The sequence below is a fragment of the Triturus cristatus genome, chromosome 4_1 (genome assembly GCF_964204655.1).
Source record: "Triturus cristatus chromosome 4_1, aTriCri1.1, whole genome shotgun sequence".
Classification (NCBI taxonomy): domain Eukaryota; kingdom Metazoa; phylum Chordata; class Amphibia; order Caudata; family Salamandridae; genus Triturus; species Triturus cristatus.
This window is the reverse complement of record NC_140585.1, coordinates 1,160,249,435-1,160,537,792: the sequence shown is the minus strand read 5'-3', so window position 1 is coordinate 1,160,537,792 and position 288,358 is coordinate 1,160,249,435. Positions and strand designations below refer to the sequence as shown.

At 45.9% G+C, this 288,358-nt stretch overlaps 1 protein-coding gene across 1 annotated transcript; it reads left to right on the top strand.

Moving 5' to 3' along the window:
* Positions 1 to 88,523: 88,523 nt before the first annotated feature.
* Positions 88,524 to 284,742, top strand: EPHX3 (epoxide hydrolase 3). Its single transcript, XM_085654322.1, has 8 exons — positions 88,524 to 88,738; positions 94,518 to 94,793; positions 125,039 to 125,124; positions 126,416 to 126,573; positions 127,928 to 128,056; positions 263,374 to 263,477; positions 273,399 to 273,547; positions 281,059 to 284,742. Exons 2-8 carry the CDS (start codon positions 94,551 to 94,553, stop codon positions 281,273 to 281,275), a joined length of 1,086 nt encoding a protein of 361 aa, XP_085510448.1. The 5' UTR covers positions 88,524 to 88,738; positions 94,518 to 94,550; the 3' UTR covers positions 281,276 to 284,742.
* The last annotated feature ends 3,616 nt before the right edge of the window (positions 284,743 to 288,358 follow it).

Below are 288,358 nucleotides of genomic sequence, written 5' to 3'. Positions count from 1 at the left end.
GCCACGCAAGAGATCTTTGCACTAAGCAGCATCCTAATGTACCATGCAAGGGTAATGCAAGACATCTTTACACTAAGCAATATCAGAATTTAACACGCAAGGGCTACCCAAGACATATTTGCAATAAGCAGCATCCTAATGTACCATGCAACAGCCACGCAAGACATGATTGTTCTAAGCAGCATCTAATTGAACACGCAAGAGCCAGCCAAGATATATTTGCACTAAACACTATCCTATTGTACCACGCAAGGGCTACGCAAGACATGTTTGCATTAAGAAGTGTCATAATTTTGCACGCAAGGGCCACACAAGACATATTTGCCCCCAGCTGCATCCTAATGTACCATGCAAGGGCCAAGCAAGACATATTTACACTAAGCAATGTTCTAATTGAAAACCCAAGGGCCCCCAATACATGGTTGCACTAAAGCAGCATCATAATTTAACACGCAATGGCCACCCACTACCCTATTGTACCACGCAAGACATGTTTGCATTGAGCAGTCCTAATGTACCACGCAAGGGCCACGCAAGACATGTTTGCTCTAAGCAGCATCTAATTGAACATGCACGGGCCACCCAAGACATGGTTGCTCTAAGCAGCAACATAATTTAACATGCAAGGGCCACCCAAGACATATTTGCTCTAAACACTATCCTATTGTACCACGCAAGGGCCAAGCAAGACATGTTTGCATTAAGCAGTGTCATAATTTAACACGCAAAGGCCATTCAAGAAATCTTTGCACTAAGCAGCGTCCTAATGTACCATGCAAGGGCCAAGTGAGACATCTTTGCACTAAGCAATGTCATAATTTAACGTGCAAGGGCTACCCAAGACATATTTCCAATAAGCAGCATCCTAATGTAACACACAAGGGCCATGCAAGACATGTTTGCACTAAGCAGCATCATCATTTTGCATGCAAGGGCCACATGAGACATGTTTGGCCCGACCAGCATCCTATTGTACCATGCAAGGGCCACGAAAGACATGTTTGCACGAAGCATCACAATTTAACACACAATGTCCAACCAAGTCATGTTTGCACTAAGCATGTCCTAATGTGCCAAACAAAACGTTTGCACTAAGCAGCATCATAATTTAACACACAAGTCTGACGCATGAAATGTTTGCACAATGCTGCATCAAAATTTAACACACAAGGGCCACCTAAGACATGTTTGCACTAAGCAGCGTCCTAATGCACCATAAAAGGGCCACGCAGGGCATGCTTGCACTAAGCAGCATCAGAATTTCACTCGCAAGGTCCACCCAAGAAATGTTTGCACTAAGCAGCGTCCTAATGCACCACACAAGACATGTTTGCATTAAGCAGGGTCATAATTTCACATGCAAGGGCCATGCAAGATATGTTTGCACTTAGCATCATCATAATTTAACACGCAAGGACCACCCAAGACATGTTTGCACTAAGCAGCATCCTAATGTACCACTCAAGGGCCACCCAACCGTGTCACACTTGTCACTAGGTGCCCTTTCATGAAATCTATTTATGCTGGGTGCTAGGACGTGTGGCATTCAAAAGACTGAACCCCCTCCCTCACACAAGCGGAGTTGTAAGACGTCGTTTTGTTTGACTTTTCTTTGACCCAGACATAGAAGCATATTCTGGGAACGCATAGTAAAGATTCAGGAAAAAGGCTCAAAATTCCGGACAAACATTTGGGACAAACGGTCAATTTTACGGAGGGATCAGAGGAGGATGGGCAATAATATAAAAGGAAGTAAACAGATGGCCAACACAATTTGTGTTTTTTTTGGGGGGAGGGGTTATATATCACGAACTCGACTGAAGGTATCCAAGTGCTTTACATGAGCGCCAGTTGCGTTACAGACGGACACATTAATTTTGTTATGCACAGAGAGATTTAGCAATTTGCCCAGAATCACACGATGTTGAACGTCCCTGCCAAGACTCGAACCCGGCTACCCACATTCAAGGTCACCTGCTCTAGTAGTTAGGCCACATACTCTCCCCAAGTGCAAGCCTAAGTAGATTTAAGTCTTTTTAGGTCTCGGCCTGACGAAAACAGCGCATGCGCTGCACTGTCATGCAGAGGGCTTCTTGGAATCAATACGGATTCCGAAGCCGTGTCCCATCTCTGCCTTCAGCTTTCATTTGTGCGCGTTGTTTGGCGTCACAAATTATGCCAAAGGCAGTGCAATGATTGCACTGAAGGCATGTCAATCCCTCGTTGTTGCCACCCTGTCTCCTTTTAGCCAAGCCCACCGAGATTGGATCTTTTACCCGCGGCGTTAGACTATGGCCTTTAATTACTGGGGAAGCACTGTTTGTTTCCCCTTCCCTCTGTCTCCCCGAACAGACCCTTCCCTGAGTCTTTTGCCTCCGTAAAAGCTGTTGTAATTATGCAACATTTTATCGTAAATGCCAATGAGTTTGTTAAATAGCAGAAGGGTGCATCTGCATTATCAAGCGCGTGGTCATTTAAGTACCACAAAGCCTAGACTGTTGACGGCCATGTCAGAGCAGCTCTGGCTCGTATCGGATTTATCTTGAAATGTGATGTTAAGCATTCTGAGTGGTCTAATGTGACCTAGGCGCGACCGAAAAAGAATGCTTGTTGCATACAATTGTCTATGTATTGAGGTCTGGAGTCGAACCTTTAGTCATTGGTACCTGTTATGATATGCAAAGCAGCGTTGTTCGACGAACACAATGACCGCCTCTTAACTTTGCAGTGCACAGGAAGCTAAATGTCTTAAAATTCAAGTTGTCTTTAAGCGCTTGTTTTCACGATGTTACTTATTACCGGTTTGGCACAAGTATTCAGTGTCTGATTCATTAAGAGTCATTTCTGTGAAAACCATCTTTACTAGGTTGGTCGTGGGATGTGTGAGTCACACATGCGTTGTCTCTTGTGCTCCTTCACTTGAACATGCTTGCCTCTCTCTCTGTCAAAGCACTTAGAAGCCACAGATATTTGGTGCATAGCCATGTATAAAAACAAAGTATTGTGTTCTCTCCTAAAGCCTGCATCCACTTCATTCATACTGCAAGTATTTAAATGTCTCCCTCATTGCTCCTCTCAGCATTTTGCCCTGCTGCAGAGAATCCCTATTCAGGCTCCGCCTTTTACCATCGATCCGTACCCTCCTTCTCGCTGTTAGACGAGCTTGCCTTTAAAAACGGTGTTTCCTCCAAGGGCCTGACCAGAGCCTTACCATCCGAATCTGTGGTGCACAGCATGCCGGGAACATGAAAGATATCCGTAATGAACCCGATAATAATTGTCGATTTTTGGGGGGAATTGAAAGTGCTGAGAGATTGGGATTTTGCAGCTGCTGAAAGGGCCGTAGAAGGCGATCTAGATATGACTGGGGTACTTGTGGATGTTGCGAATGATAGCGGTGGAGTAAGCGAAGCAACAATGATTCACCCCCTGTTGACAAACTGCAAGGGCCGTGAACACGTGCAGCAACACACACGCAGACACACGGGCAGCCACACACACATGCGACACTGATGTGCCAACTGGGACACTTCTCTGCTGGCAGCCACATAATTCATGTGCAGTGCCTGTGCACTGTGACACTTCTCTGCCGGCAGCCACACAATTCATGCACTCACATTGGCACGGATGCATGCACAAGTGACACTCGCACAGGCAGACTCTGGGACACTCCTACACAACGACACGAGCGGCAGTACTAACGCACTCAGCATGTGTTGCCTACATAGATTGCGCACCAAGGCACAACAGTTCTGCCCACCATACTCTTACGCAAGTACCGCAACCGCAGGAGGCTCACACCATCGATGTGAGTCTCACATTGCACAAGCCAACTTATGGCAGGGTGACAGGTACTCACTCCAGTGCGCGATGTGCCAGGCTTCCTTGAAACAGGCAGCAGTGTGAATGAAACCCTAGAGTAATGTGGAAACGCACGCGCTGAACGGCTAGCTCAGAACGTCGTGAGGGACGGTATACCAAGGTGTGCTATACAAATCACATTTCGTGCAAAATAGCAGGAATATTTATTTAATTATATGTGTGGGCGCACGCTGCAGTATTATATAAAGCCACATTTCACATGCAGTGGGTTTTATTTCAAGGTTCCAGTACAGTATAGATTTTTTACACTGGGGGGACCTACATTTATTCTGATTTCCTTCCTGCAGCCATTTAATGTATAACACGATAGTGCATTTAGATAATGATATGCCCAGACCACTCTATAGAACTTCACCATAGCCCACAGTTTAAGTATCAAGCTGTTCATGAAAGCTAAGCAAAACCTGACCGTTGTAATTACAATCGGGGCCTCTTGTTAGATGAACATAGCAGGAGCAGCTTCAAAAATCTCTTAAACATAATCCTTTTCAGGTGTGCAAGCAGCAGTCTATTGATGAAAGAGGAACGTTCTAATTGCAATTGGGGCACCTTGTTAGTAACAGATGTAAAATTCTGAATTCTACCAGCAGGATGAAGATTTTTGAAAAGGCAAGGCCTCTTTCCTCGAAAATAGTGAGCTATTAATTACATAAATTTGTTTCTCTCCTCTTTACAGCAGACAATCAGTGTATTTAAGGATTTTACTTACTGCTTACAATAAACGTTTCCTTGTTTGATAAAAATCATTGTTTTATTAACAAGAATGGTAAATAAACATGTAATCTAGAACACATAAGGGAGGACATATAATATTTTCTTATATTTTCACCTCATGGCTTTGTTGACATTTACAATGTTTATAATGTCAACAGAAAGCTTTAATTAGGACTATGTTACGCAGTTACCAGTTTTGTATCCGCTATTTTGAGGAGGCAAAGATGGCACCACTCTTATGGATCTATCTCTATCCCACAGGAATGCATTTTCTTTCATCTTCAAGAACTTTGGCACCATTTGACGGCACTGCATGAACTTTCAAAACTCTTAATTCATCCATATCAACCCAATCCTGGAGAGTTTCCTGACAGTCTGTAAATTGGGACAGAAGTTAGGGGGTCCCAAAGGTTAACAAGCATTGGCATAGCCAATAGGTCTCACCTTTGGGACCTTATAAGTGTTTAGTTATACAGCACAATATCCTTGGTGCAACAACATCAACTATTGCATGGCTAAACACTTATAAGGTCCCAAAGCCGAGACCTATTGGCTATGCCAATGCTTGTTGTATTGTGCCACTCGGACACTTTTTATTGTGGACTACAGACTGTGGGTCTGCTTTCAGTATAGGACAGGCTGCCGTATCCTCACTGTGAAACAAGGGCCGCTGCTTACTACGGCAGACGGAAAAAAACCTTGCCCTATTTACTGTCACCAGTGCACCATTCTCATCTTTTTCAAGCGAATTCTATTGTGCAAGGAAAGGCAGTCTGCTTTATTGGGACTGAACTGGGCATCTGTGTGAGAGATTGCAAATATTTAGCAGCAAGGGGGGGTGCACTGATGCCCTGTGAACAAAGCCGATTGACCTAGGAAAAAGTATGCTGCCTGCGGCACATGCAATTTGCCATCTCAAAAGGGTGGCCACATTAGGTACACCACCACTTTTCTAGTTGTGGGGACCCCGGGGAGGAGTCCCCAAGCCCAGCGCCTGGGCTGCGTCACTCAAAGACGTGCAGATGGTAGGGGCCCACCCCCGCCCATCTGGCCGCCCTCTTTGTCTCTGGTCACTTTTGTATGGAATAAACCTGCAGCAAACTGTTTCCAACAAATTTGTATTTCGTGATTATTTATTGCAATGCGTGCCATGTTCATCAGGGGCAACACCGGACTGGTGATTCAGGGCACCGGGCAATCCCCCAGTAGGCTGGATGGGGTTGGGGCTGGCTTTTTCAGAAGGGGCCGGTTTTGTTGCTGGGGCTGATATTTTCTTAGCAAAATCGGCCCCCTAGTAACAAAATTAGAAGGCCACCAGCCGCTGGTCCGTCCGTGACGGAGTCAGAGTCAGACAGTCTCTCTGCACTAGTCTGTCTGACCTCCGTCCGCTCCTTGCGGGGCCTGAGCACAACTGCCATTGGTGAGGAGCAGGTGAGGCAGGCCCGGCTCCAGGAATTTTTATTTGGGTGGGCCAAGGGTGCATTTGGGTGGGCCACTGCGGGCTCGATTTGTCGCATATATGTCTAGGCAGGCCTGCTTCAGGGCCCTCCTTTATCTCTTCTTAGTCTTACAAGGCCCAGTAAAACGCACTCTTTTCCAAATCTCTTTCTAAATATTATCACTCTCAAAAAGTGTTTTTTCTATGTAATGTTCCTTTGATGGGAAGAGGAGGTTTCTGAGGTGGGAGTATCAGGCAAGTGACACTACTGAGGCTCCCTCTGTGCGAGCCTTCAGTGAGAATCCCTCTTCATTACTACCGCCACCTGACCCCGGACTCTGCAACGCACTCCCTTACAGGCTCCCTCTGTGCAAGCCTTCAGTGAGAATCCCTCTTCATTACTACCTCCACTGACCCCGGTCTCTGCAACGCACTCCCGTACAGGCTTGATTATCCACTACTCTCCAGTGCACCTTATCTCACAGCTGACCTTGGGCCCCAGCCCCTTATCAGGCACCATCGGGCTCCACTTTCATTTTTCCCGGTAAAAACATTAGTAAAATCACCTTCAAACTTAAAACATTGAATATAGCAGTAAATATAATTAGCATGCACTTTAAAGTATGTTCCACAGTAACCCTTATGACCTGACTGCTAATTAAATAAACAAAAACAGAAAGGCCATGACAGGGCCGGCTTTAGCGCTGATGCGTAAGTCTTTTTTGGCACCGCACCAATAACCTCTTACTTACTTACCTTTACTACCACCTTCCACCAGTGCCCCTCATCCCTCCATGTCCCCCCTATTAACCTCCTCCTCGGATTCCCTCACTGCCACATGCCACAAGTGCCCCTCATCTCCCCATAGCCCCTCCCCCTCGTGACCTCCTCCTCCGATTCCCTCACTACCACCCTCCACCAGTGCCCCTTGTCTCTCCCTAGCTCCCCCCTTCGCCCCATGACCTCTTACACGGATTACCTCACTGCCACCCTCCAACAGTGCCCCCATCGCTCCGGAGCCCCTCCCACTACCACCTCCTCAGATTCCCTCACTGCCACCCTCCAAGAGTGCCCCTCATCTTTACGTAGCCCCTCTCTAATATGCATTTCATTTGTTGTATAGCGCAACTCATATCAGTGTAGTGTGTGTCAGTACTTTACACCACGCACAGATTATACAGAGACAATGAATCATACAAGTATATAAATCAGTCTACAGGGAATGTCACATAAACCAATGAGTATTACAAGGTGTATGAATCACATGTTATCCATACTGGTGGGCCGGATATTTTAAGAGGGTTTGGTCTGGGGAAACACAACCTTAGGATTTAAAGAGTATTCCATAGGAGTCAGCTTACTGATAAAAATGTATATCTGCCCAAACATACTCATTTTAGCAACATTAGAATAATGAAAGACTAGGGAAGTTCTAAGTATATCACAAAAATAGAAAGCGAAGTTCTAACTATACCATTCATGTATGTATGCAGCTCTTTGATGACAGTTCATTGGTCACCTTCCTATGTTAGGATTGTAACTTCTGAACTGCAAGTAGCACAAGGATCTCTGTGACAAAGGCAGTAACCCACTAAGCTATCCACATAAAATACAGTTCATCTGCATTTAAAAACTACTAACAGACAAACAATTGCTCTCCAGCAGGATCATTTATCACCAGCGTTATCTGGGCATTTTGTATTGCCTTATTGTTGTCCTGCATCGGCCATGATAATGATAAAAACTGTTTAAATGAAGCGCACACGAAGTATGTGTCCTGCTGGGCCTGCGCAGATTTTAAAAAGAAAAACAACTAGTAACACATTCTCTTACCTACTCCATTAGTCAAACTTTGTGTCGCAGCCTGATGTGATAAGCTGCTGAAGGGGTCAGGAAAGGTGAATAGGAATAAACAAACTTATTTTCTCCTGCGCGGCATAGAAAAAGACATATCCACGCAGTAGAACAGTAGGCAAAGGTTACCTTTGTCAAAGAAAGGATTTGTCCATTTTGCAATGTGGAGATGAAGGGGTGAAAAAATAAACAAAGCCTCGTTAACATGGAAATGGTCTTTTAAAGACCTGTGAAGTACTCGGGTGCGGCTGCGATAATCTCTAAAACTGTCTGTGAGTGCGCGCGCCCCGGAAGCTGTCTCGGCCCGGGCTGACCCGAGGGTTTGTTGAAGCACTCGGAGCCAAATGGCGTTGCGCCCCTGCCTTCAAGCCCTCGCTGCGAGGGCCAAGGCTCCTGTTTGGGTGGGCCAGGCTCATGTTTGGGTGGGCCAGGCCCACCTGGCCCACCCGCTAGAACCGGGCCTGAGGTGAGGTGATGATCTCACCTGTCCTCATCTCACTCACTGATGCTTTTAATTCACCCGTCCACACAGTCAGGCAGGCAGGCCAGTTAGTTACTGGCCTGCCTGACTGTGTGGACGAGTAAAATTAATTTTACTAGTGCATGTGCGAGCAGGCCACGTACACTTTCGGCACCACGCACGGCGCCACAACAACTCGTGACCAGGCTCGCAGGGAGTGATCGATGACCGTCACGTGCGTCAACGTCACCACCTGACCACCAGAGAGACCATAAGCATCTCCTAGGGCGTGGCCACGCGTCAGCGTCAGCCAGGTGGGTGAACTTGGGGAGGGGGCCAGATCATTGGTCCGACTCAACGCGACCGCGAGTCTGACCAATGATCTGCGCCCCCCCAAGTTCGCCCGCCTGCATTATGCATAAAATAGTAGTGCGCACGTTCAACTTCTGCTTGTTACACGCACGCCTCGCAGGCACTGCAGACCGGCCGGACATAGAGAACAAGCATTGGCATAGCCAATAGGTCTCGCCTTTGGGACCTTATAAGTGTTTCGTTTTCCAGCACAATATCCTTGGTGCAACAACATCAAGTGTTGCATGGCTAAACACTTATAAGGTCCCAAAGGCAAGACCTATTGGCTATGCCAATGCTTGTTTTAAAAGTCATGACTAATGCCAGATCTAAAAACAGAGGTGCTATAAGGAGAGACTCAGAAACAGAAATGTATATTAACTGTACACCACAAAACACAAGTATCCTTGGGGGTAAAATTGCACTTAGTACCAAGGTTAACAATTTGTGATGGTACGTGGCAGAACTGGGGGTAAAAATAGAAAATATTATTTAATATATAGAGTCTTGATTTCACTGAACAACTAGAAGCATAAGAGGTCGAGTCTAAACTAAAAACTGGGGTGTCAAATGGTCATAGATTGGACATGCCTGCACTAAATACATTTCGACTTTCCTGGACCAGTTAGAGTGGAATAATAAAAGTAACTGTATAGCTGTGGTAAAGTGGAGGCATGCAGTCTGAAAGTTACACTTACCAAGAAAATAGACCGACTGCTTGCCTTTACGTGGAGCTGACACTACTTCCGCGAGGAAGAGGCCTGCTGCCGAGTTTATGTTGCTACTCTGAGTGGTACTACCCTGTGGTATGGCTGGCATCAATCTAAGATGGGTGGGAATCAAGTAAACACTGTATCCCCACATACACACACAAAAGAAGCAAAAGGCGGCAGTCTGTTCAATTCTAAGCTAGGGAATGGAAGTCCCTTTGAATCCTGTGAACTCTAGACCCGATAGGCAGGTCTGTTTACAAAAAGTCCCAGGCCTGTTCTATCTGTCTCAGCAGCTCGTATTCACTGCTTGGAAATACTGTGCAGAGGTATGAAACTTCCAGTGAGGGGGCTGTGGGTAGGCGGTATTCACAGAAGACTTCAGATTCGGAAGTTAAAAGAGGGCCGCTTGGAAAAACAATGCGCCAGTCAACGACAGGCCTCGTCTATTAGTGCGCTGTGCCAAGACCTACGCTGTGCTGGGTGCCGAGATGAAGGATAGGGCATTGGGACGCTTGTTTCTCAGCTACACAAGTGGTGACCACACTGATGTGGCGTGGCCTGCATCGGCATCTGGTGACCAGAGCAGTTGTCTGTCAGGCCATACCCCGGGCAAAACAACAACAAGCAGGAAGTGGGATAAGGGAGGGGGTAGGGGAGAGAGGCACGCAAGCTGGCAAATGGTGAGCACTTTTGCGGCCGCTTTGATGTTCTCAGTGGCCGCGCGGCTCGCTGAGAACATCAAAGCGGCCGCGAAATGATCACGCAGGCTGCCAAATGGTGCGCGCGCCTGGCGCACATGCACTGTATTTGGAGGCCTGAAAGCACTAGTTTGCACTTACAAATGCCCCCGTTTACTAAAGCTCTCGCGAGAGCAGCGCTAAAGCGCTGGCTCAGGCGAGACCTAAAAAGGCAGCTGGTAGTAGAGTGCTGAGTGAGGCCGCCTGGCCTCCATTGTATAAAATAAGTGTCCCGGCGACTGTCGCCTGGCTTAAGTTGAAATTGTAGCAGTTCCACTCCCGTCGTGGCCTCGCTCGCATGATGAACCTATATTGTAGGTTCATCATGCGAGCGAGGTCGGAGTGGGACTGATGGAGGTGCTACAGCAGGGGGCGGGGCCAGCATAGCTGCCAAGGTTTCAGTCTTCTATGTGTGACATTTTCATAATAGTGTAATTATGAGTGACATTTCAACCACTATGAGTGACACTTTCACGCGAGCAAAATCAAGCACTGAAGAGTGACGTGATGTCTCGGACTCGCCCCCGCCGCAGTCTGCACTGGGCATTGTACAAGTATCTGGAGAGTGAGGCGGAGGCACACGCAGTTGTGTATTGTTCCTTATTTCATGCAAGTAAATAAATGCGGCACTCTGCAGATACGTGGTATACTTGAATGAGCTGGTTTTCGTTGTTTTTTTTTTTTTTTTGACAATAAACTTTATTGGCATTTTAAGGACACCGGGGAACTCGCCCCTGGTTTTCGTTGTTTGATTCAACTAGAAAAGTGGTGAAAGAGATGAGAAGTAAAATAAAGTCACTGACTTTCCCTCTCACTCTTGGTCTCCAGCAGCTTATGCCTAAGAGCTGTTATTTTATTACCTTGTACGTGGCTGACCAATTGAAATGAAAACAAAACACCAGGGAAGATCTGCAGTACGAATCTACAACACTGTAATCACTATCTCATCCCCAATATATTCTACATATGTAATGTCATCTGTCTTTAATATCTATTATCACTTTGGTCGAAGCAGTCCCCTGCAGTGCTAGGGGTCATATTAAGAGGACTTAAACTGCAAACTTCTACCATAGCTGCCAAGTTTTCAGATTGCTATGTGTGACATTTTCATAATTTCACTGTAATTATGAGGGACATTTCAGTGGCTATGAGTGACACGTTGTTAGGAGCAAAATCAAGTAATGAAGATTAGAGAAACATAAATATCAGAACACATTTGAGCAATGAGAATCTTAAAACTGCTGGAAAACACAATAAATCAGGAAAGCGAGGCACACATTACAGCCAACCAGGACGCTATATAAGTCTTGACTATATCACTGCATGTTCAACCCTAAAAAAATCAGCACTGCCGAGCGGTGTCTGCCCCAGTGGGCGCACTGCTGCCTGCTGCCCAGCCCCGCAGCACCAGATCTGCCAGTAGGCTGCGAGTGCGGCTGCCACATAGCTTCTATGCACACCAGGCTCTTGTAGACTAAGTGACACCGGCTACGCGGTAAGCTGACAGACACCAGTGCAGGCCTGCAGCAGTGTGGCCACGCACTGCGGGAAGGGGCTGTCTGCACTCACTAGGGCTGACTGGGGTTCCAGAGCTCTCTTGGTACTGGGAGGAGGTATCCCAGGCCAGTTCTCTAGAAATCCATGTGCTACCTGAGCCTGTGTCTCACAATGGCTCTGGAGGTTGTGCCAAGCGGTTTTGTGGCCTGGCCGGGTATTTTGGCCTAGTTGTGGAGTGCACTACAGTGCCGGATTACTCTTGTGTCTATTTTTGGTGCTCTCTGTAAGAATGTCTATGGGTACATATGACTGGGTAACCTGGTGCTCTTTAAGGTCATCATCTACTATTTATTGTGCTTTGAAAGTTGATACAATTAAATATGTAATGAAAAATGTGCTGTAAAATTCACCATTTTGGTCTGTATATTTAAAAATTTTCTTGGGGGCAGAAACCCCCAAAGCCCCACAGCAGTGGTCGGGCTTGCTTGCTACGCGGCGGACTGGGGCCGGCCTTGATCAGGGGTGGGGAGGGTTGCCCCTCATAGCAGCAGCACAGCACAGAGTGAGCAGGTCTGCAAAGTGATTGGGCACACAGGCAGAGTATTCTACTTGTATAACCAGTAAGGTGCCCTGATTCAAAACACCAGTTTAAACTGGGGCTGTGCACCTGGTTCTCGAATCTGTCCCTTCATGTGTCTGTGCACATGCAGCCCTATAGCTATATATGTCTGTCCCTTTTGGTGATAAAGGTACACAGCGGTGGGTAGCCACATTAAGTACAATGTCAACATTAGTGCAAAGACAGGATCAATGACTTTTGTATCTGTTTTTGCACTAGGACAAAATGGGGGTGAACAGGTCATTGTGATTAACGAAGTTGAGCTAAATACTGTGATGAGTGCCGTCAAAAACCAGTAATGTATTCTGTGGGTTTATGCTAGGTCTTTTTGTACATTGTGACGTTTTTATGTGTATTGTTCGCATACGACACTGGTAGGTTTGGGCTCACCAACTACTAATACAAACTGCCAGTTGTGCTGTCTCATCTCCTGCTGCAAAAAAAGTCTTCCCTCCAGAAAGAAAAGAAAAAATGTGTACCATTTATACGAACACATTAAATTACATGCAACCTTAAAACAACGAAGAGATAGCTATCACACATTACAGCGCTTGGGGCTTGCTTGGATGGAAGAGTGTTGAATCTGTGGTTTTAATGAAGTGTTGGAAAAGAATATTATATTTCAAAATAGAGGTTTGCGAGAAGAGCGTAGAGCCCACTGGATTTGGGTGAAAAAAATACCTTGAACTCGAAGATAGCACTTTAGTGGGTCAGCACATTCAAAATATCACGAAACTCAGTGAAGCATAGGCAGAACCATTTTGTTCATCTGGTTCAGAGAGCAGCTCTTAGAAGAATATTTTGCAGATTTATATAGCGCGAACTCGCCCCTAAGGTATTGGAGCGCTTTATATAAGCACCAGTTGCATTACACAAGGACACATTCATTTTTAGGTCTCGCCTGATCCAGCGCGTGCTTTTGAAAGTTCTACCAAAGCGGCCACCAGCTTACTGTCACGCACACAAGCACGCGCGCTGCTGCACGTGCATCCCTAGCGTCCTTTAGTGCGTCATCGCGATCACTTTCACTTTCAGAGTGATCGCGATGACTTTCGCTTTCACGGCTGCGCGGCGTTACTTTTACTGCCGCGCGGCCAACGCTTGTTTTTTTTAGCAGTAGGCCTTGACATGCTTCCACTTTAATAATGGGAGCCGTGCGCCTCTTTGTTATGGGATGCGACTTACAGCACTGCTTTAACTTCAATAATTGTGGCAACGCCTTTCTTTGATTCTGCACAGCTCGCGTCAGGAGATGCCGCTTATAGCAGCAGGACGACAGCTACACACTTCCTCCTTAGCATACGCTGCTTAGTGAGAGTGCCTGGATTAAAACAATCTATGTTTTATTTTTGGCAGCATGCCATGCCGCACTTAATCTTTAATAACGGCGTCCACGCACCTTTCTTTGGTTCTGCACAGCTCTCGTCAGAAGATGCCCCTCATAGCAGCAGCCACAAATGTGGAGCCAGCAAAACACTGAGATCCAGCACTCCACAACGTTATTTTGCAATCATGTAATATATCAGTCCATTCAGCAGGTGTGATTTCACAATTGTTTCTTTATTATATTCTTCTTTTCTTTACAAATGTAAAAGACATAAACAGCGTAGCCGACGCGTTTCGTCCAAGCGGACTTCTTCAGGGCAATCACTTAAGTGTAAAGAAGGTTTCAACTTGATTCCCTCCAACTTCAAGAAATATAGCTATACCTTCCTCTAGTAGTCTCAGCCGGGACCTCTAGATGGAGGGAATCTGCTCCTACATACGGATATCATTTTAACTGTATACTAATGAAATAAATATATTTGAAGAACTTAACCTGATCAAACAAACGAAGAATAAGGAAACGTATTTGACTGGGACTACTAGAGGAAGGTATAGCTATATTTCTTGAAGTTGGAGGGAAACAAGTTGAAACCTTCTTTACACTTAAGTGATTGCCCTGAAGAAGTCCGCTTGGACGAAACGCGTCGGCTACGCTGTTTATGTCTTTTACATTTGTAAAGAAAAGAAGAATATAATAAAGAAACAATTGTGAAATCACACCTGCTGAATGGACTGATATATTACATGATTGCAAAATAACGTTGTGGAGTGCTGGATCTCAGTGTTTTGTTGACATATTGCTGGATCTTTTGATCCTAAGGAGGTTTAGGGGTATCTAACCTCATGATCCGTGGCACCTGAAAAATATTGATAATTTTTGACCTAACTAGATGAATTGGTGCATTGAGATACCTACCTTATACCCCGTTTCGTTTGTGTATTACAAATGTGGAGCCAGAACTCCCGATAAGCACCAGCCGGAAATCTTATCCACTTCCACCCAATAGGAACAACCGGTATCTGACGTCAGCTACACGCTTCCTCCTTAGCGTGTACTGTTCAGTAAGAGTGCCTGGATTAAACCAATTTGTTTTATTTGAACATCGCGGCACACTGTGCTTCATCTTTAACGTGACGGCAGGGCTTTTGGTCTCATTTATGTGGTGCGCCCAACTCAACCTTTATTTAAATAAAATAGAATTTTTGGCAGCACGCAATGCTGCGCTTTAACTTTATTATCGCCATGCACCTTGCTTTTGTTCTGTGTGGCTTGGTTCACGAGATACCGCTTATAACACCGGTTTAACTATAATAATACTGGCAGCGCACCTTTCTTTAGTTCTGCCTGGCTCGCGTCAGCAGCAGCCACAAATGTGGAGTCGGCACTCCCGCTGAGCACCACCTGGAAATCCTATCTGCTCCCACAAAACAACAACAGTTGGCATCTCAGCAAAAACAGTATACAGTGGGAATACCAATCCTGTCTCCGCTCTCTCCACTACCCTACCCATCACTTTCTGTCACCCACCTCCATATCTCATTTAATAAAACAAAACAAAAATGTTAAAGGCCCAACAGCAGCAGATTGTTGCTGGACCACTCTGCTGTACAAACAAGCATTGGCATAGCCAATAAGTCTCGCCTTTGGGACCTTATAAGTGCTTAGCCATGCAACAGTTGATGTTGTTGCACAAAGGATATTGTGCTGCATAACTAAATACTTATAAGGTCCCAAAAGCGGACCTATTGGCTATGCCAATGCTTGTTTTGGTAAGCACGGGAGATTAGGTGAATTGCCCAGAATCACAGGATGTGGAGTCGACCCTGAGGCTTGAACCTTGGTTTCCCAGCTCCAAAGTTGGCGGCTCTAGCCGTGAGACCACATCCTCTACCCAAGAATTACTCCCCTACCTCCCCAATAACTTTCCACAAATTGACGGTGGGAGCCTTCCTAGAGCACAGTTAGCTTTAGAAAATGTACCACACTTGTGCAACCCTTGTGATAAGGAAATTCCCCAACTCATTAAATGCACTTCACACCTTAAACAGTCTTTCTTCCTACCAGTAAGCCTGTTTAAAACGTAATGAACCCTCCCTCCATGGAGTGTTTCAAATGTGCGATGCGTTTTTTATTTATGTACTGCTAGGAGGGGCTTATCTGGAGGGGAGGAGGGGAGAGGGAGGGCTAAGTTTTGTTTTCTACAAAATTATCATTGCAGGAGGCGCCATTGGCCAGAGGTTTGTAGGCAAAAATATATGTTATTCTCAATACCAAAAAGAGTTAAACTATAATACAGCCAAATTAATCTGGTTTATGCCTCATATCCACTAGACACAGCCTACAATGCTTATATGGCTGCCAACATGGGCAAAAGATTTGCAGGAACCCGCAGTAATCTGGTCCCTGGATGTTGAGGAACCATTTGATGGCTTTCTCATAGCAAAGCCTGAAAGGATGGAATTCGGACAGTGGTTTTTACCATGGTTTACAATATTTTATGCACAGTTTGGAAAATGTTTCCCCTGGGGTGGGGTACAATGCAGGGATGTCGCTTGTCCTCACTCCTGTTTGCCTTGGCCATTGAGCCAATGGCATGCTGGTTTAGAAAATGCCCTAACTAGAGGCTTGAAATGGGATCCCGGCTGGGAACATGTGGTCTCCTTAGATGCTGATGATCTTTTTTCATATCTGGCCAATTCATAGACACAATCGCTTGAAAACTTGCGATAATAACCTATATGGGATATACTCTGGCTTCTGCATCAACTTATTTCCCCTGGAGGACTAGTTTCCTCTGCAAAACATGAATTGGACACACAGACCATCAAAGAGGGCTGTCTATTTCTGGGAGTAGAAGTATCTAGGGATAAAATGTTTCAATAGATAAAAACCTGATAATCCGCCCGAGGGCTTATAAATCGGATGTGACATACTGGACGATTTGTAGATGTACTCCAAAATTTCTAACGAAAAGTGGAGGGTGTCACACACACTTTACTATGGGATAGGAGAACAGCTACCATTGCACTGACCATGGGCATTTTTGACGAAGGAATTATGCTTCCCAAACTTCAAAAATACCACTGGTCGTCACAACCAATTTTCATTAATGATTGGGCATTCAAACCCCAGCAAGAACCATCAGCGATGGCGGCTAGTCGAGCAATGAGAGCTAACATTTATTCAGGTGCATTGTATGAAGGGTTAATCCCCATCACATGGCTGAACCACAGTACAACAGTGTTAAAATCTTGCAAATTGTAATCAGAGGTATGGGTTGGAATGATGGACTCATGCTGGAGACACATTCAGTCAATTTGTGAAAATGGGATACAATGGGCATCTCAAAAGTGGGAGACATCCAGGGACTAGACAGACACATTATTTTAGGACCCACTAGAGGGATGTGAATTTGTAGATTCCCAGCACTATAGATATGTCTAGGAAAAGCATGCATTATCCAAATAGTCATTACATGCAAATGAGGAATCTCCCATGAAGTTAAGGGTATATTCCACCCACTGCACATGTGTGTCACATCCTTAGTATTTAGAAAATTTATTAGAAACATGTTAGGGTACTCCCAAAACTCAGAACAAAATTGGAATGCAATATAGGGCCATTAGTTGGCAGTGGCTGGGAGGAGGCTACATATACTAACGGAAAGTGGCCATAGGAGCGGTTTCCAAATCAGTCCAGCTCACAATTCTGCCTGCACTGTAACTATAAAACTTCAGAACAAGTGACCAATAGCTGCCACACAGGTTTCCTAGACAGACTGTGGGGGTGCCATCAAATGTAAATATTCTGGAAGACGATTAAACATCAGCTCAAGAGAACAATCATAATGGAGTTTGACATGACAGTGGAATTGGCTTTCCTGGGTATATAGAGAGACTCATATATGTTTAAAAAAAAAAAATATCTTGTGCAGTTTGAAGATGATGATAGCCAGAGGAGAGATCATAATGGTATGGGGTAACCGAATGCCACCCACGACGAAGACCTGGGACAAAAACACAGACTGGTGAATGACAGCAGAGAAGGTGATTTATACGGCCCAGGGTTGTCCTAAGAAATTTTAAAAGTTGTGGGGTTCCTTGAGGGAGCATAGAGGCTTGGTATTGAACAGGGGATGGGGTGAGGAGGGGGTCGGCTGCACGTGAAATAGATCAGGGCGACTGGTCCTTGATCAGAAACAACCAGGTAATAATTGGAAATAGTGGATTCAATTGTTGATACTGATGGAACAGGTAGTGCAACATTTTGTATACCTCCTCTATTCTTGCATGAAAATATTAATTATATAATATATTAAATATAATATTATTAAACGAGTGTTGCATGTATACTGATCAACATTATTAAAACTTAAACTATACATGGGATTTGCTGTTTGCATGGCTAAATAACTCTTATAACTAAAATCTTTACGTATATTAATGAGTAGTATATGTGGTAATAGAATATTGCATGATATATGTTGCTTTGTGACGTTGCATCATCAAGGAGGATCGAAAAAGGTGAATATAATGGCTTTGAATGTCGCTATAAGCTAGATAAATACAAGCACATAGAGGGATTAGTAAGGGGTTAACATTAGAATCACCATTTCTATGTATTAATTATTCTTTTGTGTTTGTTTCGCTTGAGTTGATATCTGGGCCTAATCCAATATGGCCGCTGACATCGCACACAGAAATGGGCACTGTCTCGTGAGGCGCGGAGTGAACTGCGCATGTGCGAACAGTATCGTGAACTTCTTAGCGACCTTTGCTCATCATGTTCCTGGTCAAGGATATGAATTTGGTGGTTTGCCAAGAGAGGGGAACAATCAACCTTACAGTAAACCGGAACAAGCAGACACTTTGGCTGACAAGTGACCTCACCCCTCGAACTGTACTGAGAATCTGGGAATAAGAATTGGACGATCCCAACCAGCCAATCACCACTGTTCTTGGCCTAAAAATGTTTCTTCTTTAACCTGAAATCATTATAAAAAGGGGGGTAGAATAGAGAGAAAAAAGTTTGTGACGCCATTCCTGATGGTCCAGATGTTGCCCGACCGTTGATGACTACAAACTTTTTCCAAATCCACGGGCTATGATAGATGCTTGCACGATTTCTGGTCCTTTAATAAATTTGGGGACTGTAACGTGCTGAGCAGAGGTCTTTGAACTTTGAGCCTTGGCCTGCTTATTCGGACAATTTACGATAAATTTGGTTATGCAGAGCCAATGAAATAGAGGACTCCAAATAGCCAGATTAGGTAAATATGATGTTCGACGATTTACTTGAATTGATTTAAAAATTCTAAACTTTGACGAAACAAATGATAATATAGATTATTATAAAAATATAGATAAACAAATATTGATTAACAAGAAATATGAGTTTGTGGTTTTTCATTAAGGGAAATAAGGATTCTGAGTCTTAAATGTGTTTTAGCTGGTTCTAAATAACCATCAACCAATCCAACTAATTGGTCCGTCGACCAAGTGGGTGGAGTGCCTTGATGTTTAGGATTAGGGATCTATAGGCGACGGATGTTAATGTATATTTTGTAAAATAACTTTTCTCTCCCTATAGGTTATGAGGTGTTCCCCCCACATGTCCAGTGCTTGAATTATTCATCCTTCCTGTGTGTGTGTAGACACGTGAATGGTGACGTGTGTGAGTTGCTGTTATGGGCCCCACCAATGAATGCGTGTATGAATGAGTGTGCGTGACGACGGGTCTGCGACGCATGGAGGATATCGGTATATGTTGTTCCCCATTTCCCAGTCTTGCGCTGGATCAGTTTTTCTAGTAGCAGTATGATGGTTCTTTTTGTATTGGTTTGGTGATTATTGCTTGTAAATTGCTTATTGATTATTGATTGTGGATAAGAATTGGTTTAAGTATTAACACTCTATGTTGAGTTGTGTCGAGTTCTATGTTGTTTGACGGCTTCTGGGATGTAGGAAGTCGGAAGTTTGTAACGGTTCCGTAGTAGGGCAGACTGTTCGCTGCTCTCGGGAAAGACGGAATTGTTGTTGCCCTGTAGGTACACGGGGAAAACATGTGACGATTGAAGTTGCACAACGCATTGTCTGGGTTCGATTTGGTAACATCGTCGTGTGTTACTGCTAGGGACATTTTCTGTATGAGAGAAATGTATGATAGCGAAGGTCACCTGTGAAAATTTGGTCTTAGGTACCAGGAGTCCAAAAGGCACTCTGATTACGCTTATCACTGGAAAGGTAATAGGTGTTCCCTAAGCTTGTTAGAAGGATAAAGTAGAGGGAAGTGCTACTTTGTTAACGTGTGTCATAATTCTGTAGTAGAGCAGAGGTAAGCACTGCTCTCGGTAAAGACAGAATTCTGTGTGAATGAACTACATTTTCCGCATGAAAGTGCGTGAATGAAATAGCATTCAGGTTAATTGGGAAACTCTGGTTTTATTTCTCAGGAGCAGAGCGTCTCCAACTAGGTGTCTTAATTCTAGAGAAACAGTTAGCTAATGCTTGTTAGAAGGGTAAGGTAGAGGGATGTGCTACTTTATCAACGGAAGTAACGATTCTGTAGTAGGGCAGAGGTAAGCGCTGCTCACGAGAATTCTTGTAAGAAAGGTTATTAACTATTCTTTTGTTAGCGAAACAGATAATGGTGGCGTTTTGATGTCGTTATTAACAGATTGTGAGTCAGAAAGAACGTAAAAAAAAAAAGTTTGCCGATAAATTTTGTAAAGGAGGGGTCAGCAGAAGCGGGAGTAGCGAGAAAAGCTGACGTCGGAAAGACCGCGCTGGGATTGGCCAGCTGTAAAACAACGTAGACGCTCCTGATTGGCGTGTTAGTGTATGCCGCGCTAGGATTGGAGAATTACAGGGTGACGTAGACGCTCCGGATTGGTGCGTTAGTGTGAGTCGCGCTGGGATTGGAGAATTACAGAAGTGACATAAACGCTCTGGATAGGTGCGTTAGTGTAAGCCGTGCTACGATTGGTTAAACAACAGAATAGTCGTAGGGAAAATCTAGCGGTACTGAAAAGACAAAATGATGTATTACGACACACCAGAAAAAGAGAAAAAGTCCTGGTTTGGAAAGATAAAAGGTCTATTTAAAAAGGACAAACCGATTGTGACTAGAGAGGGACAGTTGCTTCCTCCACCAAAATCGCCCGCCTGCTATATGGTTACGAAATACGGATATCATACTTGTATTTGGTTGGACAATTGGGCAAAGTATACAAAAGATGATGAAGTTTTAGCTTTTCCAGAACATAGTTTGTTCAATTTAGCGGTTTTGAGAAATTTGAGAGAGAGAATGATGAATCTAGAACCAAGACCTAGACCAACACAGTTTGAAGCATTGACAGAATGGGAAGATGAGATGCATGACAGAGAACGACAGAGGAGTGGCTGAAGGTACAAATATATGTTTGGTAGATCGTATGGACAGGAGAATCATGATGATAGAATGAGGAGATGGCGAAGCGCAAATATGACTGATGGGTTGTTTCCTGTGAGAAGTGCTGAAGAGATTAGCAATAGAAAATATATGGAAAAGAGAAATAATATCGAGTCAGGAGGGTATGGTGTGCCTGAATCGGAGGATGATGTTCTTGCCGACGTTTTATAAAAATCCACCCCCATATCAATCAGATTCCACATTATTGACACCTAGTGCCCCAATAAGAGAGACTCCACGAAATATAAAAATTGAATCAGTACCACAAGAAGTAGGAAGAAACAATCCTTTTAGAGATATAGAGAAAACACAACATGGTAAAACGGGTAATGAAAATTCAGCTGAACTAGAGAAAACCACTTTAGAATTAACTGAAAAGATTAGGGAATTAACAAAAAGTTTTGAAGCTGTAACCGTTCCTGTAACTATAGGACCTGTAATGCCTATTTTTGATAAACAGAAGGATAGTGAGCATTGTCTGACGATTCCTTATAACAGTAATAAACAGACCGAGAGGCCAGAAAAAATTGCAGATGAGAACCCATGGAGACAATCAGGAGGTATTTCAGAACAAAGTACGCCTAAAAATTTGACAGTAAATCAAAGTTTAGTGGATAGAATAATAATGACGACAGAATCAGTCCCAGGATCACCGAAGAGTTTATCACAACAAAATAATGAGAAAAATAGTGTAGGGCCTACTTCAGAAGAATTAAGTGAATGACTGAGGAGTTTACAGCAGAAAGATACAGAATCCCAATCTATAGATGTGGCCAAGCTGAAGAATTTTTTGGAAGAATTAATAGTAGGGACTATCCCCACGGAGAAGTTAAAAGCCTATCAGGATGAAGAATTATTATTTTTATGTAAAAGTATAACCTGGAGAGCAAGGAATCTACACGAAAGACTAGAAGAAGTGGCAAATGAAATGGGTATAGACTTTGAAAGAGTAAAGGCGTTACAAAAACCATACCGAGTAGATTTTTCTGAAAAGGATATTGAAAATCTGAACACCGCAGGAAGAACAACTCAGATTAAAGACATAATCATTTTATTAAGAAAATGGGGAGATGCAGATAAAAGGAAGAGTAGGTGGTTTCGAAAACGAGATGATGTCTCAGACAAAACGTTTGCAGCCTTCCCCGTAAGAGAAAAGGAAAAGGTAGTAACAGAATGTCCCATGAGAGAAATTCCAGGAGGCGGATTTGTACATGTCCCTTGGATTAGACAAGATATTTTGTCCTTTCCCAATGATTTTCATCGACTACGCGAAAAGCCAGTCGAGTGGTATAGACAGGTAGATAGGTTCGTAAAGTTATCAAAAGTTTTATGGATTGATTTAAATAGTCTTTGTGACATAATAGTACCAGCAGATTTATGGACAGAATGCAAAATAATGATTAGCTGACCTACACAAGAGTACCCTAGAGACCCAGAAACAGGTACTCCTGATCCTGAAGTGATGAAAAAATATGAACAGGTGATTGCCCTTTCTGAAAAACAAAGTACCTCCCAAAGAGACTGATTGGGTAAAAATTGACCTAACTCATCAGGAAGCTAAGGAATCAGTACATGCTTATTATGAGAGGTTAATTCTCGCCTTTAAGCAGTTTAGTGGTGATGAAAAGAAGTGGCCATGTCATAATTGCGGAAGAAAAGGGAATCCGAGTGTAAATTTCCCCCGAGTACTACTGGTGATAATGCATCAATGAATTCGCAGGTGCAGAAAGAGGTAAGTTGTCAACCACAGCAACAGCAGCAGGTTGTTGCCCAACAGAATCAGGCGCCAAAACCGCCTTTTCCACAGAGCGTAAATCCTCAGAAATACAGTAAAGGGACAGGATTCTACAACGAAGAACAGGTAACTAAGCTGCCGCGCGCTAGTGCTGTTTCACAGTATTGGCTACAACGCGATGAGAGTGAGTCAGAAGAAAGCTATTGACGGTGCCGAAGGGAGGAAGAAGAGTGCGTACTTGGCGCAACACTAGAAGTAGACCAGACAGGTCCTTTTGTGGATGGAAAGGTAAATGATGAAAATATTACTTTCCTAGTAGATACTGGTGCTACTCATTCAACTGTCAGGTCAGCTGATGTTAAAAACCTTACTCTCTCGGACAAAACAATCCAAGTAGTTGGAGTATCCAACAGACAGATTAAAACGTATCTCACTGAACCAGCAACAGATAAAATAGGGAAATTTTCTGAAATGCACCGTTTTGTTGTGTGTGATTCAAGCCCTGTAAATTTGTTAGGAAGAGATTTACTGTGCAAAATGAATTGCACCATATTTTGCACTCCCGATGGTATAGCATTTGAGACCCCTGATGAAGATGTACTGTATAAAATTACTATGGCTAATATGGAACCTAAGATTACTGAGGCATTTGCTGCATTTAACCCTGAAGAACTACCAAAAGAACTGAAAAAGACAGTAAAAGCAGAAGTCTGGGATTTCACAGGAGAAGATGTGGGATTAATGAAAAATGTAGATCCTGTAAAAGTGACTGTAAAGGAAGGAATAAGTTACCCAAATATTCCTCAGTATAAATTGACACCCAAAATAATTGAAGGAGTTACTCCTATAATAGAGAAAATGATTAAACAAGGTATTTTAAGAGAAATAATGAGTAATCCATGTAATTCACCAATTACGGGCCTGAAAAAGCCTAATGGAACGTTTAGAATAGTGCAAGACTTGAGAAAAATAAACAAAATCGTTGTGTCATGTTGTCCTATTGTACCAAATCCATCTGTGATTTTGTATCAGATTCCACATGATGCAGAATGGTACACAGTAATTGACCTGTGTCATGCTTTCTTTTCCGTTCCATTGCATCATGACAGTCAGCAGATTTTTGCGTTCCGGTTTGGCAAACGTATTTTGGCATGGTGCCGAATCCCACAGGGGTATACAGAGAGCCCCTTAATATTTAACCAGATATTGAAAAAGTCCTTAGAAGATCTAGAGATGTCCGAGAGCTCAGTACTGGTACAATACATTGACGACCTACTTGTGGCGTCAAAAACTCGAGAAGCTTGTGTAGTGGATATCATAGCATTGCTAATTCATCTGGCAGATGGAGGACTTAAAGTATCCCCATCGAAATTACAATTCTGTCAGAAAGAAGTACAATATTTAGGCCACAAAATTGAAAAAGGACTGAGAAAAGTAACTGCAGAGAGAATCAAAATAATAAAAGGAATGAGAGCCCCAATGACGCAAAGAGAAGTGAGAATGTTTCTTGGAATGGTTGGATATTGTCGTCAGTGGATAAGTAACTTTTCCCTGATTGCAAAACCTTTGGTACGCCTGATGAGAAGTGATGTAAAAGACCCCATTGAGTTAAATAGGGAAGAATTAACAGCCTTTAAACAATTAAGAGACAGTTTGTGTGAGGCAACAGCACTTGGTATGCCTGACTAAGAGAAGGAGTTTGAACTATACTGCAGCGAAAGGAATGGATGTGCACTTTCTGTATTAATACAGAAACATGGAAAACTGAGAAGACCAATTGCATATTTTTCAGCTATACTCGACCCTGTAGCTGTAGCATTGCCAGGCTGTTTGAAAGCTGTAGCAGCCACCTGTAAGAGTCTAGAACAGAGCGAAGGAATTGTGATGGGATATCCTGTGCTAGTGTTTGTGCTGTGACAATCCTTTTAACAAGGAGCCGCACTCAATTCATGACGCATAGTCGGCTGACTAAATATGAGAAAGTCATATTAGGTGCAACAAATGTGAGCCTTGTAAGATGTCTGAATGTGAATCCTTCAACGTTATTGCCAGATGCTGAGAATGTGGAAGTCAGAGATGATGTGGATCATGGCTGCTTGGATGTGCTTGATTTCTGTACCAAGCCATGACCTGATATAAAAGATGTACATTTGACAGAAAGTGACTATGTGAGGTTTGTGGACGGGTCATGCTTGAGAACAGACGAAGGAATTCTGAGTGCAGCATATGCAGTATGTACAGTAGCAGCGGTAATGGAAGCGTCTTACCTAAAGGGAGTAAAATCAGCCCAGGTTGCTGAACTTTTTGCGTTAACCAGAGCATGCAAGTTGGGAAAGAATGTAAGAGTGACTGTGATAACCGATAGTCAATATGGCTTCAGTGTAATGTAGTGCATGATTTTTGCCAAATCTGGTCACAAAGAGGGTTTTGACTTCAAGTGGAACCCCTTTAAGGAATGCTGAAGTGGTTGGGAAATTGCTTGAGGCGATACAGCTGCCTAAGCAATTGGCTGTTGTGAAGTGTGCTGCACATACAAAGACTGGAGATTATATATCAGCTGGAAACCCGTACGCAAACGATATGGCTCAATATTGTGCACAAAATCAGAATTCTGTTAATCGGGCAAAAGAAAAGGAAATGAATTCATGTCCCTTGTTGTTTACTAACATTGTGAATATCTGGGAAGAAGTGAGACAGTTACAGGAAGAAGCAGGAGATGAGGAAATGAGACAGGGATGTATGACGTTACAACGCACACTTTTACAACGCATGCACTTACAACGCATTTTTTACAACGCATAATCCATTACAACGCATGACATTACAACGCATGACACTACAACGCATTTTTAAAAACTACCTTTACAACGCATTTCCATTACAACGCATACTACCTTTACAACGCATACCATTATAACGCATAATATTAAATAGCATTTAAGGTAAGTATTAGATAGTATAGGGGTAAAAGTTACTTTTCTAACTCCAGGGGGTGCAACAGTAGGGTAAGTGTTGGATAGTATAGGGGTAAAAACTTACTATTCTAACTCCAGGGGGTGCAACAGTAGGGTAAGTGTTGGATAGTATAGGGGTAAAAATTACTATTCTAACTCCAGGGGGTGCAACAGTGGGGTAAGTGTTGGATAGTATAGGGGTAAAAATTACTATTCTAACTCCAGGGGGTGCATCAGTAGGGTAAGTGTTGGATAGTATAGGGGTAAAAATTACTATTCTAACTCCAGGGGGTGCAACAGTGGGGTAAGTGTTGGATAGTATAGGGGTAAAAATTACTATTCTAACTCCAGGGGGTGCATCAGTAGGGTAAGTGTTGGATAGTATAGGGGTAAAAATTACTATTATAACTCCAGGGGGTGCAACAGTAGGGTAAGTGTTGGATAGTATAGGGGTAAAAATTACTATTCTAACTCCAGGGGGTGCATCAGTAGGGTAAGTGTTGGATAGTATAGGGGTAAAAATTACTATTCTAACTCCAGGGGGTGCAACAGTGGGGTAATTTTTGGATAGTATAGGGGTAAAAATTACTATTCTAACTCCAGGGGGTGCATCAGTAGGGTAAGTGTTGGATAGTATAGGGGTAAAAATTACTATTCTAACTCCAGGGGGTGCATCAGTAGGGTAAGTGTTGGATAGTATAGGGGTAAAAATTACTATTCTAACTCCAGGGGGTGCATCAGTAGGGTAAGTGTTGGATAGTATAGGGGTAAAAATTACTATTCTAACTCCAGGGGGTGCAACAGTAGGGTAAGTGTTGGATAGTATAGGGGTAAAAATTACTATTCTAACTCCAGGGGGTGCAACAGTAGGGTAAGTGTTGGATAGTGTAGTGTAATATTATGCGTTGTAATGGTATGCGTTGTAATGGTAGTATGCGTTGTAATGGAATGCGTTGTAAAGGTAGTTTTTAAAAATGCGTTGTAGTGTCATGCGTTGTAATGTCATGCGTTGTAATGGATTATGCGTTGTAAAAAATGCGTTGTAAAGGTAGTGCGTTGTAAAAGTTGCGTTGTAAAGGTTGTTCCCCATGAGACAGTGGGTAAAAGCAGGATGTGCACCAAGGGAAACAGATCATGTGTGGGTTTATCGGGATGGAAGACCAGTTATGCCTGATAGCATGGTGTCTGCCATGGCACGGATGTATCATGGACAAGCACATGTAGGGAGAGATACAATGCTTAGTAACCCTGGATGTAGTGGGCGTAGTGGGGCTATGTGGAGCATCACGTAGTGTGGCCAAATCTACGCACACTTGCGTGCTCCGCGTAGCCCCACTACGCGCCGCCCGCCTCCCACCCATCCTCATTTTAAAATAAGTTAAACTATGTTAAAAATAAGATAAAATGCCTTACTTACGGTGCGGCGTCCCAGGGCTCCCTGTACCTCGTTGACGGCAACTTCTTTTTACAAATGCACATGCGCGGACGCCCGCGCATGTGCATTTCTCGCAAGACTGGGTGAGACTGGTTGAGAATTAAAGTGCACAGAAGAAGGAACTGTTTGGTCCCACATTGGGAAAAACCACGACAAGTGATTTTAACTACGACAACAGCTGTGAAGTGTGAAGGAGTAAAGAACTGGATTCATGCTAGTCATACCTTGCAAATTCCAAACCCAGTGGATAACAAGGAAGGAGAGTACTTTGAAGAATCAGAAACTAGTTCAGAATCTGATATTGAGGACACCAGAACAGGACAACATCCTGAAAGGGGGGAGTCAGAACCAAATTTGATCTTTGCCCCAGAGAACATTCCCTTGAGGAGGAAGTTGCAGATTTCTGACACCAGCTCAGACTCAGAGACTGAACAAACACAGGTGCATACTGGAAAGGAGAGAAGCAGTGAAGAGACCATTAAAGAAATTTTCGATAAGGAAGTTCCTGATGAAAAGTTGAGAGAAATTCCACCTGAAGTAACAAAAGCAGATGGTCAGGTGACAGATATAGAAAGTGAGGGAAAGATTTTTGCGGAAGACCCCCGAGGAGTTGTAGGGAATTCAAACATCCAGTTAGAGGAAGGGACGGTTAGTCAGCAGGAAGATTGTGTGGAAGAAACACGAGGAGGGACAGAAGTAGGGAAAATAAAAGAAGTGGTGGAAAGAAAAACAGTCGAAAGTAAAAGTCAAGTTACAACAGAATCAGAGAGCAGTGATGAAGAAGTACCAGAAGGTCGAGTCCTGAGAAAAAGAGCATGGAGAGCTGAGAAAAATGATAAGGGAAATAAATTGAAAAGATCAGCAGGAGATGAAATTTGGCCAAACAAAATAAAGAGATTGCGATACCGATTGACAAGAGTGAATTCATCTAGAGCTGAACAAGTGAATGAAGTATCTAATCAAGAAAAATTGAAAGACACGGGAAAAACGACAGAGGAGGAAAATAAGAGAACGAGAAAACCTAACCAGAAGTATAAGTCGCCGGAATGGTCATATGTGGCGCTGCCTGATATAAAAGAAGAGGCAGATAGCCAAGAAAATCCAGAGGTGACTGTACAAGAAGTGGTTGAGGAAGACGAAGAATCGGAAATCCTGAGAGTTACATTGGAGAAGAAACGGATGTTCAGGAAGTTCTGTATCGAGATTATGAAAGAAAAGTGAAAGACGATCAAATGCCAAACTGAAAAGACCAAAAGTGATTCCAATGGAAAGACAATAAATTACTGGAAAAGACATAACTGATAGAACCAAGTAGGTGCTTAGAGCCTTGGGTTAGACAATACTAGTTGTGAAGTAGAAGAGGCTAAGTCAAGAGACACTGATCATTTTTCGAAATGGCAAACACAGAAAGTAGAAAAACTAAATGTGTATTTCTTTGAAGATGGTTTAAAATGTGTTGTTGTTGTACAGGATTACTAATGCTTCTATGGAGTGCGTTGGCTTTAATGATTCCATTTAAAGTTACCCTAGAAACAATAGAAGGACATAGTGAGAATAAAACAAATGTAGGAAAGCTTCAGAAAGTATATCCGACTAATATAGATATAAGTTATTTACATAAAGACAGGTCTATAAATGATTTCTCTAACAATGTATTTTCAAAATTACTGTATGAATATGTAAAGACGAAGGACGTTAGGGACTGCTACGTCTGCATGCAGTTACCTGCATCTGTGTCTGAGGGAGTGACATGTCATCACCTTCCAGTAAGATATGGAATAACATTTAGTGTAATAGCAAGTTTGTTTTACAAAATAGGGAAATTAGAATATTATTTTTCAGATGTAGATAACATATTTTCACAAGTATCTGTAGTTATTAAATTGAATAAAGTGAAGCCTGCAAAGGTGAATTTTTATTAGAAACCAAAGAACTAACATTAGAGTCCATATTTAGAAATAATCTAACTTGTAGCTTAAAGAAGGAGGAAAGGATTTTCTTAGATATGGTTGAAGAAAGGAGATTAAAGATGCAAAGGAAAATACCTGAAGGAAAAGAAGAAAAGACAGTTTGGGATGTTGAAAGAGAAAAACATTTGAAAGGAGAAGCTAGTCCAACAATGGCTTTAGATTGACCCCCGAAAGGAAAGTTGTGCATTAGAAGGAATCAAACTGCATATGATAATTATTTTGTAGGCACAAGTGATTGCCATGATACATATCGAATCATGGGTGGATGGGGATTTAAAGGAGGAAATGATCCAGTTTTTCCTGGATTATATTTTATCTGCGGGAACAAAGCATACTATCGGTTACCAGACCATTGGTTTGGCACATGTTATGTAGGCCTGGTTTTCCCAAAGATATTCCATGTGGGAAGAGGAAGAGATGGTGTACATGAGTTAGGTAGTCAACTAACATGTAGAGAAAGAGAATCTTGGTCAGAAATTGTGGGAGACATTTTTGGAGCATTGATACCAGCAGTGGGAATATCTCTGAATGCACACAAAATTAGAAAATTATCAACAGTAGTTGATCGCTTGTCAACAAGCACCGCTGGAGGGTTTTTATTGGTAAATATAGAGATGGTTGCCATGCATGCCATGGTAATGCAAAATCGACTTGTCCTTGATATAATCTTGGCAAAAGAGGGTGGAGTCAGTGGAATGCTGAAAGTTCAACATTGTTGTACTTATATTCCTGACGAAAGTCAAGATCTATAGACATGCATTAAAAATATAACTGATTTGCATGAGGAAATTGCACCACTGGAGGTTGAAGGTGTTTGGGAAAAGATTGGAAAGAAATTATCCTCTATTAAAGATTTCCTATTAAAATTAGGTAGTACATTTATAGGTAAGATCCTATTTCCATTAACCTGTGTGATTTTTCTAGTATTAATTTTAAGACTAGGATGTTTATGTTGCAAATGAAAGAAAATACAGAAAAATTTAAAAAGAGAAACATTGAAAAAGAAAGAAAATAAAAGACGAGAAAGAGAATTTAAAGAAGTAGAATTAGAAGAAATGAAAGATAGTATGTATAGAAAGGCAAGAGAAGAAATTGGTGAAACAGAAATGTGAACTAATAATATGTGAATTCATTTCTTTTGTAATACATTTACAAAATGTTAGGTATTGTGGTGATATAATCACTAAAGGGGGGATTGATGGAGCAGGTAGTGCAAAATTTTGAATACCTCCTCTATTCTTGCATGAAAATACTAATTATATAATCTATTAACTATAATATTATTAAACGAGTGTTGCATGTATACTATTCAACATTATTAAAACTTAAACTATACATGGGATTTGCTATTTGCATGGCTAAATAACTCTTATAACTAAAATCTGTACGCATATTAATGAGTAGTATATGTGGTAATAGAATATTGCATGATATATGTTGCTTTGTGACGTTGCATCGTCAAGGAGGATCGAAAAAGGTGAATATAATGGCTTTGAATGTCGCTATAAGCTAGATAAATACAAGCACATAGAGGGATTAGTAAGGGGTTAACATTAGAATCACCATTTCTATGTATTAATTATTCTTTTGTGTTTGTTTCGCTTAAGTTGACATCTGGGCCTAATCCAATATGGCCGCTGACATCGCACGCAGAAGTGGCCACTGTCTCGTGAGGCGCGGAGTGAACTGCGCATGTGCGAACAGTATCGTGAACCTCTTAGTGACCTTTTCTCATCATGTTCCTGGTGAAGGATATGAATTTGGTGGTTCGCCAAGATAGGGGAACAATCAACCTTACAGTAAACCGGAACAAGCCGACACTTTGGCTGACAAGTGACCTCACCCCTCGAACTGTACTGAGAATCTGGGAATAAGAATCGAACAATCCCAACCAGCCAATCACCACTGTTCTTGGCCTAAAAATGTATCTTCTTAAACCTGAAATCATTATAAAAAGGGTGGTAGAATAGAGAGAAACCTTTCCTGATGGTCCAGATGTTGCCCGACCGTTGATGACTGCAAACTTTTTCCAAATCCACGGGCTATGATAGATGCTTGCACGATTTCTGGTCCTTTGATAAATTTGGGGACTGTAACGTGCTGAGCAGAGGACTTTGAACTTTGAGCCGTAGCCTGGTTATTCGGACAAGTTTCGATAAATTTTGTTATGCAGAGCCAATGAATTAGAGGACTCCAAATAGCCAGATTAGGTAAATTTGATGTTCGACGATTTACTTGAATTGATTTAGAAATTATAAACTTTGACAAAACAAATGATAATATAGATTATTATAAAAATTTAGATAAACAAATATTGATTAACAAGAAATATGAGTTTGTGGTTTTTCATTAAGGGAAATAAGGATTCTGAGTCTTAAATGTGTTTTAGCTGGTTCTAAATCACCATCAACCAATCCAACTAATTGGTCCGTCGACCAAGTGGGTGGAGTGCCTTGATGTTTAGGATTAGGGATCTATAGGTGACGGATGTTAATGTATATTTTGTAAAATAACTTTTCTCTCCCTATAGGTTATAAGGTGTTCCCCCCACACGTCCAGCGCTTGAATTATTCATCCCTCCTGTGTGTGTAGACTTGTGAATGGTGACGTGTGTGAGTTGGTGTTATGGGCCCCACCAATGAATGCGTGTATGAATGAGTGTGCGTGACGACGGGGGGAGGATATCGGTATATGTTGTTCCCCATTTCCCAGTCTTGCGCTGGATCAATACAAAGGACATGGTATTCTTGGTCATAGTGGAAAAAGCATTTCTTGATGTTTAGTAGCTGAAATGTACCTGGATTAGATAAAACACCTTAAAAATAAACTCCGCAGTTACACGATGGAGGTTCCATTGTCTAAGATGCTTCACTCCTTTGCTAGCCTATTCTGCAGATTGCAAGCTCAAAGTCCTTAGTCCCAGAGGCACATGTTTTAGTATATAAAATTGGTAGATCTAAGAGCAATTCATCCGACTCTAAAGTAATTTCGACCATCGTTGAGTAGCAGCAAAGGTCTCATTCCGAGAGACAGTATGAAAACAATGTATTATCTGAAAAAGCAAGGTGGAACCAGATGAAGGCCTCAAAGGAAGCACAGGGAATGTGGCATGGGATGCTTACCAGAAACGTCTACGTCACTGCCGTACTCCTGCCAGGCATCTAAAACCAGCAAGCAGATTCCTCGTACTGGTCAGAGAACCACAAGGTTGCTGTCCTGATTGTGAATTCTTGGACAGATGCACACAGTGGGTATGTGCACCAGCCTTCTACCACAGAAGATTGCAACATGGCTGAAGGTATCATTTGAAGGACAATTGGAGGTCATCAGAGTGCTAATCTAGACGTTCACTGAAAGCGGAGTTACACATCTCCCTCAGGGAGAGAGAATCCCTGCAATAGGACCAGAGGTGGAGATATCTCTGTCTCTGGACGAGGTTTGACCTACTCTGGCACCCATAGGACCATCGAAAACAATCACTCATGCCTGCCATTTCAACTCCCTTTTGTCGAAAAACGTGACACCAAGAGCTTGACATTGAAGCGTCTTTCCAGGTCGTGGCCTTCTGATTGCGCAACCTACAGTCCACATAAAATTCGACTAAACTCTGAAATTCTCTTCCCTATGAAATTAAACCCCCTCACTGAAAATCATTCTCAGTTTAGCAGGCTTATTTACACCTGGTTATTTCGCCTTTACACTTGAGAGAGTTGCTCCTTGCTATCAGACCAAGCTTTTCCCCACGCCAAGATGCCTATGAGTAAAGGTTCTGCTTTGGAAATGGTTATCATTCATTTATTCATTCTCCTGGCACACCACAGGATGGCTGGTATTAGTAAGGATAGATCTCGTTTCAGAAAGATAAATCACGTAGACATCACTGTACCAGCTCTGGATGAAGGAGATTTAAATAGCATGTTACGCCTGATATAGAAACACATTGTAGCACTGTTTCAGGCCAGAGTGCTCATTCCCCTCAATTCCTTTAATCCAATGAAACAAGGATTTCCGCATTTGACACATTGTGACATCCTATGTAACAATTAATAGAACAGCAACGAAGCTTAACTTTAATGTATCTTAATGTTAATGAATCTGTCCCACAAGGGCAACCATCTCTTCTCTTCAAACTGATACAGCGAAAATCTCAGCCAAGACCTTTGGTAATGTCTTGCAAGGGCATATTTACGAGAAAATGTCGGAGCGTGGAGATGCGCCAATTTTGGCAGCACCGCACTACGACTTTTTCAAAATGTAGCGATGCACCATATTATGGCGCAACCCTGTGTTTTCCCTAGCACTGGCGCTAAATTTAGCAGGCAGGCATGGGTGCCTGCGTGGCAAGGAATGATTGTTTATGTGCGGGAAGGTGTCCCTTCCTACACATAAACAATCACTAATGGTAATTTGTAACTTCTATGTGTGCTGCAGAATGCAGCACACATAGAAAAGGCAAAGACAAGGAGAAATAAAAGTATTTCTCCTTGTTTCGCCATTCTAACGCCTGCTCTTGCATGGCATTTGTTTTTGGCACTGCCCCAGATTTACACATCCTTGTAAATCTGGGGCAGCATTAAAAGCAATGGGTGTTGTGGTGGAATGTCCACAGCAACACCCATTGCATGCCCTTTTCACGCTAAGTGATGCGTGTAAAGGGACCTTATTTACAAGGTGATGTTAAGCCACAATAAGTGAATTAACGCAGCTTTGTAAATATGGAGAAGGGCATTTCGCCACCAGAACGTTGTAAAAGTGACATTCTGGTGCCGATATCCCCTTGTAAATATGCTGCACTAAGTTAAAATCTCTTGATCATGTTCTATAACTTTTGAAGGAGACATTAGAGGGTCCCATGGGTGTTCATGATAAGGGTCATTTACACGTATTGGGAGAATGGTGGGGTCAGTTTTGACTCTGTGACATTGCTGCACAAAACAATGGGTGTCCTTCGAGAGACTGCTTTTTGTCCATGGTGAATATATCAGTCATCACATACTTTTCTAAGAATCGGTCCCCGAAACATGTTCTTCTTAGTGCGTGGAGGAAGACTGCCAGACCATTCTGTTTGTCTCAAGTGAAATGGACCCACCACCCTATTCCTGATCTCGGAGGTAAATGTAGGCAAAGATTCAGACGGAATCAACAAAAACACTGCCACCAGTCTTAACTGTGCTGACCTGTGATTTTGCTCCAGAGGTAGAGAAAACATGCATTACACTACGATTCACTTTTCCTTGGGTGGAGGTATGCTTGAAAAGCGGCAAATGGCAGCATGTTTATGACTGAAGCTTTTGACTTTGGCCACAAAAGTGTCATAAAATGTGTCCATTTTGATCCACTGTCATACTTACTTGGCGTTTTCAGGAGACTCTGGACAGCATGCTGATAAGAGTGAAACATGTTCAGTGTTGCACTTTTCCTCATTTAAAGTTGCTCAACAGAAGAGTTCAGTTCTCAGTGGAAACTGACAAAGTACTGCAGGTGCCCTTGCAAACTTTCGACTGCCACCATTAAATTTCAAGATGAACAAGTTACTTACCTTCAGTAACGATTTCTCCGGTGGAGATCCCTCACCATATAAATGTTCCCCAGGAGTCAGACAGAATCGAGAAACTTCAAAATCAGTACTCCTGTGGGCTAGGAGCTGGCATCATGTGGCTCCGCACTGACATCGTTCTGCCCCGGAATTGACATGCAGAGCTTTATATGAGCTCCACCCATGTGTGTGGACTTCAGTTGCGTTCTAGGTTGTCTGCGCCCTCAGACACAGAACCCATCAGCAGATTAGCATGACCATTGTGCAGATCATTAGATTTAGGACCTTTTAAGATGAAAAAGGAATCCAGTTCACATGACGGAGAGTTCGAGAGTTGGTGCGAAATCTGAAGTTAGAAAGGGTATCCACCAGAAAGAGAATTACAGAAGGTAAGTACCTTGAGATAGATAGATATTATAGCAGTACCTCTAAAGGTGGGGGGCGTACCTGGCTCAGACGAAAAAGTCCTGGAGGACAGAGTGAGCAACAGTTGCGGCTCCTCGAGGGAGATCTGAGGGGCGTTGAGACGAGGCGGGGCAGGGGAGGGGCAGGTTGGGGTGTAGTAAACTCCAGCATAAGGCCGAACAGAGTTTTTTTAAAAATTTTTTTTTTTATATCCTCTTTCGCCATTAATCTCACTTCAAATTGCGCTCAAGGTGTCTGTACTTACTCTCAGAAACTGAGGGACTTAGGCTGTTAGAAGTGGACGCCCGCCTACTAGTATCAGAAGCACCATAGAGGCCAACATGAAAGCCGCTGAGATCTCTCCTCCCAAGCTCTTAGAGCAAGATGACATTTGCCAAAAAGGCCACCACAAAACCTGGTGGTACGTGGCTTAGCTAGAAGAGTTTTAAAATGGCATAATCATTGGTTTATTTGGGAGAAAAAAAAAAACACTCCATGATTTTTACTTTGTCATCTGGTCCGCCCATCTAAGTTGCAAAGGCTTCCAAAAGGCCTTCTTTTTGTCACTCCCTTGTCTGGCCAAATCCAATTTAGAAACTGCTAATACTGAAGACTGCCAGTCCAGCAGAGTAGGAGAACTTGATTCAGTCCATTTTATGCAGATTTGCCTCCTAGCTAATAAAATGGAGTAAAAGAGAAGCAGTTCAGCGGGCCCTTGATGTTATCTGCAAGGCCAAATATTATCAAAGCTAAATTCATATTAACAGTGTGGCCCAAAACGCTCGTCAGGAAGTCGCCAACCTCTCTCCAAAAGCTGGCCAGGGCGGGACATTCCATGAACATATGTATGTCTGAAGCTGATACCTGACCACATTTTTTACAGCTAACTGGTGGCCCTTTGGAAATTAACGACAATTTATGGGGAGTAAAATAGGCCCTATGGATGGTAAATTGGTGATTCCTTTTTAACCAAGCTGGTTTCACAACTTCGTGTAGAGTCTTACATGATTTCTGCCAGAGTTTAGACCAATCTTGTGTAGGTGAAGAGCTCCCCCATAGTTGTTCGGCTAGCTTGAATACGCCATCTACTTCGTCCAAAAGGCTTTGATACCAAAAGGAAACTTCTTTCCTGCCCGGGGGCTTATTTACCAGCTGATGTTCTAGAATGCTGCCACTGTCCGAAACAATTTTCCGTAAACCAGTTTGAGCCCAACTCGTGATTTGATAATATTTGAACCGCGACAGACCTCCCCCAACCCTATCCCGGAGAAGTTCCCAGGAAATAAGGGTGCCTCCAACGAGGAGGTCTCCCCAAACCGCCAGCCCTGTCTCTTTCAAGGGTCGTGCCAATTTATCCTTCAGACATTCTGGAGTGCCAGGGGAATCCCATAGAGGGGCCAAGCTGGAATAATAATCAAGCCCCACAGCCCTTCTCGCCTTAGCCCAAGTTTGGGCTACACCTTGGAGAACCTTCAGCTTAATTTTTTTTTAAAACTTCGGGTCCCCAAATTTAAATAGAAAACCCTCTTCTGCCAATTTAGCAACCCTACGCATGGCCAAAAACATCCCGCCACTACCAAAATTCATAGGCATCTTCAAATGCGTGAGTGTGAGAGTTGGAAAGCCCAAGCATACAGTTGAATGTCCGGCAGCGCCAGGCCCCCCTTTTCTCTTCTCCTCCTCAACCTTTTCCACGCGATTCTCTGTGATTTAGATGCCCAAATAAATGAATTGATTTCCCTCTGACGTTTATCAATCATGGATTTTTCAAAATAAAGGGGAATACAATTAAAAAGAAATGTGATCTTTGGTAAAATTGTCATCTTGATCAGATTGATTCTTCCAATAATGGTCAAAGGAAGTATAGCCCAAGATTTCAACAGCCTTTTACATTCCTTTACCACTATACCCAGATTAATCTCAGCGATCTTTGTGATATCCTGAACTACGTAAACTCCCAGATACCTCATTTTGGAGCTGGGCTGATAGTGCTGGTATGTCTCTGATATATTCCAAGTCATAAGCTCTGTTTTTGCTGCATTGATCTCATATCCCGAGACAGAGCCAAAATCCTGAGCTAGGCCAATCACTGTAGGGAATGCTGTTTGTAAATCAGATGAAAGAATCAAGATGTCATCGGCATACAGGGCTGCCTTCCTCTCCCACTCCCCATATTTAAAAGGTTGAATATTAACATCTGACCTGAGGCGCTGAGCAAATTGCTCAATGTAAAGGTCAAATAAAAGCGGGGAGAGTGGGCAGCCCTGTCTAGTGCCTCTGGTGATACTAAATGGATCTGTTACATTCCCATTAACCAGTAGCCTAGCCGTAGGGCTATGATAAATCAACTGGACTATATGACAGAACTTTTCCCCCAAACCAAACTTCCTCAGGGTCTCTGACAGGTAAATCCAGTTTACTCTGTCAAAAGCCTTAGTGGCATCCAATGTCATAGCCACTAATGGGAGGGAATATGCAGAGGCAAGGTCGACAGCGCCAATTAAATCATACGTAAGGTCTGAGAGCTGTCGGTTCCTGACGAACCCCTTCTGATCTGGGTGAAGAACATCTCCTATCATAAGACCCAATCTCGCTGCCATGACAGAGGTAAAAATCTTATAGTCTACATTTAAAAGCGAGATGGGTCTATATGACCCGCAGCTTGATGGAGGCTTCCCAGGTTTCAAAATGAGGATTATTAAAGCATCGTTCCATGAAGCTGGGAGCCCTAAACCGATTTCCAACACGTTGAACAACTGCGTTAAAACAGGAACTATCTTATCTCCCAGCAGCTTATAAATCTCCGATGGAAGACCATCAGGGCCTGCTGCTTTCCCTGTTTTGCAACGTTGAATAGCTTCTCTAACCTCCGCTTGAGTAAAAGCTTGGTCCAGATATTTTTGTTGGTCCGACCCAGAAGAGGGAAGGGGAATATTCCCTAACCAATTCTGAGCCCTAGCTGGATCTAGCCTTTGGTCTTCACGATAAATTTCCTGAAAATAAGTCTGGAAGACCTGGCTAATTTCCCCATCTGAGGAGAAGGTTACACTTTTGTTGATAATCTCTTTAATGTTATTTCTTGCTTGGTCAGACTTTGCTTTCCAAGCAAGAAGCTTACCCGCCCCCTCCCCATATTCAAAATGGGCGATTTTACTAGCCTCCCATCTACGTATAAGCCTGGATTGGAGGATGTTCTCCAGCTGCCCTTTTAGAATACCCAATTTAGTTTTTTGTTCCTCCTGGGTTTCAGGAGAGGCTAGAAAGGAAAGTCCGATCTCTACTTCTTTTATTTCTCCCTCAAGAGATGAAATCTCCGCCTTATATCTTTTATTACAGAAACTGGCTCTGCTGGTAATCTGACCCCGTAGGAAGGCCTTAAAGGAGTCCTATACATTAGTTATTAGGGTTGACCCTAAATTTATCTTAAAAAACCATTCCGTTTCCTGTAATAAGAAAGCTTTTTCATCTTCTATTGAAAGTAAAGAACGGTCAAACGACCAGGTGCGAACGGGAGCTACCATTGGTTGAATTAAACTTAACAAAACCCCCGAATGATCTGAAAGATGATTAGCCAATTCTCGATTGATGTTGATATTTATAGTTTCTAAACGACACACCTGGTTGTGAACCCGCCCTTTCTCTCCAAATATCTGCTAACATAAATTGTTCCATAACCTCCAAAAGGAATTCCCGGGATTTCAAAGAGGTCACAACTCTACTGTTTAGAGATTTATCCAGCACAGGATTTAAGACAATATTAAAATCCCCAGCTAAAATTACCGGTTCAGTGTAGTCTAATAGGTGGGAGAAAATGACCTTGAGACTAGAAGGGTCATCAAAATTCGGTCCATAATAACCAACCAGAATATACAAAGTCCCCCCCCCATCCTAACCTTAACAATCAGCCATCTACCACCTGGGTCCACCACTTGTTGTAAGACCTGTGCCTTAGCGGATTTCTTAAAAATTATGAGGACTCCTCTTATGTTGGTTGTCTGATTCGTGCAGACATATGAATCCACCCATCTTTTATTTTTAAGGAGGGAAGATATCTCTTCTTTCACCAGATGAGTTTCCTGGAGAATCAAGACCTGGGCAGATGAATCTTGGAGATACTGTTATATCCTATCTCTCCTTGGCCTGGTTCGTAAACCATTAATGTTCCAGGATAAAATTTGTATGGGGCTCATATTAAGTCATCTGAGGATGTATATAACCCAGCTCAGCTCCAAACACTATTCCTAAAGATAACATAAGTACAAACAACACAAACTGGAGAATGAGGATTTTTTTAAATGTTTTCTTTGCTGCACCCTAACCCAACCCAGTGTCCCCCCCCATCCCTCCCCCCCTCTCTGGGAACCCATCCCCCGATTATCTGGACAGATGGAGTCCAGGCAAAGCATCCCGGAGACAACCGTCCAGTCATGTGAACAGAAAGCAAAAGAAAGATAAAAAGAAGACTGCATTTAACACTTTAGTAGTTCAAATTCCAATTCCAATTCTACTTATTTCTACATCCAAACTTTCTCTCGCATACAGTCTAAAGTATTTTAATTTCTCTATAAAGGAGAGAATAAGAACAGCCCATTCCTACACCTGCCTACCTACTAGCTACCTATAGTAGACTACACTGTGCTGACCTACTTAAAGATCTACTGCGACCCCCCTTTACTGATGTTATTGAGCAGGTCATCTGCTTCTTGCACCGATCTTATATTGTGCATTTTGTTGTTATACATGACTTTAAAAAAAGCCTGAAACTTTAGTTGAGCTACTACCCCCAGCTTTTTGAACTCTTCCAGCATCTTGCCCAATTCCCATTGCCTCTCCACCATGCATCTTGAAAGGTCCCACCGTATCTCGAAGGAAAAATCTTTAGCTCGCACTGATTTCAATTTCAGAGCAGAGTTAAGAATCTTATCCTTCAGAGTGAATGTAAGAAAATTAATGAGGATTTTTCTGGGTTTAGGCCTGCTGGGTGACCTGCGGAAGGGGTCCCTATGTACCCTCTGTATATCACGACTAAGTTCTTCCTCCGAGTCTTCAAGCTGTAACGAGGTCTTAAGTAGTGAGACAATATAGGTGCGTATATCGGACCCCTCACAGCCTTCAGGAACATTCAATAAGCGCAGGTTGTTTCTGCGTGCATTATTTTCCATCTTCTCGAGCCTCTCTCCCAAGTCCCGATGTTCAACCCTCAGCGATTGCATATCCAATTTTGCCTGCCCCAAATCTTCTTTTAGTTCATCCACTTTACTCTCAAGGGCGGTGGTCCTGGAGTTTATAAGATCTACTTTTTTTTCCAGAGACTCGCAGTAACTCCTTATTTCCCCCTGATTCACTGCAGATGCAGCGAACCCCCTTTCTATATCTGCAGATAATTTAGCAAAAAGGCCTTCCAGACCTGCTGGTAGGGCTGGGGATTGTGAGCCTGACGGACCTGGCGACATATGTCCATCTCTATCTTGCACCTCGTCCGTTTTGCTGCTTACAAGATTGGCCAAAATGACGTTGCTCGAACTACTGCTAGCCTCTGGGGACACCCCTGACTCACTTTGCTGAGGGGTAAAAACTAAACCTTGTTCTGGCTCCATCCTGTTATTGAGAGTAGTGCCCAAACAATAACCTGTAGTTGTGGGCAAGGTTACATCAGGCAAGCACGGCACCAAGGATTCGGGTTGTACACCCACAACCAACACCTCTGGTTGGATCCTAAAATAGGAGCGTAGCGACGGAGTCACTTTAACAACACTGGTAGCCCTCCTGCCCCTGGTTCTTAATTTCTTGGATTTAATCGACTTCCCCTTCACTGGATAAACCTGGAAGGCTGAGTCCCCGCTTGAGAAGCAATCTCCTGCCACCAATTCGCCGGACGGAGTATTGGCAATAGCAGTGGAAATATGCGGAACATGCAGTGGATTGGTGTCTGGGGTATCTCTCCGGCAGGCTGCTATACTGGAGGCCGCTTTGATTTTTTCTATAGACTTTACCTTCCTATTATCCACTGCGGTCCCCTTCTTATTCTGCCTTTTTGCTCTTCCAATCTCTGTACATGGTGGACTTACAGCTGCAGGGGGGGACTTATCTAGTGGGTCTTGTAAATCCTGTAGGTCTTGGAGGACCTGGAAACGGCCCGACAGATGCCCTAGAGAAGGATCCGGCCCCCTGACCTCCAATACATTTCTAGATTCTTGATCCAGGTCACGAGCCGCCTCCCCCCCCTCCAACACCTTACCAGTAATGCAGTCCTCTTCCTGGTCCTGTTCCCGCGCCTGGGAGATATTGATTTCTCTCACTCGCCGAAAGAAGTTGCCAATGCTTTTCTCTTTCCCCCTGAGAGAGCCTCGCGCTGCTGCCTTACGTCCTCTTCGCAGCTCCAGCGCAGCTGACAATAGGCGGGGGCGAGGGAATACGTGTCACTGCCTCCGCCTCCTCTCCGCACATTCAGGCGTAAAAACGCTTGCAGCCCGGGTCGCGTTCTCCCCGTAGGAAACTCGTCGCAAATCGGAGGGTAAAAAAGCGAAGAAATGCAGGTAGTTACTTTAATCTGAGCTTCTTGCTCAATTATCTCTTCATATTTCTGCAAATGCCCTACATCGAGTGACTGGAACGGAAAGCTCCGGGAGCTCCGGACTAGCGCGGCTCACGCGCAGCCGCCATGTTCCAACAACATATATGTGATAATGTTCAAGGCCGAACAGAGTTTTGCAAATAAATGAAACAATTTACATTGCGTGTGCTGCATTGCCGAGTTGGCGTTGCAGCGCGCGCGATGTAAATTGTTTTATTTATTTACATAACTCCGTTCGGCTGAATGCCGGAGTTTACTACCTCCCACCCTGCCCCTCCCCTTCCCTGCCCCGCAGCACTCCCTCAAGGAGTGGGAGTAGTGCTTTGTGAACATGTGTATCAATGACCACGTTGCCTCTTGACAAATTACTAGGACAGGCACACTGCATGCTAACGTAGTTGTAGCAGGTTTGGCCCTGGTGGCATAAGCCCACAAGCCTTCTGGAGACTGCTTCTTTGCAATGTGCAGCAGATCTTTATGCAGAGAACAATCCACCAAGAGATTTTTGCACTGCCTTGCCCCAGAAAAAAATTCAAAGAGCTTATCCTCCACTTGATGTTCCTTCATACGATCAACATAAAAGCTTAGTGCCATCTTAGGGTCTACATAATGAGGTCTCTCTACCTCCTTGGAGGAATGAAGTATAGCAAAGAATGCTGAAAGCCTGTCTGACATGAAAAGGGGTTCCGACTTTAAGTAGAAAAGACTCTCAAGTCCTCAACATCAACTTTTCTGGAAAGAAAGTTGTCTAAGGGGGAGGGTGTTGACAGAAAGAGCTTACAACTTGCATACACATCTAACTTGTTTTATGGTTATGAGAAAGACCGTCTTCAATCTCAGAAGTCACAAAGGAAAACTGGGCAGCAACTTAAAAGCGGTATACATCTAAAAGTGAGGGATAAGTTCAACCCCCATTGAGGCACCACAAGGGGTTTTTGGAGACACAAATGTTGCAAACCTTTCACAAGTCTCATCACAACAAGTAATTTATAATAATAGAAGTTTATTCGGCAACTGCAAAAAAGCAGAAAAAGCCAGTAAGTAGCCCTTAACAGTGCCAAAAGCAAGTGCTAAGGAGATAAACAACACAACTTCAGACAACTTTGTTCGTAATGGGTCAATTTGTTGGGTGCAGCACGAATCCACAAATTCGGTCCAACGACTGGCGTACATTGATTTTGTGGAGTGGCGCATCACTGCCAAGATGGCATCAACAACTTCAGGGTGAAGGTCAAAGGAGGTCAACTGCCGTTGCTCGATCTTCAAGCATAAAGATGCAGATTGTCCAGGCATAGGTGCAGCACCATGCCCTGCATGCGACAGAAGGTTTAACCTAAGTGGCAGCTTTATCGGAGGACAGAGGCTCACTCTCAGGTGTTCCAGGTACCATAATCTCCTGACCCAATCTGGTGCCACTAGGATGTCTTTGGCCTGGTGTAGCAAACTGGGTTTTTGTTGCCCCCCCCCAACTTTTTGCCCTCTTTTTAGCTACTGGATGCTGATTTTCCACTCTGACTGTGCACTGAGGCCTGCTAACCAGAATTCAGTGCCAGTGCTCCTTCCTTAAAACAAAGTGATGTCTGATTGTTTCACAATTGGCTAAGGACTTTAACACCTCTGTAAGTCCCTAGTAAATAGTACCACAGGTACCAGGGCATATGTACTAAAGAGATTCCCTAAGGGCTGCAGCATATCTAATACCACCCTAAGGGACCCACACACAAAGTCCAAGCAGACGGCCATTGCAGGCTGTGTGACATGGTGCAAACCATGTTTGAAAACATGACATGGCACACTCCTGTTCCCAGGGGCGGCTGCTCCACTATGGTGTAGGAGCGTTGCCCCAATGCTTTTAAGCAGTGGGAGGAAGAAGAAACATAAAATGATAATAACTCAGAGTTATCATTTTATGTTTCCTGCCTATTTGCAGGCTGGCAGGTGGGCGAGGCTGCTCTGCTCTCGGAGCAGGGCAGGGGAGGAGTGGTTTGCCCACTCCTAAGTGCGTAATGACTGTTTGGTCGGCCCTCTCGGGCTGCCCAAACCAATCATGCGCACTTTCACCGTTCTCCATGCAGGCTGCATTACAGCCTGCATGGAGAACAAGCCCAGGCCCCCATTCCCTGGTTGAGCGTCGAACCAGGACACTCAAAACCAATCACAGCATTGTGATTGGTCAAGGGAGCCTGGCTGTACTTGCTGTGCCTGTCTGACAAGGAGAGCAGAGACTTGGGACCTGGCCCGGCAATGTAAGTGTTTTTTAATTATATATATATTTTTTAATTGCATGCAGCTAGCCCCCCTCCACCCCCCCCCCCCACACACCCACCTCACCAACTGCAAACCATGCCGGCCACCACTGCCTGTATGCTATGCCAAAGATACTGCATGGGCTATATGTAAGTCACCCCTACAGCAGGCCTTAGTGCCCTGAGGCAGGGTGCATAATAGCACATGTGAGGACATATTTGCATGAGTAGATATGCCCCTGCAAAGTCTAGTTCCATTACTACATATTACAAGTGAACTGGGAAGCCATCTTAAGGTATACTGGCCACTGGTCAAAAAGATTTTTCTAGCTACATAATGGCTTCACTGCAACATATTGTGTTTGGTATCAAACACCTGTATTAATAAACCCACACTTGATTCCAGTGATGGATTTTTTAATGCGTGCACCCAGAGGGTACCTTAGAAGTACCCCCTGAACACTACTAGTCTTCTAGTGTGTTGTCTGACTGGCCGTGGCCAACCTGCCACCACAGATGAGTTTCTGACACCCTTGGAGGTTAGAGTCCCACTCTCAGAGGTCAGAAACAATGCCTGCCCTGGCAGGAGGTGTTTACACCTTCTCCAGCAGGATGGCTAGTAAATTAGCATGTCAAGGCAAGGAGCTTCAAAGAGCCCACCACCTTTGATATGCGAGCCTGACTTTCGCTAGACCTTGGGAGATGCCACCCCCTGCCCTGAAGCCCAGGACAGGCGGGAAATTAGCTATGCAAGGAGGCATGCTGCACCTTCAGGCTAGTCACACCCCTAAGGTGGGCAACCTGAAGTGAACGCGAAAGAGAAAGGCTAACCATCTTGTGTGTGGTGGAATAAGGAATTCTCGGACAGGGTGATGCCCACTCCCCACGGGAAGTGGTCATATAGGGGGGTAGTGACCCCAGGGTTAAGTATTCCATTGGCTACTACCCTTCACTCCCCTTAACGCCCCTAAATTGAGGATTTAGGTGGCCTCCTGACACCAAGAAATCAGATTCAACTTCTGGGAACCAAGGAGGAAAGAAAAAGGACTGTAGAGAGTGAGAACTGAAGACCTGCACCAAAGACTTGTGCAAACTCCTTCCAGGCTGCTTGCACTTCGACCAACGCTGGCACTTACTTAGCCAAATGCTCAACACCCTCCCTAAAACCCTTGGAGGACTGCTCACCACCTCAACAACTGGGAAAGATCACCCTTAGAGTAGAGGAGCTGCTCCCCTGCATCTGCAAATGATATAGTCTACAAAAAACTTCAGATGGGGGAGATTAATTACTTTCGAATAGAAGCAATTTGCACAAAGGAGACATTTATTTTTCCATACTCAAACCGTAGTATCAAACACACCACAAAAGTACTTAGAATTATATATATATATATTTCATTTATATATTTAATTTGTTGAGAACAGGCTGTCAAACAAAACATAAAGCAAATCAGTGACTGATGTGACATGTGGTGATTAAAGTGATTAACTGACAACAGTACATAACTACATAAATAACAAAACAAGGTGAACAATCTCTGTCCACTTATAAAGTTCAAGCAGTAACCCGCAGTCTCAACTATTTATGGCTACTGTTACTAAGGACATGAGTCAGTAGTACGGCGACGTTTCGACCCTGGTGTCTGTATTATAAGGGAATCATGTAAGGTCTTCTTCAGGACAAAATGAAACAAGATGCGCCAGCCTAAGTAAAAAGGAGGGGGGTGTTGGGGGTGAGAAAAGATCAATTAATTTAGATAGGTGTGTTTAAGAAACTTTTTAAAACTAAAAACGGGGTCCAGCGAAGACTCACCGGGTAGTACCAGACACTCCTCCAAACCTGGATGGATTCAAAGATGCGAAATGTTTCTAGGCATCTATGGATGAAAATGTATCTGGGTTAGTGACTGGGGCCATTTGATAAAGTCCTACAGTCTTGAATATATACACAATGACTGGTGAGAGATCCGGATCACGATGGTAGGTGCCTTTATGCACATGCAATTCCAGGTGCTCACTTAGAGCCAATATGGATTGCCCAAATTCCACGATGTCCAGGTCAGCAATGAGTTAATCTGGTGAATGAAAGTGTATAACTAAATTATTTATGCTCCTATATAGTAAGGAAAAACTAGTGGCAAAATATCATGATGCACTCACGGCATAATCACCAGGAACCGAACTCCCTTTCGGCTTCCCGAGCTGACGTAATCCGACGCTCAGCTTGGGTAGTCCTAGTATGATACATTGACGTGTGTGTGGATGCAACGTCTGATGGATCACTATATAGTGGTTCACTCTAGCCGAGCCATCAGTCTTTGACGGCTTTGGTTTCCATTCAGGGCATCATGGGACACGGGTAAGTGGTTCCTCTGCCGCGGGAGGCCCATCCGTCCGTGTTTTGATTCAGTCCATTTTTCATTTTGATTCCTTCCTCATGCACATTGCTGTATTGTCCCCACTCTTACTAGATACACTTAAAGGAATTCAGGACATGGTTTTCCCAGAAGATTGAATCACACGTCTTCCCCCTTTCCCTCCCAGACTTGATGATTGTCGCTGGTGAGTGCATCATGATATTTTATTGCTGACCTGGACATCATGGACTTTGGACAACTCACATTGGTTCTAAGTGAGTGCCTGGAATTGCATGTGCATAAAGGCTCCTACCATCGTGATCGGGATCTCTCACCAGTCATTTTGATACTACATTTGTGGCGAGTGCACGCCTCCCTTGTGTATATATTCAAGACTGTAGGACTTTATCAAATGGCACCTGTCACTAAGTCAGATACATTTCCATTCATAGATGCCTAGAAACGTTTAGAATCTTTGACTCCATCCAGGATTGGAGGAGTGTCTGCTACTATCCGGTGAGTCTTCGCTGGACCCCCTTTTTAGTTTTAAAATTTTTCTTAAACACACCCATCTAAATTATTTTATCTTTTCTCACCCCCAACCCCCACCTGCTTTTTACTTAGGCTGTCACATCTTGTTTCGTTTTGTCCTGAAGAAGACCCTACATGATGCCCTTATAATACAGACACCAGGATCGAAACGTCGACGTACTTCTGACTCATGTCCTTAGTCACAGTAACCATAAATAGTTGAGACTGCGGGTTACTGCTTGAGCTTTATAAGTAAACAGAGATGGTTCACCTTGTTTTGTAATTTAGGTAGTTATGTACTGTTGTCGGTTCATCACTTTAATCTCCACATGTCACATCAGTCACTGATTAACTGGTTATTTGCTTTATGTTTTGTTTAACAGTCTGTTCTCAACAAATGAAATATATAAATAATTTTAAGAACTTTTGTGGTGTGTTTGATACTACGGTTTGAGTATGGAAAAATAAATGTCTCCTTTGTGCAAATTGCTTCTATTCAAAAGTAATTAATATCCCCCAGCTGAACTTTTTTGTAGTCTATATCAACAATACCCACGTTCCGAGGGACACAGGGTTACCCCATTGACTTTAATGGTATACCCCTGCATCTGCAGGCATTGAAAGTATTTGCCGGTCCACCGTATTGCTAGCAAATCGGGCTCACTGAAGGAGCAGCGCGACAGGATAAAGATCTTTGTGCTTCAGGAGGTCAGATCCATCTCCTTGCCAGGTTTGTAGACACCAGGACCCCGAAAGACGCCCAGCATCCATACCCTAAGTACCAATGCAGTTGCAGCAACCAAGGCTTGTCGGTGGTTCAATCTGGACTCTAACAACACAAAGCAAACCCTACCATTGAGGGACCTCAGGATGCACCAGGCCAGCATCAAAAGCTGCCCTGCTGCCCTGTTTCCCCTCTTCACCGGGTCCTCAAGACCCAGAGTGAGCCTCTGACCGATCACGACCCAACAGTTCAAAGAACCCCTGCACCCGTGCTCCACAGACGGAGGGAGGCGATGGTGCCAATGTGGTCCTGAGACCCTCAGGAGCTAGGCCTACACTTGGATGAAGGCTCACTGGCCCCCAGTCGCCACCTGCGGCTGCTTTCTGCAGGGACCGTGAGAGTTTTCAACAGGGCAACACCAGACAAAGCCCCACTGCACACAAGCCCCCCAGCCCGAGTTGGAGTGGACCGACAGTGTCCCTGTGTGCCCAATATCCTCAAGACTTGAGTCCCCCTGTGGGTTCTACCGTACTGGCCCCCAATCCTGTTTGCAGCCTCTTTTGAAAGGTACCGTTCAGGCCTCAAAAAATCATAAAAATATTACTAGACCTATAGATCTAGTGACTTAAATAATCTACTCTACCTATTTGTAATGCCCTTGAACAATAAACTGGTCTCAAATGATGTGATTGTGGGCAAATAATTTAATTAATTGTGCTGTCATTTTATTAGTTATCACATATGAGTGCACCTTCAATGTGCGTATTCAGCATGTCTGCTGTACAAAAAACTCTTTTGTTTGATTTAATAGACTAAACTTTCTTTCCATATATAATACAAATCTAGCCACATATAGGATACACATGACTTCTGACTTGCCACTTAGTTCATTAACAGCATTTTCGTCAGGGCGGGGCAGGAATGTTTCTCAAATCATGTTTTAAACTATCACTTTTAATAAATGCATAACTAAAGCATAAAGTGGTATCACACTGTCATTTGTAATCAGCAGATTTTACATTGCAATGGCCATAAACCGTCCCACTGATATGCAGCTTTACTGATAAAACTATATAGTGTACTTAAATAATGTTTGGAAATGAGAGTTTCTGCAAGTATGTATCATTTGCACATCACCAAGTAGAGTGTTCTGGGTTGTTTTGCTCCTATTTAACTCTTTGTTTGCATCACACTTCTTAATTACAAAAAGATGTGCTTTAGTAATTCCTAATATATTTTGAAATATTTGTAATATTAATTTACAGGCTATTTATTTAAATGTTATGTGTTGGAGAAAAATAACTGACATCTTCAGACAGCTCACTTGACAAAAACCTCTAACTCTAGTAAGAGAGAAAAAAATAAACCTCATTTTCCAAGCAGCAATTAGTTAAAAGACAAACTGACATTTGACCTCTTTCCTTGAACAGACAGCAAATGTGTCACAATAAAAACAAGATTTAACGGCATCTTTATAGCTCAATCACTTTCTGAATGAAATGAACACCTGTTCCTTTCCAGCCTAAGTGTACTCTCCAGATGGGACTAGTAGGTGCTACAAATAGCTCGACCAGCTATACATCCTACAAAATACCCCATATAAGATACCAGATAGGTTTTTAAAGATGTGGATAGTGAACTGAGGAAGCTCCTATGGGACGGGGGAGCTCAAGGATACCGTTAACCAATCTCCAAAGAAGTGCGTATGAAGGGGGTCTGGCAATTCCAGACATAAAAAAATTATTGGGCCTCACAGATGGTAACAATCAATGACTGGCTATTTTTAGACAGAAATGAGCCAGCATACAGAGTAGATCACCTAGTGATTGGACAGAGGGGCTACACAAAATAACTATATCAGAACAACACCCAAACACGAATGCCCACACATAAACAAGCTGTGATACAAGCGTGGAGAAATAGGTTAACAGAATGCACCTCTCTATGGAAAAGTGACATGTTACAAGAGGTAGGCCAGCTACAGGGGTTTAGTAAATGGAGACTATTGGACGTAGCTCACTTGGAGGATGTGTGGAGGGGTTTGGCAATAATCTAATTTGAAGACCTACAGAAAGAATACCAGTTGGGAGACTCCGAAAGATATAGATAAATGCAATTGGGCACGCATTCCGAAGATATATTCAAGAAGGGAAGCAATTACCAGAATATTCCTCCTTGTTGATGGACCCGATCTGAGACAAGGCTACCTCCTTAATATACAGGAACATAACTAATAACTCGCCTGATACGTTGAGAACCCTAAGGGAAGCTTGGGTAGGGGATATAGGATTGTTAGAGGAGGATGTCTGGACGGAAGCAAGCGTAGTGGTCAGAGTGAGATTTCGGTGGTTTACAAGAGTAGAGGTTGCCCTAGGAAATGGGAGAAAATATGGAGCCGATGTGGTGAATATAGGGGAATTTAAAGGGTTGGGGATGGAATGGGAGAAGGGGTACAAACAGTATGATATCAGAAGAAAATATGATGTCAAAGTCGCTAAATGATTAATTAGGATATTACCCAGAATTTAGGATGCAATAGCGGAATGTATTATTGACATGTAAATTAATCTGATTATTAATAATGCACCTGTTAATGTGACATTATTTACTGCAACTGACGGACATTTAACAAAAAAGATTTTTTTTAAACACACAGAAACATAGGATCTGTGAAAGCAAAAACATATGGAACGATGGAAGAATTAAAAAGTGAAATCTGATCAGCTCCTGCATTGCTGACATGGATTACCTTGAGGGGTTTTACAGTCGTTGTTGAGAAATCAATCATAATTTTGACTGTAAAGTTAAGGACATGAATATAGATCCCAATAGAGTCGTCTCACAATGATCGTGATCATGTGGGGTGGCTGCACTCTAAGGGGTAAGGAGTGGGGCATCCTGGCTGGTATCTGTGAATTGGTCTGGAAGTGCCACCCTGCCATTTCCATTTCATAAAAAATTGTTTAGGGCCTCTCTGCCAGCCTACGAAATATTTGGGAGCCCTACAGCCAAATCAAGCTTTGGAAAAGCTGTGTCAAATGGTGCTGATTAAGGACATTGTTTTAGCTGTTCTGTTCATACTAGATGTAGAATCACACAATAACTTGCAGCCCAACCATCAACACTGGTAAGAACAGAATACCAAATAGTAAAACAATTGATGAAAACATTTATTAACAATGCATGAAAATCTTCGGCCACAACTTAAGTCTGTAGAATTTTTCCAAATGGCATAATGAATACTCTTCCTTAAGGCGAGGCAGTAGCATGAAGTTCTTGGAGACATAACGGTGAATGCATTAACCTGGCTACTAGCAGGAGTGATGCCACTAAATATGAATGTAAAAAGGGGTTTTGACAAACAGGAGTAATTCTAATGTGCGGAAAACTGTCCTGTAACAACCTTCTAGGGTCTGCAGAGCCGTAGCAAGTAGGGTGAAGGTACAAAGTATAGACTCAAAAAGTCTTAATCGGAACTTCATTAGGTTTCCAGAGTACTTGATATTTTAGCAGTAAGGATATACTTCTAGATATCAAAAACCTGCACTTGATATTTTCAGTTTCATTCACTGCCCTTTCAGCTAACTTTCAAGCCATAGCTAAAATAAAAAGGGACACCCTGAAGCATGAAGGGCTCTGTCCACCCTGAAGTACCCCTCTCTCTCCATCTTCAGCTGTGGGCATGCAACTAAATCTAAATATTAGCGAGAAACTCATGCAAGGGCTAAATGTAGATCTATGGAGTGCTTTAGTTGTCTACTACATCCCCAGGGCTCGCTTTGGCCAGCTGCAAGATCTATTCAACAGTTAGGACCTACATTCCGATTCCCTTTGTATTGGCTTGTTTGGGAGTCAAGGGTATACTGAGGTTTCTGTACCTCAATTCTATCAATTTGATGAGTTTACCTCTGCTGTCCTGGATTCTTTCCATTGTTGTACCCAAAACTGAACATCAAGTACGCTATTTTGGGATTTGACCCTCACAATAGCGCGGCACAGTCTAAGCCTTACTCAGGGAGGTGATAAGCTTTAGAGACTCAGAATACAGTGATTCATGAAGTAGCGCCTAATCAATTAATATCCTGCCAGTGCTTTCGCTTAAAGGAAAAGTACTTTATTCTACACTCTAAATGCAATTCTAAATAGAGAGATTTGGAGGTGCTAACTGATACCTTTAAATATGCAAGGAAACAGAATGCAAAGTTTCACAGTGGACATAACATGGTGCTCTGCCCGTTTACTCTAACTTCGAAGTCTGTTGATTTGCTCTAAGTGTCAGCGTGCCTTCAGTGCGGAGGATCAGGATAATGAGGCTAATCTCACTTGTGGTCAAGTCTCTGGGAGGATTGACTTTCAACTGCTGTGCTGAGGAGATATTCAAGGGTGCACTGTTATTCCTGTCACTCTGTCCTTTCTTTGCGGTTCCTCACAGCTGCCATTTCCCACGTGCTTCGGCCCACTTGCAGAGGGGTTCTGCTGGAGACAGCAGCTGCCACACACCCAATCACCAATGGCCATACAAAGAAATGAGCTCACCATGAAGTTAGCTGGAAAGGGAGGTTCCATCAGCAGGTGAGACAGAGGTCTGGTGGGTCGTTATGGTTGTTCCCTGGAGCCTGCACACAAGGATCCCCAGATAGCAAGGGGGAAAAGTTAACAGTAGGAAGGTGTTCTACGTAGTACCAGACACTTGGAGTCTGGAAAATGGAACAACCGCAAATTGTGATTTTGGCTTCTCAATGCTTTGTGCTTTGGGGAGCTGTCAGAAGAACTCAAATACACTCCAAGTCCTTCAGGCCAGTGCGGGTTCCAAACACACGTGAGCAAGGATTAGCTCAGTTTTGTGGGGCAAGATGCTTGAAACTGCACTGGGAATCCCACCAATCATTCCCTGGCCAGGGTGGTGGGCTGAGCACACTTGTGGCAAAGATGGTTGCACCAGAGTCACACTTAAAGCACTGTGGTGCATGGTTTACCCCAACCTCTAGTAGTGCCGTTGTTGTACTTAGAGCCATCAGTATAGTTGATATCAGTTCTAGTTCTTGCTTTGGTCAGCTCCCGTCTCTTCCAGACACCTAGGATGAGATCCCCTTCAGGAAACCTTCTTCTGTAGAGGAACCTCCAGTACTTCACAGAAACAAAGCAGAGCTCCTCTTTTGTGAACTTCCTCAGAAATTACAACAAGATTTCTTTGATTCCAGGTTATGTCCCGTAGTGTGGATGGGAAGCTGGCTGACAAAGACATCAGTTCTAGGTTACAAAGGCCCTTTTCCAACCCCCTGTTGTTGTCAACTTAGCAATGGTCATTGAGAAATACCAATAATACCAACTTGGGGTTTCTGCCCGGTGCTTATACTCGGTATCAGACAGATTTTGTGGATTTCAAAGGCCTAGTTCTGAGTCTGGATTATGGCGGTACATATCGTTTTACATTTTATTCCAGACTTGTCAAGCTTTGTCCTCTAGTGTAGCAGAAATGCAGTGGGCCGGCTGGGAGTTCCAAATGCACAAAGGAGTGTGAGACCTCTTCACTCAGGTACCACTCAAACTATTAGAGGAGATTATTGAAGGAGAAAGGAGCAGCGAGGTGGAACTAACCTTACATTCAGAGGGGCCCTCTTATTCCTGCACGTCCACTCCCTCATTTCTAGTTTACTTCAAAAGCTTACCGAAATAGTTTGGAGGAGCCCTGTGATTCACATCGCTCTTTGGCAGTCTTTAGCCATCCTTCCTTTTGCTCACTATCTGCACAAAAGAGATCTAAAATAGATTCCTGGTGCTCACAGTCCACCATTACATACATGTCCCTGCTCACCCAGCTACTAGGTTACAGTGTAACCAATAATGCAACAATTGTATGAAACAAGAAAGTCGGTTGCAGGGACTGGCAGACCATTTACAACAGGAGAAGGGTTTAGGCAACTCTCCCTTTGCAGGTAACAGGGAGAAAGTTCTGTTCTGCTTCTTGAACTAGTTGCTGCCACAACTGTCAAAGTCAAAGACATACTTTATTCGATCTAAAAAACACATAGATCATAAAAACACAATGCTAACAATAAAAAAGATGACAAGCGGTACAAAGTAAGGCCGAGGATTTGGAGGCGTGATCCAGGCGCAATAATATTAGGCTGATTGGTATTGCTGAATCCACCAACATCCCAAACATGGGACTATTCGTGGAACACCTTTTAGTCACACTATTTGGCAGAGACACCTTCTCTAGGGTGTTTATTGAAGAACGGGCCCACAGATCATTGGCCCCCAGGCCGGTCCCGGTGTCCCCTCCAAGACCACTCATTGCTAAGCTGCTTAATTACAGGGATTGGGATGCAGCCCTTTGCACGGCCAGGGAGCTTCAGGAGTTACAATACGAAGGCATGGCCATTTCGATAAAAGTCCAGGATGACCGTTGTCAATTTCTGCCTATTCAGAGGAAACTACGCAACCGAATCTAGACTATAACATGAAGTATCCCGCTAAACTGCGTATTCAGGTACATGGGAAATCACATATTTTCAGACCCAAAACAAGTAATGCATTTCCTGAAGAAACAGGAGCATTATAGGCCCTGCAAGGAGAAAACAGACTCAACAGCGGTCGCAGGATGAATGGATTCGGACAAAGATGAGTAATAATTCATACAAGTTCGCTGTTTACTATTTAATGCTGCAATTCCCCTTTTCGAGCTGTCAGACACAAAGTCTCTGTGATTAGTAAGGTGTCTACCTGACCGGCTCTATAGCAGTTTGGTTGGGTATCAATGTGAGAAGGGCCAAAACAAACTGGGAACTGGGTAATCACTTGTTGCTTTGATGTTGCCCTAATAGAATTGTGCCGTCAACAGAACAAACAATCGCTCGGCTTCATGGTTTACTTGGTGTTGGGGGCTTCGTTTTTGTACCAGGAAGTTTGTTCCCTTTTATATTCTGCCCTATTACTCCCAGAGTATGTCCGTTCTCATTGGCAGTTGAGGTGTGCTTTCTCTTCCCGATTACTCAAATTACTGTGTTACATATTAAGGCTGAAGAGTATTCTTTTACTCTACAGGTTTGGGGCCGGCTGAATGGAGCAATTGTCACCGGTAACATCTGCCCCTGTGTGTTACTCACTTTAGTACAAGGATGTAGTTTTTCTTTGTTATTATTGTACTAGGGGAATTTTTCGGCACTGCACAACATCCACACCAGAATTGACAACTGGCTGATTTCCAGATCGCTTTTGTCACAGGTGGTGGCTGGTAGACCGCTCCCCCGCTCATTTTCTGTTCACTGCCCTGTATTGCTGGACATTGCCATTCCCCCCCAAGGAGAACGCTCCCTTTACATGGAAGTTTCTCCCATATTCTTTATTAGATTCTGTCTTTAATTCAGAGTTGGCCACATCCATCGAAGACTTCTTCTCCACAAACGTCGGATCGGTTGACCACTTCTTTACGGTGTGGGAAACGTTTAAAGTATTTATCAGAGGAGTCACTATCTCTAAACATGCGGGGGTACTCCACTCATTGAGGAATAGACTGTCATTACTCTGGGAGTAATTGACTCAGGTGGAGCAAATCCTACTGAAGGGTAGGGATGCTCAGGTCCTAGAAGAACACAAAAAACCTTAGAAGAATATCATGAGGTCACAGGCAGCGAGGTGAAGCACATGGGTAAGTATACTACAGCTAGTATGTATGGCGAGGGTAAATGTCCTGGTTCGGTTCTTCCTGCGCTGCAGGGGCGTAGCAGGGAGTCTGCCTTGATTATGGAGTTGCAGAGCGAGGATGGGGGTCTACTGCATGAGCCTCGGGAGATCGCAGACAGATTCCACAGTTATTATGCAGAGCTGTATAGTTCCAAGATAACTTCAGATGGTGTCTCTACGCAGGACTACCTAGAGCACATACAAATGCCATGGCTTACACAGAGAACATCTCATGCCCCTCTTTGATCCCAATTAAATCTGCATAGCTCTAGAAACCATGCGGGATGGTAGTACCCCAGGCCAAGATGGGCTCACAGTGTCCTTCTATAAAGCATTTCAGGACCTGCTCATACCGCCCTTAAACACTTTATTCGAAGAGATGGTAGAGAGAGGAGTAATGCCCCCCTCTATGAGAGAGGCGATGATTGTGACCTTACTGAAGCCGTAGAAGCCCCAAAATGAATGCTCGTTCTATAGGCTACTGTCACTTTTAAACGTGGACACCAAAATATTTGCCAAGGTATTAGTGAACAGACTTGCTCGGCTGGTCCCGTGTCTGGCTGGTCCGAAGCAAGCGGGCGTTGTTCCGGGTCGCACATTAACATACAATTTAAGAACTGTATTTGGGGCTATTCAACATACAAAGCCAGAAGTCAAAGCCGTCGCCAGGTTCCTAGACGCAGAGAAGGCATTTGATTCTGTGGAAAGGGAGTTCATGATGGCAGTGCTGTGCCGGGTGGGGGTGGGAGACGTCTTCCTCAAATTGGTCACGCTCCTATATAATATGCAGGTAGCTACAGTCATCCTTTCGGCATATGCAGATGACATGGTTTTGTACATCCGAGAGCCAGGCAATAATTTAACTCCAGTACTTAATGAGGTTGTACGATTTTGTGCCGCATCAGGTCTCAAAGTTAACTGGGCCAAGTCTGTTGTTTTTCCTCTGACCCCCTCCATGTACCCAATAGCGCTGGACTTCCCATTGCAATGGATCACAGACCCTGTCCGTTACCTATGCATACAAGTTCACACAAACTCGGAATTAGTGTTGAATGAGAACTATGGGAAAGCAATCTCCAGGCTTGAAGACGATATCAACCGATAAATTTGTCTCCCATTTTCACTAGTGGGTTTCATTTCCCTCATGAAAATGATTATTCTCCCTAGATTTCTGTTTTTGTTCATAAACATACCATTAATACTCCCGAAACATTTGTTCAGGGTTTGCCGAACATTAACTAAACTTGCAGGGGCGGGCAGGCAGCCTAGAGTCAAATGGAGAACCCTTACACTGCCCTATTCCATGGGCGGTCTCAGTGCGCCTGATCTAGAATTATACTATAGAGCTGCGCAGAGCACCCGTGCGCATTATTGGATTTACGGCCCACAGAATCTACTACATTTACAGATCCAAAGGGTAGCAGCTAAACCTCTTACTCTCTTGCAAAGGCTGTTCACAGCCCCCAATAGGAGAACTGGTACCCTGGACTCTATTGACTCCACAGTAAACGCTTGGCATGATTTATTAATCAGGCAAACTGGTGCACTCATGTACTCATGTGCCACTGGCTCTTGGTTTGTGTGGACAGAGAAGCGGTGCAGGCACTGGCGAAGTTAGGCATTAACAAGATAGGAGACTTATTTACTGATGGAGTGATGCGTAGTTGGGCAGATATAGTGGCTGAGGGACAAGTTATCACACCACTTACACAATACCACTTTTACAGAGTTCGGCATGCTTTACACAAGCTATTTTATGATGACATGGAGGAACCCCCTGAATTATTACCCCTCACTTTTCTTCTGCGCTCCGCTTCCCCGTCCAAGAACATCACCACCATTTATGATTTGATGCAGGAGACCAGGAGGACGCAATACACTAAAGTCAGACTAGAATGGCAGGGTGACCTGGGGGGTAGTATTGGAGGACAGCGCTTGGAGGTATTGCTGTGAAGAGACTAAGCAAGTCTCCCTAAACGGCAGACATCGCCTTATTCATTTCAAATTCCTGAACAGGGTCTATTATACTCCGGAGAGGCTATATCACTATGGTCTTCGGGAATCGGCAGCTTGCTACCGCTGTAGGATGGGGGAGGCCGGGTTCCTGCATATAGCTTGGCAGTGCCCGAAGATTGCTGGATTTTGGGATGAGGTTATCAATACGCTTAATGAGGTCACAGATCTCACACTAGAGTTGCACATGCTACTCGCTTTATTGGGTTATACTAAAAAGCTAAAGAAAGATGTTAGACGTCTGGTAGCAACGGATTTACTACTCGCCATGCGAAGAATAGCAATATGTTGGGCTAAGAGCCCAGTTTTGAAAATAGCAGATTGGTCCAGGGATAGGTAATATTGCAATACACAGTACGAGATTTATGAAGAGCTCTTACCTCCAAAGAGTCGCCCTAAAATTATCTGGGGGCTATATTAACAGTATTTGGTGGGTAAGGAAACAGGAGAGACGGAGGGAGATTACGCCGATTAGTTTAGTTGACCGTCCATTTCTTTTCCATCTCAGTGATCGATGCTATGGAGAGGGGTAAAGTAGGATATGTTCTGTGTAATTTATGATGAAGCATATATCATATTTGCATACATTATGCATATTATTGATTGCCTATGGTGTACCACCACTGTGATTGTTAGATGTATGCTGTTTCAACACCTGCTATGAGTATATGTGACGGCCATCACTGTTGTATACTGTCAAGTACTAATGTAATACTGTAAAAGTGTTAAATAAAATAATTTAAAAAAAATAAAACAATATAAAAGATACTATTGAATAGCAGATAAAATGATCCTGTAACATTTGCAAAAACTATAATGCTACTCGACATTGCCTAAGATTATATTTGCGCATGATTGGAACTATAAACGTTTTCTGATAAAGTGCATAGTGTTTGCAGAAAAACAGAAGATGCAAATAAGTTTGAGTCGAAACTTAATCGCATTGACAAAAAGGCAAAGTTTGTTGCGAGTAGATACCAGAAGGATAGCCCAGCATGCAAGAGATTAGGTTTAGTCTGATCCTTAACATAACAAATAGATGCTGACGGTGTGTTACATAAGATAGATAAAAAGCTGTTCCCTCAGGTATAACAGGTATATCCAGGTAAGTTAAAACCATTATTTTTCAGTTATTATTTGCAAATATTATTTTTTCCATATCTCCTAAAAAATTTGTATTAATTAATTTTATAGATATTAACCCACAGGTAGATGGGGGTCTCAAAAAGAAGTTGTAGACCTAAATTAGTAAAGGTACATTGAACATACGAAATCCATAGCAAATTGTGAGCTTTATCAAGCGAAAGACAGTCCTTAATGATATTTTGAGTTAAGTGTAATGATTTCATCTGCTAGATTGAGTTCCACAGCATGATAGGTGCTAAATGGACCGGATCAATTATGTATGGTACTTCAAGCTCGAGGTGGTAATTAAAGGAAGAACAGCTTCTAGGAAGGGCTACAAATATATTTTTTTTAAATGTCTTCCGTAGACTGAAGAGACTCATAATTAGTGTAACCCCATAAACCTGCTCCTTATGTTGCCACGGAAATAGCTTTGGCTCAGTATATCTGTTTCATAACAACAAAGGGTTTTGAGCCCAGTTTTTTAATAAAACTAAAAATTGCATTTATTCTTTTCTCTAAAAACAAGTTTCTGTTGTCAATCATATGGTTCCAAGTGACAGTTTTGTTAAATAAAATTCCCAAGTATGAGATGGTGTCTATTTGTTAAATTTATGACCATCTATGTGGAGGACAGGATTTTCTTTGTCCATTGGCTGGCCACTAACACAAAGGATTTGGCTTCATTTACACGGAGATTCAGCTTTTCCATAAAAAACACTATTCCGTTATAAGTTTCTGCAGTGCCAATCCGGTCCTAGCAATTAGAACAGTCATCCGCATAAAGGTATATGGGAATACGAGTCTGATTTATCATTGGAACATCTAAAGTGGCTTCAAGCAGGGGTGCCTCCACTCCGAAAAGGAGAGGGGCAAGGACACACCACTGTCTGACCCCTCTTTCTATCATTAAACACCGTGTACATTCTCCCTTATTTCCATATCGTACACAGGCCATAGCATGTGCATACAATTGTCTTATAAAGGTGATGATGGCTTTATCAATTCCCATTTTTTCCATAATAAGCCAAAGTTGGGGGTGGGAAACTCAGTCGAAAGCTGCTGTCAAGTCCATAAACGCCATATAGAGCGTTCCCTTTTTCGCTACGGTATATTTGGAAACAATCAAATGTAAATTTAAACATTTGTGTTTCTTGAAGCCATATTGCACCTGAATCAGAATGTTCCTCTGACTGGCCCAGTCCTCTAATCTATTTAATAGGACACGTCCCATTAATTTTGCGGAGCTATCCATCAATGAAATGGGTCGATAATTTTTGGGGATTGATCTATCGCCTTTTTTATGTATTGGTACTATAATTGATTTCAACCAAAATTCTGGCGGTCCAACACTAGCTATTGCATTAAAAACATTGGTTAAAAAAGGGGCCCACAGGTCCGGTTTATCAAGAAAAAAATCAATAGGTAAACCATCCGGTCCTGCAGCCTTATTTCTATTACACTGCTCTATGGCATTTCTGATCTCAAATTCTTCAAAAATTAGGAAAGTAGTTATATTTAATAGGGAATCATCCCAATGATATTCCAGCTCACCAGGAATGGAACCAATGACTTTTTGAAAATATTCGATCCAAGAGTCTTCATCCACATGGGTCTTAAGGGTGTAGGGTCTGAGTTATTTGCCAGAAACTGAGAATTTATTACCACCCATAAATCTCTAGAATTATTTGTGACGGCTACCTGTTTAAGATGCTCCCAGACCTCCTCCGTTCCAAATTTTCTGTCTGTTCATACTGGCCTCTTTTTACTGTTTACGAAGATAACTAACCACTGGCTGGTCTCCAGGGGTTACCTTGAGCGCTTTATGAAGGTTAGTTAAAGCTTTTGTACAAGTTGAGTCAAACCAGCCTCGACTAGAAGTATTATGCCTGGTAGCCAGGGCTTTAAGTTGGATGAAAAAACTGGGGGCGTCTCTTAAAGGGGCGTGGCCTATGTAATGAAGGGCGTGGTTTAAATAACATAAGCTCAAAATCTGTGTATAGCATAGTGTGCTGCCCGACTTTTATTTTGCTGTTTCTGTCATTGCATCCAGATTAGATACAACAAGTAACATCATACAAGTCAGGACTATTTATCCACGACAATGTTGCTGCTCCTGAATTTCATAAAGAGAAGGGAAATCCAGAGAGAAAATGACTTTCTTTAAAGGATTTCCCTTCCCCTAGAACCCTTACCTGGCATGACATCATGCCGTAACTTCTCCATTAGTGAAAAGTAAGCAGTGTAAGCACGCGCACATCGATGTGCCTGTGGTCACTGCAGCCCGGAAAAAACGGACTGCCTGTGCCATGCCATGCCACAAAACAGAGCCCAATAGAGACCCGTTTCAAGGCCCCTTTTTAAAAAGCCCTTCTGGTAGCCTTACGTACAAGACTGAATTTCAGAATTAGCTCAAAGGTTGCCACCACATTAGTTTGAGGGGAGCGTAGATTAAGGCAAATCATTATTTCAGAATATCTATTGTTAATCACCAAGGGGACCACTTTGCCTCTATCAATAATACCCCATTTGAGAGATATCCAATGTTTTCCCCTATACACAGCTTTGCGATTCAAGTGTCAAAAACGTGTGTTTCGAGGAGGAGCCTAGCGCGCAACCAAGATGGCCGCGTAGGCTTGTGGCTCCCGAGGGCCTCCGCAACCTCCCACGTCTATCCTGTCATAATCCTGATTTTTTCGACGGGCTTTTGTTTATGATCTTGTGCTAAGGTGCCACTCGTTTTCCAAATCGAAATTGGACTCCGGGAACCGGTTTTTTTGGCGATCTGAAGTTTGCGGCCTTCTCCGGCCTTGGTCCCGGACTCGGGTTGGTGAGGTGCCCGGCTGCGAAGTGAACAACAGCGGCATGCCAGGCTGGGCCTGCCCCGGACCCCGCACTTTCACTTTCGGTTTCGAGTTGATCTACTGAAACTGATAAGGAGACATCGGGAGAGCTGCGCCGAGTACAGAGTGCAAAGCCTAGTCTTGACCTGTAAACGGGCCTACATCAGCTAGCGGCCCGGATCTCCTGGCCTTCCTCCAGGTGCTGGAGGGTGCTGACCTTGCTGATCACTGACGATGACGACAAGAGTGGATGGCGACAAACTGAAACCCAAATCTACCCGGAGGGGAGCCTATTCCCAGGCCAACAATATGGACCGCTATGCGCAGCCAAAGGGATCCCCTAGTGGATCACGTAAATCGCCTGAGCCGCCCAAGGAGGCCTCGGGCGCATCACCCGAATTGACTCTGCTGGATGTCATGGGGGCCATTGAGGAGATGAAGGTGACTGTGAACCAGCAATTGGATACTCTGGCCAACAAATTGGACTCGGTGCTGATTGATGTCACCTTGGTCAGAGCGGACCTGTCGAAAACCAATGACCGGGTCGACTCGTTGGCCCAAGCGGCGTCGAGCCTAACGGTAGATGTGGCCGCTTTGCAGACGACGGTGCGGAGGTTGCAGCTCGCTAGTGACCTGACTGATCGTCGCCTCGAGGACTCTGAAGGCAGGGCCAGGCGGAATAACGTCCGCATTATCGGCGTGCCCGAACGATCGGAGGAGTCTGCTGTGGATCTCTTTGTGGAGGATCTAGTGGTGACTCATCTAGCACCCAAAGGGCTGAGCAAGTTCTTCGCTGTGGAACGGGCCCACAGGGTTCCAGGGGGTGCGCCTAAGGTGGGTGCCCCCCCCGCGGCCGATCATTGCCCGACTTTTGAATTTTCGGGATAGAGACGCTATCCTGCAGGCGTCGAGGGTGGCTGGGCCATTACGATTTGAGAACTCTAATGTTAGCTTTTACCCAGACTTTACGCAAGTGGTTCAAAAGCAACGGATGGGTTTCTCGGCCATCAAACGGCGCTTGAGAGACATGGAGTTCAAGTATGCGATGCTATTCCCGGCTAGGCTGCGGGTCGAGCTGGATGGTCGCTCACACTTCTTCGACCGGCCGGAGGCGGTGGGAGAGTGGCTGGATGCCCTGCCCAAGAGTCGGGAGCCGGAGGGTCGGATGACGGAGCGCGGAGAGGGTTTGACGGAGTAGGAATGGAACTGTGATTCTGGCGCTGGACTGCATTGGTAACGTTTTGCACCTGTGGCTGCACTGGACTCCAGTTTGTGACGCTTTGCCCCGTGGTGTTTGGAGGTTGCGGGGGGCTTGCTGGGGCCCTTTCCTCCTTCTGGGGTTCTTTTTTTGTCCTTTCTGTAGTGAATTTTATATTGGGGCGACAGGCACACTGCAGGTTGGGGGGGATGTTCGGGCTCACGCAGGGGTGCAGGGAGGGGGGAGTTTTGTTGAGGTTGATGGGGTGGGGTTGGGGGTTGTTTGTTTGTTTCACAAGGCGGGGTAATATTTCATGCTGTGCTACTATGATTGTGCTCCCCGGGAGGGGGATGTTTTGTGTTGGGAGGGATGGGGGGTAGGGGGCTGAAACTTCTTTCCTGGAATGTGAATGGGCTGGGGGACAGGATAAAGCGGGGGGTAGTCCTGCAGTTCTTGAAACGTATTTCGCCTGACATTGTGTTCCTGCAGGAAACGCACCTCATAGGGAACTCTTTCCATGCCATGAACAGACGAGGGTATCGCCTTTTGGCCCATTCTGGTTTCACCTCTGGCTCGAGGGGAGTGGGCATTTTAGTCAGGACCTCTCTCCCGTTGGTGGTGGATGAGGTGCTCCACGACGACAGAGGGCGCTACACTGCGCTGGTGGGGAGGTGGGAGGGTGAGTTGATTACGCTGGTCACGGTCTACGTGCCGCCGGGCCTGCAGACGGCCACCTATGCTGATTTGGGACACCTGCTGCTTGGGCTTCCGGGGGGGGGTGTTGGTCCTGGGGGGGGGACTTTAACGCTGTGGTTTCCGGAGTTGAGGATCGATACCCCCCTAGGGACCTCCCTCGGGCCCAGAACTGGCTGGGGGGCTTTCTGGATACCCTGGGACTGATAGATTGCTGGCGGTTAAAACACCCTGGACAGGCGCAATATACCTTCCATTCCAGGGCCCATGGTAGTCTTTCGAGGCTTGACTATATGCTAGTGCCTGCGGCCCAAGCTGGGATGATCGGGGAGGTGCGACATTTGGCACGCGGTATATCAGATCACTCCCCCCTCTTGTTACACCTAGATATCGCCCTGGGGGCGGAGGGGAGGGTGGCGCCGATCAACCCCTGGTACCTACGAAACCCCACGATTCGTGCAGACCTGGTTAAGTCTCTGGAACACTATTTTAATGACAACGTGGGGTCGGTGTCTTCCGCCATCTCCCTTTGGGAGGCCTTTAAGACGGTGCTCCGGGACCAGGCCCTATCTCTCATTTCCTACACCAAAAAATGCGATGCGCAGGAGGTTGTTCGGCTAGAAAATGAGATCACTGAGTTGGAGAGTGATTTGGAGCAAGGTGTTACGGATGACAGATTGCATGTGTTGGAGCTTAAGCAGGCCGACTATAAGGCGCTGGTTACTGAATCTGCTAGGAGTATGAGCAGGGAGCAACAGGGGCGTTTGTACGATATGGGTGATAAGGCTGGGAAGTTGATTGCTTGGTTGGATAAGAAGGAGAGAGCGAGTCGAGTGGTACCGGAGGTTGAGAGGGTGGACGGTGTGCGTGTGACGGACCCCGGTGATATAGTGGATTGCTTTGCGGAGTATTTTCACGGGGTCTACTCTCCGGTCTCAGAGCGCTCGGAGGAAGACTCTCGACTGCTGCTTCGAGACATTACTCTGCCTTCCCTATCTGATGAGGATAAAGTATTGATGGATGCGGCCCTGTCGCCAGATGAGATTGCTTTGGCCATTCGCTCTATTGCCTCGGGTAAGGCCATGGGTCCTGACGGACTTCCCATCGAATTATACAAGTTGCGCCCAGATGTGATTGCGCCGTATCTCCGGGACATGTTCCTTGAGGCTAAGGCGGCGGGCTCCCTCCCCTCTGACCAACGTCTTGCTACTATTGTTGTTATCCATAAGGAGGGGAAGCCGCGGGATCGGTGTGCTTCTTACAGGCCCATCTCTTTGTTAAACGCGGAGCCCAAAATCCTCGCCAAGGTACTGGCCAATCGTCTGATCCGGGTTGTGGGCGACCTGATCCATCAGGATCAATCCGGCTTTATACCCCATCGCAATACCGCTTTGAACCTGCGGCGATTGCATGGCGTCCTTGCTCGCGCGCCATTCATTCGTGAGCCGGCCATCTTGGCGTCCTTGGACGCTACCATGGCGTTTGACACCTTGGAATGGCCGTACATCTGGGCAGCATTGGCGAAGTTTGGTTTTGGCCCGGGGTTTATCGGTTGGGTGAAATTGCTTTATGACAATCCACTGGCACAGGTGGTTGTCAACGGACGGGTGTCGGCTCCCTTTGTTTTGGGTAGGGGCACCCGACAGGGATGTCCGCTGTCGCCTCTTCTCTTAGCGCTTTGTTTGGAGCCCCTTGCGGAGTGGTTGCGGTGGGACCCCTCGATGCGTGGCCTTAGATGGACGCCGGAATACGAGGATCGGGTCTCCCTATATGCGGACGATATCCTTTTGTATCTTGCATCACCGCGCAAATCGCTCATTGTGTTGGTGGATGTGCTGAGCTCCTTTGGTCGCAATTCCGGATTGGTCATTAACTGGGCTAAGTCCTGTGTATACGTTCTTTCCGGGGAGCCCCCCCCCCCTTCCGCGGGGGTGCCCTATCCAGATTGCGACGTCGGGATTCACGTATTTGGGGATTTTTATAACCCTGGACCCGGTGGCCCGGTATGAACGGAATCTTCTCCCCCCCCTTCAGCGTCTGAGGGCGGATGCGGCGGATTGGCGGGGGCTGCCGCTCTCGCCGCTTGGCCGGGCAGCATTGTTCAAAATGATGTCGCTGCCACGCTTTTTGTACGCCCTGCAGAACACCATGGACGTAGTACCGGCCCGTTATTTTCGGGAGGTGGAGTGTCTCCAGCGTCGATTGTTTTGGGATGGGCGGCCGCGGATTGCTCTTGCCAAACTAACCCTACCTTGGTATGATGGGGGGGTCGCCCTCCCTGACATTAAGCGATACTACTGGGCCTCCCAGTTGGCTGCCGTCAATCACGGGATGTATGGCCCTGCTTTGAACCCGGCTTTTGAGATGGACAAATTGCTATTGCCGGGCGGAGACTATAATCGAGCACTATACTCGGGGTCCCTTGATGCGCGGTTGACGGGCCCGACGTGGGTCACGGTACAGGTGTGGCATGCAGCAAATGCGGCGATGGGGTGGAGGGATCGCTTGACTCGGGCTACGCCATTGTACGCATCCCAGCGGTTGGGTTATCTGTATACTACGAAAGGCTTTGAGAAGTGGGATACGATTGGCATCAGCACGGTAGGGGATCTCTGGACGAAAGGGAAATTTAAGACGTTCGACATGCTGAAAGCTGAATATCAGTTGAATGATAGGGAATACTATCGGTATGCTCAGGTTCATCATGCCTTGTGTTCCGTGTTTTCGGACGTGGCGGCTATTCCGGAGCATTCCCCGTTGGAAGACAGGGTATTGGACGGCTATGTGCCGGATTGCACCATTTCGCTGATTTATAAGAAGCTTATTAATGATCGGATGGGTTTGCTGGCCTCATTGCGGGAGACATGGATTGCCGACGGTTTAGAACTGGACGACGAGGATTGGGTGTCAGTGGTGGCCTCCCCGAAAGAGGTGGCTATCCCGGCCCGATTGCGGTTCGTCCAGCTTAAGATACTCCATAGAGTGTACGTCACGGGGCCTGGTTTGATGCGTATGGGGTATTCGGTGGATGGTTTGTGTAAGCGAGGCTGTGGACTACTGGGGAGTTTCCTCCATATCCTGTGGGAGTGTCCGGAGGTGACTCGGTATTGGTGCAGAGTGCATGCGGTGTTAGAAGAAGTCACGCATGTTGCCTTGTTGCCGGAGGCACGAAGATGTTTGTTGAATGTCTGGGAGCCGACTGATTACAATGTGACGCAGACGCAATGGGTGACTCTGGGCTATATGGTAGCGAAGCGTGACATTGCACAATTGTGGGGCTCCCAGAGGCCACCCACGGTCTCCGAGCGGAAAGAACACATGGACTGGTGTATGTTCAGAGAGAAAACTGTGTATGTAGCGAGAGGCAAGCCTGGGAAGTGGATTAAGGTGTGGGGTCCCTGGAACTCCTATCGTGGAGGTATATGCGCCCCGCCTCAGACGCGTGAGATAGATGCCGCTCTGTCTCCCTAGCCCGCGCATTCCTGTATGCTCCTGCGACATGCGAATTTGTTTCTTCGGCCTTGCCCCCCCTCCCCCTCTGTCTACCCGGGTTGGTTTACTCCCTCGATACGAGGGGCACATGCTACTGCTATTAATTTCCTCTGCCTTGTGTGTTTGCTGTTTTTCGTTCCTTAAAAATATGAAACCTTTCTTGTTTGTTTATGGACTGCGGCTGCGGCCGACTGCGATGATTAACTCTCCAGTGACCCTTTTTTGTTGCTTCATCGATGTGAATGTTCAGTTGTGCCTAGGGTTACACTGCATTTTAGCGGCCGGCCTGTTGGTTGTAGGCCCATACTTGTATCTCTCTGAAATTGTAATAAAGGTTTTTCAAAAAAAAAAAAAAAACGTGTGTTTCCTCCCCATTTTATTTTGCACACTAATGCCATGTCGTCGCTAAAATGTGAGGGATATATTTGTATGTCTCTGAAAAGGGTCATAATTGCAATTGAGAATATCAGGTAATCAATAGTAGTACCGTGTAAGTTAGTTCCAAATGTTTTGTGTAACAAACCTGTGTTACTATCAGCTGGATTAATAATTTCTAGATTTTTTGTAATAAGCACACTGTTAAGTGCTTGACCATAATAAATATGTGAGAAATTAGGGATCACCTCTCCTTTCTCATTTGCTAGACCACACACTGGTTTTTATCATATTGTGGCAGTTGTGGGCATTAAAATCACACACCCATTAAATATTTATAATGCTATTATACTCTCTAGTGAATGTTTCAATTGCTTTAATTATTAGGTCTGGGATCCTTGACTTCTCTGTTGTAAAATTATAATTATAAAAATTAATTAGTAAAATGATGGCACCAACTGGGGTTTTCAATAGCAAAAGATGGTAGTATACGGAATCATTACAAAAAGCTAGTATTTTGAGATTTAAAGTGTTTCTTACCAATGTCAAAATACCTCCGCTCGCACGTCCAGCTTTGGAAGGTTGAGCAAGGGTAAAATAAGATCAAAAACCATCTATATAGACGGGGCCTGTTTCCCATGTCTCTTGTAAACATCTTAAATCATATTTATTTACAAGATCAATCCAATTATGATCCGTTAGTTTGTGCCTTAGCCCCGCTATGTTCCAACAAATTAAGTTCACCCACTCAGTTTCCTCTTCTGCAGGAATGTGCATTATCTGCTGCCCTTCACCTCATCATCTCCCAGAAGATATGCCTGGTGGATCTTGTGATGATAATAATTAAGGCTTCCTGTTTTCCGTTTTTACTGAATTTTACAGATAAATACAGACAGAAAACAAAGTGTTTTCTGTCTGCATTTATTTTTAAGAGTGGATAAATACAGAAAATGTGCTTCTTTTAAGTGCTCCTTCGTACTGTCTGTCATGAATTATGGCCCAACAGCTGGGCAGATGGACAGCATGGGGAATTTAAAAAGAGGATGACATTTCTTTAAATAACTGAATGTGTCAACATACATTTGTGGTATAATGCTAGTATTTGCCAGTGGATGTACTGGTATATAATATTTGGCAACTCAAATAGCTAAAACACAACAGTGTCAAAGTATGAGTGCGCGTCTATCATTTAAATAAATATGGAAATATACAGTTTTACAACTACATTTATACGCAAAACACAAAAAAATATGGATAAGTACAGATAAAATGGCCCAAAAATAAATATGGATAAATACAGATGGAAATATTAAAAAAATAAATACCATAAAACCGGGAGCCCTAATAATGATGTACTCGGTTCCAGACTTCTGTGAGGTTGTTATGAAATTCCTTAGTAAGGCATTTGATCATGGAAATACAGTTTGAAAAGTGGGACCTTCTTCATTCCTCAAGGGCAGTTAGTAGATACTGTTGAGAGGCAAGTTATGTCATGGTGGCAATTAGATTTCGTCAATTGGAACTGGAATGCAGACATTTCTGTTTTTATATTCTGTAAGTCTTCGTGGGGCCAAGGGATTTTGCATCGGTGACATGGCTACGTGAACATGTCTGAATGGGTGAGACATTAAAGATCTACTGGCAGAAGCCTGCAGGCTATAAGGACTCCTGCTATCCACCCTCTGTCAATCGCAAAAATCCAGACCTTCTAGAGATGCAAATCGATTATTAGTAGATATCAGGGGATTTTATCTGAGGTTCACAAAATTATCGTACCATGGCCTGTGTGAATATGGGATAAGACCTAAAAACCATTTGGTTTACGTTTCTATTTATAGGTCTGTAGAAAAAGCCCAGTGAAAGAGCGTAAATCTATGACTTGGGAGATGGAAAGCTAGGTAGTAGGTCCAATAGTCTTTGTACCAAAAGATGGATCTTACAATTGACCACTATACAATTTCCCCCTATTGTTTTCTTAGAATTGCCAACCCACCCCACCCTTCTTGCCATACTAAGGTATGTAAAAAGTTGTAACCCTCCCAAGGTGTGTTTGTTTATCCAATGTAGAGCTTTACACATCAGTTGTTCAGTGGATTCTGCTTGGGTATCCTTTAACTCGGGGGGACATTGGCCAGGATCACTATATAGGTGCAGACTTCGTGGGGCAAATCCATTTTCTCAAGAGGTTAACCACTATTATCTCTCAGCCACTCAACTTGCGGGGGATTGCCTCTATTTTTTATAGGTTACTCTACTCTTACCGTATTTCTATGCTGAATGTTTGAGTCCAACACCTTACTCTGTGTGGCAGCTATACTAGTACAGACAGCGTACCATGTAATGGGGGAGGGCATAACTGTCTATTGTGTTATAATTGGGATCCTCCATGTGACCGTGAGCTTAGGTATTTTAAAGTCAGGATTATTACCTCCTATACTTTCTATACCTGATCTTTGGTTGTTCCCCCCCTGAATCTGTGTCTGAATATGTCTTTCTTGTTTATTCGGTAAGACAAAATCCAGTGGACGAGCAGGTTCACCTGTCGCAAGCAGAGTGGGAGCCTGTGTTGTTACTACTACCCCACTAGTCATAACCTCCTGGGATGAAAACTGACAAAATTGTAGATATTCTTTCTTCAATTATACTTAATCGGTCCATATAAGGCTTTAAAGACAGGTCAAATCTCTACAATCCAGTGAGCCGAGTCCAGCTCTGGGTTGCAATCCTTGTCACAGTGAGCCCCCAGGGTACACACAAGGCCAACATTTAAAATTAACCAGAGGCTCTCTACTTAGGAAACTCAGGATAAATGTGCACACACTGTAAAGCCATGCAGGAAACATTCAAGTACCATCACCTAGTCATCTGTTTCCTTTCACTGTGACCTGTCTCCCTTTCCCCCGTCGTCTTCCTCTTTCCATTGCTTGTTCCGTCCTGTCCTGTACTGCTTCGCATTATTTCATGTTTTTCTCTCCTCCCAACCCGTGGTCAGATGCTTATGACCAGCAGTCTATAAAGCACGCTTGGCTTTTTGCAGATATTAATTTCTTGGGAAGACCAATGCTCGGAAAATGCTCCTTCCTCGTTCCTTCTTTATTGTCTCCTTTCCTCTCTCCTGGTATTTCTTTTCCAAGTGCTTTGAGATGATCTTGTAATGGCTCAGATTGAGCTCTACTAATATCAACATAAATCTCAAGACAAAATGTGTTTACTTTAGGGCACTACTGTGCTTCTCTCCATTACTCTCCCCTGGGCCAGAATTTCTTAGTCTCTCTGGTTTCTTAATCACTCTGTGACCCTCTCAACTGTTTCATGGTGGCCTGTGCATAGCAGCTGTATGGAAAATAAAGATATTATTCATAAATAATATAAGTAGGCATGTGCATTCTCTGCTGCCCTTCACCTCGTCCTCTCCTAGGAGATATGCTTGGTGGATCTTGTGATGATAACGATGTCCTCGATTTCAGACTTCTGTGAGGTTGTTATGAAATTCCTAAGCAGGACATTTGATCATGGAAATACAGTTTGAAAAGTGGGACCTTTTTTATTCCTCATGGGCAGTTAGTTACTAGATCCTGTTCAGAAGCAAGTTATGTCATGCTGGCTATTAGATTTCGTCAATTGGAACTGAAATGCAGTAAGTCTTTGTGGAGCCAAGGGATTTTGCATCAGTGGCATGGCTACGTGAACATGTCTGAATTAATCTAGGGACTTGATTATGAGTTGGGCGGTTAATTCTAACGTGTGGGTAAACCCCTGTTTACACACCGGTTGAAATTAAGAGTTGTTAGGTATTTAACGCAAACTCAACCTTTGTTACATTTCAGCAGTTCAAACCTAACCTTAATGGGGTAAGAACAATACAGTATTTGCCGTATCATGTGGATTTTGGTGCTTTAAACACCAAAATTCACGTTATTCCCCAACAACTCGAAATAGGTGGTATTATCACACTCGATAAATAATGTATCCTGTGGTATCATTATTTATCATGCACGATAAATACCACCTATCCGCGTAATCGGGGACCAGGTTGAAGGAGATCCTTGAGAGCTGAAAGTGCCACTCGTTTAATTTTGACAAAACCAAAATTTCCTTATGTTGGGTTGAAGCAAAGATATTGTGGTGCAGATTGAAAAAATACCTGAAAGATTGATATCAGGAGGGGTAAGCAATCCGCCGTCCCTCAGACTGTCACAATAAGGCACATAACCCTTTCTTTGTTATTAGTGGTGTGAGGACGATACAAGTTTGCGAAGGTAACAAGGTTATTGATAGTGGTGAATGATTTGCATTCAGGATTCTGCCAATCAATGATAAAACCACCCATCAAAATGCTAATTCCAACATCACTGGTCTAAGGAAGAATGTGACCGTGTTTTTGGGACTAAGTGCAGACAGTTTCCCCTGTCACTCTCCTCGCAACTCTCACCAGTACAGTGATAACATCCATTGTGCGGCAGAAGACACTGTAAGTCAGGCACCAAGAAGCACCAGAAGTCGGGCATACAAGCAGGAACTGGAAAGACAGAGGTGTAAGCGATTCGGGAAAAGTCAGAATCAGAAATTGGTGGAATATTGGTTCTCTTGAAGAGGGAAGCGAAAGATTGGAAATTTTCTGTAATCTACTACAGCATTCAGAAGAAATATTGAGACCCAGAAAGACGGCGTCCCAGACACAACAACTGCAATGCACGAGTTTTGCTGGAGCTGGACAGTGGATCAGTGACCACTGCAATTTAAGACAAGTAATTAGAGGATCGTGGGGAAGAGAAGGTGTAAACTGCACCATTCTTCTACAAAGTCACTGTAATCGCCCTGCCGTTGGTGATAGCAAACATCACAATGGTACGTGTTTGAGATACCACCTAAAAAAACACAAGGGGCTGGTGATGGAACAAGATCTCCAGCTTGAACCCCAGCTGCTTCTATTTCTCCTTTCGACCGTCCGAAAAATAGCCCTGTTAGATTCTACTTTATGCCCACCGCCAAAAACACCTTCATGTGGTACTGAAGACCAACCTATAAGCGCACTGTTTTGGTAAACGTTTATTTTAGTAACAAACCCTTGTGACACATGCTGGAAAAAATAGGCAATAAAATCAAGAACAGCAACCATGCCTCTGACTACAACCCTGCTGTATTTTTCAGAAAGGGGGAGCATGTAATGCTCCTTCCTGCCAGAGCATCTTCTTCCCACACTCTCACCCCCACCTAGCACCTCTCCCATGGCGAACATTTACTGTCTTAAATGTAAGTATTACATCTTCCTGACCAGTGAAAACCGTGTGGATTTCTGTCCTGTTAAACCAGGTCCGCAGTTACTCCCAATTCCAGGGAGATTAACCAATTAATTGCACAGTACCCTTTTTTATAGGTGTGAATTTACCACAACTTGAGTACCGTGTAACAAGAATTGATGGACAGAATACAGAGCAAATCAAAACATTCGCACCCAGTCAAGAGATCTGGGTTAAATCCATCATTCTTTTGCTCACCATGCCATCCCAGTTTAGACCTCGCCATATGCAAATCAGTCTTTACCCTGTGCCTCGTGGGAACAGTCCAGCCCGAACTGCCAAGCCAGGTCCTCCCTGGACCAGAAACAAGCCTTCTAGGACCAGTTTTGGGGTTTCACCCCTCATCAGCCAGGATAGCTTGAATCTAGTGGCACAGTACGCCCGGGACCCACGTCTGGGCATAACCGGTGCACTTAGGGCGAGACCGCAAAAGACAGATCTCTTGACTGGGGGTGAATGTTTTGATTTGCTCTGCATTCCGCCCACCAATTGTGTGATTTTTGCTTATTGTTTTTGTCGCACATGCTTCAGCAGTTTTCAGCAAATTTTCCAGCACTGCAAAACCCAAGTGCCTCATTGTCAACTCAGTGATGATATGTCAGTTTCAGAAGGTTGAAAGAATAAGAAGCACCTGCCAAGATTCAAAACCATACCCTGTAGATTGCATATAAGTCCCTGCAAATGGTGCATTGCTTAAATGCCCTCATGAATAGAAAATATGATACGATTGTCATGTAGCATTTGGAATCCTGCAAGGCAAACTCATCCTTCTGAGGTAGGTAAACTGAACACTCTTTAATTGTGTACTAGTAACACACCTACGATTTCGAGCAGTTAGAAACTGCATTAGTGTGATATGAGGCATAAAAGGAAATTACATTTATTTCACTGGATGTCAGAATGCAACATTTCCTTTGTTGACTTTTATTTTAAGTTTTGCAACTTCTGAAATGTCTCTCAGCACTAGGAGAAAAAAAAACTGAGACTTCTAATTTTATACACACTTTGGGCTGCTTGCTAGGTAGATTCTGCCACATTACCGTTTCTGCCACCTAATTAAATAGAAGGTAGCACGCATTTTTTTGTTGCAGATGGCTCCCTTGTGCTGTTTTTTGTTAATGGGAATGATTGCTGCTAATTACTGTTATATTAAACAGAGATAGGAATGCTTTATTATTTCCGTAACCCAATCCAAGATGGCTGAACCACTTCTTGAACTGTTACAACAAAATGGTCGCACACTGCTGACCTACCTGCGTGTTACCCCAAAGAACTGTGGTCCCTGTAGTTAGCGTCGGCGGATACACCTATGCTCGTGTCGTGAGTGCAAGTGTGAATAGCGTTAGCCATCCCTGGACACGTGTTTCGAGGTAGTTGCCTCTCGTCAGCAGGGAGTAGGAAAGAGTGTAGGGTTGCAATGTAAGCTGCTAAAATCATTATCAGGTCTAGTACCTCTCGTAGCAACGCAGGTGCGTAACCTGAGTCCGTCGACTCCCCGGCTCAGAGAGCCACTAAATAGTTACAACAAAATGGTCGCACACTGCTGACCTACCTGCGTGTTACCCCAAAGAACTGTGGTCCCTGTAGTTAGCGTTGGCGGATACACCTATGCTCGTGTCGTGAGTGCAAGTGTGAATAGCGTTAGCCATCCCTGGACACGTGTTTCGAGGTAGTTGCCTCTCATCAGCAGGGAATATGAAAGAGTGTAGGGTTGCAATGTAAGCTGCTAAAATCATTAACAGGTCTAGTACCTCTCGTAGCAACGCAGGTGCGTAACCTGAGTCCGTCGACTCCCCGGCTCAGAGAGCCACTAAATAGTTACAACAAAATGGTCGCACACTGCTGACCTACCTGCGTGTTACCCCAAAGAACTGTGGTCCCTGTAGTTGGCGTCGGCGGATACACCTATGCTCGTGTCGTGAGTGCAAGTGTGAATAGCGTTAGCCATCCCTGGACACGTGTTTCGAGGTAGTTGCCTCTCGTCAGCAGGGAGTAGGAAAGAGTGTAGGGTTGCAATGTAAGCTGCTAAAATCATTATCAGGTCTAGTACCTCTCGTAGCAACGCAGGTGCGTAACCTGAGTCCGTCGACTCCCCGGCTCAGAGAGCCACTAAATAGTTACAACAAAATGGTCGCACACTGCTGACCTACCTGCGTGTTACCCCAAAGAACTGTGGTCCCTGTAGTTAGCGTCGGCGGATACACCTATGCTCGTGTCGTGAGTGCAAGTGTGAATAGCGTTAGCCATCCCTGGACACGTGTTTCGAGGTAGTTGCCTCTCGTCAGCAGGGAGTAGGAAAGAGTGTAGGGTTGCAATGTAAGCTGCTAAAATCATTATCAGGTCTAGTACCTCTCGTAGCAACGCAGGTGCGTAACCTGAGTCCGTCGACTCCCCGGCTCAGAGAGCCACTAAATAGTTACAACAAAATGGTCGCACACTGCTGACCTACCTGCGTGTTACCCCAAAGAACTGTGGTCCCTGTAGTTAGCGTCGGCGGATACACCTATGCTCGTGTCGTGAGTGCAAGTGTGAATAGCGTTAGCCATCCCTGGACACGTGTTTCGAGGTACTTTGTTTACTTCTTGAACTGTGTCACATCTTGATAGGAACTATATAAGGGGGCATCCATTTTGAATACAGTTGAGTCACAATTGATTTAGCTTGATCGCTCACTTACTGGACTCCATGGATTCTTCACCTTTTCCAGCTTATTGTTTTGCTCTTCCCCTTACTGCTTGGCCTGAAGAGCATGAAGATTTTTTTTGTCTCCAGTTTTTTCACTTTGTGCTGGATATTATTTCTGGAGAAAAATCAGATTCCTAGTTTTAACCTGGCATCTGGTATTGCCTATGGAGATAGTAGACCATTCCTACATATGAAGAATACTGTCCGAGCTTTGCCAAGAAGACCAGCTCTTGACAAAAGAGAGTGACAGTAAAGCCAACCAGTAGTTAGCAATGGGTGGGCTGCAAGCATCTCTATGTTCTTGGCAAGCTCACATTATGTTTTTGGCAACCAGAGTCTGATAGACGTAACCTAAAAAACTGGTCGAAGCCAGCAGCCTTTTGACTCTTGATCAAATGGTCGAACGGCCTATCCAATCCTGGCTGGGAACCAAAGTTTTGCTTAGAAACCCACTGTTGGTCCTAGCAAACGTCAGCTGCACCATGGCTGCATAGTCTAGATTCCACCTCATGATGCTAAATCAGTAGGCTCAGCGCTATATGGCATCAAGTTATGGGGTGGGGGGGTTCTCTGATTTATTTTCTCTTGTAAATTCTGAGAACAAATTCTTAAAGGAATTTGGCTCGTCTTCCAGCAAGAACGCCTCTGCTCCCATTGAGGCTTGACATGGGTAGGGACTCGGTCATTGACAAAGCCAGACTTGGCCCTTTACTGCTCTGGAGACGACTCTGGTCTCAACCCAAAATGGCACAATATAGATTGGCATTAATGGTTGTCCTAGAAGCAGATACAAATAATAAAATCCCATGGCTTTGCTAAATTAAAAAATCTCTGACATCTTTTGGCTTACGCGTATTATGGGACAATTCTCAATCTGCTACATCCATCACAGCTGTTTCCCTAAAAATACACACTACTAGCTTTGGGTTAGACAATCGGTTGCTGCATCTGTTGTCAACTCATCTCTAACTGGGAACCTTTTGGATCTTAAATCAAATAGCTTCTTGGAGCTACATTGGGACATTATTACTGTCTCCTTGGACAAGAAACTATACTTTCAATTCTGGGTTGGCACACTCCCCTTAAAAATATTTACAAGCAAATGGGCCCCAAAGTATCCTACCTGTAAGTTCCCTAAAGAAACCATTGGCCATGTGTTCTTTGCCGGCCAACGATATACTGTTCCCGGACAGAAATGTCTTAAACCCTTCTGCTGGCTATTGGGGACCCGCAGCAGTTTGACTGCATTGAGGATCCTGAGATCGGACCCAAATCTCACTTACTCTTATGCCATTGCGAACATTTTGGGGTGGATCTGGGTTATTAGGGCCAGAACTGTATGAATAAATCTATCCAAATATCATGCTCTTACCAAACAATACTGGTTTTAAACAGTGGATATTGATGAATCGTGTTTTAACTATGTCTTAACCATGTGTGATCTGTCCTAAAGCAATAATGTATCAAAAGTTTTTTTTCCGCCTGTGTTTTAACTTTCTTTCACTTTATACATGGATTATGATTCACTGTATGTCAACTCATTGTGATGCCTGCCTATCACACAAGATGTACTTTGGAAACTATGTTCTGGATATATTGCATTGTTTTTTTATCTGCTTTTATAACTAAACTGTCGAATAAAGCTTATTAAAAACGAAAACTATTCCGCCTCATGGCTCCCCCACCAGACAATCCCTGCCACTTTATTCCACTCTTGTAGGTTCTTTTTCATACCATTCTCACTTTTTCTTTCCATCTTCATCGTCCTCCTTTTTTCCCCCATTGTATTTGTCTCCCTCTTGCTACCAGCTAACTGTGCCGCCAAACAGACTGACCTGCTCGAAAGAAGTGCTGCTTTAGTATTGTACTATATGTTTGTGCTAAAAGGATGTTATGCAGCTCCCACCTTCCTCTCAGCACAAAATACCACCCCATGCAGTAACGTATCACTGTGTTGGGGGATAACCTCCGATACCTTCTTTATACAGAGCTGGCACTAGCCGAAGTGCGTAATCCTAAAGGCTAGCTTGTACAGAATGTAAACTTGACCCAGGAAGGAGTTGTCAAATTTCGGTGAAAGATGATACTGTAATAAAGGTATCTGTTAGAGCAGTGAGAATGGAGAAACCTTCCCATTGAGCACAGAACTCCTTTTAAAGTACTTCAATTCAGGCAAATCAGGAAGCCAATCCTCCCCCTGACTGACACGCTGGCTTAGAACAAGAACATGTTAAAGCACAGAACAGAGTCTGCTCGCAGACATTCACCCTCTCTTCATCCAGCCTTACGTGTTCAGTTTTGCAGCAGTATCTAGCAGTGGCTTACACTGGCTGACATAGGTCTCCGTACACAAACCCCAAAGCCACTCCATCTCCTCAGCGTATGTGTTTACTTAGTTTGCAATTGCAAGAAAGTGCCCTGCAAGTGCAGGTTGCATTTCCATTACATTGAGCTTGAAGGTAGCAGTTGTCTCATCTTAAATGCAGGGTTTACTATGGCAATGTGTGCTTTCTGAGACGAAAACAAAATGTTTGCTTTTAACTATTTCTTATTTTCAATTGGTAACAATAATGTTTTGCAAAAATCATAACAACCCAAGCATGGACAAAGTCAAAAGGCTGGAGGCCACCACCAGACCTATTTGTATTGAAAATGGCCAGAGGTTTTAACTTTGGAACTGATGAACCAGGTTCAAGTCCTGAAGTCTACTCAACAACCTGTGATTCTGGGCAAATCACATAGGGCCGGATGTACGACCATTTGCTTTTGCGAGTCGCAAATTGCAAAAAATTGCGAGTCGCAAAAGCAAATAAACAACAGTGAATGTTAATGAGCCACTCGCAATTTGCGACACCATTGGGAATGGCTGGCCCTCCTGTGTGTTATGTAAGAGTACAATTTTAATAAACCCTTAAAGTAAGTACAACCTGAGATAAGTGATGCGTTAAACAGGGGCCCTTTTGGATAAATCCATATACCCTTAAATGTCCACGTTTGCATCTTGCAACTACCCACGCAATTTAAATTCTACCTTGGAGATAAGTTCCTGTGAACACACTATTATCCACACATTGAGGACACTGTTGGCTAGACCCAGTGTAAGTACAATTTCCTAAAAAGAGGGACATAACCTATAATCTACCATAGTAACCTCCTACAGCACTACATCTAGGAATAGATAATTGAATTAAGCAGTCTTGTTATTAAAAACTCTCTTGTATCAAGAGATGTGATTAAAAATACCTCCTCTCTTTACATTCTATTATTATTATTTCTACCTCGATGACTGCAGACGAACAGGTCCAACCTGATGGCCTAGGACCCTGAGAAATATAGATCTTAAATTCCAGCATCAAGACCACTGCTCCCTGCACCTAAATTAGGTATATATATTTCCCACATGTTTGGTAAATTGAATACCAACAACACCTGGCTGTCCACATTATTAGTGTCCAAGCCCAGCTAGGTTGTAATATTGGAGGAGGCAGTCAGTGCACTAATGCCCTCCTATTAATCTATAGTACCATCCAGAAGAACTACTTACTAGTGGGTTTTTTTCTCTCTTACTTTCCTTAGTGGTGATATCTTCCTTTTTGGGGATATAAGGATATACTTTTAGTAATCACGGTGGAGGCCGCATAGAATGGCCACATTGCATGAATAGCATTGTGTGTTTTAATATCACTTTAATGAGTGTTTCCTTGGTAGCACTGGCACCGATTACCCACCCAAGAAGCATGATCTGCTCATAATAAAGAAAAGTTTTTGTTTCAGGCCTAAAGTGCACTTGTATATTTTTTACACTATGTCTATTGTGTATTTCGTTGTAGAGAAAGTTGAGATGGATTTTCCTGACGAAGGCATACATGCCGAGTGTTTCCATCTACTGCCAGCCCTTGAATTGTTTCACAGTTCATCTATCCTTTCTCGCATTTTAAAGTTTATGTATAGTGATGTTATTCATTGTTTTTGTCAGATTTATGTGTTCATGTAACTGTTGTCTACAGACATGTGATTTTGTTTACGTATGTTTTTCACAGACCTGTGATTGTACATTGTCATAATATATATGTGAATTGATGATGATCTAGAACATCAACTAATATATATATATATATATATATATATATATATATATATATATATATCCAACGTAAAAGGTACCCTTATTAGAAGAGCCACAAACAGGTGGATATGAATATCGTTTTATTCTTGGAAGCTGCAACACGAAGACAAGGGATTCTTTTCAAAAGTTCACGTGCCTGACGCGTTTCATGCGCTCTCGCATTTCCTCAGAGGCACCTTTGAAACACTGCGTGCAGCCTCAAACAATCTTTAAATACACGCAATTACCTGCCCTTGTGGGCGTAGACTCCCGCTGAGCCTGCTGGTCAAGGTAGTGCACAACTATTTGTCAGGTGAGTAACTTCAAATGCACCATTACCGGCCCATGTGGGCGTTGGCTCCTGCTCAGTCTATTTGTTGGGGTAATGCAAAAGTTATTTCTCCAGTGAGTGGCTTACAACGAAGTGAAAATGTTCAAAAGTAAAAAACCCCAGTGGGTCAGAAAAAAGTCTCTAGTGCCTCGTCTTGCAGTACCTTGTCTTTTGAACATTTTCACTTCGTTGTAAGCCACTCACTGGAGAAATAACTTTTGCATTACCCCAACAAATAGACTGAGCAGGAGCCAACGCCCATTTGATTCAATTTAGTTAGAAAAACATACATTTACAATGACACAGTATTGCAGGGGTGGAGGATGTAAACAGTAAACCTCCTATAGAGCGATGGATCGGCAGCCGACATGTTTCGTTACATGCTAAATTTTTCAAGGCTTAAAAAACAATCCTGAATATTTAGCTCAAATGTCATATGCGCACAGGATCTTTTTGTAAGGTTGACCAAGTCCTATTCTGTCACTGCGTATGTGTCTCCCGTAGCGAGAACCACACCACACAAGTTTCGTGGGTCGAATATTAGTCAATCCAAAAATAAGGGTATAGTGGCCCTTGCGATATGGACGGCTGAATTTTGTAGAGAATGGTCCAATGTTGCTTCTAAAAGAGTTAACCAATTAGTAATGTCTTCATTTCAATTCTTCAATCCAATGCGTATGAGCTTGCTAAAAAGTTCCTAATTTTGATACCTCACGGACAAAAAATGGGCCCATAAATTATCGAGGCACCATAGGCCTGTGATATGCCCCTCTCGTTTCAAAGCATGCCTGTATGTGAAAGCCGTCCCGAAAACCCCTGCAATACTGCGTCATTGTAAATGTATGTTCTTCTAACTAAATTGAATCAAATGTATTGAGAATATTGCAGAGTGCTTGTTTCCTATACACATTGTGCCTCTCGACTTGAACGGACGCTACGCTGCATCCAGGGGGAACGCTGTGGCAACTCTCACCACCGGGACTGCGAGGACCAGGGTGCTCAGCGCCTAGCTTACTCACCACACCTGGCTCCTCTTCCCGACCCCGCCCCCATCACTTACTCTACACCTCGCGGCCCCCGCTTCGCGGGAGCCGCTCGTAGGCTCTGACCGTGGATATAACTGGCTGGGCTTTCATTTTCCTTGTGCCTCTCGACTTGAACGGACGCTACGCTGCATCCAGGGGGAACGCTGTGGCAACTCTCACCACCGGGACTGCGAGGACCAGGGTGCTCAGCGCCTAACTTACTCACCACACCTGGCTCCTCTTCCCGACCCCGCCCCCATCACTTACTCTACGCCTCGCGGCCCCCGCTTCGCGGGAGCCGCTCGTAGGCTCTGACCGTGGATATAACTGGCTGGGCTTTCATTTTCCTTGTGCCTCTCGACTTGAACGGACGCTACGCTGCATCCAGGGGGAACGCTGTGGCAACTCTCACCACCGGGACTGCGAGGACCAGGGTGCTCAGCGCCTAACTTACTCACCACACCTGGCTCCTCTTCCCGACCCCGCCCCCATCACTTACTCTACGCCTCGCGGCCCCCGCTTCGCGGGAGCCGCTCGTAGGCTCTGACCGTGGATATAACTGGCTGGGCTTTCATTTTCCTTGTGCCTCTCGACTTGAACGGACGCTACGCTGCATCCAGGGGGAACGCTGTGGCAACTCTCACCACCGGGACCGCGAGGACCAGGGTGCTCAGCGCCTAACTTACTCACCACACCTGGCTCCTCTTCCCGACCCCGCCCCCATCACTTACTCTACGCCTCGCGGCCCCCGCTTCGCGGGAGCCGCTCGTAGGCTCTGACCGTGGATATAACTGGCTGGGCTTTCATTTTCCTTGTGCCTCTCGACTTGAACGGACGCTACGCTGCATCCAGGGGGAACGCTGTGGCAACTCTCACCACCGGGACTGCGAGGACCAGGGTGCTCAGCGCCTAACTTACTCACCACACCTGGCTCCTCTTCCCGACCCCGCCCCCATCACTTACTCTACACCTCGCGGCCCCCGCTTCGCGGGTGCGCTCGTAGGCTCTGACAGTGGATATAACTGGCTGGGCTTTCATTTTCCTTGTGCCTCTCGACTTGAACGGACGCTACGCTGCATCCAGGGGGAACGCTGTGGCAACTCTCACCACCGGGACTGCGAGGACCAGGGTGCTCAGCGCCTAACTTACTCACCACACCTGGCTCCTCTTCCCGACCCCCGCCCCCATCACTTACTCTACGCCTCGCGGCCCCCGCTTCGCGGGAGCCGCTCGTAGGCTCTGACCGTGGATATAACTGGCTGGGCTTTCATTTTCCTTGTGCCTCTCGACTTGAACGGACGCTACGCTGCATCCAGGGGGAACGCTGTGGCAACTCTCACCACCGGGACTGCGAGGACCAGGGTGCTCAGCGCCTAACTTACTCACCACACCTGGCTCCTCTTCCCGACCCCGCCTCCTTTCGCCCTTCTACTTATTTAAACGCCCCCGCCTACACGTGCTAGCGGTACGCGCGCGGGACGTAGCTCGGGCCATTGCTCGGCAAAGAGCGGGCCGTTTGAGGCCGTTCGAGCAAGGGCGAGCTCGGGCCAGGGCCCCCTATAGCTGCTTGAATCCCGCAGTGTATCTGGTGGTGTATGTGATCATGACAACTAGAGAAACGAGGAGCAAGAGCGCTTTGGCAACCGGGAGGACAATAGGCACTCTGGATACGTACTTTACCAAAGCTGGGTCCCTTCTCATAGATGAGATCTCTATCCTTGAAAGGCGCATTTCGCAAGAAATTGACTGGGTGAGGAGATCTTCCTTGGGACCCCTTGCTCATGCCGTTACTCCCGTGAAGTCGCCTAACTGTACATCAGTAGTCGCAGGGGGGGTTAAAGGCATGTCTGTTCTATCACCTCCACCAGACCCCAATTGTTCTGCTTCCTCCCTTATTGATTGTGATAACTCTGGCAATACAGAGCTTAGCATATTACCCCTTCCATCTTGTAAAGGTTCCTTACCCCAGATTAATGCTAAAGGAGTTGTTTCTAAGACGAATATAAGCATTGATAGGGAGCCCACGCAGCCATTACAGGGAGAGAAGGAGGGAGCTATTTCGAAAAGGCAAAAAAGGGCCTATATGATAGGGGGTAGAAAACCTAAGGCTTCCAAACCTAATTATAGGGGTAAGGGAAACCAATCGGATTCAATCAGTAAAGGGCTAAATGTGTTGCGTAAAACAGGAGCCCTGTCCCACCAGACTACGGCACAAATCTCTCCTAGTAAACATATTCCTGTAGGGGTGGAGGATCCCACTTTCTTAAGCCTACGCACCTTATTGAGGGAACTGCTTACTCCCCTGGAAGATCGCCTGGCTAACATGGAAATATGCTTATTGGATTTACGAAAGGGACTTTTAGATTTAGCAGCAGGCCAAAGAGCAAGTATGTACAGAGCCCATGGGACTACTGCTGGGTCCTCCAATACACTTATTAATCCTGCTACTCTGCCTCCTGCACCTTTAACAGCTATTCCCTTAGAGAATACTATTTCAGTCCCCTTGTCAAAACCTGCTCCTGTAATTCCTTGTAGCCAACAACCCACGATAGTACCCACTAGTAGGTCTAATCCAGTTTCCCAGGCCTCTACGTCCGGCCAGGAGATATCAGCAAATGCTGTAATAAACTGCTCAACCAGGCAAGTCAGCCCCCATAACTGGCGAAGAGTAGTAAACTTGCCCCCAGAGGCGGCAGTTTATACTGTCATCTTGAAGGGGGTACCTGTGCTTCGCGGTAATGTGGTGGAACTCCATGATTCCCTACATAATAAAGTTATTAGTTGGCTAAATATCCATAAGCCTCTACCACCTAATCTTAATGGAGAAATCCTTATGGTAAGAAGGGTCCCATAAGTTGGATACACCGACAAGAAAAGCGTTGGGGACTGCATAATTGTAAGTTTTAAGAACCCGAATGTTGTGTCTTACATCTGCAACTCGCCTGGCAATATAGGAGTTACATCTATTGAAGTGGTCCATCTGTCATATTTTTATCCCAACACATGCAATTCGATTATGAATAGGGATGACGGATGGACCCAGGTGGGATCTGTTGGTGCTGGGTCTAGATTTAAGCCCACTTGCAATGTTTTCACTAACTATGGCAACTATATACACCCTAATAGATATAGTTGTCTTGACCAGGTAGATTGACATTACAAGGGACTGGGGTCCATGAGAGGTGAGATATGTATGTATGTATGTATGTATGTGTGTTCTTATATAGCGCTCGACTAGATATCACCATCCAAAAATATGGTGCCTCCTGACGGGAGAATTTGATATCTACTAGCTCCCATGGTCAAGTAACTAATTCACCTCTGAGTCTACTAGGTTATACTAATAACAACCTAAAATTGATAGTCCCGCCTGTTCCCAAAGTTGCCCCTATTGTTCCACCGATCTTGGAAATACCACAGCATATGCCCATGGCTTTAACATTGGACGCTGTGCCGGAGAACATTGGGGGACCAGGAGTAAAATCGCCTGTTGGAATTCTTAAGGTTCTTTCCTGGAATGTGGCAGGCATCACTAATAAATTAGATACGAGTGACTGGGAGTCCCTAATAGGCAAGAGTGATATCTGCCTTTTTCAAGAGACCTGGGCGAGGGAACCGCTGCGCAGAGTAGGATATGCAGTGTTTGAAACTAATGCAATTTGGACTGGCAGAGGGAGGCCATCTGGTGGTCTGGCGATTTGGGTAGCGAGTCACATTGGATGCATTGCGGAATGTGTACCGACGCTCTCGCAGGACATACAGTGTGTCCTACTCAAGTGGCCCAATGTTTTAAATCTAGCAATCATTAATGTGTATTCCCGCCCAGTTAGTGTGGCTTCGGAATCCCCCACACTAGACGATCTTTCGTGTTTTTTGGGTCGTCTCCCTAATGACTACAAGATAGTGGTGGGTGGTGATTTTAATTCCCACTTTGAACCCTTGGAAGGTCTAAAGGAAGGTGCCTTTACGGCTGAAGATGACTTCTGGGGTGTCTCGCCTTGTAAATCTCCCTTTGCCAAATCCTGGTCCCCTTTAGCTGTACAAATCATGTCCCTAACGTTAAATTTTTCTTTAAGGGCCTGTAACGGCCGTACTACCTCTGATATTCCTTCTGTATGCACCTTTAATAGGAAGAAATACCGAATTTAGGCTGGACTACATATTTGTAGATACCAGCCTTTGGTCTAAGATCCTGGACTTCAGAGTAATAGTAAGAATGGACAGTGACCACAATGCACTTTTATTGGACATGGTGCATCCCATATGTGCTGATGGTTCACTTTCCGCTGAGTCTAGTGATGATCCTGGGAACCTGGTTCTCAGCTCCAATAGACGTAGGGTTAAATGGGGGAAATTGGTAAGCTCAGAAGAGACCATAAGTAAAATTTATCAGCTAGCACTCCCCAAGTTAAAAGAACTAGATATATTAATTAAACAGCCCAAAAATTGGGAATTTAATGAGAAGCTAACCTCAATTCATAAAGACCTAGTGGGAGCTCTAGGCGAGGTTCTTTATCCAGTGGTACCTCTGCGGAAAAATAAGACTCGAACCCCAACTTGGTATAATTCATCTTGCAAAAAGATCAAGTCACAACTAATAAATACAGTTAAAACAGGTTCGGATAAGGGCAAGGTTATTGAGCTCAGGCGGAACTATAGGAAAGCTATGGCACTGGCACGAGCGGAATGGGATTGGAACAGATGGCAGAATCTCACACTAGCACTCGAAGCGAAGGACCCAAGAAAATTCTGGTCCTTGGTAAATACCGGTGCAGGAGAACCAAAAGCGGCGGTGGAGTCAAATATTGCAGCATCCGTTTGGGAGGCCCATTTTGGCCAATTATATCAAGAACCACACGCCAATGATGTGGTCTGCACTGTTTCATGTGATCCGGTAGTCGGATTGGAATTTACCCTGGGTGAGCTGGTCAGTGTAATAGAGGGTTTGGCGAGGGGGAAGGCCTCAGGCCTCGATAGATTGCCTGGTGATCTTTTTCGTCTCCATCCTGAGATATGGGGCCCTTATCTCCTTATTCTTTTTAACTCCATCGCGGGTGGAATGGAGATTCCCAGTACTTGGCTGGGGGCTGAGATAGTCCCTATTTTTAAAAAGGGCTCTCCTCTTCTCCCGGCCAACTACAGGCCAATCAGTCTCATAGATGTTCCCCAAAAAATCTATTCTCGCCTCCTCCTGAACCACCTTTCAGAGTGGATGGAGGAAAATAAAATCCTTAGTCCCCTTCAGGCTGGCTTCAGGAAAAACACGTCCACCATGGATCAGATCTTCCGTCTCGTTCTCTTTAATTGGAAAACTGTGAGTATTGAGAGGGGGAGGCTGTACATGGTGTTCGTGGACCTGAGGTCAGCCTTTGACCTGGTTCCCAGGAAGAAACTATGGGAGGTTCTAAAGGAGCTGGGCGTTCCGATCCATCTATTAAATGCCATAACTAGGCTCCATGAGAACAATTTTGCACAGGTCAGGTATGGGAGGGTGGGAGCATTGTCATCAAAATTTCCAGTCCTCAGAGGGGTAAGACAGGGCTGCGTCCTTGCGCCAACCCTCTTTTGCCTCTATGTAAATAGTGTCATATCACATCTCGATGATATTGGGGACAATGATGCCCCATCCTTGGCAGGCAGGGGGGTACCTGCCCTTATGTTTGCGGATGATACCCTCCTGCTTTCAAAATCCCCGATGGGGATCCAACGGATATTGGATGGTTTTGGTCTTTTCTGTAGGCAATACGGTCTAGAGATCAACACAGAGAAGACCAAGTTCATGATATTTAATCCATCATCCAAAACCAGATCCAATCCATCTTTGAGCCTGGTAAGATTGGAGAGGATAAAAACCTTTCAGTATTTGGGGGTAACCCTTCACGAGAATTTATCTTGGGAACCCCAAATTGCAAGAAGCCGGTTAAAGCTGTCCAAATTGTCGGGGGGAATTTTGAAGGTGGCAAATTCCTCCACATATAAACCCATTAGTCCGGCAATGGAGATGTATAAAACTCAAGCTAAAGCGGCAGCATCTTATGGTGGTGAACTATGGGGGTATAAAGCGGGTGTAGGAATAATTTTTTAAGGCGTCTTTTGGCCCTTCCCCGCGGTACACCCCTTTTTCCCCTAAGATTAGATATGGGTTTACCCTCCATAAGAGACGATCTGGAATTAATGCCATTAAGATTTTGGCATAGGCTTTGGTCCACTGTTGAGCTCGAACACTACAGGCAAGAGCTTGCTTATGTAATGAAGTTGAACCTGTGTGATAAAATCCCGTGGCTGGCCTCTATAAAGAAAGAATTGTACCGGTTGGGACTCCCTGAACTATGGGAGTTCCCTGAACAAGGCTGCCACAGGGTTTCACGTAAATGTCTCGTGGGGATATATAAGGAGAAAAGTCTTGCTTCCTTGGTCTCTGCATCCACTAAAGGCATTCTGACTGATCGATTTTTGGCTTTTAAGGATTCATATCAGTTTGAAGGGTTTATGGACATCATCTTCCCCATCTTATCAAGAAAATTGTTCATTCAATGGAGGCTAGGGACCCTGCCCATTAAAACGTTCACACACAAATGGACAAAGAGGGATGATAAAATTTGTCCAGGATGTTGTACCCATGATGAGGAAGAAATCCACCTTTTGTTTTTCTGCCCAGCCTATAACAGACCAAGAAAATATTGGCTAGCGCCCCTCTGTAGAAATTTGGGTATAAGAAGTCATCTGCACTCGTATAGAATACTGAAAACGAGTACCGCTCCCCATATAGTTTTTGCAGTTGCCAAATTTTTTACGGCCATGTGGCGGATAAGGTCCAAATCATTTAAAGATTGATTGCTGTGGTAATGAATTACAACTGTCTTTTGTGATCTGAAATGTTATTCATATCGATTTTATGTATTTTACTATTGATTTTATATGTACTGGATGTTTTATGTTGATATTGTACCATTGCATCTTTTATGGCCTTATCGGCCGAAATAAAGAAAAACTTGGCTTGACTATACACATTAAATGGAACTGTAAACTGCTATTTGCTCCTTACTTTGAGTAAGATAATTTTCCACAAATAAATTAATGAACATGTCAGAGTGCCGAGGTTATCTCTATATATAACATACCTTATGTGGTATCTCAAAACTGTATATTCAACTCAATAGTTTCAATCTTTATAAAGGGGGTGGTTTATTTTTCAAATATTTTTCACTCCGGAAACCTTCAACAGCATTTAAAATGAAGTAAGAAGTGTTCGATTGTAAAGGGAAAGGCTTGGAATGACCTAATTTACTTTACACTGGACTAGCCATTCGGTTATCTAGTAGCTGCCTAGTAAGCAGATTTATGGCCTCCAGGAGAAGTGTCTTGCCAAGTACACCGTCCACCTCATACGCCAGATGAGCGATTTCCCCTTAAAAGCTTCTGCGTCTCTAAACTGGTGCTTTCGTGCAATATGTTGAATACAGAAGTAAAAAACACAACACTTCAGTCACATCCCTGTATAAATATCTCCTTGCCGTGCTTTCACAGACAGGTTGGGAGAGGTGAGGTGTGGAGCTACACAGAGCAAGAGCGGGTATTTGAGAGGCAAAGGGCTGCAAAAACAAAACAAAGAACAGTTCACTGTTATGGAGGGATTAATGGAAAAGAGTGGAAATATGTGCGAATCAGCCAAAAAAAGTATGGTAAAGAGGCTGCTCAAGAAGGGGAGGCAGGCTATCGAATAAGAAGTAAGCAAATGAGAGTGACAATAAAGCCGGACAAAGGTAAACTATGGGCGGGAAGTACTGCCATTATAAACTCACAATAGTTTTTTTCTGTAACCGAGAACTACAAATTAATCCGACCTCGTGTAATGTAACCCAGTGCTCATGTAAAGCACTCTCGTGTCCTGGGGCCAAGTTCGCGCTATATAAAACTGCAAAAAAAATGCATTCTATTATTACGGTCGGTGCTGACCAACCCGTCCCACGTTTCTAATTATCCCTCCCTAGACACCCAGCCCAGCCCGTCCTACTACTAACAGGCGCACGGCACTCCAGGAGAGCACCTCTGAATGGTTTAATACTCTAGATAAAACTTAACTGCTCCAAGAAGAACGTTACAGAGCCCGGCGGCCGCTGGGGCAGCCACTTCCGGGTCGCAAAGTATGTACTTCCGAGGTGGCAGACGAATGGGTTTTCTATTTTGATAGTGTCACGCCTAGTGAGCTTCACAGTCCTCACAAAAACCGCCCCTTGCTTGCCAGTACAAGCAATGTCGTTCCCTGATTGGCTGTCCTTGTCTTCCGTCTTTTAAGAACTTTGGACTCGAGGTTATACAGAAGTGATCGTGTACTCGGCCTGTCCGAGGTACGCGACAGGTATGTACGATTATCATATCCATGGTAATAGCCATTTTTTGTCTTTGGTGTGAAAACGATTTACACCAAGGTTATTAGAAATGGACCTATTTAGCTATTTAAAACAACAACATCATTTCCTAGTGTTAAGAGATGGAATATTAAGACTTATGTTCCCAAAATAAAGTTGTGAGGCTGTGGGCTGTAAGTGGTACAGGGCTGTATGGTGATAGTACATATATTATGCCTGCTATTTCGCTCTTATCTCATATATTATTTTCCAAACTAAGCATTCTGGGGTCACACTCCCCCCCCCCCCCCCCCCCATATACCTAGGCGGCTTAGAATATTTTAATGAAGAGCCTATCTGAAGAAACAGCCAATTTTCTATACCAGCGTGTCCTTCAATTCCGTTACTTTTGATCTGTTTCAGGTAGAATTTTTTTGGGTTTTTCAAATCTGAAAATTATACAGCAGATAATGGAGTATGTGGCAAATGCCTCAAATCCATATTTATACGAAAAACGCCACAGCCCCAGTATCATATAATTCCTGTGGTTCTGATTTAGCAGGGCACAAGTCCTAAAAAACAGAAGTGGGGGTACTAACCTAGTTAATCAGAATGCAAGTGGCATTACGGTGCGTGACATCACAGCATGTGACACCGCGGCCCGTGACATTACGGCGCATGATGACATCACGGCACGTAACATCACATGAAGTGGCATCATAAAAAGTGACATCACATCTTAAGCCCTCACGTATATGTTTAACATGTCTATCATGAGTACATTGGAGCATATTTCGAGTATATAGGGAAACCCTCCTGATTTAGGCAGAAGAGTCACACTTAAGTAAGCTACTTATAAAAACAATGCTGCCTTTTGTCTGCGTAAACTTCCTCTATAGTGCTTTAAAAGAAAAAATAGTGGTACTTAAATTATTTCAACGCCTCCTCAGGGGTAGTAAGCGCTATATAAATTACATTTACTTTGTGTAAATACAGAGAAAGACCAACACATTGGACATTCTTACAGTGAATGCATATCTTGTAAACAAGGACTGAACAAATTGAAAAGCTGCCTCTCTTAAGTATGTGTGAAGTGCTAACTAGGTGTGAGCCTTTGTTTCCCCTCTGCTGCTTTTGCATCTAGGTGTGAGGCTTCTGACTGAACCCAGCCAGGAGACTCCAACAAAAGGATGCCTGATGACCCCTCATATTCGGCCTTTGTTATGGGCCCAGCAGGAGTCTGAACTGAGAAAGTCCCGTCTCAGCCTGCACGTTGTTGGGGATCGAAAGCAGACAACAACGTTCATGCACTGCTGAATGTGTCCCGGTGTTTGCAAATTACACCGGGATGAATTCAAAATATTTTTCAGTGGGGCCCAACTTCTTGGCAGGGTGGACGGCGTCCACCCTGTGAAAAAAGAGGGTGGACGCCATCCACCCGCGTTTAACCCTCGACTCGTGCCCTGTGTTTTAGCCACATTGTTGTGGAAACATTCTTTAAAGAGGGGTGTCCCAGCACATCCGGCTCGAACATTCAGTCCTGTCGTCTGGCTCCTCCGTTCTGAATGCCAGGCTCAGTAATAAGGTGCTTGAATACCAGCCTATGTATTTTGCGCCGGAGAGAAAAAGCCCCATTCGTGGTCTATTTCTGAATCAAAATTCTGAGAGGAGAGATGGATTTGTCTTTGAAACAAAATCTCCTCTGAATAGGGAATGCTTCTTTAACCTGGTAGTGTTTGCTTCCATCCAAGCTGGATTAGAATTGCATGGAGTTGCCTTTGTAATAGTTTAATAGTTACCAGGTCTGCCACCAAGGCATCCACTACCTGCAGGGTCAGAGACGAGGGTAGATGCCGTCTACTCACTATTTAAAGAGGGTAAACACCATCTACCGTACTGCAAAGCTGACCATTTCTGCAGAGTGCCACATTCCTTTCCTACTTCTTCTGGAATGCACAGAAATATGGTGAATTCGTCTCTGTGTAATTTTCTTACACTGGGACACTTTCAATAGTGCCTGCACGTTGACTGCTTTTGTTCCGAGCAGCAACATGCAGGTGGGGAATGGCCTCATCAGATTCCGGGTTTGGCCATAAAAAAAGCTGGAGTTAAGGGGTCATTAGGCCTCTTTTTGTTGGAGTATCTTGGCTGGAAGCACCCGGGAGCCTCACACCTAGATGCAGTGGAGCGGAAACAATGTCTCAAGTCTTATCACTTCACAGGTACTTAAGAGAGAAATGCTTTTGACTTTGTTCAGTCCCTGTATATACGAGATATGCATACACTACAAGAATCTCAGATGTGTTGGTCCCCCCCCCCAGTATTTACACAAATAACAATTTAAATACCACTATTTTATTTCTTTTATAGCACTTTAGCACTACTCATTCCAATGCAGGCTGGCAGAGCGCTTTACATCACACACACAGATTGTACATTAACAATCAGTCATATATGTGTACATCAATAGAAAAATGTGGTACATAATGAGGGTTACAAGGTGTAGGAGCCACTAATCATTCATACCTTACTGTGCTAAATTATAAGGATTTCAATTTGTGAACTGCAAGTTACAAAAGGATCTCTGTCATCAAAGCAGTAACCCACTTAACTTTTTTGCATAAAATAAAAATCTATTATCTGCTTGTTACATAATTTGCTTTGCAGGAGACATATTAACCCTCTAGGATACTTTGATTCAAAACGAGGTCTAGGCAAAACACAGATCTCTCCATCAAATACTTTATCCTCCAGTGTTATGCTACCAATATTATTATTCCCTGAGTTTTAGCTGGCACACAAAGATCTAAGCAGCAGGTGCTTTAACCCCATAAGATATTTTATTAATCAGACATTGAAACCAATTAAGCAGAACAGATTTACTGCCACTTTTTTCCTTTATGTTCTTTGTTGCAGGCTTAAAAAAATGTATAAGTTGAGGCCCAGGTTTTGCGTCGAGGTTGCGTCAATATTTTGGCACAGCCCTAATGAAAAATCAAATTTGTTAAATATTGTAATTCGCTCAAATGTACTCATGATAGACCTGCTAAACATATGTAAGGTCTTAAGATCTGATGCTACTTTCTGAGATTGCACATGCATTGTCACGTGGTGATGTCACGCACGGTGATGTCACACTTGTTCTGCCTAATTTGGTGTAGAAAGTGCCCCTTTTTGACATTTCACCCCCACTTTTTGCCCGGTAATTGTTGTGACTTCAACTGAAAGTGAACTCGGTTCCCGCTAACCAAGTCCCCAGTGCCAGAACTCCTTCCTAAAACTGTACAATTGTTTCCCCCAATTGGCAAAACCTTTAGCACCCTCTGTAAGTCCCTAGTAACTGGTCCACTGGTACCTAGGGTCTGAGGTACTAAAGAGGGCCCGTAAAAGAATGGGCACAAATTGTGCCACCCTCATAAAGCACATGCAGGGCTGCTGTTGCAGGCAGCATGTCTTGGTGCAGACCAAATTGAAAACACGACATGCCACACATCCCTGCATGTCATGTCCCCTACCAATGCATGTAATATTTGTAAGTCACCCCTACAGCAGGCCTAATAGCCCTAAAGCAGGGTGCTGAATATTACACGTGAGGGCATACCTGCATGAGCAGATATGCCCTTGTTCTGGTCAGTCCTATTACTGCCAGTACAAGTGACCAGGGAAGCCATTTTAAAACATGTGCTGGACACTGGTGAAAACGAGTTCCTCAGTCATATGATGGCTTCATCGAAAATAGGGATGTTGGGTATGAAACATCTCGTATTGATAAACCACACTGATGCCAGTGTTGGATTTACCGATACATATACCCAGAACTCCACCTTAGAGGTGCCCTCTGAAAACCTACCAGCCTCTGGCGTACTTGCTGACTGGTTTCTGCCAGCCTGCCATTCGTCCTGCAGTTGTGTGTCTCCAAAACCTGGGAGGACTGCCTGCCTTCAATAAAAACCAGGACCTCCTGAAGAACAGCGGAACTGTTCCCTGCATCCTGCAGAATCACCAAAAGAGAAGACTCCGAGGCCTCCGGAATCACCAAAACCCGACACCCAAAGCCATCACTGCACCTGTCTCCTCCAGCTCGTGTTGAAGTGGGCCACCAGTGTCAACAAAGTTGCCCAGCCCTCCAGAGCTCGAGTCCATCGTGGTTCCTCCCCCCCCATGTACTCACCGACGTCTCCTGTAGCCTCTGCAGGCCTGTCTCAATCAACCGCGACTGCTCCAGGTAAGAGAAACCCAACGCCTAAAGACACCTCTGCATCTGTTGCCCCTGGGCCATGGAGAAGAGGACCCCAGGAGCCCCTACATCCCTGAGCATCACAAGCCTTAAACCCCCCTGTTGTTTCACCCCGACTGGCTTCCAAGGCAGAACCTGCAGTCTCTTTTTACAGCGACCGATCCCCATTGAAACCTATTGGGCTCCCGATGCTGATTTGCACCCTGCACCCAGCCGCCCCTGTGGCGCATGTGGTGTACTGCTGGTGCTGCCTTGGACCACTCACCTTAAGTCCTGGAGATTGGTTCTGTAAGTCGATGTACTGTACATGGTTGCAGAACTTGTTTTTCCTTTCATAGGATAACATTGCAGAACTCCATAATTGCACTGTGTCCACTTGTTTAAAGTGAAAATAATTTATATATAAAAACTTACTTACCTGAACGATTTTTCTCTGATGCCTAAACATATATAAAGATACTTGCTATCTTTATTAATTGGAGTTGTCCTTTTTGAGTTGTGTTGTCGTTTATTGAACATTGTGTGTATTTGCAAAGGGCTTGCATTTGTGTCAAGCCTAAGGCTGCAACCAACCCCCTAATAGAGCACATTGGGATTGCATAGCAAGCCTGGTCCACTGATAAGGGAACCCCTGGACTGTTTACATAGTCTATCAGACGTTTGATATATCACATAAAGAGACAGCTTTCTACACTTGGTGAGATCACCACTTCTTTTTTTAGGACTTCAGCCTTGACTACCTTTCTCAAGCAATAGAGTGAAAGGGTGACCATACCAATAAACCCCCTTGAGGTGCACAAATTCTTCAGCAATCATGCTGAGCCAGGCACTTGTTGGGCTAGGGCAGACATTAGCCAGATCAGGCTGTTGCTTCGGGACGGGTGGAAGACCTAGAGCTTAGTTAGGCACATGTGAGGCTGGTGCCTCTTAGAGGCTGGTAAGGCTGAGACCGATTACTTCCTGAAGGACAGCATAAGTTCCATTCTAGCGAATGCTGCACGGGGTTTATCTGTATGTTCCAGGAAACTTGTGGGTGAAACGTGATTTAATGGATGCAGAGGGGACCTTCTGCTTCAAGAGATAGGAAGCCATCTGCCTCTGAAGACAGAGCTATCTTTTCCGTTATGAAACAGAGAGGGACCTTCTACATATGCAATCAGAGAGCAACTTTCTGCCACTGCAGGCAGAGCGGGAGTGTCTGCCTCTGGAGACAGAGAGGAACTTTCTGCCTCTGCAGAAAGAGAGGCTTGGTGCCTTTGCAGACATAGAAGGACCTTCAGCCTCCTGAACAGAGAAGAACTTTCGACCTCAGGAGACAGAGAGGGACCTTCTGCCTCGCGAGTCAGAGAGGGACATTATGCTGGCAACACATGGTATCAAGGTAGAATGATACCACAGAATTTCATAATGACAGGCAACACCCCCTCTACACAGCGTCACAATAATTCATGGTTTTGCAGATCAAGAGATTATTATCTCCAGATGGGGAAAGTTCCAGAACAGTGTGTGTAGATTGGTGTGTCACATTGATTTTTATTTCTCATCTTTTACAGCTCGTGTGGGAGACGACACTGAATGGCCAGAATATGGCACACCTTCTGTCATCGATTCTGTTGGTGCCCACTCGCATCGTGCTCTTTTTCTCCAGCCTTTATTACTGGCTCATCGTCTACACAGCATCATTGGTAACAGCTGGCTTCTTTTGCTTCAACTCCATGATTCTAATACTGAAAGGGCCCAGAAGGGCATTTCAGTGGAAGGCTCGGGAAACTCCACCAAAATGCCTCACGGACGACTTGTTTGGCCAGCATTGCTACGTCCGGATAAAGGTACGGCCGCTTAAAAAGCTATTGGACGGTAGAAGAAATACTTTTAAGATACACTCTGTGGAATTTTCTTTGTTCAATGAACTGTTAAGCAAGAGAGGGTCAGTAAGCAACAATAATCTGCTTACACAGGGTTATATGTGCTAGGGATTAGCATTGCATCCAGTACTTCCATTCTCCAAATCCAAAACTGTGTCTCAAATATTCACTGCTTGATTTGTTTAGAAGCTTACCGCAAATGTACCCATTTATGTTCACCACTCTTACACCTGCTGTTCCATTCTAAGCTGTTCTTCATCCCACATTGCCCTTGTTTCCTTTATCTTTTTGGTTCCTGTTTTCGTCACCACCTACCCACCTCTGCCTGTACTACAGCCTTTCCTTAAACTCCATGTTGCTCTTGTGTGCGACTCAGCCATGGTTTCCCAACCTCTTCCACTTTCTATCCAAAACTCTCCTGTGCCCTACTTTTCACCCTAATGGCCTCACTAAGATGCTTGAAATTTGTAGAGTTTAACCCTCTTTTGGAGAGCGTTGATGCAGCAGTAACTAGATGTGACTGATATTCCAGCTCCCTCATTGATGTCTCTTGCCTTGGCTCAAATTCATTACTTTCATTTATACATTAAGGTACAAGCAGATTCTTCCCTGTCTTTATCGCCTCCATACCAGAAGCTTTTTCCTTTTTTTAATCTTGATTTACTAGTTCGTCTTTTTTACCTCCATGATATTCTAACACTTTATTTTAGTCTACTTTGTTGAGATCAACCACTTTCTTTTCTTTCTGCATCATCAACATTCCAGCACCACATTACTTTCATTTTAGCTAAGTTTTTGCCGCTTGCGTCCGTGATTTTCCAGACCTTTCTACTCATTATTTCTGATATGTCTATCCTGTTTGCTATTTCCCACTTGGGACGTCTTCATGGGATAGAGCCTTATTCTGGATGCAGTGGTTATGGAGGATCTGTGACTGACTGCTCAGGGAGGACAGTTGACCTCTCCAGTATTTAGTGCTCAGTATCATCCACAGGAAGTACAGGAGCCTCTCTTCAGTGGCCTTCTGTGGAGGCTTTACATTTAATAGTCCCATTGTGAGCATCAGTGAATCTCAGTGCTTTCCATTTTTTAAGAATTAAAGCAGATCCGCTACTTCTCTAAGGCCTTCGAAGAATACATCTGGACTGGTTGCTAGTGCCACCACCATGTCCCAAGAAACTGAATAGGTATCTCATGGAAACAGTACGAGGGTTATGTACTGGGGGTGGGGAGTAGGGGGGAAATTAAGGCTGTTTCTATTATGGAAGTTTGTCACGGTATGAACATTTTAAAGGGTTCCTCACTTGTGATGAAGAATGTTGGCACTACAGAAGAAATATTTTCAAATGAAATTTTGGTGAGAATGGTCAGTTATAAAGTGACTAGATCAAAACATTCAATTGGCTATTTTTTATTGTTATTACAAAGAAACACAGCTGGTAACCAAAATTGTGCGTGGTTTAACCCTTCCGCTGCCAAGTCCCCTGTGACCTGCCCTTTTTTGGCTATTTGTGGTAGTTTGCACTTAGGCTCCCCATAAAATGTTGTCCACATAAGGTAGCCACACCACATTTGTGTCTTTTTCTTCCAACATCCTGAGGATTCTTCAAGTATGTAAGGTTTGTGAATTCCCCTGGAGTGGACCGAGAAATTAGGCAAAATACAGCTAAAGTTTGGGTTTTTTGGGAAAAAAGGGCTGCACAAGAAAGCATCTGTTTTTTCCCTGCAAATAGTATCAATAAAGGGTTTGTGATATTGGACGGGAGTCTCCCTGAGAAGGCAATCTCGCTGATATATAAAAAACTGGTTAATAATATGTCTGATTCTCTAATCCGACTTAGAGCCAAATGGGATCATGATGTGGGTGGACTTGACGACGAGGAATACGTAGGGAAACGCCCATTTCCTCCTGGCTCAGACTTGTACAACTCAAAATACTCCACAGAACATATCTTGCAGGACCAACACTGTCAAAATGGGCTATTGGATCGACCCGGACTGTATTAGGAAATGTGGGCAGGAGGGCTCTTTTATACATATACTCTGGGAATGTCTGGTAATCCAAGGGTTTTGGGCCGAGGTGACTAGAAGCATGAAGGAAGTGATGGGTACCCAAATAGATAGCAATATAAAGACGTGTCTTCTTAATATCTGGGGCCCTACTGACCTCAACATTAAAGAAAGAATATGGGTGACACTTGGACTGATGATAGCCAAAAGGAACATAGCCAGATTGTGCGGGGTGCACGAATCTCGTCCTTGGGAATGTGGGACAAGGACATGGATCATTGTATGTTTACTGAGAAGACAGTGTATGAATCTAGAGGCTGCCCTAACAAATGGACACAAATTTGGTGCAAGTGGAATGAATATAGGGGATTGATCTGTGAACCACCATTGACTAGGCGAAGGCAGGAGTCGAAATAGACCGGTCCTATATCGATGGATTGTGTATTGTTTTAACTGTATATACAATTATGTGTCTAAAACGAATGAATCAGCGGAGAACCAACTGGTAACTATGGGGTCTATTATGATGTAGGGCAGATCGCCCCCGCCCGCATGGCGGTGGCGATCCGCCCTACATCATACCCCGCCTGCCACCCATTTCCCCCTGCCATATTAGTATGGCGGGGGGGACCCCGGCGGACGGAAAGACCATCTGCTGGTTTTCCGCCGGTTGACCAGTCGACAGGGCGTAAAAGGGGCTGGATATGGTGGCGGTGTCTGCTAGACACCGCCATCCATATCAGCATGGGCAGCAGTGCAGGGCTTTCCATGGTGGAGACCCCGCCATGGAAAGCCATGCGGATTTTGCTTTCGGGGTCTGTTGCGGGCCCCCAGGGTATTGGGGGTGTGGGGGGGTGCTCATGTGGGGTACCTATAGTGCCCCCTTCATTATCACGGACAAGGTTGCAGGCACCGCGCGGTACCTGTCACCTTGTGCATGAGAATGCACAACATGCATTCCCAGCATTGTAGCAGGCGGTGCTGTGAGCACCGCCCGCCACAATACAGGGAATAGAGGATGCCACAGCCACGGTGATGGTGGCATCCTGATTACCGGTGCGGGACTGCCGCACCACTGGCGGGCGGTCCCTGCACCGCTAGGGTGGCGGGCAGACTGGAGTCCTCCCGCCATCCTAATAGACCCCTATGTTTGTACATTGATTTACTTATGTGACCTTTTTATTAATAAATACAATTATAAAAAATAAATAAAATAAAGGGTTTGTGTGGTGCTAAAATCACCATCCCATCTTACCAGCTTTCAGAAACAGGCAGACTTTTGTCAGAAAAACAATAATTGATCCTCTGAAAGCTATACATTTATTAACAGTAGCGAACAATCTGAATTCAGCAAGGGACCATTTGTGTAGTTCCTTCAAGGTTTTCCTATAGAAAGTAACAGTTGAAAAAAAACATATTGAAATTGAGTTGAAAAAACAACCACTTGTACCTGCATTTTTACCTGTAACTTCTTCTAACTATAGTAGATTTTTTAAAGCAATATAGTGTTATGTCCATAGGACTCTTCTGGTTGCGGAGATATATGGCGCTTGTAGGTTCACCAAGAACCCGAGGTACCCAGAGCCAATAACTGAGTTGCACCTTGCAATGGGTTTTCACTGTGTACCAGGGTTAAGGCAACTCATTTAGTAACATATAAAGAGTGAGAAATAGGTATCAAGGAAACCTATGTGTTTCTGAGTTTAGAGGCAGTGGTTATTTGTCCATCTCTGAATTTGTGGGTACCCATATTAGCATGTGAATTAGAGGGTATTATTCAAAAAGACTTTTTTTTTTACAGACTGCCTGACGTTTTGAAGGCAGAAATGCATAGAAAGACAAATGGTAATAAACTGGTTCTACTTCTCTGTGTTCCCTTAAAGCAACGTGGACACATCACATTTTGCCTACTTGTGGATTTTGGGTCCTAGCTCAGCCGGCACCTTGGGAAACTAGACACCCAGGGAATCCAGGAAGGGGTGGCTCGCACCAGGTTATGTTACCCAGAATCCCTTGGAAACCTCAAACATTAAAAAAAAACACACACAGTTTCCTCACATTTCTGTGATGGAAAGTTCTGCAATCTGTAGGGAGCCACTATCCTCTACCCACCTAGCATTCCCCCAAGTCTACTGATAAAAGTGGTACCTCACTTGTGTGGGTAGGCCTAATGGCCTAAAACGTATTGTAGAGACATAAAAATTATTTTTCACAAAACAACCTGGTTTTGCAAGGAGTCGCCTGCGATTTTGGTCCCAGGCTTGATGGCCATCTAGGGAAACCTACCAATCCCAGACATTTCTGAAAACTAGACACCTGGGGGAGTTCAGGGAGGTGTGGCTTGCACGGATCCCCCAATATTGTCTCACCCAGAACCTCAAATGTAGCTAAAAAGTCAAATTTTCCTCACATTTTTGGGAAGGTTGTGAGATCACCGCGCTAAAACAAATTTCCCACCACCTGCATCCCCCCAGGTCTCCTGATAAACATGCTACCTCACTTGTGTGGGGAGGCCAAGTGCCCGTGGCAGGGAAGGGCCCATAACGTATTGTGGAGGCATCAAAATATCCAGATAAAAATGATAACTCACTTGTATGGGTGCCCAAAGCAGAGTCAGCTCAAACTTATTTTTAAAAAGCTGCCCTTTTGGACCCACTTTGATTAGCTTTTAGGTTCTCTGCTTTGGGCACACACACAAGTGACCGAAGGGAACGTTGGGTGGTGAGAAATTGTCCCAGCGCAGTGATCCGACAACTTTTCCACACAGAAGTGTGAGAAAAGTGTGACTGTTAGCTAAATTTGAGGTTTGCAGGGAATTCTGGGTAATAAAACACTGGAGGATCCAAGCAAGCCACAGCACTAGCCAAGCGCCATCCAATGACACCACCAGCCAAGCGCCATTCATGCACATCGCCAGCCAAGCGACAGTCCACACACACCGCCAGCCAAGTGATAGTCCACTCACCCTGCCCGCCAAGAGCTAGCCCATACACACTGCCAGCTAAGCGCAAGCCCACACGCACCGCCAGCAAAATGCAGTTTCACACACAGCCAGCCAAACGCCCGTACACACAGACCATCAGCCGAAGTCCATTTCACACACACACACACACACACAAAAACTTCTGTTAGTGTTTAGTGGTTTTCTGCTCTCCTTCGGTGCAGATGAGCCTAAAACTATTACTGATCTGCCCCCAAGGTAGGCAGAAACGGCAAAAACGTGTTTAGAAAAAAAGGGGAGCAACCCTTGCCGAAGGGGCTGCACCCGGACATGCTCATAAACATATCTCTGGTGCCGTTTGGGCTTCCTGCCCCCCTGGGGGCAATTGCTTCCATGTGCCGCCCCAGAGGGGGCAAAAAGACTGTGGCTATTTCTAAGGGGGGCATTAGAATCCCCATTCTAGGCAGCCCCCACCTCTGAACTACTAAAAAAAAATAGACCCTGGCTTCCTAGTGGGCTTTCTGCCCCCCGTGAGGCAGATCGGGGCTATTGCCCCCTTGTTAAATGGTAGCGGCACCTTCAGTTGATAACCTTCAAGTATTGCCCGGCGGTAATTGCCTCTTATACCATTCGATGATTAACCAACAAAAGAGGCAGGCGCCGGAGACTGGAAGGCAGGAAACAAAGTTTTTATTCCGTCGGAGCAGAACACATCAGATCAGACAGCAAGGTATCGTCACGAGGTGCTCTAACCACATCTCTGAGGCCTGGCCTCTTATACACGGGTTTATTGCTTTATTACATGTTACACATTCTTGTTGAGACTTTGATGTATGGAAAGACTTCCTTGGAATCCCCACTTCAGGCTCGTTCCCACATATATCTACAGTGGAAGTCCCCACCCCACCCACAGTAGGAGATGGCTATCACACAGCTGGACATTCCGCCAATTCCCGGGGGGTGTGTGCGACTGGTTGGGTCTCAGGGGGTGGGGGGGCCTTGATCTACTGTAATCCCTTTGATGCGGGGTGTTTCCCTTACAGTAGGGGCAATAAACTGCATCCGCAGGGCTAGGTGATGGCCTGGGATCGGTTCGGACAATCGGGCGCAGAGGAAGGGGGTTATCAAAGGGATGTATGACCATGTATGGGATGAAAGAAGGTGTCGGTCAGGCGTGGGATGTGGTTCCATGGCAGGGTCGCGCAGAAGGAGAGGGTTTATGGCCCACGTATGAGAGAGCGGGGGGTGGTCAGCGCGCGGGGGGATGTTCGCAGCACCAGAGGGACGCGCTGGCGATCGGCAATGAGGTCATGGTGCCTAAAATGGCCGTCGCGCGTTTTCTGCGTGTGGCGCTTGGGGAGAGACAAGATGGCGCAGATAATGTTCAGTTATGAGCTACATTTCCACACCCTTTTCTCCCAGCGTGGGCAGAAGACTGTCCATTTGTTTTTGAGTGGGGGGGCATTGGCATGCCTATTCTGGCCCCCTACTTTTGCTCAAGAAAATTCCCCCTCTGTGGGGCAGATCGGGGTCTATTACCCCATCAACCCCCAGGGCTGTGGCTATTTTTTTCAGGGGGGACATTGGCATTTCCATTCTGGGCTGCTCCCACCCCTAAATGTGCAAATAAATGTAATCTCTGGTTCTTAGCTGGCTTTCTGTGTCCCCCCCCCCCCCCCCCCCCCGGGGGACAGATAGACTTTGCCTATTTGTGGGTTGGATAGGGGCATTAAATGCCCATTCAGGGCAGCCCCACCCCTAAATCTACATTTAAAAAAATCCCTGTTTCATAGTAGGCTTTCTGCGATCCATTACGTCCTCGGCATGGAACGGGTTACAATGGCACTTCTCGAGGACTGTTTCTCTTATGAAAACATTTTACAATGTTGTTTAAACCCTAGAGAAAGAGAAGAATTGCCTACCATGAGTTTAAACAACAAATACTTTCCAAGGCTTTAATTGAAATATGGTACTTCTGAAGTGTTATTTGGTTTACATTACTGGCTGGGGTGGCCTGATTGACACAAGTCTGATAGCACATACATGAGTTCTTCGTTAAGGTGTTAAATAATATTGTGTTCTTCCAGAATATCTTGATACCTGGGAGGATGATAGAAGGACACAGTATACCCATCAAGTCTGTATGGCTTTTACCTTCTATCAATCTTTGTGGCAAGGGCGTTGTGCAAATTTATATAGAGATGGTAATGCATGCCAATTTAACTGGTGTTAATGAGACAAGAAAGGGGTTAGCATACAGCATCAAGGATATACCCAATACTTAAGACAAAGAGGAGTTTACGTGAATGTTAGAATGCAAGACAAAAAGCGCAGAAACCTCTCAGGCCAAAATAAATGCTGAGCATATATCTTGTTTAACGGCATAGCGTTTTATTTACAAGCCCCTTGCGCCGTCGGTGTATCACTTTTAATATGGGGAAAAGTGACATACCTGGGACACAAGGGGGCTGTAAATAAGCCTCATAGAATACAAAATAATATGGCAGTTAGCAAACTGATTTACATGACTCATGGGCAACATTTTGAATTCACCCGCACTACGATTGTTTGACTTGACTAAATAGCCTGATGATGTAGTGTGAAAAGTTGAACACAATTGTGTGATTACAATGGCACAAGACATAGTGAAGATGCCTAGAAAGTAACTGAAGGCAAAGCAAAAGAATTAGTGAAAGGGGCTTCAGTTTTAGTTCTCATTCAGGTTGATCAGAATGTATTTTGTGGCTGGCTAAAGAGGACGGTGAAGGCATGAAATACTGTACTCTTCTGTGCTTCATTGCCATTTTTTTTTTCATGCTCCAACCTTCCTATTAAAATGTTGATTTGTTTTATATTTGTTAGTGAATTAAATAACATATTTAATCATGTATGTATTTGATTGATGAATGCTTGTTTCTGTAATTTTGTATATTGTCTTGCAGTTAAAATCATCGAAATGCTTAGACTGGTGTTCTTGGCTTCCAGCTATGACTCAGTGGGGGTCCCCGGATTCCAATAATGATTCAGTTGGAGCCCCCGGGTTCCATGAATGATTAAGTAGGGGTCCACAGAAGTCAGAAGGTTAGAACCACTACAGTAGCAAATTTTCAAACCAAGATGGGTAATTTTAAAACCTATGGAGAACAAATCAGGAACAGGCATTTAGGGCTCGCTCTTACTAATAGGAAGAGGAGGGATTTGTTCTTGTGAGTTGCAATTGGCAAATCTCAGGCCTGATTGGAAGATCACTGCCTACAGACTTGACAGGAGATTTGGCAAGAAATGATTTGTTGGGGGGTGTTTGACATGTAGTAATAGTTTATAGACAAGACAGCTGCTGTATCTGGTGAGTTAAACGTCCACACGTCACTGTATTCAGGCTAGGATATTTATTAAGAGTTAAAAAGTTTAGTTCCTTCTTGGAGAGAAAGCCTGGGCTAACTGCCGCTCCATGGAATCTTGCCATGTTCTCCACCTCACTTTCCACTCGGGTAGTCCATATCAAGACTCCACGAGTATGCCACACATTCCCCTCCATTGAACCAACAAACTAAGTTACATAACATCAATAATAATAAACACAAAGAAAAATTAACTAATCAATCAATCGGGGTTTGTAAAGCGCACTACTCACCCGTGAGGGTCTCAAGGCGCTGGGGGTGAAGCTCCAGATCAGTCGAAGAGCCAGGTCTTGAGGTCCTTCCTGAAAGTGTGCAGTGTTGGGGAGTGTCTGATGTTCAAAGGGAGCTCGTTCCAGGTTTTGGCTGCGATGTGAGAGAAGGCTCTCCCGCCTGTTCTGTTCCTGCGGCTACGGGGGACCTCTGCCAGGGCGTGGTCGGCGGAGCGGAGGTTTCTCTTGGGTATGTGGAAGGATAGTCTTTCGTTGAGGTATTTGGATCCGTTTGTAGGCGTGGGTGAGGAGTTTGAAGGTAGCCCTCTTCTCGACTGGAAGCCAGTGGAGGTCTCGTAGGTGTTGCGTCATGTGTTCGTGGCGTGGAGTTCCTAGTACGAGTCTGGCGGCGGCATTCTGGATGGTCTGGAGTCTGTGCAGGAGTGTTTTGTTGATACCGGCGTAGAGGGCGTTTCCGTAGTCCAGTCTACTGGTGATGAGTGCATGGGTGACGGTCCTTCTGCAGTTTGAGGGGATCCACTTGAAAGTCTTGCGGAGGATGCAAAGGCAGTTGAAGCTGGTGGATGCGACGGAGTTGATCTGGCGGTTCATGGAGAGGGAGGAGTCGAGGATGATGCCGAGGTTCCGAGCGTGGTCTGTAGGGGTGGGTGGGCTCCCGAGGGCAGAAGGCCACCCAGTGTTGTTCCCAGGCGGAGGTGCAGGGACCAACGATGAGGACTACAGTTTTCTCTGAGTTTAGCTTCAGGCAGCTGTCCTTCGTCCAGGGTGCCATGTTCTTCATGCCTTCCTGGAAGCATAGTCTGGTGTCTTTGGGATTCTTCGTGAGCGAGAGGATGAGCTGGGTGTTATTGGCGTAGGATACGATGCTGAGCCCGTGTTGTCTGACGATGGCAGCGAGGGGGGCCATGTAGATGTTGAAGAGCGTGGGGCTGAGTGAAGATCCCTGGGGTACTCCGCAGATGATTTCCGTGGGTTTGGAGAGGAAAGGAGGGAGACGGATCCTCTGGGTTCTGTCATAGAGGAAGGATTGTATCCAGTTGAGGGCGGCTCCTTGGATTCCCGCGTCGTGCAGTCTGGCTGCGAGTGTGGGATGTAAAACGGTGTTGAAAGCTGCGGAGAGGTCTAGCAGGACGAGGGCCGTGGTGTGTCCTTGGTCGAGTAGTATACGGATGTCGTCGGTAGCGACGAGGAGGGCGCCCAGGATGGAGTTCTCTTCTATGGAGGTGGTCAGTTGGGTGTTTACAAGTCTCTCAGTGACTTTGGCCACAAATGGGAGGAGCGAGATGGGCCGGCAGCTTTTCAAGTCCATCGGGTCGGCTGAAGGTTTCTTGAGGAGGGGTTTTACTTCTGCCTGTTTCCAGTCACTGGGCAGACGCTGGATGTGAGTGAGGCGTTGATGGTGCGTCCTAGTTCGTGTGCGATGGAGGTGGCGGCCCTGTGGAAGATGTGTGGTGAGCAGGGGTCCGTAGGGGCCCCCGAGTGAGTTTTCTTCATGGTGGCTGTGATGCATTCGACGGTTGCGGGTTCCCAAGACGTGATGGTTGGCTTATCGGTGGCGGTGGATAGGGGGGTGGTGTATGTCGTTGGTTCACTGAAGTTGTCGTAAAGGGCCTTGATGCATTCAACGGTTGTGGCTTCCCAAGACGTGATGGTTGGCTTATCGGTGGCGGTGGGTAGGGGGGTGGTGTATTTCGTTGGTTCACTGAAGTTGTCGTAAAGGGCTTTGATCTTCAGATGAAGTAGGAGCTGAGCCTGTCGCAGAGTTCCTGCATTATAAAATTGTACTTCCCTCATTCTTACTCAATATGTCACCATATATATATTCATATGCTGGTTCTACTAACACTATAACTTAAAAACCTTATAAAAGGATCTTTTTTTCTTCTTACACAATATGTTTCTGTAACTATTCATATGCTGGTTCTACGAACTCTTTTAATGTCACCCTCTGATCCGCCGTTACATCGCATAATCTTTACACCATACAGGAGGACATTGTGTCCGCCTGGTAAACCCCTTATTCACATGTTCATTTTCAATGCTAGATTTTTTGCTTTTCAGACGACACATCCCTCTTTATGTACATCTTCTCATTGGGCCATAAACATTTTGGCAACTTTGGCATTTGCTCATGCTCCACACATTGCAATCGGATAATTCCACAACATTGTTACCTACCCTCACTATTTTCATGGGATCTGGATTCTCCAACTTTTATATATCGTCCTGTCTTTCACACTGACCCCACCCCCTTCTTTGAGGACTGTGTCAATTTTACGATATCTGAACTGACAACCATCTCACTTCGCCAATTATTACCTTTACATCTTTCACTTTTACCTTCAGTTTTATCCCTTACATCCTTCATCAACATCTGTTTCATATTACAACCTGCTGCTCTGCCTCGCATCTTCTAAAATGCAGATTTCTCGCCCATATCTCCTGGACTGTTGCGATGGATCCAAAACTATTCCTTGACTGTTTGATAACAATCTTTCCCACTAGTGATTGCCAATTGCAAACCTTCTTTTAATACCGTCATCCACCTTTCAACAATGCCATTACTTTGAGGACAGTATACAGATGTATGTATACGTTCAATCCCATGCATCGACAAAAATCATTTAATTTCTTTTCTTCAAAAGTGAGCTGTACTCCGTTGTCTGTTACAATATTCTTGGAGAAACTTTCTCTTTCAAAAACCTCTTTTTAAAATAGAATCACATTTTTAGATGTGAATTGATTAATTGTTTTCACCTCAGGCCATTGAGATAACTGGTCTATCAAAACAATATTAAATACGAATATCGCACATTACAACGCGATTTAATACATTGCGTGCAATTACAACGCGGTTGTTACAACAACCGCGTTGTTAGTACGCGATGTATTACATCGCAAGTCTTTACAACGACTTCCAGTAGGGGGCGCGCTGGACTTAGGAATAGTATTATTTACTATTCCTACTCCAGTTTGCGCAACAGTAGGGAAGGTGTTGGAATTAATTTCCAATACCTGAGCACCCCCTACTGGAAGTTGTTGTAATGACATGCGATGTCATTACATCGCGGTCGTTGTAACGATCACGTTGTAATAGTATGCGATGTAATGAGAGCGTTGTAAATGCTGTTTCCCATAAAATACTTGACTTTTAGATAAACACATAGGACCAGCCAAACCTCAAGATACCTTCTCCAACACTCTGCTAAGCCTGGAAATGGGGTCCATTAACATAATTGTTTACCTCCTGGGACTTGTTACTTGTGCCACATTCTATACAAGATCTCACTTTCTCTTCGACATCTCTGTCGACACCTTGCCACCAAAAATCACACCTGATTTTTATCTTCCTGTTGCTCATCCTCGGATGTCCCCCATGAGCATTATTCAGAATGATTTGTCTGAAACTATTTGGTACAACTAACTGCTCAGCTCGTAACAATATGCAATTTTGTTCAGATCACTCATGTTCAACATGTAAATATGGCAATAAATTCTCTTCTAATGTGTTCTTCCTTGGCCAACTAGATTTAATATATTTTAAAACGTCCTGTATTTCTATGTCCTTCTAACACGCTTCTTTCCTTTGATCTTTACCAATGCATCCTTCAGAAATTTCATACCAGGTTTTCCATATCAATGTCTTTTACCTGAGAATCTTCACTGTCTGGCAAATGAAGTCTTGACAAACAATCCTCTGGTATGTTTCTAGCACCGGGAATATATTTCACATTGAAATGGAAATCGTTCAATTTATACTTCCATCTTGCCACTCTGGGTGTTGCTCTTCTCCATTCTTTAGTGGTAAACACATCCACCAAAGGACACTGATCTGTCCTTACTTCAAATTATGTGCTGTAAACATATACCCTGAAATATTCAATTCCCCACCAGCACACCAATGTTTCTTTTTCTAGAGTAGAATATTTTATTTCTGCCCCTCTCAATTGTCTAAATCCAAAAGCAATGCTTACTACACTTCCATCATGTTCCTGCATTAATACCTCATCTAAACCAACATTACTGGCATTAGTCGTTATCGATCTACAGTGTATATCAACTGAAGGCAATGTCGCTGCACTTGCAATTTTGTTTTTTAAATTACTCAATTTAGATCTTCAACGGTTATTTCATTCAAATTTCTGTTTTTTCATCATTAGTTCCCTCATATGCATTGTTTTATCAGACCAATTAAGAATAAACTTGCCATAGTATTCCGCCAAGCCAAAAAATGATCTAAGTTGGTCCTTGTCTTTAGGTTCAGGTGCCTCTTCAATGGCTTTGACTAAGCTTCTCTTGGGAACAATCCCATGTTTACCAATATTATGACCTCAATAGTCAACAGATTCCAGTTAAAAGTAACACTTTTCCTTTTTTAAGTTAACCCACTATTCTCCAAAATGATCAATACTTTTTCCAATTTTTCGGCCTGTTTCCAAGATGTTGTCTTGTCAACAAATGCATTACATTTCTTACATCCTTAAAAAATGTATGCATCAATCTCTGAAACACTGCAGATGCTGAAATTAGACCAAAGGGCATTCTTTTGTAGCGATACGCTCCCTCTTGCTTAATGAAAGATGTATAAAGCTTACTCTCTTCATGTAGCACAGTTTGATGATATGCTTTAGAAAGATCTAAAGTGGTAAATACTGTGGCCCACTTTAATTTAGCAAACATTTCACCTATATTAAGTAAAGGGTGGCGATCCACCCATACACACTTATTTAGATCTCCTAAATCTAAACACAACCTGATATTTTCATTGGGTTTGTGCACCACCACTACAGATGATAACCATTCTGAAGATTAAATTCCTTCAATTATGTCTAATCTACATAATGTACCCAATTTCTCCTTTAACACCTTTCTAATTGATATGGGCACATTTCTGACTTCATGAGCTTTAGCTACTGTCCCCTCCTTAAGAATAGTCTGTGCACAAATTGTTTTAGCAAACCTAATTCGGATGAAAAAACTTTAGGGAACAAATTATCCTCATTCACATGTCCAACCAAATCTTCATACCCTAACACCTAATAGGTATGATTGGAATCAAGTGTAATCATTAGATCCCTATTCTGTGGCCCCCCTAATAAAGCAAACACAAAGTGATGATGGACAGAGCACTGACACTTCCCTTCCACAGGATGCTTGTTTCCAGTCCAGGGAAGACCTGGCTTGGCAGTCCGAGATGGACTGCTCCCATGAGGCTCAGTGTCAAGACTGATTTGCATATGGCAGGGTTCACACTGGAATGACATGGGGAGCAGAATAATGATGGATTTAGGCCCAGATCTCTGTATTGGGGGTTAATGGCCACACTTAAAACACACATTCCCTTTTCTTTCTGTTGTGAATCTGCCCTGCCCCATAATCTTGGGTTTAACAACAGCACCTTTGCCTGGCCCTTTGCTCGATTTGGCCGCACCCTCTATGTTTACTACATGTACATTCTCTGCAGCTTTGTGTGTCAACTCTTTTTACCCAATTCCATTTCTTCAAAATGGTGACCTATGTTTATTGCTTTACTCAACGTAAGATTCTCCACCAACAACACATTTTTTGTACCTTGCCATCACATACTTTGTGCACTAACCGATCATGTATCATCTGACCACAAAAGGATCCAAAATTGCCCTTAGCAGCCAACACTCTTAAATCACTGACAAATGCATCTATTGATTCATTAGGTAGTTGACCTCTTCCCAACAACTTATGTCTAGCTACCTCTACATTTGTTTTTTTTCTTGTAATGCAAATCCAATTGTTTTATTGCAGATTCATATAGATCTACCTCATCTTCATCTTCCTCACTTTGTACCTCTTTTGGCGAATGAAACAAAAATCTTTTCCCTCAGGACCTAATCAATGTTTAAAGTAGCAAATTTCCATTTATCGGTAAATACACATCACCCTCTACAGCCTCCAAATAGACTTTGACTCCGTCCTTCCATTGTACCCACTCGAGAGCTGGCTTCTCTGGACTAGATGAATATGGTGCTGGTGCAACAATACCCTCCTTTTTTTTCAGCAAAATGAATCTTGTTATATTAACGAGTGACTTTATGATATAACTCTTCTTGTTATATGAACTTAATCCGTCGTTAAAAAACAAACAAAAAGAAATCCTGCAGGTTCCTTTCAACCTTTATAGTGTGCGAATCATTGGTCCTTAATGCTCGCACGTAAACTGTTGTGGTGTGCGAATCACCATATTATTAACATTACAACATATGTGCCATTCCATTATGTTCTTTAAAAGTCACTCTATAGACATTTTGCTGATGTGCGGATCCCATATGATTCAACTTATGTCAGCTTCGTTACCACAAGTGGTGGAATAAAAATGTTCTAGCTGTATTGTTTATGTATGGTGTGCCTTAAGTTAGCATTTACTGCACCATTTTATGTTTGGCCGCCATTTTTTGTTATGATTGAAACTGATTTCCTTCCCTGTTTCTGCTGAAAGCAGCTGTGATAATTATTAGCGCATACCTTTCCCACTAGATAGGCCTGCTCCCACCCTTAGAGCGGCGGGCATAGGAAGAGTGACCTTGGCATTGAGATAGCATGTGCCCGGTCTCAGGATTGAAGCTCATCCTTCTGTATCTCCTTTGTTCAACTGCTACCAATTGGAAATTTCCAGTCAAGGCGTGTTTTTATTGTTTTTGAATAGTACATAATGTATCGCCATGCTTGCTGAAGTTACTCCGTATGCAGCAATCCCAGGAGGCTGGCCAGACTGGACTCCTCTTGAGTGTATCTGCATGAATATACTTGGTTTGTTTTCTCTACTGTCTGGCCGACTCTTCATTTCATGGAAGGCTGAGATGTGGTCGTGATTGACCCTGGTGGCCCTAATCGGGTCAATTCCTTCACTAGTAATGTCGAAAGAAATACATCATTGTTTGAAAACTGTTGTGGTGTGCAAATCACTGGATTTTCAGCATTACACTATATATATATTTAGTCAGGCGTATTTGCAGTTGTTCCAATCATCATAAATCCTACAAAGTGTGTAAATCACCGACAGTTGGTTCACTCCAATGACTTTAAGGACGGTGTGCCAAATGCTGACTTTCAGATTTAATAGCTGGAGTTTTATTGTTCCCCCAATATGGCCGTCGACCACAGACATAAACAACAGAGCTGTCTGTCAGCACCTTTATAGGTCACCGTACGTCGATACAGCCTGTACGCTCTTTCTGCTTTGATGACTCACACGTGAGCCAATGTGCTCTAATGCAGATTTTCCACAGTTTTGGGTGTTGGAGACTATAGTTGGTTACAGGATAGATTTCATCGGTACTCCAGTTCAGGTGAGGGTACCAAAAATATTAAGATTCACAAAAGAGATGGAAATGCTTGTGACAGAGGAGGTGTTGGCATTGGAAGAGAAAGGTGCAATAGAGCCTGCAAGAGAAGTTCAAGGCGGATTCGTAAGCAATTTGTTTTTGGTAGAGAAAAAAGAGAAAGGAATGAGACCGGTAATAAATTTGAGAGAGCTAAACGATTGGGTTGGTTACAATCATTTCAAAATGGAAGGGATACACATGTTGAGAGACTTGTTGAGGAAAGGAGATTGGATGACGAGGTTAGATTTAAAGGATGCATATCTAACGATTCCAATGTGTCAGGAGCAAAGAGACTTTTTGCAATTCAGGAGGAAAGGGAAGAGATGGAGATTCAAGAGTCTTCCGTTTGGACTAACAAGTGCTCCATGGTGCTTTACCAAGGTGATGAGACCTGTGGTAGCATGGTTTAGATCAAGAGGGATTTGTCTGATTGTGTATCTAAACACTTCACCCGATCCTTTACAAAACTCTTTATCGCAAAAGATCCTGCTAGGGGTTCCAAGAAATGTATGTGCAGCCTTCCTTCTTTCTTCGACCATTGTCCCCCTGTTGCAACCATTCCACACCTTGCACCCCATCCGTGCATGCTTGCATCCGACTCTATCTCTATTTCTGGCATCTCTCCAAAAATTGCCCTTCCGTTCCAAGCATCCAAACTCATTATCCACCAATCCAACTCCTCCTGAGTTTCCTGATTCATTCTCACTTTCTGTGAATATCTCGCATCCTTCCTTAAATGATATGCCTTCAACCTCTGTAAAGCACGATAATGTAGTGGAGCTGGGAATATCGCCTGAATCGATGATGACAGAAGACCCAGCAAACGAGCCAACTGTCTCAGAGTTATCCACTCCGCATTCCTGACTCTCCTCACTTCCTTCCTGAATCTCCTTACCTTCTCCCTCGGCAACTTCAATACACATTCCGATGTCAGTATCTGAAAACCTAAAAACTTCATTTTCTGTTGCGGTACAACACAAGACTTCTCCTTGTTCACTATAAAACCCAGATCTTCTATGACCTTCACCGCGAATTCTGTCTGATTCTTCGCCAGAGTCCTCTCCTCCGCCATAATCAGAATTTCGTCCAGATACACAATCAGACGAATCCCTCTTGATCGCAACCATGCTACCACAGGTCTCATCACCTTGGTAAAGCACCATGGAGCACTTGTTAGTCCAAACGGAAGACTCTTGAATCTCCATCTCTTCCCTTTCCACCTGAATTGCGAAAAGTCTCTTTGCTCCTGACACATTGGAATCATTAGATATGCATCCTTTAAATCTAACCTCGTCATCCAATCTCCTTTCCTCAACAAGTCTCTCAACATGTGTATCCCTTCCTTCTTGAAATGATTGTAACTAACCCAATCGTTTAGCTCTCTCAAATTTATTACCGGTCTCATTCCTTTCTCTTTTTTCTCTACCAAAAACAAATTGCTTACGAATCCGCCTTGAACTTCTCTTGCAGGCTCTATTGCACCTTTCTCTTCCAATGCCAACACCTCCTCTGTCACAAGCATTTCCATCTCTTTTGTGAATCTTAATATTTTCGGTACCCTCACCTGAACTGGAGTACCGATGAAATCTATCCTGTAACCAACTATAGTCTCCAACACCCAAGGATCTTGAGTATTTTCCTCCCAACGTGAAACAAATTGGGCTAGTCTGCCGCCCAATTTTGATCGTGTAACAGAATGGTCTGCTAGAGGTCTTACCTGAAACTCCTCTTGGTCTCCTCTCAGCACGCGAGCCTCTTGCTCTTCCCCTCTGCCTTTGTGGAAAGAAACTTCCCTGATCTGACCTCGAGAACACATATCTCCTCCAAAACTTGCTCCATAGGGTCTTGAACCTCTTCCAAAATTGCTTCTGGTGAAGCCTTGTCCTCAGCCGGGAAACCGACCCCGTGTTCTCCCTGCCGGCCCAAAAACCTTCCTAATGTCTTTTTGGACCTTGTGTAAGCTATTGAAGGTGCCTACATATCTGGCCATGTCCTTCACGAAATCATCTCCGAAAAGTAGGCCCTCACTTTCTTCACCCAACTCCTTGCCAGCCAATTCTGCAAGCTTTGGGTCTATTTTAAAAAGAATACTCTTTCTCCTTTCTATACACAAAGCTGCATTCGCATTTCCCAGCAAACAAATTGCCCTTTGCAGCCACTGGCGCATCTCAATTACATCCACACCAGTGTTACTACTATGAGCTTCCTCACACCTATCAAATACCTTAGTCAGCGGGCCCAAGACGTCCAAAAGCCTATCTTGGCAACCCTTTAAACCCTTGTCAAGTCCTCTTCTTGGATCCCTACCACCTTTATTTATAAAGGCCAACATCTTCTGATCTAATTCAGGTGTGTATGCCACCTTACTATTCAGACTAGGCCTTTGGCACTCCGATCGTAGGCTTGTTCTTACCTCTTAAGGTATTTTTCTTCTAATCCAAAACCTTATATACTTGGCTACATGTTCAGCCGGAGTCCACTGTGGTGATAATGGATGCTGAATCAACAGTGGGTCAAACATTTCCTCTCCTTGAGGATCCACAAATTCACCTATTTCCATTTAGATTTCTTTTTCATCATATTTCCTTTTCTTTATAGGTACCTCGTCAACATCCAAATCCTCCAGGCTAGAACTACAAGTCAGTTCCACATCACCTGAGGTTGAACTTGAATCACAGGACACCGCACTGTGCTTCCTTTTTTGCGCCTTTATTGCGCTTATTTTGGCCTTTATAGCCTTTTCCTTCTGAACCTTACGTTCATCACCAACTATTTTTTTACCTTTCTCCACATATTTTCTTTTCTCCTTCCTTTTTCCACTTACACCAGACCTCCCTGCCACAACCTCGACATCCTCAGTTGTCCAATAATTCTCTTCCTCACCACTTTTCTGTCTATTGTCTCTTTTCCTTAAACTTTTTTCAAAAGTATCCTCTATTTTCTTATCTATTGATGCTGTCAATCCATCAAACATTTTCTCCATATAAGATTTCACCTTATCCTCCAAATTTCCCTCCATATTTTCCATTTCAATTAATATTTTAATTTATTATTTTCAAATATTCCTCTCAAACCAAATAAGTATCCTCCTATTTTTAACTCTCCAACCAAGCTCCAAATCCTACCTCTCAAAACTACACCTTTCAGATTCCTAACCTTCCTGACCAAAACTCGACCTTTCTGTGAGAAAAAACGATCGTTCTCTGTCAAACTGACATCTGATCACTTTGTTTTCCCTAAATATGGCCGAATGTAATCCTTTACTTTGTAAAGCTCTCTGCCCAAACTCGCAAAATGGCCGCCGTACGTTGCGGTTGTACGGCGGCTCCTTAATTAAATTTTCCATTCTATTCACATCAAACGCGCTCATGCGCCACCTAAAAGCCGCTCGAGGACCGTAACTACGCACGCGCTGAAGGGCGCATAGCAACACTCCCTTCGAATCCTCTCGTGCGTGGCTCTACTGCTCTTGCGCACGTAACGACCTCCTCAACTTTAAACGGTAAATTTACTTTACACCAAGCCTGCTTTCCGCTTCACCGCCTACAAAAACATCCACATACTTATTACGACTACTACCTGAGCCTCTCTTCCCATGCGTCATTCACGCTTTAAAAGCCGACATATTCATCTTAAAAAGGCTCAGTTTTTTTTTTTAACTACCCTCTCCAGCTTATCTCACAACCTTAAACCTTATATTGTTTTCTTTTAACCTTACATTACTAGCTAAATTAGCTTCAACATCTATATTCCTTAAATGATTTAGTTCATGCAAATGTACTTATTTTCTTGTTCGAGCAGCAACAAAAGAGGAAGATGGCTGCCTGTCCAGGGATATAAGCATGTTCAGTGTTCTAGAGTGTTTATTCGTATTCTAATTCCATGTGATGTTGCTGCTGTTTGAGTAGTAATAAAGGAACGATGCATAATATTGGCCTCCGAGCCTTGCCATAAAATCACTTTGCCAAGATCGCACGATTGTTCTGTGTACTCATACGCACACATGTAGGGTACTGCGCGTATAGAATCGTTGTGGCCTGCTCGACCGTTTGTGTGCTGATGCTCGTGCAAAGTACTGCATGTGCAGAAAACTTTGCCGGCCTGCTCGCGCCTGATTTTCTCCCCACCTCTCAGCGCCGTAAATTATAGGATTGACTCGGCAGAAAAAAATTATTTTTGTTTTGTAGAATAAAACACTCCTTGGCCATCCACCTCACCGCTTCATAGCACTCCTGTGCTCTTGCTTCCGCACCATCACATTTGTTAAGTGAAAGCCTCTCAGACTTTAAGTTCCTCCTGGCTTCACTCCTGGAACCCGCTCATTGCCAGAATCATATCTGGCTAATTAAATGTCCACACGTCGCTGGATTCAGGTAAGGGTATTTATTAAGAGTTACAAATGGGTAGCTTCTTCTCAGAGAGAAAGCTTGGGCTAACTGCTGCTCCCAGGATTCTTGGCATGTTCTCCACCTTACATTCCACTTGGGGATTCCATGCCAAGGCTTCACGAGTATGCCACAACATACCATTATTCTGAAAGACCCAATTACATTTTTGTGGCTTTCAGAATGACTAGGAAAACTTTGGTCATAATTGCTTTAGAGCACATTGAGATTTTCATAAGGCTACAAGGGGCAATCTGAGAGTAAGAAAAGATGTATTGGCTTGCCACCAAAGATAGAAAGAGGCGATAAAAGAGCACAAAAGCCTTTTAAGAGAGGAAACCTGGAATTAGATCACACAAGCTAGCATTCTCACCCATAGCTCTCTTTTTTAGGAGATAGTAATGCATCAAAATTGTGCCCGTAATAAGGATGGTTTGGTGTGTTCTCATATATCCTCTGAGAGCTGGGTAAAACAGTTTGAATGGGTATATGACTAGACAGATGTAGAGATGCCTGATCTTGATCCAGCTCCTCGCCAGGCTTCATCGAGGGTTCAACTAGAGAAAGTATCTGGAGCATTTTGATGGCTGGCAAAGAATAAGGCTCCTGGCCACAGTGGGGTTCCCTCAGACTCATAAATTAGAATGCCACATATGGGTATCCAACCCATAAACACTCTTTCAAAAGTAGTTATGCCTTTGTCTTGGTCTCAATCTATAATTATCTCAGTGTTCAAGAAAGAATATATGAATTTTAGATCAATGTGGAGCAAAAGGGGATCTAAAACCCTCTGAATATTGCAGCTCAAGCCCAGATTTAGAGGGAGCAGTGAGTTGGGCACACCCACAGACAGAAGGAGTGTCATAAGCATTGGGAAGACCTTTGGCACTGGGTGCACATTAAGGCCCAGGGTGTGCTCACCCTGTTCTTCCAGCCAAATTCTCACAACTCGGACCGAAACCACTACACAGTAGGGTCCTTAAAGGTGCCTGGCTGACCCTCCATGCTCAGCTAAAAGCATCTAAGCAGTTAGAAATGCGGTAAGTGAAATATGTGTGTAATAATAAAAGTTTGTATCTGTTTTGAAGATTATTGTGCAGTCCAAGGCTTAATGAAGGAACTGACGTGGGTGAGACACTCAGATTACAGTAATACCAGCTAACACTTCTGTCCAATCAGTGCTTTACTTTATAAAAGAAAAGTATTTTAATACACACAAGAAAAATAAACCACACATAATACTAAGATACACAATAAAAACTAGAAGTCTCTACGATCCTCTGGGTCGTAGTTCTCACCCCAAACAGTATTATTGCATAGGGTTGCTATTCAAAGCAATGAGCAATGGTGACAATATTTGTATTTCAGTGATTTGACTTCAGCAATTGACTTGAAGTCCAATGTTCCTAGTGCTCCTAGTCCTAGCTCCTACCACCATCCCTTACTTGGAGAAGACACGACTCTGAAAGTGTCCGATGTCCAGTTAGGATTCCTGATGCCTCCTAAAGCTAGCTCAAGGGCTACTGGACTAGTAGAACTCTGTAACTGTGCAGTTACTGGAGTCCCACTAGTCCAGTAGCCACTGGGCTAGCTTTAGTGGAGTAGTTGCAGGCCTAGATGCTAGTACACCGTGATATGCTTAGATGACACAAAAAGAGTGGGGTCTGTACATCAGAGCTACCTGGTGCCAATTAATTTTTCTAATATCTGGCGACCCCCAGGGACGGTGCTACTTGCTGCTGGTCCAGGACAACCAGTTGCAAAGCTGGAGACAATTCAATTCTTAGGGCAGGAATCAAGGGTTCTGAAGGTAAGTACTTTAATTGGGCAGCTTTCTCTGTCTACAGCTGGTAACTAGAAGCACCAACGACTCAGCTCCGGGACGAAATAGTCTCACATTCATTCATTGACAGTAAAGAGCTTTCTGTTTCCTTCATTGTTAGTTTGCAGCAGGCTTCCTTATCTTGACCAGCTGCCTCGTGTGTCCCGGGCTTTAAAGTGGCCACCCTTTCACTGCCACCTCCCACAGGTCCCTGCAAATAGCTGATTGTGCGCTGAGATGCTGCAAAGTCCTTCGCCTGGTGAGCTGAAGCCTAGCTCCTTCCGTCAGGCTTTCATATTCCTTTCCTTGCGTAAATCATTCATAGAAACACCTCCTCCAGTCCATACCCTAGCCCTGTCACAAGGAAAATGGTACACCAAGTGGGTTCCGCCCCTTCATCTCTGCTTACTGAACCCCAGTGGTGTGAGGCCTTTCTCAGAGGACGAGCAAAACTATGACTAGCTCCCTCACTGGCTGAAGAGGCCAGTCGTTTATCATTTTCAGATGGACAGGCGGATCTGTTAAGGGGGTGGGCTACTTTTGAATCCGTGGTGCCTCTCCAATCCTGGGGGCATATTTCCTTCATGTTCGCTGTGTTATTACTGCATGGGGAGATCCAGATGTTCTCATTCCTGAGGGAGCTGGAGTATCCAGGAGAAGTAATACCAGATGGGTTTACTTTAAACACAGTGACTCACCAATCCCTCTTCACCCAATGCACACACTGTGAACAACCTTAACTCAGACACGATAGATGCCAAAAGAGCCAAGGTAAGGGAGACTGCACAGACTTTACCAGGAGGAAGCTTGTAGACAAACTCTCCCAAGAGTACAGCTACCCTGGACTATAGGTTAATGTTGCTACCACTGATTAGAGAGGGGGCAGGGGAGACACTCATTGGACAAGGGTGATTGTCATGTTCCCTGAGGTAAAAATCAAATATCCTACAGCAACTTTACATTGACTTGCCACGTCAACAGAATGCATATACTCCAGAGCCATGCCCGTCCCCTGACTTGCTATCTGATCATCATAGGAATCTATGTTCCCTTCTGAGATCATCTTGTTTTCCTGCACAACCCTTCCCACCTGCTGCTGTCATGTTTGCAGGTTCATCGGTCCAACGTTTTTCTTGCCCACCCTTTATCCAGCGTTTTAAATTTCTCTGGGGGTATGCGGTACTGCCAAGCCCAGCAACATGTCCTTTACCACAGCGCTAACGCAAGCTTTGCAGCTTTATTCAGCTATTTTACATATTTTAAACGTTACCTGTTACTCGTGCTGCCATTTCGGCGATAGGCGCATTTGTAGTCTGTCATTTGGGGGTATTTAGTCAGCTCTGACCTGCACTTTAAATTGTAAATCCACCCGCATTTTGCGGGAATTAGGTAGACTTTGGGGGGCTACTTTGTAAGCGAACGCGGTGTCTTGGCCGCCATCTTGGGTGAGGGTCCTTGGATCGGCCTATTTTCAGGCGCCATCTTTCGCGGGTCCAGAGGATTTCCTCACAGGACTCCCGCGCGATTTTTACTGTCTCAGTATATAAGGAGATGTGCGTTCAAGCGCGCAGCGTGGGCGCGCAGCGGGCGCGCCGGAGGTGCGCCAGAGGTAAGCCCGTTTGGGGTAGGCCCGTTTGCGCCCGTTCGCGCACAGGTCGCGACGGGTGCGGGGGATGCTGCTTCTTCGCTTCCTGCTGTGTTAACCTATTCCAGAGACATGCTACTAAGCCTCGATCCAGGTACTTTATTACGCCGCCAGCCTTTCACCACTGCTAGGCGGAGTCAGTCCCTGTCCTGTGGTCTGCTTAATGTTAGATCTCCTAGCAAGCACCACATGGAAATTGCACTGCTCATAGAGTCCTGTGAGTTAGATGTTCTTTTCATGACAGAAACATGGACTAGAGTGGACTGTGCGGTAGAACTGGGCTTAGCCTGCCCTCCTGGTTATAAGATCAGGCATAACCCGCGGGTGGGAGCTAGAGGAGGTGGTGTGGGTCTTATTTATAGGGAGTCTTTGGATTTCTCCCAGCTTGAGACTAAGATTATCTCTGGCTGTGAGGTATTAGGCTTTTCCCTGAAAGGACAGGGAGGTACTCTCTACTCGGGGTTATTGTGTTATCGACCCTCTGCTAGTACTTTGTCAGCAGTACCTGAGCTAATCGATACCATCTATGATCTTTTTAATACCCATGCCAGGATTTTGATTTTGGGAGATTTCAATTTACGGCCAGATGGGTCTACAGGGTCTGCTTTCTTGGACTTAGTTCAGGCCTGCAGCAACATTCATCTGCAGCAGTTGGTGTCCTCACAGACTCACATTAAGAACCATATTCTCGATTTGGTCTTTGCAGATGCCAGTCAGGTTTCTGTTCGAGACATCCTCCCTCAGTGTTGGACGGACCATGCCTTAGTCCATTTCTCCATCGCACTCCCTGTGGAGGCATCTAGGAGTGGGAGCACTGGTATTATGACCAAGATTGGTAGGCAGTGGTCGAGGCTACTGAAACAATCTTGCCTGCCGTCCCTGCTGGTAGAGGGTATCCTTCTAGGAGATAGTGTGGATGAGAGCTATGAGTCTCTTAGCCGGAAAATCTTGGACTCTCTGGAAGTATTGGCTCCCCTGCGGAAAATTAGGGATAGGTCCAAAATTGCTATGCCTTGGTTTACAGCTGAGTTGTCGCAGCTGAAACTGCGTTGCAGGCGGGCAGAGCGGACCTGGAGAAAACAATATCTCGAGCCGGATAAAGTCCTCTTTAAACAGGCACTGACGGACTATAAGACGCAGATTAAGGGTGCCAAAGCGAGATTTCTTGAGGAGTCGCTACTACAAGCAGCGAATAAATCACAGACCTTATTTAAGATCTTTAGAGACCTCTCTCGACCAGTCTGTGCTGCTAACGACATCCCAGCTTCTCAGGCTCTGTGCGACTCTCTGGCGCAGGCCTTTGAAGATAAGATCGCTTTGATTCTGAGCAAGCTTGCTTTGTCGACCACGCCTGCCATTCATTCTGTGCCTGTTACCGTGCCGGCGACTGATTTAGAGACCGTAGAGGTAGATGGCAGACAGGTACGGCTGGACAGCTTTCCACCTCCGTCCTTTGAGGATTTCTGTTCTTTGGCAAACAGTGTATCCTCTGGCTCCCCTAGAGACCCTTTGCCACATAAATATTGGAAATTGTTCCAAGCGGAGCTTTTTCCCCCACTGTATGCTATCTGTTGCCAGTCCCTTACCTCGGCTCGAGTTCCGAATAGTTGGAAACTCGCGGTGGTCTCCCCATTGCTGAAGAAAGAAACACTGGATTCCACCTGTCCAGCGAATTATAGACCTATATCGCTGCTCCCTTTTCCCATTAAGATTCTGGAGAAACTGGTCACTAAACATCTGTCCGTTTTTATGGAGACTAACATCTGTCTGGACGTGACTCAGTTTGGCTTCAGACCAGCTCACGGTACTGAGTCCGCCTTGGTGACCGTCCTGGACGATCTTCGTTCGCGAGTCGACATTGGACGGGCAGCCTTTTTAGTGCTGCTCGACATGTCGGCCGCGTTCGATACGGTCAACCACGCCATCCTGGTCAATAGACTAGAGGAAATCGGAGTGACGGGTTTGGCCCGTGAGTGGCTGGTTTCTTATCTGGGGGGCAGACGTCAGGTGGTAGCCTTGCCACCGTTTCAGTCTGACATCAAGGTGGTTGGGCAGGGTGTTCCTCAAGGGTCTGCCATCCGCCCCATTCTATTTAATCTATCTTCGGCCTCTGGTGAGTTTGATTAAATCATTTGGCATTGCGGTCATTAATTACGCTGATGACACGCAGCTTATTTTTTCCATCGAGGGTAAGGATGCAGTGTCTCTGGAGACCTTCCATCATTGTATGGCAGCAACCGCTGATTGGCTGAGGCAAAACTCCCTGCAATTTAATAGCTCCAAGACAGAGGTACTGCATTGCTCGATGGATCGTGTCTCCCGCCCGCTGCCATCTGATTTCTGGCCTACCTCCTCCCAGGATGCTCCTTTGGCAGCAGGTTCCGTCCGGAACCTGGGTGTGATGTTCGGGCCCAATCTTCAGCTAGACGTATTTGTAAATAAAACTGTGGCCACTTGCATGGCGTTGCTCCGTATGCTATGGAAAATCCTTCCGTTGCTACCGGTCCATGCTCGGACAGAGGTGGTGCGTGGCATTATATTAAGCAGGTTGGACTATTGCAACGCATTGCTGTTAGGAGCACCCGCCGATTTGGTGGGTAAACTGCAACGAGTGCAGATTATGGCTGCTAAGTTGGCCCTTTGTTGGTAATAAGTCGAAGCGCCAGGATACCCTTTGGGTGACAGTTTTTGCGCTTTATAAATACGCGATACAATACAATACAATACAATGTCAAGTTCAGACGAAAATACCAATGGTGTAGTAGTTAAGAGCAAATTGGAGGATGGCCAGGAACCTTTGCATCTAAACCAGTAACCTTATTCCATTATCCCATTTGGTTTACGAGAGTGACTTCGACTATAATGTGGACTATTGACTTTCCTATTTATATTGGCATTTTGAAATGTTAAACTTATTGTAAATCCATTTTGTCCCTGACAGTTTCGACATGTTTGTATAATTTGCCCACTTCCCCGTCCAAGTTCAACTTTCCCCTCTTGATAAAGTCAATATTTGATTTATTTTTGCCCCATCTTACGCACTGTCCACAATATTGTATCTTATGTTATAAAAATATATTTTGATATAATAGTATAAACCATGTAAGAAAAATAATCTTGAATTTATTGTTGTTATTTTGGCGGGAATGGTTGTTAATGTGCAAAATGCAATTGGCTGATATTAATGTGAACAGTATAGGAATATAGAGGTTGTTATGAAATAATTTCATAAATGTTACCAGCCTAAACACTATGCATGACAAAACACACAATAATATTTTCATGAGATTAGGTTAAGTGTTACAAAGTTGAAATTTTTAAAGGTGCTCACAGGTTAACGTTTTCTAAATCTGGATTTGAGAATCTTTCAAAGTATCTTTAAGAGAGTGAGATGTTACGAGAGGTGTGCAGTGAATTGGTGAATGTTTTTAATGTCCCCTAGTGGGGATTGGGGGTGGAAGTTTCTGTTGAAGTCTCTGCTCTGCTGATTGTGCTTCTGACTTTGGTTGTGATAGTGGTTGCAGTGGTGGTTCTGTTGGTGGTATAGAGATGAAGGCTTGTGGGTTTTGCAGGGGATTCATAACATGGTTTGTGGGTGTTGTCAGCCTCCTAGGTTGTGGTGGCCCAGTGGAATCCTGTGCATGCCTTGACTTGCAGATGGGCTATGGCACATTTTACTTATTGCCCTACTTGTCTGCATGGTCAAGGCACGTTGCCTTACTCTCTCTCACCTCGGAAATTAAGATTTTCACGGTGCAGCTTTGCCATGCCTTGGCAACGTTTCACAATGTTATCCATGGTACAGGCCTTCCTTTCAACTCTTCCTCCTCCCATGCCATGACCGCTACTTCTTTTTCTGCAGTTGCCGCCACTAAAATATCTGCTTGGAGGAGCGTTGGATTTTCTCCTGGGCTTGCCCGCCATTATTCTCTTTTGGTTGTTGCAGCATCATTGTCAGACTCCATGTCCCCAATACCTGCAAGAAGATGTTAAAAGTTGACCCACATATAGCGTATGCTCAATTCTTCACCTGACTTGTTTCACAGTAGATTTCTGAAAGAAGTAACACTTTAAGTAAGTCACATGCGAGCATGTTAAAAGAATGAAGATGTGGGTTGATCTGTGCATGGAATTACTATACTATATGCAACGTCAACTCAACTGTTCCACCCACGGATACTTGCTTTGTAAATAAACTCCTTAATGGCAGCTGCCGAACAAGTGATCTTGAAGATGGTGGTGGCAAGGTAACCCTAGATCTAGTAGCTGGCGAGAAGATTAATGCGAACTCTAAGTTAGAGAGTTATGAATCAAAAGTTAACATTGGCATTTGACACTAATAATGCTATGCAGAGAGATACCCATGAAAGTAATTAGTGTTCCCAAAGAAAGAAATTAAAAAGCACACATTTGAAAAAACACACATACAAGATGCTAAGAAATTACTTGTAAAGAAATATAGTTGCAAATGTCAGATGTTCACAGACTTAATGGACCAATGGATGGCAGAGGGTTGAACTGTTGCTACCAATATGTCATCTGTGGTGTTGGTTGCACTGGGGCCACCAGAGGCTCTTGTCTCACTGTTCGCAACAAGAGAGGCATATACAGAGCAATAAGACATCCAAACACATACATTCTGTTGGTACAATATCTTGTTTGATGCACTGTAATACAAATGCGCAGGGCCCTCTCCTGGACATTATCAACTGGGCTTAAGGAAAGAGTATGTGCTGATATTACAGTGCCATGTAGTAGCATTAATACACGTGGCAGAGGATTTTAGAGCCAATGATTCAATAAAATGGGAACGTGGGTGGAAATTCAGATATGTAATAGTAGACATAAACCTCTTCTTTCACTTATGAAGAGAGGTATATGTTTCACACAAACCCAAACGAACCCCCATCATACCAGTCTCTACCATCCACCTGTATGCTGTGTGTGGGCAGACTCCGTTTTGGTGTTGGGCTAGGAGCAGAAGTAGAGTTAGAGTAAGGTGGTAGATGGGACGACAACATAAGCCCTTAAAAGTGGATTAAAAGAGTGAGCATATTTTTGTTAAACTCATGACAATATTAGTTATAGGTAATTGAATTTGTACATCTAAATGAAACCACAAAAAATATAACCCCTGTTACGGTCCAGCAAACAAAGTTATATAATTCCCCAATAGTGTGTCAGAGACATTGATTGCATTGTGACCTAACTGTGTGTGTTGTAGGGTTGCGTTTGGAAATTGCTGCTGTATGTCGCCCTGCTGCATTAGGAAGTTTTCTTTGCGGCAGTCAAATTACTTATAATGGTGACTGTATGAGAGGAAGATAGAGTAAAAAGTGGATAATGTAAAGAGTACAGTATTTGAACAATAAGTGTGTTAGAGGCTGTCTGTGAGGGATATGTGTGTGTGACATCTGTATAACTAGAATGGGGTAGAACAGAATTGCGCGAGTGGTTGTTGGATAACTTGTAGGGATTTAGTTCTTACATGGCCTTACGTTACGTTAGGGCAGGGCCACGGGAATTCTGCGACAGGAGAGGACCACGTTTTGCAGCTGGGTACACTGAGGGCCTCATGTACAAAGGATTTTATCCTGGGTTTAAGAAACCTTTAGGAATCGCTATTGGGAAGGGGTGTGTTAACAGCTTCCCTTCCAAATACTGGATTATTACAACATGTCATACTATTTTGCGACCGAAATCTGGTCCCAAAACATTCGGATTTTACCATCCAGTCTTCTTAGCCATTCCCCGTTGTAAATGTTGACAAAAACATTGTTTAGGAGTACCATTGACTACTTGTAAATAAAGGTTTATGCAACTTTTCATTTTTTTTTTTTTTTTAAACGAATCCTGTTATCCTTTAAGCAAAACGTGGGGCATTTAATGAAAAAAGGCATTATTTAAAAAGCAATCACAGACATGGTGGCCTGTTGACCCGAGCAGGCTAACATCCTTGTGATTGTGGCCAGTCTTAGTGGGTCGCAGTTTGCAAACCACTTCATGAATATTGATGAGGTAGCGCAAATTATGACCCTCTGCAATTCTGTATTTTTTTTAACCAACGTATTAGTACATCGGTCGGTTCGAAAAATAGCAATGCATTCAGTAGAAGTCAGTGCGTTCCAAATACAAAATTGCAAATCATTTTTAGTTTCAATTTACAAATTCTTATTTGAAATCTGTGTGCATGATGCCCTCAGTAAGGGGGCAAGAAAAGCCCATCATGCAGCGCAATGCGGTCCATTTTGTGATAGTATTATTTTATTATGTTGTCAACAGTTGTTTAGTGCAGCATCTAAAGGATACCGTTTTTCTTTGAACTGCTTTTCCCTCCATTGTAATGCTTTCTGTATTTTCGTCTCTGCATTTGTACTCCATCTTGTTGAAGTCGTGCTACTATCTTTTGCCCCTCAGGGCTCAGGAATACGCTTCCACTATGTGGCGTCTGGCGAGAAAGGCAAACCACTGATACTGCTTCTACATGGGTTCCCGGAGAACTGGTAAAGAGACAATCTTGATTTTCCCTGTCTTGGGAATAGTGGCCTCAGTTGGTTTGGCACTGAATACTGAGTGATTGTGTATTGCCCAGTAGCCCCTAATGGAGATGGTATGTGGCACACAAGGCACAAACCCTGTGTTGGTGAAATTAGTTAGTACGTTTTACCATGCTCTTCGGTGCACCATTTTCTTTTTACTTTTCACCTCCCTAACTTCTCAAGTGCTGGTGCTGAGCGTGTCTGTATCCACTGCCAGACTGTTGCCTACCCAGGTGCCTGAGTGCCCCCTGCCTCTCTTTTAGTGGTATGTAGCATTTCTGTTTCTGATTAGCATCTGCTCCTCTCTGTGTCTTTCTCCCTCATACTTCCTGTGCTTGCTTTGAGCGTTTGTATGCCAAGGCTCTTGTTTTCTGCTTCTTTGTTTTATTTATGTCCAGCAGGGTTGATGACTTGTGCCCATGTATGAGTCCCATCTTTCTCCCACTATCGCTCTTGAGTACTCACACATTCTCCAGTTTGCTCTGTATATTACACTCTCTATTTCCCTCACATGTTGTTGATAGCTTGGCATCTCTCCCTCCCTCTCCTGCCCGCGCACTCTCATTTCTTCAAGCCTGCTCACCAGCTCTCCTTCCATCTTAATCTCTCTTTCTTCATTCTCCAGGTTGCTCTGTATATTACACTCTCTATTTCCCTCACATGTTGTTGATAGCTTGGCATCTCTCCCTCTCTCTCCTGCCCGCGCACTCTCATTTTCTCAAGCCTGCTCACCAGCTCTCCTTCCATCTTAATCTCTCTTTCTTCATTCTCCAGTTTGCTCTGTATATTACACTCTCTATTTCCCTCACATGTTGTTGCTAGCTTGGCATCTCTCCCTCCCTCTCCTGCCCGCGCACTCTCATTTCCTCAAGCCTGCTCACCAGCTCTCCTTCCATCTTAATCTCTCTTTCTTCATTCTCCAGTTTGCTCTGTATATTACACTCTCTATTTCCCTCACATGTTGTTGCTAGCTTGGCATCTCTCCCTCCCTCTCCTGCCCGCGCACTCTCATTTCCTCAAGCCTGCTCACCAGCTCTCCTTCCATCTTAATCTCTCTTTCTTCATTCTCCAGTTTGCTCTGTATATTACACTCTCTATTTCCCTCACATGTTGTTGCTAGCTTGGCATCTCTTCCTCTCTCTCCTGCCTGCACACTCTCATTTCCTCAAGCCTGCTCACCAGCTCTCCTTCCATCTTAATCTCTCTTTCTTTCCCACACAAATGCTCTGGTGACAGAAGTCTTTTCTGCCTGCAGGTTCTCCTGGCGCTATCAGCTGGAGGCTTTTCGCAGCAAGCACTGGGTGGTAGCCATGGACCTGCGAGGGTATGGCGGTACAGATGCCCCTTCTGGACGTAACAACTACAAGCTGGACACCCTGGTGGCTGATATCAAAGATGTCCTTGAAGCTCTAGGTAATAACACAAGTACATGGCTTCCAATAGGCAGCTCCGTTCCTGCTTTTAGTTAATAACTTATTGTATTTCATAGCACTTGTCAGTGTACTGAGACAAGCCTTGTTATATGGCATGTGTTTAGATGGCCGGGATCCTTATGCATTTTCAGACTACAGGTGTGTATTATAGAAGCATTATTCATATTATGCTGCCCCCTTCTGGTAGTTTACATGTTCACATCGTGGCAAAAGGAGACTACTCAACTTCCAGAGCTCCAAGTATCAGACAACTTTCAATTAATCTCTCAGCCCCACCTGCAGGTGATTGTGCACCAGATTTTTTTGTATAATTTAGACAGTGTTTTGGCAGTAGAATTTATAAAGTGGTATTAATGCAACAGTTGAATAGTTTGCACTTCCTCTATATTGAAATAGGTATTTCTTTTCTTTGCTAACTAATGTTCAGATTCATTATGTTTCCTACGTGTTGCTCAGAGATGTAAGTCTGTAGGGATAGGAGTCCTAGGAAGGCTTTGGAAACCTGTGCGTCCCAGCTCTATGTGTGGTTTCTAGCCTGCCAGGAAGACGGGGCAGGACGGATGGGGTGCCGTGGCGGGCTCTATCCAGGTCGTGTCGGTGTCATGGGTGGGTCCAAAGCTACTTTTTAATACTCATAGGTACCCATGTGCCGACATGACCACTGTGATAATCCATGGGCCACGTGATGCCACCTGTTTCAGGCAAAACGATGCCCATGACCAATTGCTCACCGCCCAAGCGCAACACAAAGGGCCTGAGTGACAAGGGGTCTGTCCGTGCAAGCCAAGTGATGAAACAAGCTGGACCTAGGGCAGGCTGTGCAATGACTGCTGTAGAATGGCAACTAGTGCAGAGGGGAACAGTGGGCCAGCCAGAAAGTTAAGCGAAGGGGCAGGATGGTCCAGCTGTAGCACAGTCAAAGGACTTTAGATTCCAAAGGTCATATTTAGTCCTTTGAAGTTATTTTTGGGAATGAATCTTGCATATTTTAACTTCTAGCTTTAGCGGTTAAGCTTTATCCATCTCGTATTCTGTAATATTTCCAATATTGGACCTAGGAAGTAATGTAGTCTTCTTTCAATTCTCTAAAGTGGAAATTGTGAATTAACTTACTAGCCTTTTTCGATGTGTTTTCTCCAATCCAAAGGTTTATGTTTGCATCACACAGGGAGCTGCAGCCTCGCGGTCTTGCGATGCAACCTCAGTCTCCTTACGCACATTGTTGATCATAAGTGGTGTATCTTCAGCATGAGGGGGAACCTCTTCTCCTCTCGTCATCTTACTGAGCTTTCCCATTCTTGTTAAGCCCGTTCTCCTCTCTCTGTTCACCGCAGGCTACAGCCAGTGTGTCCTTGTTGGCCATGACTGGGGTGGAATCCTGGCTTGGATGTTTGCTGTGTACCACCCTGCAATGGTGTCTAAACTCATCGTGATGAATGCACCGCATCTGCCCGCGTTTCAAGGTACAGTTTGAACCAATCAAGAGAGCTGATCATAAACAAGCAAGCCTATGCGAGGCTTTTATTTTTTAGCAGGTCTTGTGGTATTTGATGTAGTACAGATGCAGATACAATCAACAACTTCACAGATAACGTTTTAGCTGTAGCAGGAGCATCCTGAGAATGAAATGTCATGATGTACTTTTAACAGTGCTGCGTGTGGGGCATCCAGTGGAAACAGGATTACATTAGGTGTTGTACTAGAATATCGTAGCCAGAATATTGTCTGACATCAATGAAGTGGTTAATTTGTGCCGGTGGCTTCCGATGCTCGGCACCAGCACTTAATTATTAACACCGGCACTTGTGACAGTTTACCATATGGTGGGGATGTTTCATTTATTTAGAGACCAGCAGTACAACAGTTGTTCTTTAATTCAATATACATTCAAAACGACTAATACCTACCTCCCAAGCACTTCTTATAGCGTTGTATAGTATGAATTATCACACTTATAGGATTATGATGGGTAGTAGTTATGCACAAGCTGTCGTTGGCATCGCTGGCATGAGCAATGAGTGTTGCAATCTGCAAAGGCTCCTGACGAGGGCCCTGCCACTTAATTTTTTTATAAATTAAGCACTGCATACATTTCATATTCTAAATATAGCTCACAAAAATATCCCCCCATACAAGTTAGTAACAGAAAAGGTACATTCAAAGGGGCGATAATTTTGTAAATTATATATTTTTTGGTAATCCATTTTATTGTTTTTTTTAATACAATTTCAATCCATAAAATGAACAGCAACATGAGACACCATCAGCCCCAGACCGAGTATAACATTTCCGTATACAAACTTCAGTACAAAGCATTAAGAAGCATTCAGCATGTCTAGGCCCAAACCGTAGCATTCCCACTATTTGCCCTAGATTTTGGTATGTTTCTGTGGACAGCCCCTCGCCGCATATATGGGAGCTTCCTGTTGTGTTCGCCAGTCTACTTCCCTGTGTCATACAGCAAATGTGGGTAGATGCGGGTGGTTCCATAATAGGGCTATGTCCCTTTTTCCCACCATCCTCCTTTCTCAGGTCTTGCCAAGATCTTCCATGATTCCCAATAAATCACTTTTCGGTGTCAGGGTAATATGGTATTCCAGTAGTCGGGACAGAGTGTCGCCGGGCACACTCCAATATTTAGTAGTGAGGGGACACAGCTGCGTCATATGGTAGATATCTGCTTTGGTTTGGTTGCAGTATGGGCAGGCCGAGGTCGCCATCCACCCCACCAGCCAGAGGTGAGCTGTGAAGAAAGTGAAGTTGGGTCATCCGGGGGCAGAGGAAATTGCTAATTCGCGAGAGGCCTGCAGGCCTTGCACCAATCTGTGTCTTCAAGGGAGCCCATCCAATCATCCCATTTGTGTCTCTGAGGACCTAGGGGGTCGGGCGTTAAGTGCCAAGGTTCGGTATAGTTGCAGAACCCCTCCACTTCCAATAGTCCCCATAAGGAGGTTGGCCTCTAGAGAGTTGTATTCGGGTAATTCCACCAAATTCATTTGTATTCTGCTAGGGTGTGTCGGAGCTGGAGGTATTTATGGAACTGCATTTTAGAGAGGTGAAACTGTGTAACTCCTGAAAAGAGCTTAGTCGGGCTCCGTGCCACACCGCCTCAAGAGTGGAAATCACGATCTTGTCCTACTTGACAAACCATTCCATTTGCGTGGTGTGGTAAAGAAGGTGCCCATGCCACAGGGGAGTCTGTTCGGTCAGTCTACCCGAGCACCCCGTGGAGTGCAGTGTTGCGCTCCAGGTTAGAAATACCAGTTGTGTAGTGCCAGGTAGGTATGGGGCATCGAGTCCCCCATATAACACTCCCATCACCCTGTCCAGTCCAAACACAGAGAGGTCTGTGTGTATGCTGCATCACTTCATCCCCCAAAATCCAGTCATTTATTACTAGGAGGTGGGCAGCACAGTAGTTGAATTGTGTGTTGGCCATCCCATCCTTCCTTCGCATGTCATGAATCTGCATTTAGTCATGGCCATGTGAGCGGTTTTTTAACCCATAAAAAGGAGCAGATGTCGGTGGTTAGGTTTGTGAACCAAGTGTTAGGGATCCGCATTTGGAGGTTTTGGAGGGTGTAAAGGAATCGGGGAAGGACCGTAATTTTATATAGGGCAACCCATCCCAGGATATTGAGCGGCAGAGAATCCAAGCACGTGCGGTCCATTTTCATTCTGGTGACTAATAGGCTGAGACTTAGCCTCCACATAAGCTCAGGCTTGAGAGCTATCATGACTCCCAAGGCAGTGGATTGGTATGCCATCCTGACAGGAGAGCGAAGCTATGTTTCAATGTATTGGGACCAGCAGGTATTGCGTTTTATTGAGCCTGGGCCCTGATGCTTCTTCCTAAGGGCTAGTAGTTGCAGGCAATGGGGACCCCGAAAGAGGGGATTCGTTAAAAACAGTAGAACATCATCAGCAACCCGAAAGAGGGGATTCATTAAAAACAGTAGAACAACATCAGCAAATAGGGTGTTTTTATCCTCAAAACCCCACCCCCAACCTTCCCAACTTGTGATCTGGGCATCGCAGCAGATCGATCTAGCTAGTGGTTCAATGGCGAGGGAGGGCAACCCTGACAGGGTTCCTCATCAGATCGGGAAGCGCTCAGAAGGACACCATTGACCTGCACCCATGCTGTTAGGTGAGCATATAGGAGCCACACATATGAGCGGAAAAGAGGTCCAAAACCCATGTGGTCGAGAACCCTGACTAAGGGATGTATGACGGAACCACGCATGCCTTTTGACACTGCGATTACATTGTGGGTACCGTTACCACACGTTAACTTTACCACACAGGATTTTACAACGAATATGCCTTTACCATGCATGCCTTTACAGCAAATTTAGTTGTAAAGGCATGAATGGTATAGGCATATGCGTGGTAAAGGGTTTACATTTAAATGTATTTTACATGTAAGTATAAACCATTTTTATGTATACATATATAGAGGGCTTATGCTTATCTGTATATACTTTACATTTAAATGTAAGTATTTTACAGGTAAGTATAAACCCGTCATATGTATATATAAAGAGTTTATACCTATCTGTATATACTTACATTTTTGTGGTAAAGGCATATGCTTGGTAAACGTTTCTACAGGTAGGTACAAACCCTATTTTTGTGCATATGTGTGTGTGTGTGTGTATATATATATATATATATATATATATATATATATATATATATATATATATATATATATATATATATACCTACTGGCAGTCGCCAGTAGGTAGTTATAGTTAGGACCTATTTTCCTTAGGAAATCCGCAACATTCTATTCCCAATAACTTTGGCGCCGATTGACGAATCTTCGCAAAATATTCAAAACTTTTGGCCAGCTCCGGTCCGCTCCTATCCTGAAAGTCTCGGGATGATTCGTATAGCGGGGACCGAGAAAAAAGGGGGGTCCCAAAACGTGCTTTCCCCATGCAATTTCCCATATGACCTTTAGCCGCAGCTGCAACCCGAACTGCTGAACGGAATTACACCAAATTTGGCAAAGAGGTAGTCCTCAGTTCAGACTCGTGCCTTTTGCTTTAATGGTGTCAATCTGTTCAGTAGTTCCTGAGAAAATCAAAATCAAAATCACATATATATCTGGGCGGAGCCTAACCACACATCTCATCGTGAGATCTGATTGGCTGTCAGAACTTCATCCAAGAAGTGTTGGCAGCCATCTTGGGACCAATATACATGATAGCACCTCATTAAAAAGCATTGCAGTTAACAGAAGGTTTTAAGACTTTAGTTACATTATAAATCATTTGTTGATGGTATCATACTCATTTTAGGAATCCTGGTGTGTTCTAAGGTGATTTTACCATGTGAAAAAGCCTCCTGCTGGGATATCATGAATCATGTTTGAGAGAAAAATATTTTCTCATGCTTTTTCCACAGAGGTTTGGAAGGTGATCTATAAGCTAACCTGAAATCATATGTTCGAGGCATATGAGCTGCAGATCACACACTTAGGATAAGATCGCCATCTGGTGTTGGGCTCGGATGATTGCAGGTTGTTGTTGTCTTTGGAAGAAGCCTTTTGGTCACTAGATAGGTGACTCCTCCTCTGGACAACAGTGCGCATGGGCATCCACTCCATCCTCAGATTGTTTTTTTCCGCCATTGGGTTCGGATGAACTTTTCCACTCCGGCTGAAAACTTCTGAAAATCCAGCTTTCGAAATGAAAAACCTTTACAACTCGACGTCGAAATCCAATCGGACCGGTTCCGGATACGGCTCATGGAAAGGACACCTATTAAAAAATGCCCCCAATGTGGAGCAAAGTTCCCCCACAGTGACCACCACAAGGTCTGCAACCTGTGCCTCTCGCCGGATCATAACGAATCCAGCTGTCCAGCCTGCGCCGCATTCCGATCCAAGAAAACTATCCGGGACCGAAGAGCTCGATGCCATATCATGGCCAGACCAGCTCCAGACCCAGAGGACATCTTTGCCCAGGATGTCCCGGAAGACGATTCCGAAGACCTCCAAATCGTATCCGAAGCGGACGATTCTGATGACCTCATCACTCCGGGGCAACGAGTGAGTACCAGTGCCCCTACCCCAACCCCCCCAAAAAAGGCATTGGTCAAGACTCCGCCAGCTGGCCCCAGTCGCGACCGAAAATCGTCTTCAGAAGCCCCGCCCTCGGGCTCGGCTCCGAAGAAATATAAGCCTACAGGTGGCTCGGGCTCGAGCAAACCACATGTTATTGTGCCCACAATACCTTCGGCACCAAAGACTCAACACCTCTCGGCACCGAAGCAGGCTCCGAAACCATCGAGGCCGAAATCTCCCCCGGCACGAAACGTTCTTCAGCACCGAAATCCCCGCCAGCACCGAAAAGTTCTTCGGCACCGAAATCATCATCGGCACCGAAACCATCATCGGTACAGAAAAGACTGTCTAAAGTCCAAAAAGACTACCGATCATCCAAAACATAGATCGGAACCGAAAAAGTCGGCACCAAAGCCACTTTCGGACAATGAAGAACTTTTTCGCCCTGATCCCACGCAAAAAAAGGATTTATATCAATCCAAAAACCGGACATGTCACCGCTGTGCCATACAAGAAAAGGAAGCTGGACACAACACCTCCTCCAGCTCCCATAAAGAAGAAGGACTTCGCCACCTCACCCATTCATCCTTCCTCTCCTATATCACCTCTTATCCCACCCCCCCTTCCCCCATCTCCTTCTCCTCTACCATCTCCTTCACATACACCACCTCCACAGGATGATGATGATGACTTAGGGAGAGGGGGTGATCCGGATGACCTTAATGATCCTAATGATCCTTTCACACTCCCGGATACGGCACCCTTAGATGACTGGGCTTACCCTTTACCGGATATTCCTGATCTCACTACATACCCCTCCAAACCCTCCCCTCCAGATGACCACCTAGGGTTTGGGCAGCTGATAAACAGGGCGGCACTTTTCCATGGCGTCACCATGCACTCAGATACACCAGAAGAAGACTTTCTTCTAGACACATTTGAACAGTCTCAAAAATCAGTTCAGATCTTGCCCATGATTAAGGGAGTCATAAAACACGCCACAGAGGTTTTTAAAGACCCTGTCAGAGCTAGGGTTCTTAACCCCTGAATTGAAAAAAAATATAGACCTGCCCCACAAGATCCCGCGTACATTAAAGCACAGCTCCCTCTAGACTCTTTAGTAGTTTCAAACGCAAGAAAGCGGGCTAACTCCCAAACAACAGGAGACACACCGCCCCCAGACAAGGAGTCCAAGTTATTAGAGGCCTCGGGCAAAAGAGTTGCAGCGCAAGCTACCAACCATTGGCGTATTGCCAACACACAAGCCCTATTAGCCCGATATGATAGGGCTCATTATGATCAGTTAGACGATCTTTTACAACACCTGCCAGATCAGTACAAATCCCAGGCCAATGACCTCATCCAAGAGGGAAAACTCATATCTAACGCATCAATCAAATGTGCACTAGACGCCGCGGACACTGCTTCTAGGGCGGTCAACACAAGCATACTACTTAGACGCCATGCATGGCTACGTATTTCAGGCTTTAAGCCGGAAGTACAAACAACAATACTTGGTCAACCATTCAACCAAGAGCAACTATTTGGGCCCTCAGTAGATACTGCACTGGAGAAGATGAAAAAAGATAACAAGACTGCTAAATCAATGAGAGCATTACAGTCTCCACAACCGCGAGGCTCCTTTCGACGCTCCTTCTATAGGGGAGCCTCCAAAAATGTTGGAATAGACACCTCTTCCACTTTCAAAACCTCCGCACAAACATCCCCTAACAGAGAATATTTTAGAGGAGGATATAGGGGAAACAACACCAAGGGCCGAGGTCGGGGCAATACCAACACCCGCACCTCTCCAGCCACTAAGCAGTGACTTGCCTCCACTCCCCCCAGACCATTCCATTCCGGTCGGGGGAAGACTCCAACAGTTCCTACCTGTCTGGAATTCCATTACAACAGACAAGTGGGTAAGACAAATTATCCAGTTTGGTTACTGCCTCGAACTCACAAACACCCCCCCCACACATACCACCCAAACACCGTCCAATGTCACCACACCATCTTACACTCCTCAAACAGGAAATACGGTCCTTGCTTCAAAAACACGCAATAGAACCAGTTCCACTCCAACATCAGGGTACAGGAATATATTCTCTATACTTCCTAATTCCCAAAAAGGACGAGACCTTAAGACCCATACTCGACCTCAGACTACTAAATCAGTACATACACTCACTTCCATATGATCACTCTCCAACAAGTCCTCCCACTACTTCAACAAGACGACTTCCTTGCCACATTGGACCTCAAGGACGCATACTTTCACATCCCCATGCATCCTGCTCACAGGAATTACCTAAGATTTGTGGTAGACGGACAGCACTATCAGTTTACGGTCCTCCCATTCGTAGTAAAAACTGCACCCAGGGTATTCACCAAATGCTTAGCAGTAGTGGCAGCGCACCTCAGGAGACAACAAATCCATGTCTTCCCGTATCTCGACGATTGGCTCATAAAAGCCAATACTTTCGACAAATGCGTTCTCCACACTCACCGCACTATTCAAACCTTACACAACTTGGGATTTACCATCAACTATCCCAAATCTCAACTGCAGCCCTCCCACATACATCAATATCTGGGAGCCACCATAAATACTTCCAAGGCCATAGCCTATCCCAGCACAGCCAGGATAGCCAACATACAAAACCTCATCTTAAAATTTCAAACTCAACACTCTCTTCCAGCAAGAGTGTTTATGCAACTGTTAGGCATGATGGCGTCTCCATTGTGCCTCACGCACGACTTCAAATGCGTCCCTTGCAAGAATGTCTAGCACAACATTGGAACCAGGCTCACGGACAACTTACCGATCTGGTGTTGGTGGACAGTCGCTCACTTCGCTCACTAAAATGGTGGAACACCATCAACCTGTCCAAAGGGCGACCGTTCTTAGAGTCTCTTCCACAAGTAGTGCTGACAACCGACGCATCTCTCACAGGGTGGGGAGCCCATCTCCTTCAACACACCACTCAGGGCAGATGGACCACTCAACAAAAACTGCTCCATATCAATCACCTAGAACTTCTAGCGGTGTTCCTAGCACTGAAATCCTTTCAGGTATATCTAAGGAACAAAACTGTCCTCATCCGCACAGACAACATGACGACCATGTATTACATACAAAAATAGGGGGGGACACATTCTCTCCAACTGTCCCAACTCGCACAGAACATCTGGCAATTCCCCAAAACATCTACCTGCTAGCGGAACACCTTCCAGGGGTAAACAACCAGGTTGCCGATCTCCTAAGTCGACAGACACAGCAAATCCACGAATGGGAATTACACCCCAAAGTCCTACTCCCATTCTTCCAAAAATGGGGCCAACCAGACATAGACCTGTTCGCCACACACGAAAACGCAAAATGCCCAACCTTCGCCGCCAGGTTTCCACACCCACAGTCGAAGGGCAATGCAATATGGATGAACTGGTCAGGCAGATTTGCGTACGCTTTTCCGCCTCTCCCACTCATTCCATTTGTGGTACGCAAGCTCAAACAACTGTCTCTAAAACTGATTCTAGTAGCTCCCACTTGGGCACGGCAACCCTGGTTCACGACACTTCTGGAACTATCGCTAGTTCCACATCAAAAACTGAGCCTTTCCCCGGCCTTACTAACCCAGAACCATGGAGAAATCAGACACCCAGATCCACAGCAACTGAACTTGGCGATCTGGCTCCTGAAGTCTTAGAGTTCGGTTACCTCAATCTCCCACCAGACTGTATGAATATCATAAAAGAAGCTAGAAGACCTACTACTAGGGCATGTTATGCTGCAAAATGGAAAAGATTTGCCATTTACTGCACTAACAGTAATATACGTCCACTGGATGCTTCCATCCAAAACATTATTTGCTACTTACTACACTTGCAAAGATGCAATTTAGCGTATTCCTCCATACGTCTACACCTAGCAGCGTTAGCAGCCTACTTACAAAATCGACAACACTTGTCACTATTTAAGGTACCAGCCATCCAAGTCTTCATGGAAGGTCTCAAAAGAATTATTCCTCCAAGATTACCACCTTCCCCAGCGTGGAATCTAAATATTGTTCTAACAAGGCTCATGGGCCCTCCATTTGAACCTATGCATAAATGCGAACTGCAATTCCTTACATGGAAAGTGGCTTTCCTTATCGCAATCACGTCCCTGCGAAGGGTAAGTGAGGTACAGGCCGTAACTATTGAAGAACCATTTCTACAACTACATCGTAACAAAGTGGTTCTTAGGACAAACCCAAAATTCCTACCAAAAGTCATTTCCCCTTTCCATCTTAACCAATCAGTCGAGCTGCCAGTCTTCTTCCCTAATCCAGACTCAGTAGCTGAGAGAGCCCTTCATACCTTAGATGTTAAAAGAGCCTTGCTTTATTACATCGACAGAACCAAACCTTTTCGCAAAACCAAACAACTGTTTGTTGCTTTCTCTCCACCACATAAAGGCAACCCCATTTCAAAATCAGGTATAGCCAGGTGGATAGTTAAATGTATCCAAATATGTTACCAAAAAGCTAAACGCACTCTTACAGTTCCCCCTAGAGCGCACTCCACACGTAAAATAGGGGCTTCCATGGCATTCTTAGGGAACATTCCCTTAGAAGATATTTGCAAAGCAGCCACATGGTCTACCACACACACCTTCACTAAACATTACTGTGTTGATGTGCAATCCAAACAACAAGCTTCCATAGGCCAAGCCGTCCTAAAAACTCTATTCCAAACTGCTGCAACGGATACAGGTGACCACCGCTAGGGGAGACGCTGCTATATAGTCTATCCTAAGTGTGTGATCTGCAGCTCATATGCCTCAAACGGAATATGCTACTTACCAGTATGCATCTGTTCTTGGCATGTAGAGCTGCAGAGCCACACACGCCCACCCACCTCCCCGGGACCTGTATCTGTTCCAGCATTGTCTTAATTAGACACTACACATGGACATCCTTTCTCTTTATTCTTATACACTCCATCATTTCCCATCATGGCGAAAAACAATCTGAGGATGGAGTGGATGCCCATGCGCACTGTTGTCCAGAGGAGGAGTCACCTATCTCGTGACCAAATGGCTTCTTCCGAAGACAACAACAACCTGCAATCATCCGAGCCCAACACCAGATGGCGATCTTATCCTAAGTGTGTGGCTCTGCAGCTCTACATGCCAAGAACAGATGCATACTGGTAAGTAGCATATTCCTTTCTGTAAATTCACATTATCGTTCTCAGTCATGTGACAATGAAGTCTGACATTCTCAGTAAAACATGTACATCCAACAAGGGCAGAGACTATCAGTTGATCACTTTGTGTTCTACTGCAGCTTCCCAGAGTGTTCTAAAGAACAACTAGAACGCTAACAGTCCTACTTATGACAAACGTATGGCACACCTGAAGCCATCTTGATTGGAATACAGTGGTAACTCTTAAAACATTTAATTTAAAAACGAACAAAATGAGGGGGTTCATTTTGCCATAGAAAGTATGATTAGTGCTGCAGAAAGAAAAAATAGGGCACATTTTGAGTGACATCAAATCCTCTTCTATTTCATTAAAAAATTCTGACATGCAGACTGAAACATGCACTTTGAATACCAGCAGCAGACTTCCCTGGTGAACAGTAGCTTTTCTACAGTGATCTAATGAGCAACTAGAGTGCTAACATTCTAAATTTATGGCAAGTGTGTGACACATCTGAATGCCTTCTTGATGGAATCAAAGTAAAAAACTGAAAGTATTCCTACTGAGGAGACTGTAGTAAATGAGGAAATTAGGAAACTTCATAACAAATAAGTCTCCCAAGATGGCCACCAGAGACAAAAAGAGCCCAAATGTAGCACAAATATCACCCAGATGTAGCCCAAGTATAGCCCAATGACAGAATGTCCCAGAGTGTTCTCAAGAACAACTAGAACGCTAACAGTATTACTTATTAAAAAAGTATGGCACACCTGAAGCCATCTTGATTGGAATAAAGTGGTAACACTTAAAACATTTAATTTGCAAATGAGCAAAATGAGGGGGTTCATTTTGCCATAGAAATTATGATTAGTGCTGCAGAAAGAAAAATTAGGGCACATTTTGACTTCTCAAATCCTCTTCTATTTCATTAAAACAATTCTGACATGCAGACTGAAACATGCACTTTGAATACCAGCAGCAGACTTCCCTGGTGAGCAGTAGCTTTACTACAGTGATCTAATGAGCAAGTAGAGTGCTAACATTCAGAATTCATGGCAAATGTGTGACACATCTGAATGCCTTCTTGATGGAACCAAAGTAAACAAGCAATGAAAATGCAATAGGTCTCGCCCTCGTTTAAGTCAAAGCAATTCTGTTTGTAATTAGGTGGCTTTTTAGCTTTGCTTTTATTAGTGTTTTTCAAACGTTCATGTACATAACATGCATATGTATGCATATATGTATATGTATATGTATGCATGCATTTATATTTTTATTTATATAGATATACAGATTATATATATGTTTATATATGTATGTGTATATATATACACATACATATATAAATGCATATGCATATATATGCATATATATATGTGCATATGTGTGCAGGTAGAGAGGTAGAGGTGTAGAGGTAGAGAGGTAGAGAGGTAGAGAGGTAGAGGTAGAGAGGTAGAGAGTAGTAGAGAGAGGTCGAGCGGTAGAGAGTAGAGGATGAGTAATAGATAGTAGAGAGTAGAGAGTGAGTAGTAGAGAGTAGTAGAGAGAGTAGCAGAGAGTGAGTAGTAGAGAGTAGTAGAGTGAGTAGTAGAGAGTGAGTAGTAGAGAGTTGTAGAGTGAGTAGTAGAGAGTAGCAGAGAGTGAGTAGTAGAGAGTAGTAGAGAGTGAGTAGTAGAGAGTAGTAGAGAGTGAGTAGTAGAGAGTAGTAGAGAGTGAGTAGTAGAGAGTGAGTAGTAGAGAGTAGTAGAGAGTAGTAGAGAGTGAGTAGTAGAGAGTAGTAGAGAGTGAGTAGTAGAGAGTAGTAGAGAGTGAGTAGTAGAGAGAGTAGTAGGGAGTCGTGGAGAGTGAGTAGTAGAGAGTGAGTAGTAGAGGGTAGTGGAGTAGTGGAGAGAGTAGAAGAGAGTAGTAGAGATTGAGTAGTAGAGTGTGTAGTAGGGAGTAGTAGAGAGTGAGTAGTAGAGAGAGAGTAGTAGAGAGTGAGTAGTAGAAAGTGAGTAGTAGAGGGTAGTGGAGTAGTGGAGACAGTAGTAGAGAGTAGTAGAGAGTAGTAGAGAGTGAGTAGAAGAGTGAGTAGTAGAGAGCGAGTAGTAGAAAGCAAGTAGTAGAGAGTAGTAGTGCGTGAGTAGTAGTAGAGAGTAGTAGAGTAGTAGAGAGTGAGTAGTAGAGAGTGAGTAGTAGAGGGTAGTGGAGTAGTGGAGACTAGGTAGTAGAGAGTAGTAGAGTGAGTAGTAGACAGTAGTAGATAGTGAGTAGTAGAGAGAGTTGTAGAGAGTGAGTAGTAGAGAGTAGTAGAGAGTGAGTAGTAGAGAGTAGAGAGCGAGTAGTAGAGACTGAGTAGTGGAGAGTGAGTAGTAGAGAGTAGTAGAGAGCGAGTAGTAGGGAGTGAGTAGTAGAGAGTGAGTAGTAGAGCGAGAGTAGTAGAGTGAGTAGTAGAGAGTGAGTAGTAGAGAGAGTAGTAGAGAGTAGTAGAGAGTGTGTGGTACAGAGTAGTAGAGTGAGTAGTAGTGAGTAGTAGAGAGAGTAGTAGAGAGTAGTAGGGTAGCAGAGAGTGAATAGTAGAGAGTGAGTAGTAGAGAGAGTATTAGAGATTGGTAGAGTAGTAGAGCATGAGTAGTAGAGAATGAGTAGTAAAGAGTAGTAGAGAGTGAGTAGTGGAGAGTGAGTAGTAGAGAGTGAGTAGTAGAGAGTCAACAGTAGAGAGTGAGTAGTAGAGAGAGAGTAGTAGAGAGTGAGTAGTAGAGTGTAGTAGAGAGGGAGTAGTAGAGAGGGAGTAGAGAGAGAGTAGTAGAGAGTAGTAGAGAGTGAGTAGTAGAGTAGTAGAGAGGGAGTGGTAGAGAGTAGTAGAGAGGGAGTAGTAGAGAGGGAGTAGAGAGAGAGTAGTAGAGAGTAGTAGAGAGTGAGTAGTAGAGAGTGAATGGTAGAGAGTAGTAGAGTGAGTAGTAGAGAGTGAGTAGTAGAGAGTAGTAGAGAGGGAGTAGAGAGAGAGTAGAAGATAGTAGTAGAGAGTGAGTAGTAGAGAAGTAAAGAATGTGTGGTAGAGAGTAGTAGAGTGAGTAGTAGAGAGTAGTAGAGAGTGAGTAGTAGAGAGTGAGTAGTAGAGAGGAGTAGAGAGTAGTAGAGAGTGAGTAGTAGAGAATAGTAGAGAGGGAGTAGTAGAGAGGGAGTAGAGAGAGAGTAGTAGAGAGTAGTAGAGAGTGAGTAGTAGAGTAGTAGAGAGTGAGTGGTAGAGAGTAGTAGAGAGTAGTAGAGTGAGTAGTAGAGAGTTAGTAGTAGAGAGTGAGTAGTAGAGAGTGAGTAGAGAGTGAGTAGTAGAGAGTGAGTAGAGAGTGAGTAGTAGAGAGTAGTAGCGAGTGAGTAGTAGAGAGTCAGTCGATTAATTTAAAAGGAACACAATGAGGGGGTTCATTTAGCCATAGAAATTATGATTAGTGCTGAAAAAAGATAAATTAGGGCACATTTTGATTGACTTCTCAAATCCTCTTCTAGTTCATTAAAAAATCCTGACATGCAGACTGAAACATGCACTTCCCATACCAGCAGCAGACTTCTCTGGTGAGCAGTAGCTTTACTACAGTGATCTAATAAGCAACTAGAGTGCTAACATTCCGAATTTATGGCAAATGTGTGACACATCTGAATGCCTTCTTGATGGAATCAAAGTAAAAAACTGAAAGTATTTCCTACTGAGGAGACTGTAGTAAATGCGGAAATTAGGAAACTTCATAACAAATAAGTCTCCCAAGATGGCCCCCAGAGACAAAAGAGCCCAAATGTAGCACAAATATCACCCAAATGTAGCCCAAGTATAGCCCAATGACAAAATGTCCCAGAGTGTTCTAAATAACAACTAGAGCGCTAACAGTCTTACTTATGACAAAAGTATGGCACACCTGAAGCCATCTTGATTGGAATAAAGTGGTAACACTTAAAACATTTAATTTGCAAAGGAACAAAATGAGGGGGTTAATTTTGCCATAGAAATTATGATTAATGCTGCAGAAAGAAAAAATAGGGCACATTTTGAGTGACATCAAATCCTCTTCTATTTCATTAAAAAATTCTGACATGCAGACTGAAACATGCACTTTGAATACCAGTAGCAGACTTCCCTGGTGAGCAGTAGCTTTACTACAGTGATCTAATGAGCAAGTAGAGTGCTACCATTCAGAATTTATGGCAAATGTGTGATACATCTGAATGCCTTCTTGATGGAACCAAGTAAACAAGCATTGAAAATGCAATAGGTCTCGCCCTCGTTTAAGTTAAATCAATTCTGTTTGTAATTAGGTGGCTTTTTAGCTTAGTTTGTATTAGTGTTTTTCAAACGTTCATGTACATAACATGCATATGTATGCATACATGTATATGTATGCATGCATTTATATTTGTATTTATATAGATATGCAGATTATATTGATATGTTTATATATGTATGTGTATACATATATACACATACATATATACATATATATGCAATATAGTGAGGTAGAGAGGTAGACAGTGGAGAGTGAGTAATAGAGAGTAGAGAGTGAGTAGTAGAGAGTAGTAGAGAGAGAGTAGTAGAGACGGAGTAGTAGAGTGAGTAGTAGAGTGAGTAGTAGAGAGTGAGTAGTAGAGAGTAGTAGAGAGTGAGTAGTAGAGTGAGTAGTAGAGAGTAGTAGAGAGTGAGTAGCAGAGAGAGAGTAGTAGAGAGTAGTAGAGTGAGTAGTAGAGAGTAGTAGAGAGTGAGTAGTAGAGAGTAGTAGAGAGGGAGTAGTAGAGAGGGAGTAGTAGAATGAGTAGTAAAGTGAGTAGTAGAGAGGGAGTTGTAGAGGTTAGTAGATAGTGAGTAGTAGAGAGTAGTAGAGAGTGAGTAGTAGAGAGAGAGAAGTAGAGAGTAGTAGAGAGTGAGTAGTAGAGAGTAGTAGAGAGTAGTAGAGTAGTAGAGAGTGCATAATAGAGTGAGTAGTAGAGAGTAGTTGAGAGCGAGTAGTAGAGAGTGAGTAGTGGAGAGTGAGAAGAAGAGAGCAGTAGGGAGTGAGTAGTAGAGAGTAGTAGAGAGTGAGTAGCAGAGAGAGAGTAGTAGAGAGTAGTAGAGAGTAGTAGAGAGTGAGTAGTAGAGAGAGTAGTAGAGAGTGAGTAGTAGAGAGTTAGTAGAGAGTAGTAGAGAGTGAGTAGTAGAGATTAGTAGAGAGCGAGTAGTAGAGAGTGAGTAGGAGTGAGTTGTAGAGAGTGAGTTTTAGAGAGTGAGTAGTAGAGAGTAGTAGCCTGAGTAGTAGAGAGTGAGTAGTAGAGAGTAGTAGAGAGCGAGTAGTAGAGAGAGAGTAGTAGAGAGTAGTAGAGAGCGAGTAGTAGAGAGTGAGTAGTAGAGACTGAATAGTAGAGAGTAGTAGAGAGAGAGTAGTAGAGAGTAGTAGAGTGAGTAGTAGAGAGTAGTAGAGAGTGAGTAGTAGAGAGTGGGTAGTAGAGAGTGATTAGTAGAGAGAGAGAGTAATAGTAGAGAGTAGTGGTGAGTAGTAGAGAGTGAGTAGTAGAAAGTAGTAGCGAGTGAGTAGTAGAGAGTGAGTAGTAGAGAGTGAATAGTAGAGTGAATAGTAGAGAGTAGTAGAGAGTGAGTAGTAGACAGTGAGTAGTAGAGAGTGAGCAGTAGAGAGTGAGTAGTAGAGAATAGTCAGTCAGTGTCAGTCAGTGTCAGTCAGTCAGTCAGTGTCAGTCAATCAGTCAGTGTCAGTCAATCAGTGTCAGTATCAGTCAGTGTCAGTCAGTCAGTGTCAGTCGATCAGGGTCGGTCAGTGTCAGTCAGTCAGTGTCAGTCAATTCGTGTCAGTCAGTGTCAGTAGCAGTCAGTGTCAGTGTCAGTCAATCAGTGTCAGTCAGTGTCAATCTGTCAGTGTCAGCCAGTCAGTGTCAGTCAGTCAGTGTCAGCTAGAGCAGCTCTGCTGACCTGGTTCTCTGGCTCTAAAGCAGCTCTGCTGACCTTGTTCTCTCCCTCTAAAGCAGCTCTGCTGACCTGGTTTCTCTGGCTCTACAGCAGGTCTGCTAACTTGGTTCTCTGGCTCTAGAGAAGCTCTGCTGACCTAGTTCTTAGGCTACAGAGCAGCTCTGCTGATCTGGTTCTCTGGCTCTACAACAGCTCTGCTGACCTGGTTCTCTGGCTCTAAAGCAGCTCTGCTGACCTGGTTCTATGGCTCTAAAGCTGTTCTGCTGACATGGTTCTCTGGCTCTAGAGCAGCTCTGCTGACATGGTTCTCTGGCTCTAGAGCAGCTCTGCTGACCGGGTTCTTAGGCACTAGAGCAGCTCTGCTGACCTGGTTCTCTGGCTCTAAAGCAGCTCTGATGACATGGTTCTATGGTTTTAAAGCAGCTCTGCTGACTTGGTTCTCTGGCTTTAGAGCAGCTCTGCTGACCTGGTTCTCTGGCTCTAAAGCAGCTCTGCTGACTTGGTTCTCTGGCTCTAAAGCTGTTCTGCTGACATGGTTCTCTGGCTTTAGAGCAGCTCTGCTGACCTGGTTCTCTGGCTCTAAAGCAGCTCTGCTGACCTGATTCTCTGGCTCTAGTGCAGCTCTGCTGACCTGGTTCTCTGGCTCTAAAGCAGCTCTGCTGACCTGGTTCTATGGCTCTAAAGCAGCTCTGCTGACCTGGTTCTATGGCTGTAAAGCAGCTCTGCTGACTTGGTTCTCTGACTCTAGAGCAGCTCTGCTGACCTGGTTCTCTGGCTCTAGAGCAGCTCTGATGACCTGGTTCTCTGGCTGTAAAGCAGCTCTGCTGAGCTGGTTCTATGGCTCTAAAGCAGCTCTGCTGACTTGGTTCTCTGGCTCTAGAGTAGCTCTGCTGACCTGGTTCTCTGGCTCTAAAGCAGCTCTGCTGACCTGGTTCTCTGGCTCTAAAGCAGCTCTGCTGACCTGGTTCTCTCCCTCTAAACCAGCTCTGCTGACCTGATTTCTCTGGCTCTACAGCAGCTCTGCTGACCTGGTTCTATGGCTCTAGAGCAGCTCTGCTGACCTAATTCTTAGGCTCTAGAGCAGATCTGCTGACCTGGTTCTCTGGCTCTAAAGCAGCTCTGCTGACCTGGTACTATGGCTCTAAAGCAGTTCTGCTGACCTGGTTCTATGGCTCTAGAGCAGCTCTGCTGACCTGGTCCCTTGGCTCTAAAGCAGCTCTATTGACCTGGTTTCTCAGGCTCTACAGCAGCTCTGCTGACCTGGTTCTCGGCCTCTAGAGCAGCTCTGCTGACCTGGGTCTCTGGCTCTAAAGCAGCTCTGCTTACCTGGTTCTCTGGCTCTAAAGCAGCTCTGCTGACCTGGTTCTCTCCCTCTTAATCAGCTCTGCTGACCTGGTTCTCTGGCTCTAGAGCAGCTCCGCTGACCTGGTTCTCTGCCTCTAGAGCAGCTCTGCTGACCTGGTTCTCTGGCTCTAGAGCAGCTCTGCTGACCTGGTTCTGTGCCTCTAGAGCAGCTCTGCTGACCTGGTTCTCTGGCTCTAAAGCAGCTCTGCTTCCTGGTTCTCTGGCTCTAGAGCAGCTCTGCTGACCTGGTTCTCTGCCTCTAGAGCAGCTCTGCTGACCTGGTTCTCTGGCTCTAAAGCAGCTCTGCTGACCTGGTTCTCTCCCTCTAAAGAGCTCTGCTGACCTGGTTCTCTGGCTCTAAAGCAGCTCTGCTGACCTGGTTCTCTCCCTCTAAAGCAGCTCTGCTGACCTGGTTTCTCTGTCTCTACAGCAGCTCTGCTGACCTGGTTCTCGGCCTCTAGAGCAGCTCTGCTGACCTGGGTCTCTGGCTCTAGAGCAGCTTTGCTTACCTGGGTCTCTGGTTCTAGAGCAGCTCTGCTGACCTGCTTCTTAGGCTCTAGAGCAGCTCTGCTGACCTGGTTCTCTGGCTCTACAATGGCTTTGCTGACCTGGTTTCTCTGGCTCTACAGCACCTTTGCTGACCTGGTTCTCTGCATTCACGATGCACTCACCCTACTTCGCGAAAATATATTTAAAAATAATATAAGTTTACTATAAGTACAAATATGTTATTTATATGACTATCTTAGATAATCTCTTGCCCTAATATGTATATTAAAGACACATACATATCATTTTGGAACATAACATTTTTTTGCGAGAGTTGCGCACCCAGTGCGCCCCAGCACGTATATTTAAGAAGGTAAACTTGCCAACAAGGGATTTTGTTTGAAAATAAATGATTACTTGAAAATTTCAGAAAACTTAATTTGTAAATGTGTTTAAATAAATTAACACCACAATGAAATCAATCAACTGATCTAATCATCAGATATTAACAACAACACACACGGGGATTTAGTTTTGTGATTTAAACACAATGATCTTTATATATTCATCAGTAATAAAAAGGAGTACAGGTGAAACAATGATTTGAGCAATATTTCATGAAAAAAGGGGGCGATATTAGATCCACATTTCATCAATAGAACATCTATTCCATCTTAGTTTGAACAGAGACAAAACTCATTATTGAGAAAATAATCAACTGTACATAACAAATAGTCTGAAAATAGATGGTAGAGTCGACGTTTCGGTCTTGAGTGGTGTCAATCCGTCAGACCATCTTCAGGACAATTATTGCATAGTAAAAAGACTCTTTCTGAATCTTTTAGCGTTCTCACGAGACTTTGTTTAAGATCGTGAACTCAACATTTTTCATTGGTGCAGTTAGTTTTTGAAAATTTTGACTGCCAATTTGTTTAAAAATGGGAGAGTCTTTCCTCCTGTAGTTTCGCATGGGGGTCCGTCCGAGTCCGGAAAGGCTTTCCGGACTCGGACGGACCCCCATGCGTGCTTTGATTCAGATCTAAGACATCTGCAAAACTACAGGAGGAAAGACTCTCCCATTTTTAAACAAATTGGCAGTCAAAATTTTCAAAAACTAACTGCACCAATGAAAAATGTCAGCAGCTCCCCATGTGGAAAAGCAATGCCGGCTCCTGAAGGACACGGGGAGCCGGCTAGGACCGTGGGGGCGTTGGGGCTCCTCCCCACGGCCCCCAACGTTTTTTATAAGCACCGGGGGATGGGGTCCCCGGGGATAATAAAGTGATAGAGGCTATTTATTTTTTTTACGGTAAAATTAGGAGTCGCGCATCCAGCGCGGCTCTCAGCGCGCCCCCCTGGTGTGCACGCCTTGGGTGCACGACCCCTATAGTGTTGGGTGCACGATTTCTCTCGCGTAGGGTGCGCGATTCCTAACGCGTTGGGTGCGCGACTCCAAGCAACAAAAAAAATGATTATTTTTTTAGATAAACATCAAGCTTATGTGTTTCGTTCTTGAGTGGCTCTAAAAAGAGCCATTGTGTTCATTGAGAGTTTTTGGTGCTTATAAGTAAGTACCTATACAGAGTCTAAAGTTGTTGAGGAAGACTCTCTTACCCTCATCAGTAAAATGTACACCATCTCTCCTATAGATGTCTTGCATATGAAAACGCAGATTGTTATTGTAAATGGACCCCATTCTGTAGTCTCTGAGAAAAGCAGAAACAGATTTATTCACATGTTTCCTAGCTTTCTCAATCTGTGGACAAAAATGATTGGACCAGTTCCATTTCTGCCTTTGGCATAGGTTGAATAGACAAAGGCAGTTTGGGGAAAAAGTGAAATCAATTCTGCAAAGGTGTCCTTGATAAGCATTTCCAGACCTACCCCACTCAAAGTGCCTAGGTCATTTCCAGCACAGTGCACAATTATGAGGTCAGGGTGTTTGAGATGCAAAAAGGATTTTACCTATGGCATCAATTGGTGCCACTTTAACCCTCTCTGTCCAATCCATTTAATGTCTACATTTGGCAAACCTAGGTCTTTGTGAATGCCTTTGTTTTCTGCATACCTTTGGCTCCAGAAAATATAGCTGTGTTCCACAATCCAAACTCTAAGCATCTTGAAGGGAGGTCTGGATGCACTCAGATGGTCTCTGTAAATGAAATGGCAGTTTGAAAAGTAAGATTTTTCTAAAATGGTGGATAAGATGCAGTTTTGAAAAAAGAAAAGAAATGACTGGTTGTTTGACTAACATTCTACACTGAAAACTAAGGTGCATGCTTCTGTTTTTTAAACGCTTGATTCTTATTGGTTAACGAAAACTGATTGAAAGGAACATATGATAAGCTGATATGTTGAAAAGTCAAGCACACTTGCTGTTTTGATTAGCAACATTGTGTGCTGAACTTGTGACTTGTGTGCTCAGGTAAGTGTTCCATGAACTGTTTCTATGGTAATAGGCAGAAGGCAGATTGGGGGTAGGGTTCAAATTTATGTCATTTGGAAAGGGTTGAAATGTTTAACCAATAGAAATGTGTGTTTGATTTTGAATAAATGTGGGAAGGAATGTGATTTGGTGTTTACATGTATATGTGTGGAAAAAGAGAGGGAAACATTGCCATTCTTTGGTTTTGCTGACAGGTGCACAGTGCAGAGATTCTGTATAAGAAAATCTGGTGTGTGACTGACATACTTCTTAATCTATAAAACAACTTGAAAGGTGAGTTTCTTAATTGTGAGGGGGTGTATGTGGTCCATTTTGATTTTAATCACACAAATGTATTTCTCCTGCTAAAGTACAGGGAGTACTTTTTTGTGTGTAGAATCTTATTGTCAGTGTGTGTGCATTTAGAAACCATCCTGTGATAAGCATTTGTGTTTTTCATGTGTTTGCAGACAGATAACTGTGCTGTTTTCATGTTTTGGTAGAATTAGAAACCAGTCATTGTTTATGTATTTGCAAAATGAGTCAAATTTCTACATTAAAATGCAATACTCCTTCTAGATTATGAAATGTGTTTTGGAAAAATGCAAGGGATAATGTTGTTTGTCTAGAATCACACAGTGAGTCTGTGTGCATTTAGGAATCATTTTGAGAGAAACATTTTGGTACTAATGTGTAGTAGAACATTTTCTGCAATGTGTGCAGTCACCTTACATCTTGTAGACTAATAAATGTGTTTTGGTAAAATGCAAGGGATAGTGTTGCTTGTCTAGAATCACACTGTGAGTGTGTGTGCATTTGCACAACCGTTGTGAGAGAAGCATTTGGTTACATCAGGTATTTGCTAAAAGATAACTGTTATAAAATCGGTTATGTTGTCAAGTTTTAGTAGTATTAGAAGCCAGTCATTACTTATGCATTCACAACATGAGTCAGGCTTTCATAGCAGTGTGCACTATTGAAATATGTAGAATCTCTGCAGTCACTTCAGCCCTTCCACACTAGTGAATATGTTTTGGTAATGTAGAAGGAATAGTGTTGTTTGTCTAGAATCACACTGTGAGTCTGTGTGCATTTGGGAACCAATGTGAGAGAATCATTTGGGTGTTTCATGTTTTTGCAGACACATAAGTGCTTAAAAACCTATCCTGTTCTTACATTTTGGTAGAAATAGAATCCATTTATTGTTTATGTGTTTGTAAAATGAGTCAGGCTTATACGCTAATGAGCAGTAGTAAAATTTGTGGAATGTGTGCAGTCATATTACCTCTTCAAGAATGGTAAATGTGTTTTTGTAAAATCCAAGGGATACTGTTTGCTTTCTAGAATCACACTGTGAGTCTGTGTGCATTTAGAAACTGTACTAAGAGAATGATTTGGGTATTTCATGTGTTTGAAGACACAAAGCTGCTTAAAAACCTATTCTATTCTCATACTTTGGTAGAATAAGAAACCAGCCATTGGTTAGGTATTTGTAAAAAGAGTCAGGGTTCTACAATTATGTGCAGTAGTACAGTATGTGGCTTGTGTGTTTACCAATTCCGGACAAGAGAATGTGATTTGGTAATATGCATGGGATAGTGTTTGTTGTCTAGAATCACACTGAGAGTTTGTATGCATTTAGGAACCATTTAGAGAGAAGGTTTTGGGTACTTTATGTATTTGCATACACATAACTGCTTAAAATAACTCTAATCATTTAGTCAGTACCCAAGTACTCATACACTGAGCCAGGCCTTAGCCCATGGACTGTTTCAAACGTCTATCCACTATGCATGCAGGCCTCTAACCACCTACACACTTGTCTTTCACACCTTCAATACCCCAGTCAGTATTCATACAGTTCCTGCAAACACCCTGTCACTCCCCTTACACTACTCCACTGATTTATTCAGCACCATGTAGTAATCCATTTATTGCGCCAAAAAAACAAAGACTTATAAATTCACCCAGGCACTCTCCTTGTAGTACTCTAATCATTCAGTCAGTACACAAGTACTAATAGAGTGATGCAGGCCTTAGCACATGGATTGATTCAAGCGCCTATCCACTATGCATGGAGGCCTCTAACCACCTACACAATTGTCTTTCACTACTTCAATTGACTAGTCAGTATCTATATACTTCAATAAACACCCTGTCACTCACCTTGCACACCTCCAGTGACTCATCCAGCACCATGTACTAATCTATTCACTGCGCCAAAACTGAAAAACTTAAAAGTTTCACCCAGGCACTCTCTTAGCAGTACTCTAATGATTCAGTCAGTACCCAGGTACTCATGCAGTGAACCATGCGTTAGCACATGGACTGCTTCAAACGTCTATCCACTATGCATGCAGGCCTCTAACCACCTACACACTTGTCTTTCACACCTTCAATACCCCAGTTAATATTCATACAGTTCCCGCAAACACCTTGTCACTCTCCTTACACTTCTCCAGTGACCCATTCAGCACTATGTACTAATCCATTCACTGCGCCAAAACACAACCAGTAATAAAGTTACCCAGGCACTCTCCTTGAAGTACTCTAATGATTGAGTCAGTACTGAGGTACTTATGTAGTGAACCCAGCTTTAGTACATGCACTGCCTCAAACGTCTATGCACTATGTATCCAGGCCTCTAACCACCTACACACTTATCTTTCAGACCTTCAATACCCCAGTCAGTATTCATACAGTTCCCGCAAACACCCTGTCAGTCCCCTAACACTCCTCCAATGACCCATTCAACATCATGTACTAATCCATTGACTGCACCAAAACCCAACCACTTATAAATTCACTGAGACACTCTCCTTGTAGTACTCGAATGATTCAGTCAGTACCCAGGTATTTATGTAGTGAACCCGGCCTTAGCACATGGAGTACTTCAAATGTCTATCCACTATGCATGCGGGCCTCTAACCACCTACACAATTGTCTTTCACACCTTCAATTGCCCAGTCAGTATCTATAATCTCCAATAAACACCCTGTCACTCCCCTTGCACACCTCCAGTGACTCATCCGGCACCATGTATTAATCTATTCACTGCGCCAAAACCCAAACCCTTAAAAGATTCATTCAGGCACTCTCCTTGCATTACTCTAATGTTTCAGTCAGTACCCAGGTACTCATGCAGTGAAGCATGCCTTGTCACAAGGACTGCTTGAAATAACTATCCACTATGCATGTAGTGGTCTAACCAGTTTCACACTTGTGCTTCAGGCCTACATTTCCACAGTCACTATGCATACACTCCAGCAAACACACTGTGACTGCTGTTGCAAACCCATAGTGAGTCTTTCAGTACCATGTAGTAATCTATTCAGTAAAGTAAAACTCAAACAACTGTGAATTCACCCAGTGTCTCTCCTTATAGTACTGTAATCATTCAGTCAGTAAGCATATACTCTTTCAGTGAGGCAGGCTTTAGGGCATGAACTGCTTCAAAGTAGTATGCACTATGCATGTAGTGGTCTAACCACCTTCACACTTGTGCTTCAGGCCTATAATTTCTTAGTCAGTATTTATATAAAATGTGTTTGTATAGTAATAGAAAAGTATAATTTATAAAGATATTAGTATACATTTATTTGTGATTAATTTTTACAGATACTGTTTATTACCATTAAAATAGAGAAATCATGCCGTACAAAGTAAGATAAAGAAAAGAACAGAAAAAGGACAGTTAATATAATGTGGCTAAAAAGAAAAATTCTTCTGTTAAGATCACAAAGCAATTTATTAAAATTGTTTGTAGGACCAGACAGAATGCTGAAACCTCTGAGAATACTTCAACTAGAAAAAATATTCAAAATAATAGGAAAAGCAAAAAAGCAAATGGACAGTCAATGGAGACGAAGTATGGTAAAAGAAGACAAAATCAGTATAAAGAAATACGCAAAAAATTATTTTACAAGAGAGTAGTACATAATTTGCTGAAAGATACGAAGAAATATAAAAAGAGAGCTCTATTTTATAAAAAAAAGAAGCATATTGAAACCATTGTTGAAAAGGCTTTTGAAGTAAAAAGGAAACTATTCATTTTAGTATTAAACAGAATTCGATCACTAGATAAACCAATCCATTTAATGAAGGTGAAAAGTAAGAGGAAAAGAGTAATTAACAGAACAAATTTTAGTGATTTTTGTTTTGGGTGAATGGAAACAGTTCAAGTTCAGAGCCTTTCTTTAATGAAGAGAGTTATTTACAGAGGAATAATTTATTGCATGCAGTTGACACCAGTGGTCGAGGTTATGAGGTTAGAAATGGTTGTCCAATTGAAGAAGAGAAAATGGTTCAAAGAAATGCAGAAGAAGTGATAGCTGATGAAGTTCTAGGGAGACGTCCTAAAGACCCTGTGTACACTTGGGATTGCAGTAGTATTTGTAGTGTACGACAAGAATCTATTGATAAATTATGCAGTTTCTTACAAGCATATAGTAAAAAAAGTGTTAAACAAAAGATTAAGGTGTTGCAAGGACTAGGCCCTTGCAGAGTGAGAAAAAATACTAGTTTGCAAGGTCATTCTCTGGCTTGTCTTTCTAGGAAAGTTTGTCAAAGTGTTTTTCGCCATTTCAGGATGTTGGCAGTACATCATACTCTAATGCGGAAGTTAGTGAGAAGATTGTATTATGCAAAAAGTCCAGCACTAAAGTTAAATGAGTTTAACAGTGCTCTTTTGCGTGGGTCAGTATCAGATGTGAAGAAGGTTTGTGATGATACTGAGTTTTGTTACTTTGGTCCTCAGCAAGAGAGTGCAGAAACTGACACATTAATCGAACAAAATGTTGAAGACCATGTAGAACCAATGATTACAAAACATTTTGAAGACCAAATCACAAAGTTTAAGGTGATTTCAGGTGAAAGGACCAAATGTTTCTTGTATTTGTTGTCGGCAAACTCACTATAAAAATCAGACTAGGAGTGGTAATCTGTATTTAAAAAGTGAAACAGAAAATAATGATAAGTGGAAGGAATTTGCAACTTATTTGTTGGTAGAGGATTGTTTTGATTTTGGTTCTGACCAGCGTATTTGCAAATATTGTTATAACAAATTAGATGAGAATAAAATGCCTGCTAGAGCTGTTCATAATAATCTAGAGTTGGTTGCTATTCCTCCAGAGCTGATAGATTTAAATACCTATGAGTCTATTCTCATTCAGTGTGTGCACCCGTTTCAGGCTATTATTCATATAGAGCCTAAAACAGGTAAATTGCCTCCATCAGATTTACAAAGAGGATTGAGAGGAAGAGTTGTGTATTTACCGTTAGATTTAAAGAAAAACATTGAAACTATTGGTGTAGACCGTGCAGAAAATGAACCACTAGTTATTCTAGTTAATGGTGTTCCTACTAAGAATAAGAAAATCTGGCAAGAGTTAGTGGATGTTAGAAAAGTGCAAAAGGCAACATTGTATCTGATAAAAAATAATGAGTAATGTAGAAATGTTTTTGTAGGAGAAGAAGAAATAGATTTAGCAGAAGATACTGAAACATCAAGTGGACAAATTGAAAAAGTGTACATGTCCAGATGTGAAGAAATCTATGAACATTACAGTGTACATCCACTTCATTCCAAAGAAGTGATGGGGAACACGATTGAGTTGTTCCAAATGAAAAAAGCAAAAGGAAGTCCCATGAGTGTATGGGAAGAGAGCTTGGAAGCTCGTTGTTTCCTGCAGTTGTTTCCAACAGGAAAAGGTAGATGATATGATGAATGTCCTGTGCAGATTCCTGCATCTGAATATCGAACAACAAGATTATATGCAGAAGATCCAAGATTTCGACAATGTATCCCTTATATGTTTCATCTTCTGTTTGAAAGTGACTTGTCTGAACTTTCATATGCAGTAAATCACATTTAAAAAACTGGAATGCATCTGCAAAATGTAACTGCAAAGGATTTTATGGATAAAGTGCATCAGGGAGATGATCATTTAGAATCTCAGTTGATTAATCTGATGGCATGCCAGCCTGGGACTAATGAATATTGGTACCTTCGTCATGGAGAACTGAAATGTATTCTACGGAACTTAGGAACTCCTACATGGTTCCTTACACTAAGCTAGGCTGAGTATGCTTGGGATGATTTACTTGAATTTCTTCGAGAGGCAAATTCCAATATAAAATATATTGAATACAAGACACCTGGAGAATTGTGCTCTTTGGATCCTGTTAATATATGCAGATATTTCAAACATAGATTTGAAGCTATGATGTCTTTCATCTGTAATAAAAAGAATCCTCCTCTTGGAGAAGTTGTGGATTTCTTTTGGACAAAGGAGTATCAAGCAAGAGGTGCTCCTCATATACATATGTTGTTATGGATCAAGGACGCCCCCAAATTTGGAACAGATTCAGATGATACTGTTTTGTCTTTCATTGAAGAATATGCCACATGTGCTGTACCGAATAGCAGAGAAGATAAAAACTTAAAACAAGTCTTACGATTCCAAAGCCATAGAAGAGGAAAATACTGTCAACGAAAGTACAAGTCTAAGGATAGGTTCTATACCAAATGTCGTTTTGCATTTCCACGTCCTGTATTATCCAAAGGAAGAGTAAACAGTTTTATGTCAGCTATGCGACATACCATCACAAGAAAGTCTCCGAAAAATACCTACAACTTAAGAAGAAGCGAAGAGTCAAAATACATAAATGACTACAATCCAGTTATTTTTATCCATGTGGAACGCTAACATGGATATTCAGTATGTTGCGGACAATTCCATTGCTGTTGCTCGAAATGTAACATCCTACATTACTAAATCAGAAAAGACGGAATTGAAAGAAATGTGGGAAGAGATTTCTCACGAGAAGACTCTAAGTAAGAAATTATACAGTTTCAGGTTGAAGATGTTATCGCATCGTGAAATTGGAGCATATGAATGCTCAGATCGGTTATCATCTGCAAGTCTATACTCCAAAAGTAGAAGAATCATTTGGGTGAGTCTAGGTCTTGCAGCAATGCGAAATGGGGTACTGAAATCTCTTCAAGAAATTGAATATTTAGCAGGAAAAGAACCAGAAAGTACAGATATTTTGAAAACGAATATGTTGGACACATATTACCCAAACAGAAGTCATCATCTTGAGAACATGTGTCTCTATGAAGTGCTGCAAAACTACACTTTTAAACGGAATACTACAGAGAACATCACTGATGGAAAATATGCAGTGATTAGTTCCGAAGGATGTTTGGTGAAACAAAGGAAAGGAAATTTAATTAATCACAGGAAACTGAGTTGCGACACTGCTGATAAAAGGGATTTTTACTATTTAGCCCTTTTGCAAATGTTCAAACCGTGGCGTTCAGAACTGGAATTACTTGGACATTTTCAGAGCTATGAAGATTCATTTAATGCTTGTAAAGATAGCATACAATGCAGTCCTTTTGCAAATTATGTGAAAATGTTGAATGATTAAATTGATCAAGAAGCTACAATTGCAGCTGAGATTGCTAGAGACAGTTCTCAATACAGTCAAAGTTCTGCTACACTGAGTCAAGATCCACTAGGACAACCAATTGTTGAAAATGAAGCAGCAATTGCCATGAATGAGGTGGAAACAGCAATGCATCAAGCTCAAGAAGATGCAATGGAGTTAGGAAACTTGGAAGAACAACTAAATGTTGAACAGAAACAAATATATCAGCAAGTGAAAGAACAGATTGACCATGGATTACTTCATGAAAAGAAAGAGTGCTCATGCACATCATTTCAACCTATCCGAATGTATGTGAGTGGTCAAGCTGGAACAGGAAAAAGTTTCTTAATTAAAGTAATTACAAGTTATCTGCAGAAAAAAACTGAGTCGCTTTTGTCTTGTGTTGTCACTGCTCCAACTGGGTTGGCAGCACATAACATTAAAGGAATTACTTTACATCGTTTACTAATGCTACCAGTAAAGCATGAGAACAAATTGGAATACCACAAGCTATCTGGAGAAGCTTGTTGTGAAGTTTCAAGAGTCCTGAAGAAAATGAAACTTCTCATTATTGATGAGGTAAGCATGGTCTCAAACTTGATGCTTGCCTTTGTGCATTTAAGAATGCAGCAAATTCTTACAACAGAGTAAGACGTGTTATTTGGAGGAAAACACGTCATAGTTTTTGAAGATCTACTTCAACTGACTGCTGTAAAAGGACAACCAGTATTTAAAACACTTGCGCATGAAGACACCAGAAAGTCTCTGGGTAGTGTTGGAAATGTGAACATTTGGTCATATTTTGAATACAAAGAACTGACGAAAAATATGCGACATGCAAATGATGCAGAATGTGGAAGTATTTCTAGTGAAATTCAATATATTCTGAGAACAGCAAAAAAGGAAAACAAATTACTTTGTTTAAATAATGCTGTGTTGTTAAAAATTTATTATTGCATGTTATAACTATTTTTTCTTTTCTTTCACAGATCCTAATTCTAAAATAAGCAATTTACCCCAATTTACATTACAAAAAACATCTGAAAAAAATGTGTACCATTTTTTATTTCTATTACTGTGAAGGTAAGTTTAACTAAGTATTAATATGCACAATGGACAGATCTGCAAGAAGCTACAAAGTTTGAATACATTTTTCAAAACACTCTGTTTATACCTATCTAGTTTTGGAATCTCTCTGTCATAGGATCCCATGTGACCTGAAAACTAAAGATTTGATTGGTTCAAAACATTTCCCATTGTAACTATTGAAGGACCGCAACTATTTCAATCCTTCTTTTTTTAGCATCTTTGGAGAGATATCTCTGTGCTTACCTCCTGTCACTCTCATGCAATTCTTCAATCAACCAACTAGCAATATGTTCGTATTGTAACAGTCTGCCAATACCTAAGCACATATGGGCCAGATTTAGAAGCATCCTATACCAACAACATTTCACTTTTTGTAATGTAGTAATGGCGCTAGACACTCCTTCATATTTACAAATTGAGGAAAAGACACTCTGTGTACCTTTTCTTCTCCATGTAAATACGACCTCATCATACACACCACTTTGCGTTGAAAGGGCGTTCTATAAGTGTTGCTGTGCGTGATTGCACACAATACTCATAGAACAATACACATCTCCAGATTTATCAAAAATCATAAATCTGGACATGTGTGTGAATGATACACCATTCTCCCATTGGTGTAGCAAGGCACAACAAGGAGAATTGTTTTCATTTCTCCTCTTTTTTTTTATCATTCATTACATGCTACAATGCTCAGCATACATTGAAGGAGAAAAATGCCTTTACTGATTGTTTTTGTGCTGGAAGGTGTGTCTTCCTGCACAAAAACAAACTCCACATGACCCAGATATCCTTGCACCATGGTGCAAGGGTGCCTGTGTCACCACATGGCTGCAGTTTAAGCAGCCGTGCAGAGAGAAGCATAGACTTGCAACATATTTATGTACATATGTTGCATCCCTGTGCTTCGGAAGTACCACAGCACACTGCAGTTAAAGAGGTTACTGTGTGATGCTGCAGCACTTCCTCATAGTTCTGCACTTATACATTCACCATACACTACTAATGCATTCGTTCATTCAATTATGCACTACACATACATTCATCTAAACTTTCACACACTAACTTACAAATATAGCTCTTTTTTTAAACCAGAAAAGTTAGTTCTTACAAGAACTTTTTTTTTCTTTGTTTTTCTTTTATACTTTTTTGGGATTTTCTGAACAATTTTTAATTTTTGTTGTTTTTTCTTGAAAAAAAGGAAAAAACAGAACTGGAGGAACAAAACAATGAACTTCAGGGGAAGAAAAAAATAATAATCTAACAGCGATGGTTCTCTTGTAACTTGCAAATTAAATCAATAGATTGCTCTTCGTAACAAAGGACTGCATTACACTTCAAGCAGTGCACCTTGAGTGTTGCAAACTGAGGACGGATGTCCAGATGTTGTTCCGATGGATCTGCTGGCTGTACCACATGAGTACTTCTTTGCTGGATTGCCACGGGAGAGCACTCTTTGACATATTTTGCATGTCCCTTTGGTGGCATTTGTCTTGGATTGTCCCTCTGGAAAAGTAAAAAATGTCCAGACCACAGATGAATATCTTTCTGGGCGTGGTGGTTCAACCAGACATTCATCTTCTGAAGAATGTTCAGATGCTGGTGATGCCTGCTGCCCTGAAGCCATTGTTTTCCAAAAAAGTTTGAACTAAGTGTAAACTTAGCCAAAAAAAGTTCTTCTCAGCAGAGAGATGTTCCTCCAAAGAAGGTCTAAGAAGAATGATTGAAATGGGTGGGGTCTTTCAATAGTTAGAATAGGAAGTCTAATGAACCAATCATATCTCTTTTTTCAGGTCACATGGGATCAGCGCACCCTGCGCATAGTCAGCACGCACCGAGCGCGAATTCGCGAACTTGCATTTAAAAGTAATATAGGTTGATTAAAAGTAAAAATATATTAATTTTATGAGTAGCTTAGATTATGTCTTCCCTTAATATTTACATGAAATACATATATATATGTTTTTTGACATTTAAAATATTTAGCGGGAATTGCGCACCCACTGCGTCAAACACGTACATGACGTTTCGCGAAAGCGCACGAGCGTCGCGTAACGTATTTCGTATGTGTCGCGTATGCGCCTGGAGTCGCGTACCGGTCGCATAGCAATCGCGCACGAAAATGCATACCCAACGCACACCATACCGGGATCCTACACTACAATCGTAAAATGGCGACTATGTTCCGTGTAGGGATCGAGAAAGGTACGCATTGGGTGCGCAACTCCAAAAAATAATTAAAAAAAAAAAATAACAAAATATTAAAAACATTGTTTAAAAATATAAAAAATATTTTAAAATGTTTTTACAAATATGTTTTTTTAAAAATCATTAAAAACGTAATATTTATTAATTTTAAAAAAAGTAAAAAAAACGTTAAAAAAGATGTAAAACAGTATAAAAAACATAAATAAAGCAATTGATACACTGAAAAATAAAGATTTAGAAATCCTATGGAATTCAGTAAAAAACCATAGGTTAGAGATAAGTTATAGATAGGAATTAGCATTTAAAAAACCTTTGAAATTCACTTAAAAAACCATAGGTTTCAGGTATGTTATAGTTAGGAATTATCATTTAAAAAACCTTTGAAATTCACTGAAAAAAACCATAGGTTTCAGGCACGTTATAGTTAGGAATTAGCATTAAAAAAAACATAGAAATTCACTGAAAAGACCATAGGTTTCAGGGGCGTTATAGTTAGCTGGACATTTCCCTCGTGCAAAACCATAGAAATTCCCCCGTTATAGTTAGTTCAGCTAACTATAACTCGCGCCCCTGCAATGCACTGCTGATGTCGTCACATATTACATCACTCATGACATGGTCAGTGACATCACTGATGACATCTCAAATGACATCTCAAATGACATCACTGATGACATCATCCAGTGAATGTGTGTTTTTCTGAAAATTAAATATGTTTTATATATGTATATCTCAAGGTCGATGGAAGAATAAATGGGTATATAAGTGTCTAAATGGATGATTTGTTTTGGAAAAATTGATTGTATAACTGACTGATTAAGTGTATCTTAGTGAATACATGGCTTAGTGAGTAATGTTTAAATATGTAAATATCTGTATCAGTCTCTCACTTTGTGTATAAGTGGCTGCATGGGTTGGTGAGTAGCTACATGAGTGTCTATATAGGTTATTAGTTTTTTTGTTAGTATCAGTATGAGTGTCTGAGTGTCTGTATGGGTCAGTGGGGGGTATTACGTAGTGCATAGGTGCATGAATGAGTGACTCACTGTATGTGTTGTAGACAGCATGTGTGCAGGACTGTATGGGTGGATGTGTGTGTGTATGGGTGTGTTAGTGAGTGAATGACTGTCTCTATAGTGTCTTTATGAGTAACTACATATGTTTTAAACTAGTATATGTGACTATTGGTGTATATAAGTAAGTATATGTGAGAGTGAGAGATTGGAAGAGTTCCTGTATGAATAAGTATGTGTTTCTATAAGTGATTGTTTAAAAGACTAAGTATGTGTAAGTTTCTGTAGAAGTAAGTGTAGTGGTGTGTGTATAACTGTATATGCAAGTAAATGGATTTTTGATTCTTTATTAGCATGAGTGACTGTGTGTGAGTAACTATCGATGAGTGGCGTTGTGTAACAGGATGTATAGGTGTATGAGTACATATGATGAGTGAGTACATGTATGAGTGACTGTATAGGACTGTTGGTGAATGAGTGGATGTGTATGTGGATCTTAGAATTACTGAATAGGTTGTTGTAACTGGTATTGGTATGTCCATTGTTCTGAAAATTTTAGTTTCTAGTTTTGAATGTGTGTATCAAAGGTTATATTATCGTGAGAGGAGGTCTGCCACTCTATCACAAGGATGATGTCATCAGTAATGTCATCAGTGATGTCATTTGAGATGTCGTCAGTGATGTCAAGAGTGATGTCACTGATCATGTCATGAGTGATGTAATATGTGATGTCATCAGCAGTGCATTGCGGGCGCGCGAGTTATAGTTAGCTGAACTAACTATAACGGGGGAATTTCAATGGTTTTGTACGAGTGAAAAGTCCAGCTAACTATAACGCCCCTGAAACCTATGGTTTTTTCAGTGAATTTCAAAGGTTTTTTAAATGCTAATTTCTAACTATGCCTACAGAGATAGGACATGTGAAGAAAGAAGAAAAAATGCACAGAAAGAAAAAAAAGAAATGCAGAAAGAAGCAACAGAAGTCCTCAAAGACGAAGAAAAGTGCAGGAAGAAGGATAACCTGCAGAAAGAACAAACAGAAGAGCAGAAAGAAGCCTTGTTGCAAAATCATCCTGTACCCTCAACTTTTTCAGACGGCTACTGGTGGTAACTGAGTCTGACTAACCAGTCCTAGAGCCAGTGCTATGTTAAAAGACACTTAGAATACAGTGAAAACACCTACATACACTAGGGAACACTATGCGTTGGGGTCCCCCCTGTGATTAGCATGACCTCCTCTGTAAGCCCCTAGTATATAATAGGGCAGGGGGATTAAAACTACCTCTTAAAACGCGCCACAGGATGTGTTTGCACACGTCACCTCAGGCCCCGTCCCCTCCCTTCCCCACTGTGTAAACACGCCCTGTGGCCATTTTAAGTTGGGAGATTAAGTCCCCTTGAATCCTGAGGGTCCCTAGGGTCCAACTAGATCACTAGGTACCTCCAGTAAGCGCCACAGAACTGCGTTGCAGAGAGATGTAAAAAGGGGCACGGTCTAGACCACCTCTCTGCAACGCAGTGCAGTGGCGCTTACTGGAAGCACCTGGTGGTCTAGTTGGCCCCCAGGGTCCCTCAGGATTGAAGGTGAATTATTTCCCCAATTTAAAACGCGCCACAGGGCGTGTTTGCACACGTTAACTCAGGCCCTGTCCCCTCCCTTCACCACTGTGTAAACACGCCCTGTGGCCGTTTTTAGTTGGGAGATTAAGTTCATTTGAATCCTGAGGGTCCCTAGGGTCCAACTAGCCCACTAGGTACCTCCAATAAGCACCACAGAGCTGCGTTGCAGAGAGGTGTAAAAAGTGGCACGGCCTGGACCACCTCTCTGCAATGCAGCTCAGTGGCACTTACTGGAAGCACCTGGCTAGTTAGCGCCCATGGGCCCTCAGGATTGAAGGGGAATTATATCCCCAACTTAAAACGTGCCATAGGGCGTGTTTGCACACGTCACCTCAGGCCCCGTCCCCTCCCTTCCCCACTGTGTAAACACGCCCTGTGGCCGTTTTAAGTTTGGAAATTAAGTCCCCTTGAATCCTGAGGGTCCCTAGGGGCAAAATAGCCCACTATGTACGTCCAGTAAGCGCCATTGCAGAGAGGTGTAAAAAGGGGCACGGCCTGCAACATCTCTCTGCAACGCAGCACAGTGGTGCTTACTGGAAGCACCTGGTGAGCTAGTTGGCCCCCAGGGTCCCTCAGGAGTGAAAGGGAATTATTTCCCAAACTTAAAACGCGCCACAGGGCGTGTTTGCACACATCACCTCAGGCCCCGTCCCCTCCCTTCACCACTGTGTAAACGCGCCCTGTGGCCGTTCTGAGTTGAGAGATTAAGTCCCCTTGAATCCTAAGGGTCCCTAGGGTCAAACTAGCCCACTAGGTACCTCCAGTAAGCGCCACAGAGCTGCGTGGCAGAGAGGTGTAAAAAGGGGCGTGGCCTCAGAACACCTCTCTGCAACGCAGCTCCCTGGCGCATACTGGAGATACCTGTTGGGCTAGTTGGCCCTCAGGGACCCTCAGTATTGAAGGGGAATTAATTCCCCAACTTACAACACACCAGGGGGCGCGTTTGCAGAGTGCTGGAAGGAGGGGGCTTGGCCTCCGGCGCGATGCTGGTCTTTTATTTTTTTAAGAGGGGGCTGTGTGGCTTCCCTTCTTTTTCTAATTGATTGGCCCTGGGGACCCCATCCCCCAGGGCCTGCCTCCTAATTTATTTATTTATTTTTTTAATTTGGAAGGGGGGCGCGTGGCCGCCCTCCCAAGGCCTTAATCGGCCCCAGGGACCCCAACCCCTGGGGCATGGCCTTTTGTGAAAAAAAATTCTTTAGGAGCCCCCCCTCCTCAGGCCACTTATGGCCCCGGGGACCCCATCCCCCGGGCCGGCCATTGTTTTTTATTATTTAAAAAAATATATATATTTATAGAAACACCTAGGACATGCTGGACAAACCGTACGTACCTATCACCATGACGATTTGCGTGATATTCATTAAAAGGCGACTATGCATATAATGAATCCACGTGGAATGTATTTACACCGCTAGTGAAGCTCTGACGTGTCTGACGCCCTACCGTGCCTAATCCCGGCACCCCCGCCGGTGGGTACTCTCCACCCTTGTCGTTTATTTATACAAACATGGGTAGCTATTGACGGGCACATTTAATACACACGCACACCAAGCCATTCAAAGGAGATTCGACAAAATTCGACCAAAACTATGCAAGAAACCCCCCTCACGGTTAATAAAACACACATCCACCACCGGATGAGTAATACTTTTTATTTTACTCTCTGTTAAGGAGACGAACCTCACTTTGAGAGTCACAGCGCGCTCCTGGCTGAGCCTAATGCTGTGTTACACCCACTAGTGCCCGCCGAGTGCCACACACCTCTGTGTTGTATTCCACCAGCTAGTGTGTATGCTATGACACTCCCTAGCCCATGTGCACTGTAACACCCCCCCGTGAATATGTCATGCCACACTTGCCTTCGCACGGGTTATATTGCCCCATCTAACGTGCCTTCCTCGATGCCTATTTATAACGCACAGCGCTATGCCATACATATTACAATCTGGGATCCATATCTTTGTCACAGTGCATATGCAGTGTTACACTCCACAGCACATATTTTATATTACAACTTTAGAGACTAGTTAGGTTGCACAACACTGCCCTTTGCATATTACACTCCAAGGCGCATATCGCATAGCACACGCTAGTGCCTGTGCTATCTCGCGCTCTCCAATGAATCTGTCATTGCACACAATGTGTTGCATATTATATTTCACGCCCGGTTCATCTTATATCACACTTTTTGGTGCATAGTTTATACCATACACTATATCTAGTTTTCATTTTCAATCGTGCTCTCAGGACTATGTTCTATATAACATTGCGTTCACCTACCCTTTTCACGGGCATTGCATTTTGCAATGGGGGGTGGAGGGTCAGGGGGTGTTTCTGCCAAGTGAGCCCAGAGTCACAGTCACAAACGTCCTCTTCTTCCTGAATAAAAGTGAGATTATGCTGCATATTTTAAGTAGTTCGCACGGACACACATTTTAAAAACAATGAAGTTCCTAATACCCACCTTCTCTGAACAGTTAGCTTGCTGCCCCATCCCCCTCTTCCCTATCCTCTGTTGTCTGAATCCATGGACTAGCCTCCTCCCTCCTGCCATGCATGTTCTGATGTGCTGCCACTGCCCACCATTTAGCATGATGTACCAGTCCACTCCTCCTGCCCTCCATTGCCCAATTCTATGCCCCATCATTGACCTCCTGCTTAGCATCTGTGCTTAGCTTGCTGCCCCTAATCTCCTTCCCCCTGCCCTCCGATGTCTTTGTGCATGCCCCTGCTCCATCCTTTTTGCCCACCATGTTCCATGGACCAGCCACTCCTATCTAGTCTGAGTGTTCTGTTGCGCTGCCACTCCCCTCCCACCTGCCTAGCATTGCCAGATGACTGTAACCTGTCCCTGCCACCTCCACCTTGCCTGTCCACATGCCATGCCCCTATCCCATTCCTCCTGTCCTCTATGGTCCATTTTACTTCCACACCCTTCTGCCCTCCCTGGTCTGTTGTGCCGCAACTGCTCCTCCTGCCTGCCCCGCGCGGTCTGGTGTGAGGCCCCTTCCCCTGAACACTCTTGTCTGTGCCCAGGTCCTGACCCTCCCTTCTATCCTCCATGGTCCTTTGTGCATGCCCCTGCACCCTCCTTCTTGCCCATCATAGCCATTGTGCTGCCACTAACCCTCCCGCTTGCCATGCATGGTCTTCTGTGCTGCCACGGCCCCTCCCACCTTCCCTGTGTGGTCAGCTAGCTGCCCCTGACCCCCTCCCACCTTCCCTCCATGGCCTGTTTGTATGCCATCATAGTCTCACTGTTGCTCTCCATGGTGTGTCTTGCTTCTAGTGCCCATCCTGCCTGACCTCCATGGTCATCTTGCTGCTCCTGCCCCCTTGCTCCCAGCCCTCTGTTTTTATGTGCAGACCCCTATTCCCTCCCTCCTTGCTTGTCTGTTCCATTGTAATGCCCCTGATCCGTCCCTCCTGCCCTTTTTGGTCTGTTATGCTGCATCTTTCTCTCCTGTCTGTCCATTATGGTCAGCTAGCTACCATTGCCTCTTTCCCCTCTGTTCTCTGTTGTCCATGTGCATGGCCCTGTCCCCTCCCTTTTGATTTCTATGGATTGTTGTGCTGCACTCCCATCCCGCATGCCCTGTGTGGTGTATTGTGCTGCTGCAAACCCTGATGCCTGCCCTGCAGGGTCAGTTTGGTGCACCTCTCCATGTTCCTCCTGTCCTCTGATATCCAAGTCCATGTCTCTATCCCAATTCCTCCTGCCTTCCATGACCCAATGTACCATACTTGCGAACATTTTGAACTTGGTAAGAGGGAGATTTTGAAAAAAAAAATGGGGTATTGATTTTCCCCTTTGAGTTACATTGAAAAAGAGGAGATTGTAGACAGGAGACAGATCAAATAAAGCCCATTTGAGCTTAAAAACATTGGACGTTTCCTGGCTGAATCGGGTCTGTTGGCATGTATGGTTGTACTACCACTGCCTCTTCCTTCTGCCCACAATGATCTATTATATTGCCACAGCCTCTCTTGCCAGTCCTGTATTGTTGGTTTGTTGCCCCTGCCCCCCTTTCCACTGCCCTCCATAGTCTGTTGTGCTGCCACAGCCCTTCCTGCCTGCCCAGTGTGGTCGAATTATTGCCTCTGCACCCTCCTACCTGCCTTCAATTTTCAGAGTCCGTGCTCCTGGCCTCTGCCTCGCCACAGTATCCTAATGAACAACTAGATTGCTAACATTCTATATTTATTACAAAAGTGTGGAACGCCTGACGTCATCTAGATGTAATCAAAACTGTAATACCTACAGCATTTCCTTTAGAAATTACATATATGAGAGGGTCTTATTTGCATAAGAATTATGGTTAGTGCTCTCAAAAACTAAAACGAGGACATATTTTCTGAGTTTTCAAATAGCGACAAAGCACTTTTAAATTATTTGTTATCTTTATGTTTTTTTTATCCAGTTGACCACTTGATTAAATGTTGCACTTAGGGGGGGGATGTGGTATTACTTCCAGAGCTGCTGACTTTGCAACTGGGGAACCAGGTTGGAGTTTCTGCTTCAGCTCGACATTCTGTGATTCTGGTCAAATCACTTAATCTCCCCATGTCTACAACCAAAATGAATTTGTTCTTGTGTGATGTAACCAATGCTCATGTAAAGCACTCCAATACCTGACAAGTATGCACTATATAAAACTGCAAAAACACAAAAAATAAGTGTTTTGCACACTTCTGTCATTGGGCTATACTTGGCCTACATCTGGGTGATATTTGGGCTACATTTGGGTTCTTTTGTCTCTGGTGGCCATCTTGGGAGATTTATTTTTTATGAAGTTTCCTAATTTCCACATTTACTGCAGTCTCCTCAGTAGGAAATGCTTTCAGTTTTTTACTTTGATTCCATCAAGAAGGTATTCAGATATGTCACACATTTGCCATAAATTCAGAAAGTTAGCACTCTAGTTGCTCATTAGATCACTGTAGTAAAGCTACTGCTCACAACGGAAGTCTGCTGCTGGTATTAAAAGTGCATGTTTCAGTCTGCATGTCAGAATGTTTTAATGAAATAGAAGAGGATTTGAGAAGTCACTCAAAATGTGCCCTAATTTTTCTTTCTTCAGCACTAATCATAATTTCTATGGCAAAATGAACCCCCTCATTGTGTTTCTTTTTAAATTAAATGTTTTAAGTGTTACCAGTTTATTCCAATCAAGATGGCTTCAGGTGTGCCATACGTTTGTCATAAGTAAGACAGTAAGCGCTCTAGTTGTTCTTAAGAACACTCTGGAACATTCTGTCATTGGGCTATACTTTGGCTACATCTGGGTGATATTTGGGCTACATTTGGGCTCTTTTGTCTCTGGTGGCCATCTTGGGAGACTTATTTGTTGTAATTTCCTCATTTACTGCAGTCTCCTCGGTAGGAAATACTTTCAGTTTTTTACTTTGGTTCCATCAAGAAGGCATTCAGATGTGTCACACATTTGCCATAAATTCTGAATGGTAGCACTCTAGTTCCTCATTAGATCACTGTAGTAAAGCTACTGCTCACCAGGGAAGTCTCCTGCTGGTATTCAAAGTGCATGTTTCAGTCTGCATTTCAGAATTTTTTTATGAAATAGAAGAGGTTTTGAGAAGTCAAAATGTGCCCTAATTTTTCTTTCTGCAGCACTAATCATACTTTCTATGGCAAAATGAACCCCCTCGTTTTGTTCCTTTGCAAATTAAATGTTTTAAGTATTACCAATTTATTCCAATCAAGATGGCTTCAGGTGTGCCATACGTTTATCATAAGTAGGACTGTTAGCGTTCTAGTTCTTTAAAACACTCTGGGACATGCTGTCATTGAGCTATACTTGGGCTACATCTGGGTGATGTTTGTGCTACATTTGGGCTCTTTTGTCTCTGGTGGCCATCTTGGGAGACTTATTTTTTATGAAGTTTCCTAATTTCCCCATTTACTACAGTCTCCTCAGTAGGAATACTTTCAGTTTTTTACTTTAATTCCATCAAGAAGGCATTCAGATGTGTCACACATTTGCCATAAATTCAGAATGTTAGCACTCTAGTTGTTCATTAGATCAGTGTAGTTAAGCTACTGCTCACCAGGGAAGTCTGCTGCTGGTATTGAAAGTGCATGTTTCAGTCTGCATGTCAGAATTATTTAATGAAATAGAAGAGGATTTGAGAAGTCACTCAACATGTGCCCTAATTTTTCTTTCTGCAGCACTAATCATACTTTCTATGGCAAAATGAACCCACTCATTATGTTCCTTTTTAAATTAAATGTTTTAAGAGTTACCACTTTATTCCAATCAAGACGGCTTCAGGTGTGCCATACGTTTATCATAAGTAGGACTGTTAGCGCTCTAGTTGTTCTTTGGAACACTCTGGGAAGCTGCAGTAGAACACAAAGGAATCAACTGACAGTCTCTGCCCTTGTTGGATGTACATGTTTTACTGAGAATGTCAGACTTCATTCTCACATGACTGAGAAAGATAATGTGAATTTACAGAAAATATGCTCTCAGTTTAGCTTATAGATCACCTTCCAAACCTCTGTGGGAAAAGCATGAGAAAATAGTTTTCTCTCAAACATGATTCATGATATCCCAGCAGAAGGATTTTCCACATGGTAAAATCACCTTAGAACATACCACAATTCCTAAAATGTGTATGATGCCATCAACAAATGATTTATAATGTAACTAAAGTCTTAAAACCTTCTATTAACTGCAATGCTTTTTAATGAGGTGCTATCATGTATATTGGTCCCAAGATGGCTGCCAACACTTCTTGGTTGAAGTGCTGACAGCCAATCAGATCTCACGATGAGATGTGTGGTTAGGCTCCGCCCAGATATATATGTGATTTTACTTTTGATTTTCTCAGGAACTACTGAACGGATTTACACCATTTAAGCAAAAGGCATGACTCTGAACCAAGGTCTACCTTTCTGCCAAATTTGGTGTAATTACGTTTAGCAGTTCGGGCTGTAGCTGCGGCTAAAGGTCCTATTAGAAATTTTGGGACCCCCCTTTTTTCTCAGCCCCCGCTACACGAATCATCCCGAGACTTTCAGGATAGGAGCGGACCGGAGCTGGCCAAAAGGTTTGAAAATTTCGCAAAGATTCGTCAACGGGCACCAAAGTTATTCCAAATAGAATGTTGCGGATTTCCTATGGAAAATGGGTCCTAACTATTACTACCTACTTGCGACCGCCAGTAGGTAATACACATACATATTTTTAAATGCATATGCATATATATATGCATATATATATGTGCATATGTGTGCGTGTAGAGAGAGGTAGAGGTGTAGAGGTGTAGAGGTAGAGGTGTAGAGGTAGCGAGGTAGAGGTAGAGAGGTAGAGAATAGTAGAGAGAGAGGTAGAGAGAGGTAAAGAGTAGAGGATGAGTAATGGAGAGTAGAGAGTAGAGAGTGAGTAGTAGAGAGTTGTAGAAAGAGTAGCAGAGAGTGAGTAGTAGAGAGTAGTAGAGTGAGTAGTAGAGAGTGAGTAGTAGAGAGTGGGTAGTAGTGAGTGGGTAGTAGAGAGCAGTAGAGTGAGTAGAGTGAGTGGTAGAGAGTGAGTAGTAGAGAGTGGGTAGTAGAGAGTGAGTAGTAGAGAGTAGTAGATTGTAGTAGAGTGAGTAGTAGAGTGAATAGTAGAGAGTGAGTAGTAGAGAGTGAGTAGTAGAGAGTAGTAGAGTGAGTAGAGTGAGTGGTAGAGAGTGAGTAGTAGAGAGTACTAGATTGTAGTAGAGTGAGTAGTAGAGTGAATAGTAGAGAGTGAGTAGTAGAGAGTAGTAGAGAGTGAGTAGCAGAGAGAGAGTAGTAGAGAGTGAGTAGTAGAGTGAGTAGTAGAGAGTGGTAGTAGAGTGAGTAGTAGAGAGTAGTAGAGAGTAGTGGAGAGTGAGTAGTAGAGAGTAGCAGAAAGTGAGTAGTAGAGAGTAGTGGAGTAGTAGAGAGTGAGTAGTAGGGAGTGAGTAGTAGGGAGTAGTAGAGAGCGAGTAGTAGAGAGTGTGTAGTAGAGAGTGAGTAGTAGAGCGTAGTAGAGAGTGAGTAGTAGAGAGAGTAGTAGAGAGTGAGTAGTAGAGAGTAGTAGAGAGTGAGTAGTAGAGTGAGTAGTAGAGAGTAGTAGAGAGTAGTAGAGAGTGAGTAGTAGAGAGTGAGTAGTAGAGAGTGAGTAGTAGAGAGTAGTAGAGAGTGAGTAGTAGAGTGAGTAGTAGAGAGTAGTAGAGTGAGTAGTAGAGAGAGCAGTAGAGAGTGAGTAGTAGAGTAGTAGAGAGTGAGTGGTAGAGAGTAGTAGAGTAGAGAGTAGTAGAGACTAGTAGAGAGTAGTAGAGAGTGAGTAGTAGAGAGTGAGTAGTAGAGAGAGTAGTAGAGAGTAGTAGAGTAGTAGAGAGTGAGTAGTAGAGAGTGAGCAGTAGAGAGCGAGTAGTTGAGAGTGAGTAGTGAGAGTGAGCAGTAGAGAGTGAGTAGTTGAGAGTGAGTAGTAGAGAGTGAGTAGTAGAGTAGTAGAGAGTGAGTGGTAGAGAGTAGTAGAGAGTAGTAGAGAGTGAGTAGTAGAGAGTAGTAGAGAGTGAGTAGTTTAATTTAAAAGGAACACAATGAGGGGTTCATTTAGCCATAGAAATTATGATTAGTGCTGAAAAAAGAAAAATTAGGGCACATTTTGAGTGACTTCTCAAATCCTCTTCTATTTCAATAAAAAATTCAGACATGCAGACTGAAACATGCACTTTCAATACCAGCAGCAGACTTCCCTGGTGAGCAGTAGCTTTACTACAGTGATCTGATAAGCAACTAGAGTGCTAACATTCCACATTTATGGCATATGTGTGACATATCTGAATGCCTTCTTGATGGAATCAAAGTAAAAAACTGAAAGTATTTCCTACTGAGGAGACTGTAGTAAATGAGGAAATTAGGAAACTTCATAACAAATAAGTCTCCCAAGATGGTCACAAAAGAGCCCAAATGTAGCACAAATATCACCCAGATGTAGCCCAAGCATAGCCCAATGACAGAATGTCCCAGAGTGTTCTAAAGAACAACTAGAGCGTTAACAGTCTTACTTATGACAAAAGTATGGCACACCTGAAGCCATCTTGATTGGAATAAAGTGGTAACACTTAAAACATTTAATTTGCAAAGGAACAAAATGAGGGGGTTCATTTTGCCATAGAAATTATGATTAGTGCTGCAGAAGGAAAAATTAGGGCACATTTTGACTTCTCAAATCCTCTTCTATATCATTAAAAAATTCTGACATGCAGACTGAAACATGCACTTTGAATACCAGCAGCAGACTTTCCTGGTGAGCAGTAGCTTTACTACAGTGATCTAATGAGCAACTAGAGTGCTACCAATCAGAATTTATGGCAAATGTGTGACACATCTGATTGCCTTCTTGATGGGACCAAAGTAAACAAGCATTGAAAATGCAATAGGTGTCGCCCTCGTTTAAGTTAAAGCAATTCTGTTTGTAATTAGGTGGCTTTTTAGCTTTGCTTGTATTAGTGTTTTTCAAACTTTCATGTACATAACATGCATATGTATGCATATATGTATATGTATGCATGCATTTATATTTGTATATATATAGATATGCAGATTATATATATGTTTATATATGTATGTGCATATATATATATACACATATATATATAAATGCATATGCATATATATATGCATATATATGTGCATATGTGTGCGTGTAGAGAGGTAGAGGGGTAGAGGTGTATAGAGGTAAAGGTGTAGAGAGGTAGAGAGTAGTAGAGAAAGATCTAGAGAGGTAGAGAGTGAGTAGTAGAGAGTAGTAGAGAGAGTAGCAGAGAGTGAGTAGTAGAGAGTAGTAGAGAGTGAGTAGTAGAGAGTGAGTAGTAGATAGTGAGTATTAGAGTGAGTAGTAGAGAGTGAGTAGTAGAGAGTGAGTAGCAGAGAGTAGTAGAGTGAGTAGTAGAGAGTAGTAGAGAGTGAGTAGTAGAGAGTAGTAGAGAGTGAGTAGTAGAGAGTGAGTAGCAGAGAAAGAGTAGTAGAGAGTAGTATAGAGAGAGTAGTAGAGAGAGAGTAGTACAGTGAGTAGTAGAGAGTGAGTAGTAGAGAGTTGTAGAGAGTGAGTAGTAGAGAGAGAGTAGTAGAGTAATAGAGTAGTAGAGAGTAGTGGAGTAGTAGAGAGTGAGTAGTAGAGTGAGTATTAGAGAGTAGTAAAGAGTGAGTAGTAGAGCGAGTAGTAGAGAGTAGTAGAGAGCGAGTAGTAGGGAGCAAGTAGTAGAGAGTGTGTAGTAGAGAGTGAGTAGTAGAGAGTAGTAGAGTGAGGAGTAGTAGAGAGAGTAGAGAGGGAGTAGTAGAGAGTAGTTAAGAGTGAGGAGTAGAGTAGTAGAGAGTGAGTGGTAGAGAGAGTAGTAGAGAGTAGTAGAGTAGTAGAGAGTGAGTATTAGAGTGAGTAGTAGAGAGTGAGTAGTAGAGAGTGAGTAGCAGAGAGTAGTAGAGTGAGTAGTAGAGAGTAGTAGAGAGTGAGTAGTAGAGAGTAGTAGAGAGTGAGTAGTAGAGAGAGAGTAGTAGAGTAATAGAGTAGTAGAGAGTAGTGGAGTAGTAGAGAGTGAGTAGTAGAGTGAGTATTAGAGAGTAGTAAAGAGTGAGTAGTAGAGCGAGTAGTAGAGAGTAGTAGAGAGCGAGTAGTAGGGAGCAAGTAGTAGAGAGTGTGTAGTAGAGAGTGAGTAGTAGAGAGTAGTAGAGTGAGGAGTAGTAGAGAGAGTAGAGAGGGAGTAGTAGAGAGTAGTTAAGAGTGAGGAGTAGAGTAGTAGAGAGTGAGTGGTAGAGAGAGTAGTAGAGAGTAGTAGAGTAGTAGAGAGTGAGTAGTAGAGAGTGAGTGGTAGAGAGAGTAGTAGGGAGTAGTAGAGTAGTAGAGAGTGAGTAGTAGAGAGTAGAAGAGAGTGAGTAGAAGAGAGTGAGTAGAAGAGAGTGAGTAGTAGAGAGAGTAATAGAGAGTAGTAGAGAGAGAGTAGTAGGGAGTAGTAGAGAGTGAGTAATAGAGTAGTAGAGAGTGAGTGGTTGAGAGTAGTAGAGTGAGTAGTAGAGTGAGTAGTAGAGAGTAGGAGTAGAGAGTAGTAGGGAGTGAGTAGTAGCGAGTGAGTAGTAGAGAGTAGTAGAGTAGTTAGAGAGTGAGTAGTAGAGAATAATAGAGAGTGAGTAGTAGAAAGGTAGTAGAGAGTAAGTAGTAGAGAGTGAGTGGTAGAGAGAAGTAGAGAGTAGTAGAGAGAAGTAGAGAGTAGTAGAGTGAGTAGTAGTGAGTAGTAGAGAGAGTAGTAGAGGGTGAGTAGTAGAGAGTGGGTAGTAGAGAGTGAGTAGAAGAGAGTGAGTAGTAGAGAGAGAGTAGTAGAGAGTGAGTAGTAGAGAGAGGGAGTTGTAGAGAGTAGTAGAGGGTGAGTAGTAGAGAGTGAGTAGTAGCGACTGAGTAGTAGAGAGTGAGTAGTAGAGAGAGAGTAGTAGAGAGTGAATAGCAGAGAGTAGTAGAGAGTGAGTAGTAGAGAGTGAGTAGTAGAGAGTAGTGGAGAGTAAGTAGTAGAGAGAATAGTAGAGAGTGAGTAGTAGAGTAGTAGAGAGTAGTCAGTGTCAGTCTGTGTCAGTCAGTCTGTGTCAGTCAGTGTCAGTCAGTCAGTCAGTGTCAGTCAATCAGTGTCAGTCAGTGTCAGTCAATCAGTGTCAGTCAGTGTCAGTCAATCAGTGTCAGTCAGTCAGTGTCAGTCAGTCAGTCAGTGTCAATCACTCAGTGTCAGTCAGTCAGTGTCAGTAAGTCAGTGTCAGCTAGAGCAGCTCTGCTGCCCTGGTTCTCTGGCTCTAAAGCAGCTCTGCTGACCCGGTTCTCTCCCTCTAAAGCAGCTCTGCTGACCTGGTTTCTCTGGCTCTACAACAGGTCTGCTGACCTGGTTCTCTGGCTCTAGAGCTGCTTTGCTGACCTAGTTCTTAGGCTTCAGAGCAGCTCTGCTGATCTGGTTCTCTGGCTCTACAACAGCTCTGCTGACCTGGTTCTCTGGCTCTAAAGCAGCTCTGCTGACCCGGTTCTATGGCTCTAAAGCAGATCTGATGACATGGTTCTCTGGCTCTAGAGCAGCTCTGCTGACCTGGTTCTCTCCCTCTAGAGCAGCTCTGCTGACCTGGTTCTCTCCCTCTAAAGCAGCTCTACTAACCTGGTTTCTCTGGCCCTACAGCAATCTGCTGACCTGGTTCTCTGGCTCTAGAGCGGCTCTGCTGACCTGGTTCTCTGGCTCTAAAGCAGCTCTGCTGACTTGGTTATCTGGCTCTAAAGCAGCTCTGCTGGCCTGGTTCTCTGGATCTAAAGCAGCTCTGCTGACCTGGTTCTCTCCCTCTAAAGAAGCTCTGCTGACCTAGTTTCTCTGGCTCCACAGCAACTCTGCTGACCTGGTTCTCTGGCTCTAGATCAGCTCTGCTGACCTAGTTCTTAGGCTCTACAACAGCTCTGCTGACCTGGTTCTCTGTCTCTAAAGCAGCTCTGCCCATTCGGTTCTATGGCTCTAAAACAGTTCTGCTTACCTGGTTCTCTGCCTCTAGAGAAGCTCTGCTGACCCGGTTCTCTCCCTCAAGCAGCTCTGCTGACCTGGTTTCTCTGGCTCTACAACAGGTCTGCTGACCTGGTTCTCTGGCTCTAGAGGTGCTCTGCTGACCTAGTTCTTAGGCTTCAGAGCAGCTCTGCTGATCTGGTTCTCTGGCTCTACAACAGCTCTGCTGACCTGGTTCTCTGGCTCTAAAGCAGCTCTGCTGACCCGGTTCTATGGCTCTAAAGCAGTTCTGATGACATGGTTCTCTGGCTCTAGAGCAGCTCTGCTGACCTGGTTCTCTCCCTCTAGAGCAGCTCTGCTGACCTGGTTCTCTCCCTCTAAAGCAGCTCTACTAACCTGGTTTCTCTGGCCCTACAGCAATCTGCTGACCTGGTTCTCTGGCTCTAAAGCAGCTCTGCTGACTTGGTTCTCTGGCTCTAAAGCAGCTCTGCTGGCCTGGTTCTCTGGATCTAAAGCAGCTCTGCTGACCTGGTTCTCTCCCTCTAAAGAAGCTCTGCTGACCTAGTTTCTCTGGCTCCACAGCAGCTCTGCTGACCTGGTTCTCTGGCTCTAGAGCAGCTCTGCTGACCTGGTTCTATGGCTCTAAAGCAGCTCTGCTGACCTGGTTCTCTGGCTCTAAAGCAGTTCTGCTGACCTGGTTCTCTCCCTCTAGAGCAGCTCTGCTGACCCGGTTCTATGGCTCTAAAGGAGCTCTGCTGCCCTGGTTCTCTGGCTCTAAAACAGCTCTGCTGATCTGGTTCTCTGGCTCTAAAGCAGGTATGCTGACTTGGTTTCTCTGGCTTTAGAGCAGCTCTGCTGACCTGGTTCTCTGGCTCTAAAGCAGCTCTGCTGACCTTGTTCTCTCCCTCTAAAGCAGCTCTGCTGACCTGGTTCTCTGCCTCTAGAGCAGCTCTGCTGACCTTGTTCTCTGCCTCTAGAGCAGCTCTGCTGACCTGGTTCTTTGGCTCTAAAGCAGCTCTGCTGACCTGGTTCTTTGGCTCTAAAGCAGCTCAGCTGACCTGGTTCAATGGCTCTAAAGCAGCTCTGCTGACCTGGTTCTCTAGCTCTAAAGCAGCTCTCTCGACCTGGTTCTCTCCCTCTAAAGAGCTCTGCTGACCTAGTTCTCTGGCTCTAAAGCAGTTCTGCTGACCTGGTTTTCTGCCTCTAGAGAAGCTCTGCTGACCTGGTTCTCTGCCTGTAGAGCAGCTCTGCTGGCCTGGTTCTCTGCCTCTAGAGCAGCTCTGCTGACCTGGTTCTCTGGCTCTAAAGCAGCTCTGCTGACCTGGTTCTATGGCTCTAAAGCAGCTCTGCTGATCTGGTTCTATGGCTCTAAAGCAGCGCTGCTGACCTGGTTCTCTGGCTCTAAAGCAGTTCTGCTGACCTGGTTCTCTCCCTCTAAAGCAGCTCTGCTGACCTGGTTTCTCTGGCTCTACAGCAGCTCTGCTGACCTTGTTCTCGGGCTCCGGAGCAGCTCTGCTGACCTGGGTCTCTGGCTCAAGAGCAGCTCTGCTGACCGGGGTCTCCGGTGCTAGAGCAGCTCTGCTGACCTGCTTCTTAGGCTCTACAGCAGCTCTGCTGACCTGGTTCTCGGGCTCCGGAGCAGCTCTGCTGACCTGGTTCTATGGCTCTAGAGCAGCTCTGCTGACCTGGTTCTCTGGCTCTAAAACAGCTCTGCTGATCTGGTTCTCGCTCTCTAAAGCAGGTATGCTGACTTGGTTTCTCTGGCTCTAGAGCAGCTCTGCTGACCTGGTTCTCTGGCTATAAGGCAGCTCTGCTGACCTGGTTCTCTCCCTCTAAAACAGCTCTGCTGACCTGGTTTCTCTGGCTCTACAGCAGCTCTGCTGACCTGGTTCTCTGGCTCTAGAGCAGCTCTGCTAACCTTGTTCTTAGGCTCTACAACAGCTCTGCTGACCTGGTTCTCTGGCTCTAGAGCAGCTCTGCTGACCTGGTTCTCTGGCTCTAAAGCAGCTCTGCTGACCTGGTTCTCTGCCTCTAGAGCAGCTCTGCTGACCTGGTTTTCTGGCTATAAAGCAGCTCTGCTGACCTGTTTCTATGGCTCTAAAGCAGCTCTGCTGACCTGGTTCTCTGGCTCTAAAGCAGCTCTGCTGACCTAGTTCTCTCCCTCTAAAGAGCTCTGCTGGCCTGGTTCTCTGGCTCTAAAGCAGTTCTGCTGACCTGGTTCTCTGCCTCTAGGGCAGCTCTGCTGACCTGGTTCTATGGCTCTAAAGCAGCTCTGCTGACCTGGTTCTCTGGCTCTAAATCAGTTCTGCTGACCTGGTTTCTCTGGCTCTACAGTAGCTCTGCTGACCTGGTTCTCTGGCTCTAGAGCAGCTCTGCCGACCTGGGTCTCTGGTTCTAGAGCAGGTCTGCTGACCTACTTCTTAGGCTCTGGAGCAGCTCTGCTGACCTGGGTCTCTGGCTCAAGAGCAGCTCTGCTGACCGGGGTCTCCGGTGCTAGAGCAGCTCTGCTGACCTGCTTCTTAGGCTCTAGAGCAGCTCTGCTGATCTGGTTCTATGGCTCTAAAGCAGCTCTGCTGACCTGGTTCTCTGGCTCTAGAGCAGCTCTGCTGACATGGTTCTCTGTCTCTAAAACAGCTCTGCTGATCTGGTTCTCGCCCTCTAAAGCAGGTATGCTGACTTGGTTTCTCTGGCTCTAGAGCAGCTCTGCTGACCTGGTTCTCTGGCTCTAAGGCAGCTCTGCTGACCTGGTTCTCTCCCTCTAAAACAGCTCTGCTAACCTCGTTCTTAGGCTCTACAACAGCTCTGCTGACCTGGTTCTCTGGCTCTAGAGCAGCTCTGCTGACCTGGTCCCTTGGCTCTAAAGCAGCTCTGCTGACCTGGTTCACTCCCTCTAAAGCAGCTCTGCTGACCTGGTTCTCTCACTCTAAAGCAGCTCTACTGGCCTGGTTTCTCTGGCTCTACAGCAGCTCTGCTGACCTGGTTCTCTGGCTCTAGAGCAGCTCTGCTAACCTTGTTCTTAGGCTCTACAACAGCTCTGCTGACCTGGTTCTCTGGCTCTAGAGCAGCTCTGCTGACCTGGTCCCTTGGCTCTAAAGCAGCTCTGCTGACCTGGTTCACTCCCTCTAAAGCAGCTCTGCTGACCTGGTTCTCTCACTCTAAAGCAGCTCTACTGGCCTGGTTTCTCTGGCTCTACAGCCGCTCTGCTGACCTGGTTCTCTGGCTCTAGAGCAGCTCTGCTGACCTGGTTCTCTGGCTCTAGAGCAGCTCTGCTGACCTGGTTCTATGGCTCTAAAGCAGCTCTGCTGACCTGGTTTTCGGGCTCTAGAGCAGCTCTGCTGACCTGGTTCTCTGGCTCTAAAGCAGCTCTGCTGACCTGGTTCCCTCCCTCTAAATCAGCTCTGCTGACCTGGTAATCTGCCTCTAGAGCAGCTCTGCTGACCTGGTTCTATGGCTCTAAAGCAGCTCTGCTGACCTGGCGGCTCTAGAGCAGCTCTGCTGACCTGGTTCTCTGGGTCTAAAGCAGCTCTGCTGACCTGGTTCTCTCCCTCTAAAGCAGCTCTGCTGACCTGGTTTCTCTGGCTCTAGAGCAGCTCTGCTGACCTGGTTCTCTGGCTCTAAAGCAGCTCTGCTGACCTGGTTCTCTGCCTCTAGAGCAGCTCTGCTGACCTGGTTTTCTGGCTATAAAGCAGCTCTGCTGACCTGTTTCTATGGCTCTAAAGCAGCTCTGCTGACCTGGTTCTCTGGCTCTAAAGCAGCTCTGCTGACCTAGTTCTCTCCCTCTAAAGAGCTCTGCTGGCCTGGTTCTCTGGCTCTAAAGCAGTTCTGCTGACCTGGTTCTCTGCCTCTAGGGCAGCTCTGCTGACCTGGTTCTATGGCTCTAAAGCAGCTCTGCTGACCTGGTTCTCTGGCTCTAAAGCAGTTCTGCTGACCTGGTTTCTCTGGCTCTACAGTAGCTCTGCTGACCTGGTTCTCTGGCTCTAGAGCAGCTCTGCTGACCCGGTTCTATGGCTCTAAAGCAGCTCTGCTGACCTGGTTCTCTGGCTCTAAAACAGCTCTGCTGATCTGGTTCTCTGGCTCTAAAGCAGGTATGCTGACTTGGTTTCTCTGGCTTTAGAGCAGCTCTGCTGACCTGGTTCTCTGGCTCTAAAGCAGCTCTGCTGACCTTGTTCTCTCCCTCTAAAGCAGCTCTGCTGACCTGGTTCTCTGCCTCTAGAGCAGCTCTGCTGACCTGGTTCTCTGCCTCTAGAGCAGCTCTGCTGACCTGGTTCTTTGGCTCTAAAGCAGCTCTGCTGACCTGGTTCTATGGCTCTAAAGCAGCTCTGCTGACCTGGTTCTCTGGCTCTAAAACAGCTCTGCTGATCTGGTTGTCTGGCTCTAAAGCAGCTGTCTCGACCTGGTAATCTGCCTCTAGAGCAGCTCTGCTGACCTGGCTCTATGGCTCTAAAGCAGCTCTGCTGACCTGGCTCTAGAGCAGCTCTGCTGACCTGGTTCTCTGGGTCTAAAGCAGCTCTGCTGACCTGGTTCTCTCCCTCTAAAGCAGCTCTGCTGACCTGGTTTCTCTGGCTCTAGAGCAGCTCTGCTGACCTGGTTCTCTGGCTCTAAAGCAGCTCTGCTGACCTGGTTCTCTGCCTCTAGAGCAGCTCTGCTGACCTGGTTTTCTGGCTATAAAGCAGCTCTGCTGACCTGTTTCTATGGCTCTAAAGCAGCTCTGCTGACCTGGTTCTCTGGCTCTAAAGCAGCTCTGCTGACCTAGTTCTCTCTCTCTAAAGAGCTCTGCTGACCTGGTTCTCTGGCTCTAAATCAGTTCTGCTGACCAGGTTCTCTGCCTCTAGGGCAGCTCTGCTGACCTGGTTCTATAGCTCTAAAGCAGCTCTGCTGACCTGGTTCTCTGGCTCTAAAGCAGTTCTGCTGACCTGGTTTCTCTGGCTCTACAGTAGCTCTGCTGACCTGGTTCTCTGGCTCTAGAGCAGCTCTGCTGACCTGGGTCTCCGGTTCTAGAGCAGCTCTGCTGACCTGCTTCTTAGGCTCTTGAGCAGCTCTGCTGACCTGGTTCTCTGGCTCTAGAGCAGCTCTGCTGACCTGGTTCTCTAGCTCTAAAGCAGCTCTGTTGACCTAGTTCTCTCCCTCTAAAGAGCTCTGCTGACCTGGTTCTCTGGCTCTAAAGCAGTTCTGCTGACCTGGTTCTCTGCCTCTAGGCCAGCTCTGCTGACCTGGTTCTATGGCTCTAAAGCAGCTCTGCTGACCTGGTTCTCTGGCTCTAAAGCAGTTCTGCTGACCTGGTTCTCTCCCTCTAAAGCAGCTCTGCTGACCTGGTTTCTCTGGCTCTACAGTAGCTCTGCTGACCTGGTTCTCTGGCTCTAGAGCAGCTCTGCTGACCTGGGTCTCCATTTCTAGAGCAGCTCTGCTGACCTGCTTCTTAGGCTCTTGAGCAGCTCTGCTGACCTGGTTCTCTGGGTTTAAAGTAGCTCTGCTGACCTGGTTCTATGGCTCTAAAGCAGCTCTGCTGACCTGGTTCTCTGGCTCTAGAGCAGCTCTGCTGACCTGGTTCTCTAGCTCTAAAGCAGCTCTGTTGACCTGGTTCTCTCCCCCCTCAAAATCAGCTTTGCTGACCTGGTGCTCTGCCTCTAGAGCAGCTCTGCTGACCCGGTTCTATGGCTCTAAAGCAGCTCTGCTGACCTGGTTCTCTGGCTCTAAAACAGCTCTGCTGATCTGGTTCTCTGGCTCTAAAGCAGGTATGCTGACTTGGTTTCTCTGGCTTTAGAGCAGCTCCGCTGACCTTGTTCTCTCCCTCTAAAGCAGCTCTGCTGACCTGGTTCTCTGCCTCTAGAGCAGCTCTGCTGACCTGGTTCTCTGCCTCTAGAGCAGCTCTGCTGACCTGGTTCTTTGGCTCTAAAGCAGCTCTGCTGACCTGGTTCTATGGCTCTAAAGCAGCTCTGCTGACCTGGTGCTCTGCCTCTAGAGCAGCTCTGCTGACCCAGTTCTATGGCTCTAAAGCAGCTCTGCTGACCTGGTTCTCTGGCTCTAAAACAGCTCTGCTGATCTGGTTCTCTGGCTCTAAAGCAGGTATGCTGACTTGGTCTCTCTGGCTTTAGAGCAACTCTGCTGACCTGGTTCTCTGGCTCTAAAGCAGCTCTGCTGACCTTGTTCTCTCCCTCTAAAGCAGCTCTGCTGACCTGGTTCTCTGCCTCTAGAGCAGCTCTGCTGACCTGGTTCTCTGCCTCTAGAGCAGCTCTGCTGACCTGGTTCTTTGGCTCTAAAGCAGATCTGCTGACCTGGTTCAATGGCTCTAAAGCAGCTCTGCTGACCTGGTTCTCTAGCTCTAAAGCAGCTCTCTCGACCTGGTTCTCTCCCTCTAAAGAGCTCTGCTGACCTAGTTCTCTGGCTCTAAAGCAGTTCTGCTGACCTGGTTTTCTGCCTCTAGAGAAGCTCTTCTGACCTGGTTCTCTGCCTGTAGAGCAGCTCTGCTGACCTGGTTCTCTGCCTCTAGAGCAGCTCTGCAGCTCTGCTGACCTGGTTCTCTGGCTCTAAAGCAGCTCTGCTGACCTGGTTCTCTGGCTCTAAAGCAGCTCTGCTGACCTGGTTCTATGGCTCTAAAGCAGCTCTGCTGATCTGGTTCTATGGCTCTAAAGCACCTCTGCTGACCTGGTTCTCTGGCTCTAAAGCAGTTCTGCTGACCTGGTTCTCTCCCTCTAAAGCAGCTCTGCTGACCTGGTTTCTCTGGCTCTACAGCAGCTCTGCTGACCTGGTTCTCGGGCTCTGGAGCAGCTCTGCTGACCTGGGTCTCTGGCTCAAGAGCAGCTCTGCTGACCGGGGTCTCCGGTGCTAGAGCAGCTCTGCTGACCTGCTTCTTAGGCTCTAGAGCAGCTCTGCTGACCTGGTTCTATGGCTCTAAAGCAGCTCTGCTGACCTGGTTCTCTGGCTCTAGAGCACCTCTGCTGACCTGGTTCTCTGGCTCTAAAACAGCTCTGCTGATCTGGTTCTCGCCCTCTAAAGCAGGTATGCTGACTTGGTTTCTCTGGCTCTAGAGCAGCTCTGCTGACCTGGTTCTCTGGCTCTAAGGCAGCTCTGCTGACCTGGTTCTCTCCCTCTAAAACAGCTCTGCTGACCTGGTTTCTCTGGCTCTACAGCAGCTCTGCTGACCTGGTTCTCTGGCTCTAGAGCAGCTCTGCTAACCTTGTTCTTAGGCTCTACAACAGCTCTGCTGACCTGGTTCTCTGGCTCTAGAGCAGCTCTGCTGACCTGGTCCCTTGGCTCTAAAGCAGCTCTGCTGACCTGGTTCACTCCCTCTAAAGCAGCTCTGCTGACCTGGTTCTCTCGCTCTAAAGCAGCTCTACTGACCTGGTTTCCCTGGCTCTACAGCCGCTCTGCTGACCTGGTTCTCTGGCTCTAGAGCAGCTCTGCTGACCTGGTTCTCTGGCTCTAGAGCAGCTCTGCTGACCTGGTTCTATGGCTCTAAAGCAGCTCTACTGACCTGGTTTCTCTGGCTCTACAGCCGCTCTGCTGACCTGGTTCTCTGGCTCTAGAGCAGCTCTGCTGACCTGGTTCTCTGGCTCTGAAGCAGCTCTGCTGACCTGGTTCTCTCACTCTAAATCAGCTCTGCTGACCTGGTAATCTGCCTCTAGAGCAGCTCTGCTGACCTGGTTCTATGGCTCTAAAGCAGCTCTGCTGACCTGGCTCTAGAGCAGCTCTGCTGACCTGGTTCTCTGGGTCTAAAGCAGCTCTGCTGACCTGGTTCTCTCCCTCTAAAGCAGCTCTGCTGACCTGGTTTCTCTGGCTCTAGAGCAGCTCTGCTGACCTGGTTCTCTGGCTCTAGAGCAGCTCTGCTGACCCGGTTCTATGGCTCTAAAGCAGCTCTGCTGACCTGGTTCTCTGGCTCTAAAACAGCTCTGCTGATCTGGTTCTCTGCCTCTAGAGCAGCTCTGCTGACCTAGTTTTCTGGCTATAAAGCAGCTCTGCTGACCTGTTTTTATGGCTCTAAAGCAGCTTTGCTGACCTGGTTCTCTGGCTCTAAAGCAGCTCTGCTGACCTAGTTCTCTCCCTCTAAAGAGCTCTGCTGGCCTGGTTCTCTGGCTCTAAAGCAGTTCTGCTGACCTGGTTCTCTGCCTCTAGGGCAGCTCTGCTGACCTGGTTCTATGGCTCTAAAGCAGCTCTGCTGACCTGGTTCTCTGGCTCTAAAGCAGTTCTGCTGACCTGGTGTCTCTGGCTCTACAGTAGCTCTGCTGACCTGGTTCTCTGGCTCTAGAGCAGCTCTGCTGACCTGGGTCTCCGGTTCTAGAGCAGCTCTGCTGACCTGCTTCTTAGGCTCTTGAGCAGCTCTGCTGACCTGGTTCTCTGGGTTTAAAGTAGCTCTGCTGACCTGGTTCTCTGGCTCTAGAGCAGCTCTGCTGACCTGGTGCTCTGCCTCTAGAGCAGCTCTGCTGATCTGGTTCTATGGCTCTAAAGCAGCTCTGCTGACCTGGTTCTCTGGCTCTAAAACAGCTCTGCTGATCTGGTTCTCTGGCTCTAAAGCAGGTATGCTGACTTGGTTTCTCTGGCTTTAGAGCAGCTCTGCTGACCTGGTTCTCTGGCTCTAAAGCAGCTCTGCTGACCTTGGTCTCTCCCTCCAAAGCAGCTCTGCTGACCTGGTTCTCTGCCTCTAGAGCAGCTCTGCTGACCTGGTTCTCTGCCTCTAGAGCAGCTCTGCTGACCTGGTTCTTTGGCTCTAAAGCAGATCTGCTGACCCGGTTCAATGGCTCTAAAGCAGCTCTGCTGACCTGGTTCTCTAGCTCTAAAGCAGCTCTCTCGACCTGGTTCTCTCCCTCTAAAGAGCTCTGCTGACCTAGTTCTCTGGCTCTAAAGCAGTTCTGCAGACCTGGTTTTCTGCCTCTAGAGAAGCTCTGCTGACCTGGTTCTCTGCCTGTAGAGCAGCTCTGCTGACCTGGTTCTCTGCCTCTAGAGCAGCTCTGCTGACCTGGTTCTCTGGCTCTAAAGCAGCTCTGCTGACCTGGTTCTATGGCTCTAAAGCAGCTCTGCTGATCTGGTTCTATGGCTCTAAAGCACCTCTGCTGACCTGGTTCTCTGGCTCTAAAGCAGTTCTGCTGACCTGGTTCTCTCCCTCTAAAGCAGCTCTGCTGACCTGGTTTCTCTGGCTCTACAGCAGCTCTGCTGACCTGGTTCTCGGGCTCTGGAGCAGCTCTGCTGACCTGGGTCTCTGGCTCAAGAGCAGCTCTGCTGACCGGGGTCTCCGGTGCTAGAGCAGCTCTGCTGACCTGCTTCTTAGGCTCTAGAGCAGCTCTGCTGACCTGGTTCTATGGCTCTAAAGCAGCTCTGCTGACCTGGTTCTCTGGCTCTAGAGCACCTCTGCTGACATGGTTCTCTGGCTCTAAAACAGCTCTGCTGATCTGGTTCTCGCCCTCTAAAGCAGGTATGCTGACTTGGTTTCTCTGGCTCTAGAGCAGCTCTGCTGACCTGGTTCTCTGGCTCTAAGGCAGCTCTGCTGACCTGGTTCTCTCCCTCTAAAACAGCTCTGCTGACCTGGTTTCTCTGGCTCTACAGCAGCTCTGCTGACCTGGTTCTCTGGCTCTAGAGCAGCTCTGCTAACCTTGTTCTTAGGCTCTACAACAGCTCTGCTGACCAGGTTCTCTGGCTCTAGAGCAGCTCTGCTGACCTGGTCCCTTGGCTCTAAAGCAGCTCTGCTGACCTGGTTCACTCCCTCTAAAGCAGCTCTGCTGACCTGGTTCTCTCGCTCTAAAGCAGCTCTACTGACCTGGTTTCTCTGGCTCTACAGCCGCTCTGCTGACCTGGTTCTCTGGCTCTAGAGCAGCTCTGCTGACCTGGTTCTCTGGCTCTAGAGCAGCTCTGCTGACCTGGTTCTATGGCTCTAAAGCAGCTCTGCTGACCTGGTTTTCGGGCTCTAGAGCAGCTCTGCTGACCTGGTTCTCTGGCTCTAAAGCAGCTCTGCTGACCTGGTTCTCTCACTCTAAATCAGCTCTGCTGACCTGGTAATCTTCCTCTAGAGCAGCTCTGCTGACCTGGTTCTATGGCTCTAAAGCAGCTCTGCTGACCTGGCTCTAGAGCAGCTCTGCTGACCTGGTTCTCTGGGTCTAAAGCAGCTCTGCTGACCTGGTTCTCTCCCTCTAAAGCAGCTCTGCTGACCTGGTTTCTCTGGCTCTAGAGCAGCTCTGCTGACCTGGTTCTCTGGCTCTAAAGCAGCTCTGCTGACCTGGTTCTCTGCCTCTAGAGCAGCTCTGCTGACCTAGTTTTCTGGCTATAAAGCAGCTCTGCTGACCTGTTTTTATGGCTCTAAAGCAGCTCTGCTGACCTGGTTCTCTGGCTCTAAAGCAGCTCTGCTGACCTAGTTCTCTCCCTCTAAAGAGCTCTGCTGGCCTGGTTCTCTGGCTCTAAAGCAGTTCTGCTGACCTGGTTCTCTGCCTCTAGGGCAGCTCTGCTGACCTGGTTCTATGGCTCTAAAGCAGCTCTGCTGACCTGGTTCTCTGGCTCTAAAGCAGTTCTGCTGACCTGGTGTCTCTGGCTCTACAGTAGCTCTGCTGACCTGGTTCTCTGGCTCTAGAGCAGCTCTGCTGACCTGGGTCTCCGGTTCTAGAGCAGCTCTGCTGACCTGCTTCTTAGGCTCTTGAGCAGCTCTGCTGACCTGGTTCTCTGGGTTTAAAGTAGCTCTGCTGACCTGGTTCTCTGGCTCTAGAGCAGCTGTGCTGACCTGGTTCTCTAGCTCTAAAGCAGCTCTGTTGATCTGGTTCTCTCCCCCCCCTCAAAATCAGCTTTGCTGACCTGGTGCTCTGCCTCTAGAGCAGCTCTGCTGACCCGGTTCTATGGCTCTAAAGCAGCTCTGCTGACCTGGTTCTCTGGCTCTAAAACAGCTCTGCTGATCTGGTTCTCTGGCTCTAAAGCACGTATGCTGACTTGGTTTCTCTGGCTTTAGAGCAGCTCTGCTGACCTGGTTCTCTGGCTCTAAAGCAGCTCTGCTGACCTTGTTCTCTCCCTCTAAAGCAGCTCTGCTGACCTGGTTCTCTGCCTCTAGAGCAGCTCTGCTGACCTGGTTCTCTGCCTCTAGAGCAGCTCTACTGACCTGGTTCTTTGGCTGTAAAGCAGCTCTGCTGACCTGGTTCTATGGCTCTAAAGCAGCTCTGCTGACCTGGTTCTCTGGCTCTAGAGCAGCTCTGCTGACCTGGTTGTCTGGCTCTAAAGCAGCTCTCTCGACCTGGTAATCTGCCTCTAGAGCAGCTCTGCTGACCTGGTTCTATGGCTCTAGAGCAGCTCTGCTGACCTGGTTCTCTGGGTCTAAAGCAGCTCTGCTGACCTGGTTCTCTCCCTCTAAAGCAGCTCTGCTGACCTGGTTTCTCTGGCTCTAGAGCAGCTCTGCTGACCTGGTTCTCTGGCTCTAAAGCAGCTCTGCTGACCTGGTTCTCTGCCTCTAGAGCAGCTCTGCTGACCTGGTTTTCTGGCTATAAAGCAGCTCTGCTGACCTGTTTCTATGGCTCTAAATCAGTTCTGCTGACCTGGTTTCTCTGGCTCTACAGTAGTTCTGCTGACCTGGTTCTCTGGCTCTAGAGCAGCTCTGCCGACCTGGGTCTCCGGTTCTAGAGCAGCTCTGCTGACCTGCTTCTTAGGCTCTAGAGCAGCTCTGCTGACCTGGTTCTCTGGCTCTAAAGCAGCTCTGCTGACCTGGTTCTCTGCCTCTAGAGCAGCTCTGCTGACCTGGTTTTCTGGCTATAAAGCAGCTCTGCTGACCTGTTTCTATGGCTCTAAAGCAGCTCTGCTGACCTGGTTCTCTGGCTCTAAAGCAGCTCTGCTGACCTAGTTCTCTCCCTCTAAAGAGCTCTGCTGGCCTGGTTCTCTGGCTCTAAAGCAGTTCTGCTGACCTGGTTCTCTGCCTCTAGGGCAGCTCTGCTGACCTGGTTCTATGGCTCTAAAGCAGCTCTGCTGACCTGGTTCTCTGGCTCTAAAGCAGTTCTGCTGACCTGGTTTCTCTGGCTCTACAGTAGCTCTGCTGACCTGGTTCTCTGGCTCTAGAGCAGCTCTGCTGACCCGGTTCTATGGCTCTAAAGCAGCTCTGCTGACCTGGTTCTCTGGCTCTAAAACAGCTCTGCTGATCTGGTTCTCTGGCTCTAAAGCAGGTATGCTGACTTGGTTTCTCTGGCTTTAGAGCTGCTCTGCTGACCTGGTTCTCTGGCTCTAAAGCAGCTCTGCTGACCTTGTTCTCTCCCTCTAAAGCAGCTCTGCTGACCTGGTTCTCTGCCTCTAGAGCAGCTCTGCTGACCTGGTTCTCTGCCTCTAGAGCAGCTCTGCTGACCTGGTTCTTTGGCTCTAAAGCAGCTCTGCTGACCTGGTTCTATGGCTCTAAAGCAGCTCTGCTGACCTGGTTCTCTGGCTCTAAAACAGCTCTGCTGATCTGGTTGTCTGGCTCTAAAGCAGCTGTCTCGACCTGGTAATCTGCCTCTAGAGCAGCTCTGCTGACCTGGCTCTATGGCTCTAAAGCAGCTCTGCTGACCTGGCTCTAGAGCAGCTCTGCTGACCTGGTTCTCTGGGTCTAAAGCAGCTCTGCTGACCTGGTTCTCTCCCTCTAAAGCAGCTCTGCTGACCTGGTTTCTCCGGCTCTAGAGCAGCTCTGCTGACCTGGTTCTCTGGCTCTAAAGCAGCTCTGCTGACCTGGTTCTCTGCCTCTAGAGCAGCTCTGCTGACCTGGTTTTCTGGCTATAAAGCAGCTCTGCTGACCTGTTTCTATGGCTCTAAAGCAGCTCTGCTGACCTGGTTCTCTGGCTCTAAAGCAGCTCTGCTGACCTAGTTCTCTCCCTCTAAAGAGCTCTGCTGACCTGGTTCTCTGGCTCTAAATCAGTTCTGCTGACCTGGTTCTCTGCCTCTAGGGCAGCTCTGCTGACCTGGTTCTATAGCTCTAAAGCAGCTCTGCTGACCTGGTTCTCTGGCTCTAAAGCAGTTCTGCTGACCTGGTTTCTCTGGCTCTACAGTAGCTCTGCTGACCTGGTTCTCTGGCTCTAGAGCAGCTCTGCTGACCTGGGTCTCCGGTTCTAGAGCAGCTCTGCTGACCTGCTTCTTAGGCTCTTGAGCAGCTCTGCTGACCTGGTTCTCTGGCTCTAGAGCAGCTCTGCTGACCTGGTTCTCTAGCTCTAAAGCAGCTCTGTTGACCTAGTTCTCTCCCTCTAAAGAGCTCTGCTGACCTGGTTCTCTGGCTCTAAAGCAGTTCTGCTGACCTGGTTCTCTGCCTCTAGGCCAGCTCTGCTGACCTGGTTCTATGGCTCTAAAGCAGCTCTGCTGACCTGGTTCTCTTGCTCTAAAGCAGTTCTGCTGACCTGGGTCTCTCCCTCTAAAGCAGCTCTGCTGACCTGGTTTCTCTGGCTCTACAGTAGCTCTGCTGACCTGGTTCTCTGGCTCTAGAGCAGCTCTGCTGACCTGGGTCTCCGTTTCTAGAGCAGCTCTGCTGACCTGCTTCTTAGGCTCTTGAGCAGCTCTGCTGACCTGGTTCTCTGGGTTTAAAGTAGCTCTGCTGACCTGGTTCTATGGCTCTAAAGCAGCTCTGCTGACCTGGTTCTCTGGCTCTAGAGCAGTTCTGCTGACCTGGTTCTCTAGCTCTAAAGCAGCTCTGTTGACCTGGTTCTCTCCCCCCTCAAAATCAGCTTTGCTGACCTGGTGCTCTGCCTCTAGAGCAGCTCTGCTGACCCGGTTCTATGGCTCTAAAGCAGCTCTGCTGACCTGGTTCTCTGGCTCTAAAACAGCTCTGCTGATCTGGTTCTCTGGCTCTAAAGCAGGTATGCTGACTTGGTTTCTCTGGCTTTAGAGCAGCTCTGCTGACCTTGTTCTCTCCCTCTAAAGCAGCTCTGCTGACCTGGTTCTCTGCCTCTAGAGCAGCTCTGCTGACCTGGTTCTCTGCCTCTAGAGCAGCTCTGCTGACCTGGTTCTTTGGCTCTAAAGCAGCTCTGCTGACCTGGTTCTATGGCTCTAAAGCAGCTCTGCTGACCTGGTGCTCTGCCTCTAGAGCAGCTCTGCTGACCCAGTTCTATGGCTCTAAAGCAGCTCTGCTGACCTGGTTCTCTGGCTCTAAAACAGCTCTGCTGATCTGGTTCTCTGGCTCTAAAGCAGGTATGCTGACTTGGTTTCTCTGGCTTTAGAGCAGCTCTGCTGACCTGGTTCTCTGGCTCTAAAGCAGCTCTGCTGACCTTGTTCTCTCCCTCTAAAGCAGCTCTGCTGACCTGGTTCTCTGCCTCTAGAGCAGCTCTGCTGACCTGGTTCTCTGCCTCTAGAGCAGCTCTGCTGACCTGGTTCTTTGGCTCTAAAGCAGATCTGCTGACCTGGTTCAATGGCTCTAAAGCAGCTCTGCTGACCTGGTTCTCTAGCTCTAAAGCAGCTCTCTCGACCTGGTTCTCTCCCTCTAAAGAGCTCTGCAGACCTAGTTCTCTGGCTCTAAAGCAGTTCTGCTGACCTGGTTTTCTGCCTCTAGAGAAGCTCTTCTGACCTGGTTCTCTGCCTGTAGAGCAGCTCTGCTGACCTGGTTCTCTGCCTCTAGAGCAGCTCTGCAGCTCTGCTGACCTGGTTCTCTGGCTCTAAAGCAGCTCTGCTGACCTGGTTCTATGGCTCTAAAGCAGCTCTGCTGATCTGGTTCTATGGCTCTAAAGCACCTCCGCTGACCTGGTTCTCTGGCTCTAAAGCAGTTCTGCTGACCTGGTTCTCTCCCTCTAAAGCAGCTCTGCTGACCTGGTTTCTCTGGCTCTACAGCAGCTCTGCTGACCTGGTTCTCGGGCTCTGGAGCAGCTCTGCTGACCTGGGTCTCTGGCTCAAGAGCAGCTCTGCTGACCGGGGTCTCCGGTGCTAGAGCAGCTCTGCTGACCTGCTTCTTAGGCTCTAGAGCAGCTCTGCTGACCTGGTTCTATGGCTCTAAAGCAGCTCTGCTGACCTGGTTCTCTGGCTCTAGAGCACCTCTGCTGACCTGGTTCTCTGGCTCTAAAACAGCTCTGCTGATCTGGTTCTCGCCCTCTAAAGCAGGTATGCTGACTTGGTTTCTCTGGCTCTAGAGCAGCTCTGCTGACCTGGTTCTCTGGCTCTAAGGCAGCTCCGCTGACCTGGTTCTCTCCCTCTAAAACAGCTCTGCTGACCTGGTTTCTCTGGCTCTACAGCAGCTCTGCTGACCTGGTTCTCTGGCTCTAGAGCAGCTCTGCTAACCTTGTTCTTAGGCTCTACAACAGCTCTGCTGACCTGGTTCTCTGGCTCTAGAGCAGCTCTGCTGACCTGGTCCCTTGGCTCTAAAGCAGCTCTGCTGACCTGGTTCACTCCCTCTAAAGCAGCTCTGCTGACCTGGTTCTCTCGCTCTAAAGCAGCTCTACTGACCTGGTTTCTCTGGCTCTACAGCCGCTCTGCTGACCTGGTTCTCTGGCTCTAGAGCAGCTCTGCTGACCTGGTTCTCTGGCTCTAGAGCAGCTCTGCTGACCTGGTTCTATGGCTCTAAAGCAGCTCTGCTGACCTGGTTTTCGGGCTCTAGAGCAGCTCTGCTGACCTGGTTCTCTGGCTCTAAAGCAGCTCTGCTGACCTGGTTCTCTCACTCTAAATCAGCTCTGCTGACCTGGTAATCTGCCTCTAGAGCAGCTCTGCTGACCTGGTTCTATGGCTCTAAAGCAGCTCTGCTGACCTGGCTCTAGAGCAGCTCTGCTGACCTGGTTCTCTGGGTCTAAAGCAGCTCTGCTGACCTGGTTCTCTCCCTCTAAAGCAGCTCTGCTGACCTGGTTTCTCTGGCTCTAGAGCAGCTCTGCTGACCTGGTTCTCTGGCTCTAAAGCAGCTCTGCTGACCTGGTTCTCTGCCTCTAGAGCAGCTCTGCTGACCTAGTTTTCTGGCTATAAAGCAGCTCTGCTGACCTGTTTTTATGGCTCTAAAGCAGCTCTGCTGACCTGGTTCTCTGGCTCTAAAGCAGCTCTGCTGACCTAGTTCTCTCCCTCTAAAGAGCTCTGCTGGCCTGGTTCTCTGGCTCTAAAGCAGTTCTGCTGACCTGGTTCTCTGCCTCTAGGGCAGCTCTGCTGACCTGGTTCTATGGCTCTAAAGCAGCTCTGCTGACCTGGTTCTCTGGCTCTAAAGCAGTTCTGCTGACCTGGTGTCTCTGGCTCTACAGTAGCTCTGCTGACCTGGTTCTCTGGCTCTAGAGCAGCTCTGCTGACCTGGGTCTCCGGTTCTAGAGCAGCTCTGCTGACCTGCTTCTTAGGCTCTTGAGCAGCTCTGCTGACCTGGTTCTCTGGGTTTAAAGTAGCTCTGCTGATCTGGTTCTCTGGCTCTAGAGCAGCTCTGCTGACCTGGTGCTCTGCCTCTAGAGCAGCTCTGCTGACCCAGTTCTATGGCTCTAAAGCAGCTCTGCTGACCTGGTTCTCTGGCTCTAAAACAGCTCTGCTGATCTGGTTCTCTGGCTCTAAAGCAGGTATGCTGACTTGGTTTCTCTGGCTTTAGAGCAGCTCTGCTGACCTGGTTCTCTGGCTCTAAAGCAGCTCTGCTGACCTTGTTCTCTCCCTCTAAAGCAGCTCTGCTGACCTGGTTCTCTGCCTCTAGAGCAGCTCTGCTGACCTGGTTCTCTACCTCTAGAGCAGCTCTGCTGACCTGGTTCTTTGGCTCTAAAGCAGATCTGCTGACCTGGTTCAATGGCTCTAAAGCAGCTCTGCTGACCTGGTTCTCTAGCTCTAAAGCAGCTCTCTCGACCTGGTTCTCTCCCTCTAAAGAGCTCTGCTGACCTAGTTCTCTGGCTCTAAAGCAGTTCTGCAGACCTGGTTTTCTGCCTCTAGAGAAGCTCTGCTGACCTGGTTCTCTGCCTGTAGAGCAGCTCTGCTGACCTGGTTCTCTGCCTCTAGAGCAGCTCTGCTGACCTGGTTCTCTGGCTCTAAAGCAGCTCTGCTGACCTGGTTCTATGGCTCTAAAGCAGCTCTGCTGATCTGGTTCTATGGCTCTAAAGCACCTCTGCTGACCTGGTTCTCTGGCTCTAAAGCAGTTCTGCTGACCTGGTTCTCTCCCTCTAAAGCAGCTCTGCTGACCTGGTTTCTCTGGCTCTACAGCAGCTCTGCTGACCTGGTTCTCGGGCTCTGGAGCAGCTCTGCTGACCTGGGTCTCTGGCTCAAGAGCAGCTCTGCTGACCGGGGTCTCCGGTGCTAGAGCAGCTCTGCTGACCTGCTTCTTAGGCTCTAGAGCAGCTCTGCTGACCTGGTTCTATGGCTCTAAAGCAGCTCTGCTGACCTGGTTCTCTGGCTCTAGAGCACCTCTGCTGACATGGTTCTCTGGCTCTAAAACAGCTCTGCTGATCTGGTTCTCGCCCTCTAAAGCAGGTATGCTGACTTGGTTTCTCTGGCTCTAGAGCAGCTCTGCTGACCTGGTTCTCTGGCTCTAAGGCAGCTCTGCTGACCTGGTTCTCTCCCTCTAAAACAGCTCTGCTGACCTGGTTTCTCTGGCTCTACAGCAGCTCTGCTGACCTGGTTCTCTGGCTCTAGAGCAGCTCTGCTAACCTTGTTCTTAGGCTCTACAACAGCTCTGCTGACCAGGTTCTCTGGGTCTAGAGCAGCTCTGCTGACCTGGTCCCTTGGCTCTAAAGCAGCTCTGCTGACCTGGTTCACTCCCTCTAAAGCAGCTCTGCTGACCTGGTTCTCTCGCTCTAAAGCAGCTCTACTGACCTGGTTTCTCTGGCTCTACAGCCGCTCTGCTGACCTGGTTCTCTGGCTCTAGAGCAGCTCTGCTGACCTGGTTCTCTGGCTCTAGAGCAGCTCTGCTGACCTGGTTCTATGGCTCTAAAGCAGCTCTGCTGACCTGGTTTTCGGGCTCTAGAGCAGCTCTGCTGACCTGGTTCTCTGGCTCTAAAGCAGCTCTGCTGACCTGGTTCTCTCACTCTAAATCAGCTCTGCTGACCTGGTAATCTGCCTCTAGAGCAGCTCTGCTGACCTGGTTCTATGGCTCTAAAGCAGCTCTGCTGACCTGGCTCTAGAGCAGCTCTGCTGACCTGGTTCTCTGGGTCTAAAGCAGCTCTGCTGACCTGGTTCTCTCCCTCTAAAGCAGCTCTGCTGACCTGGTTTCTCTGGCTCTAGAGCAGCTCTGCTGACCTCGTTCTCTGGCTCTAAAGCAGCTCTGCTGACCTGGTTCTCTGCCTCTAGAGCAGCTCTGCTGACCTAGTTTTCTGGCTATAAAGCAGCTCTGCTGACCTGTTTTTATGGCTCTAAAGCAGCTCTGCTGACCTGGTTCTCTGGCTCTAAAGCAGCTCTGCTGACCTAGTTCTCTCCCTCTAAAGAGCTCTGCTGGCCTGGTTCTCTGGCTCTAAAGCAGTTCTGCTGACCTGGTTCTCTGCCTCTAGGGCAGCTCTGCTGACCTGGTTCTATGGCTCTAAAGCAGCTCTGCTGACCTGGTTCTCTGGCTCTAAAGCAGTTCTGCTGACCTGGTGTCTCTGGCTCTACAGTAGCTCTGCTGACCTGGTTCTCTGGCTCTAGAGCAGCTCTGCTGACCTGGGTCTCCGGTTCTAGAGCAGCTCTGCTGACCTGCTTCTTAGGCTCTTGAGCAGCTCTGCTGACCTGGTTCTCTGGGTTTAAAGTAGCTCTGCTGCTGGTTCTCTGGCTCTAGAGCAGCTGTGCTGACCTGGTTCTCTAGCTCTAAAGCAGCTCTGTTGATCTGTGTTGGACTTGGCCCTTCTGGCAGGTTCACCCCTGGACTTTTTGGCTTTTTATTGGTGACTTGGTGTGGTAATTTTTTTGGTTTCTGCGCACTTTCCCTGTGTCCCAGGGTAAAGTGCGTGCGTGCGCTGAGTGCATGTGGTGAGATAGGCCTGCCCTCCCATAGGAATGCATGGGGAATGTATGTGTCCCTAGTAGTTCCTGATGCGTGGGGTGTGCAGGCCCGAGTTTGGTATGTGCGGACTCGTGGGAGTGAATGCTGCGCGATGATGTGTGCGGCGTGCATGTACCTAGTGTGGAAGTGCCACTTCTAGAAGTGGGCACTTCTGTGTGCAGTGTGTCTGTCGCGTGATTGGCTGGTCGTGTCATGTGACGGGCTAGGGATTCCCCAGTGTCAGGATGAGTCACCCAGGGGTGAATGGGGAGATCAGCAGCTAGATGGGTGGGAGGAGTCCACCTGGGTCCTGAATAGGACAGGGTTTTCCAAACACAATGCTGGCCCCGCCCCCTGTGGTGCGACTGACGACCCTAGCCCTGCCAGTGAATAGAGTGAGGGACTGAGCACATCAAGGGTGCTCCCCAACCAGCTGCGACTGGTTTTCCCCCTCACCCTGAACCCAGAACAAAGGGTTTGCCTGTATAAAAATGGGGCTGTGTCCCCACAGAAGCTGTTCTTTGCCAGGATCCTGCCTGAGGGGGGCTGCTGCTGCTGGACCAGAGGACCGCCACCTGGACTACCTCCCTGCCTGGAGGCCCAGTGAGCTGGCTCTGGGTCCAGCCTTGCCCCCACCCCTGCCCTGCTGCATGCAGGGGAGAACTTGCCTGGACTTTTGCTGATTGTGTGCCCTGAAGCGCTGGGAGCGCTTTATTTTTCACCTCTAGCGCCTGGAAGCGCTTTCCTTTTCCTTTAGCGCTCAGGAGCGCTTTTATTTCTAAAAAGCCGGTGCCCACCCGGCGTTTGCCCCGTATCTGCCGATTCTAGAGTCTCCTGGCAGGTGCCCACCCTGCCAGGGACATTGCCGTAACTGCTTGCGGGTGCCCACCCCGCTTATTTGCTTATTCTTACGGCGGGTGCCCACCCCGCCGTATACCGCATTGTGGTGCTTGCGGGAGCCTACCCCGCTTATCGGTAAATTAATATCCCTAGCGGGTGCCCACCCCGCCAGGGACCTTGCTGTATTGAATTTCACCCCCCCTCGCGGGTGCCCACCCCGCGTCACCGCAATCGCAACTCACCGCCGCAGCCCAGGAAGTCAGGCAACGCTGACGGGGGCGGGACTTTGAAGCAGGAAGCGACGAGAGCCCACCTCGCGCTCCTGCACTGGCCAGAGGAGGAGGGGAATCCGGAAGCTGTGAGCCCGGCAGACTCCGCTCACCAAGTCCCGGGTCCCAGGAGGGGGCCCGGGCGAAAGGAAGAGCCGCGCCGCCGAGACCGGAGCAGCAGTCCCGGTGAGTGGAGGGGGCTCCTAGCTGGCTGGTGAACGGGGGGGTGCGCTCCAACCACGGGGGCCTTGGTGTATTGCTGGGATTAGAGTCCGCCGAGACTCCAACGTTAGGGGCAGCATTCTTTACCTGGGAGCCCACGAGGCTCCCCCGCATACGGGGGCAGTTCTTTTGAGGCGCAGAGCGGCCCCGGAAGGCAGCGGGCCGCTCCAACGTTACCCCCCACATTTGTGCACGAGCCCGCCGAGGCTCCAACGTCGGGGGACATTCTCGTTCTTCAGATTCCCGTCAAAGCGCCAACGAGGCACTCCTTGTTGTTAGAAGAGCCCAGGGAGGCTCTAAACCTACGGGGGCATTTCGTCCATGACCAGAGCGGCCCCGGAAGGCAGTGGGCCGCTCCGACGTTATTCAGAGGGGCACATTTGTTTATTGAGCCTGTGAGGCTCTAACGGGGGCATTGCTTGATCGTCCAGAGCCCAGAGAGGGCTCAAGAGGCACGCCGGTGCCAGGTTCTTTTTCCCAGCTGCCCAGCACTTAGTGGGCAGCTGCAACGTTTAGGTTGTGCCCTGTTGCTTTACGTTCTAGACTGTGCATCCTGCGCAATCTTGCCCTGACTCTGTGGACAACGGGCGCTGGAGCCCATGAGAGGCCAGTTGGCCTAGGGACTGCCACAGGTGGTGGCTAATGTGAGTTTTTGCGCAGTTGTTCCTACCTGCACCTCTGAATGTGTTTTTATGCGTCATGTGCCTTGTCCTTACACCGCTGAATGTATTTTAGGCATCATGTGTTTTCCTTCCCTACACCTCTGAATGTTATGCATCATGTGTTTATGTGCTTAGACCCCTACAGGTATATTGATACTTAGGTGGTTGTTTTCTCCCTAGTACAGGTGGTGCTAGTGAGGTCCTGATTCCCTGCGCAATATTTTCCTAAGGTGGTTAGGGTTGCGTAGGTGGTACTTACCTGATACCAGTAGTGACTGGTTGTGTGCTAGGTGTAATTTTGTGCAACAGTAATTTTATTTCCTATGTTCCAAGTGCTATGTTCTAAGAGTGCTAATTCCGGACAGCGGTCCATGTGGCCCTGTCCCCTGTACATATAATCCCTTGTAAATTCTGCCCGTGCCTGCTGGCACATTGTAGAGTGTGTGTTTTTATCTAATGTGTTGTGTATAATACAAAGGCTATTTTTATAGAATACCTTGTGTGGAGTTTCCTTTGTGGTGGGCCTTGGGTGTTGTTGCTGGGTACGCGCGCAAACGCTTTACACATCGCCTCAGAGATAAGCCTGTCTGCTCGTGCCAAGCTACCAAGGGGGTGAGCAGGGGTTATCTTTGGCGTGTAACTTCCTTGCCCTGACTAGAGTGGTGGTTTCTGCCTGACTTTGGCGCAAGCCTTAGCCAGCCAGAAATCCCATTTCTAACATTGGTGATCAGCGGTGGGATTTGGACTTGCGTTTGCGCTGTACCGCAGCAGCAACTGGCCGCACTACAAAACTCTGCATTTAGATAAATCACATGGTATAGGGATTATTGTTTTAAAATTGTTTTTACTCGTCATTTCTTTGGAAATGTGTTTTTGTGCACTGTGAGTTAGGTGTCCCTAGCTCGGGAGGGTAGATCATCCCCCTTAGTGCATTGTGTTTCTGGATTCACCAGAGGGTGGGATCCAGTGGTGGCAGCGTAATAGTGTCCTGTACATTTGTCCCCCGCCCTGCGCCCAGAGTTGGTACCTGTGTCACGTGGTGGTCAGGTTGAGGAATCAGGGGTGGTAGAAACTGCCTTACCAGTCCGAGGGGAGGGTTGTGTGTGTGGATGAATGGTGTGTGGCACTAGGCAAGTGAGTGTGAGTTCTCTGGGTTAGAGAGCTTGCTGAATCTTTTTGTGAATTGTGTGCTCCTGTGTGAAACTCAGACCCCTAGGTTCCCTGTATAATTGTTACCATAACGTCCGCCAGAATGGAGCCTGCTTGTGATCCCTATGAGCTAGCTTGGCGCCAGAGGCAGGAGTTAGAAAGGTACTGTACAGAGGAAGAGGCAGAAGAGGAGGTAGAGGATGACAATACCTGGACGCCAGTAGAGAGTGAGGACCCCATAGGTAGGGCGTCCCTTGCTGGGTCCAGCGTAGGAGGCAGCGTCTCATCCCTTTCCCTGTCCCCAGAGGAGTGGGAAGATAGGAGGAAAGAAAGGGAGCACCAGGTGGCGTTAGAGAAGCTCAGGTTAGAGCATGCTCAGGCTATGGCGCAGCTGGAGGCCAGGAAGCAACAGCGAGATACTGAGTGGGTCTTGGCGCGGGAGAGGGTAGAGGAGGCTGAGAGGGCCTCCACCAGAGGCAAAGTAGCTCTGGAGGGTAGACTATCCCCTGCGCGCAGTTTTAATTTTCTGGGCTCCCCAGGGAGGGTTGAGTCCAGTGGTAGTAGCGATGTAGATTCCAGTGTAGGAAATCCCAGTCCCAGTTCCCCCAGTCTGGTACCTGTTCCCCAGGAGGAGGAGTTAAGGTTGAAATTCAGGGGCAGTAGGAAACTGTCTCACCAGACTTGGGAGGAGTTTGTGGATGGATGTGAGGATGCAATGTTTGATTGGATTTCCACAGCAAGTGATTTTGATATACTGTGTAATCTGGTTCTCAAAGGACACCTGCTCAGTTGTTGTGTGCCGGGGCTGCGCCAACACCTGTTGGGGTGTGGATTGTCTGAGCCATTTGACCTGGCGGAGGAAGCAGAGCGCTGGGAAAGGGCTAGAGGTTCTCTAGAGTCATTAGGGAGTGACTCCAAAAGTAGTGGGTCAGGTATCTTCCAGCCCAGCGTGGTGGAAGAGGCTCAGTGTAGCCCAGCTAGGTCCCAGGATAGCGAGGAGGGTGTAGGGGCTCACTGCCTGGCTCAGTGGAGCAGGAGTGAGAGGGTGACCGAGGGTCCCCTGACGTACGAAACCCTGCCTCAGGACTTGGATGGTTCCATGAGGGAACACCAAGTTGGGGACCTAGGCTGTCCTGTTAGCCCATTTGAGGGAGATCTCCTGGTGAGTAGAGGACCTGGAGCACCTGTAACCAGGGCTCCTGTGGTTCTAGAGTCTGGCAGTACCGCTCCGGTAGGGAGGGTACAGGAGTCCAGTGTGAGGAGTGATTGGGGGATGAGTTTCCCAGTGGAAGAGCCTGTGGGTCAGGGACTACCCAGTTGGGCTAGGATCCCGTGTAGTGACCAGGGTGGCACCACTTCTGTTCTGGGGGATCTCCGCGCACTGTCAGGTGGACAGGGGACGGGAGATCAGCGCCAGACAGACAGTCGCTTGACGTATGTGTCCTTTGATAGCCTCAGGGGGATGGAGTGGAAATCCCCAGAAGTCCTGGAGTGCCAGGCAATTATTCCACCAAAGGTTCTAGGCCGGAGGTTGGGAGGCCAGGTTCAGGATCAGCCTGACCTGAAGGGTGGGACGTCTGTAATCAGCGTCCCGACCAGTTCTTCTTCCAGAGGTACCGCCCCAGTTGGTAGGGAGCAGGGTTCTGGAAGGGGTGCAGAGGGTGGGAGAGCCCACCTCTGCCCCCGGTACAACCTGAGGGGTTAAACCCTGGGTTGGAATGGCGTTCTAGGTGTACCCCTCGCCAGAGGAGGAGGAACCCTAGGAGAAGAGGTAAGGGGAGGAGAGCCTTCCCTGAGACTCCTGGTCCGCCTGAGGGTGTAGACCCTAGGCTGGAGAACCAGTGGCAGTCTAGTCCTGTCTTTCAGAGAGGAAGAGTGGAGAATGGCCGCTATGTGCCAGGGGTTACTACCCCCCACTCTGTGGTTAGGCAAAGACCAGTGGCACCTGGGTGGCCTAGGGCCTGGTCTTGGCCGCGGACAGCTTGGGAGTACCAGTGGGGTAGCCCAGTTGGTCCAGACAGTGGTGTTAAAAAGAATTCCATGGGTTCACCGTGGCGTAGAACCGGAGGGTGTCCATGCAGTTGCGGGCCCGCGTCCGTGTTCTATCGCCCCAAGCAGGGAAGTCCATCACGGTGGTGATTGGTCTGCCCTGCGTTTTGGCTGGAAGGGGGTTGTGTTGGACTTGGCCCTTCTGGCAGGTTCACCCCTGGACTTTTTGGCTTTTTATTGGTGACTTGGTGTGGTAATTTTTTTGGTTTCTGCGCACTTTCCCTGTGTCCCAGGGTAAAGTGCGTGCGTGCGCTGAGTGCATGTGGTGAGATAGGCCTGCCCTCCCGTAGGAATGCATGGGGAATGTATGTGTCCCTAGTAGTTCCTGATGCGTGGGGTGTGCAGGCCCGAGTTTGGTATGTGCGGACTCGTGGGAGTGAATGCTGCACGATGATGTGTGCGGCGTGCATGTACCTAGTGTGGAAGTGCCACTTCTAGAAGTGGGCACTTCTGTGTGCAGTGTGTCTGTCGCGTGATTGGCTGGTCGTGTCATGTGACGGGCTAGGGATTCCCCAGTGTCAGGATGAGTCACCCAGGGGTGAATGGGGAGATCAGCAGCTAGATGGGTGGGAGGAGTTCACCTGGGTCCTGAATAGGACAGGGTTTTCCAAACACAATGCTGGCCGCGCCCCCTGTGGTGCGACTGACGACCCTAGCCCTGCCAGTGAATAGAGTGAGGGGCTGAGCACATCAAGGGTGCTCCCCAACCAGCTGCGACTGGTTTTCCCCCTCACCCTGAACCCAGAACAAAGGGTTTGCCTGTATAAAAATGGGGCTGTGTCCCCACAGAAGCTGTTCTTTGCCAGGATCCTGCCTGAGGGGGGCTGCTGCTGCTGGACCAGAGGACCGCCACCTGGACTACCTCCCTGCCTGGAGGCCCAGTGAGCTGGCTCTGGGTCCAGCCTTGCCCCCACCCCTGCCCTGCTGCATGCAGGGGAGAACTTGCCTGGACTTTTGCTGATTGTGTGCCCTGAAGCGCTGGGAGCGCTTTATTTTTCACCTCTAGCGCCTGGAAGCGCTTTCCTTTTCCTTTAGCGCTCAGGAGCGCTTTTATTTCTAAAAAGCCGGTGCCCACCCGGCGTTTGCCCCGTATCTGCCGATTCTAGAGTCTCCTGGCAGGTGCCCACCCTGCCAGGGACATTGCCGTAACTGCTTGCGGGTGCCCACCCCGCTTATTTGCTTATTCTTACGGCGGGTGCCCACCCCGCCGTATACCGCATTGTGGTGCTTGCGGGAGCCTACCCCGCTTATCGGTAAATTAATATCCCTAGCGGGTGCCCACCCCGCCAGAGACCTTGCTGTATTGAATTTCACCCCCCCTCGCGGGTGCCCACCCCGCGTCACCGCAATCGCAACTCACCGCCGCAGCCCAGGAAGTCAGGCAACGCTGACTGGGACGTGGGCGGGACTTTGAAGCAGGAAGCGACGAGAGCCCACCTCGCGCTCCTGCACTGGCCAGAGGAGGAGGGGAATCCGGAAGCTGTGAGCCCGGCAGACTCCGCTCACCAAGTCCCGGGTCCCAGGAGGGGGCCCGGGCGAAAGGAAGAGCCGCGCCGCCGAGACCGGAGCAGCAGTCCCGGTGAGTGGAGGGGGCTCCTAGCTGGCTGGTGAACGGGGGGGTGCGCTCCAACCACGGGGGCCTTGGTGTATTGCTGGGATTAGAGTCCGCCGAGACTCCAACGTTAGGGGCAGCATTCTTTACCTGGGAGCCCACGAGGCTCCCCCGCATACGGGGGCAGTTCCTTTGAGGCGCAGAGCGGCCCCGGAAGGCAGCGGGCCGCTCCAACGTTACCCCCCACATTTGTGCACGAGCCCGCCGAGGCTCCAACGTCGGGGGACATTCTCGTTCTTCAGAGCCCCTTCAAAGCGCCAACGAGGCACTCCTTGTTGTTAGAAGAGCCCAGGGAGGCTCTAAACCTACGGGGGCATTTCGTCCATGACCAGAGCGGCCCCGGAAGGCAGTGGGCCGCTCCGACGTTATTCAGAGGGGCACATTTGTTTATTGAGCCTGTGAGGCTCTAACGGGGGCATTGCTTGATCGTCCAGAGCCCAGAGAGGGCTCAAGAGGCACGCCGGTGCCAGGTTCTTTTTCCCAGCTGCCCAGCACTTAGTGGGCAGCTGCAACGTTTAGGTTGTGCCCTGTTGCTTTACGTTCTAGACTGTGCATCCTGCGCAATCTTGCCCTGACTCTGTGGACAACGGGCGCTGGAGCCCATGAGAGGCCAGTTGGCCTAGGGACTGCCACAGGTGGTGGCTAATGTGAGTTTTTGCGCAGTTGTTCCTACCTGCACCTCTGAATGTGTTTTTATGCGTCATGTGCCTTGTCCTTACACCGCTGAATGTATTTTAGGCATCATGTGTTTTCCTTCCCTACACCTCTGAATGTTATGCATCATGTGTTTATGTGCTTAGACCCCTACAGGTATATTGATACTTAGGTGGTTGTTTTCTCCCTAGTACAGGTGGTGCTAGTGAGGTCCTGATTCCCTGCGCAATATTTTCCTAAGGTGGTTAGGGTTGCGTAGGTGGTACTTACCTGATACCAGTAGTGACTGGTTGTGTGCTAGGTGTAATTTTGTGCAACAGTAATTTTATTTCCTATGTTCCAAGTGCTATGTTCTAAGAGTGCTAATTCCGGACAGCGGTCCATGTGGCCCTGTCCCCTGTACATATAATCCCTTGTAAATTCTGCCCGTGCCTGCTGGCACATTGTAGAGTGTGTGTTTTTATCTAATGTGTTGTGTATAATACAAAGGCTATTTTTATAGAATACCTTGTGTGGAGTTTCCTTTGTGGTGGGCCTTGGGTGTTGTTGCTGGGTACGCGCGCAAACGCTTTACACATCGCCTCAGAGATAAGCCTGTCTGCTCGTGCCAAGCTACCAAGGGGGTGAGCAGGGGTTATCTTTGGCGTGTAACTTCCTTGCCCTGACTAGAGTGGTGGTTTCTGCCTGACTTTGGCGCAAGCCTTAGCCAGCCAGAAATCCCATTTCTAACAATCTGGTTCTCTCCCCCCCCTCAAAATCAGCTTTGCTGACCTGGTGCTCTGCCTCTAGAGCAGCTCTGCTGACCCGGTTCTATGGCTCTAAAGCAGCTCTGCTGACCTGGTTCTCTGGCTCTAAAACAGCTCTGCTGATCTGGTTCTCTGGCTCTAAAGCACGTATGCTGACTTGGTTTCTCTGGCTTTAGAGCAGCTCTGCTGACCTGGTTCTCTGGCTCTAAAGCAGCTCTGCTGACCTTGTTCTCTCCCTCTAAAGCAGCTCTGCTGACCTGGTTCTCTGCCTCTAGAGCAGCTCTGCTGACCTGGTTCTCTGCCTCTAGAGCAGCTCTACTGACCTGGTTCTTTGGCTCTAAAGCAGCTCTGCTGACCTGGTTCTATGGCTCTAAAGCAGCTCTGCTGACCTGGTTCTCTGGCTCTAGAGCAGCTCTGCTGACCTGGTTGTCTGGCTCTATAGCAGCTCTCTCGACCTGGTAATCTGCCTCTAGAGCAGCTCTGCTGACCTGGTTCTATGGCTCTAGAGCAGCTCTGCTGACCTGGTTCTCTGGGTCTAAAGCAGCTCTGCTGACCTGGTTCTCTCCCTCTAAAGCAGCTCTGCTGACCTGGTTTCTCTGGCTCTAGAGCAGCTCTGCTGACCTGGTTCTCTGGCTCTAAAGCAGCTCTGCTGACCTGGTTCTCTGCCTCTAGAGCAGCTCTGCTGACCTGGTTTTCTGGCTATAAAGCAGCTCTGCTGACCTGTTTCTATGGCTCTAAATCAGTTCTGCTGACCTGGTTTCTCTGGCTCTACAGTAGCTCTGCTGACCTGGTTCTCTGGCTCTAGAGCAGCTCTGCCGACCTGGGTCTCCGGTTCTAGAGCAGCTCTGCTGACCTGCTTCTTAGGCTCTGGAGCAGCTCTGCTGACCTGGGTCTCTGGCTCAAGAGCAGCTCTGCTGACCGGGGTCTCCGGTGCTAGAGCAGCTCTGCTGACCTGCTTCTTAGGCTCTAGAGCAGCTCTGCTGACCTGGTTCTATGGCTCTAAAGCAGCTCTGCTGACCTGGTTCTCTGGCTCTAGAGCAGCTCTGCTGACATGGTTCTCTGGCTCTAAAACAGCTCTGCTGATCTGGTTCTCGCCCTCTAAAGTAGGTATGCTGACTTGGTTTCTCTGGCTCTAGAGCAGCTCTGCTGACCTGGTTCTCTGGCTCTAAGGCAGCTCTGCTGACCTGGTTCTCTCCCTCTAAAACAGCTCTGCTAACCTTGTTCTTAGGCTCTACAACAGCTCTGCTGACCTGGTTCTCTGGCTCTAGAGCAGCTCTGCTGACCTGGTCCCTTGGCTCTAAAGCAGCTCTGCTGACCTGGTTCACTCCCTCTAAAGCAGCTCTGCTGACCTGGTTCTCTCACTCTAAAGCAGCTCTACTGGTCTGGTTTCTCTGGCTCTACAGCAGCTCTGCTGACCTGGTTCTCTGGCTCTAGAGCAGCTCTGCTAACCTTGTTCTTAGGCTCTACAACAGCTCTGCTGACCTGGTTCTCTGGCTCTAGAGCAGCTCTGCTGACCTGGTCCCTTGGCTCTAAAGCAGCTCTGCTGACCTGGTTCACTCCCTCTAAAGCAGCTCTGCTGACCTGGTTCTCTCACTCTAAAGCAGCTCTACTGGCCTGGTTTCTCTGGCTCTACAGCCACTCTGCTGACCTGGTTCTCTGGCTCTAGAGCAGCTCTGCTGACCTGGTTCTCTGGCTCTAGAGCAGCTCTGCTGACCTGTTTCTATGGCTCTAAAGCAGCTCTGCTGACCTGGTTCTCTGGCTCTAAAGCAGCTCTGCTGACCTAGTTCTCTCCCTCTAAAGAGCTCTGCTGGCCTGGTTCTCTGGCTCTAAAGCAGTTCTGCGGACCTGGTTCTCTGCCTCTAGGGCAGCTCTGCTGACCTGGTTCTATGGCTCTAAAGCAGCTCTGCTGACCTGGTTCTCTGGCTCTAAAGCAGTTCTGCTGACCTGGTTTCTCTGGCTCTACAGTAGCTCTGCTGACCTGGTTCTCTGGCTCTAGAGCAGCTCTGCTGACCCGGTTCTATGGCTCTAAAGCAGCTCTGCCGACCTGGTTCTCTGGCTCTAAAACAGCTCTGCTGATCTGGTTCTCTGGCTCTAAAGCAGGTATGCTGACTTGGTTTCTCTGGCTTTAGAGCAGCTCTGCTGACCTGGTTCTCTGGCTCTAAAGCAGCTCTGCTGACCTTGTTCTCTCCCTCTAAAGCAGCTCTGCTGACCTGGTTCTCTGCCTCTAGAGCAGCTCTGCTGACCTGGTTCTCTGCCTCTAGAGCAGCTCTGCTGACCTGGTTCTTTGGCTCTAAAGCAGCTCTGCTGACCTGGTTCTATGGCTCTAAAGCAGCTCTGCTGACCTGGTTCTCTGGCTCTAGAGCAGCTCTGCTGACCTGGTTGTCTGGCTCTAAAGCAGCTGTCTCGACCTGGTAATCTGCCTCTAGAGCAGCTCTGCTGACCTGGTTCTATGGCTCTAAAGCAGCTCTGCTGACCTGGCTCTAGAGCAGCTCTGCTGACCTGGTTCTCTGGGTCTAAAGCAGCTCTGCTGACCTGGTTCTCTCCCTCTAAAGCAGCTCTGCTGACCTGGTTTCTCTGGCTCTAGAGCAGCTCTGCTGACCTGGTTCTCTGGCTCTAAAGCAGCTCTGCTGACCTGGTTCTCTGCCTCTAGAGCACCTCTGCTGACCTGGTTTTCTGGCTATAAAGCAGCTCTGCTGACCTGTTTCTATGGCTCTAAAGCAGCTCTGCTGACCTGGTTCTCTGGCTCTAAAGCAGCTCTGCTGACCTAGGTCTCTCCCTCTAAAGAGCTCTGCTGACCTGGTTCTCTGGCTCTAAAGCAGTTCTGCTGACCTGGTTCTCTGCCTCTAGGGCAGCTCTGCTGACCTGGTTCTATGGCTCTAAAGCAGCTCTGCTGACCTGGTTCTCTGGCTCTAAAGCAGTTCTGCTGACCTGGTTTCTCTGGCTCTACAGTAGCTCTGCTGACCTGGTTCTCTGGCTCTAGAGCAGCTCTGCTGACCTGGGTCTCCGGTTCTAGAGCAGCTCTGCTGACCTGCTTCTTAGGCTCTTGAGCAGCTCTGCTGACCTGGTTCTCTGGGTTTAAAGTAGCTCTGCTGACCTGGTTCTCTGGCTCTAGAGCAGCTCTGCTGACCTGGTTCTCTAGCTCTAAAGCAGCTCTGTTGACCTAGTTCTCTCCCTCTAAAGAGCTCTGCTGACCTGGTTCTCTGGCTCTAAAGCAGTTCTGCTGACCTGGTTCTCTGCCTCTAGGCCAGCTCTGCTGACCTGGTTCTATGGCTCTAAAGCAGCTCTGCTGACCTGGTTCTTTGGCTCTAAAGCAGTTCTGCTGACCTGGTTCTCTCCCTCTAAAGCAGCTCTGCTGACCTGGTTTCTCTGGCTCTACAGTAGCTCTGCTGACCTGGTTCTCTGGCTCTAGAGCAGCTCTGCTGACCTGGGTCTCCGTTTCTAGAGCAGCTCTGCTGACCTGCTTCTTAGGCTCTTGAGCAGCTCTGCTGACCTGGTTCTCTGGGTTTAAAGTAGCTCTGCTGACCTGGTTCTATGGCTCTAAAGCAGCTCTGCTGACATGGTTCTCTGGCTCTAGAGCAGCTCTGCTGACCTGGGTCTCTAGCTCTAAAGCAGCTCTGTTGACCTGGTTCTCTCCCCCCTCAAAATCAGCTTTGCTGACCTGGTGCTCTGCCTCTAGAGCAGCTCTGCTGACCCGGTTCTATGGCTCTAAAGCAGCTCTGCTGACCTGGTTCTCTGTCTCTAAAACAGCTCTGCTGATCTGGTTCTCTGGCTCTAAAGCAGGTATGCTGACTTGGTTTCTCTGGCTTTAGAGCAGCTCTGCTGACCTGGTTCTCTGGCTCTAAAGCAGCTCTGCTGACCTTGTTCTCTCCCTCTAAAGCAGCTCTGCTGACCTGGTTCTCTGCCTCTAGAGCAGCTCTGCTGACCTGGTTCTCTGCCTCTAGAGCAGCTCTGCTGACCTGGTTCTTTGGCTCTAAAGCAGCTCTGCTGACCTGGTTCTATGGCTCTAAAGCAGCTCTGCTGACCTGGTGCTCTGCCTCTAGAGCAGCTCTGCTGACCCAGTTCTATGGCTCTAAAGCAGCTCTGCTGACCTGGTTCTCTGGCTCTAAAACAGCTCTGCTGATCTGGTTCTCTGGCTCTAAAGCAGGTATGCTGACTTGGTTTCTCTGGCTTTAGAGCAGCTCTGCTGACCTGGTTCTCTGGCTCTAAAGCAGCTCTGCTGACCTTGTTCTCTCCCTCTAAAGCAGCTCTGCTGACCTGGTTCTCTGCCTCTAGAGCAGCTCTGCTGACCTGGTTCTCTGCCTCTAGAGCAGCTCTGCTGACCTGGTTCTTTGGCTCTAAAGCAGATCTGCTGACCTGGTTCAATGGCTCTAAAGCAGCTCTGCTGACCTGGTTCTCTAGCTCTAAAGCAGCTCTCTCGACCTGGTTCTCTCCCTCTAAAGAGCTCTGCTGACCTAGTTCTCTGGCTCTAAAGCAGTTCTGCTGACCTGGTTTTCTGCCTCTAGAGAAGCTCTGCTGACCTGGTTCTCTGCCTGTAGAGCAGCTCTGCTGACCTGGTTCTCTGCCTCTAGAGCAGCTCTGCTGACCTGGTTCTCTGGCTCTAAAGCAGCTCTGCTGACCTGGTTCTATGGCTCTAAAGCAGCTCTGCTGATCTGGTTCTGTGGCTCTAAAGCACCTCTGCTGACCTGGTTCTCTGGCTCTAAAGCAGTTCTGCTGACCTGGTTCTCTCCCTCTAAAGCAGCTCTGCTGACCTGGTTTCTCTGGCTCTACAGCAGCTCTGCTGACCTGGTTCTCGGGCTCTGGAGCAGCTCTGCTGACCTGGGTCTCTGGCTCAAGAGCAGCTCTGCTGACCGGGGTCTCCGGTGCTAGAGCAGCTCTGCTGACCTGCTTCTTAGGCTCTAGAGCAGCTCTGCTGACCTGGTTCTATGGCTCTAAAGCAGCTCTGCTGACCTGGTTCTCTGGCTCTAGAGCAGCTCTGCTGACATGGTTCTCTGGCTCTAAAACAGCTCTGCTGATCTGGTTCTCGCCCTCTAAAGCAGGTATGCTGACTTGGTTTCTCTGGCTCTAGAGCAGCTCTGCTGACCTGGTTCTCTGGCTCTAAGGCAGCTCTGCTGACCTGGTTCTCTCCCTCTAAAACAGCTCTGCTGACCTGGTTTCTCTGGCTCTACAGCAGCTCTGCTGACCTGGTTCTCTGGCTCTAGAGCAGCTCTGCTAACCTTGTTCTTAGGCTCTACAACAGCTCTGCTGACCTGGTTCTCTGGCTCTAGAGCAGCTCTGCTGACCTGGTCCCTTGGCTCTAAAGCAGCTCTGCTGATCTGGTTCACTCCCTCTAAAGCAGCTCTGCTGACCTGGTTCTCTCGCTCTAAAGCAGCTCTACTGACCTGGTTTCTCTGGCTCTACAGCCGCTCTGCTGACCTGGTTCTCTGGCTCTAGAGCAGCTCTGCTGACCTGGTTCTCTGGCTCTAGAGCAGCTCTGCTGACCTGGTTCTATGGCTCTAAAGCAGCTCTGCTGACCTGGTTTTCGGCCTCTAGAGCAGCTCTGCTGACCTGGTTCTCTGGCTCTAAAGCAGCTCTGCTGACCTGGTTCTCTCACTCTAAATCAGCTCTGCTGACCTGGTAATCTGCCTCTAGAGCAGCTCTGCTGACCTGGTTCTATGGCTCTAAAGCAGCTCTGCTGACCTGGCTCTAGAGCAGCTCTGCTGACCTGGTTCTCTGGGTCTAAAGCAGCTCTGCTGACCTGGTTCTCTCCCTCTAAAGCAGCTCTGCTGACCTGGTTTCTCTGGCTCTAGAGCAGCTCTGCTGACCTGGTTCTCTGGCTCTAAAGCAGCTCTGCTGACCTGGTTCTCTGCCTCTAGAGCAGCTCTGCTGACCTAGTTTTCTGGCTATAAAGCAGCTCTGCTGACCTGTTTTTATGGCTCTAAAGCAGCTCTCCTGACCTGGTTCTCTGGCTCTAAAGCAGCTCTGCTGACCTAGTTCTCTCCCTCTAAAGAGCTCTGCTGGCCTGGTTCTCTGGCTCTAAAGCAGTTCTGCTGACCTGGTTCTCTGCCTCTAGGGCAGCTCTGCTGACCTGGTTCTATGGCTCTAAAGCAGCTCTGCTGACCTGGTTCTCTGGCTCTAAAGCAGTTCTGCTGACCTGGTGTCTCTGGCTCTACAGTAGCTCTGCTGACCTGGTTCTCTGGCTCTAGAGCAGCTCTGCTGACCTGGGTCTCCGGTTCTAGAGCAGCTCTGCTGACCTGCTTCTTAGGCTCTTGAGCAGCTCTGCTGACCTGGTTCTCTGGGTTTAAAGTAGCTCTGCTGACCTGGTTCTCTGGCTCTAGAGCAGCTCTGCTGACCTGGTTCTCTAGCTCTAAAGCAGCTCTGTTGATCTGGTTCTCTCCCCCCCTCAAAATCAGCTTTGCTGACCTGGTGCTCTGCCTCTAGAGCAGCTCTGCTGACCCGGTTCTATGGCTCTAAAGCAGCTCTGCTGACCTGGTTCTCTGGCTCTAAAACAGCTCTGCTGATCTGGTTCTCTGGCTCTAAAGCAGGTATGCTGACTTGGTTTCTCTGGCTTTAGAGCAGCTCTGCTGACCTGGTTCTCTGGCTCTAAAGCAGCTCTGCTGACCTTGTTCTCTCCCTCTAAAGCAGCTCTGCTGACCTGGTTCTCTGCCTCTAGAGCAGCTCTGCTGACCTGGTTCTCTGCCTCTAGAGCAGCTCTACTGACCTGGTTCTTTGGCTCTAAAGCAGCTCTGCTGACCTGGTTCTATGGCTCTAAAGCAGCTCTGCTGACCTGGTTCTCTGGCTCTAGAGCAGCTCTGCTGACCTGGTTGTCTGGCTCTAAAGCAGCTCTCTCGACCTGGTATTCTACCTCTAGAGCAGCTCTGCTGACCTGGTTCTATGGCTCTAAAGCAGCTCTGCTGACCAGGCTCTAGAGCAGCTCTGCTGACCTGGTTCTCTGGGTCTAAAGCAGCTCTGCTGACATGGTTCTCTCCCTCTAAAGCAGCTCTGCTGACCTGGTTTCTCTGGCTCTAGAGCAGCTCTGCTGACCTGGTTCTCTGGCTCTAAAGCAGCTCTGCTGACCTGGTTCTCTCCCTCTAAAGAGCTCTGCTGATCTGGTTCTCTGGCTCTAAAGCAGTTCTGCTGACCTGGTTCTCTGCCTCTAGGGCAGCTCTGCTGACCTGGTTCTATGGCTCTAAAGCAGCTCTGCTGACCTGGTTCTCTGGCTCTAAAGCAGTTCTGCTGACCTGGTTTCTCTGGCTCTACAGTAGCTCTGCTGACCTGGTTCTCTGGCTCTAGAGCAGCTCTGCTGACCTGGGTCTCCGGTTCTAGAGCAGCTCTGCTGACCTGCTTCTTAGGCTCTTGAGCAGCTCTGCTGACCTGGTTCTCTGGGTTTAAAGTAGCTCTGCTGACCTGGTTCTCTGGCTCTAGAGCAGCTCTGCTGACCTGGTTCTCTAGCTCTAAAGCAGCTCTGTTGATCTGGTTCTCTCCCCCCCTCAAAATCAGCTTTGCTGACCTGGTGCTCTGCCTCTAGAGCAGCTCTGCTGACCCGGTTCTATGGCTCTAAAGCAGCTCTGCTGACCTGGTTCTCTGGCTCTAAAACAGCTCTGCTGATCTGGTTCTCTGGCTCTAAAGCAGGTATGCTGACTTGGTTTCTCTGGCTTTAGAGCAGCTCTGCTGACCTGGTTCTCTGGCTCTAAAGCAGCTCTGCTGACCTTGTTCTCTCCCTCTAAAGCAGCTCTGCTGACCTGGTTCTCTGCCTCTAGAGCAGCTCTGCTGACCTGGTTCTCTGCCTCTAGAGCAGCTCTGCTGACCTGGTTCTTTGGCTCTAAAGCAGCTCTGCTGACCTGGTTCTATGGCTCTAAAGCAGCTCTGCTGACCTGGTTCTCTGGCTCTAGAGAAGCTCTGGTGACCTGGTTCTCTGGCTCTAAAGCAGCTCTCTCGACCTGGTTCTCTCCCTCTAAAGAGCTCTGCTGACCTAGTTCTCTGGCTCTAAAGCAGCTCTGCTGACCTGGTTCTCTGCCTGTAGAGTAGCTCTGCTGACCTGGTTCTCTGCCTCTAGAGCAGCTCTGCTGACCTGGTTCTCTGCCTGTAGAGCAGCTCTGCTGACCTGGTTCTCTGCCTCTAGAGCAGCTCTGCTGACCTGGTTCTCTGGCTCTAAAGCAGCTCTGCTGACCTGGTTCTATGGCTCTAAAGCAGCTCTGCTGATCTGATTCTATGGCTCTAAAGCAGCTCTGCTGACCTGGTTCTCTGGCTCTAAAGCAGTTCTGCTGACCTGGTTCTCTCCCTCTAAAGCAGCTCTGCTGACCTGGTTTCTCTGGCTCTACAGCAGCTCTGCTGACCTGGTTCTCGGGCTCTGGAGCAGCTCTGCTGACCTGGGTCTCTGGCTCAAGAGCAGCTCTGCTGACCGGGGTCTCCGGTGCAAGAGCAGCTCTGCTGACCTGCTTCTTAGGCTCTAGAGCAGCGCTGCTGACCTGGTTCTATGGCTCTAAAGCAGCTCTGCTGACCTGGTTCTCTGGCTCTAGAGCAGCTCTGCTGACCTGGTTCTCTGGCTCTAACACAGCTCTGCTGATCTGGTTCTCGCCCTCTAAAGCAGGTATGCTGACTTGGTTTCTCTGGCTCTAGAGCAGCTCTGCTGACCTGGTTCTCTGGCTCTAAGGCAGCTCTGCTGACCTGGTTCTCTTCCTCTAAAACAGCTCTGCTGACCTGGTTTCTCTGGCTCTACAGCAGCTCTGCTGACCTGGTTCTTTGGCTCTAGAGCAGCTCTGCTAACCTTGTTCTTAGGCTCTACAACAGCTCTGCTGACCTGGTTCTCTGGCTCTAGAGCAGCTCTGCTGACCTGGTCCCATGGCTCTAAAGCAGCTCTGCTGACCTGGTTCACTCCCTCTAAAGCAGCTCTGCTGACCTGGTTCTCTCGCTCTAAAGCAGCTCTACTGACCTGGTTTCTCTGGCTCTACAGCCGCTCTGCACACCTGGTTCTCTGGCTCTAGAGCAGCTCTGCTGACCTGGTTCTCTGGCTTTAAAGCAGCTCTGCTGTCTTGGTTCTATGGCTCTAAAGCAGCTCTGCTGACCTGGTTTTCGGGCTCTAGAGCAGCTCTGCTGACCTGGTTCTCTGGCTCTAAAGCAGCTCTGCTGACCTGGTTCTCTCCCTCTAAATCAGCTCTGCTGACCTGGTTCTCTGCCTCTAGAGCAGCTCTGCTGACCTGGTTCTATGGCTCTAAAGCAGCTCTGCTGACCTGGCTCTAGAGCAGCTCTGCTGACCTGGTTCTCTGGGTCTAAAGCAGCTCTGCTGACCTGGTTCTCTCCCTCTAAAGCAGCTCTGCTGACCTGGTTTCTCTGGCTCTAGAGCAGCTCTGCTGACCTGGTTCTCTGGCTCTAAAGCAGCTCTGCTGACCTGGTTCTCTGCCTCTAGAGCAGCTCTGCTGACCTGGTTTTCTGGCTATAAAGCAGCTCTGCTGACCTGTTTCTATGGCTCTAAAGCAGCTCTGCTGACCTGGTTCTCTGGCTCTAAAGCAGCTCTGCTGACCTAGTTCTCTCCCTCTAAAGAGCTCTGCTGACCTGGTTCTCTGGCTCTAAAGTAGTTCTGCTGACCTGGTTCTCTGCCTCTAGGGCAGCTCTGCTGACCTGGTTCTATGGCTCTAAAGCAGCTCTGCTGTCCTGGTTCTCTGGCACTAAAGCAGTTCTGCTGACCTGGTTCTCTCCCTCTAAAGCAGCTCTGCTGACCTGGTTTCTCTGGCTCTACAGTAGGTCTGCTGACCTGGTTCTCAGTCTCTAGAGCAGCTCTGCTGACCTGGGTCTCTGGCTCTAGAGCAGCTCTGCTGACCTGGGTCTCCGGTTCTAGAGCAGCTCTGCTGACCTGCTTCTTATGCTCTAGAGCAGCTCTGCTGACCTGGTTCTCTGGCTCTAAAACAGCTCTGCTGATCTGGTTCTCTGGCTCTAAAGCAGGTATGCTGACTTGGTTTCTCTGGCTTTAGAGCAGCTCTGCTGACCTGGTTCTCTGGCTCTAAAGCAGCTCTGCTGACCTTGTTCTCTCCCTCTAAAGCAGCTCTGCTGACCTGGTTCTCTGCCTCTAGAGCAGCTCTGCTGACCTGGTTCTCTGCCTCTAGAGCAGCTCTGCTGACCTGGTTCTCTGCCTCTAGAGCAGCTCTGCTGACCTGGTTCTCTGGCTCTAAAGCAGCTCTGCTGACCTGGTTCTATGGCTCTAAAGCAGCTCTGCTGACCTGTTCTCTGGCTCTAGAGCAGCTCTGCTGACCTGGTTCTCTGGCTCTAAAGCAGCTCTCTCGACCTGGTTCTCTCCCTCTAAAGAGCTCTGCTGACCTAGTTCTCTGGCTCTAAAGCAGTTCTGCTGACCTGGTTTTCTGCCTCTAGAGCAGCTCTGCTGACCTGGTTCTCTGCCTCTAGAGCAGCTCTGCTGACCTGGTTCTCTGCCTCTAGAGCAGCTCCGCTGACCTGGTTCTCTGGCTCTAAAGCAGCTCTGCTGACCTGGTTCTATGGCTCTAAAGCAGCTCTGCTGATCTGGTTCTATGGCTCTAAAGCAGCTCTGCTGACCTGGTTCTATGGCTCTAAAGCAGTTCTGCTGACCTGGTTCTCTCCCTATAAAGCAGCTCTGCTGACCTGGTTCTCGGGCTCTGGAGCAGCTCTGCTGACCTGGGTCTCTGGCTCTAGAGCAGCTCTGCTGACCGGGGTCTCCGGTGCTAGAGCAGCTCTGCTGACCTGGTTCTCTGGCTCTAAAGCAGCTCTGCTGACCTGGTTCTCTGGCTCTAGAGCAGCTCTGCTGACCTGGTTCTCTGGCTCTAAAACAGCTCTGCTGATCTGGTTCTCGCCCTCTAAAGCAAGTATGCTGACTTGGTTTCTCTGGCTCTAGAGCAGCTCTGCTGACCTGGTTCTCTGGCTCTATGGCAGCTCTGCTGACCTGGTTCTCACCCTCTAAAACAGCTCTGCTGACCTGGTTTCTCTGGCTCTACAGCAGCTCTGCTGACCTGGTTCTCTGGCTCTAGAGCAGCTCTGCTAACCTTGTTCTTAGGCTCTACAACAGCTCTGCTGACCTGGTTCTCTGGCTCTAGAGCAGCTCTGCTGACCTGGTCCCTTGGCTCTAAAGCAGCTCTGCTGACCTGGTTCACTCCCTCTAAAGCAGCTCTGCTGACCTGGTTCTCTCGCTCTAAAGCAGCTCTACTGACCTGGTTTCTCTGGCTCTACAGCCGCTCTGCTGAACTGGTTCTCTGGCTCTAGAGCAGCTCTGCTGACCTGGTTCTTAGGCTCTAGAGCAGCTCTGCTGACCTGGTTCTCTGGCTTTAAAGCAGCTCTGCTGACCTGGTTCTATGGCTCTAAAGCAGCTCTGCTGACCTGGTTTTCGGGCTCTAGAGCAGCTCTGCTGACCTGGTTCTCTGGCTCTAAAGCAGCTCTGCTGACCTGGTTCTCTCCCTCTAAAGCAGCTCTGCTGACCTGGTTTCTCTGGCTCTAGAGCAGCTCTGCTGACCTGGTTCTCTGGCTCTAAAGCAGCTCTGCTGACCTGGTTCTCTGCCTCTAGAGCAGCTCTGCTGACCTGGTTCTCTGCCTCTAGAGCAGCTCTGCTGACCTGGTTCTCTCCCTATAAAGCAGCTCTGCTGACCTGGTTCTCGGGCTCTGGAGCAGCTCTGCTGACCTGGGTCTCTGGCTCTAGAGCAGCTCTGCTGACCGGGGTCTCCGGTGCTAGAGCAGCTCTGCTGACCTGGTTCTCTGGCTCTAAAGCAGCTCTGCTGACCTGGTTCTCTGGCTCTAGAGCAGCTCTGCTGACCTGGTTCTCTGGCTCTAAAACAGCTCTGCTGATCTGGTTCTCGCCCTCTAAAGCAAGTATGCTGACTTGGTTTCTCTGGCTCTAGAGCAGCTCTGCTGACCTGGTTCTCTGGCTCTATGGCAGCTCTGCTGACCTGGTTCTCACCCTCTAAAACAGCTCTGCTGACCTGGTTTCTCTGGCTCTACAGCAGCTCTGCTGACCTGGTTCTCTGGCTCTAGAGCAGCTCTGCTAACCTTGTTCTTAGGCTCTACAACAGCTCTGCTGACCTGGTTCTCTGGCTCTAGAGCAGCTCTGCTGACTTGGTCCCTTGGCTCTAAAGCAGCTCTGCTGACCTGGTTCACTCCCTCTAAAGCAGCTCTGCTGACCTGGTTCTCTCGCTCTAAAGCAGCTCTACTGACCTGGTTTCTCTGGCTCTACAGCCGCTCTGCTGAACTGGTTCTCTGGCTCTAGAGCAGCTCTGCTGACCTGGTTCTTAGGCTCTAGAGCAGCTCTGCTGACCTGGTTCTCTGGCTTTAAAGCAGCTCTGCTGACCTGGTTCTATGGCTCTAAAGCAGCTCTGCTGACCTGGTTTTCGGGCTCTAGAGCAGCTCTGCTGACCTGGTTCTCTGGCTCTAAAGCAGCTCTGCTGACCTGGTTCTCTCCCTCTAAAGCAGCTCTGCTGACCTGGTTTCTCTGGCTCTAGAGCAGCTCTGCTGACCTGGTTCTCTGGCTCTAAAGCAGCTCTGCTGACCTGGTTCTCTGGCTCTAGAGCAGCTCTGCTGACCTGGTTCTCTGGCTCTAAAGCAGCTCTCTCGACCTGGTTCTCTCCCTCTAAAGAGCTCTGCTGACCTAGTTCTCTGGCTCTAAAGCAGTTCTGCTGACCTGGTTTTCTGCCTCTAGAGCAGCTCTGCTGACCTGGTTCTCTGCCTCTAGAGCAGCTCTGCTGACCTGGTTCTCTGCCTCTAGAGCAGCTCCGCTGACCTGGTTCTCTGGCTCTAAAGCAGCTCTGCTGACCTGGTTCTATGGCTCTAAAGCAGCTCTGCTGATCTGGTTCTATGGCTCTAAAGCAGCTCTGCTGACCTGGTTCTATGGCTCTAAAGCAGTTCTGCTGACCTGGTTCTCTCCCTATAAAGCAGCTCTGCTGACCTGGTTCTCGGGCTCTGGAGCAGCTCTGCTGACCTGGGTCTCTGGCTCTAGAGCAGCTCTGCTGACCGGGGTCTCCGGTGCTAGAGCAGCTCTGCTGACCTGGTTCTCTGGCTCTAAAGCAGCTCTGCTGACCTGGTTCTCTGGCTCTAGAGCAGCTCTGCTGACCTGGTTCTCCGGCTCTAAAACAGCTCTGCTGATCTGGTTCTCGCCCTCTAAAGCAAGTATGCTGACTTGGTTTCTCTGGCTCTAGAGCAGCTCTGCTGACCTGGTTCTCTGGCTCTATGGCAGCTCTGCTGACCTGGTTCTCACCCTCTAAAACAGCTCTGCTGACCTGGTTTCTCTGGCTCTACAGCAGCTCTGCTGACCTGGTTCTCTGGCTCTAGAGCAGCTCTGCTAACCTTGTTCTTAGGCTCTACAACAGCTCTGCTGACCTGGTTCTCTGGCTCTAGAGCAACTCTGCTGACCTGGTCCCTTGGCTCTAAAGCAGCTCTGCTGACCTGGTTCACTCCCTCTAAAGCAGCTCTGCTGACCTGGTTCTCTCGCTCTAAAGCAGCTCTACTGACCTGGTTTCTCTGGCTCTACAGCCGCTCTGCTGAACTGGTTCTCTGGCTCTAGAGCAGCTCTGCTGACCTGGTTCTTAGGCTCTAGAGCAGCTCTGCTGACCTGGTTCTCTGGCTTTAAAGCAGCTCTGCTGACCTGGTTCTATGGCTCTAAAGCAGCTCTGCTGACCTGGTTTTCGGGCTCTAGAGCAGCTCTGCTGACCTGGTTCTCTGGCTCTAAAGCAGCTCTGCTGACCTGGTTCTCTCCCTCTAAAGCAGCTCTGCTGACCTGGTTTCTCTGGCTCTAGAGCAGCTCTGCTGACCTGGTTCTCTGGCTCTAAAGCAGCTCTGCTGACCTGGTTCTCTGCCTCTAGAGCAGCTCTGCTGACCTGGTTCTCTGCCTCTAGAGCAGCTCTGCTGACCTGGTTCTCTCCCTATAAAGCAGCTCTGCTGACCTGGTTCTCGGGCTCTGGAGCAGCTCTGCTGACCTGGGTCTCTGGCTCTAGAGCAGCTCTGCTGACCGGGGTCTCCGGTGCTAGAGCAGCTCTGCTGACCTGGTTCTCTGGCTCTAAAGCAGCTCTGCTGACCTGGTTCTCTGGCTCTAGAGCAGCTCTGCTGACCTGGTTCTCTGGCTCTAAAACAGCTCTGCTGATCTGGTTCTCGCCCTCTAAAGCAAGTATGCTGACTTGGTTTCTCTGGCTCTAGAGCAGCTCTGCTGACCTGGTTCTCTGGCTCTATGGCAGCTCTGCTGACCTGGTTCTCACCCTCTAAAACAGCTCTGCTGACCTGGTTTCTCTGGCTCTACAGCAGCTCTGCTGACCTGGTTCTCTGGCTCTAGAGCAGCTCTGCTAACCTTGTTCTTAGGCTCTACAACAGCTCTGCTGACCTGGTTCTCTGGCTCTAGAGCAGCTCTGCTGACTTGGTCCCTTGGCTCTAAAGCAGCTCTGCTGACCTGGTTCACTCCCTCTAAAGCAGCTCTGCTGACCTGGTTCTCTCGCTCTAAAGCAGCTCTACTGACCTGGTTTCTCTGGCTCTACAGCCGCTCTGCTGAACTGGTTCTCTGGCTCTAGAGCAGCTCTGCTGACCTGGTTCTTAGGCTCTAGAGCAGCTCTGCTGACCTGGTTCTCTGGCTTTAAAGCAGCTCTGCTGACCTGGTTCTATGGCTCTAAAGCAGCTCTGCTGACCTGGTTTTCGGGCTCTAGAGCAGCTCTGCTGACCTGGTTCTCTGGCTCTAAAGCAGCTCTGCTGACCTGGTTCTCTCCCTCTAAAGCAGCTCTGCTGACCTGGTTTCTCTGGCTCTAGAGCAGCTCTGCTGACCTGGTTCTCTGGCTCTAAAGCAGCTCTGCTGACCTGGTTCTCTGCCTCTAGAGCAGCTCTGCTGACCTGGTTTTCTGGCTATAAAGCAGCTCTGCTGACCTGTTTCTATGGCTCTAAAGCAGCTCTGCTGACCTGGTTCTCTGGCTCTAAAGCAGTTCTGCTGACCTAGTTCTCTCCCTCTAAAGAGCTCTGCTGACCTGGTTCTCTGGCTCTAAAGCAGTCCTGCTGACCTGGTTCTCTGCCTCTAGGGCAGCTCTGCTGACCTGGTTCTATGGCTCTAAAGCAGCTCTGCTGACCTGGTTCTCTGGCTCTAAAGCAGTTCTGCTGACCTGGTTCTCTCCCTCTAAAGCAGCTCTGCTGACTTGGTTTCTCTGGCTCTACAGTAGCTCTGCTGACCTGGTTCTCTGCCTCTAGAGCAGCTCTGCTGACCTGGGTCTCTGGCTCTAGAGCAGGTCTGCTGACCTGGGTCTCCGGTTCTAGAGCAGCTCTGCTGACCTGCTTCTTAGGCTCTAGAGCAGCTCTGCTGACCTGGTTCTATGGCTCTAAAGCAGCTCTGCTGACCTGGTTCTATGGCTCTAAAGCAGCTCTGCTGATCTGGTTCTATTGCTCTAAAGCAGCTCTGCTGACCTGGTTCTCTGGCTCTAAAGCAGTTCTGCTGACCTGGTTCTCTCCCTCTAAAGCAGCTCTGCTGACCTGGTTCTCGGGCTCTGGAGCAGCTCTGCTGACCTGGGTCTCTGGCTCTAGAGCAGCTCTGCTGACCGGGGTCTCCGGTGCTAGAGCAGCTCTGCTGACCTGGTTCTCTGGCTCTAAAGCAGCTCTGCTGACCTGGTTCTCTGGCTCTAGAGCAGCTCTGCTGACCTGGTTCTCTGGCTCTAAAACAGCTCTGCTGATCTGGTTCTCGCCCTCTAAAGCAAGTATGCTGACTTGGTTTCTCTGGCTCTAGAGCAGCTCTGCTGACCTGGTTCTCTGGCTCTAGAGCAGCTCTGCTGACCTGGTCCCTTGGCTCTAAAGCAGCTCTGCTGACCTGGTTCACTCCCTCTAAAGCAGCTCTGCTGACCTGGTTCTCTCGCTCTAAAGCAGCTCTACTGACCTGGTTTCTCTGGCTCTACAGCCGCTCTGCTGAACTGGTTCTCTGGCTCTAGAGCAGCTCTGCTGACCTGGTTCTTAGGCTCTAGAGCAGCTCTGCTGACCTGGTTCTCTGGCTTTAAAGCAGCTCTGCTGACCTGGTTCTATGGCTCTAAAGCAGCTCTGCTGACCTGGTTTTCGGGCTCTAGAGCAGCCCTGCTGACCTGGTTCTCTGGCTCTAAAGCAGCTCTGCTGACCTGGTTCTCTCCCTCTAAAGCAGCTCTGCTGACCTGGTTTCTCTGGCTCTAGAGCAGCTCTGCTGACCTGGTTCTCTGGCTCTAAAGCAGCTCTGCTGACCTGGTTCTCTGCCTCTAGAGCAGCTCTGCTGACCTGGTTTTCTGGCTATAAAGCAGCTCTGCTGACCTGTTTCTATGGCTCTAAAGCAGCTCTGCTGACCTGGTTCTCTGGCTCTAAAGCAGTTCTGCTGACCTAGTTCTCTCCCTCTAAAGAGCTCTGCTGACCTGGTTCTCTGGCTCTAAAGCAGTTCTGCTGACCTGGTTCTCTGCCTCTAGGGCAGCTCTGCTGACCTGGTTCAATGGCTCTAATGCAGCTCTGCTGACCTGGTTCTCTGGCTCTAAAGCAGTTCTGCTGACCTGGTTCTCTCCCTCTAAAGCAGCTCTGCTGACCTGGTTTCTCTGGCTCTACAGTAGCTCTGCTGACCTGGTTCTCTGCCTCTAGAGCAGCTCTGCTGACCTGGGTCTCCGGTTCTAGAGCAGCTCTGCTGACCTGCTTCTTAGGCTCTAGAGCAGCTCTGCTGACCTGGTTCTCTGGTTTTAAAGCAGCTCTGTTGATCTGGTTCTCCCCCTCAAAATCAGCTCTGCTGACCTGGTGTTCTGCCTCTAGAGCAGCCCTGCTGACCTGGTTCTAAAGCTCTAAAGCAGCTCTGCTGACCTGGTTCTCTGGCTCTAGAGCAGCTCTGCTGGCCTGGTTCTCTGGCTCTAAAACAGCTCTGCTGATCTGGTTCTCGCCCTCTAAAGCAGGTATGCTGACTTGGTTTCTGTGGCTCTAGAGCAGCTCTGCTGACCTGGTTCTCTGGCTCTAAAGCAGCTCTGCTGACCTTGTTCTCTCCCTCTAAAGCAGCTCTGCTGACCTTGTTCTCTGCCTCTAGAGCAGCTCTGCTGACCTGGTTCTCTGCCTCTAGAGAAGCTCTGCTGACCTAGTTCTCTGGCTCTAAAGCAGCTCTGCTGACCTGGTTCTATGGCTCTAAAGCAGCTCTGCTGACCTGGTTCTCTGGCTCTAGAGCAGCTCTGCTGACCTGGTTCTCTGGCTCTTAAGCAGCTCTGTCCACCTGGTACTCTCCCTCTAAAGAGCTCTGCTGACCTAGTTCTCTGGCTCTAAAGCAGTTCTGCTGACCTGACCTGGTTCTCTGCCTCTAGAGCAGCTCTGCTGACCTGGTTCTATGGCTCTAAAGCAGCTCTGCTGACCTCGTTCTCTCCCTCTAAAGCAGCTCTGCTGACTGACCTGGTTTCTCTGGCTCTACAGCAGCTCTGCTGACCTGGTTCTCCAGCTCTAGAGCAGCTCTGCTGACCGGGGTCTCTGGCTCTAGAGCAGCTCTGCTGACCGGTGTCTCCGGCACTATAGCAGCTCTACTGACCTGCTTCTTAGGCTCTAGAGCAGCTCTGCTGACCTGGGTCTCCGGTTCTAGAGCAGCTCTGCTGACCTGCTTCTTAGGCTCTAGAGCAGCTCTGCTGACCTGGTTCTCTGGCTCTGAAACAGCTCTGCTGATCGGGTTCTCTGGCTCTAAAGCAGGTATGCTGACTTGGTTTCTCTGGCTTTAGAGCAGTTCTGCTGACCTGGTTCTCTGGCTCTAAAGCAGCTCTGCTGACCTTGTTCTCTCCCTCTAAAGCAGCTCTGCTGACCTGGTTCTCTGCCTCTAGAGCAGCTCTGCTGACCTGGTTCTCTGCCTCTAGAGCAGCTCTGCTGACCTGGTTCTCTGGCTCTAAAGCAGCTCTGCTGACCTGGTTCTATGGCTCTAAAGCAGCTCTGCTGACCTGGTTCTCTGGCTCTAGAGCAGCTCTGCTGACCAGGTTCTCTGGCTCTAAAGCAGCTCTCTCGCCCAGGTTCTCTCCCTCTAAAGAGCTCTTCTGACCTAGTTCTCTGGCTCTAAAACAGTTCTGCTGACCTGGTTCTCTGCCTCTAGAGCAGCTCTGCTGACCTGGTTCTCTGCCTCTAGAGCAGCTCTGCTGACCTGGTTCTCTGGCTCTAAAGCAGCTCTGCTGACCTGGTTCTATGGCTCTAACGCAGCTCTGCTGATCTGGTTCTCTGGCTCTAAAGCAGCTCTGCTGACCTGGTTCTCTGGCTCTAAAGCAGTTCTGCTGACCTGGTTCTCTCCCTCTAAAGCAGCTCTGCTGACCTGGTTTCTCTGGCTCTACAGCAGCTCTGCTGACTTGGTTCTCGGGCTCTGGAGCAGCTCTGCTGACCTGGGTCTCTGGCTCTAGAGCAGCTCTGCTGACCGGGGTCTCCGGTGCTAGAGCAGCTCTGCTGACCTGGTTCTATGGCTCTAAAGCAGCTCTGCTGACCTGGTTCTCTGGCTCTAGAGCAGCTCTGCTGACCTGGTTCTCTGGCTCTAAAACAGCTCTGCTGATCTGGTTCTCGCCCTCTAAAGCAGGTATGCTGACTTGGTTTCTCTGGCTCTAGAGCAGCTCTGCTGACCTTATTCTCTGGCTCTAAGGCAGCTCTGCTGACCTGGTTCTCTCCCTCTAAAACAGCTCTGCTGACCTGGTTTTTCTGGCTCTACAGCAGCTCTGCTGACCTGGTTCTCTGGCTCTAGAGCAGCTCTGCTAACCTTGTTCTTAGGCTCTACAACAGCTCTGCTGACCTGGTTCTCTGGCTCTAGAGCAGCTCTGCTGACCTGGTCCCTTGGCTCTAAAGCAGCTCTGCTGACCTGGTTCACTCCCTCTAAAGCAGCTCTGCTGACCTGGTTCTCTCGCTCTAAAGCAGCTCTACTGACCTGGTTTCTCTGGCTCTACAGCCGCTCTGCTGACCTGGTTCTCTGGCTCTAGAGCAGCTCTGCTGACCTGGTTCTTAGGCTCTAGAGCAGCTCTGCTGACCTGGTTCTCTGGCTTTAAAGCAGCTCTGCTGACCTGGTTCTATGGCTCTAAAGCAGCTCTGCTGACCTGGTTTTCGGGCTCTAGAGCAGCTCTGCTGACCTGGTTCTCTGGCTCTAAAGCAGCTCTTCTTACCTGGTTCTCTTCCTCTAAAGCAGCTCTGCTGACCTGGTTTCTCTGGCTCTAGAGCAGCTCTGCTGACCTGGTTCTCTGGCTCTAAAGCAGCTCTGCTGACCTGGTTCTCTGCCTCTAGAGCAGCTCTGCTGACCTGGTTTTCTGGCTATAAAGCAGCTCTGCTGACCTGTTTCTATGGCTCTAAAGCAGCTCTGCTGACCTGGTTCTCTGGCTCTAAAGCAGCTCTGCTGACCTAGTTCTCCCCCTCTAAAGAGCTCTGCTGACCTGGTTCTCTGGCTCTAAAGCAGTTCTGCTGACCTGGTTCTCTGCCTCTAGGGCAGCTCTGCTGACCTGGTTCTATGGCTCTAAAGCAGCTCTGCTGACCTGGTTCTCTGGCTCTAAAGCAGTTCTGCTGACACGGTTCTCTCCCTCTAAAGCAGCTCTGCTGACCTGGTTTCTCTGGCTCTACAGTAGCTCTGCTGACCTGGTTCTCTGCCTCTAGAGCAGCTCTGCTGACCTGGGTCTCTGGCTCTAGAGCAGCTCTGCTGACCTGGGTCTCTGGTTCTAGAGCAGCTCTGCTGACCTGCTTCTTAGGCTCTAGAGCAGCTCTGCTGACCTGGTTCTCTGGCTTTAAAGCAGCTCTGTTGATCTGGTTCTCCCCCTCAAAATCAGCTCTGCTGACCTGGTGCTCTGCCTCTAGAGCAGCTCTGCTGACCTGGTTCTATGGCTCTAAAGCAGCTCTGCTGACCTGGTTCTCTGGCTCTAGAGCAGCTCTGCTGGCCTGGTTCTCTGGCTCTAAAACAGCTCTGCTGATCTGGTTCTCGCCCTCTAAAGCAGGTATGCTGACTTGGTTTCTGTGGCTCTAGAGCAGCTCTGCTGACCTGGTTCTCTCCCTCTAAAGAGCTCAGCTGACCTAGTTCACTGGCTCTAAAGCAGTTTTGCTGACCTGGTTCTCTGCCTCTAGAGCAGCTCTGCTGACCTGGTTCTCTGCCTCTAGAGAAGCTCTGCTGACCTACTTCTCTGGCTCTAAAGCAGCTCTGCTGACCTGGTTCTCTGCCTCTAGAGCAGCTCTGCTGACCTGGTTCTATGGCTCTAAAGCAGCTCTGCTGACCTGGTTCTCTCCCTCTAAAGCAGCTCTGCTGACCTGGTTTCTCTGGCTCTACAGCAGCTCTGCTGACCTGGTTCTCCGGCTCTAGAGCAGCTCTGCTGACCTGGGTCTCTGGCTCTAGAGCAGCTCTGCTGACCGGTGTCTCCGGCACTAGAGCAGCTCTACTGACCCGCTTCTTAGGCTCTAGAGCAGCTCTGCTGACCTGGATCTCCGGTTCTATAGCAGCTCTGCTGACCTGCTTCTTAGGCTCTAGAGCAGCTCTGCTGACCTGGTTCTCTGGCTCTAAAACAGCTCTGCTGATCGGGTTCTCTGGCTCTAAAGCAGGTATGCTGACTTGGTTTCTCTGGCTTTAGAGCAGCTCTGCTGACCTGGTTCTCTGGCTCTAAAGCAGCTCTGCTGACCTTGTTCTCTCCCTCTAAAGCAGCTCTGCTGACCTGGTTCTCTGCCTCTAGAGCTGCTCTGCTGACCTGGTTCTCTGCCTCTAGAGCAGCTCTGCTGACCTGGTTCTCTGGCTCTAAAGCAGCTCTGCTGACCTGGTTCTATGGCTCTAAAGCAGCTCTGCTGACCTGGTCCTATGGCTCTAAAGCAGCTCTGCTGACCTGGTTCTCTGGCTCTAGAGCAGCTCTGCTGACCTGGTTCTCTCGCTCTAAAGCAGCTCTACTGACCTGGTTTCTCTGGCTCTACAGCCGCTCTGCTGACCTGGTTCTCTGGCTCTAGAGCAGCTCTGCTGACCTGGTTCTCTGCCTCTAGAGCAGCTCTGCTGACCTGGTTCTCTGCCTCTAGAGCAGCTCTGCTGACCTGGTTCTCTGCCTCTAGAGCAGCTCTGCTGGCCTGGTTCTCTGTCTCTAGAGCAGCTCTGCTGACCTGGTTCTCTGGCTCTAAAGCAGCTCTCCTGACCTGGTTCTATGGCTCTAAAGCAGCTCTGCTGATCTGGTTCTCTGTCTCTTTAAGCAGCTCTGCTGACCTGGTTCTCTGGCTCTAAAGCACTTCTGCTGACCTGGTTCTCTCCCTCTAAAGCAGCTCTGCTGACCTGGTTTCTCTGGCTCTACAGCAGCTCTGCTGACCTGGTTCTCGGACCTGGGTCTCTGGCTCTAGAGCAGCTCTGCTGACCGGGGTCTCCGGTGCTAGAGCAGCTCTGCTGACCTGGTTCTATGGCTCTAAAGCAGCTCTGCTGACCTGGTTCTCTGGCTCTAGAGCAGCTCTGCTGACCTGGTTCTCTGGCTCTAAAACAGCTCTGCTGATCTGGTTCTCGCCCTCTAAAGCAGGTATGCTGACTTGGTTTCTCTGGCTCTAGAGCAGCTCTGCTGACCTGGTTCTCTGGCTCTAAGGCAGCTCTGCTGACCTGGTTCTCTCCCTCTAAAACAGCTCTGCTGACCTGGTTTCTCTGGCTCTACAGCAGCTCTGCTGACCTGGTTCTCTGGCTCTAGAGCAGCTCTGCTAACCTTGTTCTTAGGCTCTACAACAGCTCTGCTGACCTGCTTCTCTGGCTCTAGAGCAGCTCTGCTGACCTGGTCCCTTGGCTCTAAAGCAGCTCTGCTGACCTGGTTCACTCCCTCTAAAGCAGCTCTGCTGACCTGGTTCTCTCGCTCTAAAGCAGCTCTACTGACCTGGTTTCTCTGGCTCTACAGCCGCTCTGCTGACCTGGTTCTCTGGCTCTAGAGCAGCTCTGCTGACCTGGTTCTTAGGCTCTAGAGCAGCTCTGCTGACCTGGTTCTCTGGCTTTAAAGCAGCTCTGCTGACCTGGTTCTATGGCTCTAAAGCAGCTCTGCTGACCTGGTTTTCGGGCTCTAGAGCAGCTCTGCTGACATGGTTCTCTGGCTCTAAAGCAGCTCTGCTGACCTGGTTCTCTCCCTCTAAAGCAGCTCTGCTGACCTGGTTTCTCTGGCTCTAGAGCAGCTCTGCTGACCTGGTTCTCTGGCTCTAAAGCAGCTCTGCTGACCTGGTTCAATGGCTCTAAAGCAGCTCTGCTGACCTGGTTCTCTAGCTCTAAAGCAGCTCTCTCGACCTGGTTCTCTCCCTCTAAAGAGCTCTGCTGACCTAGTTCTCTGGCTCTAAAGCAGTTCTGCTGACCTGGTTTTCTGCCTCTAGAGAAGCTCTGCTGACTTGGTTCTCTGCCTGTAGAGCAGCTCTGCTGACCTGGTTCTCTGCCTCTAGAGCAGCTCTGCTGACCTGGTTCTCTGGCTCTAAAGCAGCTCTGCTGACCTGGTTCTATGGCTCTAAAGCAGCTCTGCTGATCTGGTTCTATGGCTCTAAAGCAGCTCTGCTGACCTGGTTCTCTGGCTATAAAGCAGTTCTGCTGACCTGGTTCTCTCCCTCTAAAGCAGCTCTGCTGACCTGGTTTCTCTGGCTCTAGTGCAGCTCTGCTGACCTGGTTCTCTGGCTCTAAAGCAGCTCTGCTGACCTGGTTCTCTGCCTCTAGAGCAGCTCTGCTGACCTGGTTCTCTGGCTCCAAAGCAGCTCTGCTGACCTAGTTCTCTCCCTCTAAAGAGCTCTGCTGACCTGGTTCTCTGGCTCTAAAGCAGTTCTGCTGACCTGGTTCTCTGCCTCTAGGGCAGCTCTGCTGACCTGGTTCTATGGCTCTAAAGCAGCTCTGCTGACCTGGTTCTCTGGCTCTAAAGCAGTTCTGCTGACCTGGTTCTCTCCCTCTAGAGCAGCTCTGCTGACCCGGTTCTATGGCTCTAAAGGAGCTCTGCTGCCCTGGTTCTCTGGCTCTAAAACAGCTCTGCTGATCTGGTTCTCTGGCTCTAAAGCAGGTATGCTGACTTGGTTTCTCTGGCTTTAGAGCAGCTCTGCTGACCAGGTTCTCTGGCTCTAAAGCAGCTCTGCTGACCTTGTTCTCTCCCTCTAAAGCAGCTCTGCTGACCTGGTTCTCTGCCTCTAGAGCAGCTCTGCTGACCTTGTTCTCTGCCTCTAGAGCAGCTCTGCTGACCTGGTTCTTTGGCTCTAAAGCAGCTCTGCTGACCTGGTTCTTTGGCTCTAAAGCAGCTCAGCTGACCTGGTTCAATGGCTCTAAAGCAGCTCTGCTGACCTGGTTCTCTAGCTCTAAAGCAGCTCTCTCGACCTGGTTCTCTCCCTCTAAAGAGCTCTGCTGACCTAGTTCTCTGGCTCTAAAGCAGCTCTGCTGACCTGGTTCTCTGCCTCTAGAGCAGCTCTGCTGACCTGGTTCTATGGCTCTAAAGCAGCTCTGCTGACCTGGTTCTCTCCCTCTAAAGCAGCTCTGCTGACCTGGTTTCTCTGGCTCTACAGCAGCTCTGCTGACCTGGTTCTCCGGCTCTAGAGCAGCTCTGCTGACCTGGGTCTCTGGCTCTAGAGCAGCTCTGCTGACCGGTGTCTCCGGCACTAGAGCAGCTCTACTGACCCGCTTCTTAGGCTCTAGAGCAGCTCTGCTGACCTGGATCTCCGGTTCTATAGCAGCTCTGCTGACCTGCTTCTTAGGCTCTAGAGCAGCTCTGCTGACCTGGTTCTCTGGCTCTAAAACAGCTCTGCTGATCGGGTTCTCTGGCTCTAAAGCAGGTATGCTGACTTGGTTTCTCTGGCTTTAGAGCAGCTCTGCTGACCTGGTTCTCTGGCTCTAAAGCAGCTCTGCTGACCTTGTTCTCTCCCTCTAAAGCAGCTCTGCTGACCTGGTTCTCTGCCTCTAGAGCTGCTCTGCTGACCTGGTTCTCTGCCTCTAGAGCAGCTCTGCTGACCTGGTTCTCTGGCTCTAAAGCAGCTCTGCTGACCTGGTTCTATGGCTCTAAAGCAGCTCTGCTGACCTGGTCCTATGGCTCTAAAGCAGCTCTGCTGACCTGGTTCTCTGGCTCTAGAGCAGCTCTGCTGACCTGGTTCTCTCGCTCTAAAGCAGCTCTACTGACCTGGTTTCTCTGGCTCTACAGCCGCTCTGCTGACCTGGTTCTCTGGCTCTAGAGCAGCTCTGCTGACCTGGTTCTCTGCCTCTAGAGCAGCTCTGCTGACCTGGTTCTCTGCCTCTAGAGCAGCTCTGCTGACCTGGTTCTCTGGCTCTAAAGCAGCTCTCCTGACCTGGTTCTATGGCTCTAAAGCAGCTCTGCTGATCTGGTTCTCTGTCTCTTTAAGCAGCTCTGCTGACCTGGTTCTCTGGCTCTAAAGCACTTCTGCTGACCTGGTTCTCTCCCTCTAAAGCAGCTCTGCTGACCTGGTTTCTCTGGCTCTACAGCAGCTCTGCTGACCTGGTTCTCGGGCTCTGGAGCAGCTCTGCTGACCTGGGTCTCTGGCTCTAGAGCAGCTCTGCTGACCGGGGTCTGCCGGTGCTAGAGCAGCTCTGCTGACCTGGTTCTATGGCTCTAAAGCAGCTCTGCTGACCTGGTTCTCTGGCTCTAGAGCAGCTCTGCTGACCTTGTTCTCTGGCTCTAAAACAGCTCTGCTGATCTGGTTCTCGCCCTCTAAAGCAGGTATGCTGACTTGGTTTCTCTGGCTCTAGAGCAGCTCTGCTGACCTGGTTCTCTGGCTCTACAGCAGCTCTGCTGACCTGGTTCTCTGGCTCTAGAGCAGCTCTGCTAACCTTGTTCTTAGGCTCTACAACAGCTCTGCTGACCTGCTTCTCTGGCTCTAGAGCAGCTCTGCTGACCTGGTCCCTTGGCTCTAAAGCAGCTCTGCTGACCTGGTTCACTCCCTCTAAAGCAGCTCTGCTGACCTGGTTCTCTTGCTCTAAAGCAGCTCTACTGACCTGGTTTCTCTGGCTCTACAGCCGCTCTGCTGACCTGGTTCTCTGGCTCTAGAGCAGCTCTGCTGACCTGGTTCTTAGGCTCTAGAGCAGCTCTGCTGACCTGGTTCTCTGGCTTTAAAGCAGCTCTGCTGACCTGGTTCTATGGCTCTAAAGCAGCTCTGCTGACCTGGTTTTCGGGCTCTAGAGCAGCTCTGCTGACATGGTTCTCTGGCTCTAAAGCAGCTCTGCTGACCTGGTTCTCTCCCTCTAAAGCAGCTCTGCTGACCTGGTTTCTCTGGCTCTAGAGCAGCTCTGCTGACCTGGTTCTCTGGCTCTAAAGCAGCTCTGCTGACCTGGTTCTTTGCCTCTAGAGCAGCTCTGCTGACCTGGTTTTCTGGCTATAAAGCATCTCTGCTGACCTGTTTCTATGGCTCTAAAGCAGCTCTGCTGACCTGGTTCTCCGGCTCTAAAGCAGCTCTGCTGACCTAGTTCTCCCCCTCTAAAGAGCTCTGCTGACCTGGTTCTCTGGCTCTAAAGCAGTTCTGCTGACCTGGTTCTCTGCCTCTAGGGCAGCTCTGCTGACCTGATTCTATGGCTCTAAAGCAGCTCTGCTGACCTGGTTTCCTGGCTCTAAAGCAGTTTTGCTGACCTGGTTCTCTCCCTCTAAAGCAGCTCTGCTGACCTGGTTTCTCTGGCTCTACAGTAGCTCTGCTGACCTGGTTCTCTGCCTCTAGAGCAGCTCTGCTGACCTGGGTCTCTGGCTCTAGAGCAACTCTGCTGACCTGGGTCTCCGGTTCTAGAGCAGCTCTGCTGACCTGCTTCTTAGGCTCTAGAGCAGCTCTGCTGACCTGGTTCTCTGGCTTTAAAGCAGCTCTGTTGATCTGGTTCTCCCCCTCAAAATCAGCTCTGCTGACCTGGTGCTCTGCCTCTAGAGCAGCTCTGCTGACCTGGTTCTATGGCTCTAAAGCAGCTCTGCTGACCTGGTTCTCTGGCTCTAGAGCAGCTCTGCTGGCCTGGTTCTCTGGCTCTAAAACAGCTCTGCTGATCTGGTTCTCGCCCTCTAAAGCAGGTATGCTCACTTGGTTTCTGTGGCTCTAGAGCAGCTCTGCTGACCTGGTTCTCTGGCTCTAAAGCAGCTCTGCTGACCTTGTTCTCTCCCTCTAAAGCAGCTCTGCTGACCTTGTTCTCTGCCTCTAGAGCAGCTCTGCTGACCTGGTTCTCTGCCTCTAGAGAAGCTCTGCTGACCTAGTTCTCTGGCTCTAAAGCAGCTCTGCTGACCTGGTTCTATGGCTCTAAAGCAGCTCTGCTGACCTGGTTCTCTGGCTCTAGAGCAGCTCTGCTGACCTGGTTCTCTGGCTCTTAAGCAGCTCTGTCGATCTGGTTCTCTCCCTCTAAAGAGCTCTGCTGACCTAGTTCTCTGGCTCTAAAGCAGTTCTGCTGACCTGGTTCTCTGCCTCTAGAGCAGCTCTGCTGACCTGGTTCTATGGCTCTAAAGCAGCTCTGCTGACCTGGTTCTCTCCCTCTAAAGCAGCTCTGCTGACCTGGATCCTTCACAACCTTTCTAAAATGGCGGCTAGAATCCGCGCACCCACCATGATGTATACACGAATTTTTGGGAATTAAAAAAAATAATAATAATAACAATATAAATATATTAAAATAAAAAATTAAAACAAAAACATTAATCAATATTTGAGTTTGAATGTTTTTAAAATTATTTTTGCAATTTTCAGAAAAATATATAGGTGCCGATTCCGATCCTGTAAAACCCAGGTGCGATTCGTCGTACGGAGCGTATTCTCCATACGACTTGTACCCGGGAAATCCACCGTACAATCCAGCAAGTACGTTTCGTACAGAAATACCATTTCCGTACGAATCGTACAAAACACCGTACGGCTAAAATTTACCTACGAGTCTGATCCTGGACAGCGCGTACGCGACGTCCGTACAGAGTCAGGAAGCGTTTTACGGACCAGCAAGTACGATTCGTCCCTACGTCATTCCGCACAGCTATATTTTTACAGCAGCCAAAAAAAGCCGGAAAACTGAGTCCGACACGAAAACGGAGCCCCGGTACGCAAGGGACAGCCATGGACCCCATCCTACGTGTCATCCCGGCCCGCTTAGCCTACGACCTGGTGCACTGGCCCATACGCACACGCCGCAGAAGGTGAGCACAACACCGAGGGGCCAAGGGGGGGAGAGGGGCAGGAAACATACCCCCTACCCAAATTAACACCTACAATATTGAGGACATACATTACCTCAAGGGTCCGGTCACTCCGGGGGGCGTGTCCACCAATCCCTGCGTCACGCAACAACGGAAGTGGACGTGTATGCCTACCCCTACGGCAACACTACAATAGTGGTATGCACCGTAGTCACACATACATAGCGTGGGTACGGTCCGTACCACCATTGTAGTGGTGCTGTAGGGGTACGCGTTGTACGGACCGTACACACGCCCTCAGAGCGTGTGTACAGTCCGTACCACCATTGTAGTGGTGCCGTAGGGTACTCGTGGTACGGACCGTACACACGTCCTCAGAGCTTGTGTGCGGTCCGTACCACCATTGTAGTGGTGCCGTAGGGGTACGCGTGGAACGGACAGTACATACGCCCTCAGAGCGTGTGTACGGTCTGTACCACCATTGTAGTGGTGCCGTAGGGGTACGCGTGGTACGGCCCGTACACACGTCCTCCGAGCGTGTGTACGGTCCGTACCACCATTGTAGTGGTGCTGTAGGGGTATGCGTGGTACGGACCGTACACACGCCCTCAGAGCGTGTGTTCGGTCCGTACCACGCGTACTCCTACGGCAACACTACTATAGTGATACAGACCGTACATATGCTCTTAGAGTGTGTGTACGGTCCGTACCACGCGTACTCCTACGGCACCACTACTATAGTGATACGGACCGTACACATGCTCTCAGAGCGTGTGTATGGTGCGTTTCACACGCTTACACTGGTGATAGGAGGCGCACACGAAAGGAATGGAGGTCTCCGACTCGCACAAGGCTGTACATCAAGTCATTGTCATTGCAGACTTTCATGTGCAGGGCCTAGGTGTGTCAGACAGTGATATTGCACATGTCACCTCATGTAGTTGCACAATTGATGTGTGATGACCTGTGTACACATGTCATGTGTGATGGGGCACTATGTGGCACACTTCCCCTTCACACTTTGCACATGTGTGCCTGTAGTACAAACGTGTCAAGCACAGCATCACTGGTATGGCACAGTCACCACCACCACCCGCAACTGTCCCCTGATGCCAGGGACATGGACACTAACAACTGACATTTCACAATCACCATGCCCCGATGTGACTATATCATGTGTGTGTCATGTGTTCCCATGAGCTTGCTGTTACTGTTCCGTCAACTACATCTGCTGTTGCTGCATCCAACATGTGTCTGTGTGGAGATGGGCATGGCATACATCTACGCACACCATGCCACATGTGGATTCCCACGTAAGCAGGGTCTGTATGCATCGGACATGATATTTTCACCTCAGGACATATCTGCGTCGTCTCAATGTCTGTGTTTTCTGTTTTCACGTGTACCCCTTCATGGCAATGTGTGGGATCTGTACATATGAGTTTCCATGTGACCTGTGCGTCTAGCTTGCCGTCAGCTGTCTGTATGAGATGACATCCTTCAAATGCAGCTATGTGGATGTATGTCACTCCTGTGATGTCTCTGGCTGTTCACTCAGACTGGCCCCAAGCTCATTTCAGGGCATGTCATGTAGACTTGCCAATCAACGGGTGTATCTGGCTTTTCGTAGGAGTATCACCAAGCTAGCATACGTGTCCTGGATGTATTGCACACACCAGACTCTGTATTTAGCAGATGTGTAGTAGCAGTTGAGCATGTGCTCTGTTCATTGACATTGATGTTGTAATGCTCTCAATCCTCGTCATTCATCACAAATTTCTGCAGGGCACCGCTTGTCCCCCGAACAATGCCAGACTTGAGTGCCATGAGGGAACGTGCCTGCATCCGACGTTACCGATTCACTCAACAGTTGATTGAGGACTTGGCCGCCAAGGTGGCACCACACCTCCAACTGCGACACGGGTACCCCACTGCGCCGACCCCCAAGATGAAGGTGATGGCAGCCCTACAGTTTTTTTGCCACAGGTACGTTTCAATTCGCCATAGCTGATGTTGGTGGCATGTCACAGACCATGTTCAGCCGTGTCATGCATGATGTTTTGGCAGCCATGTTGGAGCACCTTGATGAATTCATCCATTTTTCGACTCCTGAGGAGTTGACAGGTGTCAAGGGTGATTTCTATGCCCTGGGAGGGATCCCCCATGTCATTGGGTCCATTGATGGGACACATGTGGCTTTGGTACCACCACAGGCACAGGAGGTAGCCTATCGCAACTGTAAACATTACCACTCTATAAATGCCCTTGTGGTGTGTCTTGCTAACTTGCTGATTTCCCATGTCTGTGCATGTTTTCCAGGGTCAGCACACGGTGCCTACATCATGAGGCGTAGCAGGGTGCCACAAATGATGCTGCGGCTGCACAACGAACGAGTATGTCTTGTTTGTGGGTATACTCTGTTTGTCCTGTGTGTTGCGGTATCTCTGGCTCTTTCAGCATCTCGTGACCCACTTATTTACATGATGTTTCCATGTAGGGGACTCTGGCTATCCCAACATGCCATGGCTGATGACGCCTCTCCGCAACCCAAGGTCAGCTGCAGATCACCGGTACAACAATGCACACGGGCAGACCAGGCGAGTGATTGAGAGGACGTTTGGACTCCTGAAGAGCCGATTCCGGTGCCTTCACAAGACGGGCGGGTCCCTCCCATATGCACTGGCGAAGGTCTGCAAAATCTTCATCGTGTGCTGCATGCTGCACAACATGGCAGTGGAGAAGGCAGTGCCACTCATCCTGGAGCAGGATGAGCAGGAACATCCACCAGTGGAGGATGAAGGGCTTGGTCACGAGGCAAGTGATGAAGAGGAGGAGGAGGAGGATATCCGGAGTCAGCTCATACGCAACTTCTTCTCATAATGGTGAGTCACTGGGTCTGAGTGTGCACGCTTGTAGGCTTGGGTGGAATGTGTTGCAATGTGTGTGTCCAGCTAAGTGACTTAGATTTGTGTTCTGATGTGTGACTCGAGTGATGATGTCATTCCACACATTTTAGCAGGGACAGTTTATTTTAAATTAGCATGGGAACAACATTGTTCCTGTTTAGTAAATGTCCATGTATGCGGAGAAAAAATCTTTTCGCTGACTTCTTGTGTTTCTGTAATTCCCAGGTTCTTGCGCATGTTGTCTGCTTGTGTCATCGTTGTCCTCCTGCTATTCCTCATGAGTATTGCAACATGTGCTGAATCAGCGTTCCATGCACGGACATGGGGAAATTTCATTTTGGGTAAGGATTGCAGCAAGGCATTTTGGGGGTGGTACGTGTTTGGAATGTGTGGGGACTGCCTCTGTGCATGTTGTGTTACCATGCATACATGTTGACTCACCATGGGGCACCATGGGGCACATAACATGTAGCATGACTCCCATGAATTGACAGTCACCCTTCGTGACAGTCATCTGTAATGGATTTAAGATTCTGATTAAGGCATCAATGTGTGTAAAACTTCCCTCAGAAACATACGGAATGCTACGGGTGGACATCCCCATGACGGGCTCAATGGGGAATTGCAGCCTCTCCGTGTGCAGCAGGAGGTGTTTGGCTCATCCCCTTAACTTGTGAGCCAGTTCATTTGGATTTACTACATCCGTGTTGTGAAGGGGGTGTCAAGCGTAGGTCCCACATGTTCAGTCAAATGACCTGTGAGTCTGTTCATATTGATGCATTTCTCTCAGTGTGAGCTTGAGTAATAAAGGTGTTCCTCACCCTCGGAAGTGCCTCATCTCTGTCAATGCAGGACTCTTGCCACTTTGCATGCGTCATCTCTGGCATAGTTGTCAAAGATTGTGCATATGAGTGTATGTGTAGTTCGGCAACATGCATGCAGTTCATGGTTAATGATCTCTATTGTGCACTAAGTCCATGGTTGTGTATGTATTTGGTCAGGTTGCTCCCACCAACGGGCCGTCAACGCCTGCTGAGGGTGTGTCTCCTGTGCGCAGCTCGGCCTTCTGTTTCCTGATCCTGTGTCAGTCATCCTTGGTGATTGTTCATCCATTTTCTCTGGGTGAGCCACGAGTAACCTGACACTCCTCCCTTAACATGCACCTGTTGCAGTTGTCCTTTCTGACATCCTTGTCTTTGTGTGCTACTTTTGGCCTACTTTCCAGTACATGCCGCCTGCTGCTGCGGCCCCTGCGGCAAGGGCCCACCAAGTTCCCGGATTCTGCAACCCACACGCCTCCAAGATGCTCCTCCCTTCCTCCCTCCACCCATTCATTAGGCTGTTATCAGCTTGTCTGTGCCACTGTTGCGGCCAGGCGGTGCCAATGGCAGGACCGTCAGCGCATGCAACGTGCACATTGCACGACCCTCATGTCCTTGCATGACCCACATCACACAACAGTCTCATGTTGCAGCCACCCTCCAAGCAATGTCCAAGCAAAAATCTACCGCCTGCTCTCAGGCATACCCTAGGCGCACACACGACACCTTTGCATGCTGAGTGTGCAACTCCAACTGTCTACACAGCGCTGCCCCGCCTTCCAGGCCCTGTCACACCAACCAGGTCATGTCCCTCCTACTCCACACCAGCTCCGTCCAACAGCACGCCATTGGACTCTGTTACCTCCTCAACACAACAGGTCCACATATCACCATCATGGCAGTGACCTGGATGAAAGCATCCTAGGCACACAACTTCTTCATTGCCATCTCAGACGGATACAAGAGCACCCGCAGAGAGGCACTAACAATTCCGGAGGATGAATTGATATCTATTCCCAAGTACGCACTCAGGGTCACAAATCCGGTTTGGCACAAACCCCCTGCAAACCATCAGAGTAACACTCATCTACAGATCTCCAGGCCTACATCCACAAATCCGCAAAGCCATCAACACGTCCATCATCACGCACGCCCTCACATCCACAGGATACATGTGGCTGTGGGCCAGTAACTTCTGGCTGGATGAGAACAACACCAGCATCCATCATTGGTCCATCCACATTAGCATCCACGTCTCCGACGGGCAACACACTGCCACACACCCCGCTACCAATCCCCCAAAGATGCTTGTGGTAAGTCAACACAGACATGCTGTGTGGGACACTGGAGCCAACACCACCGCCACACCCTGCAACCTCACTTACTGGATCAGCAACTGATCCAACAATCTAGCCACGTTGACGGACTTCCCTCTGACGCACATCAACAATTAAGCCACCTGAGTCAAGGCAGACCTAATGGACTCATACACGTCTAGCAGGACTCTTGTGCACAGCTTGCAACACAAATACCCATCAGTGGCCTTACAACCCTGGAAAACGGCACACACAGCCATCACCATATCATCAGCAAGGACAATTGGAGATCCTTCAGATGGGGAGGAGGACATAAAAAAGCACTCCATCAAGGAGCTCATCAGCATCATGAGTGCACTGACATCAGCTCTCCATCCAAAAGACACCCCACCCTTGCAACTTCCTACCACTGCAAGCTCATGGACATACACGCAAGCCTTGGCACACAGAGGCAGAACGCACTATTATACGCGGGAGCAACCACCCTCAGGTTTTGGACTTCCATCAGCAGCAGATACAACACCCGGCTCATGTGCAACATCCCCTGGGGATCTCCATCAGGCCCCTTCCCACACAACTTCTCAACCACATCATTCCCCATCCTTGTAGCCCCCGTCCAGCACGTCATGTATGTATCTTTGGAGTTAGCCACATTCCATGGTAGATAGAGGCATGCAGTGACCCAGGCCCTTCTTAGACAATGGACGGCAGGAACGCTCTCAAGGAACCTCAACGTGCTTCCCTAGCCAGCAAATGTCATCAGGAAGACAGTCAACGAGCAACTGGCAACCTTCCTCCACGCAAAGAGCTCCAGGCAACCTGCACAAGACCGTCTTCCACAGTAATCACCCCACTGCAACCGTCATCATTGCCATCCAACACCGACAACTTTGCCCTGCTCAACAATGGCGAGGACACCCCCCTTGACCTCTCCACAGCATTATGCACGATGTGGTCACACACTGTCATCTCACACATCTCCAACACTGGTATCCAGGGGATGGACCAGGATGAAATCACCAAGTGGCTCACCAGCAAGGCCATGGGAGTGAGACTCACGCCTTCAGCATGTAGTACAGTGGCGTCATCTGGCACAAGGCCCAGGGCTCATCTCTCAGCGTGTCAATCTTCAATGTGTCCATGACCACCCTCTCCACCATCACATGCGCACAAAACCTCATCATCAACTCGTATGCCATTGACAGCCAGCTGCTCCTCACCCTCACCAAAGACACAGCCATTGCCAGTTCCAACCTTCAAGAAGGCATTAGGTCCGTTGATGAATGGCTGAACATCATCCACCTGAGGCTGGACTTGTACATGACTGAGGTAATCATCGGAGGATTGTCCCCTTACAGCTGGGTCAACTCCTTGTGTTCCACCCGCCAGGGCACTGCACCAGCACCCAGTGGCCATGCACACAAGATGGTGTGAAACATGGACTCGTCGCTCACAATTGCCATGCAACTCACCAGCATCTGTACCTCATGTTGCAACACCCTCCGCATGATGCACATGACCCACAGATAGATCCACTCCAAGGAAAGTCAGACCGTCCCCCAGGTCCACGACACCAGCCGTGTCACCTACAGCCCCGCCCTCTACAGAGCAAGTACAGCCAAACTCCCGGAAAACTTGTCCACATCCAGGGTGCATCTGCACACCTTAACTTCAACATCCCGCGCCCCAGCCACATCACCGTCCACCTGAGATAGCTGCAATGGATCACTGTCTGCTGCAGGATGACCTTCACACTCCTCACCCACACTCAGGAGGCAGTCCACAACCGCAGACCCCAAACCAACCTTGGACGTCTGTCATCCAAGACCCTGTTGGGCCAACTCTGTGCATCCAACCTTGCCCTGGCCAACATTCTTCACATCCACCGCACTCCAGCATGCAGGACATAGTTCTCCCACCTGGCTACACATACCTGGGACTCCCTCCCCGGGCACCTCCACATGAGCCATGACCTCCACACCTTAATGATGCTCTTCCAAATTGGTCTGTCCGCACAGTATTGCAAGCCCCCCCTCAGCAGCTTGAGGCCATCACGGGTGAGTATTGTGCTCCATGTCTGTATTGGATGATACATTGTGACCCATGTGTGTCCTGTATCGGACTCAGATCCAAGGGTATGGATGGCTGGAGTTCGTTCAACACTCAGGCATAGTTTGACATTTCCCCACACGTATGTTGTGGACTCATGCAAAATGACTACAACATCTAATTAAAGAAAGTTTGTTTTATTCTCGGTGGCGGGCGTATATTGTGGGTGAAAATAGGTGCTATACAGTGTGGCTAGAATCCAAAGTTCACAGGGGGAGATGGGATCCTTGGCATTTGAAGTCATCAGAGTCCAGAACACAGTAGTCAGACTGTGACCAGCAAGTCCATGTGGCAGAGAATGTCAGTGGATGAGGTGCTGCTGTTGCGCATGAAGGCCAGGTGCCAGGCCAGGTGACCTGGGAGATGTGGATGGTCCGCTGCCTCTCACGGTCTTTTTCGTTGTCGACCCACCTTCCTCGCGGGACCCTCAGATGCAGGCCTTGACAATGTTTGGGATGCTCCGTTGGACGATTCCTCCTCCTCCCTCCCTGTGGCTGGTGTTGGTCTTCGCCTGGTTGCACAGGGAGGGTTGCCCATGTTGTCGGCGATCCGACGGAGTGAACGGCTTATGTCCGTTTGCACCGCCAGGAGTTCAGCCAGTCTTGCCTCCATCCGTCCTTGGTGTTGTTGTTGACTGGCGTGTTGCTCGGCCTGCTGGTTCTTAATCTCTGTGAGGGTCTCCACTACCTGGCTGATGGCCCTGGTGGCACGCCGGTATGCCTCCATGATGTTGCATATGTATGACATACCGGTCCCTTCAGCTGGCTGGTCAGGTTCTCGCCTCCACCTGCCTCCACTCCCACCACCCCTGCCCACACGAGCCTGGCCTGCCGTTGTGGGCACATCAGGCCTACGGGACCCCTGAGGGATGGCAGTTGCGGGGTTGTCTGCCTCCTCCTGGGTGCCCGGCGAACTTTGTCCCTTCAGGTCAGACTGGCTCAGTTGTTCACTGCGGGCAGGGCTTCTGGGTGTCTCCTGGGGTGTGGCAGGAATGGGGGTGGTGGTTGGCACAGATGTACCTGATGCAGATGCTACAGGGGCTTGGACACCAGAGGGTCCAGGTGGGTTGGGGTCAGCCGCGGAGTGTTGAGAGGCGTCGCTGCCAGTGGGATCAGGTTCCTCCCGAGCCTGGGACTGTGATTCTTCCCCCCATTGTTGGGGGGAGATCCATGACGTTGCCCTGTGTGTGAGAGAGAGACAATGTTAATGCTGTTTCATGCGACATCCATGTTTCATACATATTCAAGTTGGCACAGTTCCTCCAGGTAGTTGTATGTGCCTAGCATTCCTCTCACTGTTCACTTGTGGATGGGTATGTTGCGGGGGACAGATTGATATGTTCTCCTGAGTGTTTGCCATGTAGATTTTTGGCTTGGATGCTTCCTATGCTATGGATTGATCTTGTTGTGTCACATGTCCATTGTGAGAGTGGGTAAATCCGTTGCCTGCCCCAGGGGTGTGTGCTTGTGTAAGGGGGGGTTGTGACCGGGCCTGCTGTTGTGTGTAGTGTGATTTGTCATTGGGTCTCCCAGGTGATGCATCTGTCCTCTCGTGGTGCATGCTGGCATAACAGTGAGTGTGAGTTCCTGTCCTAGATATCTGAGCTTGTGGTGTTGGTGTTTGAGTTACAGTGATCACAGGAGGGCCTTGTGCCGGCTACAGCAGGGCCAAGTGTCAGCAACCTTGTCAGTACTTTGCCAGTCCCTGTGCATTGAGCATGGTGCATGGGTATGTACCTGGGCCATATGGGCTGAGGGCAATGGTGTCTGATTCAGAGTTGAACAATGTGTTTTATGAGCCCCACCCTCCCAGCATCCCGGACATCCAGTCTTGGGTTTGTGCTTCGTATAGCCTGGGACATGGCATGGCCTTGCTTTGTGGATGGGGCATACACATGTTAGTGGTATGAGCATTGTTTTTGAGTGTGGTGGTGTCCGGTGAGGGTTTGGGGGTAGTTGCATGCATTTGGTGTGGTTGGGGTGTGGATGCCATTACCCCCATGTTACGTAAGTTGTTAGTGTACTCACCAGGCTCTGCTACTCCTTCGACTCCGTGTACTCCCACCGGTGGAAGCAGGGCCATCACCTTCTCCTCCCATTGATGGTAATGTACCGGTCTGCGGGGCAGCCCACCTCCAGTGATGTTGCTCTTGGCGTAGTCCTCGTTTATTTTGCGCTTGACTGCCCTCCGCAGATCGTACCACCTGGCTTGGCATTCATTCCTAGTCCTTCTGATGGGCGCAACAGCATTCACCCTATCGACGATCCTCTGCCACAGGCGTGATTTTTCGGCTATGCTGGTCTGTCTGACCAATGTTCCAAAGAGCTGTGTCTCGACTCTGATGACTTCGTTGACAAGGATGTCCAGCTCATCCCTTGTGAACTTTGGATTCTTGTCTGTGGGCATGGTGTGGGGTGAGGGTGTGGATGGTTGTGGGTGTGTGGGTGTGAATGTGAAGGTGTGTGTGGGAATGTGGAGAGGGGGTTTGTGTGTAGGAATGTGTGTGAAGGTGTATATGTTAAGGTGCATGGGTGCAGTTGTCGGGGTGTGCTCTGTAGCTGCAGTGAGTCTGTTGCAAAGGGAAATGGTTTTTGTGTGTGGGCACTTTTTATTGGTCCATTTGTGGGTGGGCCTGAGTTTGAAATTTTGGTGGTTGTGTTATAAGAGGTGATTGTGAGTTTGGGCCTCTATTTACCTGTTTGGATGTGCCAGGTCAGTCATTTTGATGTTTTTTGTACTGTAGACGTGTTTTGTGGTGTTGTGCGAGTCGAATTGACCCTCCTTGTGCTGTTTTACAGTGGCCTGGTTCAGTACGAGTCGTTTTCTCATATGTAAGGTGCGTCCATACGCGATGTTGTTGTACTGTGCTCGCATACGCAATGTTGTTGTAAGGTCCGTACATACGCGATGCTGGGGGATGGTTCAGGGGTACGGTGCGTCCAAGTACGGTGCTGGGGTACGGTGCGTCCAAGTACGGGGCTGGGGTACGGTACTGGGGTACGGTGCGTACAAGTACGGGGCTGGGGTACGGTGCGTCCAAGTACGGGGCTTGGGTACGGTGCGTCCAAGTACGGGGCTGGGGTACGGTTGTGCGGTACGGGGCGTCCAAGTACGGGGCTGGGGTACGGTGCTGGGGTACAGTGCGTACAAGTACGGTGCTGGGGTATGGTGCTGGGGAACCGTGCGTACAAGTACGGGGCTGGGGTAGGGTGCTGGGGTACGGTGCGTACAAGTACGGGGCTTGGGTACGGTGCTGGGGTACTGTGCGTCCAAGTACGGGGCTTGGGTATGGTGCTGGGGTACGGTGCGTACAAGTACGGGGCTGGGGTACGGTGCGTACAAGTACGGGGCTTGGGTACAGTGCTGGGGTACGGTGCGTACAAGTACGGTGCTGGGGTACGGTGCGTACAAGTACGGGGCTGGGGTACGGTGCTGGGGTATGGTGCGTACAAGTACGGGGCTGGGGTACGGTGCGTACAAGTACGGGGCTTGGGTACAGTGCTGGGGTACGGTGCGTACAAGTACGGTGCTGGGGTACGGTGCGTACAAGTACGGGGCTGGGGTACGGTGCTGGGGTACGGTGCTGGGGTACGGTGCGTACAAGTACGGTGCTGGGGTACGGTGCGTACAAGTACGGGGCTGGGGTACGGTGCTGGGGTACGGTGCGTACAAGTACAGGGCTGGGGTACGGTGCGGACATGGGGCGGTACTGTGCTGACATACGGGGGTACGGTACTGACATACGGGGGTACGTGCGGACATGCGCGGTGGGGAGGGGGGGGGGCTGTACGAATCGTATCCCGGGCACAAGTTTACCCGGGATACGAGTGGTACAGCGTTTGCTCCGTACGGGACGTTTTACATATGCTTGTGTATTCGGAAGGGCGGTACGGATCGTACTTGTGCGCTCGGACTTCAGTTTTACGATTTGTATGTAAAACTGTCCGGGTACGTCTCGTAGACTTTTCCCGAAGCGATTCGTATGTATTTTTCACGTACAAATCGTACTTCACCGGTGGGACGGGACTTGTACGAATCGTACGTAAAAAAATACAGATACGAGTCGTACGGGAATTTTTTTTACCCGATCGGAATCGGCACCATAATGTTATTTAATGAATAAAATATTTATAAATAAACAGTTAAAAAACTGTAGGAAATCAGTACCAAAAAATAGGTATAACTACTATCACACTTAAAAATTAGCATTTAAAAAACCTTTGAAATTCACTGAACAAAAACCATAGGTTTCAGAGTCGTTATAGTTAGAAATTAGCATTTAAAAAATATTTGAAATTCACTGAAAAAACCATAGGTTTTAGAGATGTTATAGTTAGAAATTAGCATTTAAAAAACCTTAGAAATTCACAGAAAAAAAACATAGATTTCAGGGGAGTTATAGTTAGCTGGCCATTTCACTCGTACAAAACCATAGAAATTCCTCCGTTATATTTAGTTCTGCTAACTATAACTCGCGCGCCCGCAATGCACTGCTGATGATGTCACATATTGCATAATTCATGACATGGTCAGTGACATCACTGATGACATCACTGATGACATCTCAAATGACATCACTGATGACATCATCCACATGACAATCTGATACACCTCATCTTACACTAGTATAACTTTTCATCACTCACTGTAAAATACAGAGTACCATATTTGAAACCATTGACACACCAGTGCCAGTTACTACATACCCATTCACTGATTCCTAAGTCTACACACACAACTCCCCATTCAACAACAGAATCATTTATACATGCAGTCACTAATTAATAGAACACTATCAAATGCACTTATACACATATATAGACATTGACACATCAGCAGTCATCTTAGTCGGTTATGCAGTCATCCTACTCACTCATGAAAAAAATTAATCACACTTACATTCACTCACTTACACAATTATCCAAAAACACCTCATTTATTCAAACACATAGTAACTCATAGTTAATATGTTAAAAACCATTACAATTATACACTCATTCATATAGTTGCTCTCACAATCACTGACTCTTACACATGCTTATTTATATACACCAACTCTCACATACAATGCCTTTTATTTTTTTACTTTGTTGAAGATGTACAACTAAAACATATATTCACTTACCAACACACAAATAAATACACTCAGTCACCCAAACAACTGTTTCCACATGCACTCTTAAACCTATACACCCAGTCAATCAACCATTCACACATCTATGCATAGAGTTACACACACCCCATACAACCACACACAAACTCAGTGTCCCATACAAATACTCACCCAACTAATCAATGACTAATATACACACTCATGTAGTTACTGACCAACTGATGCAGCATGTTATACAACAACAGAGACAGTGATTCACACATTTACATAGTTTAGTTACTAATCCATGTATTAAGTGTGACACTTTTAATTACTCACTTAAACAGACAGTCAGACAGCTACTAAATCCTCCATCCAGACAGTTATATATCCACTCAATCTTCAATAGATTGGTATATATATATATATATATATATATATATATAATACATATTTAAATTTCAAACTAAACCACATTCACTGGATGATGTCATCAGTGATGTCATCAGTGATGTCATTTCAGATGTCCTCAGTGATGTCACTGACCATGTCATGAATGATGCAATATGTGACATCATCAGCAGTGCATTGCGGGCGCGCGAGTTATAGTTAGCAGAACTAAATATAACGGAGGAATTTCTATGGTTTTGTTCGAGTGAAATGGCCAGCTAACTATAACACCCCAGAAACCTATGGTTTTTTTCTGTGTGTATATATATATATATATTCACTGAAAAAACCATAGGTTTCACACACGTTATAGTTAGGAATTAGCATTTAAAAAACCTTGCAAATTCACTGAAAAAACCATAGGTTTCACACATGTTATAGTTAGCGGAAATTTTACTGATAAAAAACCAATGAAATTCCCCCGTTATAGTTAGTGCAGGCAACTATAACTCACGCGACCGCAATCCTCTGCTGATGCTAATACTGTATTTAGACACTTATTTGCCCATGTCTTCTTCCATACATTTTTAGCTATACATATATTACAAATATTTTTTTTTCATAAAGACACATATGTCATCAGCAGAAGATTGCGGTCGCGTGAGTTATAGTTGCCTGCACTAACTATAACGGGGGAATTTCATTGGTTTTTTATCAGTAAAATTTCCGCTAACTATAACATGTGTGAAACCTATGGTTTTTTCAGTGAATTTGCAAGGTTTTTTAAATGCTAATTCCTAACTATAACGTGTGTGAAACCTATGGTTTTTTCAGTGAATTTGTACGGTTTTTTAAATGCTAAGTTACTTTACGCCATTCGTGGCGTGCGCGCCCACTTAACGCAGTTCGTTCCGTGCGCGCACGGTGCGCTTCGCGCACCGTGCGCGCACAGTGAGCATGCGGTGCGCTTCGCGCACCGCGCGCCCACTTTACGCAGTTAGTGCCGTGCACGCACGGTGGGCACGCGGTGCGATGACAAAGCAAGAAAGCACGTCAACAAATCTGTTTCTGCTTTCCTCCGTGACTATGGTATGGGTGCCATTTACCACAACAACTTGCGTTATGACATGCAAGACATTTATAGAGGAGATGGTGTGCACTTCAATGATGAAGGGAACAGAGTCTTCCTCTTGAACCTTAGACTCTGCATCGGTACTTACTTGTAGGTACCACTAAAAAATCATTTCATAAACACAACGGCTCTTTTTAGAGCCCCCTAATATCTAAACACTTAAATCTGATTTTCATTTTTTTATTTTGTTTTCTACCGTACGCTTACCGTAAGCTTACCGTACGCGTACCCCGTGATTTTTTTTTAAATCAATAAATGTTTTCTTTGTACTTTACAGTCCTTCTTTGACCCCCTCACAAATGTAAGGGGGTCTGTAACTCTCCTCATTGCCCCCTTTTCTTGTTTTCACTCTTTTTTTTCTGAGTGAAATACACAAAATGGCGGCCGCCGCTTCCTGGTTTCGGCCGATTCGAATGTTTAATAAGATCTAAGAGCCAATCAGAATCGCGCTCGCGCACGCCACCGTACGCTTACGGTAAGCGTACGGTAAGCGTACCGTAAGCGGGCTCAGATATATATATTGATTTAAAGGCTATTTTCTCAGAATCTACTGAACAGATTTACACCAAACCTACAAAAGGCACTTCCTTGACCTAGGGACTACCTCTCTGCCAAATTTCGAGTAATTCTGTTCAGCCGTTCGGGCTGTAGCTCGTTCTAAAGGTCCTATGGAAAAATGCATGGGGAAAACGCGTTTTGGGACCCCCCTTTTATCTCAGCCCCCGCTTGACGGATCCCCCCGAGACTTTCAGGGTAGGAGCGGAGCGTAGCGCCCCACCTATTTTGAGAAATTCGCGAGGATTCATCGACCGGCGCCAAAGTTATTCAAAATAGAATGTTGAGGTTTTCCTATGGAAAAGGGGTCCTAACTATAACTACCTACTGGCGACCGCCAGTAGGTAATATATATATATATATATATATATATATATATATATATATATATATATATATATATATATATATATATATATATATATATATATATATATATATATATATATATATATATATATTCACTGAAAAAACCATAGGTTTTAGGGGTGTTATAGTTAGCTGGACATTTCGCTCGAACAAAACCATTGAAATTCCTCCGTTATAGTTAGTTGTACTAACTACATCTCGCGCGCCCCCAATCCACTGCTGATGATGTCACATATAACATCATTCATGACATGGTCAGTGAAATCACTGATGACATCTCAAATGACATCACTGATGACATCATCCAGTGAATGTGGTTTGGTTCGTTATTTAAATATGTATTATATATATATAGCAATTTGCATTGAAGAATGAGTGGATATATAAATATAAATATCTGGATGGAGGATTTAGTAGCAGTGTGATTGACTGTTTACTTGACTAATTTATAGTGTCTCACTAAATATATTGGATAGTGACTAAACTGTGTGACTATCTGTATCACTTTGTCAGTCGTTGTGTAAACTGCTGCACCAGTTGGTTACTAGCTACGTGAAAGTCTATATTAGTTATTGATTAGTTAACTGAGTATTTGTATGGGAGAGTGAATGTGTGTGTGGTTCGGTGGGGGGTGTGTGACAGCCCAAAGATGTGTGAATAGTTGATTCAGTAGGTATATGAAGTTCAAACTACATGTTATAACAGTTGTTTGGGTGAGTGAATATCTTTATGGGTGTGGTGATGAGCAAATATATGTCTCAATGGTACATATCCAACAAACTAGAAAAATAAAAGCCAGTGTGTGTGTCATTTGTTGTATATAAATAAGTATACATAAGACTCAGTGATTGTATGAATGACTGTATGGATAACTGTATACTTGTAATAGTGATTTTCTAACACACTAAGTATGAGTTACTATCTATATGAATAGATGAAGTGGTGTTTGTATAAGTGTGTAGCTAAGTAAAAGTAAGTATGATCCATTGTTTGCATAAGTAAGTAGGATGACTTCATAAGCGATTAGGATGTGTGCTGGTGTGTAATGTCGAAATAGGTGTATAAGTATATTTGATAGTGTTCTATTGATCATTGACAGCATGTACGAGTGAATCTTAAGGTAAGTGATTAGATGTGTGTATAGATCTAGGAATCCCTGAGTGGGTGTTTAGAAACTTGTATTAGTGTGTCAATGGTTTCAAATATGGCACTCTGTATTTTACAGTGAGTGATGAAAGGTTATACTAGTGTATGATGAGGTGTACCTGATTGTCACGTTGATGATGTCATCAGTGATGTCATCAGTGATGTCATTTGAGATGTCATCAGGTATGTCACTGACCATGTGATGAATGATGTAATATGTGACATCATCAGCAGTGGATTGCGGGCGCACGAGATGTAGTTAGTACAACTAACTATATCGGAGGAATTTCAGTGGTTATGTTCGAGCGAAATGTCCAGCTAACTATAACACCCCTAAAAACAATGGTTTTTTCAGTGAATTTCTAAAGTTTTTAAAATGTTAATTCCTAACTATATCAGGCCTGAAACCTATGGTTTTGTCAGTGAATTTCAAATGTTTTTAAAATGCTAATTCCTAACTATATCAGGCCTGAAACCTATGTTTTTTTCAGTGAATTTCAAAGGTTTTTTAAATGCTAATTCCTAACTATATCAGGCCTGAAACCTATGTTTTTTTCAGTGAATTTCAAAGGTTTTGTAAATGACAATTTTTAATGTATTAATTGTTATACTGATTTTTTTTTTTCTTTTTTGTCCTCATCTCACCTTTAAACCAAGGCAGATTTTACAAGCCGAGAATTGAGGAACTGGGCACCCTTCGACTCACTGCATAGGTCTCTGCCCCCCTTGGGCTTCCCCACGCTGTTGAGGATTGGTGTAATCATTGGACCAGGATTCAGCCATCATAGCTCTACCAGTTTATCAGTTGCAAACGACCTCCCCACACTAAAAGGGGAGACCAGATGTTTCCATCTACTTCTGTCCTGTCTTCCTGGTTCAAACATGCCATGTTCAGCGCAGGTTTTACCCAATTTTCTCTATTGGGGGGAATCGGATCTTTCCACCTTAAACAGATCTCCCTCCTAGCCAGAATAATTAGATATAGTAATAAACCCATTTCTAATTGCGACAATGTTTCCCTTATAGGGCCGTTTGAACTAAAAAACACAAGGTTTACATCAACTTCCAATTCTATGTCAAAAATAGATGTCAAGATATCCCCCACATTCCTCCAGAATAAACACAATTCTATACACTCAAAAAACATATGAATATCATCAGCTTTATCACTTTTACATCTGGGGCATTTTGGAGTCGGAACCGGGGCAACCCTGGCAATTCTGGCAGGAGTGTAATAAAGCCTATTCAGCACAAAAAAGTGATTCTTTTTTAGCCTAGCGGGCTTTATATATCTATAATTTCTAACTATAACGTCTCTGAAACCTATGGTTTTTTCAGTGAATTTCAAAGGTTTTTTAAATGCTAATTCCTAACTATATCAGGCCTGAAACCTATGTTTTTTTCAGTGAATTTCAAAGGTTTTTTAAATGCTAATTCCTAACTATATCAGGCCTGAAACCTATGTTTTTCCAGTGAATTTCAAAGGTTTTGTAAATGACAATTTTTAATGTATTAATTGTTATACTGATTTTTTTGATACTGATTTACTACATTTTTTAAACTATTTATTTTTAGATAGTTTATTTTTTTAATTAAATTATAATGACATTATACATTACAAAATATACTTTCTCAGAATGAATTACTTTAGTTTAAATACTTTGCAAATAGGCAATAGACTTTTAAGTACAGTAGTTACAGTTGTTGCAATGGGCAACACAAATTCAAACCCAATACAACATTGAGCTCAATGGGAATTTCTAGTTAAATACAATTAGTTACTTTATGGATTACTTGTCTAACCACAGGACTGGATCCTAGATTCAGTCCTGAGACATCTCCTGTAAACAGTTGAGTAAAAGCGTTTTGGTTACACTCGTGATTTTTAAGGAATATTATTGTATTTTAAAAGTTGACACTTAGAAACTTTTCTGGTGAAAACCAGACAATGGATTCCTATGGAAGGAAATACAAGTTACTGGTAAGTACGGTTAGAATTATTTTTCAGGATCAGTACTGGGCTCAAAGATGCAGCACTGATGTCTCTCCTGATAACAGGTGAGTAAATCGGAATTCGTAGTTCGGCTGATTTTACTTCGGTCCAGTATATATAGAGCCACTTTCCTACACCATCCCCTCCCTTCACCACTGTGCAAACACGCCCTGTGGCACGTTTTAAGTTGGGTAAATTATTCCCCTTCAATCCTGAGGGTCCCTAGAGTCCAACTAGCCCACTAGGTACATCCAGTAAGCGCCACAGAGGTGCGTTGCAGAGAGGTATAAAAAGGGGCGTGGCCTCTGAGCACTTGTCTGCAACGCAGCTCCCAGGCGCATACTGGAGATACCTGTTGGGCTATTTGGCCCTCAGAGACCCTCAGTATTGAAAGAGAATTAATTCCCCAACTTAAAATGCGCCACAGGGCGTTATTGCACAGTGGTGAAGGAAGGGGGCGTGTCCTGAGGTGACAAGTCTGCAAACACGCCCTGTGGCGCGTTTCAAGTTAGAGAATTAATTCCTCCTCAATCCTGTGGGTCCCTGGGGGCCAACTAGCCCACCAGGTACCGCCAGTATGCGCCAGGGGGCTGCATTGCAGAGAGGTGTTCAGAGGCCACGCCCCTTTTTACAACACTCTGCAACGCAGCTGCGTGGTGCTTACTGGAGGTACCTGGTGGGCTAGTTGGCCCCCAGGGACCCTCAGGATTGACAAGGAAATAATTCCCCAACTTAAACCGCGCCACAGGATGTGTTTGCACACATGTGAACTCAGGCCCCGCGCCCTCCCTTCACCACTGTACAAACGCGCACTGTGGCGCGTTTTAAGTTGGGGGATTAACTCCCCTTGAATACTGAGGGTCCCTGGGGTGCAACTAGCCCACCAGCTACCTCCAGTAAGCGCCACAGAGCTGTGTTGCAAAAAGGGGCGTTGCCTCAGACCACCTCTCTGCAACGCAGCCCCCTGGCGCATACTGGAGGTTTCTGGTGGGCTAGTTGGCCCCCAGGGACCCCCAGTATTCAAGGGGAATTCATTCCCCCTCTTCAAACGCGCCTGGGGGTGCGTTTGCAGAGTGCTACTAGAAGGGGGCGTGGCCTCTGGCGCGATGCCGGTCTTTTTATTTTTTTTGTGTTTAAGAAGGGGGGCTGTGTGGCACCCCTTCTTTTCCTAATATTTTGGCCCTGTGAACCCCATCCCCCAGGGCCTGCCCCCTAATAACTTTTTTAAATAAAAAATTCGGGAAGGGGGCCGCGTGGTCCCCCTCCCAAAGCCATAATCGGCCCCGGGGACACCACCCCCCGGGGCATGGCCCTTTTTAAAAAAAAAATTGCATATAGGAGGGGGGCTTCCTTGCCCCTCTCCTTAGGCCATTTATGGCCCCGCGGACCCCAGCCCCCGGGGCCTACCTTTTTTAAAAATCTACATATTGGGGAGAGGGGCGCATGGCCCTCCTCCCGGGCCACTTGTAGGCCCGTGGACCCCATCCCCCGGGGCCTGGCCTCTCGTTGGGGACTGTGGGGGGTCCCCAATCCCCCCACAGTCCCAGCCGGCGCCCTGCGTCCTGCGGGAGCCGGCATTGCTTTTCCACAGGGGGAGCAGCTAACCTGCTGCTTTCCCTGTGGAAAAGCATGTTGCTTTGCTATTTGGAAGAAAGAACAGGTTTCCTGCTCTCTCTTCCAAATAGCAAACTGCATGTCCCGGGGGTGGGCACCCTGGGACACTGCAGGAGCCGGCCCTGGGGGGTGGCGGTCCCCAGGGCCACAACAAGGCTCCAGGAGGGGGGCCACGCGGCCCCCCTCCCATATTTTACAAAGCCCCGGGTGGTGGTGGTCCCCGGGGCTGGGGGGGTCCGTTACAGACCCCCCATTTTGAATCTTTAGAGCCGAAGGGAGGTGGCGGTCCCCCCACACAGGGTATGTATTTATTTAAAAAAAGCCCCGGGGGTGGCGGTCCACGGGGCTGCGGGTGGGCCTTGGAGGCCCCCCGCACATTAAACTATTAAGCCCCGGGGTGGCGGTGCCTGGGGCTGCAGGGGGGCTGTGTGCCCCCCCCCCGCATTTATTCATACTTTGCCCCAGGGGGTGCCCACCCTATACCCTAGAATTACCCTTGCCACCCAAAAACCCATACCCACCCTACACTTTAAAATTCCCCTTTCTACCCAAAAACCCAAACCCACCCTAAAATTACCCTTGCCACCCAAAAACCCATATCCACCCTAAACTCTAAAATTATCCTTGCCACCCAAAAACGCATACCCATTCTATACCCTAAAATTGCCCTTGCCACCAAAAAAACTCAAACCCACTCAAAACCTTAAAAATTACCCTTGTCTCTCCAAAACCCAAACCCTGAAATTACCCTTGCCACCCTAAAATGCATACTTACTCTAAACCTTAAAATTACCCTTGCCACCCAAAAAGCCATACCCACCGAGACCCTAAAATTACCCTTGCCACCCAAAAACCCATACCCACCCTAAATCCAAAAGTTACCCTTGACACCCAAAAGCCCATACCCACCCTAAAACCTAAATTCACTCTTCCAACCCAAAAACCCCAACCCACCCTAAATCCTAAAAATACTCTTGCCACCCAAAAACCCATTCCCACCCTAAACCCTAAAAATTACCCTTGCCACCTAAAAACGCAAACCCACCATAAGCCCACCAATTACCCGTTGCTACCCAAAAACCAATGCCTACACTTAACCCTAAAATTGCCCTTGCCACCCAAAAACCCATACCAACCCTAAGTCCTAAATTTACTCTTGTCACTCAAAAATCCATAACTGCCCAAAAGCCTAAATTTACCCTTGCAACCCAAAAGCCTAAATTTACCCTTGCTAACCAAAAATCCATACCCAGCCTCAATTCACCCTTGCCACCCAAAAAGCCATACCACTCCAAAATTTCCCTTGTCACCCAAAAACTCATACCCTTCCTACACCCTAAAAGTACTCTTGCCACCTAAAACCTCATAACTACCCTAAAACCTCATTAAAAATAAAACATTTCCCAGGTATGTATGAATGTATGTGTGTGTGTGTGTATATCCTACTGGCAGTAGGCAGTAGTTAGTTATTGTTAGGACCTAGTTTCCATAGTAAAAGCATTTTTTGATTTGCCAATATCAGTGGCGTCGTTTGACGAATCTTCATGAAATTTTCAAAACTAATGGTTTGATTTGGTCAGCTGCTGTGTTGAATGTTTCAGGGTGATTCTTCAAGCGGGGGTCGAGAGAAAGGGGGAGGTCCCAAAACGCGTTTTCTCCATGTTAATATCCTTAGGAAACTTTAGATATAGCTAAAGCCCAAACTGCTGAACTGAATGATACCAAATTTGGCAAAAAGGTAGCTCTTGGTTCAGAAAGCACATTTTTTGTTAAATGGTGTAAATACGTTCAGTAGTTCATGAGAAATGTAAAGATTTCTTAGATATACAAACAACTGTGACTGCGGTGCAACCACGAACCCTCCCGATCTCGTGCCTGCAATATGATTGGCTGCCAACACTTCAAACCAGGAAGTGTTGGCAGCCATCTTGTGACTTGGTTGAACTGAGTCACAAGAAAAAAGGTGAAAAAACTTTCAAATCAAGAAAAGGGGCCAGGGAAGAAACACCCTGACCCCCTAGGCATGCTCAGGACCAAAAAAAGCATTAAAAAAAAAGAAAAAACAATTTTTGCAAGATTAATGCTGGATCCTTGAATCTGGACGAAAATTAAAAGCCCCTGGGTGGCCCAGGTCCTAGGGGCAATCAAAAATAATGATGCTGGGGCCCGCAGCCACGAGAACGGCCACCCCCCGGGGCAAATTTTTGGAAATGTGGGGGAAGGGGGCACGCAGCCCCGGGGACCACCACCTCCCCAGGGCTAAATTTAGCAAAATGCGTGGGGTGGCTCCAGGCCCCCCTACGCAGTTCCGGGGACCACCAACTCCCTGGAGCTAATTGTGTGAACTATGGGGCCATGTGCTCCCCCACAGCCCTCGGGGACTGCCACCTCCCGGGGCTCTCTTTGCATAATGCGTGGGGGGCTCCTGCCCCCCATGCAGCCCCGGGGACCGCTACCTCCAGGAGCCCTACATGGCCACCTTCCAGGGCCACCTTCCAGGGCCTGCTCCAGCAATGTCCCGGGGTGCCCACCCTTAGGACATTACAGTTTGCTATGGCATGGCGAGTCCCGCCATGCAATAGCAAACTCAGGTCCGCTTCATGGAAGCAAGAGCAGGAAAAATGCTCTCGCTTCCGTGAAGCGGAGCAGTATTGCTTTTGGGCAGAGGGAACTGAATGTTTCAGCTCCCTCTTCCCAAAAGCAATGCCGGCTCCCACAGCTGGCGGGGCGCCGGCAGGGACCGTGGGAGCCTTGAGACTCCCTCCACAGTCCCCAACGAGTTGGCCAAGCCCCTGGGGATGTGGCCACCCTCCCTTAAAATAAAGTCAAATTTAAAAAAAAGAAATTGTCAAGCCCTGGGGGTCGGGGTCCACTAGGCCGAAAATGCCCTGGGGAGGGGGGCCCCTCGGCCACCCTCCCTTAAAAAAAAGTTTAAAACAATTGGCGCCTCGGAGAATGCGGTCTCCGGGGCCGAAATCGGCCTGGGGAAGGGGAGCTGTACGTACAGCCCCTTATAAATTACAATAGAAACCTAGGCCTAGCTCCAGGGGATGGGGTCCCTGGGGCCGAAATTGGCCACGAGAGGGGGGCCGCGTGGGCCCCCTCCCTTATTTTTTAAAATAATAAAAATACAAATTGGGTGAGGCCCCGGGGGATGGGGTCCCCGAGGCCCAAAAGGGTCAAGGGAAGGGGGGACCACATAGCCTCCCTTCCTAAAATAAGAAAAAGAAAGGAAGCTGGCAACTCACCATAGGCCCGCCCCCTTTTCCCACTCCTCTGCAAACACACCTCATTGGGCGCTCTTGGTTGGGGGATGAAGTCTCCTTTGCTCCTGAGGGTCCTTAGGGGCCAAACTGCACACCTTTTACCACCAGTAAGCCCCACACAGTGGGATTGCTAAGAGGTGGTTGGAGGCCATGCCCCTTTTCTTGTAAACACGCCTCTTGGAGCACTGTTGGTGGGGGTATGAGGTCAGCTTGCGTCCTGAGGGCCTCTGGACAAAACTGGACTTTATCCCCCAAGCAGCAGCTCGCAAGGAGGTGCGTTTGCTCAGCAATCCAGCTATGTGGGGCTTACTGGAGGTAACAGGAGGGCTAGGGACCCTCAAGAGGCAAGGGAACTTCATCCCCCAAATAGTAGTGTGCCAGGAGGCATGTTTGCAAAGTGGTGGAGAAAGGGGGCATGGATTTGAAGGGAAGTTGGCCCCCAAGGCCGTGCTTGGGGACCAACTACCTCTCGTGTTATCTCTAGTAAGTCCCACACATTGGGATTGCTAAGAGATCTTCGGAGGCCATGTCCCCCTTTCTCCACCACTCTGCAAACGCGCCTTCTGGTGTACTACTGGTTGGGGGATGAAGCCCACTTTACTCCTGAGGGACTTTGGGTGCCAAAAAGCACTCCTGGTGCCTCCTGTAAGTCCTATGCAACAGAATTCCTGAGAGCTGGTCGGAGGCGCAGCCCCCTTTCTCCACCACTCTGCAAACGTGACTGCTAGTTAAAAAACCTCTGAAATTCACTAAAAAAACAAAGGTTACAGGGACATTATAGCTAGCAAATAGAAAAAAAAAAAACCTTAGAACTTCACTTAAAAAAAACAAAGGTTACAGGGATGTTATAGTTAGCAAATAGAATTTTAAAAACCTTAGAAATTTACTAAAAAAAACAAAGGTTACAAGGATGCTATAGTTAGCAAATAAAATGTTTTAAAAAACTTAGAAATTCACAAAACAAAGCACAAGCAGACACTCAGCCATACAGCTACTCTCACAATCACTCACTTTCACATAGTCACTTATATACTCCAACACTCACATATACTGCCTTTCACATATGCAGTTGCTCACCCATATACCACCGAGACATTAATTCACTCACTGACACAGCCATATGCACATTCACTCACCTATACAGCCCCTCGCAGACGGACTCATGAACACATACACCTATTGAATCACCCACTCACACATCCATGCAGAAAGTCGCACACACCCCCACCCCCCCCACACAAGATACTCGGGCACCTATACAGGTACTCAGACAACCAATCCATAACCCATATAGACACTCATGTAGCTATTCATCAACCCATGCAGCCACTTACACACCAACTGACACACTGATGCAGACATTCAAACAGATCAGTCACTCACCTATACATTCACTGAGACACGTATAATCACTCACTTGTAGGAGTCAGTCATGCACCCACTCATTCACCCATGTAGACACTCATACACCCATTCATTCTTACATACACCTTGCCGTATATATATATGTGTCATCATAATCATTTTTTATTTGGAGGTGACACCTACAGGCAACTTAAAGGCACGGCGATGGGCACCTGCTTCGCCCCCAGCTATGCCAACCTACACATGGGCTGGTGGGAGGAGCAGGTGCTCAGAGTTGAGTATATCAATGAATGGAGAGATCATATCATCAAATGGATTCGTTTCATTGATGATTTATTCATCATATGGAACGGATCCAAAGAATCGTCCCAAAGGTTCATCGACAGTATCAACGTAAACAAGCTAAATCTAAAATTCACTGAGGAAATAAGTACGGAGAGAGTAACTTATCTAGACTTAGAGGTATACATTGCACAAAATTCAATTCAAACCTGTACTTTCTGAAAACCAACTGCTGGAAATTCAATTTTACACGCAGCTAGTTTCCATCCAACCAAACTTAAAATGAGTATCCCATATGCAGAGAACTTAAGGATGAAAATAAACTGCAGTGAACCGGCTGCTCTGGGCAAAGCCCAGGGAGCCTTAACCCATAGATTCCTTCAGAGAGGATACAGGATGGACACATTAAATCAGGCAAAATTGAGGGTACAAAATATAGAAAGAAGTGCATTATTAAAACCAGATGGTGAAAAAGTGGAACAAAAGAGGAAGCAGACTGAGAGTCAAATCCGCATGATTACAGGTTTCAGTGCATACCAGGCTAGAGTGAGAGACAGCCTGAGTAAGCATTGGCACCTTGTCAGACAGGACCCTATTCTTCAAGGGAAAATTTCTAGATATCCTTTGTTGACTTTCAACCGTGCCAAATCAATGAGAGATGATTTGTTCAAAACGAATATGGAAACCAAAAAGGGAGGTGGTTGGCTTAAAGTCAGCCCTGGTTCCCATAAATGTTTTAAGTGTAAAGCTTGCAGGCATGGCAAGAACACGCAGCAAATAATATCCCCTCTTTTGAACAGTCCCTGGAAACTAAGAAAACCTCTTAATTGTAAAAGTGACTTTGTTGTTTACGTTTTAAAGTGTTCGTGTCCTAAGATGTATGTAGGCAGTACTATCCACATGGTCCATGTACGTATACTGCAGCATCTTAGGGCAATAAATAATAATGATAAAAACTATGTAGTTGCTCGACACATAAATGAAGTCCACAAGGGAAACACGAATGAACTGGTGTACTTTGCCATTGACCAAGTTCCCAAAGATCAAAGAGGGGGCGACAGAGAAAGCAAACTAAGAAAATTGGAGTCAAAATATATACTCATGTTTAATACGAAGAGCCCTCACGGTATGAATGTCGAAGAAGACTTACATGTACATTTAAAATAGAGGTACCGCTATCAATTGGTTTTGGTTTTTAATCTTCATTGTTATTTTAACTTACATTATGTCACAAATGATTGTTCCTCCTACATGTTTTTTTATTTGTAAATACATCGTCATAAGGAGAGCTTTTAAGTAATGATAGGACTTTGATAAAAAGTATTTAAAGGATCTATTATTAGTACTGTATTGCACTAGCGCTTTATTGTGATAAGATTGCGGTTTTTGCACATAATGAGGCACTTGCACTTTATTATAGACTGAAAACAAGCACTAGCACTTTATCATTTTAAAACTTGATCCAAGTACCATCTTTGGAAGAATAGGCAGTAATATATGTCCTTTGACTTTCTCCTTTATCCTTTTTTCTATCAACAGCGGTTTGAAATGAAATAATCACCGTGGGTTGTCTTACACAAAAACTATGAATTATGGACAAAGATTATCTGACGATGTGTTATATATAATTTGTTACATGGTATGACAAGGACTATATGTTAATGAAATAATGATTTAAAGTATTCTAAATAGTGTCTCTATATTCAAATCGTGTCTAGATGGATGAGTCGATTAAATTGTAAATATATGAAATAATATGTATCTTTTTAAATCCAATCCATTTTGTGACTATGAGTGAATTGTAATTAATGATGTAAAGAGATTATTGGCACTATGTCAAGACAACTTTTCACAAAGACGATTGAAAAACATATAATAGTCTTTTTACCATGTCTATTGAGTAACCAATCATGTGACTCTGCATTTGGTTTTAAAAGAAACTGATTTGTTCGCATGTAATTGTGTGATCAAGGGAGTTGTCCCGAAACGCGTTACGTGAAGAATAAATATCCAAGCCGGATGGCAGAAAGCATCTCCAGTGTCGGTGTCTGATTTTTATATGAAGTCGGATTTGGTTGGAATATATATATATATATATATATATATATATAGTGGTCTGTTCCTGTTGCTTGCATTTCGTGCATGGTGAAGGACTTTGGAAATCATTGAATTTCGGCGGTTTGGCTGTTTCCGCTTCATACGGACCCTCTCCTTGCAAAGCGGCTGGTTTCTTGCAGTCAACATCGTTTTCGATTTTTGAGTGATCCGGAAGGATTCTTTGCACCAGCCCCCCGCATTCAGAAAGGAAAGAGGATTGGTAGTTTCAGCGCGACGTCATCGGAAGGTCTTAACCGGAGGAGTGTGAGGTTACGAAGGTTACCTACGACCCTTCTTTTGTTTTGATCGAGGTGAGCCGCTTCAGCTACAGCTACTTCTTTATATTCTATGGACACTAGCGGGTGAGGAGATTGTGACTTTAATTATTTTTGGAGCTGTTGGTATTTTATTTATCACCGCTCTTGGTTTGTAGTGCATAACTACTTCTGAAATTTGCCATCATGGCAACAGCAGCTGACGTGCTAAAAGATCGAGAATTAGTAGCAGACGCTCTATTTTCGAATTTACCTGATGTTAACACTGTGACGAAGGGCGGCAGTGTTACAGCTGAGAAAAGTGATTTAACATTCAAATTAAAAAAACTTGAAAAGTTACTTCGCACAGAATTGACTAAGTGGTGGGAAAAGAAATCTTTGGAGAAGTATAAGGAAGTTGGGAGAGTACCACAAGGGTTAAGGGTTCTCATCGCTCCATCTTTTGAGAACCCCAACCCTCTTATGCTGAAGGAATGGGCTTCCAATAACCTAGAGGTATCAATGAACATGGTCTGTATCCTCATTAAGTACGCTGAGATTGACAGATCTGATATTTTTCACCAAATTGACGTTTTGAACACAGAGTTGGATGCTAGTGATCAGCAAGAATTAATAACCAAGACGAGAGAGGAGATCAAAAAACGTCTGGAAAAACATGAACAAGTAATTAAAACGCGTAAAGTTTTTAACTTTGCACGCGACAAAGCTGATTACGAAAATGGTCGTATCTTTACCTTTTCAAAAAAATTCGAATCTGTGAAACGCCAGGCCATGAGCAATAAAGCATCAACTATTCAAGTTCAACAGGCTGATACTCCAGTAACTTCTGATACCGACCTGAGTTCGCTGGTCAGTAGTGTCGAATCTGATGATAGTCTTGGTGTGGAGTGCCAATCGGTATTAAGTGGTTTTACCCCCTCTGAAGAATTGGGGTTTATAATAGAGGACAGACGGCATACTTTGAGGCCGAGGGGACCACCACAGATGAAAGACGGCACAAGCGCAATAAGAGTCGGAAACAGAGGAAGAGGCAGAGGCGGCGCAATGAGGAAAGCGAGAGGAAGAGGGAATCCTCAAGTGAATTAAAAGAGATTGCAACTACCAAAGAGACTAATACTGTTATCAATCTGACGGATTTAGACCTCAATGCTGCTGAAATTCAACTATTATCCTTGGGCTTGTCTTATTGTCCCAAGAACAATTTCAAATACATCCAATCTCGTATTGATGTTTTTAAATTCATACGTAAATTGAAATTGATGAAACATTTTAAGTTGAATAAAATTAATAATGTTGCTAGTAATATTATCGCTGACTCCCTTCCTAGCAAAAATATTCTTATTTCTGATGTGTCTACCTTAAAAACCTTATATTCTCTCGCTAGTAGTGGGGATAATATTTCTTCCAACACTCAGGAAGAACTTACCTCTATGGGTATACATAGTAGTAGTGCGGGATCTAGTCCCTTTTGTCCCCGTTCCACTTTTATCCCTATGATGCCCAGAGACGCTATTGATGTGTTCAGCGACCGCATGATTGATGATCTTAAACAACTAAACCGCTCTACTTCTTTAAATTGTAAACGGCGGAGTTATACTGAAATACAATACTCCAAGCTAATTCGTAAGATTAATGACCATGGTGACATTGTTGTGAATAAAGCAGACAAAGGGGGTAATGTGGTCTTATGGCCACGGGATGTGTATATTACTGAAGCAGAAAGACAACTGAACGACTCCCAGTGTTATAGAAAGGCCTCCTTTCCTGAACTCAATCGAGTTAAAGAAGTAATTCACAGATATTTATCTGAATGGAAAGGACAGGCCCTAATCAATAAAAAGGAGTATTTATTTTTTTAAAAAGACCATCCTATTACTCCCACCCTTTATCTTTTACCAAAAATTCATAAAGGTGTATCCCCTATACCTGGGCGTCCGATCGTTTCTGCACAGAATGGGTTACTTGAGCCCATTTCGAAATATGTGGATTTTTTCCTTCATAGTTACATGGAGTCCCTCCCTACTTACATAAAAGACACCGGTCATTTTTTGTCTAAATTGAACAATGTATTGTGGAATCCCAATTATCATTTTATAGTTATGGATATCTGCTCTCTTTACACATCCATTAACCATCTAGATGGATTGCGTGCTATTCAGTACTATCTGTCTGATAGAAACATTAGTCATTATGAACATAGTAAGATGTTAGTCCGAATGATTGAGTTTTGCCTCTGTAATAATTATTTCCTCTTTAACAACAAGGTTTATCAGCAGTTGCGGGGCGTGGCTATGGGGGCATGCTTCTCCCCCAGCTACGCATGTTTACATGTGGGCTGGTGGGAGGAGCATGTCATTGGCCGCGCTTCAGTGGCTCCAGACAATGGCATTGTTCATATGTGGCGTTACATTGATGACGTGTTCATTGTCTGGAATGGATCTAGAGAAACTGCCGACATATTTGTAGTTGACATTAACAATAATGATCTCAATTTAGAATTCACCGCTACTATCAGCAATGAAAAAGTGGAATTCTTAGATGTTGAAGTCTATGTTGCTAATAATGAAATTCATACCAGATTGTACAGCAAAAGCACAGCAGGCAATTCTATTCTTCATGTTCTCACCCCCAACATCTTATTAGAAGTATCCCCTATGGGGAATTTTTAAGAATTTATAGAATCTGTAGCAATGAAATTGATCGTAAGAAATGTCTTGATGAATCCTTTCAGAGATTTTTGGTTCGTGGCTATACTAAAGAAGTTCTTCATAAAGCTATGGATAAATTGAGGAATATTACAAATGATTTATCTCAGATTTCTAATACTGGTGTCACGATCTCTAGGGCCATTAGACCCTCTAATAATGAAGATATGACCATACGACTAATTACTACCTATAGTTGTTATGAGAAAAAAGTACGTAATATTCTCAGATCTAATTGGCCCTTCCTGAAAACTGATATAACTCTTGCTCCTCTTATTACTGAAATTCCTAACATTACTTTTAGAAGGGCTCCTTCTATGCGAGATGCTTTGGTTAAAGCCAGTCCTGAATCTTGTAAATCTACTAATTGGCTTTCCAATCGGAAAGGTTTTTTTAAGTGTAGCTCGTGCAGGGCATGCAAATTTGGTGCAAATACTTATGAATATAGTGATGCCTTCAGTCAAGATATTAATAAAATTGAAGGTTTTTTTACCTGCAAAACTGATTATGCAGTTTATGTGCTTCAATGCTCTTGCCATCTTCGCTATATAGGCAGCACCAAACTTCAAGTTTTTAATCGTATCCTGCAACATCTTAGAGCTATTGTCAATTCTGTTTCGAGCTATCCAGTGGCGCGTCATTTTAAATTAGTTCACCAAAATAACTTGAAAGATCTTAGCTATTTTGTTATTGACGCTGTCCCATTCACAAAGAAAGGTGGAGATAGAGAGAAAAGACAATTGGAAAGCCATTATATTTTATTGTTGTATACTAAGATCCCAAATGGATTAAACACTGGGGAAGACCTGCATAATTTTTTATAAATGTAGAGAATTGATTTCTCCGTACTGCACATCTCTGATTAATTGAATCTTTGAAAATGATGATGATTCTTAGTCACTTTCTTTATCATTGCTGCTATATTCTTGTCTTATTTATTAGATGTTATATTGGTTTTTACACCCCTTTCCCCCATTTAGCTGTGATCTATTCCAAATATTTTATACTTTGTCTGTGTCGTTTTTAGCTGGTTTTATCTTGTGGTTTTACCAGTTTTATTCTCGATATTGATGGGGTGTTTGTGGTTGGTTTGAATTTTAGCTGGGGGTTAATGGATTTGGAATTTAGAATTCTCACCACTTTTTCAACTCTTCTGCTGGAGACATTATGTACAGCTGTAAGATATTTGTCCAGTTCTTTGCTTTTTCCTTTGGGAAGGTTTATTACTTACTTTTCATGATAGGACTGCTTCTTGTACGGTCTTTTCATAAATTAATGTATATATTTATGAATTTATTCATTTTAGATTTGGAAATTGCTTTATGGACACTTTCTTTATTATGATGTGTTGTTTTCTTTCTCAGAGTTTTTTTTTTTTGTTTACATTACATTTTTTCTTTCATTACTTATTGTATTAGTTTGCTACTTTATGTGCTATTTTGCTCACAGATTTACTTTCGAGTATGACTTAATATTCGTTTGTTGATTTACTAATTTTATGTGTATTTATTATTTATGCATTGAGCTGCTAACTAAATCTAGAACACGGGTCTGTTCTGCTTTTTCTTACAATTTTCTCTTTACCGACAGTCTATGGGCACTTGCCCAATACATTTTTATTCCCCTATTTTTCCAGTACATATTATGACGCGATAATTTTGTGACATATATTTTATATTTTGTATATGTATCTTTTTAGCTTTTACTGTTTACAAGGGTATCTATCAATAATTGAATAATAATTTTTATCAATTATTTTGCTTGTCGATCTAACTTTAGAATGTATGAAAGAATATATACATATAATATTTTTTCAGCATAAATCTGGTCAGACCTCTATAGATTTTCGATCAATAGTATGTTTTCTATGTTTATTTTAAAAATTAGCAGTTTTGGCGGCATTCTACACACTATTTAAACTCTACGATCTTTTTTGCATGTCATGTGATCAAGACCGGGTTCCCCGGTCGAAACGTGTCATGCTGCTGTCAGAAGAATAAAGCACTTTATTTTCTAAAAAGCTACGGAGTGGTCCATTCCTGTTGCTTGCATTTCGTGCATGGTGAAGGACTTTGGAAATCATATATGTATATATATGTATATATATATATATATATATATATATATATATATATATATATATATATATATATATATTCAAAAACAAGTGCCCTATGCACAAGAGCGCACTCAAGCCAGTGCCGATTTGTGGCAAAATCTTTATTCAGGGTGGAACAGCAGACACATGAAGAGTCAATATCGCCTGTTGTGGTTTCTGCACGACGCGTTTCGGGCATCACGCCCTTCTTCTTGGTGCCTCACTACAACCTGCAGCCAAACGCCCCTGCCACCATTTTAACAAATCACATGCCCGCCAATGGGCCAATCAAATGAATAGTCATCCCCCGCTGAATGTTGGGAGTTGCAGTGCGCTTCTAATGTAATGGCCACAATGTCTCGCTGCAAATATCTTGGCATTAAGCCCTGGATGGGCCCCTCAAAGTACCGCTGTTTCAAATCCATCCAAGCACTGCTCCAAAGGACTCGGCAAATGCCAAACCCCCACGGCCCCCTTACAATCCTCGGGGTGGTGCGGCTCTTCGCGGCTGGGCAGCCGCGCATTATCTTCAAAAACAAGTGCCCTATGCACAAGAGCGCACTCAAGCCAGTGCCGATTTGTGGCAAAATCTTTATTCAGGGTGGAACAGCAGACACATGGAGAGTCAATATCGCCTGTTGTGGTTTCTGCACGACGCGTTTCGGGCATCACGCCCTTCTTCTTGGTGCCTCACTACAACCTGCAGCCAAACGCCCCTCCAAAGGACTCGGCAAATGCATTTGCCGAGTCCTTTGGAGCAGTGCTTGGATGGATTTGAAACAGCGGTACTTTGAGGGGCCCATCCAGGGCTTAATGCCAAGATATTTGCAGCGAGACATTGTGGCCATTACATTAGAAGCGCACTGCAACTCCCAACATTCAGCGGGGGATGACTATTCATTTGATTGGCCCATTGGCGGGCATGTGATTTGTTAAAATGGTGGCAGGGGCGTTTGGCTGCAGGATGTAGTGAGGCACCAAGAAGAAGGGCGTGATGCCCGAAACGCGTCGTGCAGAAACCACAACAGGCGATATTGACTCTCCATGTGTCTGCTGTTCCACCCTGAATAAAGATTTTGCCACAAATCGGCACTGGCTTGAGTGCGCTCTTGTGCATAGGGCACTTGTTTTTGAAGGTAATGCGCGGCCGCCCAGCCGCGAAGAGCCGCACCACCCCGAGGATTGTAAGGGGGCCGTGGGGGTTTGGCATTTGCCGAGTCCTTTGGAGCAGTGCTTGGATGGATTTGAAACAGCGGTACTTTGAGGGGCCCATCCAGGGCTTAATGCCAAGATATTTGCAGTGAGACATTGTGGCCATTACATTAGAAGCGCACTGCAACTCCCAACATTCAGCGGGGGATGACTATTCATTTGATTGGCCCATTGGCGGGCATGTGATTTGTTAAAATGGTGGCAGGGGCGTTTGGCTGCAGGTTGTAGTGAGGCACCAAGAAGAAGGGCGTGATGCCCGAAACGCGTCGTGCAGAAACCACAACAGGCGATATTGACTCTCCATGTGTCTGCTGTTCCACCCTGAATAAAGATTTTGCCACAAATCGGCACTGGCTTGAGTGCGCTCTTGTGCATAGGGCACTTGTTTTTGAAGATAATGCGCGGCCGCCCAGCCGCGAAGAGCCGCACCACCCCGAGGATTGTAAGGGGGCCGTGGGGGTTTGGCATTTGCCGAGTCCTTTGGAGCAGTGCTTGGATGGATTTGAAACAGCGGTACTTTGAGGGGCCCATCCAGGGCTTAATGCCAAGATATTTGCAGCGAGACATTGTGGCCATTACATTAGAAGCACACTGCAACTCCCAACATTCAGCGGGGGATGACTATTCATTTGATTGGCCCATTGGCGGGAATGTGATTTGTTAAAATGGTGGCAGGGGCGTTTGGCTGCAGGTTGTAGTGAGGCACCAAGAAGAAGGGCGTGATGCCCGAAACGCGTCGTGCAGAAACCACAACAGGCGATATTGACTCTCCATGTGTCTGCTGTTCCACCCTGAATAAAGATTTTGCCACAAATCGGCACTGGCTTGAGTGCGCTCTTGTGCATAGGGCACTTGTTTTTGAATATATATATATATATATATATATATATATATATCATGAACAGTGATGTAATCAGTGATGTCACTGACCATGTCAGGAGTGATGTGATATGTGACATCGTCGGCAGTGCATTGCGGGGGAGCGAGGTATAGTTAGCACAGCTAACTATAACTGCCGAATTCACTGGTTTTGTACGAGGGAAATCTGAGTCGAACTATAACGTCCTTGTAACCTTTGTTTTTTCAGTGATTTTTAAGGTTTTTTAAAATTCTTTTTCCTAACTTTAACGTCCCTATAACCTTTCGTTTTTTAAGTAAATTTCTAAGCTTTTTGGAATTCTTTTTCCTAACTATAACGCCCTTGTAATCTCATTTTTTTCAGTGATAATAGAATCCCTGTAATCTTTGTTTTTCTCAGATCTAGACAACATATGGCTACATTGATTTGTATACTTTCCATCACTAGAGGGTGTGAAATCTACAGGAAGCCCCCGTTTCTGCCAGTCAGGCATTCTTTGACAGAGTGCCAATCTCCTCATTGATTTATTGGAATTTATTTAGCACTCGTTTACCAACAAAGGATTCTTGACACTAGGTACCACAAAGGGTCAAATGTTCAACTTCTGATTATTAAGGTTAACAGAACAGGTGTGTTTTTATGGCCTTTCTAACGACTAAATAAGACTGAATGAGATGAGGTTGAAGACTGTTTAAGAACTGAGGTTTGAGTAAGTGCAATGCTTAGCCAGCTATTCTTGAGCATTTAAAACTAAGAACTGAGAAAAGCAGTTGAGAAGTGGACCATATGGTCCTAACTGGAATGTAAATGGAGAATTGCTCCATAAGGGGGGACTCTACATGCTATTGCTGAGTTATTGGTTCAGGTTTCATGGCTTATTTAGTTAATTGTAATAATGTAGGAGTCACACCTTTCACATCTCTTCATTCCTACTTTACTCTGATCAAGTCATTTCCATTAGTTTATTTTATCCCGCATATCTTCCTTCTTTGTCAGCTGCTAATTCTGCTTACATCTCTGTCTCTCTCCCCATTCCCTTTATAATTCTCTTTCCTTAATCTGTTATCTTTCCCTTATTCCTTTTGGCCCTTGATTTCTCTTTTTCTTTACTCATTCCCTTGCTTCTTTACCTTTGTCTTTCAGCCCCCCATTCATCTTATGTACCTCTATCATCTGCTTCCTCTCGCAAATCTTTCCCTTTCTACTGTCCTCCCTTATCCACTTTCCGATGTTTCCTTCATTGCTCTCTCCCATTCATTCATTCAAACCCTTCTTTATGGTCCCTTAAGTTTTTTTCACATTGTTTATGTGCTCATTCTCTTCTCACTCCTGTTCCTCATCACTCTTGCCACACCTCTCTGTATAGCTCATTCCTCTTGCCATACCTGTTTGTATGTCTCATGCCTTGCCGTGCCTCACTGTGTTCCTCATTGCTCTTGCTGTGCCTCTTTGGATCCCTCATTCATCCTGTTGAGTCTCTCTGTATCCCTGACTTCATTAGGCAAGCTCTTCTATATCCCCACTTTCTTTTTTTATGCCTCTTTGTAATTCTTGCAGCTCTCGTTGTGCCTCATTGTAACTCCCATTCCTGATGCTGTTCCTCTGTATAACCAACATTCCTATTATCATGTCTCTTTGTATACTCATTCCTCTTGTTATCCCTCTGTATTAGTCCCACCTTTTGGCATGTCTCTCTGTAGCAATCATTCCTCTTGTGATCAATCTGTCTATCTGTATTCCTCTTGAGATGCCACTTATCCTATTACAGGGTTGTCTCTGTCTCTTTTCCAATATCCTGTTCCTTTCCTCCTCACTGTCACTGCTTTTGACCTCTTCTTTTCTCTCTCACCTCCCAGATTTCTTTTTCTCTGCACCCATAATACCTTTCTTCTTGTCCCTCCTTGCTCTCCTCTTTCCTCATGGTATTTGCTTTATCCTCTTTCCTCAGACTATGCCTTGCGACACTTTTCACAGCTCATGCGGTCCAGTTACATCTTTATGTTTCAGCTCCCGAAGCTGCCAGAGATCCTCATCTCTCTGGACGATTTCAAGGTGAGCACCCTTCATCTGGACTTATGGATACTGATAAGAAAATTGTGCTAATTTTCATTTTGCACTATTGGTAAATTAACACTTCTGAAATAATCAATACCAACTCCCAGAGAAAGAATAAGTATATGATGTGTTTAGCCTTGTTTGGGATAGGAATGATAAACAGTAAATATTAATTGAAGTGAGCAATATGCACAACAAACTTTTACTGTCTAGAATTGCTTTACCCAACTCTCTCAAAGTCATAGGTGTGAGGTGTTGTGGTGATCGTTATTAAATTAGCTGCTACATAAGTGTTCTTTTCCCATTTTGGGTAAACTAAAGCTGAAAATAGCTGGTCGGTCACCAAATTCTCTCCTCCTTACAATATCACCCCCTCTTGCACGCTCTTGCTCATCGTATTCAGCCTTACCTACTTTAGACCCAGCTTTATTCTCCCACATCATTTATGCTGTTAAGTTGTATTTGGCTATCCTCACTACACATGCTAAATCACTGTCCAATAGCATCCACTGCCCTCTCAAAACTTGTCATGAGAATCAGACTGCACTAGATGTAAACAACAGATAAGACAAATAACTTCCCTCCCTCTCAAGGATGGATAATGATGAACTCCTAATTGACTATGACTCCATTAACAAAAAACATAATTAACAAAAATAAATAAATGAGAAAGCCCCTCAATACGTCAAACATAGACTTGAATGTCCTCTCTTGAACACTCTGCGAATGCCCACACATTGTGTCCCTCTTTAGCAGAAGGATTACATATGGATATGATCAATCCTACGCTAAAATGATAAAGCATAACAACCTATGCAAAAAAAAAACATCCAACTCTGAAACATCATTGGATCCATCTCTCAAATTCTTCCTCCACAATTGTATATTAGCAGTAAAACACAATACTGCTATTGTTGATGTAATCTTAATACACATACTACAAACCACCAGCCATAAAGCTAATGGTCCCTAAGGGATATTCCGTCATACACCTTGACAGATACAGTAGAACACATGGAAGCATTGCTGTCTTCTTCAGAGACTCATATATAAATATCACAAAGAAACAAATATCATCATTTGAACACATGTCAATAGAGCTAACTCCAACAGAGCAATTCCCGACCAGCATGTACCTGATCTGGCACTCCTCATGAAAGAACTCGCTCTTCGCAGAATAGATTATAGAATTCATCACGGTCAGCAAAATGGACACCTACAACACCTTTCTCAAGAGAGTTCAACTCTCACTTGAATTACAAATCTGAATCTGCTGACTGGATTATCTCAAGCTTCATTGAACACAACAATCACTGTCACATCTGCACATCCCCAGCCTATAATAAGGGAGATATCCTGATTACAGCAGATAAAGACAAAGTAAAATTAAACTCCACCCTACATTTTGACTATTGTGATCACTATCTCATTTTTTCTCAGTCAACCCAGGCTTTTCCCTTTCCCAATGACCAACCAAAGAGACCTAAAAATGTGATCAAGAGATCTTAGGAACTTACATGAGAACCTACTAGTCTCAGTGATCGAGTAGCTGCACGACCTTTTACCTACATTTGTCCTACCTTTCTCTAAATAACGGCTCTGGCACTGACCTTTTACCTAGTTATCTGCCGAATAAATGTGGTGTGGTTTTCTTCGAAAACTAGCCTCATTTATTATGCATGAGGATTCTTAGTATCATATCTTAATCCCCTGCCTAGGACATGCACAGCAGGATTACCATCTTCTGTATAATAACTCTGTACAAAAGTCACTGCTATCATCATCCTTGAACGACAGGCCCACAGTACCATTACACATCTAGGTGGAACCCCTGAGGGTACCTTTCAGGTATAAAAGAACCACAGCTTCACTGGAAAACTGGAGGAGAAGCTTCACGCTGACACTAGACGTGGAGGTCCCGGCCAGCAGAAGCTCCAGCACACAGTGGTCTGACATCCCTTGCGGGGGGTCCAACTCAAGACGAAGACGGGGTCCTTCGTTCTCTCCCATCAGGTAATGGGTTGGCTCTCTCCTAGGGGATTCTTGTCTTTACACCCACATACATGCTAGATACACTTAGGTAGGGTTTGCATCTTAGGAGTACGCTTGATTACTGTCATGTATCTATATGCCTACGTATATTCACTATTTTAGCATCATGGTAGAATTCTACCTTTTATTTACTCAGTTGGTGCTTGTAATCGTATAATTCTGTGTAATGATTGTCGCAGCACACATGTTTTATACTAGAATAACACTGGTTCAATAAATGCTTATTGAAAACGTCCCCATTGTTTATTCTGTGTATCTCTCTTAGACTAAGTGAGCACGACTGACTGTGTGAAAAGTGCTGCATTGTTTCCACAATCCCTGAAGGATCAAGGGTTGCCATGTTCAATAGTTGCCAGAAACTATTCGCTCCTTGGTAAGGTTAGGGGGCTTATAGTGGCACTGTGAGATAGCTGGTCTAAAGGCTAACATATGCTTTGGGGGGTGTCTGGAATCAGTCTGGACACCAGTCCCTTGTTTATGTTGTCTTAACACGCAGATCCTATGTATTATTAGGAACTACACGACAGTGTCTCATGCCTTCCTGAAACAATCAACCTCTTCAATCGATGGAAGGAGAATATGACAGCAATCATAGGTTTGCTAGCTCCAGAAATCATGAGAAGACAAAGAAACAAAACCAATATCATGGTTCTCTAAAGAACTAAATAAAAAATACTATCACTCCTTCTCACAGAAAGAAGACAGTGAAAACATGCATCATTTTTGACCATGGCTAACCTGAGATCAGAAAGAAGAACTTACAACCTCCACATCTTCAAAGCAAAATTCAAGTTCATCGAAAGAGAGCCTGGCTGTACAGGGAACTGACATAGAAAGTTTTTGGGAATAGTGAGGAATGCCACCATCCCTCCTAATCAGACAGTTACTGATGCTTCCAAAGATTGATCAAATCTCAGCATTCTCCAAAGACAAAATCAAAAAGATAAAACACTCCCTGGTCAAATCGCATAATACCCAATCCAACTCTGCCCAAATAAAAAATCTTAAAAGGAATGGTCCACCTTCCAAGGAATTCATATCTGAGATCTTACAAGCAGCTGCAAAACTAAACCATCTTCCGAACCATGGGAATCCATTCCCTCCTCTGTCCTGAAAGGTATGAAGTGTTCGATAGAGCCAATCGTAAGATCAATAACTCCTTCTTAAACCAATGGATCTTTGTGGAACGCCTCAAAGTTTGATATGTTTCTCTGTTTTCAAAAGACAAGGAGCTGACCTTAAGGACTTAAACAACTTCCATCCTGTAATAAATCTATCTTTCTTAGTGAAAATTCTAGAATCGTGTGTGGAACCACATTTCAGCAGTTCTTAACGGACATTGAAGTCCTTGACACGCTTCAGTCGAAGTTCAGACCTAGATACCGAACAAAAACACCTACTGTGAACATCATCAGTGACATTTTCCACATCCTAGATGAATTATGATACAGCTTTCCAGTCCTCCCGGATTTGTCTGCTGCCTTCAGACAAAAAACTACTACTGCCTTCTAAAATCTTTAATGATAGGATGGACATCACTGCTGTGGATCAAAATGGGTTCTCATCCTTCTAAACAAGGATTCTACTGACATCACTCTTTGCGATATCAACATATTCTTTATGTCAGCTGGCATTACGTTTAGTGTCTGCCGTTCTTGTGTTTTGCTTCAGTGGGCACTGCTCTTTGTGCCTGCTGAAATCACTCTCATTGTCAATCTGCTCCACACATTGCTTCTGTCTGTTGACATTAATTTCTAACTGCAGTCATCGACTCTTAGCATCTGCTAGCATTTTGTTGACTAGCATTGTGCCGGCTGGCCTCGCTCTTGGATTTTTACTGCAACTGCTTTTTGTGTCTTCTGCATTGCTGTATGTATTCCAGTATGTGATTGGTTTGTGTCCTCATAATCATATAGATTTGCAGTAATCCCAAATTCCATACTGAGCGTGGTCGATACAGGAAGTAGAATATTTTTATTATAATGGTCTTTTCTGCTTTATTAGAAGACCAGTGAAAAAGCAAAGAACAGCCAACACCTGTTTCACCTGAGGGCCGGCAGGCCAGGGATTTTTCAAGGCTAGTTGTAAAAATGATTGTACATATAAATGGGAAAGCAAAAGGAAGATTCCACAAGGTGGACATATTAGCAAAGTGCATTGCTGTATGTGCCTACCAGCATCACTTTTTGGGTGTACCCGTGTTGCTCTTTGCCTGTGCTGGCATCTCTATGCTTGTGTGCAAGCATCGCTTATTGATCCTGCCAGCAGTTTTTTGCATCTACTGGTTAAGGTTAATGTCTTCAGGCAACTCTTTTTGTGTCTCCTGGCATCACTCTGTGCGTTTACTGGCATCATCGTATATTTCTACTGGCGCCCTCTATTTACGTGCTAACGTTACTCTGTGTGTGCGTGCCAGTATTATTATTTGATTATTTCTGCTATGTTTCTTGTATTAACCACCATAACTTTTTGCATCAAAATCATCCAGGATCTTTTTGCGTCTGCCAGCAACATTCTTTACATCAGCCAGCAACACTTTTTACATCAGCCAGCAACACTCTTTACATCAGCCAACAACACTTTTTGCGTCAGCCAGCAACACTCTTTACATCAGCCAGCAACACTCTTTACATCAGCCAGCAACACTCTTTACATCAGCCAGCAACACTCTTTACATCAGCCAGCAACACTCTTTACATCAGCCAACAACACTTTTTACATCAGCCAGCAACACTCTTTACATCAGCCAGCAACATTACTTACATCAGCCAACAACACTTTTTACATCAGCCAGCAACACTCTTTACATCAGCCAACAACACTTTTTACATCAGCCAGCAACACTCTTTACATCAGCCAACAACACTTTTTGCGTCAGCCAGCAACACTCTTTACATCAGCCAACAACACTTTTTGCGTCAGCCAGCAAGACTCTTTACATCAGCCAGCAACACTCTTTACATCAGCCAGCAAGACTCTTTACATCAGCCAGCAACACTCTTTACATCAGCCAGCAAGACTCTTTACATCAGCCAGCAAGACTCTTTACATCAGCCAACAACACTTTTTACATCAGCCAGCAACACTCTTTACATCAGCCAACAACACTTTTTACATCAGCCAGCAACACTCTTTACATCAGCCAACAACACTTTTTGCGTCAGCCAGCAACACTCTTTACATCAGCCAACAACACTTTTTGCGTCAGCCAACAAGACTCTTTACATCAGCCAGCAACACTCTTTACATCAGCCAGCAAGACTCTTTACATCAGCCAGCAACACTCTTTACATCAGCCAGCAAGACTCTTTACATCAGCCAGCAACACTCTTTACATCAGCCAGCAACACTTTTTACATCAGCCAGCAACACTCTTTACATCAGCCAACAACACTTTTTACATCAGCCAGCAACATTCTTTACATCAGCCAACAACACTTTTTGCGTCAGCCAGCAACACTCTTTACATCAGCCAACAACACTTTTTGCGTCAGCCAGCAACACTCTTTACATCAGCCAGCAACACTCTTTACATCAGCCAGCAACACTCTTTACATCAGCCAGCAACACTCTTTACATCAGCCAGCAACACTCTTTACATCAGCCAACAACACTTTTTACATCAGCCAGCAACACTCTTTACATCAGCCAGCAACACTCTTTACATCAGCCAACAACACTTTTTGCATTAGCCAGCAACAACTTTTGGGTTGGCCAGCAACACTCTTTACATCAGCCAACAACACTTTTTACATCAGCCAGCAACACTCTTTACATCAGCCAGCAACACTCTTTACATCAGCCAACAACACTTTTTGCATTAGCCAGCAACAACTTTTGGGTTGGCCAGCAACACTCTTTACATCAGCCAACAACACTTTTTACATCAGCCAGCAACACTCTTTGCATCAGCCAGTAACACTTTTTACATCAGCCAGCAACACTCTTTGCATTAGCCAACAACACTTTTTGCATTAGCCAGCAACAACTTTTGGGTTGGCCAGCATTGCTTTTTGAATTGACAGGCATCACGTTTTAACGCTAGCAAGCATCAATGTTTGTGTTTGTCAGCATTGCCTGTTAGGTCGGCCGGTACTGCCTATTTCATTTCCTTGGCTGGGATCGCTCGTTTCAATGGCCAGCAATGCTATGTTATGCAATATTTTGAGAACTCAAATTATTGCCAATACAGTGCCCTCTTTATGCTTTAGAAATAGCATAATTTAATAACCTTCAGTACATTTGACTCTTCGATTCTGGAAATGACAAGGTTGTAAGGCGTGTCAAAAGATGCAATAGTCAACAATGACTTTTATCTAAAGGGGAGGAGATTTCCATAGCAGTATGGCCTGCACAGAGAAGACTAGTGTTCTGCAGTGGGCCTCTCTAAATTTCAGGACCAAGGCATAACATAAGATGATTGAGCCAAGTCATCCTCTTGGTCGATAAGGCTTGAATTCTGTTTTGAGAAAAAAAAGGGAAAAGATTATGGAGCTTATGATGCACACGGCAGAGCACTTTAAGTGAATCTCTTTTCTCCACAATCACCCTGTGCAGCGAATGAATCACTAGGGGGACATGAAACCTAGGCAACCGATGGCACAAAGTGCATGCTGCACTTTTATGAACACTGGAGACTATGTAGCAGAGGTGAAATCTAAACTATTTGCATAGTCCACAATGCAACTGCTGTCATTGCCTGGGCGCTATACTCTCTATAAGGAATTCTAAGTTCTTCATTTTTGCAAAAGCCTAAATGACTGAGGGCCATAATGCAGAGCGGCGCTACACCCACTATAATGACAGTCTCAGTAGCTTTCATCGTAAAGTAGTTGCAACTCAAACATTTGTCAGTAGCCAAAAGACATTCAGTAAGGTTGTTATTCTCCGTCATGGATAACGTCTAAAGCTCCATCGTGAGTTTGAGTTCATCCATGGGAAGCCGTGGACAGAGAGGGAATGAGCCATAATTCTCGCCAGCTCCACATACATACCCAGAAGCTCGAAATTCAAACTTATTCAAACATACATAACGCAAAGGGCTTACCTTTCACCTGACAAAATCAATAAATATTATAATATCACCATATCCGCATGCCCGAGATGTCATCAGGCGAATGCGGATCTTCTGCATATGCTGTGGTCCTGTGCTTCCCTCAGCTCCTATTGGAACGCAGTCCCCGCAGCCCTGACAAGATGTACTGAGGTACCACTGGCTCACACATGGGAGGTCTGTATCCTGGGCTTATATGTTAGAGCCAAAAAGACTAGAGTTACCTCCACATTCAGAGACCTAAGACTGATTGTGGCAAAACGCCTGATCACGAAAGGATGGAAGCGCACCGTGGGAAAAATCTCTAATGGTGTGGGCACAAGCAGACAGCACAGCACTGCACAGGGAGGAGACTGCGGGTATACGCAAATACCCGATAGCGCAATGCTGGGACACTATCCTCAGTGCATTCACGCAGGAGACAATAGCACTTCCATGCAGTGAGCTCACGTAGGCAATGGGGCCGCAACCAAGCAATTAGGCCGCACGCTCTAAACCTGCGGCATCCCATATCATAGCCACTATACAGTTAACATCTTCTGACATAAGCAAAGCACAAGACACCAGATAGCTGCTCGTCGGTTCATCTCCCCGACGACAAGTATGAGCTGGCATACCACCCCTGCAGATCCACCAGACCAAGTACGCATAAACCACATATACCCTGCCCCAGATGCAATACGTTGTAAGATGACGATTTTTGTTGGTTCATAGATTAGCAGTTTAAGTTAAAGTTATATCTCATTTGCATAACCCATAAGCCCAGTGACCGAATATAGTAGTGCTCACACGCGAGTCCCCTACATGTGACACATGGCCGATCATTTCATGTGGTAACCAGGCGCACCGAGAATTCGGGCAATAGTGTGTCACACAGGCATTATTCCTAGAGACTATTGAAAACATTTTGGGCCCGATTCACAGAACTAACTTAAGACAAAATCCTAAACTTACTACCATTTTCGTATTCACAGAAGGCACTTACTCATTTTGGTATTCACAGAAGACACTTACTCACTTCGGTATTCACAGAAGTTAGGAGTCCTAACTTTAGGACTCCTAAATGCCTTCTGTGAATACCGAAAGTCTTAAAATTAGGATTTTTCTCAGTTTAGGAGTCTTAACATTAGGACTCCTAACTTTACTACTACTAAACTGAGAAAAGTCCTAATTTTAAGGCTTTCGGCATTCACAGAAGGCATTTAGGAGTCCTAAAGTTAGGAGTCCTAACTTTACTACTACTAAATTGAGAAAAATCCTAATTTTAAGACTTTCAGTATGCACAGAAGGCATTTAGGAGTCCTAAAGTTAGGAGTCCTAACTATACTACTACTAAACTGAGAAAAATCCTTATTTTAAGGCTTTCGGTATTCACAGAAGGCATTTAGGAGTCCTAAAGTTAGGAGTCCTAACTTTACTACTACTAAATTGAGAAAAATCCTAATTTTAAGACTTTCGGTATTCACAGAAGGCATTTAGGAGTCCTAAAGTTAGGAGTCCTAACTATACTACTACTAAACTGAGAAAAATCCTAATTTTAAGACTTTCGGTATTCACAGAAGGCATTTAGGAGTCCTAAAGTTAGGACTCCTAACTTCTGTGAATACCGAAATGAGTAAGTGCCTTCTGTGAATACCAAAATGAGTAAGTGCCTTCTGTGAATACCAAAATGGTAGTAAGTTTAGGATTTTGTCTTAAGTTAGTTCTGTGAATCGGGCCCATAAACCGAAACAGCTACAAGGTGTAACTGCACAGTTAAACATGATGTACTTAGTAAATTGATGATGTGCTTAGTGGTTGTAACAGCACCGTACTCCATAATGTATGTATCATGTAGGAGGATTTGTTCAAATATGTATGATTAAAATGTATATAACTATTGCAAGATTGAAAATTTGAAAACGCAAATAAAGATATTTTTTAAAAAAATGAGTTTGAGTTCATCCATTTAATTGTGAAATTGAATGGCGAGCAAGCGAATCAGATTTACGAGAGGAAGAAACTCCATACTGAAGACAGAAACGTGCGACAAGGCAGATCCCTGTAGAACCACAAATCCAAAAAAGGTACAATTTATTTTTGTGCACAGACACACAGAAAAGACTATTCAGGGCAAGGCAGTACCCTAGAACTCCAGATCATGGAATCATTACAGGAGAAATGCAACACTAGTGAAAGCTGTAGATAGATACAGCTAAAATCAGCCCTCCAAAACCCATTGCTATCCGTTCTTAAGTTCTATAACATTGTTGTCACAACAGATTCTACTGGTCTGCTTTTTGCATCTGCCGGCATCCCGCTTTGCATTTGTTGGCATTGTTCTTTGTCTGTGTGCATGCACTCTGCAGGATTGCCCGCCCAAAAGTCCCTCACCGCAAAAAACATTTTTTGAGTGACCCTCCTATTGCCCACCCGTGAGCCAGCCAAAAAGCCAGCCAAAAAGTTACTAATGTAAATATGCTGTTTATTGGTGGGCTGTGTTTTATTTACCAGTCTCCCCTGATATGTGGCTGATACTCTCTCCCATGTTTCATATACTCAGTTATTCTCCTCCGCTAACAACCGCTCTGCCCTGCCCACTCTGATATACTCTTTCTCTCATCTCTTCTGACACTCCTATCTCTTTTGCTTTTGAATATCTACAGCCACCTTCCCTCCCATTACCTTCATGCTTTCCCTTTCTGATATGTACTTCAGTCCTTTTCTGCTGGTCCGCCACATCTACCCTTCTGTTTTGGTACCCCACTTATCCCCTCTCTGATACACCCCTACTCCTCTTCTGATGCCCTGATCTCCTGTATTTTGTCCAGTAGATGTTGAAGAGGGCATTCACGAATGCGAAGGTTGGAATCCAGAACCCCCAGCGACGTCTGACTGAAGAAGAGATAGAGGCCTTTCTGTACAGTGTATCCCAGCCAGGGGGGCTCACTGGACCCCTGAACTACTATCGAAACTTGATGAGGTACCAGAAGCTTAGATCTCCACATACAGGAAACCTGGTCATGTATGAGACACCTGTGCCCTCACAAACTGATAACACAGGAAGCGAATAGCGTGTTGTCTGTTATAGCATCAACTCATTGATAATGTTAGCAAGGGCCACATTTACACTGGTGCCCAATAATGAATTCCAAGCAAATGTTTCACTACCATTGTCAATGAACTAATGCAGCCTTCCCTGGAATCTGTGTCTGACCATGTGGTCGCATGTTCAACTCTTCAGAGGGTCCACTTAGTCACTTTTGCCTCACGGGCAGTGGGACGTTTAGAAACATTAATGCCGCTCAGTGTTGTTTATTTGCCTTTGCCTATAAACAGCCAGCCCAGCGATCGGAAGCGCGTGAGCACATGTCCAGCACCAAAAAACAGTCCAATGTTTTGTAGTGGAAGTTAATCAAAGCACATTTCTTGCTTTCTCACCCTGTGCTGCAGACTTTGGGTGATGTTGTTCCTGCCACAGATCTGTTCAATTTCAATTTTATTGACTTAGACCATTTCAGAGATCAACAGTTAAGAAGAATAGAAAGTCTATACATTGTTATAAAATGTTACGGACCACATAGATAATTTCACAGGTCTGTTCATTTAATGTCCCCTGTAACAGTTCATGTAGTCATTGAACTCAAAATAAAGCATTAGTGCGCAGATTTCAGAGGGGCTGAGACACATAAGAATGTGTCCAGGTTTGATGCATGTTCAAGCGTGAGAGATCTATATATAAAATTATACACCCCCCCCTACTTATGAGGACCTGCAATTGACCGTAATGAAGGGTGTAATTACTATTCTAACTGCACATGCGCTTTGAGAGTAGGGTAGGTTATGAAGCGCACCAAAGCAAGTCTAACTGCACTTTTAGGTTTTTTGATGCACTCACTCTAAAGTACCTAAACACACTACCTGAACTGGTACTCATAACACACCGGTCCTCACAAAGATAGTATTTGTCTGGTTCTATCAGGGTTAACCCATGCTATGAGGATCGAGCCGGTCCCCACAGTGTGCTCACACACTCCCACTCACCGAAGTGAACACACAGGGATCTGAACAGATGTCCGAATTTGAGAAGCTAAAAACTGTGTTCAAGGCATATGAGCTGCAGATCACACACTAAGGATAAGATCGCCATCTGGTGTTGGGCTTGGATGATTGCAGGTTGTTGTTGTCTTCGGAAGAAGTCTTTGGTCGCGAGATTGGTGACTCCTCCTCTGGACAACAGTGCGCATGGGCATCCACTCCATCCTCAGATTGTTTTTTTCCGCCATTGGGTTCGGATGAACTTTTTTCCGCTCCTGCAGAAAACCTATTACAATCACTACAACTCTCAAAACTTGAATACTCGACGTCGAACTCGATATCGGACCGACTCCGGACGCGGCTGATGGAAAGGACACCTTTTAAAAAATGCCCCCAATGTGGAGCAAAGTTCCCTCATAGCGATCACCTGAGGTCTGTAATTTGTGCCTTTCACCAGACCACAACGAATCCAGCTGTCCAGCCTGCGCCGCATTCCGTTCGAAGAAAACCATCCGGGACCGGAGAGCTCGACGCCATATCATGGCCAAGCCGGTTCCGGAACCGGAAGACATCTTTGCACAGGACGTCCCTGACGATGACTCCGAAGATCTCCAAATCGTGTCCGAGGCAGACGATTCAGATCCGGGGCAGCCTGTGAGTACCAGCCCCCCTACCCCAATACCACCCAAAAAGACATTGGTCAAGACTCTGCCAACTGGGCACAGTCGCGACCCGAAAACATCTTCTGAAGCCCCGCCCTCGGGTCCGGCTCCGAAGAAAAGCAAGCCTGCGGGTGGCTCGGGCTCGAGCAAACCCCACGTCATTGTGCCTTCGGCACCAAAGCAGGCTTCGGGACCGAAGAATACATCGGACCCGAAACGTCACTCGGTCCCGACATCTCCACCGGCACCGAAACGTTTGTCGGCGCCGAAATCTCAACCAACTCCAAAAGGCTCATCGGCACCGAAAGGCTCATCGGCACCGAAAGGCTCGTCGGCACCGAAAGGTTCTTCGGCACCGAAAAAACCACCGGAACCGAAAAGTTCTTCGGCACCCAAAACATCTTCGGTGCCCAAGCACGTCCAGAAAGACGCAAAAAAGTCGGCGCCACAGCCGCCTTCGGACAGTGAGGAACTCTTTCGACCGGATCCTAAGCAACAACGGATTTACATAAATCCAAAAACTGGACATGTCACAGCGGTGCCCTACAAGAAAAGGAAGCTGGACCCACCTCCTCCAGCACCTCCAAAGAAGAAGGACTGTGCAACTTCACCCTTACGTCCTTCCTCTCCTACATTACCCCCTATTCCATCCCCCCCAACACCACCACCTGCACCTGTACCATCTCCTTCTCATACACCACCTCCACAGGATGATGATGATTTTGGGGGAGGGGGAGACCCAGATTTCTTCACTTATCCCACTGATCCTACTGATCCCTTTACACTCCCGGACACAGCACCAGTAGATGACTGGACTTACCCTATACCTGACGTGCCTGACCCCGCTCCATACCCCTCAAAACCCTCCCCTCCTGATGACCATTTGGGGTTCGGTCAGCTTATTAATAGGGCAGCGTCATTTCATGGTGTCACCATGCACACCGACACTCCTGAGGAGGATTTTCTACTCGACACCTTTGAGCAGTCCCAGAAAACAGTCCACATTCTACCCATGATCAAGGGAGTGATAAAGCATGCCACTGAGGTATTTAAAGACCCTGTCAGGGCCAGGGTTCTCAACCCCCGAATAGAGAAGAAATACAGACCAGCGCCACAAGATCCTGCGTACATTAAGGCGCAACTCCCCCTAGACTCACTAGTCGTCTCTAATGCCAGAAAATGGGCCAACTCCCAAACAACCGGAGATACGCCGCCCCCAGCAAGGAGTCTAAACTCCTAGAGGCTTCCGGCAAACGGGTTGCCGCTCAAGCGGCTAACCACTGGCGTATCGCAAATACACAAGCCTATTGGCTCGTTATGATAGAGCCCATTATGATCAACTTGAGGATCTCTTGCAACACCTGCCTGAACCTTTTAAAACACAGGCCACTGACCTCATACAAGAAGGCAAACTAATATCTAATGCCTCCATTAAATGTGCATTGGACGCAGCGGACACCGCCTCTAGGGCAGTTAACACAAGCGTTTTGCTTAGACGCCACGCATGGCTCCGCATCTCCGGCTTCAAGACGGAAGTACAAACCTCCATTCTTGCTCAACCCTTTAATCAGGAGCAACTATTCGGACCGGCAGTGGACACTGCCCTCGAAAAGATTAAAAAAGATAATGAAACTGCAAAATCTATGGGAGCATTGCAGTCCACTCAAACCCGAGGCTCCTTTCGGCGCTCCTTTTATAGAGGAGCTTCCAAAAATGTGGGAACGGACAACTCTTCCACATTCAAATCTACAGGTCAAACATCCCCTAACAAAGGATATTTTAGAGGAGGGTATCGGGGAAACAATAATAAAGGCCGAGGACGGGGCAACAACAACAACACCCGTTCCTCTACAGCCACCAAACAGTGACTTGCCACAACTCCCCCCAGACCATTCCACTCCGGTCGGGGGAAGACTTCAACAGTTCCTACCTGTCTGGAATACCATCACTACAGACAGGTGGGTAAGACAAATTATCCAATCTGGCTACTGCCTCGAACTCATAAACCCACCCCCAAACATACCACCCAGACACCGTCCCATGACGCCTCACCACCTCACGCTCCTCAAACAGGAAATACAGTCTTTGCTTCAGAAAAACGCAATAGAACCTGTTCCACCACAACATCAGGGCACAGGAGTATATTCTCTATACTTACTCATTCCCAAAAAGGACAAAACCTTGAGACCCATACTGGACCTCAGACTTCTGAACTAGTACATACAATCGGATCATTTCCACATGATCACTCTCCAACAGGTCCTTCCGTTACTCCAACAAGGAGACTTCCTTGCCACATTAGACCTCAAGGACGCATATTTCCACATCCCTATGCATCCTGCTCACAGAAAGTATCTACGATTCGTGGTAGACGGTCAACACTATCAGTTTACAGTTCTCCCATTCGGAGTAACAACTGCACCCAGGGTGTTCACCAAATGCTTAGCAGTTGTGGCAGCATACCTCAGGAGACAAGAAATCCATGTCTTCCCCTATCTGGACGATTGGCTCATAAAGGCCAACACTCTAGACAAATGCGTTCTCCACACTCACCGCACTATTCACACCCTACACAACCTGGGATTTACCATCAACTATCCCAAGTCTCACCTACAACCCTCCCAAATACAACAATACCTGGGAGCCAACATAGACACAGCCAAAGCCGTAGCTTATCCCAGCATAGCCAGGATAGCCAACATACAAAGTCTGATAGAAACATTTCAAACACACCACTCTCTTCCCGCAAGAGTGTTCATGCAACTCTTAGGCATGATGGCGTCATGTATCTCCATAGTACCCTACGCACGCCTTCAAATGCGTCCCTTACAGGAATGTCTAGCACAACAGTGGAATCAGGCCCACGGACAACTTACCGATCTGGTGTTGGTGGACAGCCGCTCACTTCGCTCACGGAAGTGGTGGAACACCATCAACCTGTCCAAAGGGCGGCCGTTCTTGGAGCCCCTTCCACAAGTTGTGCTGACCACCGACGCATCTCTCACAGGGTGGGGAGCCCACCTCCTTCGACACACCACTCAGGGACGGTGGACCATTCAACAAAAACAGTTCCACATCAGTCACCTAGAACTTCTAGCGGTGTTCCTAGCACTGAAATCCTTCCAAGTGCATCTCCACAACAAAACTGTCCTCATCCGCACGGACAACATGACCACAATGTATTACATACAGAAACAAGGAGGGACACATTCTCTGCAACTGTCCCAACTGGCGCAACAAATTTGGAGATGGGCGATTCCCCGGAACATCTACCTGCTAGCAGAACACCTCCCAGGGGTTCAGAACCAGGTGGCAGACCTCTTAAGTCGCCACACACAGCAGATACACGAATGGGAACTACACCCCAAAGTCTTACTCCCATTCTTCCAAAAGTGGGGACAACCAGACATAGACCTGTTCGCCACACCAGAAAACGCAAAATGCCCAACCTTCGCCGCCAGGTTCCCACACCCACGGTCACAGGGCAATGCAATATGGATGAACTGGTCAGGCAGATTTGCGTACGCTTTTCCGCCTCTCCCGTTCATTCCATTTGTGGTACGCAAGCTAAAACAACAGTCGCTGACACTCATCCTAGTGACTCCCACTTGGGCACGTCAACCCTGGTTCACCACACTTTTGGAACTATCACTAGTTCCACATCAAAAACTGCATCTCTCCCCGGCTCTCTTAACCCAGAACCATGGAGAAATCAGACACCCAGATCCTCAAACCCTGAACTTGGCAATCTGGCTCCTGAAGTCTTAGAGTTCGGGTACCTCAACCTTCCTCCAGACTGTATGAATATCATTAAAGAGGCCAGGAGACCTACTACTAGGGCATGCTATGCTGCAAAATGGAAACGATTTGCCATTTACTGCGCTAACAATGACATACAACCACTGGATGCTTCCATCCAAAACATCATTTGCTATTTATTACACTTACAAAGATGCAATTTAGCGTATTCCTCTATACGTCTACATCTAGCGGCATTAGCTGCCTATTTGCAAAATAGACAACACCTATCCCTCTTCAAGGTACCAGCCATTAAAGCATTTATGGAGGGTCTTAAAAGAATCATTCCTCCAAGGTTACCACCTTCCCCAGTGTGGAACCTTAACATTGTTCTTACAAGGCTCATGGGTCCCCCATTTGAACCAATGCACAAATGCGAACTGCAGTTCCTAACATGGAAAGTGGCCTTCCTCATCGCAATCACCTCCCTGCGAAGAGTTAGTGAGATACAAGTCTTAACTCTCGAAGAACCCTTCCTACAACTACATCGGAACAAAGTGATTCTTAGGACGAATCCAAAATTCCTCCCTAAAGTCATTTCCCCTTTCCATCTAAACCAGTCAGTGGAACTGCCAGTCTTCTTCCCTAATCCAGACTCAGTAGCCGAGAGGGCACTTCATACCTTAGATGTTAAAAGAGCCTTGCTCTATTACATCGACAGAACAAAACCATTTCGGAAAACCAAGCAACTATTTGTTGCTTTCGCTCCACCCCACAAAGGCAACCCTATTTCCAAACGGGTATCGCCAGATGGATAGTCAAATGTATCCAAATATGTTACCAAAAAGCTAAACGGACTCTTACCGTTCCCCCTAGGGCGCACTTCACGCGTAAAATAGAGACCTCTATGGCATTCTTAGGGAACATTCCCTTAGAAGACATTTGCAAAGCAGCAACATGGTCTACTACACACACCTTCACTAAGCATTACTGTGTTGATGTGCAATCCAAACAACAAGCTTCAGTAGGCCAAGCTGTCCTAAAAACTCTATTCCAAACTGCTGCAACTGATACATGTGACCACCGCTAGGGGAGACACTGCTATATAGTCTATCCTTAGTGTGTGATCTGCAGCTCATATGCCTCGAACGGAATATGATACTTACCAGTATGCATCTGTTCTTGGCATGTAGAGCTGCAGAGCCACACACGCCCACCCGCTTCCCCGGGACCTGTATCTGTTCCAGCATTGTCTTACTTAGACACTACACATGGACATCCTTTCTCTTTACTTCTTACACACTCCATCATTTCCCATCATGGCGAAAAACAATCTGAGGATGGAGTGGATGCCCATGCGCACTGTTGTCCAGAGGAGGAGTCACCAATCTCGTGACCAAAGACTTCTTCCGAAGACAACAACAACCTGCAATCATCCGAGCCCAACACCAGATGGCGATCTTATCCTTAGTGTGTGGCTCTGCAGCTCTACATGCCAAGAACAGATGCATACTGGTAAGTAGCATATTCCTTACCAGATTGAAGAGGATATGACACAAGAAGCTGTCCAAGCTTTACGTGCTACGATAAAGGAATGCAGTCAAGTTGGCGAAACTAGGCACAGAAACAGCGCAGGCTTTACAAACTAGAATGCAGAAACCAGTTCAAGCTTTAGAAGCTGGAAAACTGAAACCTATTCACGCCTAGGACAACAGTTGGAAAATACATCTAGACCTGAGATGCTAGTACATAGGGGCTTTTCCTGACTTCAGATTCTAGAATACAGTAATTGTCCAGATTCGACAGGCAGGATACCTGAACCTGACTAAGGTTGACATGTTAGGAAGCATTCACTTTTTCAGACTGAGAAGCTTGGAAACTAGATTTTGTTCAGGTGTTGTGCATCCCATATTCCATATCCTATGCATAGTGTCTGATACTTTGTGGGCGCAGAGTAAAATAGCATGAGAATGTTGCATCCACATCCCATCGGGGACTGACTAGACTTGACTTCTGGTTTACTGTAATCTGATCACTGTTGGTATTTACTTTGCAGTTCCTTCCCAGTGAAGTTCCAGGATGTGCTGGTGCCCACAATGGTGATTTGGGGTGAACGAGACCAGTTCCTGGAGGCAGGCATGATCCAATGCATGAGGCAGTACGTGCAACAAAGCTTCAGGGTGGAGATGATTCCAGAAGCCGGGCACTGGATTCAGCAGGACCAGCCTGAAGTTGTCAACCGCCTGATGAACTCTTTTCTGATTGAAAAGTGAAGCTTCCTTTTGGTGCAAGTGTTTCCTTTGTGTGCAGTATGCCTGTGCCTGGGGTAGGCAAGACAGCAGACTCCATTCTGAGTCAGACGGAGATCCCAATGTTCTATCAGGCTCAAGAAATCTGTATTACAGTGGTATTAGAGTAAAACCACGTTGGTCCTTCTGGACTTCCCAGTGTTTAGGTTTCGCCTGACTCAGCGCATGTGCTGGTTTGGCGAGACTTATTGAGAGGGCTCCAAAAAGTGCTACCAGGCCAGCCTAGAGCTACAGTGCATGTGCGCGGGCGCGCGCCGCGCTTTCCCGCGATTACTTTCACGGCCGATCGCGATCACAATCTTCACTTTCACTTGCACGGCCGCTTTGCATAGCCAATAGGTCTCGCTTTTGGGACCTTATAAGTATTTAGTTATGCAACTGTTGCATGGCTAAACACTTATAAGGTCCCAAAGGCGAGACCTATTGGCTATGCCAATGCTTGTTTTTTCTTGTCATGGGATATTGCACGGGATGTCTGGCAGATGAGTGTTTTTTACTAGATACTAACTTTCTGTTTAATTTGCGTAATTTGGGGAAATTCACGTAATGCTTGTTATACTAAATTCCTGAAATTAGACCATCACACTATGTTGTATGATTACATGCCATTTGTGGCAGGCCCTCAGAAATAGCTTGAACAGTCATGGTGTGAGGAAGTGTGTCTCGTGCCTCTGGTTGTTTTCTTTACAGCAGACTGCACAGAGGACACATTTCATGCTAAACTAACTACAGTGCTAAAAGAGGGATTTGCATTTTGCATAATTACAAGTAATTTCACATAATTACATGAAAGAAAATTACTTTAATTTCACGCACCCCTAGTACATAAGCAAGAGGAATGTTTCTGTGCATTGCACAATATGGGTATGTTTATTCCCTTTTTTTATTTTTTATTAGAGTATGTAAATGCTTGAAACAATTGTCTAAAGGCTGGAGCAAATTTGTGAATATACAATAATCATCTCCCCCACATAGATAAGTGCTATAAGTAGCAACTCTAGTCAATGATTTGGTCTGAATCATTCTTTTTGGTATGTTCCTGCCCTTTGAGGTTATCCAGCATCATGGGTTTTACCTTCCCCACTTTACAAGAAGAGAGAGCCCCACGCAAGGGAACTCCTACTTAGTATTTCTGACCGCCTCCGTGTTATCTGCCTTGAATAGATGTTTGTTGATTGTGGTGCCCTATAATGTTTTAAAATGTATTGACTAAACGCTGTTTTCTCTTGATTCTTAAAACGAATGATAATTCAGCACTTTTCCACCCATCTTCTCTGTCTCTCATCCTAGAAGCTTAAGTACAGGCTTCCAGCAGTAGGTGGGCCGAAGCCACATTGTCTACAGTAGATGGGTTTTCCTCTACTTTGACATTTGTTCTCAAGGCCTCCGAGTGAACGAGTGACCTTCTGCAGTCAGGAGATGGCCTCTGTGTCTCTTGGTGGAGGGCACATTCGGGGCAACAGACAGGCGTTGGCGCTGTTATGATTAGTTGTACCAGCCACCACATGCAGCCCCTGGCAGGAACTTGGAACCTATTCCCCCTAAAGAGTACTGCCTGTGCCCCAAACAGGCTCCTGGCGGCCTACAAGTATGCAGAAATCTTATTCAAAGGGCTGCAGGGTGCGTTCCTTATTGTACTTTCTAGTTACGCTTCTGTCAGCGTGTGTACTGTATATTTTAGCTTTTGGCCTTTTGTAAGTAGGCAGACTTGTTAGGTGTCATTTGTAGCATTCTGCACTTTCTTATAGTGTTGGCATTTAAAAGAAAAACAAACTATTTCCTTTTTAAGCATTTCATTGCATTCTATTCTCTCCCTTTAATTGAGATCACTAAATGACATCACCCCACGTGATGTCACAGGATGAGAGCTCTCACCATCAAACCATGAAAGAGGCCTCTTAATGTATCTAAGTGAGTTTAGGTGCCTGTGTACGAGATGAGTATGTTCCCTAAAAGGGGTAATATCAAATCTCAGTGATGCCGACCCGGCCTCTCATTCGTCTAGTCAATGAAATGAGGCCTAATGGGTTTGTTACCATTATCCCTTCAATACTTTGTTGATTTAACATTGACTAAATAATCATTAAAAATTACTGCAGACTAGAGGGGAAGTGCGATATATTTTACTGAATTCCAAGTTTTTAAGAAAAAGATGCTGGAAATAAAACTACCCTTCCCCGACTTAGTTGACACAGAACGTAAGTTATATCATACTTATTCTAACACAAATGTGGTCAGGAGAAGCTTAACCAGTAGCGGCTGCTACTGGACCCGGGTGGCGGGGTGGGAAGGAGGTAGGAGAGTGGGGGTGGGCAAGAAAAAGGGAACTAAGCAAACAAAAAAACACTTACCTTGAACGACCGCCGCCTCTCCTTTGTCCTCTGTCCTTCCAACATCTTCCTGCATTCCCGGCCAGTAGCATTAAGAACCCGCCCTCCCAGCCTCCCCTAAGCCAATCGCAATGCTGCAATGCAGCGTTGTGATTGGTCTGGGTGCCGTGGATCGGTGCTCAGACAGGGACTGGGAGGGTTTGCATGTTCCTCACCATATGCAATGCAGCCTGGTGGGGGACATGCAAAGTGCGCAGGACTGCTTGGGGCGACCCTAGAGGGCCATCCAAGCAGTCCTGAGCACTTCAGGTGTGAAAACCACTACTTTCCCTACTCCGCCAGCCCCGCTCTAGAGCCACCGACGTATATGGCAAAAATAAAATGATAATAACAATAGTTATCATTTTATGTTTCCTTTATTTCAGTGGGGCGACACTCTTCCACCTTAGCAGAGGAGCCGCCACTTAGAGATTGCTTATGGGAACGCTATTTTCTCTCTCTGCTCATCATCCAGCTGGTTCTGTTTTGAGCAAAGGAGATGAGAAATGACAACTACGGAGAGCGTCTCAAACACTATAGTGATCAGCATTCTGGAAGCTCTGCCCAAATAGAATTCAAAAGGCATCTACATAGGCCTAAAAATAATGCCAGCACATTCAGTGACTTGAAAGTGAAATCCAGGTTTTCAAATGCTCCTGTTCAGACTTGCAGGCTATAGTCGACTCTGAAATTCTGCAAATTCAATTCAACACTCCCACAGTCTGGTGTATTCTGTTTTTTGCACCTCCATACGCTTATTGTTTTTTTTAAGGAACATATACTGTTTTTATTGATTTTAAGAAGTGTATCCTCTAATGTGGATCATAGCATGTTTAATTATTTTTGACAATCTCTGCCTGTTCTGTGCCATGTACGTAAAGTTGGTCAGTGCAACGCTTTTAAGAATTTGTGCCTGAGTTAGAGCTGTAACCTCGCTATGTTAGCTGACAAGTCTTTTCTTTGAAATTTATAATCCAGTACATTTTATATTTTTTGAACAGTTAACAAAAGGCTTATAATACCAACTGAACGTGATATAAAGATTTATTGATCATAAATGTATCTGTGAGTTTGTCTGAATTTTTCTATTAACACAGAAATTATGTAAAGTGACATGTTTTTGGTATTCCAGTATATGTTGTCTTTATAAAACAAATATGTCTTTAAAAACCTTGCTAACTATTTTCATAGCGATACCAAAGGGGATGATGGACGGAGCGTTTGAGCAAATCAAACACTCACCCCCAGTCAACTGATCTGGGTTTAATCCATCATTATTCTTTAGCTCACTCCACCACCCCAGTTCAGACATGGCCATATGCAAATCAGTCTGACCCTGTGCCTCATGGGAACAGTCCAGACCGAACTGCCAAGCCATGTCTACCCTGGACCGGAAACAAGCATCCTGGGACCGGTTTCGGGTTCATAACCCTCATCAGCCAGGCTATCTTGAATCCAGTGGCAAAGTGAGCAAGGGACCCACGTCTGGGCATACCCTGCCAACTTAGGGCAAACAAAGCGATACCAAAGGGGATGATGGACAGAGCGTTTGAGCAAATCAAACACTCACCCCCAGTCAACTGATCTGGGTTTAATCCATCATTATTCTTTAGCTCACTCCACCACCCCAGTTCAGACCTGACCATATGCAAATCAGTCTGACCCTGTGCCTCATGGGAACAGTCCAGACCGAACTGCCAAGCCAGGTCTTCCCTGGACCGGAAACAAACATCCTGGGACCGGTTTCGGGTTCATAACCCTCATCAGCCAGGCTATCTTGAATCCAGTGGCAAAGTGAGCAAGGGACCCACGTCTGGACATACCCTGCCAACTTAGGGCAAACAAAGCGATACCAAAGGGGATGATGGACGGAGTGTTTGAGCAAATCAAACACTCACCCCCAGTCAACTGATCTGGGTTTAATCCATCATTATTCTTTAGCTCACTCCACCAATCCCCAGATCCGACATGGCCATATGCAAATCAGTCTGACCCTGTGCCTCATGGGAACAGTCCAGACCGAACTACCAAGCCATGTCTTCCCTGGACCGGAAACAAGCATCCTGGGACCGGTTTCGGGTTCATAACCCTCATCAGCCAGGCTATCTTGAATCCAGTGGCAAAGTGAGCAAGGGACCCCGAGTGGGAAGGGTATGCCCGGACGTGTGTCCCGTGCTCTCCATGCCACTGGAATCAAGCTATCCAGGCTGAAGAGGGGTGCTTGTTTTCAGTCCAGGGAGGACCTGGCTTGACAATTCGGGCTGGACTGTACCCATGAGGCACAGGGTCAAGACTGATTTGCATATGGCTGGGTTCAAACTGGAACGGCATGGTGAGCAAAAAAACGATGGATTTAGGCCCAGATCTCTGTACTGGGGTGAATGTATGACATTGTTCTGCATTCTGTCCATCAACTGTTGTTTTTGCATAACTATTTTCATACTCCACGTTTTTCTATTTTCAGGTAAAAAAATAGAGAATTTCTAAATCAAGCACATAGAGGTACATAATAAAAACATTAATTTGAGCAAGTTTACATACGCCTTTGCCATTATCTCATATAAGAACTGACTTGCTGTACTGGTCATTTATCGCACTACAATATTAACAGAGTAATCAGTTAAACTGTTAAGCCAAAAATCCTATGTACTATAAATTTGAAGCAATTATTTGAACGAGCATTAGCAAAGTCAATAGGTCTCGTCTATGCAAGAGCTATTGGCTTTGCCAATGTCTTTTAGCCATGTTGCAGAGCAGCGTGGCTGTAGGGCAGCATCGCTAAACGTTAGAGAAAAAAGCACTATAAAGTCAGTGTTTTCATTGCAGGTGGGCAACAGAGACAACAGGAGGGATGGTGGTAGAGAACGTACAACACAGACAACGGTAGAGTAAAAAAGTGCTATGACGTGGCCAGTGCTGGGCAACACGGACAATGGGGGTGGGAGGGAAGAAGCGACAGGGAAGAAGCAACACGGACAATGAGGAAGAAGAAAGAAAAATAGTACCTGAATCACAGCATGAGCAACAGAAGGACACTAATCAAAATGAATCAATCAGTACTTGGTCCATGCTCCACACGAAAGAGGAGGAAGTGAACTGACGCACTAGCCTATTAGGAGGCAGCAAATAATAATGACAATGAAGCCAAAGAATGGTAAACAATGGATGGGCTCCAATACCCTTGCCCTATACAATATCTGTCACAAGCACTAGCGCATGAGCACTGTATTAGGTGAGACCTAAAAAAGGAGCACAGTTAGACTAATTACAAATAGGAAAACTACACATTCCCTCCTAGGTGGAGAAAGGTGGAGGTCAACCCTTTATCTCTACCATAAAGGAGACACGGCCAGGAGCAGTAGTGAAAGTACATTTCGTGCATCAAGAAAGGGAGGGATTAGTTACATAGTACATATGTACGCTGCTGTCTCCACAGAAGAAGATGAGTGGGACACAGGTATACAACAATGCAAAGTAGAGGTGCCTAGTCTTTCTGCAATACAAACAGGAGGCTCTTGACTACCTTTTAGTGCCCATCAATTGAAAATTCTAGTAAGTAAAATGTACTCCAGCTGCTATGTATTACCTCTACCTTTTCCAACTCACACTTATCAGATACTACCGAAAACAGAATATAAAAGACGAGGCACATGCTATGGTAGACGAAGGGCAGCAAAAGAAGCTGTCTTTTAGCCATCTTAGTTTAAACGCTTACACAGGTTTGAATCCTATGTTTTTCCAGTGCTTCATATATATTAATATCTGCTGTGTAAACATTTTATGTTGTTCATTCTTTCTATAGAGAGCAGCCTGCTAAGTTCCTGTAGTATCCTTTCTGTCTACATCCAGATCAGCAAAATCAATTCCCTCACAGCCAAGGCCTCCCCATTGTGCAAGTGTTCATCATTTCAGGGACATCTCTCTAAAAATTGATAATTTATTAGATTTTCAAAACTTTTGTTTTGGTGCTCCCTTACCTTGTCACATGATTAGCATGCATTGCTGTACTAACCTCGTTTCTCCATTGTTTAGTGCTTCCGATCTGTAATGTAATTTTTTTGTTGAGATGGTATTTCAGAATATGAAGAAAAGAAAACAAACATTATGTTACATGGACAAAAGTAAACCTGATTTTGGGGAAACATTTTTCCATGAGTGCTGAACCAGGACAGAACCCTAAGGCAGGCAATTTGGTAAGGACTCCAAGACACAGATGTGAAGATAGAAGACATAGTGCAAGCAGTGACAGAAACCGTTTCAAGCCAGAATGAGAAGCCCCCCCCCCCCCCTGAGGAGACTACATGGGGAGGCTGGCAAGTAATCAGAATGCGAAGAGAAACATTTGAGCAAATTAAATTGGTGTGGTAATTTGCCATTAGTTAATTATAGCCCCACCGCCTGCTTCCAGACACTTCTATCACCTAGAAATTGAGATTTTTTTTTTAGTGTTGTTCCTGGATTAGTGTTGTTCCTGGATGTAAGAAAGTGCCCTCTTTTTGCATGGTTGCCCCACTTTTTGCTAAACTGCTGATGTATTTTAACTGCGTGTTGCCTGGGTTCCTGCCAAACAGGTACCCAGGGCCTATGTTCTTTACCTAAACTGCATTAAAAACAAAACCCAATTAGCACTCTTTGGCCACAGGTCAGTTCCTTGTAAATTGGACCACAGGTACCAAGG

Excerpts from the sequence above, each read along its gene's own strand:
- EPHX3 (XM_085654322.1), top strand. The coding sequence starts at position 94,551 with ATGGCACACCTTCTGTCATCGATTCTGTTGGTGCCCACTCGCATCGTG. Across the intron at positions 125,125-126,415 it reads CATGGGTTCCCGGAGAACTG|GTTCTCCTGGCGCTATCAGC; the intron begins GTAAAGAGACAA and ends TTCTGCCTGCAG. Across the intron at positions 273,548-281,058 it reads TACTATCGAAACTTGATGAG|TTCCTTCCCAGTGAAGTTCC; the intron begins GTACCAGAAGCT and ends TTTACTTTGCAG.